The 288358-nt window shown below is 43.9% G+C and overlaps 6 protein-coding genes and 4 long non-coding RNA genes across 31 annotated transcripts; 6 read left to right on the top strand and 4 right to left on the bottom strand.

Annotated features, from left to right (window-relative positions):
• Window positions 1–2536: 2536 nt before the first annotated feature.
• On the bottom strand, window positions 2537–42177 carry LOC310714525. The gene is made up of 3 exons (XR_014529867.1): window positions 42091–42177; window positions 4747–4826; window positions 2537–2739 (listed from the first exon to the last, which is right to left on the bottom strand). It is a non-coding gene; the product is annotated as an uncharacterized lncRNA (long non-coding RNA).
• Window positions 42178–42450: 273 nt separating this feature from the next.
• Window positions 42451–55604, top strand: NKX2-2 (NK2 homeobox 2; the record flags this gene model as incomplete). 4 transcript variants are annotated; one of them, XM_083519681.1, is made up of 3 exons in its annotated part: window positions 42451–42778; window positions 44041–44349; window positions 55328–55604. In XM_083519681.1, the coding sequence occupies 3 exons, from the start codon at window positions 42451–42453 to the stop codon at window positions 55444–55446; spliced, it is 756 nt and encodes a 251-aa protein (XP_083375807.1). In that variant the 3' UTR covers window positions 55447–55604. The 4 variants fall into 4 exon arrangements, with proteins under 4 accessions (XP_083375807.1, XP_083375806.1, XP_083375805.1 ...); XM_083519680.1 differs by lacking the exon at window positions 55328–55604 and adding an exon at window positions 53715–54204; XM_083519679.1 differs by lacking the exon at window positions 55328–55604 and adding an exon at window positions 49473–53705.
• Window positions 55605–94387: 38783 nt separating this feature from the next.
• On the top strand, window positions 94388–96156 carry NKX2-4 (NK2 homeobox 4). The gene is made up of 2 exons (XM_083519597.1): window positions 94388–95001; window positions 95403–96156. Exons 1-2 carry the CDS (start codon window positions 94611–94613, stop codon window positions 96116–96118), a joined length of 1107 nt encoding a protein of 368 aa, XP_083375723.1. The 5' UTR covers window positions 94388–94610; the 3' UTR covers window positions 96119–96156.
• A 17148-nt stretch (window positions 96157–113304) lies between these two features.
• On the bottom strand, window positions 113305–173585 carry XRN2 (5'-3' exoribonuclease 2). Its single transcript, XM_083519141.1, has 30 exons — window positions 173316–173585; window positions 164114–164241; window positions 163924–164035; window positions 155201–155312; window positions 154353–154411; window positions 152254–152343; window positions 151020–151092; window positions 150011–150061; window positions 149096–149253; window positions 148413–148487; window positions 146767–146900; window positions 144967–145024; window positions 144770–144877; window positions 143747–143791; window positions 141910–142044; window positions 141090–141208; window positions 139507–139642; window positions 136409–136516; window positions 136221–136310; window positions 133871–133943; window positions 132898–132981; window positions 131550–131647; window positions 131385–131464; window positions 130500–130556; window positions 129251–129319; window positions 128929–129063; window positions 125527–125663; window positions 121543–121612; window positions 116995–117139; window positions 113305–113876 (listed from the first exon to the last, which is right to left on the bottom strand). The coding sequence occupies exons 1-30, from the start codon at window positions 173388–173390 to the stop codon at window positions 113820–113822; spliced, it is 2871 nt and encodes a 956-aa protein (XP_083375267.1). The 5' UTR covers window positions 173391–173585; the 3' UTR covers window positions 113305–113819.
• LOC310714509 lies at window positions 129326–139238 on the top strand. Its single transcript, XR_014529851.1, has 2 exons — window positions 129326–130474; window positions 138116–139238. It is a non-coding gene; the product is annotated as an uncharacterized lncRNA (long non-coding RNA).
• Window positions 154424–170397, top strand: LOC310714496. Its single transcript, XR_014529840.1, has 3 exons — window positions 154424–155183; window positions 155849–155955; window positions 170330–170397. It is a non-coding gene; the product is annotated as an uncharacterized lncRNA (long non-coding RNA).
• LOC310714282 (uncharacterized protein) lies at window positions 156137–159817 on the top strand. The gene is made up of 2 exons (XM_083519622.1): window positions 156137–156875; window positions 157467–159817. Exon 2 carries the CDS (start codon window positions 157669–157671, stop codon window positions 158854–158856), a length of 1188 nt encoding a protein of 395 aa, XP_083375748.1. The 5' UTR covers window positions 156137–156875; window positions 157467–157668; the 3' UTR covers window positions 158857–159817.
• A 7361-nt stretch (window positions 173586–180946) lies between the features above and the next one.
• Window positions 180947–242936, bottom strand: KIZ (kizuna centrosomal protein). Of its 11 annotated transcripts, XR_014529605.1 has the most exons (16): window positions 242725–242872; window positions 233393–233455; window positions 232424–232586; window positions 231207–231296; window positions 226888–227515; window positions 225503–225746; window positions 221151–221285; window positions 212499–212663; window positions 211099–211249; window positions 210594–210750; window positions 209386–209451; window positions 194022–194121; window positions 185737–185747; window positions 185217–185296; window positions 183786–183829; window positions 181583–181652 (listed from the first exon to the last, which is right to left on the bottom strand). XR_014529605.1 is itself a non-coding variant. In XM_083519304.1 (15 exons), exons 3-15 carry the CDS (start codon window positions 233422–233424, stop codon window positions 181549–181551), a joined length of 2067 nt encoding a protein of 688 aa, XP_083375430.1. In that variant the 5' UTR covers window positions 233425–233455; window positions 239174–239209; window positions 242725–242936; the 3' UTR covers window positions 180947–181548. The 11 variants fall into 11 exon arrangements, 10 of the variants coding, with proteins under 10 accessions (XP_083375430.1, XP_083375423.1, XP_083375429.1 ...); XM_083519304.1 differs by lacking the exons at window positions 185217–185296; window positions 185737–185747 and adding an exon at window positions 239174–239209 and having other exon boundaries at window positions 180947–181652; window positions 225503–225734; window positions 242725–242936; XM_083519297.1 differs by lacking the exons at window positions 185217–185296; window positions 185737–185747 and adding an exon at window positions 239174–239209 and having other exon boundaries at window positions 180947–181652; window positions 210618–210750; window positions 225503–225734; window positions 242725–242905.
• Window positions 242937–243092: 156 nt separating this feature from the next.
• On the top strand, window positions 243093–267347 carry LOC310714348 (uncharacterized protein). Of its 9 annotated transcripts, none has more exons than XR_014529644.1 (5): window positions 243283–243639; window positions 244525–244629; window positions 248556–248598; window positions 260565–261747; window positions 265759–267347. XR_014529644.1 is itself a non-coding variant. In XM_083519774.1 (4 exons), exons 2-4 carry the CDS (start codon window positions 244537–244539, stop codon window positions 266113–266115), a joined length of 498 nt encoding a protein of 165 aa, XP_083375900.1. In that variant the 5' UTR covers window positions 243093–243639; window positions 244525–244536; the 3' UTR covers window positions 266116–267347. The 9 variants fall into 9 exon arrangements, 1 of the variants encoding a protein (XP_083375900.1); XR_014529645.1 differs by having other exon boundaries at window positions 265754–267347; XM_083519774.1 differs by lacking the exon at window positions 260565–261747 and having other exon boundaries at window positions 243093–243639; window positions 265754–267347.
• A 3199-nt stretch (window positions 267348–270546) lies between these two features.
• On the bottom strand, window positions 270547–274488 carry LOC310714511. The gene is made up of 3 exons (XR_014529853.1): window positions 274407–274488; window positions 273882–273960; window positions 270547–271104 (listed from the first exon to the last, which is right to left on the bottom strand). It is a non-coding gene; the product is annotated as an uncharacterized lncRNA (long non-coding RNA).
• Between the last annotated feature and the right edge of the window lie 13870 nt (window positions 274489–288358).

Below are 288358 nucleotides of genomic sequence, written 5' to 3'. Positions count from 1 at the left end.
CCAACTTTGATGCCATAGCTGAGACAGAGTCAGAGACATATGTGGCTGGTGCTCCATTGGGTCACATCATAATGGATACTTTTCACAGCTTATGCAACCTGAGCTCTTCCTTAAAAACAAAAATCAAGTGACCATTTGTGCCTTTTTGTTTCTCTTTCAAACTTGCATCTTTGAGAAGCAGAGCCATCGCCTAATTATAAACATTTATGCCACAGTTTGGTATCTAGCTAGCACCTAATTTGTGCGTGTGTTGACCTGCTCTGAATCACACTGAGCAGGTGCAGACCCCAGGAGACCCCAGAGGGCACCCTCACCCTGCCCCCCACCGCCCCCACCTCATGGGCTGCCAAGGAGGAGGCCGATCCAGCAACCAAGGAGCATGCTGCAACCACTGCTGCCCCTGCAGTAGCAGCAGCAGAAAGCAGTGCATTCCTTGGAAGCTAGACCTGCTGCCCCCCCCCGCGGGTCGTGCCGCCTGAGGTGGTTGCCTCACCTTGCCTCATAGGTGGGCCAGCTCCAGCAGCAAGGTAATTTCAAACTTCTCACTTAAGAGCCCCATGGGTTGGGGAATGTTGAGATATCAGTGCATAATACTTTAATTATTTCCAAGATGGAATAAACCTTCCCTGATGCATTTGGTAGCTCTCTTGCTCATTCTGTTGAAAGGGGTCTTTGCATCCAGAGACCTGCTCTCAGATAACACCACCCTGATAACACCACCCTGGTCCAACAACAAAGGTCTCCTGTGCTGCTGGTTTGTCCCTGAGCTCTACAGAACTCCTCTCTGGTCGCAACCTTCCTTGAGCTGGTTTGACAAGGCTATGAATTATTCATGTGCTGTAAAGTTCCTCCATGCGCCTGCCTGGGTGTTCAGCGTGCCGAATACTTCTGGGAGTTTGCACACAGCTCTCCACCTCTCTGCATCTGCTTAGTGATGAAGTGGCTCTTGGGCTGCGAGAGGTTGAGTGCCAGCGCTCTAAGCAGCAGCAGACTGATTCAGCTAAATAAACACGGAGGCTCAAGAATAAAAATGGAGGTCTTACGTTAACACCTTGCTCGGAATGTAATCTTGCTCTAGAGTCATGTCGGAACATAGAGACTTGGATCCAAAAGCCCCAGAATGGTAATACCTTTATTAGGGGCTGGCTAAAATGTCTCACTTTTGCTTTCCCAGAACTCTTCATCAAGCTAGATATTAAACAAAACAAAACAAAATCAAGTGGGGGGGGGGAGAAAAAGCTGAGTGTGACACTGCTGCTCCCAAAGTTTGGAGTTTGTAGCGATCTTAAAATGGAGCACAGGGGAATTGTGCAAATTTAAATTGCTTCAGGATGCCTCTTGGGAAGTGATTCATACATGAAATGAAATGAAGAATAGTAATTGGCTTAGCCTCCCTGGGTGCAAGACAGGTTGCAGGATGCTGCCAGCTGGCAAAGAAACAATAATGGATGTTCTCTCCATGCTTGAAAATATATAATCTAACACTAACATTAATACAGCTGTAAAATACAGAATATCTATATCTATCTGGCAATCATAAGAAGTGTAATAAAATATAGCTATATTCAAAAACTTTATCATTTGCTGTGAGACTGACTAGGGAGCTAATGGGAGTTGTAGTCAGTGCTTTTCTTCTAGAAAAAAAGGTACTCACCATGAAGTTGTTACACCTTTATGCAGTGCCTTTTCCAGGAAAGAAAGGTGTTGGTTCTGCGTACCTTTGAGTGCCCCAGAAAAAAGCACTGTTTGTAGTTCAAAACATCTGGAGGGCGCTAGGTTGACAAAGGTTGATAACTTACATATACAGTGCTACCTTGGTTCTCAAACCTAATCCGTTTTGGAGGTCCATTCCAAAACCAAAGCGTTCCAAAACCAAGGCACACTTTCCCATAGAAAGTACAGTGGACGCTGCATGATCCATGCAGGAGGCACGTTCGCAACCCGCAGCACCACGTCTGCACAGGCGCAGGTCACAGTTCAGCACTTCTGCACATACACAAACGCCAAAACCTGGAAGTAACCCGTTTGGTACTTCCGGGGTCGGCACGTTGCACAACCCGAAAACACACAACCTGAAGCGTCTGTAACCTGAGGTATGACTGTGATGCAAAATGGATTAATTCATTCCAGGCTTTTAAAAACAAGCCCTAAAACAGCAATTTAACATGAATTTTACTATCTAAAGAGACCATTGATCAATAAAATGAAAACAATAATCAATGTACTGCACTATAAAATAAATAAGACATTATTGTAGATGATAAAAATTAAAATTATTATTTTTTTCTTACCTGCACTGATTGTTTGGATGGGGGACTTTTATCCATTTCCGCAGTCACACAATCAATCAATCAGTAGCTGAACTGGGTTCCACACAGTCACAAAAACAAATTAACTGAAAAAGCCTCAAAAACAAAAACGCAAAATAAATAGCAAAAACAAAAGCACCAAACTTAATTCGTTCCGGAAGTCCATTTGACTTCCGAAATGTTCAAAAACCAAGGTGCAGCTTCTGATTGGTGCAGGCAGCCCAGAAACAATAGATGTTCAGCTTCCAAAAAATGTTCGAAAACTGGAACACTTACTTCCAGTTTTTCGCTGTTTGGGAACCAAGGCATTTGAGAACCAAGGTACCACTGTAATAAAAATGTAAGAGTGTCATCATGTGAAGTCAGAGTACAGCCCCCACTGCAGGATTTGCAGTGCCTCGTCACAATTCTGGATTTGCATGAAGTCAGGCTGGGGTAGGGAAAGAGAAGGCAAGGTTACAATATCCATCAACTGAACTTAAAAAGTAAAGGGACCCCTGACGTTAGGTCCAGTCGCAAACGACTCTGGGGTTGTGGTGCTCATCTTGCTTTACTGGCCGAGGGAGCCGGCATACAGCTTCCGGGTCATGTGGCCAGCATGACTAAGCCGCTTCTGGTGAATCAGAGCAGCGCACGGAAATGCCATTTACCTTCCCGCTGGAGCAGTACCAATTGATCTACTTGCACTTCGTGCTTTCAAACTGCTAGGTTGGCAGGAGCAGGGAGTGAGCAACGGGAGCTCACCCTGTGGTGGGGATTCGAACCTCATCTTAAAGATAGAGCTACATAGATAATCACGGGGTCTGTGTGCAAAAGATCCTGCAGAACAGGAGGGAGGAAGAAGTGTGGAAATGGGGGTCGTTTGAATAAGAGAGTAGGCCTGGGCGATGTCAGGTTGTCAACATCATGATGTATCACCAGCCAAACATTGTGATCTGGCAATACACCGCGATGTTGAAACAAGCTGTTCAGCTGGGAGGCACAAAGCCCCCCCCCCCAGCTGAGCATTAAATTGCTCCTGTCCCCCAGCTGAGTGAGCCCCAATGCCTCTCCAGACTGAACACAAGGTGTCAGGGCTAGCTCGCCTGGGGGGTGGGAGCAGTTTAACGGAGCCCGCCCCCCACCTCTGGCTTGTGCTAGCCAGAGGTGGGGGGCTGCTTTAAACTGCTCTGCTGAGGAGTGCGCAGCTGCCCATGCCTTAGTGGAGCAGTTTAAAGAAGCCAAGGGACAAGCTGAATGTGCCCAGCGATACAGCTTGCTCCTCCCTCTGCAGTATGAGGGGACAGCATGGTGACTTCACCCAGCAATATATCGTGGGTGAAACCGCTGCTGCTCCTAAGTCCATCTGCCACCAGCAGCCCAATGTTGAAAGCGGCACTGGTAGCAGAGGAATTCAGGAGCAGTGGTTTCACTTGCAATATCCCGCTCTGTGAAGCCACCTTCATGCTCTGCCCCTCATACCGGTCCTGGGCCTATAAGAGGGGGGTGGCTTCAAAATTGGATGGAATGTGAAAAGTGTGCTAAGTAGTTTTAATGTGCAGGAGGGGAAAGATGCAGGAAGCTATCATGGGCTTGGTCTGTGTGGGAGGGGGGCTGTAAAAAAAGGAGAGGGAAGATGAGGGTGAAAACAGGGGTGCAGGCAAAGCGGTACTGCAGAATGAAAGAGAGAGGTAGCTTCAGAAATGGGTTTGGGAAAGTGAAAAGGGACCTGAGCTTGCCAAGTAAGTATGTCATCAAAGTGTGATTTCAGGCAGCCTGTGGTCCAATGCCGACGTAAGGTGCTCATCGAACACCAGCTAAGACCAACCATCTGAAGCCGATTAGCAGCATGATGAACAGCAGTCAAAGGCGCTGGTTTGGTGTAAGGTTAGATGCCCTCTGTCCTCGCCCAACTTCTTCAGGCAAATTCCGAGCCCACAGGGCTATTCTGTAGTGAAAACAGCCAAAGGGAGATCCAGCCATGGATTTCCCATGTCCCTTCACTTTCAGCCCTCAGCCACAGGCAAATGTTGGATTTGACCTCAAGGCCACACCCCATTTCACAATAGGTGAATGGGTGTCTAATAGTGGCTCAAGTGACCTGAGTGCATGAAATATACTCGGAGTCGAGAGTGGATTTCATGCTCTTTATTCAGCTCATAGTGGGGAGGAGGAATGGAAGTTCCTCCACAATATCTGCTTTATATACATTATTTACACAATGGGCCCCACGTGATTGGCTAATTCTGGGATTCTCCTGTGGGCCAATCAGGTTGTGGATTAACTTTCACCTGGAGCTGGATTGGGTGGCTCCTGCGGACCAATCGTACTGCTGCATTGTTCTAGGACCAATCAGACTGCTGCATTTTGGATCCTATTGTTCTAGGACCAATCAGACTGCTGCATTTTGGATCCTATTCAGCTCAGTACATAACAGTGCACATTGTAGAACACCCACCCCAGAATTCTCTGTAACTCGTAGAAGTCCTGTGTTCAGGTCTGAATGTCACTGGGCAGGAGGAAAGATTCGTTTCAGCTCTAGTGAGAGAGAAAAAGGGACAGAATAAGAATGGGCCCCAAGGTTTGCTATAAGCAAACCTGATTGCAGCCTGCTTCAGCAGGAGTCCAGAATAGGCACTGAAGTAAAATATTCTACCACTTGATCATTTTTCTATTAGCTTGAGAGAGCTCATTATACAATGTAGAAGAAACTTGTACATTATATTGAAAACCTTGACTTATTCATTGTGTGCTGGCATTTAGCATAATAAAAATGTTAAAATGTTTAGTCACTTGACACTTACCACCTCACTTACATGCTGGTTTTTCTTTATGTAGTTATGAACACATTTAAAGCTTCTCAACTTAAGTTTTTTTTTAAAAAAAGCAACAGCGACACAGAGAAATACCCAGATATTACATGTCAAAAGAGATGCTACAGTTGTGGCAGGCTGTTGTGTAACTGCCCTGCATCTTCACTCTCTTCTTTTACAGTTTTGCAAACATTCACAGTTCTGAATAAAAAATTATCTCTGGTGTACTTCAGAAAATAATGTAGCGCTTATGAATGGCGGAATGAAGTTCAAGGGAAACATCCATGGTGCCAAGACATGAGCAAAATCTTCAAAGGCCTTTCCCAATCTCCCCTTCCCCCTGTGAATACAGAGCAAGTGGCCTGTGTGGTTGTAATTTATTACTAGGGGATAAATTTGATTCCATTCACATTTGAATCTGTATCTGTCAAATCTACGGTTTCTGAAACAATATGAGAACCAAAATGCAACCATCCAGCAGAATTACCAGAATTCAAAAAGTATTTCAAAGTATTTAAGGTGTTCGGTAGAATTAGGCACTAAAATAAGTTCAGCAAGTAATTATTATGCTCAGAAATTAAGCTAAGCCCTAAGTCTGAGTCCATAGTTACCAAGATCCTTTGGTTTCAGTGAGGAATCAGGAGCAAAGTGAAGACGCTGGTGGGGAGGCAAAGAACTGCCTCTCATCCTCTCAGCTACATGGACTTAGATAATTTTGTTCCATTCAGAGATGGAGTCACAACGGTGGAGTGATTAAATTATCCACCAATTGAATGTGAAATGTCCACCTGTCCTAATTACTGTCACATTTGCAGTATCCTTTAACCCAACTGGAGTTCCCTGCATAGTCCATTTGGGGGTCCTTTGATGCTTGTCTGAAGTTTCACAAACTATCTAGTCAGCACATTCTTCCCTAGTACATCTTCTTTGAACTTGCATCCATCTGTGCCATCTTCTTGCCATTGCTCTCAACACAGGACACCATTTGGGTCATGCCTGCACCGTTGTTATGGCTTCCTGAACCTGTAAGGACCTTCTCACTCTCCTTTTTACTGAAAGTACCAGCCAACGAAAATAGCAAGCAAGGCCTTTCTCTCAGTTGATATCCAAGTCATCTTGGATAGCTTAGCTGTTTAGAGCTAATCCCCATCAAGGGCTGCGCTCCCTTGGAGTACTCTCCTGGGCACACCTTGCCTGGCAATGGTGGGCAGGGCCAGAGCCAAACATTGGTGGGGCCATCATGTCTCTCTCTCCCTGCCCCCCTTGAACACCCTCTTTTCTCCTTCCGAGGGCGTCCAGGGGAGGGACAAATCACTCTTGCCCATGATCTGAACTGCAGAAGGCTTTGCGCTCACACTTCTTCCTTGCTCCATTCACTTTCCTCCCGCATCATTCTCCTTCCCTGCCTTAAAGAAAAGAGACTTTTGTTTTTCTTTGTTTTTACGTTTTTAGTGAATTAGAGTGCATACCTACCCTCTTATCCTTGAGGAGCTCTAGTTGCTTCTGTGTTAACTTACACATTTAATATTAATCTGTATGATGTTCTGCATACCTTTTGTACTTCAAGCCTTTGCTGCAAAATTGGGCCAAAAAATAAAAAAGTATTACCAATTTGATTTTCAATAACTATATTTATGTAAGTTATTCTTTTTCTGAATATTAGAAGCGGTTGCATGGATATATTTCTCTCTCTTCCTTTCTCACAGATGTGATTTCCCCCCCTCCATTGTCAACATTATTGTTGATCCTGAAATTATAGTGTAAGGAGAGTTATTTGCTAGGAGATGTTGCAAATAAAAAATGAGTTTCAGAAAATAACTACAACAGAAACATTTAAATAAACATAGAGATTACAGAGAGAAACACAAATATAGTTCCTAGGGGCTCATTTGACTTCATCCTACTGCATGATTTTCAGAGCTATCTATAAGTGGAAGGAAGGAGGGGACACAAGCACTTAACAGAGATACTATTAAGCATTTTTCAGTATGAATCTTTACTTGTTACTTATCCTTCCTTCTCTACCTGTAACTATGTAGAAGAAACCACCTCACTCCAAGCATTTCACTGAAAATTTGCTTTTTGCTCTTGACACTGGGTGTCCTGGCCTCCTCAGATAGTGAGTCTAATGGCGGGGGTTTTACAGTAAAGAGATCTCTCAATATCCCCCATCCAACAGAATGGCAGGTGCTTTGTTAAGCATACAGTGGACTATTATGCAGTGACCAGTCTAGCACTTCCACTCTTCTGATTTAAGTTGTAAATGGTGTTGGGATATTTCAGTTCCACCTTAAAAGGGAGCAGGCTTTCTGAGTCACAGAGTCTGCGTATTTCCTGTTCACAGGATGTTTATGTTTTCTGTTGCTTTCGTTTCTCTCTCTCGGTGCCTGAACGCTGAAGCAGGCGGTCATGTTTTTTTCTCTGTTCTGACTAACGCAGAATAAACTTATAAATAATGCTCTCTTGCGTGCATCTTTCGCTGTGCATTATCTGCTGATAAGAGCGTGCACTAGCCCTGGAATGTGGCAAGCTATTTCTGGAACTTGTGTCGCTAATTGCTGATACTGCGTGTCTACGGGAGATCGATGGACGTCCGGAGGCGACGTGGGGCCATGATGGACTTTGTCTCCCTGGCAGTATCCCAACAACAGGTTACGGGCCCAGATTCACGGCACTTACAGGAGAGTTTACTGCGTCAGTTTGGAGTGTGGCATACTGTGTGTGAGGCCCCTCCAGTTCCTCTGACAGATAGATGGAAGGCCCAACATTCAAAAGCCATAGACGTATTAGTCTTGTCCGTCTCTCTGGAGGAAATTGCCACGCTAGCTGGCAATACGACTGCACATCAGATGTGGAATGCTTTGAAGATAGCCCATCTGCCAGTCATCCCAGCCCAGAGTTTGACTGTATCGGAGGTCCTGGCTGTTTCCCAGAATGAGAGTGTATGCAGGGATGCCGAGGGCACCGGTTGCAAGCTGCAGGGGGGGCTGACTGTGATGTCATCCCAGGCAGCATTCCAGCCTCCAGGGGGAGCCAAGGAGTTGGCAGCTGAGAGCTCTGTTTCTCATGGGAGCCAAGGTCATCCTCACAGATACCGGAAGACCAGAAGTAAACAGAGACAGATGCCTGCAGATGGCCAGAAGCAGAGGGAGGGTGAAAAGCCCACGCCAGTGGAAAACAAGGCCTTGTTTGCTGGCACAGCTTCACCAAAGGCTAAAGGCAAGTCTGATGGCCAGGGGCAGGGGGGCAAGCTGCAAAAGCCCACGTCGGTGGAAGACAAGGTTTTGCTTGCCAGAAAAGCTGCTCCAAAGGCCAAGGCCAGGTTTATTGTTGACTCTGGATGCACCAGCCATTTGGCAAAAGACCGGCATCTCTTTATCTCCTTCAAACCTCAAGACGGTGAGATCCACCTGGCTAATGGAAAGACGTTACGAATTGCAGGAGAAGGGACTGTGAAACTGGCAAGTCTGCACACTACCATCAAAGATGTACTTTATGTTCCAGGTGCTGCAGACAATTTGCTCAGTGTCCCACAGCTGACTGGGCATGGCTTTGAGATTTCCTTCAAGAGGAGCGTCTGTGTCATCAGAAAAGGCAAAGAGGACATTTTGCATGCAAAGTTTATAGATGTTTTGTTCTGTATAACTTATGATGACAAAGCTGTTGCTGTGTCTAATGTTGATTCATGTTGTGTTGCACAAACTAACAAAGTTCTTCATGCAGGATGCATTCATGATGCACACAGAAGATTTTGTCACCTCTCTTGGCAGGCGCTGGCCAAGATGCCAGAGATGGTTGAGGGTTTGAACATCAAACCCTGTTTCACATGAAATGTGTATCTTGTGCAGAGAACAAGATGAAGGTTGCTCCAAAAGGCAAGGAGTCTAGCAAGCAGGCTTCCAAACCCTACCAGCTAGTCCACACAGACCTGGTTGGTCCACTTGCGCCCTCTTTGGGTGGAGCAAGGTACTTCATGGTTCTAATTGATTCTTTTTCCAGGTACATTCATGTGTTTATGCTCGAGCAGAAATCGCAAGCGTTTCCTAAGTTCAAGGCATTCTGTGCTTGGTTGGAGAATGTTCACGGTAAACACATTGGTTGTTTGTTTACTGATCGAGGCGGGGAGTTCACTTCTCAGCAGTTTGAAGCTTTCCTGAGTGAGAAGGGAATCCAGCATGACTTGTCAATGCCTACATTGCCATGGATGAATGGGCTTGCGGAGCGAGCAAATCAAACGTTGCTGCAAGGAATGAAAACCTTGTTGCATGATGCCAATCTCCCTGATAAGTTTTGGGGGGAGGCTCTGTCGAATTTTGTTTACACTTTTAATCGCAGATTGTCATCACCTATTGGTTGTACCCCCTATGAGAAGATGTTTGGTAAGAAACCCAACATCAAGCACATGAGAATCTTTGGTTCTGACATGTGGGTACACACCCCACAAAGCAACAAGCTTGGGAAGCGTGGGGCACATGGTTTGTTCATGGGGTACGAAAAAGGTGCATACAGGGTATGGATGACTAACTCTAAGTCCATTAAGTTCACAAGGAGTGTTGAATACAATCCTAAGTGGGGGGGAAATGTGGGAATTTTCCAGAGTTACCCAGAGGAAGATGAAGGTGATGTGAAAAAAAGCAGATGATGCTGAGGAAGCTGAGGAAGCTGAGGATGATGATGATGATCAGAGTTCAGATTCCAGCTCAGTGGGCAGCGCTGCTGCTGATGTTAGCGACAGTGATGACACAGCAGACTACAAGAGCGCAAAGGCCTCAGTCAGACCATCTGATGCGTCTGACAATGAACAAATGGTGTAATGGCTGCAGAGGAGAGAGAGAGAGAGAGAGAGAGAGAGAGAGAGAGAGAGAGAGAGAGAGAGAGAGATCAGTTGGAGTGTAAAGTGTACATTTAGCTACACAGGCATCCATGCAGAAACCACACATGTTATTTTGAGCTGTTAGCTGGATCTGGAATGAGATCCAAAAACCAACTCCCCCAGGGAACACCTTCAGCAAAAGGAAGAGAACTAACAACAGGGGTCAAGAAATTGAGGCATGGAAGAACCAGGAACTGGTCCTGCTTCAAGGCTCCCCCTGCCAGGACTTCAAAGGCACTTCTCCTGCTGTCTACACAGACTGCTTTGGGATTTGGAAAGATGTCCCTCTGTAGACATCTAGCAGGGATTGTTGTTCTGCTCTCAAAAGGCCATGAAAGGGGGGCCCTGCTATTGGATCTGGGTATATAAGGTTTCTTGCGTGTATCACATCATGCACCACGCAAAAAACAATTGTGCCTTTCTAGCTCCATCAAGATCTGACCCCTCCATGGGGCATGGGGGTGCTACTGCCTTTGGAGATACAGCGAAGGTGCCTCTTATCACACTCTCCGAATGAGCACGCCAGCATTCCTTGCATGGGGTATTCATGGGGAATGCACTGGGTTGTTTTACTGGAAAGCTATGCCTTCTAGGTACTTCTGAACTGTGAAGTGCCTGGCACACTACTGGCACTAAGTCAATGTTAAATGGTAGTTTCTGTAATATATATGTCAAAATAAAAGTTATATGAAACTTTTTTAAAAAGGGGAGCTTCCTGAATTAACTCTTCAGCCCCCAGTCTACCTGACCACTCTGCCATAGAAGGATCATAATACTATTCCAGCTTGTTTGGCTATTGTAAGGGATACTGAGGGTCAAGGTAGAACTGACAATATCTACATCATAAGCAACAATGTCCTTTTTATTTTAGAAAAACATTTGTAGCAGTAGGGGGCAAATATTGTAGAGACCAGAGCACAAAGGAAGGTGAAATTTAACATTTTCTCCCCACCTCTGTCCATGGGCGCAGCTAGGATTTGGGGGGGGGGCAGCCAGTTGAGTACTTTCAATGCTTTCCAATACTGTTTGTGGATCTAGGAGGGACAATTGCCCCCCTGTCCCCCCCCCCAAGCTACTCCCATGCCTCTGTCTTGACAAAAATTTCATCCTTGCCAATGGAATCTTCCTTTCCAAGTCAGCTAGCTAGTGTGGAGGGCTATTTTCATTGGAACTATGCTGGGGGAAGGAAAGAGTTAAACCTCCCCTTTCCAAAGTCCTGTGATCCCAGTAAAAATTGTGGGGAGCATGCCTGCTATTAATGCTTTGAGGGGCAATGGATGACGCTAATTACAAGTTTGGTAGGGTTCTGAGATAATGTATGTGAAGTTTGTGAACAATGCTATATAAATGCAAAGCATTATGATGATCAATGGCAGCTTCAGATTTACAGGGGATTTCATAAACTCATTGCACATTTATAATCTAGTATGCAGGGAAACTGGGAACTGTTTGCATTCTGCTGAGCAGAATCCACCTGGCACCTGTAAGGAATGAAATCTTGTATGCCTACTGTCTGAAGAGAAAGTGCATGTGTGAGGCAAGGGGAGACAGGGAAGCAGAACAGCATTATCTATAGACCCCACTTTTGGAGATAAGGGCCCTTAAATCTATAGCAGGGTGGGGGGTTGTCTTCACATCCCCCTACAGTAAGCTTTTATCTTAACCGGATCAAGTTTTTTGAGTCTTTAAAATGTGGATCCCCTCCTGCTACTCATTACTGGGCTCTACTGTTTGTACAGGTCTCTCACTTTGATGTAAAACTTTGGCTTACAGGTCGTATTCGGCATCTTGATTGGTATTAATGCTCCTTGGAGATTTGCATAGAATAATCTGACCCACTACTGAAAGTTTCTTAGGAAAGAATTTTCTCCTGCTTTTAAACAAAAGGATTCAAGAACAAGACAACCAAAGATTTAATTTATTTGACGGAAAATATTTTTCATTCAGTTACTCATGGGGGAGCGAAAGTTTTAAGTGATCTGTGCTTTAAGAATTTGAGGTCTCTTTTAGTACCATAAGGCCTATGTTTTAAGAATGCTAAGATGTGATCCCTAGTACTTCCCTAAATGAGGCATTGCTAACTCCACTTAGTGTTTATTCTTTTCCCCCAGTCAGGCTAGAAATAAGCCCAATGGTCCAATTGGAAATCCACATTCTACCTACCCTTCCTTCAGTATTAACAGGCAAGACCATGTGAAACCATGCTTTGGCATGGATCCAAAAAACTACTTTAGCAAACCTGGTGGATTTTGCCTGCAAGGTAATTTTTAAAAGAAACTAAACAGCAGGTCATCCTGACATACCACAAACTACTTTGGAAATTCCCATTAGCTTCACAAGTCATTTGTGGTGGTGTGTGTGGTGTGACTCTACCTTCAGGGCCCTGTGATGGCTGCTCCTTCAATCGTTATCTCAAGTCGGGATCATCTGTCCAGGAGATCAGAATCCATTGGAACTAGAGTCTGAGATTGATCTCTTTGATGGAGAGTAGAGAAGGTTGCTAGATCCTGAAAACTGGACCTGCAGTAGCCACAGAAATGCATATATACAACCAGTTCTATTTTTTCTAGAGAAAGAGGTGCCATAACTCACCATGAACGCCTCCCTCATTCTCTTAGAATGGCAATGGTGCCCACCTGAGGGGGCTGGAACTGAATTCCAGCGAGTTCCAGATGAAAAAAGCCCTGTATATAACAATGTTCATGCCACTGAAAGTTGGGAAATGGATTCTAACTAAAAACAGGAAGCTGGCGATTGGAAGCTGGAGGCTTATTCAAAAGACCAGACTCTCTACTCATTCAAACCTAACTGTGAAACTGACACAAAGGCAAACCAGACTTGAGGTTCTTAGTCAGGGTGAAACAAATTTCAACACGTGCTGTTACCCTCTCAGGAAGAAAGCCCAGAAGGCAAGAGGGAACAAAAGATCAAAATTACAAATTTATATAAATGCATGTAAGTTTGATATGAGGGGGCTAGTGGTAACCAAAGATCAAATGTAGAAATTGTTGGTTTTGGTAAAATGATAAAATATTGGTTAAATAAAAAAGAATTTTCCCTTGTTTGGGGCAAGTACTTTTGGTGGGAAAACTCCAGAAGAGATTTGAAATCACAAAATCACAAAACTTGCAGCAAAGTGGGGAAATATAGCCTGATACCTTTAAAATATCTCCTTCTAAGTTGCTTCCAAAGTTCCCCACTTCCCTTAGCATAGAAATGTGGGAACGTTGTGGAAAGTAGGAGAGGCTATATTGATTAAATATTATCCCTCCTCACTCACGCTAATGAGCAAGTAGCAGAGCACATTTCCTTGCACTTTGCTAGAAGCAAGTTGATGGATTTTTTAGAATCATTTAAGTTAAGCAATCCAGTCTGGCTTGTCCAGATTGGATTGTTCCTGGTAAATTTCCCCTTTATTTTCCTCTTTAAAATAATAATAACACGACAGTCTTCTTTAAAAGTAATGGTAAAATTTACTTACATTCAGTTCACAGTATTGTCCTGAAGGCAGGCTTGATCATGTAGTTACAGTTACATTTGTCGAGAAAAGAAGTCTGAGCTAGGCGTCAGACTTTCTACCTTGTGGCTTCCATCCTCTGTAACGATAAGCCATGTGCTGCTGGCTAAGAGCCAGCAGAGAGGAAGTTGGCAAAAGATCCAAAGGACCAGAGTCCAAAAGAGAGGCAAAGAGCAAAAGAGGAAGATGGCTGCGTGACTGGCCCTTTTATAGGGTCTGGTAGGGTCATGCCCACCTACCTAGTCACACACAGGGGGAGGATGCTCCAGAGCAGGTATCACAGGAAGTCCTCCCTGTCTGGAGCAACATTCCCCTATTTGTCCACTCTGTTTTATTTGACTGCTACAGTGTTGATACATCCCACAAGAAAGAGACCACGTTTGGTAAGTTAAGAATGGTTTACTTACAAACTCTTCAAAGGTCAGGTTCATGTGCTTTTCCAAAAAGCAGCAAGAAAAGACAGGCAGTATAACTTAGGTTCCAAAATGGTAAGAGTGTCTAAATTATTTGTATAGAAACACATAGATGGCTGGCTTAGGCCTTGCGGTCTAAGCTTGGAGCATCCAGTTTAGATCTCCTTACCGGTAGGTTTCACATGGTAGAAATGAGAGATAACAGTGTTTGATAACTCTCCCAAAGCAAGGGGAAGTGACCTATCTAGCCTGCCAGGATAGCTTGCTCTATGGTATTAACCCCTTCATGCATTAATTAGACTTAATCATGTTGGTTATATGAGGCTGATTTATCCCATAGAAATTTATGTGGAATATTACAGTGCATGAAATGTGTTTGAATGTTTCAAAGCCTGGAAATTGTAACCATTTGAGGCAGTATAGGTTGGGCATGCCAAGATGTATATTTCCACAGTGAAGATGGCTACAATACTGGTAGTGCAATATAGGTATATTTCTATTTCATTGCCGTGGTGACTACTTCACCACATCAGTTTTGCAGCTCTTTCTACATGTTATCATTTCTGTAGAGTAGCAGGGTCTGGGCTAGATGAACTGAACACTCCTTGCATTGTTAGCCTATAGAACTAATGTACAGCAAAAAAAATATGCTTTGGAGGCTCTTTTTAGCATCTCTGCAGTTGGCCAAGAATTGTGTGCTTCGTTACAAGGTGGAAGCATACACACACACACACACACTACAGCCAAAACAATGATTACATTTTATACTTCCAGATGACTGTTACCTAGAGATGTGGCTCTCTTGACTATCTGCCTCTCTGAAACACAATTTCTTTTGCTTTGTATGGAGCATCGTTACTCTCTGCTATTTCCTCCCGCTCTCCCTGACATTTGTTAACCTTCCAGTAATGAAATTCACTTGCATTAATGGCTTAGATCTCGCTATAGTTGTTGTCCTCACACTTGCTCTGTACCTTTTGTTATCTTTGCTGCAGGCATCCATTAACACTCACACACTGACTCTCTGCAGCACTTCTTAACGGTTGCATACTTGTTACTAAATTTCACAATTTAGAGCATATTGAAACATTTCTGTAGTTTATTTATGCCACACATCATACTAATTTTCCATTTTATTTCTAAGACATGGCTAATTAGTTGCACACGTTTTTTACAGAGACCTACTTAATTATTCCAAAGATGTATTGGTTGACTTCATAGTCAAGGAGATGAAAATTGCCCTCAGCCCTCTGAGCCCCAGTGAGGAGAGAGTCCCAAATTTGCTTCCTATATCACAGGTGTGGGGACCGTTTGGCCTTCAGATGTTGCTGAACTACAACTCCCATCAGCCCCAGCAAGCATGGTCAATGGTCAGAGATTATGGGGGTTGTAGTTCAGCCACATCTAGCGGGCCAAAGGATTCCCACCCCTGCTATATCGCTTTTGCAAAATTCCAATGACCACCACAGTTAGGGTTGTACAAAACCACCACCCAGAGAAAAAATGTTCATCTTACAGCTTCTGTTTCCCCTTACTTTGATAATTCTTCAGATGGATTGCCTGATTGTTGGAGCACTGGTGGGAGGGGTGAGAGAGAGAAGGGGGGGGCGGATAAGCCGGACACCCCCAAACTAGGCCCTCCAGATGTTTTGGGACTACAATTCCCATCATCCCTGACCAATGGTCCTGTTAGCTAGGGATGATGGGAGCTGTAGTCCCAAAACATCTGGAGGGCCAAGTTCGGGGGTGACTGGGATAAGCTAAGCATGCTAAGACCCATGTGTCGTACCTGTTGGATATTCCATTGTCCTTCAGGAAATACTTTAATTTTGAAGTGTTCTTGAAAGGAATTTTAGTTTTAAAAGGAATTACTTACTTTATAGCATTTCTGCCAATCCTTTTTCCATCTTCTACTTTACTGCAAAACTTCAGGCCTCTTTTAATGGATAATAACCAGGTCTTTTCCATTCTTCATTAGCAACAAGCCACTTCGTTTAGATCAGGATGTAAGAGAAGGAAGCTGTCCTTTTACCTTGCTGATGGGTTTAAGCTCCCCCTGAGGGATCACGTTTGCTACCTGGAGATGCTTCTTGATCCTTCTTTGTCACTAAGGTTCCAAATGGTCTCCATGGGATGGAGTGACTTCCACCAGATTAAACTGCACAGGAGCTGCTAGTAAGGAGAGGCGATGTCACAGACCAGCTCTTCCAGCATCACAGCACTGCCCCTTCACTGTCCCAGAATGCAGCAGCAACTCAGCTGCCATCAAACAGGGCCTGTGGAAATACTGCCCACCCTGTCACTGCCAATGGTGCAGCAGTTCTTCTAGACTGATATCACCTCACCACTGTTATTTGTGCCATGGTAAGCTTCCAATACGACTATTGTAATGTGTTGTGCATGAGGCTGCCCTTATAAACTACCTGGAAATAACACTTGATTTAAACAACAACAACAACAACCAGCTACTAATTTGCTAGCTATAGTTTTCTGTGTGGCAGAGTGCAGTCAAAACCAGCAGTTCATGTTTTGCTAGATCGTGGGTGTTATGTCCTTCTTTGGTGCCCAGGGTGTGCATGTGTACATACACGGAGGATTAAAAAAAACCCCTGCTGTGCCAGCCCAAGCCTTGCCACCAGTGCTAGGCAGGTGGGCATGGGGCACAGAGGCTTCGCACAGCCATGCTGCACTGTGCTGCACTGCACCGCTTGCCCACCCCCTCAGGGGAGCATATCTAGGCACATCCCCCCAACTCTGGCTGGGTGGCGACGGGGCTGGGGGGTCAGCAGCAATGCCAGGCTGGGCTCTGGGGCCCAAAGACCCCCGGCAGCAGGTAGGGTGGGGATCCTTGAGATCCTGGTTCATGTCCCCTCAAAATCATGCGCCCAGGGCTATGGTCCTCCCCACACTATACCCCTGTGCTAGGTAGGCACATGATAGGAGCTGAAGCTCACAGAGGTTTCCTGTAAGTTTGCTAAAGAGAACTCTGTGAGACACTCCCACTGTGCCCTGACAGGGAGGAAGTAGCTATATATAGTCTCTTACCTGCATGGGTGGGGATGCGGATGGCACTGTGGGTTAAACCACTGAGCCTAGGGCTTGCCGATCAGAAGGTTGGCGGTTCAAATCCCCGCCACGGGGTGAGCTCCCGTTGCTCGGTCCCTGCTCCTGCCCACCTAGCAGTTCAAAAGCACGCCAAAGTGCAAGTAGATCAATAGGTACCACTCTGGCGGGAAGGTAAACGGCATTTCCGTGCGCTGCTCTGGTTCTCCAGAAGCGGCTTAGTCATGCTGGCCACATGACCTGGAAGCTGTACACCGTCTCCCTCAGCCAATAAAGCGAGATGAGTGCCGCAACCCCAGAGTCGGTCAAGACTGGACCTAATGGTCAGGAGTCCCTTTACCTTTACCTTACCTGCATGGGCACATCCTCCTTTTTGTCTCTTCCTGAGCTACATGCTCAGACTCCATTTTAAGCTTGTCTTAAGTATGCCTTTGTAACTTAATTACCATTTTAAGCCTACCTGAACAAAGCTGCTGCATCTGTTACTCTTCAACAATTATTCTGAACAGAGCCGTAGCTAGGTGATCTTGTGCCCCTGGCAGAACCGACCAGATTGCGCCCCCAGCCACGGACAATTTAGCTCTTCCTTCCGCCTCTCCTCCACCCCCTCCACCCATTCAATTCACCCTCTATTTAAAACCATTTCTTATGAGGCAATAATCGATATTTATATTTATGGACATGTTTTAAAGCTGATTTTGCGCCACCCCTCAAATCGCCTGCGCCACCCCCTAGCTATAGCCCTGAGTCTGAATGATTAAATGTTATTTTTATTTTTTACAAAACTGTTTGTGTCTTTATTGTTTTCAGGGTGATAAAAGTGGATAATGCAAGGAATATCCAGTCTGCCTTAAAGCACCCTGGATTACTTAAACTAAAAGGCTAAAAGTAGCCTATCTAAGCTTCCTTTTAAGCTGCAAAGGGATGGCACTCTGCTAAACTCATAAACCTGAGGAAGGAAGGATAATATCTAATAAATACATCCTCTCCTAACCTCTATTCACATACCAACACGCTGCACGTTGAGACATATTTTACCAGCCTCATCCAAGTGCACTCGCTCTCTAAGCCCATTTCCAGGCACAATTTAAAGTACTTTTGATGACTATTAAAGCCCTTCATGACTTGGGACTGGAGTACCTGAAAAACCAGCTACCTCTGCAGCTCCCACCATGCACAGAGCTCATCACTGGGCGCCACGTGGACTGAGGTACAGTGAACGGCCACCTGAAAGAGGGCTGTCTTGGTGGTGGTGCCCCATCTATAGAATACGCTTCCAGAGAGGCTTGTCTGGTGACACAATGCTATGTGAATCTGTCTGTTTCCCCAGGCCTGTTAAAGAATTTCTCACATTGATTTTATTGGTTTTGTGCCGCTTTTATCTGCTGTTTTAAAATCTTTTCGCTGTTTATCTTATATTTTATCATTGTTACTGTTTTTGGCCATAGTTCTAAGGTGGCTGCCGCCTACTTGCCAAGGTGGACACAGACCATCCAGCAAGTCTGCCGGGTCCTGGGCACTGTTTATGCAGTCCTAGCTAAGGAGGGGGGAAAGGCAAGATTAAAGGGGTGGGTTGTGTTCTTTTTGACAAGTTACAAGTCATGAATGAAGGCCTGAATCCGATTTACTGAACGCCACATCAAAACCCTGACAAAACTCCTTTCTGGATTTGAATGAAATCTTGAAGAAGCCTAGAACACATGTTTTCACTCTGATGGTCCTTACCAGAGCCATGCGAGGTTATTATCAGTGGTTGCTTGTACAATGTGGAGCTCTGGCCTGGAAGAGCAAGGGTCAACAGGTAGGTCTTAGCAGTCAAGAGGAAGTCTGAACATGGAGCAGGTTCAGTCAGGAGGCCAAGCCTGACAGAGCCTGATGTGCTGAGTGATGTTTGTACTTATCCAAGAAGCTTAGCATGTGTTGATCCCTTTCAAAAGACCAAGGCTATGTACACACTGCTATCCAGATCCAGTGCACTCCCACCACTGGATTCAGAAGCAGAGCAGACACAACATTAGCCATCATCCATATCCACCCTGTATCTAACATGCTGCTTCTTAGGAAATGCTGATCCAAACTGAGAAAAAAGAACGACCTAGCTGTGTTTTAGGCAAGTAAGAAGTATACAGCGCATGTGCCTCTTGGGGAGGGTGGAATGTTAAAAACATTTGTCACAGAATCTGACTGAAAAGTGCAAAGTCTTTTCTCCTTTCTCTGGCATTCAGTTGTTAACACTACATCACTACTGTTGTGAGGATATTTTTTTACTGATTAATTCTAATGGTGACCATGCTTAAGTTTCTGGGGGGAGGTGGTTTTGATCACTGTGTGATCACTTGTAGTGATTTAATTGATAATTGTGCGGGTGTATATGTTATTTATTATATTTGTATTGTGTTGCCTGTTTTAGGCAGCAATAATAACCCCACTTACTTTGGAGTAGATCCCATTTAATTTAATAGGCCTTACTTCTAACTTGACATGGTTGGGCTTGCACTGTAAGCTGCTAAATCATCTTGAGATTATAAGAATATAGCCCAACATGGGGTTCGACAAAAAAATGCATAGCCATATCCCCATGATGTCATGCATGTGAAAGATAAGTGTTCTAGGGTGTGTTGTTAAAATATCAGGTAATTCCAGAGCTCAGTGAACTGGCTTGGATCATTTATTTCACTATATCTCCCCTAACCCCTTTTCTTCCCTTTCTCCAATTATCAGGCTATCAGGAATAATCTGAATAAAACCTGCACTCTTCTAGGGCATGTGTATTTCAGCTGATCAGCTGTGATTTGCATAAAAACTTCATGACAAAATCATTCTGCCAGCCACTTCTGTGTAATTAGACCACAAAGTAAACATTACTAACATGATCCAGTCTCACATGGGACTGAGCTAACATAAAAAAGCAAAAGCATGTGTATCATACAGAGCTCTTATTTGTCTTTTGTGTTAGTTCTTTGTGTGTTTTATTTGACTTAAGCACATGCTGCCCCTTTGGGGACCATATGCTGTTTGCACATGAGTGTCTACAACTTAAGCAAAACCATGCCCCACAACCATGGTGAATATCATGGAAAAGGATGTGTGAACATTCATGGGCATGTGTTCACATGTGACTCCCATTGTTTTTCAAGGAATAATCATTATTCAAAAATTGTAGTAGTAGGAGCAGCAGCAGCAGTAGTTGTTGTTGTTATAATATCACAATTGCCATTCAAGCATCTGAGCATTCCAGGCCAGGTTGCTTTAATGAAAAACCATTTTTGCTGTTAAAAAAAAAATCTGAAGAATGTCAAAGGAAGTGTGGGGAAGAGCCAATAAGAGCAGAAGCAAATTGTAAAGAGGAAGCCAAAGAAATCCTAGAAGCATTGGGGGAGGGGCTCAGATTCCACTGTTCCTGCATTTCTCTCAGGGCACCTTTATTTATGTGTGAGGCAGTAACTTTCCTTAATCCTCCTAAAAACTGGACTTCCCTGCTACCTGAACCCTCCAGGTCAAAAAAGCTCTCAAGTCTCACTTAATTTAGTTCATGTTTTCCACAGCAATTGCTTCGAAAGAACTATTCTCAGTGGCTAGATAGACACCAACACCATGGCAGTGGCTATTACTATCATGACAATGAACTATTTTGCACAAGTATTGTTTATCAGCATTAAACTGTAAAGCAACTGGAATTTCTCTGTTCTCGGAAATCTTACCAGAATTCTATCAAAAGTGAAAAGGGTCTTAAATAAACTGCAGCAAGAGCCATGTTTGTAGCTATCATTACATCAGAGTCATAATAAACTACAAAGTGGTAAATATGAAACTAATTACAGCTTGCTGTTGCCAGATTGTTTTGTGTGCTTTTAAAAGGCATCGTAGGCAATGACCATCTGTTAATCACAGGTGTGTATCTACTAGATGAGATATGGTTATGCTTGGCTGCCCAAATATAGAGATAGCCGACGCCAACATGCATGCAGAGGTGAAGGGATTACCTGTTTTGAAGTATTGCACAAAGGTGTTTCAGAAGGATCTTTGTCATTGAAATAAGTGGGAGCAAAAATGAGCTCTAATCAGAACTGGTTTATGACACTTATAAATATTGTGTAACATTCTGGCTTTATCAATATGAGCTGGTATTTTCACATCTGTCATCATGGGAGTCAGAACTGAACCCGACTGAGTCAGTCATGCACATCCTGTGACCTACCAAGCCAAATGCAGTACACTAGTCACATATTACAGTATTTCAGGTGTTTCGCACACCCTTTTTGCACCTACAGGCAAAAAAAAAGGGTGCTCTATTGACTTTTTGGATGGCTGCCATAACATGCTTAGTAGGCTGTGTTTGGCTTGGTGACACACAAATTATCAAGGTCTATATGCCAACCTCTTACTTTCCTTATTGCACCAATGTTCCTGCACACAGCTGATACGTGTAGTCACTATTTCATATAGCTGGTTTACACTTGCATGACACATGCACTGGTCTCTTTTCACTTTGGTTATTCAACAGTTGAGGACTCACAACCAGATGGGTGAACCATCTCCATTAAATAGTATTATGTTCAAGTTGATACTGTGCAATGTGAACTTTCTCTGATGATTAATTTGCAAGTAGCTCACTCACAAAGAGAAATTATCCCTTGATGACTAGGCAGCATGTAGACCATCCTTAAGGAAATAAAAAGATGTTGGAAGACCAGCATTCTTCCTGTCGCTGCTCTTGTTCTGTTTAAAAATGTTCTAGATTACCATTGCAACCACCTTCCTTCTTCATCTCATGCTGTCTATTTCTGAATTATTTGAGGCCTTCATATGCAGCCTCACTAGGTTAGGAGTGATATTTTCAGCAATAGTGTGCACATGGCATTATGAGTTCAAATACTTCTGTTCCACTGTACCAGTGATGCCAGCCGAATTTGGTGACAACCTCTCTATGTGAGACCTTCATGGAGCCTTGTGCAGGACATCTTCTAACCTCAAATTCACCAAGTGCCTTAGGAAAGCTATCATCTATCAACCTCAGCCTTTGTATACAAGCATCTGTGATAAAGAGGCAAGAATACAGGCCTACCTTACAGATGTAAGGATTATTCACATTCTTTAAATACTCAGAAAAGCTACTTAGAGGGATAGATTTAGCCACGCAAATTCAGTACATGTTGATGAAGAGTTTAAAATGCAACATGTTATCTTAAAAAATAAAACGTTATCAATGTAAGGGGAAAATAAATTAGTATCTCATCTATCTAGCTATGTTTTGTGCATATGCTGTTGTAGAAAAATATACTGCGCTGTAGAAAATATATTGTAATACATTATAAGCATACTGCATTATTATTAACTGTTTGCTGAAGCAACCTCAACACTTCTCTCTTTCACTGTGGCATGTATTGGTGTTCCAAGATGGCGTGAGAGTGCAGTCCGTACCTTGGGAACATGCCCTCCCTTTTTCTTCTTTTTCTTGTTCATGGTTCATTTTATAATTTTAGGTAAATGGTTTGTTGGTTTTATCTACATCTATATCTCCTCTTTCTTCCATCATGAAACCCAAAGCAGCAGGGCATACATGTGGTTCCCAGGTGGCCACCCATTGTGGCGCAGACCAGATTTAGTCCTACTTAGCTTCAGCAAAGTGGTGGGCTAATATTCCTTCAAATCATACCCTGGGGCCATGTAATAAACATGAACATTGAAAAAGCACTCACTGGAATGATTCTTTACAATCCTTTAAAATATGTCCATTTCTTTCTTTCTTTTTTCTTTTTTCTGTGGGGGCATCTCAGAGGTCAGTACACCCATGGTGCAATGAATGAGGCTCACCCTGGAAAAATCTCTTTCCTGATCAAGGTGTCTCCCCTACCAAGTATGCATTAAAATCTGGCAATTTCTGAAAGTTCAGGACTTAAAGTTTGAGATGTGAGTTTAATAGTACGGCACATTCAAGGTATGCAATAATACTTTAGAGTGTTTTTTTTTAAAAAAATAAGTCAGAAATTTAGGTCTTGAGCAAGAATCCCCTCTCCATTATTTGTTCTGTTTGGACTGGAACACCTAGCAAAAATGTTTATCAAAAATGAACAAGAAGGTAAATTCAACATGTATTACACAACCATGATGTCTGGGAAATATTTGCTGTTTAATCTGGAGAACTTTCAAAAACTTCTTAAACACAATTTAAGAAGGATGGAACATGTACAGAGGAGGGCAACCAAGATGGTCAAGGGTCTAGAAACCAAGCCTTATGAGGAACGGTTGAAGGAGCTGTGTATGTTTAGCCTGCAAAAGAGTAGACTGAGAGGAGATAGGATAGCCATCTTCAAATATCTCAAGGGCTGTCACATGGAAGAGAAAACAAACTTGTTTTCTCCTACTCTGGGGGGGTAGGACTCGAAGCAATGGCTTCAAGTTACAAGAAAGGAGATTCCAAATAAACATCAGAGAAAAAAATTCTGACAGTAAGAACTGTTCAACAATAGAATGGTCTCCCTTGGGAGGTGGTGGACTCTCCTTCCTTGGAGGTTTTTAAGCAGAGGTTGGATGGCCATCTGTCAGGGATGCTTGAGTTGAGATTCCTGCATAGCAGGGGGTTGGACTAGATTACAGTTGGGGTCCTTTCCAACTCTACAATTCTATTATTCTAATGTGCAGCATCCAGAGTGAATCACTTTTAAGCCTCAGTTAGAGCAAAAAGATTTAACTCTCCCAGTCAAATGAATGCTACTTAAAAGTGCTTCTCTTTGGCTAGATGGCACCCTTGGGAGATAAATTCATATTTTGCACCAGAACATTCTCTGCCATACACACATACTGAAACATGACTATTCATTTTCAAAATATCAAAGCTTAAACTCTCACCCGAACCTGAGCACTAGCAAGGTGGTTGACTGTTCCTGGAGTAGCCAAGGACCTCATTCCCTCTACCCCTACTGTCTGCCCCCCCCCCCCAAGTACCTGAATTCATTCCAACATGCCTCTTGGCTGTGGTGCTGGTGGTGAGATGCAAAGAACAAGGTTTCATGGAGAGAGAGATGTGATTAAGGTCTTTTCGTCCAGATGGGAAGAGGAATTCAAATCCAGGCCTTCCTCTCACCTCCCTGGGATAGCTCACTTGGTAGAGCATGAGACTCAGGGTCCCCCCCCCCCTTGGGCAAAGCCCCACCTTGCCAGGGATTGGACTAGATATCATTTGTAGGATTCTAGGATTCCAATTCTAGGATTCTGAAATAACGTTTTTCCATGAAGAGTGTACACAAGCACACTACCTACCTGTGAAATAAACCCTTCAATAAAACTGTGTAACCTGTTTTTAACCATAAAGACTTAATTTCCGTGAGGAAGTGTGAAGTACAATAGTAACCATGTCAAGATCAACAGCTACTGCTGGCATCAGCGTGGCCTGAGATTTTACAGCAGTAATTAAAGATTTCTCAGTGCCCTGTGAAGAGCCAAGAGGTAACTCACGGTTAGAGAGCTATTGTTGATGTTCAGCACTTCAGGTTAAAAGGTGCCTTTTTATAGCTCTATTTGCACCTGCCGGATTGTCTGCTTTCCCACATTCAGACTCATTTTCTCCCGCGACCCCCCTCCTATATGTTACCTAACCACAGCTATTCAGTGAAGGAAGAATTGTTATTTTTTCACCTTTTCCAATGACTGACAACGAGAAACCGAGAAACCGTTTCCATGTCTGGCGAGCAAGCCTGGAGGCGGTTAGGCATCTCTAGTGCCGTAGCTGCTGCTCAAGGGTTGGGGTGGGGAGGAGAAGATGTAGGAATGTTAAGGAAGGGAGGAGAGGGTATATTGTTTTGATATTATCCCTCCTCACTCACACAAGTGAGTAAGCAGCAGAGCACACTCCCTTTGCAACTTACTGGAAGCAAGTTCATGATTCGTTAGAATCCTTTAATTAAGCTATCCAGTCTGGCTTGTTCCTGGTAAGTTTCCCCTTTATTTCCCTCTTAAAATAATAACAACACAACACAGTTTTCTTTAAAAGTAAGAACAAAGTTTTACTCACATTCAGTTCACAGCAGTAATCTGAAGGCAGGCTTTATCTTGTGGTTACAGTGAAAAGAAGTCTGAGCTACACCTCAGACTTTCTGCCTGTGGGCTCCATCCTGTGGGAAGCTATGCTGAGCCATGGAGAGCGAGAGTCCAAGAGTGAGAGCAGTGCTTTTTTTCTGGAGGAATGCAGGGGTACACATACCCCTAAACATTTGTGAATCTTTGTACTTTTGTCCACTTACTGTATTTTTCCCAGTTTGAACTATAAAATCATCTTGATTCCTTACAAAGTCGGTAGTCATGGGTGTGGCAACTGGGTACGCTTCTTGCATCTGCATGCTTTGGATCAGTTCTGAAATCTTTTGCTTTTGGCTAAGAAGAAATTAACCGCCTTCTCTTTCCACTTGAATTCCAAGTTAGTACTGGATCTTTCCCAGTTCCTTGACTTCTACATCTTTGCTTAAATGCTTCACAACCTGTGTGTAGTCTCTGTCATTTACTATGGCAATGGTCAAATCATCAGCGACGGCAAGAATATAAGAAAATTGTCCATTGTTAGGCTTGGTGTACAAGCATTTGTCTGCGTGCTTTTGCTTGTGCCCAAGTTGTGTTAGCATTTTATGTAGCTTCTGATTCCAGGCTCTAGCAGCCTGTTTTAAGTCCATAAAGTCCTTTTTGCAGCTTGCGCACTAAATGTGCCGCATGTGGTTTAACAAAACCTTTAGGCTGCTTTATGTATATTTCCTCAAAAAATTCTCCATGCAAGAAAGCAGTCTTTATGTCTATTTGGCTGCTATGTTTAGAAGCATTCTTACGCTACTGTATCTGATGGTTGGTGTGAAAACTAGATCGTAGTCCTCCCCAAAACCTTGATTAAAACCTTGAGTCACAAATCTGCCTTCGTAGCGCTGCACTTCCCCTTCTGCCCCTTGTTTATTTTATTTTATTTTTTAAAAAACCTTCCTTCCTATGGCCTTCTTCCCAAGAGGTAGGTCAATAAGGGTCCTTGTCTTGTTTTGATGCAGTGCATCCATCTCCTCCTCTGCAGCCTTGCTCCAGAGACGGGCTTCTGCAGCTGGCATCTCCTCTCTCTCTTCCCACATGGAAGGTTCCCGATGTAACACCGACCCCGCAAAGTAGGACAGCCATAATGGTGGAATGCCTCTGTTGGTTCTGGATGCATGTCTGACCTGTGGTCCTGGAACCACATCAGCTTCCTCCTCCTGCTCCTGCTCCTCCTATGCAGGCATATAAAGCTGCTCCTCTTCATCTCTGGCGCTGCTGCTAGGAGTCTGGTCCTCTGGGTCTTCTTCTTGTGCATTGCCTGTAGAGGGGGCTATGACATTAGAAGGCAGATCTGGACATTGAAAAGTTAGTGAGGGGAAGTATACAAGATCTTTGGTTTCTTCTGATTCCTCAGAAAAGTCCACAGAACTATTTCTTGTGTCAGTTTGGTTGCGTTCATCAAAATAAACTGCATGTCGTGCACTCACTTCTCCTGTTTCCAGGTCCATTATTTTGTAACCTTTTCCTCCAATGGCGTATCCCAGAAGGATACCTGCTTATGCTGTAGAGTCAAGCTTATGTCTATGTGCTCTGGGAACGGGATAGAAACATAGGCTTCCAAATTCATGAATGTGTGACAGGTTGGGAGTTCTCCCATGTCAAAATTCAGAAAGTGTAAGGTTAGCTCCCTTTGTTGGCAGTCTATTCTGGAGATCTACCGCAGTTGCTGGTGTGTCTCCCCACATGCGTTGGGGTAGAGATGCCTCCTTGAACATGCACCTTGTCACCTCCATAATGGATCTGAACTTTCTTTCAGCTATTGAGTTCTGTTGTGGGGTATAAGGAACAGTGGTCATATGCTCAATTCCTTCCTTTTCTAGGAGACATTGCATGTCACGTGAGCAATACTCACCCCCATTATCAGCTATTAACACAGCTCGTGCTCTCTGGAATTTGTTTCTCCCCATGGCAAGGTGCTTCTTGAACACTTCCAGCATTTCACTCTTTTCTCTGAGAAAATATGCTATGCAGTAATTTTGCATCGGAAAAAACCAAATTGGAAACGGAGTTGTTAGATTCTAAAGTTCAAAATCTGTCTAAAATGTATAACCTATTGTTGGAGTGGCATACAAAGGGTGAACAAGTTAAATCTGTGATGATAGACTGGGCAAGAGATGTTGGATATAATATAATGTTTGAAGATTGGGAAAGGTTGTGGAGGAAAGGGGTCAAGTTCACTGCATGTACGGTGTTAAAGGAAAATGTTATGAAATTGATGTACAGTACAGATGGTACTAAACCCCGGTAAAACTAGCAAAGATCTACCATAAGAGTGATAATTTATGTTGGAAATGTAAAGAAAAGGAAGGTACCTTTTATCATATGTGGTGGACCTGTCCCAAGGGGAAAGACTTCTGGGAAAAGATAAATGTTGAAATATACATTTACTAAGAAACCAGAAGCCTTTCTACTTGAAATAATAGGTTTGGAATTACCCAAGAAAGATGTTAGATTGTTTTTGTATGCCACAACTGCAGCTAGAATTTTGTTGGCCAAAAATTGGAAATCACAAGAAGTACCAACAGTGGAGGAATGGCAGATGAAGATGATGGACTTTTGGGAGCTAGCTGACCTGACCGGAAGAGTCCACGACCAGAAGGATGAGGAGTATCAAGAGGAATGGAAGAAATTTAAAGATTATTTAGCTAAATATGTTGAGATAATTTAAATAGAACTACTTGTGAATATCAGATAGGCCTAGGATTCAAATATGTGATGTTGTAGAATAATATGTCTAAAGTTTAAATGAAAAGAAAGAAAGATGTTAATTGAATGAGTAAATTTTATGTGAAAGTAGTTTTGGAAAACTGCTACAATGATTTATATAGAAACTCAGCCGGGGGAATTCGAGGAAGTCACCTAACAATGTTAACAAAAATGGAATTACTACAGTTAAGATAAATGTTTATTTGTTTGTTTTTGGTTTTTTTCCTATTTGTTTGTTATAAATTTGGAAAATTAATTTAAAAATTAATAAAAAGAGAAAATATGCTACGCAGTATTTGGAAAAATCATCGAGAAAAATTAGTATATACTATGTCAAGCACTTTGGTGCTTCTCTGTTCAGTACAAGGAGAAAATGAAGGTTTAACAGCTTTCTCAGTGACACAACTTACACATTTTGGTGGTGCTGAGTTGTTCTGTTACCTGAAGTCCTCTTGCAAGCTCTTTCCTTTGTAGATCCAATATGTCGGGGTGGCCAACTTCTAAGAGACTGTGATCTATTCCCTTTTTTGGGGTGCAGGTCAAAGTTGTTGAGCTTTTTTTAGGGAAGAGGAGAGCCCTGTTTTGTTTTTAGGGGTGCAGACAAATATGTAGAGTATTTTTAGGGGGCCGAAGTTTCTGTGCTAGAGTTCAAGGTCCACCTCATCCTTCTGATTTGAGCATGTCTCTTTAGCAGACTGAAGTTCTGAAAGGTTAATATCATAAATACCATTTTTAGATTGGCTTGAACAAACACCTCATCATCCTTAGTTACCTTGCATTTTAAATTTTCAAATGTTATTTCAAAACCTTTTATGTCCAAAGTAGACACACTGAGCATGTTGCAGTTTAGCTTTGGAACATAAATAACTCTCTCCACCATATTTTATTTCTCTTTGTACTGTACATTTTAAAAACCCCGACCCGGCTCCATGAGCCTTTACAACTTCAAAATCACCACCTTGGGACTTCAAAATCAACTTCAAAATCACCACCTGCAACTTCAAAATCACCACCTTGGGATTTATCAATATTATTAATATATTCAAAGAAATTATTATTATATGAAAAATGGGACGTTGCCCCACTATCAATCAACCACTTGTTTGATTTGTTTTCATGATTATTAGCAGTTAAGCTCTTTTCTTGCAATAGTAAGGTACGTTGACCATTCCCCTTCTTTGCTTTTGTTGCTTAAAAGGAAGGGTTTCTGTGACTTTGGAGCTCTGCAGTTTTTTGCAATGTGGCCTTCCTTGTCACAATGAATGACAATGAATGTAACTTCCTTCACATGATCTCTAGCCACATAGTTTAAGTCATTTACCCTTGCACTCCTAACTGGAGACTCATCTCTTCCTTCACATTCGTCTTTTAAATATGAAATTAATTCTTTAAATGTTAACGTTTCTTTAGCATCCATCAGGGTTGCAAGAGTATCAAACTTGGGTCCTAGGGACCCTGGGAAATAGCAAATTATTTGCTTTTCAACCAAATTATACTGTGTCGATTCAAGTTTCTGAATGACTGCTATAAACTCATTCACATGTTTGAGAGAGTCTGTCTTTGAATCTAATTTTAATTTGAGGATGCTTCACATCAACTTTCTGTGAGACCTTTTGCTGGTACTTCCATACACAATTTCCAAATCTTTAAGGATCTTGGCGGCAGCATCTAATGTATTAACCTGTGCCATTTGCACATCTGTAATTGCACTTAAAATGGTAGCTTTGCCTTGGTCATTCTGATCTTCTCATAGATTAATTGCTGCAATAGAATCTTCATCTTTGCCAGTAGGCTTTTGATTAGTAATTGCATTTAAAAATTTCTTTGCCTGAAAAATTGCTATAAAATTATTTTTCCATGAAACAAAATTTCCTTCTTCTAATTTAGGCATTCTAAATCTTGCATCATCAAAGAAGATTCCACTCACCATCTCAAAATTGAAATTTGAAAAAAATGTTGAAAAAAAATAAAATTTGAAAAAATTGTCAAAATCTAAATCTCAAAAATAAAAATAACTCTTCAATGCCTCAGCTACTGTGAACTCTGAGGGAATGGTGGGGGGCTTAATCCCCTCACACAATGGAACAATAGACCATGTGCTTACCAGGAAGTAGACAAAGAAAAATACTTTTCAGCTCAGGATCTCAATCCAGGGCCATCTACCAAAAATACTCAACTCAGGGCCCCATAAACCTTTATGGGAATGTTAAGGAAGGTAGAAGACGATACATTGTTTTGATATTATCCCTCCTCACTCAGACTAGTGAGTAAACAGCAGAGCACACTCCCTTTGCAACTTATTGGAAGCAAGTTGATGATTCGTTAGAATCCTTTAATTAAGCAATCCAGTCTGGCTTGTTCCTGGTAAGTTTCCCCTTTATTTCCCTCTTAAAATAATAACAACACAACACAGTTTTCTTTAAAAGTAAGAACAAAGTTTTACTCGCATTCAGTTCACAGCAGTAATCTGAAGGCAGGCTTTATCTTGTGGTTACAGTGAAAAGAAGTCTGAGCTACACCTCAGACTTTCTGCCTGTGGGCTCCATCCTGTGGGAAGCTATGTTGAGCCAGGAGAGAAAGAGTCCAAGAGTGAGAGCAGTGCTTTTTTAATGGAGGGACGCAGGGGTACACATACCCCTAAACATTTTGTGAATCTGTACTTTTGTCCATTCACTGTATTTTTCCCAATTTGAACTATAAAATGGTGATTTTCTTGAGTCAAAATGAGAGTACCCCTAAACATTTTGTGAGGGGGGGAAGCACTGAGAGTAAGAGTCCAAGAGAGAGATGGTTGTGTGGCCAGCCCTTTTATCTGGTCATCTTGGGTCACACCCATCTACCTGGTCATGCACAGGGGGAAGAAGCTCCAGAGCAGGTATGACAGGAAGTCCTTCCCCTCGAGCCACATTCCCCTGTGTGTCCACTCTAGGCAACAGGAAAGTGTTGTTCTTGACTGTTCTAGTAATAACACATCCCACAGAAGAGAACAGGGAAGCTGCAGGTAGAGTTATAATTTTAATTATAATATAATTTTATCCAGTTTGGTCCCCATGTATTCAGCTAGTGTGTTCAGGATTGCACCTTGCATTTCTGCCTGGCCGCTGAACTAAAAATTCCAGACTTGGATTAAGATTGTGCAATTTGGCACTAGTCCTTAAGAATGCGACCTTCTCACTACAAGCCTTCACATTTTTATTTGATTTTAAAAATATAAAATTATAACAATACAGCCATACCCATACTGTATACATTTACAGATTCCTCCAAATCTTTGGACTTCCCACCTTCCCCTCCGTGGGTCCTTTTATCAAACTTTTTCTACTGCATCTTTTTCAATAGTCTATATTTTATATGAATCCATTATCTCCATAGTACTTGCTACGTGAGGAGTGCTATTGCAATCCTGCAGGTGTCTTCATCTGCTTACATTTTACATCGTCACATGCTCTGGCAAGAAGTTCTGAACCTCTCTCCCGTCACCTTCGTTGCGCACCCGAGTTCTAGCGTGCGAAGAGAGGATGGGAATGTCGTACCTCTCCGCCACCGCTCGGTTGGCCTACTCCCCCCCCCCCCAGCCATTTTTGCTTTAAAGTTTAAGCAAAAACCCCTCGAATGCCTTTTCTCCTATGGAAGATCCTCCAGCCAAGTCCCGGATCGCGTTGGCTGTCCTTTCCTGCACTTCTTCGAGCTCCATGAGCTGAGGGTTTTGTTTAGATTGAGTTATCAAAACTGCACACAATTTTCGAAGTGTAACCTCGCCGCAGCAGCTGCTGTTTTCTCGTTTGCTAATAACTCTTCGAATTGAATTGACTTTTTATTGGGTTGCCATCTCTAGCAATCTTAGCGTTAACCTCAGGAGCTCTTTCCTAGGTGAGTTATCGGTCCCAGTTCTGATCTTAACAGTGTGCGCGCGCGCCTGGACGCCCTTTTGTATGTACTATTACCAGGCCTGCAACAGTTATCAAATGGAATGAGGGTGGTTTTTATAGTCTTGTTTACCCGTCTTTGATCTTTGGACTAAAAAACCCCGGACATCTTTCACCCTTCCGAGGCGTGCTTGAGGTGGAGTAGGGGCGTCTACATCGCTAAGGAACCAGGGACGTGACTAGTAATTCCGGGTTAATTAATACGGAGCACACAGAGGTGTGTTCCTGTAGGTGGAGTGCTAGTGTTCTTTTGCTCTCTTCGAGGTAGTAAATACGGAATGAAACGCGTCCTGTGAGACCTAATGCCTGAAGGAAAAGAGGAAAGGCGCAACCGTGCGCTGTAGCCAGGATTACCTCTTCAAGGCTTCCGCTATCAGCATCAAGCGAGTGGGAGAACGTGTGGACTCCTGCTGTCGGAGGTTAGACACTGTGGACCCGAGGCCCCCCCGCCTTCTCTCCGCGCAGCTCCTTTTCCACCACTACCACGGCGGGGGGGAGGGAGCTGCAGCTGGAGCCACCGATGGAAAACCAGTCTTAATCTCTTGCAAAGCGCGCTATCAAAGCTTGAATCAGCATATCTAATGTAAACGAGCTTTCACACATAAATAACGTGCCACATCTGGCCCCTGGAGGTTTTATAGCGCCTTAGCTACCCAGCGATTTATGGGGAGGTGAGCTCGTTAAAAATGGAGGCGGCGGGGGTGGAATTTGGGCAGTGAGCAGCGGACAAGCCTGAAAAACCTCCAAGTTTAGGGGGTGGTTGCGCCAGAGAAGCGGGGAGGAGGCAGAGAAAGCCTGAAAGGGTCCCGCGGTAGTTGTGGCTCCTAGACCTTCAGATCCGGCGGGATCTGAGCGAGGGGCTGCGGCGGAGAGGGAGTGCGCCAGCGGGGCTGGACGGGGCTGGCGGCGCGGCGCGCAGGTCCATCTGCTCAGGAGCAGAGCCGTGGCGGAGGCAGCTGAGAGAGCCATCCAGGAACAGTTGTGTTTGCGCTTCGCACCAATTTATTACCGATGAACATATGGCCAATATTTTGTCCCACGTCATAGAGCGGGAAGCAAAGCAAACAAGATCGCGTCGCTGAGGAGAGAGAGAGAGAGAGAGAGAGCGAGAGAGAGAGAGAGAGAGCGCGCAGGGGCCCCCCAGCTAACCCGGCTCGTCAAGAGCTGCTGGCTGATTTGAGACAATGTGAGGGAGCGCAGAGGGAGGAAGGAAGGAGTCCAGGCTTCTGGGGTGTCTATATAAAGCCCACCAGCAGCAGCCTCCGCTTGGACAAACACGCACACACACACACACACACACAGTCACTCGCATCTGCATCTTCCTCGCGCGCGCCAGCCAGCCAGCCCGCGCTCCCAGCAGTTCCTCGCCTCGGCTGGCGGAGCCTTTCCTGACCTCCGCCTCGCCTCTCCCGCGCCCGGTTGGCCAGCCAGGCAGGCGAGCAGCGCAGGGAAACCGCGGGGCAGAGGCGCGCACCCCCCGCCGCCAGGTGAGGCGCTCCGCTATCTGCAAACGAGGGGAGAGGGGAGGGGAGGCCTGGGCGCCGCGGCAGCTGCCCGAGCGCAGCAAGTCCAGTCGGGGCGGGGAGGACTGAGGTCCGGGGGGTGTTTTGTGTGGAGCGGGGAGCGGGCAAGTCGGTTACCTGGCCGAGCAACTTTGGCGCCGGAAAGTGAAGAGACCTGGGCGCGCCTGGGGGCCGCGGAGGCGCTTCGCCTGGGGAGAAAAGTCAAGCGACCCTTCGAAGCGAAGTGGCCGCGGGGGTCGCGTAAAGGCGGCTGTGGTTTGGAGGAAGGAGAGGCAAGGCGGCGGTGGGGGGGGGGGGAGCCAAGGGCCATGCCCTCCCTTCCCGGCAGGTGCTGCTGCCGCCGCCGCCTCCGAAGGAGCTGAGCCAGCGGAGAGCCTGGCTCGAAAGAAGCTCTGGGCTCCCTCGGGCTTCCTCACCTGGCCAAGGGAAGATCAGGTGCGGCCTCAAAGCTGCTGCGAGGGAAGGGAGGGAGGGAGGGAGGGGCAAGAGGCTGCTTGCAGCCCGAAGGGAGATGCTCCGCCTGAGAGAAGAGTGAGTTTCCTCTACCCGCGAAGGGGAGAGCAGGCGCGCGCGGAGGAGAGCTCCCTCCTTTCTCCGCCCCTCCGGCAGAGTCTCGCGGGGAAGCAAGCAAGACCCGCGTTTACCTGCCTGGGGTGCACGCGCCCCTGCGGACCGATGCGCGCGCCCTCCGCGCTGCTTCCTGACAAGTCTGGCCGCCGCTCGGCTCCCCGCCGGTTTTCTCTGAGACCTGGGCGCCTCTTAGTACTCTATGCTGCAACGTTGAGCTCTCTTGGTCGCTTTCGCCTGGCTTCTCTTAGGGAGCTGAGCTCAGGGATCCTTCCTGGCTGGGACAGACCGTCTGCTCCGGTCCCTTTCTCAAACGCAGATTATTTTACTAGGAACGAAAAAGGAACTGTTAGGAAAAAGGAGCGGGGGGAGAGACACTTCTCGAGGGAGTCAGCAGAGTTCGCCATAGTATCAGAAATAGTTGAGAATCAGCCGGATGGGATCGGAGCTGGAAATCCCTCTCCGGCAGTTAGTTGACTTTCTCCCGTTTCATATTACAGTATTTGAAAGGAAACCTCGCCTTTCATTTCATTCATTTCTCCCGTTGAGGGGATGCATTTCGGTGCTGCAATGTGGTAATCCAAGAGTTCCCCATCTTTCAACTTTCGCTCGTGTACTTGGTGTGATCATTATTTTCACATATGCCTACCTATTTGAGCTCACCTTAAGAGAACACCTTAAGAGAGTGTATAAATTGAATATCGCTCGTAAAATCGCTTCAAATATGAGTGAATTTTGAGTGACTGGCTTCCCCTGTCCCCCTACTCACCCGCATTCGAACTACATGTAGAGGCCATACAAAGTTAATTCTGATAGCCAAGTGCTTTCAGTTCTGTGTTGCCTAAAGAACGAGAAATCTCTTCTATTCAAATTGTTCTTATCAAAAGCAAAGGGATGGATCTGTGCAGAGACAGCTCTGAAGGCAAGCTGACAATGTTTAATCTCATTGAGGCACGCTTAATCATTAGAGAGACGCGAACGAATAAAGCTGAAGGATTGGCTGGAGGGAAGGAAGCTTTTAGTTTACAAATAAAACCCTCATAATAGTCTGGAACCGAAAGGATGCCCGGAGGCTAGACTTAGCTTTTGCAGAAAATAATATTTACAGCGGAAAGACGAGTCCGATTTCTACAGCCCCCGTGGAATTATATGGTAACGCCAAGACTCTCCTTTGGTTGCTTATGTAGTTGGTGGAACAACTTAATTTATTATATTATATTAGATTATTTGGGTATTTCTGTGAAAACCTCATTAAAGCCGCTTTATCAAAGTCCTAACACGTGCCCTCTGGCTTTCTCTCAGCCCGTAAATAACCGATTAGCCTGCAGGAAAGAAAAATCCATGACGTCTATTACAATTTATGACCTTGGGAGATTTTCCGAAAGAATTGGGGAAAGCTTGTTATCAAAGCGAGGGCTGCAGGGGGCGAAAAATTCATAATAACCATCATAATAAAAAGCTCATTTAGATGTAGAGATCCTGAACACAATTTCTTTTTTCTTTTTTTTCCTCTACTATGCGGATGACAAGGAACAGATTGCTTTTTCAGAGCGTTCGGGGGATAACCCATCCTGACAGTGTAGCGATTAGTGGCTCTTTTCCTCCCTTCCTAGAACTGTGGAAATATTTGTGTTGTTCTTCTAGTAAGGTGAAGGCAATTCCACCCCATTGACAGCTCAGAACTTTCTCAACCGGAGTTAAGCGAGCTTAATTGGTGGCTTATTCCAAAACCAGAAATTCCTCACTCCAGGAGTCTCCTCTGTACTACCAAAACAATTCTATCCAAGCTTTCTACTTTCAGAATATTTCTTTTAGAGTATACTACTTTTGCTATTGTTATCTTTTCTGACGTCAGTAGCTTTTGCACATTGCTTTTCGGCAAATAAAACCAGAAAAAATGCTTTTTCGTCAAGAGATAAATCTGGCCCTTTTAAAATGTTCGGACACGCGCACACCAGCAAAAGGACAGGGGGGTCTGCAGTCAAATGCAATTGTAAGTTGTCTACTTAGGGGTGGTTCTTGTGCCTTGCATTTGTCAAATGACGCTTTATTATCAGCTTCAAAAGATGGCACTCATTAATTACCAATCTCTCCCCCAGCCCTGTCCCTACAATACACTTTTAAAACAAAGGCTTACGCGACTTCATTGTTTTCAGGGTGTGTTGCGGAAGTGAATCACTTGAAAACAATAATCATAAGTAGGTTGACTTACATATTACCTGTTATGTATATTTTCCTATTGATTTTAAGTATACCCTATCCTGACACTATACCCTATCCTGAGATAAAACACGCCATTCCCACAACCCAGGCTTTGTGTCTGCCTCCAACTAATCTTCACAAGAAGCGTTAAAGGTGTGGTGTGTTTTTGTCTGCACAGAGCGAATAAAAACATTTTGCTTGCACCTTTGCTCTAATCAAACAATAAACTAATCCACTTGAAGGCTGTTATCTGAGATGGGATTTTGTGATGGGTGAAAGATCAATCATATATACAGTACAGTGCGCTCTCTTTCTCTCTGTCTTTCGGGCGCGCGCGCACCCACAAAGAGGTAACTCCTTTTCCTCCTCCAGTCAAAGAAAAACGCACACAAATCAAGGCCAACAATCCTATGCCTCAAGATGAGTAGAAAGACCTTGAACTTTTTAATGGCTGAGAATGCTTCTGTCCACTAGCAGAAGAAGGGGAGACCAAGATAATGCCTTTCGCTCTTTAGCATCAAGGCCAAGAGGAGCCAGAGGAGCCAACTCCTAGTGGCTGAGGTCCCTTCTGCCCCCCCTAAAATATTTGAGGGGACCGTGGCCCACAAAGTTGGTGCACATTGCCATTGAAATGGTGTACGTTTGCCGCGTCATGGGCTCGATTATGTGGGGTGGGGCTTACCTCCCCCCCCCCCCATATTTTATTCACGTTGGCAGCCCCGGGGGCGCATCTGGCTGCCTGCAGCATCTTTTCCCCACATCCTGCAGGGTGTGAGGCTTATTAGACTGCATAGTGACCCCTGGCTGGAATTTAACTGTAATCGTTGCAGAGACATATATACCAAACAGCATCACGTCGCTGTTGCTATAAATCTTGACTAGGAATTGATCCTAAAGTGCAGTGTTCATTGAGGACTAAACTTCAGGACCAACCACTTTAACAAATCGAATGGTATGTCATAAGTTTAGTGTCTTCAGATTCCTGGTTTTAAGAGCAAATACCTGCATTGCAAACCTCCGAATTCAGCGTAGTTCTCCCGCTGCTGAAGAACCTTGTGTTCTCCTGGCGGTGGGGCGGCTTCCTTCAGCAAGCCCTCCTTGAGCTGTAAGCTCTCGATGTTAGAAGTGCACAAGCAATTTACATGAGTGTGGTGGCTAAGAGGGCCTCTTTCCCTGCTCTTATGCCCTGCAAACTGTTGGCTCCCGTGTGTTGTTGCTGTTGTTTAAATCCCCTTTTCGGACGCTGAATACTTCCTCTAAGCTCGAAGGGTGGTGAAGACCTCTGCAGAAATCAGTGAGCAGGCGGCTGCCTGGTGTTTGAGCTACCTGTAAAAGTAAACAGGTAAACACTTCCTCGCTCCTAGAGGGCACTTGTGCTGAAGTACAAGCACTTACGCTGTGTACACGCACCTCTCCTTTTCAGCCTCTTATTCAATTGTTCAAATAACCCCCTCCATCCTTTAATTCCAGGGCTTAGGGTTCCGTAGTCTCTGGATGGAGGAGCCTTCCAGGATTCTCAAACTGATGGGCGGGCAGAATCGCCACTCGATTCGCCCTGGGTCTCCAGAAGCCACAACCGCGGGTCTGCCCCACCGCCATTGCCAGATTTATTTGTATTGCTGTCGTTGAGGGAGGTTCAATAAGTGAGCGCTCATCTGAGGCACGCTATTCCGTAGGAGTTTTCTCGACTAGCGAACAACGAGACAATTCTACAACCAGATTTCAGCCCTCCGTCATATCTGCAGAGGCCTTTCAAGAAGGTCCCAAGAGCCCCGGTTCATTGCATGCAGTTCTTCCTAGGAATGTCGATTAATGTCATCCTCACCCTGAACCACCCTGGCCAGTCCATTAGACCTCGCATACGAGGAACCGTGAAGGGAAACAGAACAAAACACGCGAATGTAGCCTGGAGAAGAATCTCTATATTCTGACGTTCCAGGTCGGTTTCTCTGGCAGGTGTTTAAGAGCACCGCTTCTCAGCACAGACAGACACACAGACACACACACACACAGACAGACAGACAGGCTAAATGCCCTTCTGCATAACGCAAGCCAATAGCTTGGTTGGGACGCCAATCTGTGGGACAAACCAGGCCAGGAGAAGAAGGAAGGCCTGGGCAACTGGCTGGTGGAAACGACCAAGCAGGGGGTCTGATGAGGACCATTTACGGCCCACTAAAAGGAGGTCAGAGAAAAAGTCGAGGCCCCCTTTTGAAAGGAAAGAATAATCTCTAGGAATATGAAGTCCTATTTCAGAAGGTCTAGCGGCCTTTCACCGTAGTGGCTAAAAATCTGTCGCACCCTCAGGACAAATCCAACCAGACCTGGGACGCCCTGGTCGTGGACGCCTTTCCTCGGCTTCGCCCCTAGCCTGCCTCCGTCTCTCCCAGTGGCTTTTCCCACCGGCGACAGACTGGGCAGAGATCTTTCTCTGCGACGCTGGCTGCATCTCACCCCTTTAGGCCGGAATGTAGCGTGTCCTCTCTATCCCTACCAGACAGTAGACAGAAGTGGAAAGATAGGAGCGGAAACCCCCCAGCCAAGTCCCCCAGGCCTGTGGCCCCCGCCCCCACCTCACGTTCCCTCTCCACTCGAAGGTTTCCGTGGGGCCGAGGGGAGAAAGAGAGAAGTTTTTGGGTGAAAATATTTAACAAAAGGGGGGGGGAGATTTTCCTTCCTACTAAGCGATTCCTTTGTTCTTGTGGGAACTCCGCATGTAAGGCAAACTTGTAAGTAAGTTCTATAGATTGATTTCGGAACGGGGAGGGCGAAGTGGTGCTGATGGGAATAGAAATTATGACTTATTGCAGGTCTTTTGTGTACAAAGGAGAATAGCTGGTCACAGTCCAGCTGTGTCGCTCAGTGTGTGTGTGTGTGTGTGTGTGTGTGTGTGTGTGTGTGTGCTTCTCAATGGCCTATTGTCATCGCCGTTCGAAGGGCGGCTGATTAATGTTCTGCGGGAGCCCTGATTTTCCCTTAGGAAAATATTTGCTTATCAGGTGGCCGGAGGGAGCGAATCTGCCCCGAGCCCATCACATGGGAAGCGTGTGCTCCAGAGTGTAACTCTGCCGGGAGGTCTTTATTGATACAATTCAACAAGTGAGACTTTTATCCGGGTTTTAAAGAAAACGCGCTGCTTTTTTGTTCGCTGTCCAAGCACGGCAAGGGTCCAGGTGGGCACTTCCAGCCTCACCTAAAAGCAAGCACAAACAAGGGCGACACAGGGCGGAACAACCATTTCCCAACCGCAGGAAGGGCCCACAGGAGGAGGAGGAGGAGGAGAGCAGCAGTAGTTCCTCTGTCTCCACCTCCTCACCTCTCTCCACCCCATCGCAAGCTTTGTCTTAAAGAGAAGGGAACAGGAACTGGAGGGGAAGTTGTATTTTGCTTGTCCTCGGTGGGGTTTGTTGCTGTTAACTGTGCTGCTAACATTTTTGAAAAATCTTGTTCTTTAACTGCGGGTCTTGCCGCCTTGGCCTGGATCCAAAGAGACGGGTTACTCCCCACCCCCTTACGCCCGCCCAAACCTCAAAAAATTACATAACAACCCGGAAGAACAATGAAGGTTCCCCTCATCTCACCCAAGTAAAATATATAATTCATGTATTTACTGCTGCTTAATCCTTCCCTTCATAATCACTGGATTGCCTTGCTGCCTTAAATTACTTGAGTGCATTATCTCAAGTTAGCTCATGTTTTTTAAGATGCGAGCGGGTCACTTTATAGACACGTTTACTATTAACTTGAATAATTCCTGCATGCATGTCAAATGCCGGCTTTTCATCGCTTTCCCCCCTTCTCAGTATATGCAACAAAAAACTATGCGTATCATTTTACAATTTAGTGCTTCCTTGAATCGACCTTCGCACACAGAGAGATACACGCACGCACATATACAAAATGTGTATTTTTTATTTTTTAGTCGAGTGAAAAAAGGAGAGGAGCTCGGTCGCATCCACATGAAGGGGCTTTCCTTAATATTGTGGCAAGATTCCGAAATGAATGAAGAGATAGTCCATTGAAAGACGTTGAATGCCATGACAACTAGGAACAACCTCAGATTTATTCCAAACAGTTAGAACACATTGAAAGAGGGCGTCAATCATGTATTATTTCGCCAGTGAAATAAATGCAAAACCTGGTCTAGGACAAAGGCTTCCAACAGAAGCCGGACATTTGTCTACATTTCGCCCATTGTCCGCAGCTTAGCAATCGGTTTGTATTTGTGTTTGCCCCGGTCCGACCACCCAGGATGCGCTCAGGGACGAGATTTTTTATAAAAAAAAAAAAACACCCGAAACCGAACCATTGTCATCCACATCACATACTAGATGGGAGGCATGGGGGGGGGGGTGGGACAGGGAGATATAAACTGATAAACCACCATTAATTGCTTCGGAAGGTCTTCGGGGATCGCCCACCTCACGCTCCAGCACAAACACACCCAGCCCACCTCCTCCCAGTTTCCAAGTCCCAGTTCCAAGCGGTTGAGAAACTCTGACAACTATAGCATCTTGGTCGTCTCCGCAAGTGTCAGGGGGCTTTGGGGAGAAGCGGTTTTTACTGGGTGGGGGGCAGTCCTGTTTGATTCCCCTTTTGAAAACCATCCTTCCCCCAAGCCGGCTTTGAAGACCCCAGGAGGATCCCATCCACCGAGTTCTGCTCTGCCCGAAATGTGGCCGTCCGCATCGCCGCCGCCGCCCCCGCAACCCCACCCAGATTCCCTCGGAGATAAACAATGCTGCTGTATTCCGCCTCCAGCCGTAGAGCGAGGGACAGAGAGTTCACTCTTTAAAAGGAGGGGAGAGGGGGGGGGAGAGTCCCAAGGAAAGGCTACGAGCCGTGAACCTCTGGGGACCAAACCAAGTGGGGGGGGGGGAGAACGGAGGGGGAGGGGAGAGTCAGCAGCGGGGGGGGGGGAGTTTGGTTCAAGTGAAGACAGAAAATGCTGGGAATTTTCCCATCCACAAGGTTTATTGTCCTTTCAGTGTCCCTAAGATAGGCTATTTAATACTGTCTGAATAAGCAGTAGCATCGTATTCTGGGCACATACATGAGAGAATTTAGGTGCTATTTTAAAAGACGTAAAATTCATTGGTTTCCCTTTTTTAAAGAATGCCTTTGAAATGCGTGCTCCAGCGGGGGGGGGGGTCTCAAAAATTTAAAACAGAATTGGTTTTGTTTCTGTTTCTTTGTTTTATAAAAAAGGCTAACTCTGGCTTTTACAGCGGTGTGCCTTGTGAAACGCACAAGTAATCTCTCCAGAAAACGGAAGAGTGAAATAAATTAGTCATGTGCAAATAAAAAAAGAAAACACCAAAAAATCGTTCGACTCTATCTAGGAGCTGAATTACCCTCTTTATTGCCAGTTTAGCTGATTTCGGAGCAAACTGGAATCAATTACTTGCTGTTTAATTTCTAGCACTCATCCTTAAGCCTCAACCAAAATATTGACCTAGGAGGTTTACATAAGTTGGGCTCTTGCCATCCCAACAACATCTTGTTTAGGTAACCACTAATTTGAATAGATTCCCCATTTCTGTCTTTTCTTTGCACTTTCTTCTTCTAAAAGTGGCGGATTTAGCTCAAGCCACTGTAAAACATTCAATTTTCTAGCTTGCTTGGAAAGAAAGAAGGAAGACAGAGAGAGAGAGAGAGAGAGAGAGAGAGAGAGAGAGAGGCAGCTTTATGTCAGCAACGAGAATGGGAAATGAATGCAAAATCGGGTTAGAGATGGTAGTGATGGTTGTTGCGGGGGTGGGTTAAAAAAAACAAAACCAGAGGCAATTTGTTAAAATGTACTTTCAAGTATGTGGAATATCTGGCTACTTGCAGCTCCTTTGTATGTAAATACTGTGGAGAAAAGGCCCTCCCCATCTTTGTAATTAATTGACACGTTATACCACTCATCATGTGCTACAGCACCAATGGTGGAGGCTCGCATCCCCCCTCCCCAAAAAACCCCGCAATTTCACATCTGCAAACACTGTCTTCATCCACTTGACTCCTAAGACCCGCCCACACGTGGCCAACCTTTTGCGTTTTTAATGCATTTCTCTCCCCCCCCCCCCTTTCTCTCTCTCTCTCTCTCTCTCCCTCTCCCTCCTCTCGGCAGGTTCATGTGCGGAGACCAACCTTATATGGACTGCCCGTCTCAGCAATGGCTTGTTTTTTTCGAGGAGGCACCGTCAGCGCGCTGTGCTTAAAGCAGACCCTCAAGTAAACGCACGTTGGCATTTTTCCTGGAGTTACAAAGTCTTGCGGAAGCCCCGCCAGTTGCCCCCCTTGTGCTCCGCGGCTCTTAGCAGCCAAGCCCGAAAAGCGCAGATATTAGATGCTGAAAGACCGCCGCTGATTTTTGCCCTCCTCCTCCCACCACCGCCACCCCTCCTCCGCCTCCTCCGCCGCTGCCACCGCGTCCCCTCTTTTATTCCAACCCAACACCCCCCACTTCCTTCTTCTCTCCCCCCCACCTTCCCCCCCCCCAACCGGTGTATGTTTGGCGAAGCAAGAGGACTGACAATCTGGTCCTTCAAAGTTTCCTGCCTCAGATTTGCCCGGAATATGTCTCTGACCAACACAAAGACCGGCTTTTCTGTAAAGGACATCTTGGACTTGCCTGACACCAATGACGAAGACGGATCCATCGCGGAAGGGGGCGACGAGGAGGCGGAGGGGCCGGAGCCCCCCAAAAAGCCCGGGGTTTTGGGGACAACCGCCTTGGACTCTGTTCAGACGCTACCTCTGAAGAACCCATTTTACGACAATACCGACAATCCCTACACGCGTTGGCTCGCCACCACCGAGAGCATCCAGTATTCCTGTAAGTAGCCCAACTTACACTGGGGACCCCTCTCTTTGTGAGTCTCTCGCCCTCGCCAGGAGCCCGGATGAGGCCGTGCGGCTTCTCCTCCGCTCCTCTCCCCTCGCCAAAGTCCTCCTTTTGCTGTTGTGTGTCGGGCGTGTTTTAACTTCTTCTTGGAAGTGACGGGAACAAATGGGAGATCTGGGTTCTTTAATTACCTGAACCGAGTCAAAATAATGGCTTTCAGTCCTTGTTTGAGAAAGAATAAAACTCCAGTCTGAAAAGATTTTAAAATGTGCCTTCCAAAATTCTCCCAGCCGTGTTTCTTCACACACACACACACACACACACACTCCCGCTTCCCCTGAATCCTTCTTTCTACTTCTCTAACCAACAGAGTATGCTTTGTGGGGAAATTTTGGATGGCTTTGCTTTAGACGTTTGTAAACCGTCCCATTGGCTGTGCTGGATCAAAGAATGGCTTGTTGAATTATCCTTTAAAAATCAATCCACGTAGCCCAGAAAGAAGAAGTCCGTTTTGTTTGTTTGTTAAAGGAAGAGACCAAAGTCCAAACGTTGTAAAAAGCGGGGGCGGGGGGCTCCAGCGGGATATTCTCCTGCGCAAGACTGCATTAAAATGATTGGGAGCTACGCAAGACCGCTGTGGATTGCGCCAAGATTTTTATGGTGACCATGGTCTGTCTATATCTACAAATCCTTATCTCTTACTATTTCTGTACTGTGTTTCCTAACAGATTTATTAACATGGCATATATAGTCACCTTGTTTTGCCTCTATGCTTTCTAGTTGTGTTTGTAATTTTCCGAGAGGGAAAGAAGATTAAAACGCACAGTCGCCTATACCTCACATGGGGAAGGAGAATGTGTGGCTGTGACAAACACGCATCAGATAGAGATGTTTCCAACAACACACACTTAATCCAAAGGGCTGTTAGGCACTCAGCTGTCACATATATGCAGAACTAAACTGGGGGTTCTCCGTTGCAATTTGTTGTACGTTTAGTCTTGGCGAACCTCCCTTTGGAGACCCAGAGGCTCATTTCTTATTGAGGATGAGGGTGGGCGTCCCAAAACGCAAAGGACCCCCGTCACTTTCCTTTCTCCGGGTTGGGAAGTTGAGAATGAGCAGCGCCCGGCGGGTCACCAAGAGGGTGAGGGGGGGGGGGTCCTGCGACCCTGCTCGATCCTGCTCGCCTGTCTGCCTAGCCGGCCGGCCGGCCGGCTTTCTTCTGATCTGCTTCTTTTGTGGCTTCCCCTCAGTGCACGGCTTGGCATCCAGCAACTCCCAACAGGACTCGGCGTCCAAATCTCCGGAGCCTTCGGCGGACGAGTCTCCGGACAACGACAAGGAAACTTCGAGCAACGGCGACTCCGGCAAGAAACGGAAACGGCGGGTGCTTTTCTCCAAGGCGCAGACTTACGAGCTGGAGAGGCGCTTCAGGCAGCAGCGGTACCTGTCGGCGCCCGAGCGGGAGCACCTGGCCAGCCTGATCCGCCTCACCCCGACGCAGGTGAAGATCTGGTTCCAGAACCACCGCTACAAGATGAAGCGGGCCCGGGCCGAGAAAGGTATGGAAGTGACTCCTCTCCCCTCCCCGCGCCGGGTAGCCGTGCCCGTCTTAGTCAGGGACGGCAAGCCGTGCCACACGCTCAAGGCACAGGACTTGGCTGCCGCCACCTTCCAGGCGGGGATCCCCTTCTCAGCCTACAGCGCCCAGTCTCTCCAGCACATGCAATACAATGCCCAGTACAGCTCGGCCAGCAACCCCCAGTACCCCTCCGCGCACCACTTGGTACAAGCCCAGCAATGGACTTGGTGAACTCTCTAGAGCCACAGAGACTCCAAGGAGAAGGATTCCAAATCAGTCCGGCTGGGGGAGGAGGGTGCGCGCGCGCGCGCGTGTGGACGGGTCAAGACTGAGATTCCGAGGCTGGGGTGGGGAGGGGGTTTCCTTATTTGGGGGCGGGGGTCAGTTTTCATTATTTTGGTCGTTTTGTGCGCCATGTTTACAAGGGGGGGGGGATACGCCGTTGCTAGTGGTCCTGTCTACCTACAACTACAGATTTTAAAAAAATAATAAAAAACGATTAAAAACTGAACGCTTTTGTGGTTTTTGTAAAGTATGTTTGTGTGCCGTAGAAGCTGTTGTCAGCTGTATATTAACCAAGGAGCGAGTAATTTAAAAATAGAACGTTATTTCTCATTTATGCAGAGATATTTATGGTCATGTATAAAATTCTGGCCACTATTAGCACTTCTACTTTTATTTTATTTAACGGTAAACCTATTTAGTGATTGTTGACATAAATTCAGGCCGGCCTTTATTTTTGGTTTGTTTCTGATTGGATAGGAAATTCCCTCCCCGTGGCGGGGGGGGGGGGAGCGCGCGCGCGTGTGTATATATGTATGTATACACACATACGGAATGAAAAAGTATCCATATAAATATACATGTACAAATCCGAACAGAAAACTAGGAGATTTTGAGACTTTTATAAGAATTTTAATCAGAATGCTGTGTTTTGTTTTGTTTTAAATTCACATTAAACGGAACGCTTTTGTTGTGGTTAAACATTAAGTTAGCCTCTCTCGTTTTTCTTTTTCTTTTGTTAGTAACGCTGGAACAAACTCTGAGGAAGGGGCTCCTGCTGGAAGACACAGCAGAGAGGGAAGCGGGTGGGTCTCGGGTTTGGATCCTGGAAGGGGCTGTGGGAGGAGGCCTAAGCGCCTTGCCAGCGAAGTTTGCCCAGGGCTTGTGCGCCGTAGCCGGAGGAGGACTCGGAGTCTCAGAACTCTTGAGGACGAGGACAGAGACAGGAACGGGGCCTCCCGCCCTCCCTCCCCACCCCGGCCCAAACTTTCTTCAATCTGAAGCTGAATATAATCTCGTCCTCTTTGCCTTCTGCCTGCTCAAGTTTATCTACTTGAGATACTAATAAGGAGATAAAGTGACGGGTGGAAATGAAAAATCAGCCTCCCCTCTGCCCCTCCCCCCCCATCCTCCCGCAGCCTCATTTAAATGTAAGAGTGCTCCTTCAAGATGAGAAGCTTTTGATTCTAATAGCAATTCAATGGCGTTTACTTTCTCAGCTGCGTTGAGGTTGGTTACTTCGAAACTGGAAGTCCCGCCGCGAGGTTCCCTTCCGCGACTTCTCGCCATGTCTTTGCGACTTTGGCGAGGAAGGCCAATGTTCACACGTCCACGCAGACGAAACCGCGGGCTACTTCAGCGTCTTGGTTTTTTGGGGGGGGGGGCATCTGAACCTCAGTAAGGTGTGGTTTTTCTGCTCCCCTCCTGGGCAGGGAAAGACATTTTAGACATTTAGACAGTGGGAATTGTTTGGAGCCGCTTAATGAGGTGAAGCGTGCCTGGTGGAGACGTTTTAAGACCCCAAAGACCTTCCTCTTAAGAGGAGACCGTGAGCACGTCCATTTCGTATCCGGAAGGAAGAAAGAGAGATGGGGACTTAATTCGGATCGGGTGGTGCTTGATACAAGCTGAAAGCGTTAGCTGACAGGTTATCCGGGCCGCTTGTCTGCTTTGCCCGAAGAATGCGATTTGAAATCAGGCCCGTCGAAAGCACTTTCACATGTCAATGCTGCGCCATGTCGGAGACTGTAGCTCTTTCCCGAAGCTCAGCAAACAAGTGGATCCAGAGAAGGGGCACCCTGGGCACGGAGAGCGGTCCCCGTGGAGCCTCCGCCAGAGCTGGCCACGTTTCAACTCCGCATCCAAAGCAAACACAATTATCTGGCGCCGAGATCTCTTTCTGCTGCAGCCTTCGCTCGCCTCTCGGAGAGGCTGGGGATTGAGCGAGCCAGCCAGCCTTCGACTGCTGCACTCGAGGGCCCGCCGCCAACTCTGAGGCCAAAGCAGATAATCTGCCTCCTTTTCTGGGGTGGCTTCTCTGCTAGTCTCTCGCAAAAGAGCAGTCCGGCCGTGGACCAGCTGCAGCCTTCTCTGTGGGGCAGCCCATTTGGGATTGGGGCCGTCGAAACTGCCTCCGGTGGGCTGGCAGCTTGTCCCTCGAAGCTGAGTTTGCTTTTCGGGGTGGGGGGGGGGAGGAAGGAGCCTTTTCCCCTGCTGGGGAGGGTCTTTATAGGAGCTCACCTGCTCCTTCTGTCCGACTTGCTTGCACCCAGTTGCAGGCCTGCTGCAAGCCCCGATTTCAGACTGGACTCCTAGAAACCCAATATTTAGAACTGATCTATCGTGGTTCACATTCAAGCGCACCGTCCCAGTGAAATGCTCTCTTTCCCCCTCTTTTCAAAAGCAAACCTTCCATCCAGAGCAGGGGCGGTGTGTTTGTGCGCGCGCGCGCGCGCGTGTGGAGTGCGGGGAGCCGCTGTCTCTCCGGTCTCTACGAAGTCTATCAAGCTGGCGAAGTCTTGTGTGGCCCTAGCCCCCAGTGGCCTTCCATTTCACACGCCGGTGGTGGCGCGGGAGTTTGGGGTAGTCTATCTTTGCACAATATACAGTACCCATCACAAAACGGCACAATAAGGGAGGCTGGGAGTTGAGGATGTTAGAGGCGTGCATATTAAGTTGGGGCGGGGGAAAGAAAAGAAAGCCACGGAAGGGACAGAGAGGGGGGAGAAAACGCTTTCCCTTCCCCCTCTCTTCTTCTTCCCCTTGTTCTTCTCGGGGTGTGGGGGTGTGCGTGTGTTTAAATGCAATTCATCAATTGGCGTATCTGGAATGAGCAGAGCATCCCCGAGTCAGGGGGAACTACCTCGGGTTTTGTTCCGCCTGTCAGTTGGTGCCATTGTGAGCCACGTTGCACATGCCGTATTCCATATGGACAGCTGGGCCGGGAGGGGGCAGAAAGGGACCTTCACAAAACCCAAATTGTATCCGCCTTTCAAAACCGGTATTGTTGTCTGTGAAAGGAAGACGAATTAAAAATCCGTGCTATATCTATTCGAAGAAGAAGAAGAGTCCTTTCCCTCCCTCTTCTTGAAAGCAAACATGGCCTCTTTTTTTCTCTAGAGTCTACTGAAAATATGCCTCTAGTTTCACAGACAATTAGGTTCTCTGTGTTTTAACACAGAGGTTAAAACAAAAACTCAGCCATAAAATTACTTTTTTAAAAAAGGTTGGTTTTATGCCTCCCTATCCCCCCCACACACACCCTGTCCATCCTAATTGTAGTTCCTCTGGCTGCCTGTCTAACTGTTTAGCTGGCTGTTTAGCTCGCTGAGCTGGGCCGAGAAAACAAGGAATCTCATTCACGAGGAGATGTGATGTTATGCAGAGACTCCTCAGATCACAACTGGATACGGTTGCTGCTGGCTGCTGCTGGCTGATGATATATGTGTGTGGTTCTCTGCCCTCCTCCAGAGAGATCGAAAACCAGCCCCATGCTGTCTAGAATGGCCACAGGAAGTTCTCTGGAGGACGACTGATGGACATCATCCAGGCAAATTTAAGCGCTTGTAAGTCCCACTGATTTCACGGGGAAAGTTAAGCATTTGCTTATATCTGCCCTTTGGAAATCGATAAGATTTAAAGGTGCTTAATTTTGTGCTTGAGTCGTGCCTTTTTAATCACAGCTCTTAGGGTAATATAGCAGGCCATTGCGAAAAATCGGTACACCTGGGGTTGTACCTCTTACTACGTTATTCCAACATCTGTCTTTCTGTCTATCTAGGGAAGCCAGGGCCTTTCTGGTTTAGTACCCTCCTCCTTAGTATACCGGGGTGTGGTTCTCAAAAATCACTGATGAGACGCTTTTATTCCAAACCTCCAGTTCTTCCTTAGCCAGTCAGTTTCTTCCGAGTCACCAACGGCCAGGACGCAGCATGCATAGTTACACCGTTTGACGGTGGCAATCCAACCATCTCTATTGGGAAGTAAATCCCATGGAGACCAACAGGCCTTGTTTCCTGGTAAATCTGACTAGGCTCGGAGTGCGAATACTGCTTAAACTGGGGTGATTAAGCGCTTGCTTAACTTTCCCACTGAAAGCCACGGTACCGAACAACAAGTAATGCCATATTGACGATAACGATTGACTCGCATTCCAAAGGACGCCAGTTTGCGAAACCAAAACAAGCCTCTTTCCAGCCTCCTCGGTTCCCCAAAGGGGCTGTGTGTTTTCGTGGCTCGATCGGGCCCCACCAGCCCAGCCTCCTCGAAGGAAAGCACATTTTTCGGTATTTCAATAGAAACGCCGGAGCGAAATCTTTGTGTTCATTGGTTAAGCGGTCGCTGTTGCTCAATAGGTTTTTGAAGACAATGGCAGGAGGCAATTTGAAAGAACTACAGCGGAGGAAGGGAGAGAAAGAAGACAATGAAAAAATGTTCTGTGCATTTGAAAACTGATGGATTGTTCCTGGAGCTGCAGGTCTCTGCGCGCGCGTGTTCCTGAGCCCTGGAGCGCCTGTCCTACCTAAGCCTCCTCCTCTCTGAGCCGTTTTCTTCTACTCTCCCCCCCCCCCGCCTCATCGCTTTCTCTCCCGCATCCCGTCACTGGAGTAGCTATTTAGGGAGAATCAGCTAACCTGATAATGAGCTGAAAAACCCCTTTAAGCTCAGGAAATAACCTACTTTCATTACCTATTGACTGTAAGGCTTAGTTTAGACCTGGCGTGGGATTTTTTTAAAGGGTCTTTTCAAGAGGCCTGGTCAATGAGAAGCTAATCCAATATTTACAAAGTATAAAGACAATTCTCAATTGTATTTATGAAGGACCGATCACCGTGCGATTACTTGGAGGAGGTGGAGAGGAGAAGGCAGAAAGGAGGGGAGGAAAGCAAACTCTCGGTCGGTGGCAGCAGGTTGGAGGCCTCACCCGACACCCCCCGCTCCAGCCTCCACCCGCCACCCCGAACTTCCTGCGCGGGGCCCAGCTCAAGAAGCGCGCGCGCGGAGCGATGTAGCAGCAGATACTCGTGAAGTGTTGGTGTGTATTAGATATTGTATTGAGCAATATTTCAGGAAATATGTACTTGTGGCGTCCTGAGAGCGACACTCTTGCTCTGTCGATAAATCAACTCGCTTTATCCCAGCATCTGCAAATAAACTCTCTCTCATCTCCCCCATCAAAAGAAAACAATTTAGTTTTATTGCTTTATTTCTCTCCCTTCCTCCGTCCCTCCCTCCCTCTCTTCCTCTTGGAGGCCTTCTTCGATTATAAACGCTGTTATTAATAAAGCTAGCTAGGCGAGCTTTAATCGCTTGCAATCGGGCGAGGAGGAGGCGGGGGAGCAGCGGGGGAGGAACAAGCGCCAGGCCCCGGACGAGCCTCTCTCTTTTACTGACACGCTTTCGCCACAAGGGGTCACTAGAGCCCTTCATTTCTGCACCGTGGACTCTCCACCCCCGCTGGAAATCCAGAGCGGGCATAGATGTACCTTTTAGGATTTAAAATGTTGATCACAGGGGATGGATAGAAAGAGTTTGTTATTTTATTTATTTCAGCACTGCCGAAGTTGGTGTCCGAAGTTTCTAAGCGCCCGGGACGTGCTATGTCTGAATCCAACTATTTTATTTGGGTTAACAGTGGTGCAGCGACTCAAAAGTATAATCTTCATTTTCTGATCTGTTATCTGCTCCGGGGCGTAGCCAGGATTTATTTTGGGGGCGGCAGGCTTTAGGGGGAGGCAGAACCAAGTTATCTGCAATGCAACTGGTTAGTTAAGTATGGTTTTATTTATTTGCTTAATCTAGGCCTGCCTCCTCCTGGCTACGCCCATCTATCTGCTCCTGTCAAATAAGAGGGCGGCTGCTTTTTTGTTTCACTCCGTGCAATTCCGGAATAAAATAAAATAAAATAAAAACGCTGCAATGGGGTTGTCAACTTCCTTCGCCACAAAGCAAACGAAATACGTTCTTCACTTTAGTTCACAAGCAAGCATAATAGTCCGCCCATGGCTTGAGGGAGCTCACTGTCCATTATCTGACCCTCTGGCGAAGCAGGGCCAGAACGTGGCTTGGCTGGAAAGCGAAACATCGTCACTCGGTGATGAAATTCTATCTGTTCACATAGAATGACCAGACCACTTGCCTGCTTTGGGGAGGAGGCAGCTGGAATTCACATTGAGTGCCAAGGGTCAGTTTTAATTTTGGTTGTGTGCAGTGCAGTCAGGCAGCTTCAGTCTCTAAACGTAATTGTCTTATGGAGGTGGGTGCTCTTGAGATGATAATGTGTCTTACTTCACTTCAAAATGTGACAAGCGACAAGTGGTGTGATAAGCGACAGCATGAGCGGGGGTTTTCAGATGCTGTTCTTACTTGTGTAGAACCGCACTCAAAATGCAGGCAAACTTTGGGGAGAAAATAATGCTCCAGCATTGTTTGGAAGATCCATTTACCAAAAGCATGAATCTATGAAAGTGTGGAGCAATTGGTTGTGTGAATTGTCTCCAGCAGACTTCATAGCACACAAACCAGGCATTTTTTGCTTGTGGTGGTGAACTCACATCCAGGCTGCACATAGAGTCAATGCCTGAAAGATTTCTGCCTGTGAGCTTCAGTGTGCAGAAACTGTCGCAGGTTTCTAAGGGGACTTTGCAGAGTTGTACATATAAAATGAATCTCAAGGTTGAGAGGACAGCAGAATCTTGGTGGTGACAGTGGCCCTGGATGAAGATGTAGATACTTGTTTGAATCAGATGCACCCAGTGGGGGGGGGGGTCATCTGAGCACTGTCAGGCAACATCCAGATGTACCTCTGTAGCACAGATAGTCATCATCCATGCATTTTATGTGTAAGAGCCATTCTACCCACTAAACGGAATGATGCAGTAGACTGAGGAGGTGGGAGATTCCGGAATGTACCACTTCAGGCCTCAGGAGGGGGGATCATGTTTTACCATGCTCATCTGTGTTGAAACAAAACCTCTCTTAGTACAGCCGTTTCCTTAAGGTGCCAACTTCCTGCATGCAAAGAGTTTTTTAATGTGAGGATTGGGGGTTTTTAAATAAAAAAATGGCATGCACACACCCCAACTGTAGTCTGAAATAATGCAATCCAGAATTCTACCACCTCGATCAATCTCATTCTTTGTGAGAACAACTGTGAGCTCTTTTTAATCAGAAGACTACAAAGAGGCTGTGTGTCAGTTTCTGGGTGATGCTTGAGTCCTGCCCCATGAACAAGAACAGATTTAGTTATTCCATGATGTTATTACTCAGGGTTAATAGATGGAACAGTGATTAATATATTCCCAAGTGGTCAGGGGAGAGTGGGAGTAACTGCCTTTCCATCTCTCATTAAGACCACCTACCTTTAAATTAACGTCCTTTCTCATTTATAAAGCAAAGAAGTCCCCAGAACAAAAATTATTAATTTGAGTAGAGAGAGATTATCATAGAAAGCTGGTCTCTTTTTTCTTTTTTCTTTGTGTTGCCCCTGTAGCAGCAATCCTGTTCAAGATTCCAGCCAACAAGATAAACCCTTTTCTTGAATACTCCATTCCATCCTCCTCCTCCACCATTCTAACTGCCAGCATTTCATGCCCACTGAGCATGCACAATGAATTTTCCCTGAGTATGCTGGTGCTGTGGATCTCCTTGGGGATTTTGCCCATTTTGATTGCATAAGGATCCACACTCAAATAATGATGTTAGCCTGCCTCTCCACCTTGCAAAACTGTAGTAAGGGTTACTGAGATACACATGCGAGGCCTAGAATGTTCTATGTGCTACCAATGCTTAGCATGGGTCTAAGAATAAAGGAATAGGTTGTCTCCTCACTTGTATAACAGAATACACTAACTTCTCTCTTTTTAAAAATGTCATTCCCCTCTTGTTCTGAATCAAGAAGTATGATGCATGAGCCTGTGGCTTTGTTTTTATCTGTTAAAATGATCTGAAAGGGGGAAAGGGAGCAAAACTGTAACCAACCACAGAGAGGCGCTATTGGATAAGAAGAGGGCATCAAAAATAGTGCAGCATCTGATCCGAGACAGATTTTTGTGACATTTGGTATCCTATGTGAAATGAAGTTGTATTACCCAGGGGTATACCAGGGGTTTTGAATGACCTCCTGGGGGCAAAGATTGCTTGAGTTGCCTCAGAGCCCTTCACCAAAGTGGGAAAAGGCACTGGCTGCTTAAATGTTGGATTTATCGTCTATGCATCTGAGAGCAAGATTTGTCAATGCCTTTTGCTTATGCTCAACCTCCCCAGAGAGGAGCCAAATGTGAGATGATACAATTTCTTTGGATAAAAACTGAGATATGCATGCAAAAGTGATTCAACGGTTCATCCGTCAACATTCCTACGAAGAGAACCAATTTCCTCAACATGGGGAATGGGACAGGTAATATTTTGAATCCAGAAGGCCCTAGGTCTCAGTTTCTGGTACCTCTGGTTAAAAGGATTTCAAATGCCAGGGTTTGGAATGTCTCAGACCTTGAGCCCCATTTCAACAGATGGGCCCGTGATCTAACTGAACTTCAAATGCTCAACAGTCTATTGTCATCAAAAAGCACAAGGCTCTTGTGTTAAAGTTAGCCCATCAATGTTTGTGAGGCTCCTTCGGATGTGCCTGGTCATCCTTTACTCTGGTGGACCCTGGAATTGGATCAAAGCATCCCTGTGGTGAAAGTCAGAGAAGTTCCTGCATGTGCCTGGGATTTGGAGGGGTCACATGCCCAGACGGGGGCAAGAGGAAACTTGCTTGCTATATGTGATGGTATTCTGTGTCTGGCATTAGATGACTGATAGTATTCAATGGTATTTAACATTTTACAGTTGTTGGCATTGTTCAGTTTTTGAAAATTCATACCCAGCACCTGCCAATACCAAAACAATCCCAGGCTGCCAATAGGTAAGATCTTGAATTCTGAATAGAGAATTTCACATCCATATTTTTAATTTGAATTTAAATCTGATGTGTTTCTTTCAAAATTTAAATGGGAAAACAACAATTGTAATTATTCATTCAGCTTCAGGTATAAGCAAATCATTGTCTCTCTGTACCAGTTTTCAGATGGAGCACGGTCCAAGTATTGGAAGAGATGCATTCTCTGGCTTCCTCCTCCAGCAGTGACAGAGATTGGCTGCCAATAAAAGTCTTTCCCAATCTGATTTATCTACCCTGCAATATCACAGAACACACACTTGATTTTTTAAACTTGTGGTCTTTGTCCTTTATTGTCTAAATACTTGACAATTCTGTATGTTTCTTTTGTTTAAAGAAAAAAGCCAAAACAAATTATTGTAAAAAAATCTAATGCCCTTTTCTTGTAGAGCAATGCCTTAGCAGTGAGTAATGCATTCCTGTGATTTGCTCCTTCCCTCTGCAGAAATTGTGTCCTACTGAAGGTTAAGGATACTCACCTGAAAACTCATCTGTCATACAGAGAGGTCTTTATTTGAAATGTTGCATAATGTGACTGTATCACATATTCCTAGTAAATGAATTGTTACATGGCAATCATCAAATCAGGTCCTTAGAATAAAGAATCTCACTGAGAAGACAAAAAATATTGACAACCAGTAGCTCACTGTGAAATAGTGTTTGTGCTGTATCTGAATGGCAGGAACACCCGGCTGGGTAAAGAGATGCCGAGTAAGCGTAGGACACCTCTCATGGCCAGGGAAAGCTTTCTGGCTGGATTTCCCCATATAAACAGCAGGTGGAGTTGGCATCTGTCTGGGTTCTTTCCAACTCTATAATTCTATGATTCTGCAATTCTATGATTTCGTCTACAAGCCTTCTTGATTCCTCTAAATATGAGGCTTCCTTATGCTGTTTCAGATCTTCTAGCTCAGCTTTCAAACATCTCTACAAAAGGTATTTCCCAGCCTCACTGCCTGAGAGTCTTTTCACTGAAAATAGCTAGAATTTAATATTGGACTGTTCTGTGCACAAATCTCCACATCTGAACTGTGGACACTCCTCCCAGATGGCAGGAACAGAGAAGTCATCCACCCAAGTTCACATACCATGATCCTGCAGATGTAATCTATTTAGGGAATGAATTATCCGCAGAATCGTGGCCTTGGTCTTTCTAAGGAAATCCAGCAAAAGGAGCATCTTTGGGAAACAGGGTACCGCTCCCTAGCTAACCTTATTTCTGCACACACACCCCTTCCCTAACCAGTCCAATACATTTTCTCTCAGGAGGCAAAGGCCTGCATGACGGCAGAATCTCCATACGCACAGTAGGACAAAGGGTTCTGTATCTTCCAGACCTCAGTGACCTGTTTACTTTATTCTATAGCACCATGGCTGTGTGAGTTTTGGCAGGCACAGCTTATAGATGAGCGCAGACAGAGAAAGTGCTACACACCAGGTTGCAGAACAGGAGTCCAGGCTTCCTTTCCATCAAGTCACCTTCACCTCCCCTACAGGTGGCAGGTGTTGGATGGTTTTAGATGAGTAGGAGAGTATATTTTATTTATTAATTATCCTTCATCTTCTTACTTGTGTAAGAATGCAAATACCTATTTCAGCAGAATTAAAAATCCCATCCCTGCACAGCTTATCTTTAGAAGCTTTTAGAGACAAGGTTGTTTAACCTAGAAGAATTATGATATCCAATGATGCTTTGGCAGACTTGGATCATCTCCCTTTTATGTTTCCCTCTCAGACTGTTTAAAGAAACAAGAAACAAGATTTACTCACAATAAAATACTTGCCAGGATTCAGAGAGATACAGTGATGAAAATCAGGCTGGCAATAATCCTTAAAAGTTACAGAAGTCTATAGTTCAATTCAAAATGATGTGTGCTTCTTTGAGGAGACCACAGACAACTTTATCCCATCATAGGTAAGAAGAATGTGCAGTGACAGGAAGATGAAGTTTTCTATTGTTCTCCTTCCTACCACAAAGGTTTAGAGGTTGTGACATCATATAGTCCCATTTATGGCTCTCTAGAAATCATGCATCTGTGGTTTTGGCTGCAGATTCTCCCACAGGAGAGCCTTCTTTCAATTACTGGGATAGTAAATGAAGGTGTCTAGCCAATGCCTGGGTCTGTTGTGAGTAGAGGCTCTACAGCGGCTGAGATTGATACCAGGACAACCTACCATGAACTAACTAACTAACTAACTAACTAACTCTCACTCACTCTCACTCTCTATCTCTCTCTCTCTCTCTCACGCACACACACAAACGCACACATGTTTGTGCGTGCACACACACACACACTGTGTGACACCCCAGCAACCTATTGTGTTTCAGTTCCCTTCAGCCTCCTCTTCCTATCTGCAGTTTAGGAAGAATAATAGTGATCTGCTTTGCATGGTTGCTAGTAAGGTTTACTAAGGTAACGTGTGTGAACTGCTTTGAGTATTCTAAAGTGTCAAATAAATGTTATGAGTTGGTTCCACAACCACCAGTTTGATGCTGCTCAATAGCAACAGGGTCCCAATTCATACTGGGGTGCACTGGCTATTTCTGCAGGAAAAATCAAGGGCAAACCTCTGGGTTAACATCACATGAAGTTTGGTCTTTGTTCAGTCTTTCTTCTTCATTTTTGTTTCTTTATACCTCTACTCCTCCCCACCCCGTTCAGCTCAGCTGCCATCAGGATTCTGAAAGCTTTGACAATTTAGGGATTCAAATTCTTCAAATTTACAAACTTCTATAGTTCAGTGTACGTAGCAACTACTTCCTTATACTTCATTTCCAAACCAAGTATCACTAAACCAACTGAAGAGATCAAGCAATGATCAGGACTGGGACCACAGTGCAGAGAGAGAAGGGCTTTCCCTCCAGGACATGATCCTGACTCAGCTTTGACACTACTACCAGTTACACTACCCCACTCCACCTCCCATAGCAAATTTTCCTGCCTGGTTAATTGGCACTCAGTAAGAAGTAGGACTTTGCATTATTATTTTTGCTGGGGTTTATATACTGGTTAATCCAACACCTTAATAGCAAAACAAAATGAGTGAAATGAGTTCCTGAATAGAATGGGTCTTAATTGTCACAGACATTTGCATATTCCTGAATCTGTACTTCTTAAGTTAGTACTTCAAGCCAACAACAACAACAACAACAACAACTTTTTATTTATACCCCGCCCATCTGGCTGGGCTTCCCCAGCCACTCTGGGTGGCTTCCAACAAAATATTAAAATACAATAGTCGGTCAAACATTAAAAGCTTCCCTAAAGAGGGATGCCTTCAGATGTCTTCTAAAAGTCTGGTAGTTGTTTTTCTCTTTGACATCTGCTGGGAGCGCGTTCCACAGGGCAGGTGCCACCACCGAGAAGGCCCTCTGCCTGGTTCCCTGTAACTTGGCTTCTCGCAGAGAGGGAACTGCAGAAGGCCTTTGGCGCTGGATTTCAGTGTCCGGGCTCTTCCTTGATGAAGTGGTTTAAGGGATACAATCTATTTCAGAGAAACAGACCAGACAAGAAAGAAGGAGGAGTGGCGTTATATGTCAGGGATGTGTATACCTGTGAAGAGATCCAAGATTTAGAACCTCAAAGCCAAAGTGAGAGCATTTGGGTCAAAATTAAGGGAGAGAAGAATAACAGAGACCTCATTGTGGGAGTTTACTATAGATCCCCAAGCCAAACGGAGGACATAGATGATGCCTTCCTGGAACAGATGGCCAAGCATGCAAAAGGAAGGGAGATAGTAGTAATGGGGGACTTCAATTACCCGGATATTTGTTGGATGTCAAACTCAGCCAAGAGCATAAGGTCAAACAGATTCCTCACTGGCCTTGCAGACAACTTCATTGTCCAGAAAGTGGGAGAAGCAACAAGAGGAACAGCCATTTTAGATCTGGTCCTAACCAGTGTTGATGACCTGGTTAGTGGGGTAGAAGTGGAAGGATCGTTAGGCGCGAGTGATCATGCTCTTCTGAAGTTTACTATACAGCGGAAAGGAGCAGCCAAGCATACTAGGACTCAATTTCTTGACTTTAAGAAAGCCGACTTCATAAAACTTAGGGAAGTGCTGGGTGAGATCCCATGGACAGTAATACTAAAAGGAAAGGGAGTTCATGATGGCTGGGAGTTTGTTAAGAGGGAGATAGTAAAAGCACAACTTCAGGCAATACCAATGAGACGGAAACATGGAAGGTGCCTAAAGAAGCCAGGGTGGCTATCTAAAGAACTTTTAACTGAGTTAAGATTAAAAAAGGATGTGTACAAAAAATGGAAAAGGGGGGAAACCACCAAAGAGGAATTCAAACAAATAGCCAGCACATGTAGACACAAAGTCAGAAAAGCTAAAGCACAGAATGAACTCAGGCTTGCTAGAGAGGTTAAAAGCAACAAAAAAGGCTTTTATGGGTATGTTAAAAGCAACAAAAAAGGCTTTTATGGGTAAGCAAAAGGAAGAACAAAGAAACAGTGGGGTCACTCAGAGGAGAAGATGGTGAAATGCAAACAGGGGACACAGAAAGGGCTGAACTCCTCAATGCCTTCTTTGCCTCAGTCTTCTCCGATAAAGAAAACAATGCCCGACCTGAAGAATTTGGAGCAAATGATTCAGCAGAGGAAACACAGCCCAGAATAACTAAGGAGATAGTACAAGAATACTTGGCTAGTTTAGATGTATTCAAGTCTCCAGGGCCAGATGAACTGCATCCAAGAGTATTAAAAGAACTGGCAGATGTGATCTCAGAACCACTGGCCGTCATCTTTGAGAATTCCTGGAGAACAGGCGAAGTCCCGGCAGACTGGAGGAGGGCAAATGTTGTCCCTATTTTCAAAAAGGGGAAAAGAGAGGACCCAAATAATTATCGCCCAGTCAGTCTGACATCAATACCAGGGAAGATTCTGAAGCAGATCATTAAGCAAACAGTCTGTGAGCACCTAGAAAGGAATGCTATGATCACCAATAGTCAGCATGAATTTCTGAAAAATAAGTCATGTCAGACTAACCTGATCTCGTTTTTTGACAGAATTACAAGCCTGGTAGATGAAGGGAACGCAGTGGATGTAGCCTACCTTGATTTCAGCAAGGTGCCCCATGATATTCTTGTAAAGAAGCTGGTAAAATGCGGTCTTGACTATGCTACCACTCAGTGGATTTGTAACTGGCTGACTGACCGAACCCAAAGGGTGCTCATCAATGGTTCCTCTTCATCCTGGAGAAGAGTGACTAGTGGGATGCCACAGGGTTCTGTCTTGGGCCCGGTCTTATTCAACATCTTTATCAACGACTTGGATGATGGACTCAAGGGCATCCTGATCAAATTTGCAGATGACACCAAACTGGGAAGGGTGGCTAACACCCCAGAGGACAGGATCACACTTCAAAACGACCTTGACAGATTAGAGAACTGGGCAAAAGCAAACAAGATGAATTTTAACAGGGAGTAATGTAAAGTATTGCACTTGGGCAAAAAAAATGAGAGGCACAAATACAAGATGGGTGACACCTGGCTTGAGAGCAGGACATGTGAAAAGGATCTAGGAGTCTTGGTTGACCACCAACTTGACATGAGCCAACAGTGTGACGCGGCAGCTAAAAAAGCCAATGCAATTCTGGGCTGCATCAATAGGAGTATAGCATCTAGATCAAGGGAAGTAATAGGGCCACTGTATTCTGCTCTGGTCAGACCTCACCTGGAGTACTGTGTCCAGTTCTGGGCACCACAATTCAAGAAGGACACTGACAAACTGGTACGTGTCCAGAGGAGGGCAACCGAAATGGTCAAAGGCCTGGAAACGATGCCTTATGAGGAACGGCTAAGGGAGCTGGGCATGTTTAGCCTGGAGAAGAGGAGGTTAAGGGGTGATATGATAGCCATGTTCAAATATATAAAAGGATGTCACATAGAGGAGGGAGAAAGGTTGTTTTCTGCTGCTCCAGAGAAGCGGACACGGAGCAATGGATCCAAACTACAAGAAAGAAGATTCCACCTAAACATTAGGAAGAACTTCCTGATAGTAAGAGCTGTTTGACAGTGGAATTTGCTGCCAAGGAGTGTGGTGGAGTCTCCTACTTTGGAGGTCTTTAAGCAGAGGCTTGACAACCATATGTCAGGAGTGCTCTGATGGTGTTTCCTGCTTGGCAGGGGGTTGGACTCGATGGCCCTTGGGGTCTATTCCAACTCTATGATTCTCTGATTCTAATTCTGACAGCACTTTTCAAAGTTGTTCAGCAAGTTAACATTCCTTTTCAGATGCCCTCAATGCATTTATCAGCTTTTTCAATTTCCCTGTATCAGGAGCTGCCTGAAGTACCCTTGGTGGGCCTCAGGCTCACAAGACTCAAGCGGAAAACCACACAACCAAAGTTCTGGAGAGCTGGACACTGCTCTGCAGGAAAAGGAAGACATGACTTCAAGGCCTCAAATAGACAATGGCAATTCACAACTAATTCTGCAAGCAGATTGAAAGTGCAGTGTGGAAGAAGAGTGAAATATCAATGATAAGGATTTGACACTCATTGGTTATAAATTATTGTTGATTAATAATTAAAATATTTTATATTTTATAATTAATAAATGTGCAAGAATTAATCATGGCACTTAATAATATTAGGCATAATGTTAAATTTCATTGTTACTAGTTGCTAGCAATAATAGTAATACAGTATTATTAACTTTTATTATTATTTTGCCCTATATTATCTTTATTTCTTAAGGTGAAAGGAGGAATACAGGGAGATGTTTTCTAAAGAGCAGTGAAAGGAATCATTTCTCTCTTATCTTAAGCACCAATCCACAACACTAAGACAGGAGATTAAGACCCACTGCTTGCTCCTTCAGAGCAAAAGGAGTCAGTGGAAAGTTGTTGATATTGGCATCTATCTGTCTTGAGTGACAATGAAAGAGTGCACCTTCAGGGGTAAAGTTAAATCATAACAGAGATACAGTGCCGTTAGTGGCTGTAGAGACCAGCACAGGAGAGACATATTTTATTGCAGCTGGGGCAGATGAAGGCATCCGTTTTCGCTGTTACAGAAACATCATGGCATTTCTTCTCTCTGCACTTCTCCCAGTGGTCATTTCTCCCCTGGTCACTGCTGTGGATACACAACCAGGCTCTGCAGTCGTCTGCAAGGGATTCCCATATGGCACGGCTGAAGTTGCCAGCCTTCATGTCACATTTGCAGACATCTTTGTAACACAGAGTTGGCCTGCCAACAGGCCTAGTGCCTGAAGCCAGCTCTCTGTAGAGCACATCCTGGAGAGTCCTGCCATGTTTCATTCTGTGGACATGACTGAGCTAGGGTTGCTGAGGCAGAAGTGCAAACACGCTGTTTGCTTGGGAGAGCATTTCTTTGTTTGAGGCTGTCCTGCCATGTGATGCCCACATGTGGGCACAGCTCATAGGGAAGGCATCCCACAACTCACATCCACAAAGCAGTGTGCTCAACACACAAGCCTGGTAGACCTTCATCTTCGTATTGGTTGTTCAGCTCACATTCTCCCATACCCTTTTGGAGAGCTGAGCCATTGCTGCAGCTAAGACATCATTCCCAGCACTGGGGGGGGGGGGGGCTCAAGTGTGTGCGCGCAAATACATGTAGGTTTGACTGCATGTATGTGAAGCTGGATGTCTGGTGGTTGTGTGCTGTATATCTGGCGAGTGTGTGGTTAACGTGCATGTGTCATGGGTATATTTCTGTGTGTAGTGTTTATGTCTAGTTTATGCATCTGTGAATACACTGGCACATGGCTCTCAGAGGAGTGGCTGACTGTTAGCTATGCCTGCTTTAGACCAAGTTCCCCAATAGCATTCCAAAACCTGTATAAAACTCTAAGCAACTTGAGACCCAGGCATTTGAAGGACCACCTTCACCAATGCTTCCCAGCAGAGCCCTACAGTTAGCAGGGGATGTTCTGCTTATGATCCTTTCAGCCAGCATTGATGGCAGGGCAGGGAGGTGAGTCAGATTTATGGCACTCCTTCCTGAATATTATTCTGCTGTCCTCCACACTAACTTTATTCAGTCCAAAGTTAAAGATATTTCTTTGGCCAGGATTTCAGGACTTGAGTTGATGTTGATTCTGGAGCATATATTTATTTGCAGACTGAGGTGGGAATAACAAGGCAAAATACAAGTAGCTTGATAGGAATAGGGCCACATTTTATTAACTGAGCAGGGCAGTGACATTCCAGGAAAAACTCTGTGAATTATCCCTGCCCTGCCCCTTAAGTTCCATCCATTCAAGTGAGTAGAGAGTCTTCAACATCCTGCTGCAAGACTCAGGAAGCGTCGGCCATCCTCAAAGGCAGTGGTGTCCAAACTTTTTTCAGAGAGGGCCAGATTTGATGAAGTGAAGGGCCATGGGGGCCAGCCAAAGGGCCAACCAAAGTTGTTGACCTTTTCTTAGGATTCAAGTTGTTGAGCTTCTTCTTTTAGGATTGAAGCTGTTGAGTTTTTTTAGGATTTTACCCCAGGAAATAAACTGCCACAGGGCCCGGATTAAACTGACCAGTGCGCTGGATTAGGCCCCCCAAACGGACTTGGATATGCCTGCTCAAAGGTGTTTAAGGGTACTGAACTTATTCCTTGCCTCTTAACCTTAACCTTCCATGTGAGCAATCTAGAGGGCTGGCCCACCCATGAGACAAGATGAGGCAACGGTCTCAGGTGGCAGGATCAACAGGGGCAGAAGAACTGTCCTCCAAGAAATGCACTGCCTGTTGCTGCTGCAGTGGCAGCGGTGCTGTGATGTGCTCTTTGGAGGCTGAATGTGCTGCCTGGGCAGCAGCCCCTCTGCCATAGCCTCTTTGTGAACAGGAGGTGTTGCTGGTCTCCTCCTCCCTCGAGGAAGGAAATGGCCAATGCAGCCCTCCGAGGTCTCCTGGGCTCAGCTCCCATCTGATATGATTCAGAGCAAGCCCCTTTCCCCCTAATGATGGCCTCTGATTCCCACTTCAGCTTTCAGATGAGGCTGATTTGATTCCAAATATAAATATTCACTTGCCCCTTCTTCCCTGATGCGGACAACATTTTGTGGTTCATCTCAGCTGCCACTGGCAGAGGAAGAGGAGTGCAGGGGGAGCGCACAGCCCTGGCAGAGCGATCCTGGTGGGGTGCCATCGTGGCTGCCCCCCCTGCACTGGGGACCACGCCCCTGCGACGCACTCCAGCCATGCCCCCTCCTGCTCTCCACACACACACCCCAGTGCCGGAGCATGCATGAAGCTCTGCCACTGTCAGCTGCATATTCTCACAACTAAAAGATTTTTGAGGAAGTATTTGTGCTGCCTGCTTAAAACATTAAAGGTAAAGGGACCCCTGACCATTATGTCCAGTCGTGGCCGACTCTGGGGTTGCAGCGCTCATCTCACTTTACTGGCTGAGGGAGCCGGCGTACAGCTTCTGGGTCATGTGGCCAGCATGACTAAGCCGCTTCTGGAGAACCAGAGCAGCGCACGGAAATGCCGTTTACCTTCCCGCCGGAACGGTACCTATTTATCTACTTGCACTTTGACGTGCTTCCGAACTGCTGGGTTGGCAGGAGCAGGGACCGAGCAACGGGAGCTCACCCTGTCGTGGGGATTCGAACCACCGACCTTCTGATCGGCAAGTCCTAGGTTCTGTGGTTTAACCCACAGCGTCACCCGCATCCCTGCTTAAAACATTACTTTTAACTAAAAATCAAGATGGAACGGCATTCAGCACATTCTCCTATAGGGTTTCTTTTAGAGCAGGGGTGGCGAACTCAGGCCTTCCAACTCTTATCAGCCTCAACCTGCCCTGCCAATGGTCAAGGAGTAGTGCTCTAGCCTGCCTGGAGTGCCGCAAATCCCCACCATAACTGTTATAAAGTGTTCAAAATGGTTCGCATTCATTATTTTGCAATCCTTCACAGTATCTTTGTAAGATAGTAAGTGTTGTTGTTTAGTCGTTCAGTCGTGTCCGCCTCTTCGTGACCCCCTGGACCAGAGCACGCCAGGCACTCCTGTCTTCCACTGCCTCCCGCAGTTTGGTCAAACTCATGCTGGTAGCTTCGAGAACACTGTCCAACTATCTTGTCCTCTGTCTTCCCCTTCTCCTTGTGCCCTCAATCAAAGCATCAATTCTTCGGCGATCAGCCTTCTTTATGGTCCAGCTCTCACTTCCATACATCATTACTGGGAAAACCATGGCTTTAACTATATGGACCTTTGTTGGCAAGGTGATGTCTCTGCTTTTTAAGATGCTGTCTAGGTTTGCTGTCTAGATAGTAAGTATTAGCCCCATATTGCAGACTGGGAGCATCTGAGTCTGAAAAATAGTGCTTGCAGGGATTTTTTTCAGCTGGAACTCAGTTCCGGCACCTCTCATGTGAGCACCATTGCCATTCTAAGAAAATGAGGGAGGCGTTCATGGTGAGTTCTGGCACCTCCTTCTATAGAAAAATAGCACTGGCGGCTTGCCTGTGGAAGGCTGGCCCTATTGTTGGACAGAGTTAGGCTTAAAAGGAGAGCAGGTTGGTAGAAGTCTGGGTATGCCAGCGCCCAGGGCCATATGAAGGGTGGGGAGGGAGGGAAATGGATGGAGTACACATGCGCATTCAACTGCCAAATGGCGCCTGCGTCACCCAGAAGACTGCAGGCGCAGAGATAAGAAGAGTTGTTCCATTGTCTGGAGAGGTCACTTCGTGGTTCGCATGGAGGACAGTGACGGAAGCACTCAGCTGTATTGAACCAGCACTGGGGGTTTACATTTTGCACCCCTGGCAACCGGCCCTGTATGCCCCCCCCCCGTATGTTATTGCTGTCTTTTGCCTATTAGGGAGGGGGGGGTTCTGCTTCAGGTGCCAAAAGAACTTTACTAACCTTGGACTTTGGAGATAGGCACCATTTGCTGCTCTACCTCAGGCAGCAAAATATTTTTGGCTCTGTGCCTGTGGTCCTAGTGAGTTCGTGAAATGTAAATGGAAGACTTCCTGGCCTGTAGCACATTGCAAGGCTGCACCAGCTCTCCTTATTCAAAGTGACTTTAAGAAAGGGCAAATGAACTCTACTTGAACTCTACACTGTTGCCCCAGTAAGGTCTAAAGCACTTCTGCAGCAACCTAAAATCAACACAGAGCTTGCTTTTTATAGTCTGGTATAAACCTGAATGGGAAATACACAGAGTCAGACTCAACAGCTTGGAGAAATCTTAACAGATGAAATTGATGCCTGTGACCATGTACATGAATACAAGACAAACAACAATGATCTCTCAAAATGCTTAACAACTTCTCTGCCCCGCAGTTCTGCAGTTACAGAAAATCAGCACCAAAATAGTTGTGTCATGTTAACCACAGAATGTGATCATTTCATATTCCATTTTTAAAAGGCCTCTGGTTACTGATGGCCTTAATATTTTGAAGTGGCATATCGCCTTTGACCTGGCCATTATACTTCTTTACTACTTTATTACTACTTTATTACTACTTTATTGCAGGACTTTTATTTCCTGCACGAATAAACCAGTGTTTGAATTCCTGAGGAAATTCATCAAGATTTTCAAAGTGAAATATGGGCTTTGAGTCTCTTCCGTGGGAGATTTTGCAGTCAAAACTATGGATCTGTTTCATAGATGGGACAGCGATAGTGAAAAGTAATCACACAAGGTAGACCAAAAGGTTGGATTCAAAGTCCATACAGCTTAGTTCCTAAGCACATGTAGGTAATTTTAACTAGACTTCACGACTTCCTAGGATATTTCCCCACCACCCAAAATGGCACACACCTGCTTCAGCTGAGAGGCCATTTGGAGAAGAGGCAGGGTAAGGAAGAGGATGCTTCACCCGCCCCTTTGCTGTCAACAGAATCAGTGCTTGGTGACTGTGCTGCCCCAAATCCTCCCGGTTGAGCTTCATGAGGTTCCAAGCACATGTTTGTGAGGATAAGCACGCACTTTGTACCCAGTGCAGAGGAAGCAGTTAGACCTGAATTTATTTTTCTCCCATGAATTCTTCTCTGCAAATGTTGGAATTCAAATACTAAATATTGACAGATATTCCCTGGATATTGAAAGACTAGATGAATATTTGATATCTTTATTTTACATCCAGCAGCATTTCATTTCATTATTTTATCTTTCTCTTAGAATCTTGGTCTTAATATTTAAAAGGTGATACTTGAGGGAATTTGATAGTTGTCATGCAACAGCATTTAATATTTGACAGCATGTGCTACTCAGCATGCAATAGTACTTAGTATCAATAGTATTTGTGACGCCTCGTGGGGTTTCATTTTTTATATCTCAATATTAAAACAAGAAAAAGATGTTAATAATTCTAAAGCACTGAAATTCCATATTTGAAGGGGAAATCACTTTCAAAATTCTACTTTGCAAATTCAAAATTATGCATTCAGAATTCAAATGATGAAGTACAGCATTATGGTGATTTTTAAAATACAGTGGTACCTCTGGTTACGAACTTAATTCGTTCCGGAGGTCCATTCTTAACCTGAAACCGTTCAAAACCTGAGGTACCACTTCAGCTAATGGGGCCTCCCGCTGCCGCCCCACTGCCACCACATGATTTCTGTTCTCATTTAAGTACCTTTTTCATTTCATTATATATCATTTCCCAGAAGGCCTTAATCTTTGGGCATGTCCACCAAAGGTGGTAGAAAGTACCTTCAGTTTCTTTGCATTTCCAACACTTATTATCAGGCAAATGGTAAATCTTTGCTAGCTTGACTGGGGTCATGTACCACCTATAAATCATTTTCATAATATTTTCCTTTAAGGCATTACATGCCGTAAATTTAATACCGGTGTTCCACAACCATTCCCAGTCAGCAAACATAATGTTATGACCAATGTCCTGTGCCCACTTAATCATAGCTGATTTAACTATTTCATCTTGTGTATTCCATTTCAGCAGCAGATTATACATTCTTGACAAGTTCTTAGCATTGGGTTCTAACAGTTCAGTTTCTAATTTTGATTTCTCCACCTGGAAGCCAATTTTCCTATCTTGTTTGTACACTTCCATTATTTGATAATAATGGAGCCAATCTCGTACTTTAGGTTTCAATTTCTCATGACTCTGTAACTTCAATTTATCTCCATCTTGTTCCAAGATTTCCCAATACTTTGGCCATTCGGCCTCCATATTGAGCTTTTTCAGTGCCTTAGCTTCCAAGGGTGACAACCATCTAGGGGTTTTGTTTTCCAACAGGTCTTTGTATCTTATCCAAACATTATATAATGCTTTTCTGACAATATGGTTTTTAAAGGCCCTATGCACCTTAATTTTATCATACCATAAATATGCATGCCAACCAAATGTATTATTGAAACCTTCTAAATCCAAGATATCTGTATTCTCGAGGAGCATCCACTCTTTCAGCCAGCAAAACGCTGCTGCTTCATAGTACAATTTTAAGTCCGGCAGGGCAAATCCCCCTCTTTCTTTTACATCTGTCAGTATTTTATATTTTATTCTGGGCTTTTTGCCCTGCCAGACAAATTTCGAAATGTCCTTCTGCCACCTCTTGAAACAGTCCATCTTGTCAAGAATCTGCAAAGTTTGAAACAAAAATAACATTCTAGGCACATGATTTCTGTTCTCATCCTGAAGCAAAGTTCTTAACCCGAGGTACTACTTCCGGGTTAGTGGAGTCTGTAACCCGAAGTGTTTGTAACCTGAGGTAGAACTGTATTTGGAAACATTTGTTTCTGTGCTAATTATAATTAAGTCAAAACCCACAGGCTGAAGGCAGGGAAAGTTCTGTATTTCTGGAAAGAGTCATATTGTAAATATCTTTTAAAAGTAGGTAAGTTGGAGACTGTGACTAAACCTGATTTCTGATGATACATTTGCTGACTGTTAGTATGATAATATTTTCATTTCATTGTGCTGAAAAGATAATTACTTTTTCAGGGTTTAAGAACTGAATGTGTTGATCCAAAGTTAATCTCTGTGTTTTACCATTTGAGTATTATATTAGAAATATAAATGTCAATGGGCTGATGTATCATAAGATGAAAAATATGTTATCTAAATTAAAGGAAATACTAAGAATCAGAAAATTTACTCCAGCTGTTGCATACTCTTTCTTCATCATCAAATCAGCCACTGCCACTATAGCAGAACAGAAGACATAAGAAATTTGCTAATAGGGACAGGCACCTAGAACGTCTCCCCCTCTGCCTATTGCTTGTTTCTTATAATGACCTGAAGTGAATGTTTTGTTTGTTGCACTGAAAATGTTTATGATTACATACATGATGTTGCAGTAATGGGGTTGACACACCAGTAATAGAGTTGACATTTTTCTGAAAGAAAGAAAAAAATGTAAGAGGGTTTTTCCTTAATATATCCCCATCATCCCCATCATGTTGCTGACACAATAAACACTCATATAACAGTAAATGCTTCAGGAATGTGGTAGGAATAAAGAAATCAGTTGTATACTTGAACTTTATTCAGAAGTCAAGGCAACAACTTCTTCACTATTAAATCACAGTAAATCTAATCCATGTTCCCTGGTCACACCTGCTTAAAAAGGAGAACTGCTGGGATAAGCCAGGGGTCTCCTCCTGTCTAGATGCTCCTAGACCTTATCATGAGGTGAAGCAGTCACCTTAAGTAGTGGGTTTTAGGAGGACATATTCATTTTAAAACAAATTAATAACTGGAACAAATGTGGTTCATTCACATATTTCATTTCTAGCAAAGGAATGAATGCTACAGTCATGAATGGATATGTTAATTGAACTGGATATATTAATTTATTTCATTCAGAATTTGTTAGTTTTCATTTTTTTCCTTCCAGGCAGTCAGAGTAGGTCAGATAAAGGCTGCTGGGTAGATCCTGATTCCATGGGTCTCGACTATGAGGTGAAGCATGGTGCATATGTATCTCAACTAGGGTTCTCTGTATAACAGGAGTGTCATTATTGCAGGTGGAGAGTCTGAGGAACTGAGAAAAATAATAGTGTTTAGAGACAAAGTTCTAAGCCTAACAGACAAAATAAAAACTGACAAATCGCCAGGTTTGGATGGCACCCACCTAAGAGTTCCCAAAGAACTCAAATGTGAAATTCCTGATCTTCTAATAAAAATATGTAACATCCCTAAAATCAGGTTCTACACCTGAGGATTAGAAAGTGGCCAATGAAACAACAATTTTTAAAAAGGGAATAATGTCTGTCCCAGGAAAACTGGTGGAAAGTATGGTTAAAGATAAAATAACCAAGCATATTGAACAATTTCTTTCTTATAAACATTGAATTGCTATCATATCACCTCTCAGTCTTGTTGGGATGTGATTCAGTTATGGTCCACTGTCCCTCAGACCATGTGGTAGGCCAGACTATATTTTTTTTGGGGGGGGGAGGGGAATGAACGGATTCCTATGCCCCACAAATAACCCAGAGATGCATTTTAAAGAAAAGCACACATTCTACTCATGTAAAAACACACTGATTCCCGGACCGTCTGCGGGCCGGATTGAGAAGGCAATTGGGCCGCATCCGGCCCCCGGGCCTTAGGTTGCCTATCCCTGATATTGAAGAATAAGCCTTGCTGAAGCAGAGCCAGCATGGCTTCTGCAAGGACAAGTCCTGTCTCATGAATCTAACAGAGCTGAGTGTGTTAACAAGCATATAGATAGAAGTGAGTTTGTTGGCATAGTGTACGTGGACATTCCAAAAGCTTTTAACAAAGTATCTCACCAAAGACTCCTGAGGAAGTTTAGTGGTCAAGGAATAAAGGAATGTCACCCTGTGGATCATGAACTGGTTATGTAACAGGAAGCAGAGAGTGAACAGGTCTCTGAATAGAAGACAGAAAGTAGAGTCCTGGAAGAATTGGTATTGGGACCTGTGCTTTTTAACTTGTTCATAGATTATCATTGAATAATGGAATTCTACAGCTGGAAGGGATCCCCAGGGTTATCTAGTCCAACCCTCTGCAGTGAGGGAATCACAGCTAAATAATTCCATCCTGACACCCAACCTCTATTTAAAAATCTCCAATGAAGGATAATCAACCGCCACCTTCCAATGTAGTCCATTCCACTTGTCAATCAGCTCTTTAAACTATTTAAATGATTTAAATGATTTCAGTTATAAAGAAATAAAGTGCCACACAGAGGGGAAGGGGGGAGTGGGGGGGGACACAAAGATGTTTATAAGAAAGAAAAAATATATATACAAAAATGCAATGTAATATACTCCCATACATTCTTACATACATTCATATGTTATTATCCTAATACATATATAGATATTAATAGCCTAGTACATTCTGTATAAACTCATTCCAAATGTTGTCATATTTATCCAAACAAAGTCTACGTCTGTAAGCAGTATTATCTAGAGCAGCAGAAAACAAGCTTGTGACAGTCCTTCAGTTACTTGAAGATTGCTATCATATCACCTCAGTCTTGTTGGGATGTGATTAGCTGCTAAGAGGGGATATATTTAGGGTTGCCATACATCTGGAATTTCCCGGACTTATCTGGAATACTGCTGACTCTAGCACAGTGGCGTAGCGTGGGGGGTGCAGGGGGGGCCGGCCGCACCGGGCGCAACATCTGGGGGTTAGGGTTAGGGGGCGCAAATCTACGGGTTAGGGGGCACAAATTACTTGCCTTGCCCCGGGTGCTGACAACCCACGCTACGCCACTGCTCTAGCAGTATCTGGGTGGAAATCGGCAAAAAATGTCAGGGAAAATATGAACATACGGCAGCCCATATCGGCAGTCCCATTTTTATCGATTTCCCCTAAAAATTGCCTTTTTGAGATTTTGCCCCCCAAAAGGAGCTCAACAACTTTGCCCCCTTAAAATAGCAAAGTGCTATCCCTTCGCAGCTTAAAGGGAAGCTAAGATAGCCTAGTTTTAGCCTTTTAGTATTAGTAATCCAGGATGCTTTAAGGCATTTAAGGCATGTATATTCTTGGTATTTCCTCCTTTTCTCCACCTTAAAATAATAATCACATATAAATAGTCTTGTAAAAGGTAAAAAATAACATTTACTCACTCAGAATATGTCTTGAAGAATAATGGGTACAGTAGCTTGATGCAGGCAGGCTTATTTTTATTTTTTTAATAATAATTTTTATTAAGTTTTCCATTTAACAATCCAATCATATCACATTAATTATTCCAAATTATACCAATACATATCATAAAGTCCAAATATTTTGCCAAATTATAAATTTTTGTTGGGGGTTCCCATGCTTCGAGTTCAGTAGGGTCCAATCATCTCATATATCTGCTGCTTTTAGTGTTCACCAGTCCCATCTTTCAATCTTCTTGTTGTTATCCTTTTTCTTCTTAATAGCCTCTGAGTTGTTTCCACAGGCGAGTTAAAGTAAGCAATATTATGTGAACTATGTATTATTATTAAACAATATTATGTGAACTTTGTAAGGCTCTCCCTTTTTTAAAAAGGCTGGTAAGTCTTTTGTTTGCAATAAATCCTCACAGGCTGCTATTTATGCCAAATCCATCCAAAAGTCCTCCTCGGGTGGCAGACGCCATCTTTCTCAGTTCCGAAGAGCAAAGGAGAGGTTGGCTTCAGGCAGGTACAGTTTTTGATTGCTTGGGGAAAACCCTGGAGCAGAGGGGACTTAGATGGCTGTAGGGAGGCAGATACTTTCAGTCTTGATAAGTGATCCATGGGACAAGACATACTGGGAGTGAGCTGCTGTGCTCATTAGGCCTGACACTTCGTCAAGTCTGTGCGGATTGTGTTCTTGCTAATAAAAATTAACTCCAACTTGCATGGTGTGATTTACTGCTGGCTTGCTTCTGACACTGCCCCACTTCTGATGCCATGTCAGGTTTGTGGCAGATAAAGATGCAACTTTGCCGAAAAAAGGTTTGCAAGCAACACCATATAGCTGATTTTCAGAGGTTTGGAAAGCACTGTTCCTTTGTGGTTTCCTTTCAAACTGTGTGGGCAAAGGATGATGGGTCACCTGGGGTCATTGTGACATCAGGTGACTGATGGTTGGCTGGTGCTACCAAGCTGTCAAACTTAGCTGTTTGGAGAGCTAAGGATCCAGTCCATTGGCTGGATGTAGCGCCACACTCCTGTTCTATGGAGATTTACTAAGGCATTTCAGCAACATCTGAGTTGCATATGCTTGATACATTAGAGAGGACTTTCTCTGAGGCCATGCTCAGACTTATGACTTCCTGTCAAGGGAAGTTGTTTCTTTGCTGATTATGTCCTTCCAGCATTGTATGATGACATTTTCTTTTCAGCAGACACTTGGCCTATCAAACCTTTAATTTTGTAGGATGTAACATAAGCAGTCAAGTACAACATTTCCTGTTTACCTAGAGTGGACATGCAGGGGAATGTTGGTCCAGTCAGTTGAACTTCCTTTTACACCTGGCATCCTTCCTTTGCATGTGACCAGGTGGTGGGCATGGCCCTTCCAGACCCCACAAAAGGTCCAGTCATGCAGCCACCTTCCTCTCTTTTGATGCCTTTTCTTCTCTTGGACTGCACTGCTGGCTCTCAGCCAGCAGCATGTGGGATGAACTTAAACCCTCTTCTAAGCTAAAGCCTGCCTTCAGGGATCCAACTGTGAACTGAATGTGAGTAAACCTCTTATTGTTACTTATGAACAAGACTGTTGTGTCTTTATTTTTTTAGGAGGGAATCAAAGGGGTCTTACCAGGAATAATAGAACTTAAGAGATTCTAATGAATCTGCAACTAGTATTCTGCTGTGTAAAGAGAAGGATGTACTCTGCTGTATGAATAAACTCACTAGCATGAGTTAGGAAGGATAATATTCAGTCAATATATCCTCTCCTGCTACCCACAACATTCCCACAAATTTTAACCTTTAGAGTGAGCAAATTATTGGCTATATTCACAAATGATTCTGAATTGCTAAAACAAAAAGAGATTGCAATGAGCTCCAAAGGGACCTCTCCAAACTGAGTGAATGAGCAGTAAAATGGAAAATGCAATTCAGTGTAAACAAGTACAAAGTGATGCATGTACAGGCAAGGGGAAAAAACTAAGTTAACATATATGTCAGACTCATGGGGTCAAACTGGCAGCGGCTGACTAGGAATGACAGTGTTGTAGTGGATAGTTTGATGAAGATGTCAGCCCAGTGTGTAGCAGCTGTGAAAAAGGTAAATTCCATGTTAGGGATCATTAAGAAAGGAATTTAAAACAAAACTGCTGATATCTTAATGCCATTATACAAATCTATGGTGTAACTTCATTTGGAATACTGAGTACAGTTCTGGTCACATCACCTCAAAAATGACATGAAAGGCTTCAGAAAAGGGAACCAAACTGATCAAAGGGTTGAGGCAGCTCCACTGTGTGGAAAAGGTCCAGCATTTGTGGCTTCAGAGAAAGGGTGAGTATGGGAATATGGCAGAAAATAATAAAATTATGCAGAGCATGGAAAAAGTAGGTGGAGAAAGGGTCTGCAAAGCAAGCCTTATGATGAATGGTTGAGGGAGCTGGGGTGTTTAGCCTGGGAAAGAGGAGACGGAGAGGAGATAGGAGAGCCACCTTCAAATACCTTAAGGGCTGTCACATGGAGGAGGGAGAAAGCTTGTTTCTTCCTGCTCTGGAGGGTAGGACTTAAACCAATGGCTTCAAGTTACAAGAAAGGAGATTCCAACTAAACATCAGGAAGAACTTTCAGACAGTAAGAGCTGTTCGACAGTGGAACAGACTCCCACAAGAGGTGGTGGACTCTCCTGCCTTGGAGGTTTCTAAGCAGAGGTTGGATGGCCACCTGTCATGGGTGCTTTAGCTGAGATTCCTGCATTGTTGGGGTGACCCTCAGAGGTGACTGACCCTTCTAACTCTCAGAGGTGACTGGTCCCTTCTAACTCTACAATTTTATTATTTCTATGATTCTAACACTAGAGCCCAATGAAGCTGAATACTGGAAGCAGGGGTACCAACTTGAATAAAATATAGGGGGGGGGGAGCACTGCCCTGCCAATTGATCACACGATGCGGCACATACACATCATTTGAATGGCAATGCCCATTAACTTTGGGGGTGCCTGGCCTCTCAAATATTTTATTGAGGGGGCAAAGACCCCCTTGGCCTCTAGGAGTTGGTTCCTATGATTGGAAGATTCAGGACAGACAAAATAAAGTACTTTTTCATGCAGCACATATTTAAAACCATGGAATTCACCCTCCCAACAGGCAGTGGTGGCCACTAAGCTGGACTTTGAAAAAGAGGGTAAGACAGATTCGTGGAAGACAAGGCTTTTAGTGGCTACTAGTCGCAATGGTCGTGCTTTGCCTCCATGATCAGAGGTAACATGCTTCTGAATATCTCTTGCTGGAAAACTCAGGAAGGGAGAGAGTGCCACTGTTGCCCTCAGGGCCTGTTGGCAGGCTTCCCACAGGCATCTGGTTGGCAGCTATGAGATGGGACACTTGCCTGATTGAGAAAGGCTCTTCTTATGCTCTTATTTCATCCATTATGAAGACCCAGAGCAGGATTGTCAGGCAGCGTATTGCCTGGCTGGTGCTCAGCTGCATTCTGCTGTGGCCTCAGGAGTGGGGTGGGAAGCAGTCCCGGTGTTTTATAAAAGAATTACAACAGATATGTGTCCTTTTGGTGGGTGTGTTTCTGAAATGATCCTACAGTGGTACCTCGGGTTACATACACTTCAGGTTACAGACTCCACTAACCCAGAAATATTGCCTCGGGTTAAGAACTTTGCTTCAGGATGAGAACAGAAATCGTGTTCTGGTGGTGCGGCAGCAGCAGGAGGCCCCATTAGCTAAAGTGATGCTTCAGGTTAAGAACAGTTTCAGGTTAAGTACGGACCTCCGGAATGAATTAAGTACTTAACCTGAGGTACCACTGTACTGAAGACAGGAGTGCCTGGCGTGCTGTGGTCCATGGAGTCACGAAGAGTCGGACACAACTAAACAACAACAACAACCACTGTATCAATGTATTTTTTATGCTTTTTCTTTATGAACTGCTTTCCCACTTTAAATGATTCCTAAAGCAGCCAGTATAAATTAGAAGTACTTGGGGCTACAGCTGGGTGGCAGGTGGCAGCCCTCCTGAGAAAGGCTGTCGTCATGTTTCTTTCCAATCCATGGCATCTGAACATACGAGGAACTAAAGTGAGAATCCTGGATGAACAGGGAACATAATGTATGGAAAACCCTATTCTACCACAAATGTAATGATAAGTGTATATGAGTGGCTTCATTCAGTTCATAAATCTTTGTGGCTGAAAGAATAGCCATGGAGTCACACTCTCAGCTGCAGCTCATATCTCTGATTATGCTCTCCAGATTATCACAGACGCAAAAAGAACAAAATGTGTTATCACAGTATTCATTAGCATGCTTTTGTGTGTAAACTTTCAGTGGAAAGTTATTTATGAGGACTCCTGCCTCTGTATTTTGGGCAAAAAAAGAAAAGAAACCCTGAAATAATTAGGTCACAAGCACTGTTTTTTGATGTACTGTGAAACTGAATGGTTAAATATAATTGCTCTCCAACTGTAGGACATTTGTTTGTAGCTTGGCTTTTTACAGTTCCAACAATAAACAGAGTACTGTACATTTATCTTGTGAACATAATCCAAGCTATGGGCTACATATGAGAAACATCATGCTACAGAGGTTTATGAATTAATCCATTACAGAGGGTGAATTCATCCATCAATGCAAAATACAATATATGAAGATGGCCTAATAAGGTATTTTCTTTTGCATTCAAGTTTGTTTGTTTGTTTGTTTGTTTTTATTTCAACAATTTCAACAATTTGTATACTGCTTTATCACAGTTGTCTGTAAGCAGTGTATAGGAGACCCAAAAGGCTAAAAATGTGTTAAAACTAACAAACCAAAATTCAATCAAAAAGCCTCAGAGAAAATGCCAGTTCAAAGGAGCTCAAGACATCGGACAGGCAAGACCTTTTTGAAATGGCAAGATGGCGATTTCTCAAGATTCTGTTTTTCTATCCTTTGCATAGAGAGAGCTAATTAACTTTCTTTCAGGTTCCCAAATTTAAAGCAAAATATGAACTGTAGAAATGTCATAATTAATTAGAAGTTTAACACTAGAATGAGCACCACACAATTGTTATATGAGTTGAAACAATGCAGAGAACAAACATGGCAGTTGTGCAAGCAGATGTTGTGCAACTGTCCTGGGTACATTTTTAGGACAAGGGTGTTGTCTTTCAAACATCTGTATGCAGCTGTACATTGCTGAATACTGCAACTGTCACACCTCCTCCTTCCCCTTGTTTATGAAAACGCAGAGATCCGGTTTTGAATTCACAAATACAGTTCATACAAAAAAGCTGATCTTTTTTGTCCACAGAACATTTTTTCCTTGAAATTAGCTATGCTATTTGTCAAAATATCAGAAACTTGGCAGAATTCTTAAACTAACCTTTTTCGTTAGTTGCATTAACAAGCCAGTCTGTTGCTCCCCAGCTAGATAATAGTGAAAGAAAGCAGCTAATGATTAGTGAAACCGGTTTGTCATCTTGTCTATATGAGAATGAAATAAATATTAATCCTGCACTGCAGGTGGTTGGACTAGATGACCCTTGGGGTCCCTTCCAACTTTACTTTTCTATTATTCAGATGGGAGGGGTATAAATAATAAAATTAATATGATTATGATTATAGTTGGCCCCTAGCTGGCTATGCCCCACTGCTGCCAACCACCAACCACCATGCCTCTTCACCAAGGACTGGACTTCCCATGGCAAGTCAAGGGAAGATAAAGGACCCTGGATGGTTAATTCCAGTGAAAGGCGACTATGGGATTGCAACGTTCATCTTGCTTTCAGGCTGAGGGAGCAGACAGCTTTCCAGGCCATGTGGCCATCATGATTTAACCGCTTCTGGTGCAGCAGAACACTGTGACGGAAACCAGAGTGCACGAAAACGCCATTTCGAACTGCTAGGTTGGCAGGAGGTGGGACAGAGCGACGGGAGCTCACTCTGTTGCAGGAGTTCGAACCACCAACCTTCTGATCAGCAAGCGCAAGAGGCTCAGTGGTTTAGACCACAGCGCCACCCGCATCCCTTTTTACTTTCCATGGTATCCTAGCCTCACCCATAGCAGCCAAGCCATCCCACAGTTTAAGCAAAATGCAGACCACAGCTGCCAAAATGAGGGCAGGGCAGCAAAAAGAGCCAGGCAGGTGTCTGGGGGCATGTCCAGAAGAACTTTGTATCACGAGGCATTAAGAATGATGCTTACCAATTCCCCTTTTTATGGCCATATAAGAAGACATGGAACTAGAATGCTTTGCAGGAATAATTTTGAAAGCTTGTACACATGAGTTCTGAAAGAGTTGAAGCTGTTTCTGTCCAGCCAGAACTATTGTAGAAATGCAGAATCAGTAGAATGGAAAGTGTATGCCCTGTGCGTGGCAGGTGTTACCCCTTAGAGAGGCGTGGCCGTGAGAGGTGAGATCATGAGGCAGCTGCAGTTTCCTGACTCATCCCTTTGATCCTGACGGGAGGCTCTTAGCCAGGGGTCAGCAACGTTTTTCAGCAGGGGGCCGGACCACCGTCCCTCAGACCATGTGGTGGGCCGGACTATATTGGGGGGGGGGAATGAACGAATTCCTATGCCCCACAAATAACCCAGAGATGCATTTTAAATAAAAGGACACATTCTACTCATGTAAAAACACGCTGATTCCCAGACCGTCCGTGGGCTGGATTGAGAAGGCGATTGGGCCGGATCTGGCCCCTGGGCCTTAGTTTGCCTACCCCTGCTCTTAGGACTCAGGTGGGCATGAGCAATGCACCAGTTCGCTTACTCAGCAGGATGCAGGCTATTAATGTGAGAGCTGGAAGCACTGAGCCGGAGACCCAGAGGAGAGATCCAGATTGGTACTATGTGACAAAAGTTCCAGCTATCTGTGGGCCCAGACCCTGAGGGATAGCTCAGTCAGTAGAGCAAGAGGCTCTTAATCTCAAGGTCACGGGTTTGAGCCCCACCAAGGGCAAAAGATGATTCCAGCGTTGCAGGGGGTGGACTAGATGATCCTCATGGTCCCTTGCAACTCTGCAATTCTATGATCCAGCGGTTGTCATTCCTAGGAAGGAATTATTAGCAACTGGAGGGGCATAAGAATTATTATATTGGTAGTAGCTTTATGCTTTATTCTTGTTGTGCATTAATATGATCTAGCCTGGTAGCTTTATACTTGCTGTGCAACCAATAAAGCCCATAATCTTTGTCCATAAGAGTGTTAATTGCCTCCAAATCCAAAAGAGGCACTGTCTTTGGCAGAGCAGGTGAGAGGAGGAGGAGGCAGGATTTCTGCACAAGTGCTGCTAAAGAAAGACCTACATTGGCTCCCAGTACGTTTCCGAGCACAATTCAAAATGTTGGTGCTGACCTTTAAAGCCCTAAACGGCCTCGGCCCAGAATACCTGAAGGAGCGTCTCCACCCCCATCTTTCCAGATACTCAGGTCAACAATAATTGATAACCAGTGAGTGTCAAATCCTTATCATTGATATTTCACTCTTCTTCCACACAGCACTTTCAATCTGCTTGCAGAATTAGATGTGAATTGCCATTTTCTATTTGAGGCCTTGAAGTCATGTCTTCCTTTTCCTGCAGAGCAGTGTCCAGCTCTCCAGAACTTTGGTTCCGCTTGAGTCAGGTGAGCCTGAGGCCAACCAAGGGTACTTCAGGCAGCTCCTGATACAGGGAAATTGAAAACGCTGATAAATGCATTGAGGACATCTGAAAAGGAATGTTAACTTGCTGAACAACTTTGAAAAGTGCTGTCAGAATTAAACCACTTCATCAAAGAAGAGCCTGGACACTGAAATCCAGCGCCAAAGGCCTTCTGCAGTTCCCTCTCTGCGAAAAGCCAAGTTACAGGGAACCAGGCAGAGGGCCTTCTCGGTGGTGGCACCCGCCCTGTGGAACACCCTCCCACCAGATGTCAAAGAGAACAACAACTACTAGACTTTTAGAAGACATCTGAAGGCAGCCCTGTTCAGGGAAGCTTTTAATGTTTGATGCATTACTGTATTTTAATATTTTGTTGGAAGCCACCCAGAGTGGTTGGGGAAGCCCAGCCAGATGGACAGAGTAGAAATAATAAATTATTATTATTATTATTATTATTATTATTATTATTATTATTATTAACATCCTTCCTCTTCTTGGAAGATGGAGGAGGGAGAGAGTGAGAACAAAAGAGCAGGAAGTCAGGAGTTCCCCAGTTCAGCATATCAGACCAGCTTTATAGCAGGAGCAGCCTGAACAAGCAGCCAAGAGCAGCTTCCACCTCACAGCTCCATCTAGAGCAGGGAGCAGAAGAACCCGTGGGAGGGGTTCCTCGTGAGCAGTAAGAAAGGGTTTAGAAGAGTCTCCCAGATCTCCCACTGAACTTTCCCAAGAACAGCAGAGTGACAAAGCATCTCATCTCTCAACCACTTTCTTCTGTCCAGTCTCCTGCTGCTTCATTCAGCAGAGGCTCTGCACAGGGACTGGCAATGGTCAGCACTATCCCTGCAGTCTTGAACCCTAAACTGTTGAGCCCCATGGTAGCTCCAGGGTGTTGCCTCCACTTGGCCCCATCTTCTCTCTTGTGGAGACTGCCATGGCACAGAACATGATGCCACAGGACATTTTTTGTTTAAAAAACCACACCCAAATCCTATGCTGAATAAGAGATGGAAACATAAGAGTGAAATATTTAACAGATGGGTGCAGCACTTTCTCAGCCTGAAAAATTATTTTATCATATGCCATAAAAGGAAAGAAAGAAACAGAACAGAGAGGAGGAGGAAGCATCTCTGGTAATAAGAAAAATGAGATTTATGAGAGAATTTAAATTATTTGAGGAAGTAACTGCAAGAACACAAAAGAAAGTGAAATAATTTTTGAGTGAACCATAGAGGATTAGATTGTGAATCTAGGAGAAGATGAGAAAGAGAACAAGAAGGAAAAGTATGCAGAACAGTTAAAGGTTAAGAGGGGGGAATATTTTAAATCCAAACAAAAGTTCAAAGCTGTGAAAGGATAAAACAGGCTGTGAGAAATGTATAAAGCATCATTATAGCAACAGAGCATAATCTGCAAAGGGTTTATATTGGTAAACTGAAGGCAAGAAAAGTGGAGTTCATCTCAGAACAGAAAGAATGTCCTGTGAAACAGAGAAGAATGTCAGAGGGCATGGAAGGACTGAACTGGATATTTAGAAGTGATGCTTAGAAACTATTTAGAGTTAGTTAAAGCATAAGTGGGGTCTGCCACAAAATGTTGTGTCGGGGAACCTTCCCCTCATTCCTCTGTAATTCTGTCACCAACATCTCCTCCGACACCTGCAGCACCTTTGGAGAACAGCTGGAAGTAACCACAAAGAACAGATCCACACCCAACACACATGTAATTTTTATTTCTTTATATTTATTCAAAACACATGATGTCCCCCAAAGTATCCTGGGAATAGTAGCTTACCTCTCACAGAGCTACAATTCCCAGCACCCTTCACAAACTACAGTTCCCAGGATTCTTTGGGGAAGTCATGCGCTTTGATTGTATGGTGTGGATCTGCCCCTTGTCTCTTGCTCTGTCAAGGGATTTAAAGATATAAGCACAGTATTCGGGACTGCAAGGTGACAGCACTCTTTCAAAAACGCCATAGAACACTGTCTCTAAAGAAAACAGTAGGATTAGTATGCATGTAATTAGCAACAGTGATTCAGAACATAAAGGTAGTCCTGCTGGACGAGGGCAAATATTTATCTTTCACCATCCTGCATCCCGTTGTGGCCAGCCAGATATGTCCAGAAATCCACAATCAGGATATGGGAGCAAATGTTGTTTACAGTGGTACTTCAGGTTACATACGCTTCAGGTTACAGACTCCGCTAACCCAGAAATAGTACTTCGGGTTAAGAACGTTGCTTCAGGATGAGAACAGAAATCGTGCTCCAGCGGCGCAGCAGCAGCAGGAGGCCCCATTAGCTAAAGTGGTGCTTCAGGTTAAGAACAGTTTCAGGTTAAGAACGGACCTCCAGAACGAATTAAGTACTTAACCCGAGGTACCACTGTATTGCCATCATCTTCTGTTCAAAGGCACAACATCTCTGAACCTGGAGGTTCCATTTTGGCTTTTGCGTTTAGTAGCTATTGATGGTTGAGTGTACTATCTGATCCTCATTTAAAGCCATATAGATTGGTCATTATTATCATCACAAACTGGAGCAGTGAATGTGTGCTATGCAACAAAGCACTTGATCAGGCCACTCAACAGGGGGGTGGGGGTGCTAGCACCTTTCTCCAGAAATAGTCATGTACAGTAATCCTATTTTTAGGGTAGGGTATAAGTGTGCTGTCCTCTTGAAATCAATAGCCATATAGTCCTACTTGTGTGCCTGTTGCAGATCTAAAGCTGTGGAAGTGAAAAGGTAAGCCTGTCTCACATTCTGCCCCTCCCCAAGCTGCTTCTTTGTTTGTAGGTTTATATCGGCCTTGATCAGCTCTGACCTGTGCTGTCTTCCACCTAGTGATCACAATGAGAAAGAAATTCCTCTCCCATTAGTCCTTAGTTGGCTGGGTTCCTTTGTGGGTTGTTGTGGTGTTTTGTGTTGCTGTTTGGGGTCAAAGGCCATTATTTATTTCAATGCGGAGATAATTCTGTAGAAAATACATCCATGGTGATGACCACATCAGTGCCATTTTTAGACTTACAGCTAAGGACCCAGTGAATTTTATTTGTTGTGCTCGGGTGCATCTGTAGAGCAGAGAAGAAAGAATCCAATTACTTTGTGACAATAGGTATCAAACTCCTTCTGAAAGAGTGAAGCCTTGAACATGTGAAACAAGTACCATGAAAGCCAAGTTATTTAACTTTTATTTTTTTATATAAAAGCATTGGCTTTTTCATGGAGGCTTTTATTAAGGCCAACCTGTGGAGTCTGGACACTTTTGCTGTGTTCACAGCTATGGCTGTTGAAATAGCAGCCACCCTGTGTTTTGTTTTCTAATGTGTAATTACTGCACTAGGCCGAATAAAGGCATGTTTCAAGAAAACGACCTTCATCGTTGCTGCCAGGCTTTGTGTTGTATGTGTTGAGTTATACGCTGCTCCATTCATCAACAACAATAATTCTGCTGCCTTGGGCTTGTTAGAGCGATATTTGTTAAGCTCAATAGCGTTGCCCAAAGAGCGTAGCATTTTTCTTTCAGCTTGTTATCATATTCTAGGTAGGGTAGTTTTCTGTGCATTAGGCCAAAGAAGAGCAGGTGCCTTAAACGTGGCAAAGACTTTGGGCACGATCCAGTGTGAAGTTCTCTGGTGCAAGCCATACTGAAATGAGTGGAATCTGTGCAAGTGGATTTGTGCAGGACTTCTGACATTGTCCCATTGTCATTCTTCTCAGCCACAGAGACTTGTGGAATGAGTGGAGACAGGGAACAAGCCCAGGAGGGGAAGCTACTGGTATTGGTAACCTCAAGACTTGATTACTGTAATACGCTTTGTGTGGGGCTGCCCTTGAATATGACCCAGAAGCTGGAATAAGCTAATGGCAACTTGCTACTCCTCAATGCAGCCGAGGGAAGTGGTAGAACAGGAGGCAGCAGTGATCAAACAGGAGGGTGTAGGCTTGTTGCCCAGAATTATTATTATTATTATTATTATTATTATTATTATTATTATTATTAACATGTTCAAAATCACCTTTTTTCCTGAAGGTACTCAAGCCAGCTTATATATAAAAATGAGAACTGCTAAAAACATAGAAAAGGCGCATCATTAAAAAGCAATAAAATATTTTTAAAAGTAAAATTATATGCATATGTAAAATCTATTAAAACCATAGCAATAATTGTAATAAATACTGTGCAGCACCAGCCGTTTTATCAAAAGCTGCCTGTTCCCAAAAGCCTGTTGGAGCAAGATGGTCTTCACCTGCCAGGAGAAAGACAAAAAGGATGGAGCCAGTCTAACTTCTCTAGGGAGAGAGTTCCAAAGTCTGGCAGCAGCCAATGAGAAGGGCTCACCTTTGGCCCCACCTTTGCAGATGGGAGCGAACCTATCAGCTTCAGTGGAGCACAGTCCTGAAAATCCAAGTTTTTGGAAAAAAACACAAAGGTTTTATTGAAAGATTTTCATGAATAACAAAGCTACATATAGTGTCTCTGTTTTCAGTTCATAGAGTCTTTTTTAGAGATCAGTTACATCTGGTGTGAGACATTGCTGCCATAGGCATTGTGAGTTTTGGGAGGAGAGAAAGAGGCAGCGGAGAGAAGGGGGTAGTGCCCTTTCCTTCTTTTGCAGTGTGTACATGTGGAGTTTTGTGTCAGCACCACGTGAAGAGGTTCATAATCTATTCATGTATTGGTTTTCATTGGCAGTACCAATGGTGAGCAGACATGCCAAGTTGAGTGAGTCTCGTGAGTGAACACCTTGTCTTTAGAGCTTGGCAGGCAGGAAAGCCCATTGGCTTCCACCCAGTCCTGACCTTCTGTGACTCCTCAGCCCTGTATCTGCTGCTGAGTCTGTATCATTATGTGCTTAAATAACAATCTTTTTCTTACTTCCTGGCTAAGAGCCTTTGTCTGCTTGGGTTAGGCAAGAGCCAGGACAGGCAGGGGCACATTCTCAGGTCAACAGCAACTGAAACTGATTCCATGCCACAGGACCAGATTTTATTTAAATATTTGTAGGCAGCACTTTTCATAAAATTACAGTGATTACAAAATTACAGTGACATAAATAAAAGCGTAATTTAAAAACTGATTATGGAAAAGAAATTAATCATTCAAAGGTCTGTCTAAATAATCAGTTTTCGGGAAACACCTACAAGTAGGCAAGGATAATTCCCACAGAGCCTCTACTGGAGCCAGTGTGGCGTAGTGGTTAAGAGTGGTAGTCTCGTAATCTGGTGAACCAGGTTCGCTTCCCCGCTCCTCCACATGCAGCTGCTGGGTGACCTTGGGCCAGTCACACTTCTCTGAAGTCTCTCAGCCCCACTCACCTCACAGAGTGTGTGTTGTGGGGGAGGAAGGGAAAGGAGAATGTTAGCCGCTTTGAGACTCCTGAAGGGGAGTGATAAAGCGGGATATCAAATCCAAACTCCTCCCCCCCCCTTCTTCTTCTTCTTCTTCTGGCAGGAAACTCCGCAAGGCAGGGCCTGCTACACTGAAGTCTCATATCCTAAATCTCAGAGGCATGGAGAACCACCAGAAGTATTGTGGGATGTAATCCACTGGGAGCAGTCAAATACAACATTCCTTGTTTTCCTAGAGTGGACATGCAAGGGAATGTTTGGATCAGCCAGTCAGAACTTCCTGTTCCTCCTGGCCTGGAGCATCCTTCCTTTCATGTGACTAGTGGGTGGGTGTGACCTTTCCAGACCTGGTAAAAGGACAAGGCATGCTGCCACTCTCTCTCTTTTCCATCTTCATTTTGTCCTGTGGACTTCGTGGAATGAAGCAGTCCCCCAGGTCATCTCCCTTATGGGATAAACCTATTAGTATAAGTTTGTAACTTTAAGCCTTAAGCCTGCCTTCAGGGATAACACTGTGCCCTGCCTGATCATGAGTAAACTTTCTTTTTATTGCTTATGAATAAGACTGTGGTGTCTTTATTCTTTTAGGAGGGATTCAAGGGGTCTTACCAGGAAAATATTAAAACACATCTAAATCTAGACAAGCCAGATTGAATTGCGTATTGTCTTAAGAAACTCACACGAGTTTGCAACTAGTTTTCTGCTGTGTAAATGCACTCTGCTAAGTAAAGGAACTTGCTAGTGTTAGTTAGGAAGGATATTAATAAACAATATATCCTCTCTTGCCACCCTGAACATTCCCACAAGTATGCCATCAGATGATCTCAGTGATCAAGGTAGAGCATAAGGGATCAGACAGTCATAGAATCATAGAACGGTAGAGTTGGAAGGGACCATGGGGGGTCATCTAGTCCAACCCCCTGCAAGGCAGGAATCTTTTGTCTATTGTGGACCTCAAGGTTTTGTGAATTAGCACAAGAACACAATTTGGCAAGCAGTACATCTCTTCAGGAACGTCTTGCGAAGTGGTTGGCGTCAGGGCAGAAAGGAGCAATCCTCTCTAATCCAACCCAATCAGCTCCGCCACCCCCCATTTCTTCTTCCTCCTGCCAATCCAACCCCAATAATGCTGTGCTTCATGGCTCATGGCCCTGCCCTAGAGTTTCAGATGCCCTTATCTGAATTGTCTGTATTAGTTGGCTTTGATTTTAAATTTCACTTGTTTGCATAATCTCTATTATTTTTATTGTTTGGAAACCCACTCTGGGGTCTTTAGTGAAAAGCAGTCTCAAAATCCTGTAAATAACTAAATAAAAATCAGGAGCAAAGAGAAGGGTTATAGTTTTGTGACAAAGCATCTCCTTTCCGCACTGAAGGTTCAGTCCCTGGCATATCTACATATGGTTGGGAGAGATTCTTTCTGAAAGCCTGGAGAGCCACAACCAGTCATTGTAGACATCACTGAGTAACACAGATCAATATTCTGATTGGTTAGAAGGCAGCTGGGATGGAAAGTGTGGAGAGGGGCAGCTCTCTTTACCTGTGTCCTCAGCTTGGAGGCCTTCATCCATGATGCTTCCTTGTTTAGACAGGCGTGGACAGGAGCAGTACTTTTACATTTAATTTAAGGATTGTGAAGGAGCAGGAACATACAAGAAGGGGGATTTGTTCAAGTTCCTCTGAAAAGTGAGCAAATTAGGGAACGGCCAGGAGGTTGCAGCATAATTGGTTACCGCTGCACCAAACCATTCACTTTTTAATAACGACAAAAATCAATAGAACGACTATGCAAGTGCTTAGCTCATTTGAAAACTTGATTTTGTAAATTTCCCCGTATGAAGTATTTGCACAATGTATTACATTTGTTAAAGAAGATGACAGGTGTCTTAGAGGGACATCATATTGTTACACTCCACCCCAATCTCCACAGCAGTGTGAGATTCCAGGGGTGGAGGCACTTAGCAGGCTCTGTTTTTCCTTTGGAAATGGGACTGTGATTGGGGTTGCCATGTTTCAAACAGTGAATGTTGTTGTTTAGTCATTTAGTTGTGTCCAACTCTTCGTGACCCCATGGACCAGAGCACGCCAGGCACTCCTGTCTTCCACTGCCTCCCGCAGTTTGGTCAAACTCATGCTGGTAGCTTCTATGACGCTGTCCAACCATCTTGTCCTCTGTCGTCCCCTTCTCCTTGTCGTCTCCCAACATCAGGGTCTTTTCCAGGGAGTCTTCTCTTCTCATGAGGCGGCCAAAGTATTGGAGCCTCAGCTTCAGGATCTGCCCTTCCAGGGAGCACTCAGGACTGATTTCCTTAAGAATGGATAGGTTTGATCTTCTTGCAGTCCATGGGACTCTCAAGAGTCTTCTCCAGCACCAGAATTCAAAAGCATCAATTCTTCAGCCTTTATGGTCCAGCTCTCACTTCCATACATCACCATGGCTTTAACTATACGGACCTTTGTTGGCAAGGTGATGTCTCTGCTTTTTAAGATGCTGTCTAGGTTTGTCATGGTTTCTACATATATAGGACCTGAGCCTAGGATGGAGGGGTTCCCAAGATTACACTCCAGCCCCCATTCTGCTCTGCCCCCCTTTCTCTAGCTTGTAAACTGCTTGCAGAACACAACTAATTTTCCTCTTGCTTACCCACTGTGATTCTGAAACTCCCCCCTCCCAACACTGACATTGTATTTTGCTAACTACCCATGAGTCTTTGCTTCACTGATGGCTTTCTTGATGGATCATAACCCTGTCCTTGTTTGCTTAACATCTCTGTCATTCTCAGACTGGCTTGGCAATTTTGACACTGCTAAATTCAGCCAAGCATTGATTAAATTCTAGCACTTACTAAATCTAAGCACAAACTCTGGTACCCAAAAACCTATAACAATATAGTGCGGGGAAATGACCTAGAAACTGCTATGGAGCAGAATGGCTGACAAAGCCACTGTAGAAAGAAATGCCTTGAAAGTTGTACATCGGTGGTACCTGCCTCATTAGATTCTATGTAAAGTTCACAACAAAGGTTGCAGTCCTAACTGCACTTACCTGGGAGTAAACATAATTGAATTTAATAGGGCTTACTTCTAAGTAGACATTGTTGTCATTTGTGTTGGGCTAAAGATTCCTGCATTGCAGGAGGATGGATTAGATGACCCTCATAGTCCCTTCCAACTCTACACTTCTATGGTTCCATATCCCACCTTTCTTCCAAAGAGCGCAAGGTGGTGTGCATACTTCTCCTCCTCCCCATTTTATCCTCACAACAACCCTGTGAGGTCGGTCAGGCTAAGGCCCAAGGTCACCCAGGGAGCTTCATAGCTGAGTGGGGATTTGAACCACTAGCCCATCCATGCTGGCTGCAATTAGGATTGCACAATTAGTCCAAGATACAGGCAGCTGTATGAGGTGTCTGTGACATTTGGTAAAGATGAAATTGTGGCAAAATTGTCCCATATAAACCCTAGTTTCTCTTACTATCGTTTTGTATGGGGAATACAAAAGATCTGATGCATAAGGAATCACTGACATTTTTATTTGTGGCCACTAGACCTCCAGTTGCTAGAACTGGAAAATATTTGTTTTTGAGAACTGATTCCACCAAGTGTGGGGAAATTAACTAAATAAGTGTAGATGCACAGAGGATAAATGGCAGAATATAATTTGTATGTTATCTGGTTTTGCTTTATTACATAAGTTAATAAAAGACTATGGCTGTCATGATCTGAATATACATGGACAATTGTGGAAAGGTTTCCTAAAAACAAACAAACAAAAACACTTTTACAACACTTGCAATTACGCACTCCTGTGTTATTTATATCATTGTGACAAAAATGGATGATGTTAACTGCCTCGACTTGTAACATGCAGCTTATTCTGTTTACCTGGGGGGGGGGGGATATTATCCACAAACCGTCTTTTACCTTTTCTGCAAAAGTGCAACATAGAAAATGAATATGTTTCCTTTTTTAAAACAAAATTTATATATCACTTGATGGTAGTAAAGCCGCTAAGTGGTTTACAAGAAGTATTAAAATTATCAACAAAAAGGGTTAAAAACAATTTAAAACATAAAATAACAGTAAGAAAGATTAAAGCATGTCAACTAACAAGAAGGATCTGAATGATTTGGAACATGTATTTCTGCTACTGGCGGCCTCTGGCCAGATGACCCTTAACTCAAGCCACCCTTGACGGCTGATAAATTGGGTCATCTTTTGATTCCTGTCTTGTTTTGAGAGTGTGTGTTCTCAAGAACCAATTATTTATTTTGTTTATGCACTGCAAATCTTGAACCCTCAAAGTCTGCTGTGCATAAATTGGATAAACAATTGGCTGCTTCCTTTCTTTTCCAATAGGGCAAGGTGGGGAACACAAGGCCTGCGATCACATCCCCCCAGGGGTCTCCCCAGGCCAGGTACCCTCTCGCCAGCCCTGCTCTGCATTCCCTCTTCTTTTGCTAGGCTGAAATGTCAATTAGATGACCCTCAAGGTTCCCTTCCAACTCTACAGTTCCATGGTTCTATGATAATGTGCTCATCCATCCTGTTGCTTAATGTAGATAGTACATTTCTTGTACATCCATTGATTCTCCAACTCGATATGACATTCTCCTCTAAATCATTTCCTTCCCACATTTTATCCTTTGTCAATTCAGATTTCCCCATACCTTCTCCTTTTCAGAGTATCCCTTCAATGAGATGAGAAAGGCTTCCTAGGCTATAAGAATTCTTTCTTTCTTTCTCTCTCTCTCTCTCTTTCTTTCCTTCTTTCCTTCCTTCCTTCCTTCCTTCCTTCTGATTTAGCTACCTATATGTCTTCTTTTTCTTTGAAGAACCTATACACACACTTTTCTTTCTGCATTAGCAGTATTCACAAGGTACCGTACTCTTGTTCCAGAGGACATAAAGTGGTTTGACTACTAGTGAAATTCTCCCTCTCCTGAATATTTTTACACGTGGGTGTGTCTGCCACTATTTTTGCATGCATCTGCATGCTCTTTATGCAATGGGGCTTTCAGTGTCATAGTGGAAGGTGCAGTCGGTTACTCTCTCTTTGTATGATAAAGTTTGTGAGATGTAACATAAGCAGTCAAATAAGCTTCCTGTTTGCCCAGAGTGAACACGCAGGGGGGTGTTACTCCAGCCAGGACGACTTCCTGTCACACCTGGTCTGGAGCTTCCTCCCCCTGTGTGTGACCAGGTAGGTGGGTGTGACCCTGGGAGACCCCATAAAAGGGGCTGGTCACACAGCCACCTCCGTCTTCTTCCTCCTGATGCCATGCTCTCTTGATACTGATATTTTGCTCTCAGCCACCAAGACATGGGCTCATTCCCATATGGGATGAACTCAAACCCTCTCCTGTAACTCTAAGCTAAAACCCGCCTTCAGGGATCCAACTATGAACTGAATGTGAGTAAACTTCTTATTACTTTTAAAAGAAGCTTCTTGTGTCTTTATTATTATTGGGAGGGATAAAAGGGGACTTAACAGGAACAGAACCCAATCTGAACAAAGCCAGACTGGATTGCTTAAGTAAAGAGATTCAAACGAATCTACCAACTAGCTTCCTGCTATATACTGGGGAATGTCGTTCTGCTGCTGACTCACAAGTGTGAGTGAGGAAAGATACTATTAAATCAATATATCCTCCCCTAGTATCTACAATATTCCCACAAAGTTCACCTACACTTTCCAGTAAGGAGGGGAAGAAACCCCCTGGGGAACTTGCCTTCCTATGAAAGCAATTGAATGGTGAAAGGATGGAGGAATGTGGCCATGGAGGAGGAGGAGGAGGAGGAGGAGGATGTAGGGTTTCCTGTCATCATTTTCACTTGGAGTCCCCGATGGGCTATTTATGTTAGGATTATTCGTGCAGAATTCCCATTTGCATCGCCACCCAAACAGGATGCAACCTTCCGCTGGCTTCTACAGACTTCTGAGTGAAACAGCAGGCCAGCCTATAAAAGAAGAAAAATAGAAGAAGGAGCCTACAAATGTGAATTTCATGCATCCGGAGGCCTGAGCTTAGAGCCCTGGTCAGAGCCGCTCCGCGAGTCCTACCCCACGTCCCTGCCCCCAACCTCAGCAGCTCCCCCTGCCTGACGCCCTTGATTTCTCTGTGGATTTTCCGCCGCCGCCGCGACGGGCCACGAAATCGGAAACCTCTCCGAACCTTCATCTCTTCTGCTTCCTTCACATCTCCGCGCCCGCCCGCCCGCCCGCCCAGACACCCACCCGCATCCGCTTCAGGTGGGGAGGATGGAGCCTCGGAACCCAAACACGTCTAGGCTAATAGTAGGTGCCTTTTCCCCTTTCAGAAACGTTTGCAACAGGAAGAATGGTGACTCAGGGACACCAGACGGGGCTCCCCAGAGCCAAGAGGGCAATTCCCGGGCGTAGATCAATGGCTGGATCAGGTGCCCTCGCGCCCCATCCATCCCCGACTCAGGTCCCCACTTGTGGGCTTCCCGTAGGCAATGCTTGGTCTCTTCGGAAAGAAGTGGCCTGATCCTGCAGGACTCTTCTTCTCAGGCTCTTACTTTCTCCTAGACGTGGGGAGTTTTTGATCTTGAACCTGCGGGTGGGTGGAGGTAGTTCTTATATCGAGGTATCGCACTCCTTGTAGGAATGGACTTGGCAGTCGCAGTTTCGTGCGCCTCTTCCAAACGGTGCCCTGGCGAACGAGGAGGGACGTTTCACCGAGGTTTCCTCCTTCCCTCACACTCCAGTAACGTGGAAAGGCCAGCGATCTACAAACTCTTTTATGGGTTACTTGTGCTGAGAGTTACAGCAGCGAGGTGTAAAGAGGTGACCCCAGTTTTCTTAAAACCCAGTAACCTATTGAGAGAAAGGCGGTTTACCGGCGTCCCATTCGAAAAAGCCAATCCTAAACATTCCCAGCCAACAGTTCCAAATGTACCAGCAAGACAGCTGCGTTGCTTCAGTCGGAATCGCAAAAAAACCCAAAAGTCCACACTTTTAACATCCATTAGTTTACATGCGAAAAACGCTTCACGTCGGGTTTATGGTGCTTGGCCAGGTTTTGATTAGGAAAGGCGACTGTTTGCAACAGCCGAAAATATTATAGGCCTTGAAATCATCTTCAAATTTTGAGCTCTATAAAGTAGCAGTAGAATGGATAGAAAACTGGCAAGATTAATCAGAAAGTTATATTGAGCGTTTGCTCAGGATAACTCTCTGGTGGGTTGCAATAAGCGTCCCAAAGCAGCGTGAACTTGTTTAAAGGGTTTTAGTGGATCTGAACAGTTTTAGAAACGCGACTGATAATTTTTATAACTATAGTGCGCTCTTGCTGGGACGGAAGTTCCATGGAACCTTTTGAGGTCTTCACGTATATAAGACTGAGACTAACTCCTGCGAGGAGCAAGTCGTGAAAGATCCCCGTCTTTGCTGCCGATGTCTTTATAAAGGCGCCCAGAACAAGCTTCTCCCCTGAACAGCAGATCACGTAGAGTAGAAACCTTTAATCTGAGTAGGGATTTCCTTGCGGGGTTCCCCCGATGTTTTAAGGCACTCAAAATGCTTCCAAGGTGGATCTCGTTTTCATTGCTGAAAGTAATTCATTGTTCCTCCATTCATTACCACATATACACCGCCCCACATATGTATAAAACAGAAGCCCCCCCCCTAAACTTCTCGACCGAAATACAGGTTTTGTTAAAAGCACCACAAGTTCAAAAAAAAAAAAGCAAAACCACCACCACAACCCTTACATAAAATAAGTTCACGCTGTAAAGGTCCGATACAGTCAACACCCATCACTTTAAGAGCGCGGCCCTGTGCGCGCCTGCTCGGAAGTTCCGTGGGACTTACACCCATGTACGTAGGTCTAGGACTTGCAGCCTAAATTAAGTATTGATTTCAGTGGGAGAGGTTTAAGCAAGAGCTGAAGTCTCCCACTGAAACCGATGGGCCTCCAAAGTGCTGAACCTTGACTAGATTCCTGTGCCCCTTTGTCCCACAGGGGCCTCTGAAAGAGAAGGCCTTGCTTTCAAGCAGCAGACAGGGACCCTTGCCTGAGCTGGCAGTGCCACTTCAGACTGCAGAAGATGACACGTGTGATGGCATGCTTCCCCCAAAAAGGATCCTTACTCCCAGGAAACAAGCGCGTCATCAAGGCAGTCAAGAGAGCATGGTTTTCTATTGGTGTGGAGCCTGCCATCTGAAGTGACATCAGCCAGACATAGGTTGACATCTCCTGGTGCCCTTCTCCGAAGTAAGCTCAACAGCAAGCCTCTTCCAAGAGCGGACAAAGAAGATTGGAAGAGGAGGAGACTTGGCATCGGAGCCAAGAAAGCCATAGGCTAGTGACCTACTTGCCTGCTCCGGCTGCTGTTTGCTGCCCACTCGCCACTGCCCACTTTGCAGCAGCATTTGTCCAAAGTACCTCGATATGGCAGGTATTGTTAGCGTTGTGGCAGGCACAACTCCTTTGGGGATGCCCGCTCAGCACCACCCTTTGGTGTTATTGGGCCAAGACGCATGGAGAGTCACATAATAACGTATGCTATTGTTAGCTATTGTGTTACACATGTAAGTACTTCTGGGCGAGTGCAGAGTGTCAGTTCTACACGCTGATGCCCACAGTGCCCACAACCTTATAGACTTCCAACTGCCAGCGGGCAGTCCACAGGGAGCAGAATTCCCCCTTCCCCTCTCCTTTCCCGAATGAAGCGCTCTCCGCATCGCCCCTGACAAGAGTCGGTAGGCGTTTCATTTTCCTTCTTCAGCGAGCAACTTTGTAGCTCTAGAGCTTCTGCAGTAGAGCCAGGACTAGACCTGATCGTCGCTCACTTTTTCTTACCGCCGCTAGACCTCGTCTCCACACACCTTTTCTCCCAGGCCAAAGGCGATCGCTTTCAGGGCTGCTCCTAGAAAACGGGAGCACTGGCGGCTCTTCATCCTCACAGGGGTCGCTCCATCTTGATCAGCGAGAAGCGGCACCGTCTAGTCTCACCTTCCCAGCCAGCGTTCAGTCCTGCTCAGAGAGGACAGGAAAGGCGCGGGACGTGGAACTCTTCGAGGGCCACAGCGGTCTAGCTGCGCCGCCAGCTCGCCTTCTCCAGCAAAAGAGTGAAGCCACACAGAGAGGGAGGAGGCGATCGGTCTCTAGCGGGTTGTAAATGGAGGGCGCTTGTTTTTTACCTCTGCGTTTCTTCTAAAGATAAGAGCCGTCACCAAAACACTTGAAGGAGACCCAGCGCTAGAATCAGACTCAGCCCTAGTTGGGAATCCGACGGTAGGGGACCCGACGGGTTCAGGTCTGGCACACGTTTAATATCCTGTCAACCCAGATTCTCCTCTCCGTGGTTACACACACCCACCCACACCTGCTTTAGTAAATCCAGCTGCCAGGCGGATCTTGCTTCTAGCTTCCAGAGGAGAACGTGGTCTCTGCCCGAGAAGTCACGCTAAGGAGAAGCTGCTGTTCTTCATCATCCGGCTCCGACGTGACTTGGAACAAAAGCACTCTCTCCCGAGGTATGCGTTTAGAATCGGATTCTTAGACGGACAGAGAACTGGGAAAGCTCCCATCCTCATCCTTAAGCACAAGGCCGAAGCAAATCCGCTTTCGTTTCCACGGGACACGCTTCCCAAACGGTGCCACTCTCTGTAGTCCGTGCTCCGACGGCACGCTCATTTTCACTCGATATCTTAGGTTGGACCGGAAAAGTCAAGCAATGTTGTAGCAGGGAGCCGAAATCTATCCTTTCCTGGGTACCGGGGGCGGAGGGGAGTGCTGTTTTCTTTCTTTAGCCCAGTGAAGTAATCGCTTGTGGCATGCAGTCCCCACACTGCAGTATCCGCAGATTTCGCAGGCGCAATTTGTCCTGTACATCCTTGGACATCCCTTTTCCTTGGACAAGACTTTCGATTTCTCGCTTTCTTTTCCCACTGCCCAATATTGAAGGAAGAGAACTGGAGGACTTCAAAGCTTGCTTCCAGTTAGGTGTTTCAAACAAGCCTCAATTCAAATCATATCCTACTTAGCAATTATAACGCGCTTTTTCCATGCTCAAAGCGCTCCTCTTCTGTTATCTCAGTCATCTTTACAACAACCCTGTAAGGCAAGAGAAACGTTCTCATCCACGCGCGCGCGCTCAAGGTGTTGCTTTCAAGGGGGGGGGGTTACTCTTTCGCCAACCTTGCTGCCACAGTTTTGCTGGAGGGTGTAAAAGGGACCCAGTCCAAGAGCGGCGGGCGCTCTCAAACGCCAGGCGGGTGTGCGCTGACTCCGAGGGTCGTGCCGAACGGGCCTGGAGCGCACTCCTCGAGCAGTCGGTACATCAGCCTGAAGAGGCGTCCAGGGCAGAGGCGTGCCTGCCTACCCATCCATTTGGTGTCCAAGGGACGCCCCGGGCCTCGCAGGACTCGGCCTCCCCCAGCTTTTGGAGCAAGAAGTCGAGACGGCGTCGAGGGTTCTCCGCCTGGCTCTCTCAGGGGCTCCCAGTGAGCGGGGTCGGGGTCCCTAATAGTTGCTGAGGGAACCCTCCGAGTTGGGGTCCCTCTCCCTCTGAGGGCCTCGGGGAGGCGGGGTCCCCTGTGCCTAGCAGGGGCTCCCTTTGAGGAGCGTGGGGTGGGGGCTCCTCGTACGCGGGGAGTGGTTTCCTACCTTGGAGCAGCTTGGGTGCCTCTCTAATTGGCGGGGGACCCCCCTCTCCACTGGAGGGGGCTCCAGCCGCAGAGGCAGCGAGTGGCTGCTGGGGGGGGGCAGCCTTCCTTGTGGCTCCGCCCCCGCCGGTGTCTGTCGTAAAGCGGGTGCCGCCGGACTAAAAGAAACCCCAGCTAGGAGGCGAGAGCTGCGGGAGGGCTGGCGCGCCGCCGCCGCCTCCTCCTGCTGCCGCCCCCTCCTCTCCTTGGCCGGGCTCCCGCGGCGGCGGGCGGCGGCGGCGGCGCTCAGCCCCCTTTTCGTCCGGACTGGGCAGCCGCGTCGGCCGGGCGAGCGAGCGAGCGCGCAGGGAGCCCAGGAGATTCGCCCGGCGAGCCATGTCGCTCAGCCCCAAGCACACGACGCCCTTCTCCGTCTCCGACATCCTCAGCCCCATGGACGAGACCTACAAGAAGTTCGGCGCCATGGACGGCAGCCTGGGCGCCCCCCTGGGCGTGGGCGCCGCCGCCTACCGGCAGCCCCAGAACGCAGCCCTGCCTCCGCCACCGCAGCAGCACCCCATGGGCGCCCACAACGCCGCCGCCGCCGCCGCCTACCACTCCATGGCGCACGCCGGCGTCTCGCAGTTCGCCCACGGCCCCGTGGCCGGCTATTGCAACGGCGGGCTGGGCAACGTGGGCGACCTGGCACCTTATCCAGACAGCGTGCGCGGAAGCGCAGCCGCCTCGGGCTGGTACGGAGCCAACGCGGATCCCCGCTACCCCACGAGTAAGCGGGGAGGGGCTAGAAGGGAATAGGGCTGGTGGGGCTGGTGGGGCTTTGTACTCAGACTGCATTTTCTTGGGGGAGGGCTGGAATGCGTCCCATCTTTGGTGGCCCGTCTCTTCCAGCGCCGCACCCCAAATCTGGAGGCCCTTACCCCTAAATTTGGGAAACTAATTGGAATTCCGCAGTGGGGAGGGGGAAAATACTTTGGACGTGCTCAGGGACACTCTTGACATCTCAGGGCGCATAAGAGTCCCAGCTCTTTGGGACTCAGTCGCCTTAAGCGCTTAATAAGCTGACCTCTCCATACTTGGTGAGGGTGACGCTTTCGGCCCGAGGTCCCGTTCCCCGAGATTGCCCTCTGCTCTAACTGCCTCCTAACTCTCCCGTGTGTGTGTGCTCAGTTTCCAGGCTAATGGGCCCGTCGGGGGGCATGAACATGGCCGGCATGGGGGCTCTGTCGGGCATCGCAGAGGCTGCCAAGTCCCTGGCGCCCGGGCTGCACGCTGCGCCGCGGAGAAAGCGCCGGGTGCTCTTCTCGCAGGCGCAGGTGTACGAGCTGGAGCGGCGCTTCAAGCAGCAGAAGTACCTGTCGGCGCCCGAGCGGGAGCACCTGGCCAGCCTGATCCACCTCACGCCCACGCAGGTCAAGATCTGGTTCCAGAACCACCGCTACAAGATGAAGAGGCAAGCCAAGGACAAGGCCGCGCAGCAGCTCCAGCACCAGCCGCAGACGCAGACGCCTCCCGAGGGGCCCGGCCTGTGCCAGCAGCAGCCGCAGCAGCAGCAGCAAGCCCAGGCGGCGTCTCCCAGGCGCGTGGCCGTGCCGGTTCTGGTCAAGGACGGCAAGCCCTGCCCGCACAGCGCCGCCGCCGCCGGTCAGTCTGCCGGACAAGCTCCCAGCGCCAGCGGGGCCGGGGGCAGCGCTGCCCAGCACCCCCAGCAGCAGCAGCAGCAGCAAGTGACCTCCCTGGGCCAGGCGCCGGACCTAGAAGAGATGTCCCCCAGCCCGCCTTCGCTGCACAGCCAAGTGGGCGCCCTGGCGCAGATGGACGCGGCGGCCGTCGAGTATAACGGCGGCCTGGTCAACGCCAGCTTGCTCTATGGCCGGACATGGTAACAACCCCACAAACACCTACCCACCCCCGCGCACACACCCCAAAATAAACCGAACCGCCCTGTTGCTCTTCCTCCCCCGACCCCCGCAAGAGATGCCCGCTCCCGGGACGCAGCGACCTTCTCCTGCGCTGGCGGGCTCCGACGGCAACCAACTGGACTCGGTTGGCTTAGGGAGACAGGGGCAAGCTCTCTCTGCCGTCTAAGTTCTCCTCGGCTCCAGATCATCCTCAGGCCACTAGCCCAGGTATCTGCCTACTTGCTGAAGACTACAGGGGGATTAAGGAACGATTTGTTAACGCGGAGCTGGGGATTATCCGCTGGGAGCAGGTTGTTCTCTGGCGTAATTTTGTCACCCGCTCCAGTGGTGGGCGGGAAAGCGGGGCAAAGAAGCCCCCCACCCCCCAGCAAAGCTTGATCTGAATATGTTCATCAAGACAACTCCTGGGCGGTTCCAGAAGTGGGCTGGATCGGGGTTTTGTACATATCCGATCAAGGCAACCGAGCAGGATCAACAATGAAGTGCAACTTATCTCTGGAAAAAAGGGAAGAGATCCTGTTACTAACACTAATAATAATTTTATATGGGAGTCCCTTAAGTGCAATCTCGTTATTATTGATTGAGAGCTGATTGAATTGGAACTCGAGGTCGACTATCAGCATGATCCGCCATTTTTACAAAAGGGAAGGCGCAACTGTCGCCTGGACGGTGGCGGGGGAAGGGAGAGAGAGGGAAAGAGAGGAACCCGGACATTCGGGATACCCCGCCATAGGGGTAATTTCCAATACCACTTTTTGGACGCGGACGCGCAAGAAAAGTTTTTAATTATTGTTATTTACTATGTGTTCGAATGTATTACTGGCAAAACCTCATACAAACCCAGGCATTGTAGAAAGAGCAGGCAAAACAAACGGCGGCCTCGTTTTACTGAAAGGTGCATGAGCAGATGAGCGAGATGGGCACCGCTCCCTGCCTAGTTCCCATAACAGGTCCAATTCCGTGAGAAGTTCTCCTGCGCAAACCCCACTGAAATCAATGCGAGCTGAGGAGGAGCACGAATAAACTTCCTCGAGGAGCAACGTGCGCCTCACTGAATGGGAATCTCCACGCTGGTAAAATAGGGTTAGGACTGTATTAGGAGCTGAGCTCTTAAGAGGACCAAAAGAAGCAGTAAACATGGACGGGGCGGATAGAAACGGCAGAATTCCTCTGTCCATTAGACTGGGAGCAAAGGGTCGAAATAAACCCACAGGCAGGAGAAGGTGGCCCTGAAACAGGAAACAAATTATGTTTGCCTTTGAAGGCTGAAATCCTCAGAAAAGTTTAAATTGCAGTGGGCTTTAAACAGTCTCGACCCAGTGTAAGATTGCGTCCAAAGTCATTTGTAGTCTCTGGCGTGGGCAGGAAAATCGCTTTTACATAATTTTGTAAGTCTGTTCTTTGGGCGGGGGGGGGGTGTTATTCTGTTGTTTTAATTGGCTGGCTGCTTTTTGCTGTTGTTTGCTGTTCTTAAAGATTGGGATTATTATTCCTTCCAACACGCCGGGTCTGAAATAGATCTGCCGTTCTCAAAACTAGCACGAGGTTTGTTCGTAACCATTTTTCCTCAAATGGTCATCAGAAGCAAAGAGATAATGTCCCACGAAGTCCTACTTGGCGGAGGCCGTGTGTGTGTGACTTTTAAATAAGTGGGGACAGTTTGAAAACCTCAGATTGAAAATAACACGAATAAAGTGAAGGCTGGATCGAAATCTGATCACAACCATGTCAGTGAGCCGATTCTGCCTACTTTACGCAAAGCAAGGGGATATCAGAAATTCATAAAACAGGATGCCCGAGAAGAGAGACGCTTGTGGTGCCGCGGTTGTTATAAGCCTATTGGAGGGAAGTTCCCGGTTTGCTGCTGCTTTTTAAAAAATTGATAACATAGGAGTTAATTTATATAATTTATGCCATTAGTTAGTTTTAAAGCGGGCACAAGCTCACCTGCCAAAACCCCACTGGCAGGACCAGGAGCCACGCGAAACCAGGGAGTTCCCGGTTCACATTCATGGAGATGGCGCAGGAGAACTTCCAGGAGGCTTTAAGGTCCCGCTTTACCGAGCTGAATGGGGCTTTGCTACCACCGAGCTCTAAGTGCTTCTGGCCGGTGCTGAATTGAAGTTTCTTACGCGTAAAGAGTTCTGTTTAGGATCTCAGAGCACAAGCCAAGTACTCTTGCCCAGTGCACAGAATTCCCCTCCCGCCCTGGAATGGCGCGATCCTATGCACGTCTACTCAGAAAGAAGAAAGACATTTCCTTGGGAGAAAGTCCGGTAGGACTTACTTCCCAGTAGACACGCGAAAGACTACGCTTTCAGTGCATTTTAGGTAATTATTTTGTAAACACGTTATTGGGCATGATGGATTTCCGTGTCTCCACAGTTAAGATAAATTTGGGCATTTTCCATTGCTCTATTTTCTCCGTATTCCTCAAAGTGACATTTACTGCTAAGTTTAGGTGGGAAGTCAGTTCCATTAAAACAAATGGATAGTTCTTTTTGAAGTTAACACTGGATCTTTGGAAATACAGTATGTGTCATTTAAAATAAACTCGGAACCAAGAGGACGCGATCTAACCAAAGCTAGGCTCTTGTTTAAGTCTTTTAAACGAGAAAGCTCAAGTTTAAATCTCTGTCTCTCGTTTCACACTTGGGCTGGATCCTGTCCATTCGGAGCAAGTTAGACTGCGATGGAAGGCCCATTTGAATTTAGAGGGATATAGGCTGCACTCGCCACTTATCTAAGCCACATTTAGTTCAATGGCACTTTCTTTTATGTAAGCGCATGTTCTGCCGCACGTGGCATTTAAGGCGATTGCAGTCAATGGGACTTAAAAGTTAGTGGCTCTGAATTTACTTTAGCTGTATCAGGTTAGATTTAGAGGGACTAAGACACCGTGTTGTGTTTAGAAGTCGGGTTAAAAGAAAAGAAAAGCAAAACCACGTTGTGAACGAACGTCTTAAGGCTGCAATCCTAAATACTAGGAAATCAGTCCCATTGAACTCAGTGGGTCTTACTTGGGAACGCCAGTTAGAAAATGCATGGGGAAGAAAGAGAGAGGCTCAGACTGCAGAGGGACGAAATAGGCTTAGCATATTCTGTGGTGTTTGGTTGATGCGGGATTTTCGTCTTCTTCGCTGCTCCGGACCGAGGCCCGGAATGCTACCTATAACAAATGGCACACCTCTTTCCGATTAAATCCGTTTGAGATTCAACTATAATAATTATGAGATGGCACAAATACCTGGGAGTAAGTCTGAACTTACTGGGACTTGCTTCCCAGGAAAAATGCACAGGATCGGACTGTAAGTACTTAAATCCAAGTATTTGGACTTAATGGTAAAAGGACCGGGTTGCATGAAATGTTACAATCCTGCTGCACCCTCACTTCCCTCCCACCTCTTATTGTATTTACTATCCTAAATAAACGTTTGGACAAAACATACTTTAGCCATTTGCAGACACCAGTTTTATTTTCCCTGTTATCTTGATTAGGATCACTTTATTTGGACCAATAAATATTCATTTTTAAGTTACTGTTCTTTGGGACTTAAAAGACAGTGACATCTTAAAGTAAGAGAGGATAAGGCGGGGGATGGGAAATATCAGCGACAAAGAACTTTTTGGAAAAGGAAAGCGTGCGAGATGGAGACAGAAAAATAATTCCATAATTATTAGGGAACTGGTGAGTTATTCGCCTGTTTTTAAGATGTACGCTTACTTACCTGTAAAACTAAATGCATTGCCTCGAAAGTCCATTGGACGTGGCAATACTCTCGAGTAAATGTGCATACTGTGACCCGACAATCCTATATGCACGTCTACTCAAAGGTAACATCCATTGAGTTTAGTGCGGCTTACTCCAAGCAAGTGAATATAGGATCGCAGCCTAAACCTGATTAAAATTACTAGCACGTACTCTCCCACCCACCAGAAATGTTCCTAGGATAGAAGCGGAAATGGGTGAAGTCATAAGTTTATGAGCAGCACTGGGGCTGTAAACTACCTGGAAATAGTTCCCGCTGAAGCAAAAGGGAGTTTATTCTAAGTGAACATCTGTCGGATTGGGCTGCACAAAACTCTAAAGCGAATATAGAAACCGAGACCGCGGGGAAATGATGTGTTTGGGGCCACGCGAGAGTTTTGTCTTCCGTGGTTTGATCTGGCACAGTTCATTTAGACACGCGAGCTAGGAATGTGCACGTCTGAACCGGACCACACGCGGTGATCAGGAAAAAGCTGTTGCTTGGGCAGGCCATTCCTGCGGGAGGAAAGCGCGTGTGGACCGGGACATTGCCAGGCGCAAATATCTGTATACCAAGGTGGAGAGCCTCAGGTGGTCTAACTTGTTCTGGGCTCTGAACTAGCGGGGCTGAGCCCAAAGAATGAGAGCGACGGAGCACGTGAAGAAGCGACATTGGCTTGGGCCACCCCGGAATGGTAAAGGATTCTCTTGGTATTTACAGCAATTCAGTTTAGAGACGAAGGGACTTTCCCCAAACTACAAAGGCCTTTCCCGGGCGCCCAGGAGCTCCCCCAGCTCGCCTAAACTTGAGGGTGAGGACGCAGATAGACGCGCTCCAGCTCCCCCGGAACTTCCTTCTCCGGACTTGAAAGGAGCAGGCGCTCGGCCAGTGCTCTCCTGGTCACTCCAGCGGAGCTGGCGCTGCAAAACTGCCCGGTGATTTGTGCCAAATTATTCGTAGGGTTATTATTCATTTCTTAACTCTTGTGTGGGATTAAAATCCAATCAGACCATTTTTGCAAGCCCTGTTCCACACCATAATAAAGTGGAGGAAAGGAGATGGCATTGGCAGTTCTTTTTAATGTGAATAAAGAGCCAGAGATAAATGGAAGGAAGGGGCCTGAATATCGGGTGTTTGCTCTCAACTTTTATCTCTAGAAAAAATGTTTAATTTAATAATCTAAATAAATGAGCTTCTTAATTTGTCCTTGCACAAAGGCAGCAACAGTTTTCTTAGTCCCTGCACAAAGGCTGTGCAAGTTTTCCAGTGTGCGCAAGTCTGGGAAAGTTTCGTTTTAAACCTAGAAATTCTGTGTGTGAATGCACACATATATTATTAAAAAATGTGTATCTCACCCACAGTGAGTCAAGGAGAGCTCTTGGATTCTCTGAAGCTGTAATGGGAAGCCTGAGAGATGTCTTTTGAATGCCTGACACCTTGGCAAGGAAGGCACCAAGCAAGGAAACATCACTATTTAACTGCATGTCTAAAGCATACTAAGTTTAGCTTGGCAAGATTTGCTCAGGAATTGTGATGACTAAGCAACACTACTAAACTGAAAAGGGCATGTTGCACTCTCCACCATAATGCATCAGAACATATCTACTTGTTCCCTGTGCAGCTCCTAACAGCAGAATAAAACTATTTTTTAAAATAACAAATATTATAACCATTGCAAGTCTTTACTACTCTGCCCATCCATAGCTAAAGTATATATGCTAGCTACTGAAAGCAGTCTTTGCATGTGCCTGCATAAATATATTGTAAAAGGTTCCTGGTGCTAATTTGCCCTCCAACTTAAAACCCCTTTATGACTGAAAAGCCAAACTGGTTCTTTTTGGGGAGCAGCGAGGGTTTCTCCGTCTTCCTCGGCCCAGAGCAACCTTCCTTTCCATTCAGCTGCGGCATTTTTCGGGCTGCTTGAAAGAAAGGGCTTCTCCTGCAATTAGTGCTGCTGAGATCCTTAAGGCGAAGACAAACCAGGCAGACTTGGGTGAAGCTCATTATCTGAAGAGGTGGATAAGTGTCTTTGGTGCGGCCCGGCCAGGAAGGGGTCTTAAGTGGGAACAAAGGGCCTCCCGAAGTTTCTCTGGTGCAGCGGAGGGCAAAGTCAGCTGGAGGGGCACTCTCCCTCTCCAGCCCCTGGAGTTGGGGGCCCTCGAGAGGCTCCCTCCTGCAGGCCTTTAATTGGCGGCCAAGACTGTCCAGGAGAGAGACCTGCATTTAACTCTGCAAAGAGGCACCTGCGTGGGGGAGAAGGGGCTGGGCGAACCGGCTCCTCCTGCTGCGACTCTGAAGGCAAGTAGGGATTATTTCATGGTCTCTTAGGGGAATTTCAACCTAGGGGTGTATGAGAACCACCATCCAGAACCATCCCTGCAAAAAACCCTCTCCCCTCTGTACCAGGCTCTGTACAGAGGCAGAAATGACAGGGCCTTTCCCCACAATAACTGACACAAATTGATAACAAAGATTCTTATGGCACCCTAAAGACAGACAGGTTTGTTATAGCGCAAGTTCTTTTGCTGTGACAGGCTGACAGGCCTACCTTGCTGGGAGCGCAAAACAATCTATCAGATTGATAATATTTTTGAATTGGTATAGTCATTGGCTAGGGGCAAAGAAGCCACAGAGAATAAATCAATCCTTTCCTGGATCATTCCCCTCTGTCCTGTTATTCAGAGCTCTAGAAATTTGGGGCTCTATTCAACTACAAAGAACAGGTGTATCTTTGCTAGGGTCCTTCCGAAGGGAAAGGTGCTGGGAAAGAGTCGCAGGAAAGTGTCTATAAAGGCAACCGCTTTTCTGAATGGCTGGCAAGGACACTTTCCAAGCAGGGAAAATTGTAACTGCTTCACATGATTTGTAGAGCATAAACTTAAAATGTGAAGCGTGAACACAACCAACAAGCATTTGCAAACAGTTCCTCACACAGAAACACTCCTTAGAAAGCTACAATAAATAATAATAATAATAATAATAATAATAATAATAATAATAATAATAATAATAATAATTTTATTATTTATACCCCGCCCATCTGGCTGGGTTTCCTCAGTCACTCTGGGCGGCTCCCAACATAGAATCAAACATTAAAAACTTTCCTAAACAGGGATGCCTTCAGCTGTCTTCTAAAAGTCAGATAGTTGTTTATTTCCTTGACACCTGATGGGAGGGCATTCCACAGGGCAGGCGCCACCACCGAGAAGGCCTTCTGCCTGGTTCTCTGCAACCTCACTTCTTGCAGTGAAGGAACCGCCAGAAGGCCCTCGGCGCTGGACCTGTGTCCGGGCAGAACGATGGAGGTGGAGGTATACTTCAGGTATACAGGACCGAGGCCATTTAGGGCTTTAAAGGTCAGCACCAACACTTTGAATTGTGCTCGGAAACGGACTGGGAGCCAATGAAGGTCTTTCATGACCGGTGTTATATGGTCTCGGCGGCCGCCCCCAGTCACCAGTCTGGCTGCCACATTCTGGATTAGTTGCAGTTTCTGGGTCATCTTCAAAGGTAGCCCCATGTAGAGCGCATTGCAGTAGTCCAAGCGGGAGATAACTAGAGCATGCACCACTCTGGCGAGACAGTCCGCAGGCAGGTTGGGTCTCAGCCTGCGTACCAGATGGAGCTGATAAGCAGCTGCCCTGGACACAGAATTGACCTGCGCCTCCATGGACAGCTGTGAGTCCAAAAATGACTCCCAGGCTGCGCACCTGGTCCTTCAGGGGCGCAGTTGCTCCATTCAGGACCAAAGAGTCCTCCACACCTGCCTGTCCCGTCCCCCAAAAACAGGACTTCTGTATTGTCAGGATTAGCTGCAGCTTTCTTTTTTCTTTTTTCAAATTTTTTTTATTCAAAGTTATAACAAAACATATTTTCCAAAAACATATCCTTATTCCCTCCCCATTTTTCCTCCCCCCTCCACCCACACAACCCATCCCCCCACCCCACCCCCCGACTTCCCTCAGTTCCAGACTTTGGTTTCTCCAATAATGCTGTTTTCTGCATGTTACAGAGTTGTATAGATCCTGTTTAGCTAGTTATTATCAGTAAAAAAATAAAATAAAATAATTGTGGATGTTTATTCAAAACCTGCCAAGGAGTCCGGTTCGCTTTGTTGCGTCTTCAAATACTTTGTGAAAGCTTCCCATTCATCCTTAAAGTCACAGTTATCTTTGTCCCGTAGCTTATGAGTCAATTTTGCCAGTTCTGCATAATCCATCAATTTTTCTTTCCATAATTCTTTAGTTGGGATTTCTTCAGTCTTCCATCCTTGTGCTATCAGAACTCTTCAGTTCATTGTATATCATTTCCCAATTTTTTTTAATTACTTTACAATCCCACCACATATGATAAAATGTTCCCTCCTTTTCCTTACACTTCCAACATATGTTTGAACTAGTTTTGTACATTTTCCCTAACTGCACTGGTGTTGTGTACCATCTGTACATCATCTTCATGTAATTCTCCTTCAACAGGGAACAATCTGTAAATTTTAAGTCAGTTTTCCATAATTTAACCCAATCCTCCATCATGATGTTGTGACCTACATCTTGTGCCCATTTAATCATAACTGATTTTACCTCTTCATCTTTCGTCTCCCATTCTAATATGCGGCCTTCAGTAGTTTCACTTTCCCTTCATTCACTTCCGTTTGAAACCTAGATCTAGTATGACTAAATCCTTTCTTACAGTCTTCTTTATATGTTTCATGTAGTTGTCGATAATGCAACCAACTCTGAAAGTGGTCTTTGATCTCATCATAATCTCTTAATTTCCATTTTCCATCATGTTCCTTTAATAAATCAGCATATGTGAGCCATTTTCCTTTCTTTCCAAGTGGTTTGAGCATATAAGTCTTTATATCTCTCCCATACTCTCATTAATGATTTCCTGATTATATGGTTGTAAAAGCTTCTATGAATCTTCCCTTTCCCGTACCATAAATATGCATGCCAACCAAATCTGTTGTCATGACCTTCTAGTTCTAGTGCCTCTTGCTTGTCCAATCTCATCCAGTCCCTGATCCATACCAAACAAGCAGATTCGTAGTACAATTTAAGGTCTGGGAGGGCAAACCCGCCTCTATCTTTTACATCTGTAAGTATTTTATGTTTTATCCTTGGCCTTTTGCCCCCCCAGATAAATATTAAAATCTCTTTCTGCCATTTTTTAAAGCATTCATCTTTCAGGATAACTGGTATTGATTGAAAAAGAAATAGCATTTTTGGCAACACATTCATTTTAATCGCTGATATTTTTCCTAACAATGAGAGATTCATTCTGCTCCATATTTCTAAATTTCTTTTTACCTCAAGCCAAATTTTTTCATAGTTATTTTTAAATAGCTTTATATTTCTTGATGTTAACCAAATCCCTAAATATTTAACCTTTTTATGGACTTCAATCTCAATATTTTGTTCTAATTCGGTTCTTTCTTTTTCCTTCATGTTTTTAACTAATAATTTAGTTTTATTCCTAATCCTGCCACTTCCCCAAAATTCTGAATTTTTTCTATTACTTTAGGGAGTGAAGTTTTAGGTTCTTCCACTGTTATCACTAGGTCATCTGCATACGCTTTTAACTTGAATTCACTTTTCCCAGCTTTTACACCTGTAATCTCTTTATTTGCTCTTATGTTTTTGGCAAGTACTTCCAAGATCAGAATAAACAATAATGGTGATAATGGGCATCCTTGTCTTGTTCCTTTTTGGATCTTACAGTCATCCGTTATCACCTGATTTATGATTAGTTTGGCTTTTTGTTCTGAATAGATTGCTGCTATTGCTTTTAAAAACTTGGGACCACTTCTGATTTGTTCTAACAGCTTTATCATGAACTTCCAAGAAACAATATCGAAGGCTTTTTCAGCATCTATAAACATCATTGCCACTTTCTTTTCATTTTTAGCCTCCAAATATTCTATTATATTCAAAATATTGCTTATATTCTCCTTCATTTGTCTTCCTGGTAGGAACCCGGCTTGATCTTGATGTATATATTAATATTTTTTTTAATCTGTTAGCTAGGATATTTGCAAACAATTTGTAATCATTATTTAACAAGGAAATAGGCCTATAGTCTTTAATTTGCAGCAAATCTGTGTCTTGTTTTGGAATTACTGTTATATAGGCCTGTTTCCATGTTTCTGGGATTTCGCCTGTGTTCAGTATTTCATTCATGACATCTTTCAATGGGTTTGCTAATTGTTCATTTAATATATTATAATATTTTGCCATAAAACCATCCGGGCCTGGAGACTTGCCATTTTTAGAGCTTTTTATTGCATCAAGTATTTCTTGCATTGTTATCTGGGAGTTAAGTATGTTCCTTTGTTCTTCTTTTAAATATGGCATATTGCTATTTCTGATGTACTCTTCTATCTTAAATGTTTTTTCTTTCCCTTGTCTATACAACTCAGAAAAATATTTAACAAACCCTTCTCGTATTTCCTTCAGCTTGTCTGTCATTTTGCCATTGATGTTAATTTTATTTATGGAGTTCCTTTGTTCAGTTTTATTCAACTGCCAGGCTAACAACTTCCCCGGTTTATTTGCATGCTCAAAATATTTTTGTTTTACTCTTTTTATTTTCCGGCTGATTTCCTCGTTTATAATCATTGAGTACTGGGTTTGTAATGTTTTGATTGCCTGTTTTACTGCCTCTTTGTTTGCTTTGTTTGGCAGCTGTTTCTCCTTTTTCATAATTTCCTCTAATATTTCTTTTTTCTTTTTCTCTCAATTTCCTTTTAAATGAATTTTGTTGTATAAATAGTCCTCTCATTACAGCCTTGCTTGCATCCCATACCATCTGTAACTTTGTTAGCCCTTGACTATTTATTTCAAAATAATCCATCAAGGTCTTTTTTGCTTTTTCAACAAATTTGTGATCATCTAATAACTCATCATTTAATCTCCATCTAAAAGAGATTTGGCTTTCTTTTTGTAGTTCCATAGTCAGGGAATCATGGTCTGAAAAGGTTCTGGGATTGATTTCAATTCTTTTGACTCTTGTTTCTAATTCTTTGGACATCCATATAGAGTCTATTCTTGAACTGCTGTCATGTACATGACTGTAAAAAGTATACTCTCTATCAAACATGTGTCTCACTCGCCAGATATCTATCAGCTTAAGATTTTGAGTCATGTCAAAAAAAGTTTTTGGCAGTTTACCTTTTTTGGTCTCTTTTTTCCTGGCTGATCTGTCTTTGTCTAAAGTTGGAACTCCATTTAAGTCTCCCATTAAAATAATCTTTTGATCTGCAAATTCAAGTAGTTCTGTTTCTAGTTTCCTGAAAAAAGTTGCTTTTTTATCATTGGGGCGTAAATACCAATCAATATCACTTTCTCTCCCTGGATTTTAATTTGTATTATTAAAATTCTGCCTTTTTCGTCCTTCTGAATCAATTTGGGTTCATGTGCAGGATTAATATAAAAAACAACTCCTCTCTTTTTTGTTTTATCTGATGAGATGAAGTCCATACCAATTTTTTTGTAAATTAAGACCCTTTTGTGCTTTTTTGCAATATGTGTCTTTTGGAGACAGATTATATCCAATTTCTGTTTTGCTATTACATGTTCAATCCGATGTCGTCTGGCTCCAGAGTTCAAACCGTTAACATTCCAGCTCAGTAATTTAAGATTGGCCATTTCCAGAGTCAGTTACAATATCTGTTATCCCTGAAGCCGCCTCTTCCAGTGCAAGTTGTTCTAAGGCTTTCTTTTGCTCAGATCGGGGGTCTCCCCTGTCTCGTTTGGGGTCTAAGTCTCTCCTATTTTTATCCAGGAATTCTCTCGCCTGTCTGGCCCCGACATTTCTTATCTGTTGGTTCCCTGTGTTATATGAGTTGTTCAAGGTCACACATACCAGCTCTAAGTCTGTTCAGCCGTACAGCTATCCCCCCCTCCCGGCTTTCTTCCAGTTTCTCTTTCCCTTTTGTCAACTATTTCTCTCCCTGTCACCCTTTCACATTCAAAAACCTATAACATAAAATATATAGATATACAATACAATATTTAACAATAAGGGGGAGCCAATTAGTTAATATTCCAAGAACAAGGGAGGTAAACTTAATAATAATAATAATAATAATAATAAGAAGAAGAAGAAGAAGAAGAAGAAGAAGAAGATTAGGTCAGTCTAATTTCCAATTTCCGATATTTTCTTAGAATCATAGAATCATAGAGTTGGAAGAGACCACAAGGGCCATCGAGTCCAACCCCCTGCCAAGCAGGAAACACCATCAGAGCACTCCTGACATATGGTTGTCAAGCCTCTGCTTAAAGACCTCCAAAGTAGGAGACTCCACCACACTCCTTGGCAGCAAATTCCACTGTCGAACAGCTCTTACTGTCTTCCTAATGTTTAGGTGGAATCTTTTTTCTTGTAGTTTGGATCCATTGCTCCGTGTCCACTTCTCTGGAGCAGCAGAAAACAACCTTTCTCCCTCCTCCATATGACATCCTTTTATATATTTGAACATGGCTATCATATCACCCCTTAACCTCCTCTTCTCCAGGCTAAACATGCCCAGCTCCCTTAGCCGTTCCTCATAAGGCATCGTTTCCAGACCTTTGACCATTTCGGTTGCCCTCCTCTAGACACGTTCCAGTTTGTCAGTGTCCTTCTTGAACTGTGGTGACCAGAACTGGACACAGTACTCCAGGTGAGGTCTGACCAGAGCAGAATACAGTGGCCCTATTACTTCCCTTGATCTAGATGCTATACTCCTATTGATGCAGCCCAGAATTGCATTGGCTTTTTTAGCGGCCGCATCACACTGTTGGCTCATGTCAAGTTTGTGGTCAACCAAGACTCCTAGATCCTTTTCACATGTACTGCTCTCAAGCCAGGTGTCACCCATCTTGTATTTGTGCCTCTCATTTTTTTTGCCCAAGTGCAATACTTTACATTTCTCCCTGTTAAAATTCATCTTGTTTGTTTTGGCCCAGTTCTCTGTCAAGGACGTTTTGAATTGTGATCCTGTCCTCTGGGGTGTTAGCCACCCCTCCCAGTTTGGTGTCATCTGCAAATTTGATCAGGATGCCCTTGAGTCCATCATCCAAGTCATTGATAAAGATGTTGAATAAGACCGGGCCCAAGACAGAACCCTGCGGCACCCCACTAGTCACTCTTCTCTAGGATGAAGAGGAACCATTGAGGAGCACCCTTTGGGTTCGGTCAATGTGACAATCCAGTCAGATTTAGCTGTAGCAATTCTCCATAGCAATAAACAAAATCAAGTCCCATTCACAAAAAGAATCCCTTGCAGAGCCTGTCCACAAAGATCGGAGACTGACTCCCTCTTTTAGCTCCGTCTCACCAAATTGAAGTTTTATGGGCTAATTGAGCCTTTAAATTGTTTTATTGGCTTTTACCTCTAATTAGGAAGGTCTGCTGCTTCTGGTGTCGGAATGTAGCTTTGGCAGGGGCCGCGATGGTGCCTTGAAGCGTCCTCAAGCCTCTCCCGTGTGCTGAATAGCCACCGGGGGGGCTCGGGGGGGAGAAATTTCGCTCTGCAGGAACCCTTGGGTCCCCACACTCCTGTGGGGGTTTTTTGGGGGTGCGCTGAGCTCTGGCGCTGCCCTCAAAGCCTTCCTGCCAGCTCCGTGTTGCAGGCAACACTTAGCACACCGACATTCCTTTCCGCAGCAGTCCCGGAAGCCACGATTAGCTGCAGCTTTCAGTCAAATGTACACTTGTATCAAGCTCAGGTTTACTGCTGCAGGATATGTGTGTCCGTATGTAAGCCTACACCTGTGAGATGGCTAATTTACACACACACAAAAGGTTAAAAAACCCCACACAGGTGGCGCTGTGGTCTAAACCACTGAGCTTCTTCGGCTTGCTGATCGGAAGGTCAGCAGTTTGAATCCCTGTGACGGAGTGAGCTCCCATTGCTCTGTCCTAGCTCCTGCCAACCTAGCAGTTCGAAAGCATGCCAGTGCAAGTAAATAAACAGGTACCACTGCAGCAGGAAGGTAAATGATGTTTCCGTGCACTCTGGTTTCCATCATGGTGTCCCATTGCGCCAGAAGCGATTTATTCCTGCTGGCCAGAAAGCTGTCTGTGGGCAAATGCCAGCTCCTTCAGCCTGAAAGCGAAATGAGCGCCGAACCCCATAGTCGCCTTTGACTGGACATAACTGTCCAGGGGTCCTTTACCTTTACCTACCTACACACACAAGCTTTCACTTTACTGTGGCACTCAGTGAACAATGAAGAAGCCCCATGAATGCTCTGGTCTACCCCTCCATTCATGAGCAAACAATACCGCAACTCTCTCCCTGGCATGTCTAGCTGTCTCGGAGACCTGCCTGTTTCACAACTTGGTCCCTCGCTTCCCACACCAGCTTTAATTTTTGTCCACTGCACTTTTTGGTCCTATCCTGCAAAAGGGAACAGGGCTCCTCCATGATCCATGACAAACAAAAATGCTGAAATTCTCTTCCACACAAAAATAAAGTAGGCGTGTTCTCTTTTCTAGCGGGGCCACCCTTACTTCAAAAGAGGCCCAGGGCTTGTTTCAAGCATTCCATCCCACATTCTGATCTACTGGAGGAGGAGGAGGAGGAGGAGGAGGAGGAATGATACTGATATGATAGAGCAGACTATACTACTTCAGACTACAGATTGCTGGTACTCCCCTAAACAAATTCCATGCAAGTAAAAATACAAGGAGGAAGGGCGCAAGCAATGGGAGTCCAGTCTGCGTCGTCACCTCATTCTGTGGCATGTCTATTTATACCAAGTCTAACTTGAATTAGCTCAGAGTAAACATATTGGATCCAGGTACGAGCATAAGCTAAAGATTAGCTAAAGTTTAGGCATAAAAAAGATGGGGTTATACCCAGTGTTAGTCATACTCAAAGTAAACTCACTGAAATCAACTGACCTCAATCCATTGTTTTCAGTGTTTCTACTCAAGAGTACGACTAACATTAGATAATAAAACCATAGTTGAAAATGAAGTCAATTTCTTAACATTCCTGCTGAGGAACCAGAACCAATTCTCAAATCAATAGTGAAAAATACGCCTAATTTTAAAAGTAATAATTAATGGGGTGAGTGCCATGTCCATTACATTAGAGTGCAATCCTAAACTGAATTCTGAGTTGAAATGCCTAAATTCAATGTTTACTCCCAAGTAAGCATATGCAAGATTGTAGCTTCAGTTTTTCAACAATAGATTATTAGTAGGTGAATATCTGAACACAATGTTGAAATGCATGGTGGCTTTCACAGGTGGAAGCATTAGCATTAAAACCTCTTAGTAAGAGAGGAAATTGGCTGACGTACAGAGAATTATTAATAGAGGTGGGAAAAGGCTTAAAGCTGAAAGAATATGAGCAACTAAAGTTTTTTTTTCCAAAGTTGCTTACATCATAGACAATTAAATGAACAGTTTAAGGGAGACAATAAGAAAGGTTTCAGCTACACAGTGTCAAACTTTCAAAAAGAGATAATTGAGAGTGATACAAAATTACTCAAAAAATGTATAATCTCCTGTTATATGGGGAAACGCTGGATGAAATGGTAAAGTCAGCAGAAATAAAGTGGGCTCATGATTTAGGTCACAATATACAACTTGAAAATTGGGAAAAGATGTGGAAGGTGAATTAAAAATTTACAGATTGTATTTTGTTGAAAGAGAATTATATGAAAATGATGTATAGATGGTATATTACGCCAGAGAAAGTGGTAATCATGTATAAAAAGGATCTAAAATCTATTGGAAATGTAAAAAAAAAGATGGTACATTTTAACATATGTGGTGGGAATGCAAAAGGGTTAGAAATTATTGGGAAATGGTATATAATAAATTGAAAAAAATGTTTAAAAAGACTTTTGTTAAGAAACCAGAAGCATTCCTTCTAGGAATTTTAGATCAAGATTTAAAAAAAGAAAATTGGAAATTATTTATGTATGCAACAACAGCGGCAAGAATTGAATTAGCACAAGCTTGGAAGACAGAAGAAATACCAACGAAAGAACAATGGCAAGGGAAACTTATGGAATATGCAGAACTGGCAAAATTAACAGATAAACTACATGAAAAGGATAACAAAGACTTTAAAAGAGAATGGGAACCAATTACAACAGGGGTAGGCAACCTAAGGCCCGGGGGCTGGATGCGGCCCAATCCCCTTCTCAATCCGGCCTGTGGACGGTCCGGGAAGCAGCGTGTTTTTACATGAGTAGAATGTGCCCTTTTATTTAAAATGCATCTCTGGGTTATTTGTGGGGGATAGGAATTCGTTCATCCCCCCCCCCCCAAAATATAGACTGGCCCCCCACAAGGTCTGAGAGACAGTGGACCGGCCCCCTGCTGAAAAAGTTTGCTGACCCCTGATTTACAACATATATGAAGAGGCAGCATAAAGAACTGGACTCATTGGCAGGGTTTGAATAAACAAACACAATTGTATATAACAAAAAGTAAGACTATATGTATTGGGAAAATTTTGGGAAACAGCACACAGAGTGAGTAATATGGAAATAAAACAAAATGGGAATGTGAGGGAAGTCCAGAGGAGGAGGGGGCAAATATGGAAAATTGTTAGAGAAATATTGTTAAGAGGATGTATTCATGGAAAAACCAATAAAAATATTTTTTAAAAAAGAAAGAAATCCATTGCATTTTAGAGTAACATCTAGTGCACATTAAAGCTCTTATTTGTAGCATTAGTCCTCCAATACCTCATTCACACATGCAATTCATCCGTTGATGTAGCAGCCATCAAGCGATGAACATACATGTGAACTAGTCCTGTCTTATCCTAGCTTTGGACATTTTATTATTATAAACTGGCACCTGTTCTGAATGCCTTGCCCAAAAGGAGGCATATAAGCACAGAAAACAAATGAACAAGTTCCTAGAAAAAGAGAATCCCTGCATATAGGAAGACGACAATTCTATTAATGTTTCTAAATTAAATGTTTTAGGACCCAGTTCAACTCCCCTTCCTGCCACGGCTGATGTGGGAGTTTCCTGCTGCAAACCTCCTGAGAGCAGAGAGCTGGGATTACGCAAAGGTAGTATACACCTAGTGATGTGGTAAGGGGTGAACTATAAATTTCCCGTTAGTGTATTTGTAAAAGAAGTGTGGAAAGCATTGCTAATTTATCTAATTTAATGGTTGGGTAAGTGCTTCAGGAGGAAGAGGCATTTATTTTAGACCATTTATTTTTAATATCTCAAAGTCAAGCTTTAAGAAGTTACTGAAGGAAAGAAGAGTGTTTTCTCTCTCTTTCTCTCTCTCTCTCCCACACACAGTTTGCTTTAGGAGGCAGGCAGCATAAGTGGGTCCTGTGGATGAAGTAGCAAAGGAATAACTCAGCCAAACTTGAGAACTTCTAATTCTTGTCTAATAATATGAAACAAACTGCATAACAAAGATACATCGATGTTGTAAAAGATGAAACTTTTACTTCAAAACTTCACCAACTTTTTTTTAAAGGGACAAATACATCAACAATGAAGCACTTTAGAAGGAATGCTGACCAAAAGTCTTTAAAACATTGTGCTTGTAGGTAGCCTCTAAGCTAACTTCCACAATTAAAACACAATTTCTGTGTGTTTTCAATGCTATTCTTCATAGGACAAACCTTTTCCTAGCTGTGAACCAAAGGGATATTCTTATGTGAATACAAAAGGCATCAACAATGTAGTAATGCAATAAAACCACACAGTAAAGACAGAACAGGACTCCTGCTTCAGTAGACTTTTCACACAAGCAAAATAAGCGCTAATTTCACTTGTATTCTGCAGTACAGTTGTAAAGTAACATATGTATCATATCAAATCTTATCAGTAAAAATGTACGCAGTTTAAAAAGAAATTTATCACCTAGAAATTACTCAGATGATAAAGATGGTATTTAAAAAAGGATTATTTTAAATGGTGGAAATGCCAAAAGCCTAATTCCAGTTGTATCTTCCAGAAGATGGTGGCAATGGGTAAGGCCTTCCATAACCCTGCAAAGGAGAAAGATAGTATTACTCTACTTTTTCCAGTCATAAGGTAGTACAAAACAGAAAGAAGAGATTACAAGAAAAATAAAATGACATGCAAATGGAGGCACAATCCAGCCCAAAGTTAAGCAATTTTATGCCTCATCAAATCCAGAGAGAATTAAGGATGTGCTTATCTTTCTCTCTAAATCAGTAGGTCTTAACTTTGGCTTGGATCATAACCCTCAATTGCCACCAATCCTTGAACTCCATTATAGCTATTTTTATTACCATTACTATTAAAGTTGTCATTTTTTTCTTTGAGTAAAACTGGACTTTAAAAGTATAAGGGGAACCTAAAACGGAAACTTGGTAAATTAACATTACAAAATGTATTACAAAACATATTTACATGGAAGTTTAAGTTTAACATTAACCCTATTAAATTAACTGCTTGAGACTTGAACTGACCAGTTACTCTTGACCAGTAACATGAAAGTATTGTTCACATTCTTTTATTTGCACTACATTATGCAGCCTGCAAAAGGGTTATTCAGCTATGTGAACAACAGAATACTAAGAGTTAATTCAAAAGTTGGCAATTGTAAAAGAGGACTCTTTTGCAAATATGTACAATATTTCAATAAAATACATTTTGACATAGGGTACAAAGTAGTAAATAACCTTATAGTTTCTCTGAAAGGGAACTTAGGGTAACTATTTCATGCTATGCTTAATAAACAGTACTTGCATCTATGCAAAGGGTTAGCAAAGAGGCCTGTGGCCAAAATCCGATCTCCAGACTTCTATCTGATGCCCCAACACCTGCTATTCCATAGGCAGCCTGGTGTGTCTGTGGCAATCCTGTGACAGGTGAACAAAGCATTTGATGGGCTGATGCCACGTGGCCTGCCCACAGATCTATTGGGAAGTGTTAGAGACAAAAAGGAATCTAAGGCTGTCCTTGAGTATGGCAGGTATATTTTGGGGAAAATTTTACAAATGAAACCCAAACCTGAATCCAATTCTGGGCTCCTATTTAGGCTATCTTTTGAAAGACAAAAGATCAAAGTAATAATCAGCAACCAATCCTAGCATTTGCAACTTGCAAAGTGCCTTACAGAAAACTCTGCATTCTTCACTCCATCCCCATAGCTTGCAGCAGCTGCTAATGCCAACCACAAACACATTTTCAGCTGTTCTGGTAACTAGAAGTGGCTAGCATGATGCACTTTTTATTTGCAACTGTGAGACATGTCCAGATGTGGAGAACTTCAGTTTTTCATTTTCAATAGCCTTCCCCGATGAATGGCTTTTGAACAAGACCAGGATGTACACCCAAGTGATGGTTGTGTGAGTGTTTGGACAGCTCCACCCCCCTCGCAACTGTGGTAAGAAGCACCCACCAAATGCTCAGGACAGCTTATCAACAGTTTGATGCAATTTCAATAGAGCTTTCAGTATCAGGTGTTTAAGGTAAGAATTGCGAAAACACTTATACTCTCATGCAATCATCCCAGTAAAGGCACAAGTGCAGACCTGAGATATCAATGGATTACTGTGTTTTGGTGCCAGCAGTGAACTTGAGGGGGTGGGCTGGGGAGAGAATCAAGATCTGGAATGCAAGATCTGTCTTTCAGATTGTGTGCAGTCTTATAAGAGGGATATCAGATCAGATTATCCAAAATAAGAATTTATTTTTGAAAAAGGGACTATGCAGACCTACCACAGGGGAAAATTACACAGGAAACAAGTTTTTAAAGCAGAATGATAGCTGATCCTAGCATTAGAGAGTAGTGAAACCTCTTCAGAATGCTACCTGTTTCTACCTATTCAGTTACTCTTGAAAGAGAATTTAAGGCTAAAATTTGATTCTTATATTATTTCAAAAGCTAAGGTCTGTCCCAGAAGGTGGCTCAATAATTTCCACATTGTTTAGTTTAATGTTTTTAGTTATCGTTTGCCTATGTACACAGTTTTCAACTGGTTAGCATGTTGTATGCCTACTTATATTGACTGGATTCTTTATTGCATGTTAAAAAAGAAAAATTAGTAGCAATATTTAATTCAGGCCTTGAGATAAAAATATCATTTTTATTTTAGGCAAAATATGTATGGCTAATAAAAGAAGTCAGAGATTCTTCAAAGGAATGAGGAACCTGTGGCCTTCTTGTTGGACTTTAACTTCCACCAGACCCAGCCAACATGGCCAATAGTCAAGGAAGATGGGAGATAGTCCAGCAACGGCTGGAGAGCAGGTCCTCCACCCAGTCCCAGACAAAAGCAGGACCCTTCACAGGCAAGCTCATCACAGACAGAGCACATGCACATCCACGACAAACTGCCCTACATGACCAAAGGAAGCAAGCTAAGTCCCACAAAGGCAAAGAGGGTCTGGAAAACAAGACAGAGCTCCTATCTAGCTGGCAGGGGCAGGAACCGCTCCAGTTCCTCCTCCCCATGGAGTGGCCATGGGGTGGAAAGAGGATGGAGGCAGCAAAAGGACCCTCTCATCAAACATATTCTTCTGGTAACGACAATCCTTTGACATTTTGTGGTGGCAGGTATTTTCAGCACAGGATGTGTGAAAATTGTTACAGGTCTAGATATCAGCCACAGTCCAGATAAAATTATTCATCCTTATATCCCATTAAAATTAACAGGACAACATTAATTATAATGAGTCTTAACCACAGTTAGATCCACAGAAAAACTCACTGGGTGTTCAAGTACCTTACTGTGAAACTGTACTCTTTGCTAAATGATTAATTTACAGGAAGCCACTGTTTTAGGCATGTCTGATATGTGTGCAACCATACATGTGCACATCACGCAGAACCTGCAAGTGACCCAAAAAGTCACAAAAAGGGGGCGGGGGCAGAACGGGTGTGTGTGTGTGTGTTGTAGGCTTTTTCAATGATGTTTCAAATATACACAATTTCACTTAAACACATAGTGCCTTGGAGCACTCCTTGGGAGTTTCTTGTATTTAATATATCCCATACATTCAATGACTATACATGTGATTTTTTCTTTAGCCAAAGAACATCCTGTTATCTTTCAGGATTGAGATTACATTATACCCCACTTTCTTCTAGCTTGCTAGAGGATCACAAAGAACAACCACACAGCACTTTGTTACCTGTCTTCCCCTTTCCCTCCGATCATCGGGCCTTTGTGGGTAATGCATTGGTCCACCTGGGCGTTGGTACTGATTTTGTTGGTACGGTTGTCCTTGCGAATGAGGCATGCGGTTCCATGCAAGAAGCAGAGTGGCCCCGGAATTTCTGAAGAAAAAACATGTATATCATATGTACAAGTTTTCTTACCATCTGTCTAAAAGCTACAGTAAGTGGCGTTAGATATGGCACACCTCAGCTTATTTACAGAAATATTAAGCACCTCTTAAGAACCAAGCTTACTGTTATATTACAACAAGTTTGCTTCTTTCCTGGTAGTGGAACATTAAACAAAAACTAAACTAAAAGCAAAACTTTCTGTTTGTCTTTTCACTCCCGTATGCTCACTGGGAACAAACATAAGGATTTAAAAATCTTTGTCAAATTCAGATTCAGGTTTTAAAGATGTCCTGAAAGAATATGGTCCATTTGGTATTGCTGCCTCCCCAACCTGCCTCTGCGCAGGGATTTGAAGTATAAAGAAAAAAATCACGTCAGCAAAATGTAACATTATCTCAAGAGTAAACAAGCGCCAGAGTGAGGCTTTATTTTGTGGACATCCAGGCTAATCTGGGAGTCCATTCTTTCTAGTTAATTGCAGGTTGCAAATGAATTCTTACTGCAGAGTAGTCTGAATCCAGGGTAAGGGCTTTAAGCGTTATCTCCCCCCATCCATTATTCAACTCAATATGTCAGAAGGTCTGATCAGGAAACCTTTTCAAGTTCTATTGATGCCGTTTTCAATTGACCACAGTGACCTAGCAACGTAAGCACTAATTGGCATGGACCAACCAACATTTGGCATACTGTTTATATGGGAACACAAATGCAATGTCTTATTATCACCAAGAATGCCACCCCAGATTACCAACAAGTACTGTTTTAACTGTACCAGTATATAGCAAGAGGTCATATACACATGAATATATACAGGAACATGTAGTTTGTTTTAGTTATAGTTAAGACCTAAGCTCTGTCACCCACAGGATTTCCTCTGTCTTAACCAAAAATTTAAAATACATTTGAGCAAAATGATGTATCATTAGCAGGACCAAATAATATAAAGTAGCTAAAAGGTATCATCTGGCTAGTTACATGATCAGTATCTTGGGGAAAGTACTGGAAAAACCAATTCATGTACTTTGAGCAACAGTCATCAAGTGCCTAGTGTTGTTGTATAAGTCAGAGTTAACATTTCTCAAGAGTTCCTAGTGGAACTCTACCAAAGCTAGTAGGCTAGGATACAAAGATGCACTTTTCTTGTTCTGCAAATCCAACAGAATTTTAGACTTGCTTCGCTTAAGCACCAGCAAAACATCTATTGAAACTGCTGCTTTCATGGCTGCTACCTCCTACCAGGATAGGAAGTCTATGTGAATGGAAGGCTATTCAGTAACTCCAGCCTCCCACCAATACATAGAGGTTAATTCCTAGGGGCTGTGGGAGCCTTGGCCCTCACAATAAAATATTTGAGGTGGCCAGGTCCCCGCAAAGTTGATAGGCATTCCCATTCAAATAGTGTGTGTGCACTGTGTCATGTGATCAATTTTGTGGGGTGGGGCTTTCCTGGGCCCCCACAATATTTTATTCAAGTTGACACCCCTGCACCAATAAAGGTAAAGGTAAAGGGAGCCCTGACCATTAGGTCCAGTCATGACCGACTCTGGGGTTGCGGCACTCGATCTCGCTTTATTGGCTGAGGGAGCTGGCGTACAGCTTCCGGGTCATGTGGCCAGCATGACTAAGCCGCTTCTTGCGAACCAGAGCAGTGCACGGAAATGCTGTTTACCTTCCCGCCAGAGCGGTGCCTATTTATCTACTTGCACTTTGACGTGCTTTCAAACTGCTAGGTGGGCATGAGCAGGGACCGAGCAACAGGAGCTCACCCCGTCGAGGGGATTCGAACCGGTGACCTTCTGATTGGCAAGTCCTAGGCTCTGTGGTTTAACCCACAGCGCCACCTGCATCCCTCCTGTACCAATACCCATCAGTAAAATAAATAGGGCCCTTCTTCCCCTTGGGTTGCCACTTAGCAGAGGATAGCAGAGCACTACTTTTGACAACCAGCACTCTTCGTAAGTCACTAATGTGGTGAGAAGTCAGGGATTCCTGGTTGTCCACTATGAAATGGCTTATACTCTGAGGTGAACCTGGCTATATGTGTGGTTTTTCTGGTCCATGAAAGATAAAAAAAAGTCTTTCTGCAACATTCTATAAGAATGGAACAACTGCCCTACTGGATTAAAAAAAGATCCACCTAGCCCCAAATTCTGCTTCCAGCAGCAGCCAAGTAGATATTTTCAAGCACTTGAAAACAAAGCAAAATGGCGCTTGACCCCAATACCTAATTCTCACAGATGCAAGATTAAGCCATGAAAAGCTTCAACTTTCAAAATTAACCTAGCAAGTAAATCAGAAGTTGAAAAGCTGAAATCCTATCTTACAGACAGGGATCCGTTCATGCAAATTACTTTGCCTGAAACAAAGTACCACCAATGTCTATTCATACCCCAACCTTTATTCCATCGTGGAACTCAAGGCAGAATATATGAGATTCTCAGGCAGCCCCCCCCCCCCAGTTATTGACCAGACTCAAACCTATTTAACTTCAGCAAGGTTGCTACAACATGTACCTTCTGAACATGCTCTGGGTCACCTGATACCAACACAGAATTGTGTGAAATTGATAATACAAAGAAAAATCAAGCTTTTGCATTCTTAGTCTCAGACAGCATCTCAGCGGTGGGGGGTAGAAATGTGTTTCATCATACAACCTCACAGGTAGTCAGGTCCTATAATGAAATGAAATATCTGAAATGGGCCCAGCTGTTGTGACATTTGAGAATTATTTCCTCCTTCTAACAAGTGAAACAGTGGATGTATCTTCTAGCCCATCTTGATTAAACTTTGATAGGTCTGCCACAGTGAGATAAAATTGTTTCAGGGAGCTGATCAAGTTCATGATATAGCAAGCAGGTGGTCCTTTGAGAATACCACATTTACATAAATGGTTCTTAAAGGCGGGATGGAGGCTTCTCCAAAATGAATGATATCGTCCTCCTTGACCTGCCATTGTGGTGAGCCCATCTTAACTGAAAAGCAGACCAGAATACTGACATAGGTTGCAGACATTAACTGCCCACCGAGATTAGCTGGGCAAGTGCCAGGGGGTGGGAGAGAAGGCAGCACTCTAGCCTTTTTGTAAAATATTTCAGGAATCTTAAATGTGTAATCTCCTTTTAAAAAATCTGACCTGCCTTCCCATTTAACTTGGAACAAGAACGACTACAGCTAAGCAAACTGCTTGCTTTTGGTCTCAGTTAAATGCAGGGGGGCTCAGAAAGGTTTATTTACTCTTGACAGGGGGGAGGGGTGTCATAATGAAAGCATAGCATATTATGCTGTACTTATGATTTAACTGATTTAATTTAATAGCAGTACAAAAATCGATGAAAGCAAATTAATGAGTATTCTTGATTATGACTATAAAGAGACAAGTCACAATGTTCTTGAACTCTTTTTTTTTAAATGGCCTACAAATATAAGGAAAGTAAAGCACTTCAAGATAAATAATTAATCAGAATTCCCCTCCAATCAGAATTCCCATATACTCTTGGAACTGTGATAGCAAAATTAGAAGGCGATTTACTCAATTTTTTGTTATTAGGTGTTCTCTTATAGCAAGGAACAATACATACAAAGAAAACATATGCTCAGTTTAGTAACTATTTTATTTGTATTATCTTATTTTGCTCTACAGATATAACAGAATTATTCACAGATACACTTTCCAAACCCCAGGATATCTGGTTTTAAGGGCATACAATCAGCTTCTCAATGAAGGGACACACATATAAAACATCCCTTATTATCAAACCATGTCACATTCTCTCTGTTCCATGGTACTTATTGGACTGCAGATTCCTTAATCCTCCTCAGAGTCCCTCCTGCATTTAATTCAGTTCAGTCTTAAGTAGTTAAAGAAACTGTTTTCAGTGGCAACTAATAACTACTGACCTACAGTGACACTGGCCTACAATAGACTTGTCAGGCCTGAAAAAGCTGCACCAAAGAAGCTGATTAGGACTTCAAGAGGTTTGTAGCAAGAATCAATGGCTGGTCTGTACTAATGCTGTGGTTCCTGCACAGTGATGATAAAAGTGGACCACCATTAGTTATGCCTCATTAAGCTCCACAACTCTCCTAAAAAGAAATTTGTTTAGCCTGTCCAAAACCTAATGCAATTTTAAGCTGTCTGTGTTGAAATTCATAGTGCTTCAAAGAGAGAGAGGCCAAAGAGCCAAGAATGCTACAGCAGAAGCATCAACAGCAAAGTTAATTTTGAAGTTTCTGATTATTAAAGGAAAGGTCTTACAGAAACCATCCAAAGATGGGTTTAGAGAGATATTTAGAGAGATCTTATAACAAAAATAACAGTTATAGAAATTCTAGGAGTTGGTTTCCATTGAGACACTAACATATGTAATTAAAAGGAAATTTTTAACAAATACCTGTCAAATCTTTGTGGTGGGTGCTGAAAGAGAGGTGTAGGACCTTGCCATGAATCTTGGGGACCAATATCTGTGAAATTAAAGCAAAATAAAATATAAACACAGATGTAACATATCACAGTGAACCACAAATAGGTGTATTTTAAGACTTATTACAAAAACAAGTAGTTTTAAATCCTTACACAGATAAGAATTCTAGAACTTTTAGTTTTAAGAATTACAAAGAACACAGCAACAAAAAGTTAGTATTTAGCAAAAAATTTGGTAAAGGGAGAAAGCAAGCTGCCCCTCATATAATGTGTAAGAATGGCTTAATTTCCAAAATTCTATTGAAACACACTTTGGCATGGAAGCTGTGAGGGGAGAATTAACCTCTTTATTGCTGTCACTGATCAGTTAAAAGGCATATTGCCAATTAAATTTAACTCCAGTAATATTATTAAAATCTCAGGTGGCCTTCTGTGACATGGAGAAATGTGAGATAACTTTCAACTGCAAAACAAAAACAGCCACTCATTCTTAGAAAGACCACTTTAATATATTATCTTTTTAAACCCTTCCCTCCCAAAGCCCAACAACTGCAGCCCCATCAATTAAAATTTGCCCCCATGAAAATAAACCAAATCATTCATTGATTGGCAATCTCATTCTTTTTACTCAAAAGACAGCAAGAAAGGCCAACTTCCAGGCATGTTTGTTACCCATCACCAAGCTTTCCACATGAGGTGGCTATAAATCTGAGAAACTAAGTACTTTTAGTATAATCTGTATTAGAAAGCTACACACTAGGTGAACTGTGGCTAAGGACACCAGGAACTGCAACCATCTGATGCTACTAAAAGACCACCCACTTACGTCTTTTCTTAGCTCAAAAGTACAACATACTACAAAGATGTACCAGCGACAACATCATTTAACAAGCCATGCAGTTAAATGGCTTCTGTTCTTTTAAATAAATGGACCAGTAAACAGAATGAAAGAAATATCTAATCAATAGATCCCTGGTGAGTTCAAAACACTTACATCATTTATCAATCAAAAGCTTCAGTTTCAGTGACATCTTTGATTATCCTCAATGATGTTTAAGTGCCACCTAATTATAACAGCTGGATTCAGAAGTTGTCCAATGGATTTACTATGACAGGACAGTAATGTCCCTGATAATGGGTTAATATTCAAGAACACCAGGGGCTAGCAATAATTCACTGGAATGCCACACTGCCTTTGTGAATCCGAGCATTAAAAAAGGCATGGCTGGAAGGAAACCTGAGGCTCTCTCCAGGCACATTCAGACTGGATGGCCTGAACAAAAACCTTTTATCATAGCAGTTGAATGAACCGTGTACAGTGCAGGCATGTCTGACTGACACCAATGTAACTTTGCTGGTGGAAATCCAGCCTAATTTTCAACACTGGCAATTCCTGCTTTGGCTGCTGTTGGAGCAGAGTAATTCATAGAGGCCAATGAACAAAGCTTTTTGCACTATGTTCCTAACTGGTCAGGCTAAATTAGGGACATCCCTATACCAACCTCAACATATAAATACATTTGTGGCCAGGATTTGAAGCCCTTAAGGTTTGAGGTTCCTTATGCACTAACAATGTAAGACAACACCATCATAAATTAATGAAACTAAGACAGTACGAATCTTGGATTTACTTTAGGAAGCAACTGCTATTGTAATGGTAGTTTAATCTTAAAAAAACTCAAATATTCATGTGAGATGATGCCCCTCTTCATTCCATTATCCCCCACCACCTCTGCCTCACTCACAAAAAGAGGGTAAAACTCAGGATTTCAAAAAGAATAACATAGAAGTGAAGTGCTAAATGAGAGTAAATAATAATCTGGATGCATTCTGATATCTGCTTTCATAATTGTTAAGAGCAGTTAGCTCAAAAAGTACTGGTTTGGACACTTCTCTAACAGCACTGACACTGTTATCCAAATATCTGTATAAACTGCAGAATTCCACACAAAGAGACAACACTGAAAATAGTTCTTCTTACTCAAGGTACACAGCACACACCTAAATACCGTAACAGAAAGAGTTGCAATGCCAAGTTTCTACCTTTCATCATGGCAATGTAAGAAAATAGGTAAGTGAGGAAACATAAAAACAAGAGGTTGACATTTCAAAAAGGTACAGAAAATGAGAGAAATGACAGTTAATATTTCATTGGTCTTGAAAATGCAAGCAATTCCTAGAACCGATGCAACGATTTAAGTTGCCCTCTCCAGTAGCAACTGAAGTGATAACTTATGTAATCAGCATGGCAATCAAAGCCAAGACTTCATGTTTACTGATTGAAAAATGCTCCCCCCCTTTTTTCTTTTTGATTAGTGGAAAGTCAGCTAATTGACAAGTTTACTGACTGAAATGAAAATAATAAAATCAGACACTCTGACAGCAAAATCCAAGCCTGTATTCGCATAGTACTTGCAGACTCCACTTGACTCCTGCAAGCTATCAGCATACAATTATTCATCAGCTGAAAATTGGCACATCAATGTGAAATCAGGGAACACCACTAAATCCCCCCCCCCCCAGCTAGCTCTGAGGGAGCTGAGATTGGATTGACTGCATTACCCTGCTATACTCTAATTTTCATTCACTTACAAAAAGATGTCCTGGAAAATAAAAAGCTTAGCATGCTAAGTTCACAAGTTAATGTTCTTAGAATATGATGAGATTTAAGGAAACAAAAGTGAAGTGGATTTGAATAATTTTATCACACAGATGGAGTAAGATCTTGACAAACCAATATATTGACAAATATCTTCACCCTTATTTCTCAGACCAACACTCCTACCAAACGCAATGATACATGAACACATGATACTTATACAAGTGCTAACCAACCACATTGCTAGAAATCCAGGAGTCCTGGCAGACCTACTAGTATGTAAAACTATGGTTGAGTGGTCAGGAGCAGGCCACAAAATGGAATGATTTCTCCTCATCTCCCTTTAGCAGGGCCTTTCTGTTGCTGACCATGGTTGTGGAAGACCAGAAGCTCAAATTCAGAAATCATCTTCAAAACTGGGCATAAATACAAGACCATAAACACTGGACAAAATCTCCCCTTTCTTTTTCCTCTACTACCAGTCAGCTGGTTTTAGTCGTTTTTGTATTTATTACTGAGGTTTGATATCATTGTAATATCATTCAAAAACATTTTTCCTGCAATGCAGAAGTGAATTTATATTTATTAAATTTCCTACATAAATTAAGGCACCTGTCTTGTTATTTTTAAAAACTACCTAAATAGAGCAACCAAACTCAAACTCCTAGACATTTTTTGTATTTTTCCCAAGTTTTCATGAGTAACAAAAGGCATTTACAGTGGTACCTCTGGTTACAAACTTAATTCGTTCTAGAGGTCCGTTCTTAACCTGAAACTGTTCTTAACCTGAGGTACCACTTTAGCTAATGGGGCTTCCTGCTGCTGTGCGATTTCTGTTCTCATCCTGGGACAAAGTTCTTAACCCGAGGTACTACTTCCAGGTTAGCGGAGTCTGTAACCAGAGGTGTTTGTAACCCAAGGTACCACTGTATAATGCTTTAGACACCCCATAACAGCACTCTAAAGTAGGCTTGTATGACTCCCATCCTTGCTTTACAGAGGGGAGGGCCTGAGAAAGGGAGAGAGAGTCGTTCCCAAGGCTACAAGTGGGTTTGTTCTTCTTATAAAATCTGTACTGAGGAATTCCTGGATCATCCTCTTAGCCACTCACTGCACCAGTTCTCAACTTGTACTGTGAGGACATGTTCAAACAATGATAAAAAGATGTACGATTGTGAAGGCCCAGCAACAGTGATGTAGGGCTGTGAAGTTTCAGTAACAGGAAGGTTAACTTAAACATAAGTACTAGATGGCAATAGCAAACCAAATATCACATGCTTCCAACTGGCCAAATGATTAAATAGAACCTTGAGTTCCATTTTTAAAAATTAAAATAGAAAGGGGGGAGAAACTTACTTGAAAGCAATTTTGGAATCTGTTGTGGTCTTCCCAGCAGTGGTCTGTAAGTATTTCCCTGATTGTAAGCTCCAGGGGGAGCAATATTGCTGTAAACTCCACTTCCAGAATGTCCTCTGTTTCTTGACATTGCATGACTGTAATACGGAAGGGAAGAGAAATGAAGGTATCCATGGAAAAAGGCATCACACACATGGCAGCAGTGTTACATTTCACACCTGAACAATGGTAAATTCCTTCACCTCTAGGCAAGGCGAGACATTAATAGGTCGGCAAATCTTCTAGGAATGATGGGATACACAGCCGACGTCAGGCACACCTACCACTGTACAAAGCAAGAGTTGTGTGCCCAGGGCATCTGTACATACACTGACTGATTTCTTCAATTCTTTCTTCTCCAGAAACAGTCAGAAAGAGCATTTAAGTTAGGTGAAGATAAAAAAGGTAAAGGACCCCTGGATAGTTAAGTTCAGTCAAAGATGGCTATGGGGTGTGGCACTCATCTCACTTTCAGACCAAGGGAGCCGGCCTTTGTCCACAGATAGCTTTCTAGGTCATGTGGCCAGCAGGATTAAACCGCTTCTGGTGCAACGGGACACTGTGATGGAAGCCAGAGCACATGGAAACAGCATTTATCTTCCTGCTGCAGCGGTACCAATTTTCTACTTGCACTGGTGTGCTTTCGAACTGCTAGGTTGGCAGAAGCTGGGATAGAGCAACGGGAGCTCACCACCGTCAAGCAGAACGCACATAACATCTGAAACAGTTCTCACTCTCTCTTCCATTGGCTCAACTTATGGAAAAACAAAAGTGGTGTCTCTTAGGTGATTTATTCAATTATGATCACAACTGGACAACTGAACCAGATTCCTCAGAAAGCTGGGGTTTTTCTCCCCTTGAACTTCTCCTAACAGTGCAGATCAGGGATTGCTTTGGGATGCTCAGACATCAGCCACTGTGGTTCTAAAGTTTAGTAGGCATTAAAAAGCCCCCTAGTCACTTGACATGGAAGGACACAATTTGTTACAAGATAATACAAATATGAACAGTCTTTCAGAAGTTCACAGAACTTCCCCATCTGGAAACAAGACATTTAATTGCTGTTGTTAGCAATTCCCTTAATCTAATTAAAATAAGAAGAATGTTGCATTTAACCTTAATCTACTCAACACTTAATATATGCCTGGTTCAGTTTATTATTGTTGTTGTTTATGAAATTTGTATGTTTCCCTTCATCTGTAGATCTCAGAGGGGTTCACAATACAAAAATACAAGGTAAAAAATTCAAAATACATAATAAAAACAAAAAGAACACAACAAACCAATAACCCCCCTTCTCTCCACCACAAACATGTTCAAAAGGGTATCAGATGTTAATCAGCCAAAGGCCTGACTGAAAAGGAATGTTTTCACCTGGTGCCTAAAGGTGTATAATGAAGGCGTCAGGCAAACTTCCCTGGGGAGAGCATTCCACAAAACAGGGAGCCACTGCAGAGAAGGCCTGTTGCCACCCTCCAGACTTCTCATGGAGGAGGCACACAAAGAAAGGCCTCAGATGATGATTTCAGAATCTGGGTCACTTCATATGGAGAAAGGTGGTCCTTGAGGTACTGTGGTCCTGAGCCGTGTAAGGCTTTATAGGACAAAACTAGCACTTTGAATTGGGCCTGGAAACTAATTGATAGCCAGTGCAGACAGGCCAAGGGTCAGCGTAATATATGTACAAACCATCTTGCCCTGGTGAGCAGCTTGGTTTACAAAAACTGTCTTCAGAGGCAGCCCTTTGCAGTAATCTAACCTAGAGGTTACCAGAGTACAGACAACAGTAGCTGGCCTATCCCTGTCCAGATAGGGGCGAAACAGCCAAAGCTGATGGAAGGCATACTTCACCAGATGCCACCTGAGCCTCAAGCAACAGCCAGGGATCCAGAGGAGTGTAACCCCATCAAGAGCAGGCCACCTCCCAGCCATCTGGTCTGAGGAACTGCCCACTCACAGGACCTCAGTCGTATCTGCATTGAGCTTCAGTTTGTTGGCTCTCAGCCAGTTCATAACTGATGCAAGACAGCAGTCCAGCACATCCACTGCCCCACTTGCAGATGTAAAGGAGAAGTAGAGCTGTGTGTCATCAGCATAAGGCTGAAAGCGTATTCCAAACCTGCGGATAACCCCATTCAGCAATTTCAAGTAATGTTAAATAGCATAGGGGGTAGAGATGTTAAATTCTCAAGAATAATCGTTTGGAGAATATTATCGATTAATGAGAATATTAGAGAATTTTCATTTAAAATAGGAGAATATTCATTTTAATGCATTGAAAATGATATAATTAGTTAATATACATGTTTATTCATAAGTAAACTTGTTCAGATGGCAACCAAAAACCATACAGATACTTTTATTCAATGGGGCAATGCAGTGAATTCACATTCTTTGATTTGGTAAAGGGGAACTGACAACCAGAGGACTGCAGAAAACTAGTTACTGGCACTAAATAAAAATATAGAAACGTCAACTGTTTAAATCAAGGTCACCTCACATGCTGTTTCGTATAATTGTATAGGCCTAGGTACTTTAAGTGTATAAAGCATTAAAGCTACTTTCTGTAAAAAAATCACAATGTATGGCCAAGGGTATAGAACTGCTAAGAATAAGGTCACACCAAAATAGGGGAAAAGGCTATTACATATAGTTTGAAACACATATGAATTCAAATGTTCATCAAATTAAATGAATAGCATTTTAAAAACAAAAAACCCAAAAATGTTTTCTGTAGCTCACATTTCAGAACTGCCAATGGTGAAAAACACAATGCCCAGTAATGTAACTGGATCAAAAACAATCATTATTCATTACTTACACTGGCAATATCACAGCTTGACTTATTATTCACTAGATTTTTTTTAATGTGGGTTGTAAAACTGGTTTTTACATTAGAATTTACAGTTTGTGGAGAATATTTTCCGGAGAATTTTCTAGCAGAGAATATTCTCACCTCACATCACTAATAGGGGATAAAATTGAGCCCTGTGGAACCCCACACTGAAGGCTCCACGGGGCCAAAGAATCACCCTCTGGAAACTACCATCCAAGTAGGATCGGAACCACCGCAAAGTGGTGCCACCCACCCTTAGCTCAGACAGCCACTCCAGAAGAATACCATGGTTGATGGTATTGAAAGCTGTTGAGAGGTTGAGGAGAATTAACAGGGACACATTTTCCCTTACTCTCTTCTGACAGATGTCATCATGCAGAACAACCAAATCAGTTTCTGTGCAAAACCAGGGACAGTTTATTGAGTGGTTTCAGTTCCAGTTCCATGTCTTCCTCACTTAAAATTGAGTGCATGAATCTACATGAACAAAGAACATTAGATGAACAATAGTTAAATCAGTTGCCTACCCCAAAGTTCTGAATGATGACTGGTCCAAGTGAACCTGCCTCCTGTCGCGGTTAAAGCCAAGCTGTGGCCTCCAAGGTCTGCCATCATTGTTAGTTTTCTCCCAGTCACCTGGCTTCAGAACTGGTGGAGGCTTTCTAAATAATAAGACAAGGAAGTTTAATCAAATAGGCACTAGAGACACAGAGTTGGAAGACCTGAAAGCCATCAAGTTCAATTCTCTGAAACAAGACATAGGACCACCCACAAAATCAATCTCACCCATTCTACAGCGCTGCAAGTGGTTCAGAAGAACTGGTAAGGGTAAATAGAAGGGTTACTTACTTTGCTCCAGATAACACCTCTGCCTTAAAAATAAAGTCTTCTTGGAATTGTGGGTCTTTAAAGTTGATACTAAGAATGAAAATATTTGAAACAATTATGAAGAATTAACACATTGCCTGTTATGTGACATCAAAGTTGGTAACTTATTTGCTCTCTTCAGAATACAGCAAGGATCAGTAGAGAGCAACTCAGGCCCAAAGATGAAATAAGAGCTCACCAGGCCTCTTGATTTGATCTGTTTTGAAATGGCCACAGCCACTTGTCACTCACCTAATATCACAGGGTGTCACGGGCAGGACAGGAAAAGCCACTCACAGGGCGCTCTGAATTGTTCCTTTGCAACCCAGAGTTGCATTCAGTCATTTACACCTGGCACTGAATACAAGATCCACTGCTTTAAGGCAGGATGGGTTCCTCTTGAGAGCTCGGATTCTGCCCATCCGCTATATGACTTGCATTCAGTGCCAATTGTAAACTGGGGCTGTACAGGAGCAATTATGTGTACACTCTAAGCCAGGCTCCCCCAACCTGGTTCCCACCCTTCCTGGTGCTTTGGATTAAAATTCTCATCATCCTTGACCACTAGTCATACTGACTGGGGCTGATGAGAGTTGGAGTCCAACAACATCTGGTTGAGGAAGGCTTAAATTTGGTGCCAAAGTGCAACCAGCACATCTTGGGGGCAGGATCAATTCCACCTGACATCATAATGGCCTGTCAAATGTGGTCTGTGAAATGCTGGTCACTATTTGATAAGGCCAATCATGTGGTCCCCCAACACTTGTGTAGGCAAAATTCTCTCTTTTTCAGCCCTAGTCAGATGCATTTATTCATGCACTATGTGGATGACTCAGAAAAAGGAGTTAATTAAGACAGAGGCCAGCACTATTGCTAAGATAACAGCTGGGAGGAGTCAGTAGATCCCTCTGCAGTTAGGAAAGGAAAACCAGCAGTTATATTCATAATCTGAATACAGTTTAGAATAAAAAATATTTGATCCATCATTCTACTGAAGGGCTCGTATTTTCCAAGATTTAGCAGCTTAGTTGCCTTCAAGCCCACATAAGCAAGAGCCTGAGAAATGAGGAAATGTCTAACTTCATTAATTTGGTTCCCTCTCCCTTTCATATATCCCATTAGTCTCAAGAGGAGAAGCCAACCAGGAACTGGTGAACAACTCAACTATTGGGGACTTCACATCATGACCTAGAGGAAGTCATTTGGGTAACTTCATCCATACACATTTTACCTTATTGCAGAATTCTGTGTCAGGTCACGCAGCATGGGCACAGGAGAGTGCAATGTCCTAATGGATATGGAAAAATGGAACAACTATTCATTTAGAAGAAAAACTCTCTTGGCTGTAGAGAAAAATGGAAAATGTATCTGATGTAAGCAGGCAATGGTCACTTAATACCAAATGACATTTAACTGACTGAAGGGATCAAATTCTTGACAAGAGAGCTGAACAAGTATTTTGCATGCTAAATATTTCTAAGACAAAAACCTCAAATAACAGGGCTTGAAATGGAAGACTAAAAGAAGCTGAGGCAATATGCTTTAATCCAAGCTAAATGGTAAAGCAGTGGGAAGGGCAGCATATTAACATTTCAAAATGACCACATGTAATATGTCATCAAACTGGACAGAAAGTTGAATAATCAATACTGCACTAATAGAATACAATATAGCAAAATTTAATCAAAATTGATTGTCCATTTTCAAAACCAAAAACATTTTTAATTTTGCCATGCTTACATCAGCTCATGTTAACCATCCCTTTGGTGTCCATAACACTTCTCAGTGTTTTCAGACTCACCTTTAACCCCATCCTTCCAACATGGGACCTACTTTCTGTTAGCCTTTTATTCTCTTATTCTTCACTCTAGCCAATTTCCTCTAGCAGATCTCCCTCCTTCTTTTTAAAACTTTAGCAAACCATCTTCAATTGGGGCATGACCCATCTATGTGTGTCTATTCAATAACTGAAAACTAGTGGCATGCATTAAGCAGCTTTTGATCTTAATTGTGAAGGAGGCAAATAAACTACAAACTAATTTTATTTTGTCTGGAGAACATTGAACAAGGAGGGATTCTTAATCAGCAAATAAACCCTGCTGTAAGTTATACTTACTCATCAGGAAGAACTGGATTTTCATTCCTGGCTAATTTTCCTTGAATACCATGACACAGTTCAGGGGGAAGGCCTACTGCCTATTGGGGAATAATAAAATCATGATCAGATGAGCCAGACAAGAATGAATTAAATGTAATATCCATTGGAACAAATTTGACGCACCTCTTTTTCACCAGACTTGTACTGTTCGAGAATGAAGTCATGAAGTTGATGCTGTTTCCCAACAAAGAGAACGTCACCACCAAGACTATTTCTTCTGACTGAAAAAAGAAGGGGGTGATAATTCTTCATTAAGAGCAACCTAATTGTAATACTTACAAAACAGGCTCATGTTGCTTACTACCGGCACCATAAACTAAAAAAGTCCTCTCTAGATTTATCATTGATTTCACATTGTACAGGGATGTTTGCTTTGATGAGCATCCAAGTTTACTCTGAGTAATGGGGGAGAGGAGAGCATCCATTTGTCTTATACTAGTGCTTAATGTAACTGAACAGCCTTCCATTGCTTTATCAGGGTACTAGTGTGGGACCACAATGAAGTTTCTGTCCATTTGCTACACACTTAACCATTTGCTTACAAGGTGTCATGCACCATGGGGATCAAGCCAGGAACTCTAGGAGTCTGGCACCAGATGTCTTTCTGAAAGTAATTTATATACTGCCCTCTCATAAAACAGGGGGCGCAGCAATGCAAAAACCTGTAAATGTACAAACCAATGTAAAGCTGTAGAAAACATTAATTAAAATGATGGGATACTCAATAAAAATTTAAACAACTGCATAGGCTTTTGGGCAAATAAGAATAAATGAATGAGAAAAAAAACCTTTAACCAAAAAGGCTCTCAGAGTAACTTAGGAAAAATCAGTTCTGAGGATGCCCCCCCCTTCGGGTTCTTCTTCTACACCATCATTTTATTATTTGCACCCTGCCCATCTGACTTGGTTGCCCCAGCCATTCTGTGCAGCATCCAACAGATATAAAAACATTAAAAAGCTTCCCTAATCAGGGCTGCCTTTAGATGACTTCTAAAAAGGCATGACACACAAGGAAGGAAGAATGAGAGGAAGGAAAAGCAAGCTCAAGCACAATTCTTGAAGTTATAATCAATGTGAATGTGGTTCTGGTTGTCTTGCCCTTGATGAAGAGCAGTCCATATCATAACAGAGGCAGAAAGCCATAGTTCAACCCTTCTTAGCCTTTGGGTGGAGCATTTTGACATATTTGGTCAAAATAGGAGTCAGAAAACTGCAAAAAGGGAGATTCAGCTTAAACTGTGAAACATCAGGACTATTGCAGAGGCTGCGTGTTCATTCTATACAGGTTACTAAGGCTGAGCACAGAGAATGGTAACAGTTCTTGGCACCTGAGATCAAAATAAAAGCAAACTGATTTATGGTGTGGAAAGGCAGATGTGGGTTTTACAGTAGGAAAAAGTAGCATTGCACAAAAGTACCACTGCCAAAAGCCTTGGTACTCGGAAATATTATTTAATCCTGCAACTCTTACTTTCTTCAGGGGTGAGGTCAGGATACACCTCTGCTAGAGCAGCTCTCAGACGGCGTTCGTCAACAAAAGGCAACAGTGCAACTCCTACAGAAAACAACTCATTAGAGTTCATATTTTCTTTTTAATAGTACAAAACGTAAGGTTACAAAATAGTACAAAAGGGTAGAAGAAACTTTGGCAAGATCAAATTGTCCCCAAATCATAAAAAGATCCTTAATGGACCAGACCCTAGTCTTACCTAGTTCAACATCCTGTTCTTACAGTGGCTCACCAAATCAAGCCAAGCTAAGCATATGGTTTAGCTCTTTCACTGAAATTAGTGAGACTTAATGGTACAGGCAACCTCCTGTTTACGCGGGGGGTTACGTTCCAAGGCATACATGAAATCATGTATATATTCCTTATGGGCACAGTCACATTTCAACTCTCTTTAGTCAACAGAAATAAATGCTGCAAAAGTATAAAGCACAACTTAGTCAATAAACACTCTTTAAAATGAAGACTAGAAGATTTAAAATTAACTTTGGTTAGACTGTACCAATGAACTGTGTCAAAGTATACTTGAAAATACGTAACTTTTCTTCAGTTCATTATGGTATTAGCTTTTAGTTTTTTGCTAATTCAGAAGTTCTACGTTCCAAGTTATAAAGGTTCTCAGAATCCTAATAAAATTACTGAAGAATGCAAGACCCCAAAATTTATTTTCAAGCATTTCTATCTGGCTTTCTGTTATAAAAGTAACTCAAAGCAGCTAAATAATTAAAATACTCCAAAACAAAATATGCTACATGAATAATGAATCATATTTTAGTTATTTTCAAGCCAAAATAATGTTATCTGATAACAGACACATAAATCATTTTGGCAAGTGGTTGCAAACATGACTTACAGAATAAATTATTTCTTGTTTTGTTCAAACGACTCCAAAGACATATTGATGAACAAGTATTAATTTCGTGATCTTAAATATTACCTTGCCAAGCATATTTCTTTCCATTCAAATCAATAGCAAAGTCTTCGGGGTAAAAATCAATTATACTTGATTCCTGTTTTTTAAAAAACAAGATCATTACAGTGATTCAGAGATTTGTACAGTAACAGATGAAGAATTAGATTAATCTTGCACAAGCTTAGAGATCCTATTTAGTTATTGTTGCATTTACATCCCCCCTTTTCTCCAAGGAGTGCAAGGTGGTCCACACAGTCCTTCCTCCTTTAATCCCAACAACCCCGTGAGGTAAATTAGGGTGAGAGGCAGGGAGGGATCCAAAGTCCCCCAGTGAACTTCATGGCCAAATGGGGGATTTGAACCCTGATCTCCCAGGTCCAAGTCTGACACTCTAACCACTACACCACACTGACTTGTCATCTTTTTTGGTGAAGTGGTCTGTAAAGTTTTCTGAATTAAAAATAATAATACATATAAGCTATTTCTTTTCTTCTTTTCAAACTCAGTACAGTGGTACCTTGGTTTACGAACTTAATCTGTTCTGGAAGTCTGTTCTTAAACCAAAGCGTTCTTAAACCAAGGCGTGCTTTCCCATAGAAAGTAATGGGAATGGATTAATCCATTTCAGACAATGAAAAGCAACCCCTAAAACAGCAATTTCACATGAATTTTACTATCTAACAAGGCCATTGATCCATAAAATGAAAACAATAATCAATGTACTATACTATACTATAAAATAAATAAAACAGTATTGTAGATGATAAAAATGACAATTAAATTTTTTTCTTCCCTGTACTAATGATAGTCATTGTTTGGATGGGGGGGCGCTTTTATCCATTTCCACAGCCACACAATCAATCAATCAGTCAATCAATCAATCAGCAGTTGAACTGGGATCCACACAGATCCCCCCCCCCCATGCTGCTGCGGGAAATGCTCCCTAGAGTGCGCGCCTCCCGCAGCGGCATGGGGTGGGGGTGGGGGGGAGTTGCGCACCTGCCAGCCAACTGGCTCTTGTCTTGGGAAACCTTTCCATGCACCTCCATCTCCCAAGCAGCTTGGCAGCAAAAAAAATTTCCCCTGCCCGGCCGGGCTGTGAGAGGAAGGCGCTCTGCTCATGCAATGGCGGCGGCTGTTCCCTGGGCACTATGCGGAGGTGTGCTCGCAGCTGCCTTGGCTGACTGCCCCGGTAAGTCGGAGGGGGAGGAGGGAGCAAGTCCAGCCGGCCACCGTTCTGTGCACCTGGGAGTAAGCGCTGTGCAACTTCCCTCCGCCCGGCCAGCTGGACTCGCCTCCTCCTTGCCCTCTGACTTACCGGGGCGGACGGCTAAGGCAGCTGCAAGCACGCCTCCGCATGGTTCCTGGGGAGCAGCCATCGCCATTGTGTAAGCAGAGCACCTTCCTCCCACAGCCTGGCCAGGTGGAGGGAACTTTTTCTTGCTGCCGAGCCGCTTGGGAGATGGAGGTGCATGGAAAGGCCGCACGGTTTCCCGAGACAAGAGCCAGCTGGCTGGCGGGCGCGCAGCTTCGCTCCCTTGCTGCTATGGGAAACGTCGTGATGACCCCCTTCTCTGCTGCCAGACAATGGAAGTGTGACACTCAAAACGGAAGTGCACCTCCACAGTATGTTCATATATCCCCCCCCCCAAAAAAACAAAAAAAACCCAACACCACACAACCCAGAACACTCATTTCCGGGTTTGAAGTGGTTGCAACCCAAAACATTCATTGGCTAGGCTGTTCATAACCTGAGGTACCACTGTACGAAGAACAGGTCAAAATGAACAGTACTTTGTTGACAATTTTCAAGCTCTGGTGCAATAACCACTTCTAAAGTTTGAAATTTCAAACTGCAAGTTCTGGACATTTTCTAAATGTTAACACATCAGACAGTAGCCTTAATCTCTCTTGCCAGTTGTAGTTCTCATTGCTTATCTTGGGTACATGCTCCACAATGTGGCTTGACCAGAATTGGGACCAGAATTGAGGTTATCCTATCTCAGTGTTTCTCAAACTTAGGTCTCCCAGCGGTTGTTGGACTACAACTCCCATCATCCCTGGCTGGCAGGACCAGTGGTTAGGGATGATGGGAGTTGCAGTACAACAGCTGGAGGCCCCAGTCTGAGAAACACTGTCCTAGCTCTAACTGTTCCTCAGTTCACTACAGCTAGCAAAGAACAAACTGGGCTCCAACTGGAAGAGGTGTACCCTGATCTCAAGTCAGTATGGTTTTGCAAGTTTCTGTCTCCAGTAAACAAAGTAAAACAGGCACATTATTCAGACAGATACTGAAGCTATTAATAGAATATCAAAACAAACATTTCAATTTTGAATAGATGAAAAGGTGAATAAACAAAAGCAAAATTCTTACCGGATCAGTCATAAGATTCCGCCAAGTTGGTGGGAGAAAGTTACCACTAGCTGCAGGAAAGACTCCCATAAGTTGTTCAAGAGGTCTGAACTGCCAAAAACAAAAGTCAACAGCAATAACTACTTTGATCACCCCCATAACAATATTAGTGACTTCCAAATAATTATAAAGATGAACAGTAATCTTACCGGTTTGGTTCCTTTTTCAAAGTCTGAGGGCATGTCTGCAATTCCTTCAAAATCTGAAGCAAATGGCGCATAATGGAATGGATAATACCATTTCCAGGAGGCACACCCCTAGTTTGCAAAATGTAAGAAGAAACCAAGTCACAGCTAGAAGACCCAGTGACTCTTCTGTAGGGAGACAGGCAAGGCTGAAAGCCACCTGGTAACTAATTCACATCAATTTCTAAAGCAACATACGTATTTGCCAAAATATTGATTGATTTATTTTTGGTAAACCAACTTAAGATATGGGACCAATATACCAATTCAACAAATGAAACAGTGACCACAAATCTCTTTTCCAGTGGCAATGTCATTTTACATTACTACTAACTCAGTTGCCACTGCTTTACATATTGATAACTTCTTGCAATATACTGCAAAGATGGCATACCAAACTTACTCACTGAAAAAGAAATCAAGTGATTGTAACATCTATAATACAATTCACCAACGGTCAGCAGCATGGGGCAGAACATTTTCCATAACAAAAACATTTCAGTTTCTATAAAAGCATTGCTTCTCAAATTTTGCTTTTAATAATGGATACCATATTAATTAAACTCAACAGATTCAAAATTCTAATTATCATTTTTCAGGAGTGTGTCAAGGAAGCATATGCCTATACAATTATATCTATATGCCTGCAGCACAACTGTATCTTTTGTGAGGGTTATGTTCCAGAAATGGCAAAACTACATATACCCAAAACACCCTTGCGCCAACACCCACCCTTGCTATCCAGGCTCTGGGAAGCTCTCACAGGGCCGTCTGAGTTCCTGCAAGAGCCTCCCTGAGCCTGTAAGCAAGACAGAGAGCTTAAAAGCTATTTCTGCACCAGGAAAACCCACTGCAAAAGGAGCTTTTAAGCTCTTTGCTTTGTGTGCAATTAATTTGTGGGACTTCAACTAGCTTGCTTTCAACCGTGCATATGATGCCATCATTTTGTATATGTATACAGAGTGCTTTGCTGCCCAGTTGAGAAAACCAGATCCAGCATGTGGCCTGTCACACGCCTTGGGTCAATGACATAGAATTGCAGAGTCTGAAGGGACCTTGAGGGTCATGTAGTCCAACCGCCTGAAATGCACGAATCTCCACTAAATTATACATGACAGATGGTCACTCAACCTCTGCTTAAAAACCTCCAAAGGAGAGTCTATCATCTCTCATGTGAGTCTGTTCCACTGTGGAACAGCTCTTACTATACAGAAGCCAAAGTCTCCTCTATGCCCATTCTAGCTTGTCAATATCCTTCTTAACCTGTGGTGCCCAGAACTGGGCACAGTATTCCGGGTTTGGTCTGACCAGGGTTTAAATGAGCAGGACTCTTGACTTCCTTTGATTGGGACACCAGACTTCTGTTGATGAAGCCTAGATTAGCATTAGCTTTATTTGCTGCTGCAGTCCAGGTTGTGGTTTTGAATAAGATCCTCCAGCTACAGTAAGGAGACTAGCAAAGATAGAAGAGGTAGAAGTCATCTAAAGAGCAAGAACAGCTGGCTTATAGGTTCTAGATAAAGCCAGGCTGAGTGCATTTCTGCAGAATCCTTCAGTCAGTAAACAGTTCAGACTTTTCAAGCTCACAGAATCCTGACTCACTGACTGTTGCAATTATAGCTGACAATAGTTTGCTTCCCAACAATCCTAATGCACTTTCACTTTTTGCAGCTAGTTTGCCAGAAGACTGTTTTGTTGTCGGAGCCATTGTTGAGCAGAAGGCAAAAGCCAGACAGAAAACTAACAGAGGCAAAAAGGCTTTATTTATTTATTGTGGAATCAAAAGCGCTACAGAGAGATAGCTGTAATAAGCTGAAGAAGAAAAAGAAGGAGGAGGAGGAGGAGGAGGAGGAGGGTAGGAACATTTTTTAAGAAGAGGAGATGCATACCAAAAACAGAGGCCTGAGCTAAGAATAATGGGGAGAGGAACACAACTTCTATGCTGGAAAGGGTAGAAATGAACTGAGGAGCCACCAGCAGGAGAAAGGAGAAAGGGGAAAAAAATCTAGGCCACATCCTTGCTTTCTGGGTGGCAGGAAAAGGCACAACCCACAGTGGGTGTCTCCCACACCAAACAAGAGGCAAGGTTGTGCAGGGAAGCAGGAGCACATAAACATCAGAAGAGGTTCAGCTCATTTATACTGCGTTTAACCATGGTTTAAAGTGATGTCCCCATGAAATCATAGAACATGTTCCTTTTATATTAAGGAAGTTTGAAGTTACAAAAAACAATGGCATGAGATGTGATTTGAGAAATCATACAGACAAAAGTAACACTAAGTGCTAATTCAAAGCAAACACCAATAACTTCCAAAACACATGCCTGGATCTAAACCAAATCTACTACCTCAACATAACCCTATGGCAAAGAGAGAAGGCCAGGGTGTGAGGGCATCTTATTTAAATGTGGTTAATGTCTACTGGCTTTAACTAATCCAGAAGTTTCTGAATCTGCACAACAGACCTGTTTTATTTATCTTTATAATAACTATCCTTCATTATCTATTGTTAAACATTTCTTCAGACTCCAATTGAATGAAACATTTCTGACCATTACACACACACACACAATAGCAGTGCATTATAATTGTCCCAAATCTTAATTTAAACTTTTCAAAACGCTTCTGTAGAAAGATAACATAATAATTGCACTCCCGACTGATCATTCGTGGTATCAGGGTTTTGCCAAAATAAAGTTGCTGTAAAACATCATTACAACACTACAACATGATTTGCTTTATTAGGCTTTAAAGAACTCAATATAGTTAACAGAATTAAACCATTATAATACTTTTTTTAAAAAAGATGGCTACTAAAATCAATTTCATGAAGACAGCTTCAAGCAAGTAATGAAAATGTCACAGGGTCTCCTGTGTGTCTAAATATCCAGATTTACAATGAAAACCTGCTCTGGTCTTTGCATACTCCTATGTCAATTATACCAGCAATGATGCTAGATGTACCTCTGATTATGCCATTGCTGAGTCTTATTACATTATTTGGGAGACAAGCAAATGAAGTTTTTTGAAATTATATAAATTTTAATGAAAGATAGTAAGTACCTGGTAATAGTACCGGAGAACCCAGCAAAGCCCTTCTACATAAGACTGTACAACTTTACGACGGAAATTTTTATCGGAGACATCAACATCAAATTTGTTCTTGTAGTAGCGCTGTTTCCAGCCAGCTTCCCATAACCTATACAACAATTCAAGCTTTGTTATTATTTTTTGTATAAGATGACTTGAAATAACATACAATTCAATTTTTAAAATTGTTTTAATACAAGATTAAGTAATATAACAGCATCACATGCCTTTGTTGACCCCAGAAAACTCTTAAGACGTAAGTAACATAGCTACCTTTCTCAGTCTTTCCTTCATTCCCTTCCTGTTCGCCAAACATACGAGTGCACATAGACTGGGATTCAAAGAGAGGCCTTTCGGGCCCCTCTTCCTTCTGCAGCCCCCTTCACTTCATCTAAGAAGCTTTTATAGAGGTTCACAGAGGTCCTTCTGGCACACGGTAGAAGAAACAGATTCAGCTGGAAGGGAAACCACTCCTTCCCCAGCGTGTGTCTCTGTGCACACATAGAGACATGTGCCAAGAAGCTTCTTTGGACCTCAGTCACCAGGCCTTGCTCGACCATGTCATTTGTGTGGCAGGTGGAGAGCTTGGACAACTCATCATCTCTCAGCCTAAGCTACCACACAGTTTGTTGTGAGCATGAAGTACAACTGTGTGCTATTTGAAGGAAATAGGAGCTCCAAGTATTGCTTGTGGAACTCACATCCTTTCTCTTGGGAGCAGTTAACCTAACAGTGAAGCATGTATATTAAAATACATTTTCTGAATCCAACCCCCTCACCCTGTGAACAAGCACAAAAGAGTACATCAGCCCTCCAAAAAACTACAGGCTCCCCATTAAAAGCTATTATGGAGAATCCCCCAGCTTTTGGAAAGCATTTTAGAGGGGAGTTGCTGTAAGAGGTGCCCATATTCAAGCAGCAGTGACTCTGTGCTACTTTGGATCCATGCCACAATTTCTGACATATTTAAGAGTACACGGAAGAATATATGAACTCATGAGGCTGTCTTATACAGACTCAAATCACTGGTCAACTTAGCCAAATATTGTCTACCCTGACAGGCAGAGGCTTCCAGCTGGAGGCTTCTTAAACTGGAGCTGCTGGGTTTTTAGCCTGGAATTTTGAGAGTAAAAAGTATACCATTTAGCAATAATCTAATTCCCCAAAGGAGCTGAAGTAAAGCCTTAAGTAAAGAGATTTGGTTGTAGAACTTTAAGAGTTAAACAGTTTCATTTATGCTGTAAAATAATGACATTCTGCTCACAGTTGCTGAGCTGAATATTGAACCTCTAGCCAATCTGGTGCTGAGTCTCAAAGGGAGTAGTAGCTTTTAGGACGAAAACCTTCATGCATACTAATGGAGACACTTAAAATTTAACAGCTATAGCCTACACATCTCACTGGAATTTCCTGAGTATCCCAACCCTCCACATTAATTATTGGTGGATAAAAAGATCATGGAAAAGCATTAGAAGGTGCTATAGATAAAGGGTAAACAGTATTAATGAGGCGACATCCCTTTTGACAATTCACTAACAAAGTACCAAATGTATCACCTGATATTATCTTCAGGCTCAGGTTCACTGTCACTGTCCTCTGCTTTCCGCTTAATTCCTCCTGCTGGGGATGGTGAACCATCAGAGGTGAAACTCGTATTAGGAGACGCTGAAGGAGTCTGGGGATGCAGTTGTCAGGCAGATAGTTGGGAAAAGGTTTCATTACACTTATAAAATTAATGGCTTTGTCATAAAGAAATAAAAAGAGAACCATCTATTTTATCGAGGTGCAGAAGCTGGGATCCAAAAGAATCATGTACAAGCTAGTTCCAGGCACCCAAGTGGCTTTCAGCAAGTAGCAGTCCATTCCATGTAAAAAGCCACGGGGGGGGGGGGTGCGGTTCAGAGTGCCGAAAACAATAAATATTAACAGTAGAAAACTACAATAAACAGAAACCAGAAGTATTGTGTTCTCTTTGGAATTCTCAGGCACCTCACTTTCATACAATCATAAAATTTCAGAGTTGGAAGGGACCACAAGGTTCATCTATTCCAACCCCCTGCAATCTCTTGAAATTTGTTTGTGCTAACAGGCCTGTTCAGATGCTTACAATGTTCTGAGTAGTCAGCTATTTTAATAATTGTTCTGATGTTTTGTAAATATTTCAAATAAATAAATAAATAAATAATAAGGGTGTGACATGTATAGTGAAGTTCAAGAAGACAGTTGCTTACCTACAGCTATTTAAAAGAACTTGAAGTTGTACTTAAAAGAGATTCACTTGCAGAAATAAAACTGAGCCACTAGTAAGCCACAGGTCTATAAACTCACTTAGTCATTACTTCTATGCTTGTGACAAAGTTCAGATCAATCACTTACAGTGCTCTGTCTGTCTTGCATTCTCATTTCAAAGGCTGCATGTCTTGGATTATTGATCGGTTGATGACTTCCTCTATTTCCCCTCCCCAAAGGTTGTGGGGTGAACTGGCCACCAGGCATAGAATGCTGTTCCCTCTAGATGAGCAGACATACATTAGCAGAAATGTTTATCATCATTTTCCAGGCAAGAATGAAATATTTCTTGAATGCTGAGCCTCAGCAGAGGCTGCAATTATGTACACAAAAGCCTCGGGTTCCACTGACAAAATAAGTAAGTAGCAGTATACATTTTATCCAATGCTTCCACTTGGATTTAGATTGTTTTAGTTGACTGGTTAAAGTGCTTCAGTTTTGTCACTATGTTATCTCCATTACTAAAACAGTTGTAAAGAACAGAACAAGTGTTACAACTATGAAATAAGCTTAGAACCAAAATCTAAACATGTGTTAGCCATCTGTCACAGGCTGCATTTCCAAATCTAACCAGGAGAGTAACAGTACAATCCTAAGCATAAAAGGGGCTGTCGCCCCTGCTCACTTCACCCCAACACCCCGTCCCCCCCCCCATAGGTTGCCAACCTCCCTCAGTCCTCCTTGCCACTGAGGGAAGCCTGAGGCTTCTTTCTCTGGAGCGGCAGCAGGAGCGAGGTGGGAGGATGGGGGAGGATGCAAGGGTGGAAACACTTTCTCTCATTCATTCTCTGCCTCCCTTCCAGCAGTGGCAAAAGTAGGGGAGTGGGAAATGAAGGGGCAAAAGATTTGGACTTTCCCTTTCACCAGTCCAGCGGCAAAGGAGAAAGGCAGTCATGCCGTAGTTCATCATGCCACCTGCCAGAAGCCAACCAAACTTCAGCATGGCAACATTCTTATATTTTTATGTATATAAGAAGACATTTAAGCCACGAACATCAGTGTTCCTAGACAATTCTGACAAGTTTCACATCAAATATGAGACCTGGCCTTAGAATAAGCTGCTATTAATCCAAGTGGCATATGTGAGGAAGGTGGTGGCATTAAAGTAGAGATATGAGAGTGATGGGAAGACAAATCTACCATAAAGACTACACTTAGAGGAGTTCAACTGACCCCCCCGGCCTTGGGAGCAGTGGAATACATGGTGTTTCAATTGTTGTATAAAAGTTACCAGAAAAAGTTTTGGGGGGAGGGTGAAGAAGTGTAAAAATGGCACAAGAAAAAACATGATCTTTTTTATATGAAGTCTTTATTATTGCAATCCTATGGAAAGCCTCATTTAATTCAATGGAATTTACTTCTGAAAAACAGGCATAAGATTGTTCTGTATGCCTTGAATTTAGTCTAGCATCTAAGGAACCTATAGCTAAGGGGTTTATGTACCCAAGCAGCATTCCATGCTGCTCAGCAAGACAGTTTCCTAACTGAAAGTAGGTCCAGACACTGTGTGGGATTTCATACTAAGGGGGGGGGGAGTCAAAGATCTTATGGGGGCAGATGCGTTCTTGGGCATGCACATAGATGTTATTTGGAGTCTGGATCATTTGCTACAGCTGAGATATAAATAATTGTTCAGCTAGTTCCATGAGCCTAATGAAGCACTAAGCATGTTTCTCAAAGGCCCCCATGTTACGCGCCCAAGAGAAACTTCAATAGTAGTCTGTGATTTGGGATAGAATGGGTATTACAAAAAGCTGCAACATTATTTATTTATTTTGAGCCTACATTTTAACTCAAAATGGTCAAGAAGTTGGCTTACATAAATAAATAACCATATTAGGGCTGTTTTTACCCTAACTGATATATTTGTCTTAAATCAGGATGTTGCAAGGAAAAACAACAGGGCTAGAAGCTCTATATTTACTTTCATCCTTTTTCTTTTATCCTTCTGCCTTCTTCTGAAATTTTCCTAAAATGAAGAATGAAGATATTAGAACTTTGCGCCATACAAATTACATGGAAAAAAACAAAAACATCAGAAATATTTATTAGGGTCATTTCTTTGGGGGGGGGAATGCTCAAACAATTATTCATACTTGCCATATGCAGAACTCCCTACTTCCTGCTACAAAAAATGCTGTTGTTCTAAACAAAACTGGAATCCAACTAAAATACTCATAAAAATGTTTAGGAGTATCCATTTGTTTATTTAAATCTCCAGGTGCTTTCCTACCACATAACACACATAGACACTCCACACTCAACATATCACCGTCAATCACAAAGCAACGTGTAAGCTTTCATGTTTACTAGGTCTTTTACAGACTGGACGCTGAGCAAAAATCAAAAGGTGTGGAGGGAATGGGAAAATGTTGCTCAGCATAATGGAAGCTGAAGTTGAGGTCTGCTGTAAGACAGCTACCATTGCTTCTTTGTCCAAGAATGTCTTATGCAACACCCTGCCCAGCAACAATCTTTTTCTGTTTTTGCATTCCCCCCTCACATTCAAGTGAAAAAAGTATTCTGTTCAACTCAAAGGTTTGCATACTTATTTATTATTTTTGTCGGTCCTAATGAAGTTATTGTTTGTTTTGCTTCCTTACACTCCCTCTCTCTCTCTCTCTTTCTCTCTCTCTCTCTCTCTCTCTCTCATGGGCCAACACGGCTCCTGTTTCTTTTCCTTTCCTCACAGAACTGACTTAAAAACATTAAACCAGCCATTCAAAAAATCAAATACAGCCGATACAGCACACATTCATTGACAGCTTACAGAGGCAAGCTATCCTCTAATTTCTCTGGTTAAAACATGATTTTTTAATTTATTGCATACTAGAGTAACATGAAGATAATAATAAACCACACTCACTGTTTTCAATAATGTAATTAAATTAAACTATTCTCTATAAAACACAGATACACAATAAATATGTCACAGGAACTCTTTTACCTCATCATCTTTTCGCTTCTTAAAAATATTATCTTCAACTTCTCCAACAGATAACATGATCATTTGCACTCTTTGCAAGTTGACATAGCCATTTTCTGTAAGGTATCCCTGTAAATTGTAAAACAGAACTGTAACTATCTTTCCTTCTCCCAAAGTTCCACGAGATTAAATTGGGGTGGGCGGGTGAGATGGCTTACCCCAGTTTTGTGCACAACATTTTTATAAATGTTCACTAGACGATCAATTGCTCCTTCCCTGTGAAACAAATATAAACGAATTCATTTAGCCATTTTACAGGATGTTGTATACACACAGTCTGAACCAGCATTTAGTTACTAATCTGTGAACCAGTGCTGATCTCACAGAGTCCCTGCTGTCATTCCTTCCCATAATGAATATCACTGGCAACAAGGAAAACCCATGGATGCTTTCCTTCAGTGACAAGCAGCACAAGTTCACTAGAAAACAGGTTTTAATTGGGCAGCGACCTAACTCATTAGAGTTGTTATAATTATCTTATGGGAAACTAGAAAGGGCAGGGGTCTGGAAAAAACCTCTAAACTCAACTTTAGGAGAAAGCACTTCTGAATCACCTGTACTAAAAAGGCAAAACACCAACAAGCACCTGTACACATGACAGGGTAAGCTTGCTACTAAACTGGGAGTGAATGAGCCCAAGCCCAGTCCATGGCACAGAGGAATCAGACGTTCAAGAAGCCTCAATGTAATGTGCAGGATAAATATAAACAATACAAAGTACCATATTTTTCTGTCTATAAGATGCCCCCATGTATAAGACGTCCCTATTTTTGGGGACTCAGATTTAAGAAAATGGGGGGGATGTTCCAGAGTATAAGACGCCCCCTAATTTTCAACATTATTATTTTAGGAAAAAACCCTAGTCTTATACACAGAAAAATATGGTAATTATTTATATGACATCATGCATTTTAAAAGCCTCAAATCACACACACTTGATAACCAATTGTAGTTAATAAGTTTGGAACAGCTAAAGCCCTATTACAGAACCACAGAACTGTGGAGGTGGAAGTGACCCTCGTGGTCATCTAGTCCAACCCCCTGCAATGCAGGGATCTCAGCTTTCCCTTGTCTAAAACCATTCTTGCTCTGCTCCTATTGGCAGGAACCTCCAATCTCCAGACGCTTCCGGACTACAACTCCCATCACCCTTGGCCAGCTGAGGATGGTGGGAGTTGTAGTCCAACAACATCTGGGAACCCAAGGTTGGGAAGAGTTGCGTAAGGTTCCTAGAACAAGGCAACATTGTTACATAACACATCTTGAAGACTCGGAATTGCTACATAACCACCAAGTTTTATTGTTACAAATCTTGGTATAACAGAGAATGGTCAATAGAATTGGCTGAGAAAATAAAATGCCAGGTGAGAGCGGAAGAGGGCAAACACAATCCATATTCCTTTTATAATGTATGGCAAATGTTTACTGAATACATAAATTGTTCAGGCTGGCAGGAATCTACCCAGCACTTATGGGAAAACGTGGTGTGAACTCTAGAGGAATCAAATGAAACTTTAACACATGGCATGATAAAAGTTTGTAATTTTTGTTGTTTACTATTGTAACAATTGTTTTCTCAAAAATTTTCTTCTCTACCATGAAAATAAATAAAAACAGTTTTGTTTTGTTTTGTTTTTAAGGAAAACAGAGACAGCACACATACTTAGTTTGTGGTAAGGGTTGCCTTAAATCTAAAAGCTAAATGTTGTACACCAAAGAGGGCTTTAGGCTTTTGCTTTTCAAATATCAGCCCCACTCTATGCCACATAGCAAACCATTTTTGAAACTGAAGGAACTTTCAAAACAAGGTTATGGTATGCTATTGGTTCTGAAAAATAGGGGGAAATTGCACAGGAAGAGCCCAAAGTCTTTTGGACACCTAAACACGTTCTTATAACATTCATTGTACAACCTTTCACCACATCAAGTAACTTTGCATATAATGCTGCTTTCCATACCTGATCTCTAACGAAGGTAAATGAGGAAGAAAGTCATTTCCCACAAAGAAACACATGAAAACCCAGTCGTCGATACTTCTTTCAACATCAAAAGTGAAAGGCAAACTGGCCATCGTTAGCTCTCTTTCCAAATACTAGAATTATTTGAGAGAGAGAGAGAGAAATGGAAAACATTTCTACAGATGCTACTAGAAATAAAATGTTAGTGTGCAGTTATTTATACATAAAGTTCTATACCACTAAATCGAGGGAATTCTCAAAGTGGGGCACAAAAACCTGCCTGACAGGCCATCAAGTCCACAATAAAGGTACTGCTATGCTAAATGTCCCACTTCCATTCCAAATGGATGTCTAAAGTGACTTAAGCATATTTTATTTATTAAATTTTTGTACCACCCTCAATCCAAGGATCACAGGGCAGTTTACAGTATAAAAATACAAAATACAAACTCTAATAACAGACAAAACAATAACACCCACCATCTCAAAGAATATGCAGAATGTAAGGAGAAAGGTGACCCTTCAGCTAGGCTGGTTTGAAATTGCTAAGGGCACCTTAAATGTGGCCCAGTAGCACATTGGAAGCCAGTGCAAGTTCTTCAAAAGTGATGTCAATTGCTGTAAATAACCAGCATTCTGCTGCAGCTTCACAAAAAATGCCTTGCAGTAATACAGCTTGAGGTTACCAGTGCCTAGACCACCATGGCTAAGCTATGGAAAATGCTTATCTCTTTCCATCCATTACAGATTCAGGTAAGTAGCCATTTCCATCAAGCAAGCGCAATCTGTCTCTCTCACAGAATTAAGGTGAGAATCTAGCAAAGACACTCTTTCCCCACAAACTGGAATTCCTGCATAACTCTTCCTTGAAATTAAATAATGTCCCCCCCCCCCAACAATTTCATCCTCCAAAACTCCCAGTCCTGATTTTTTCCAAATTCACCTCCAGCAGCTTGGCAAAATTAAAATTTTCTCCTTCCCTCTAACTTGTTTGTCATGGCTAAAAAGGCTAGGAACATGATCTTTCCATGCCGTAAAAAAGTCTACTCCAGATTTTTGTTTTTTCCTTTGCTGCAGCTTACATCACAACCAGTTCATTTTTTTTGTTCCTTTATCAGCCTCTGAAGAAGCCCTTGTGGGGAGCCCTTGTGAAACTTCTGCAGTTCCCCCCCTCCCTTCTGAGATGGAAAGTGGGGTGCGCGAGAGAGAGATGCCAGCTGGGAAGAAGAGAGCGAAGGCTGGGAACGGAGAAAGACCTTGCAGACAAGACTCTCTGGAGAAGCGAGACACAAAACCCTTGTATGGGAGCTGAACAAAGCTGACTAATAGAAGTCATGTTTCAAAATGCCAACCTAGTCAGAGGAATGAGAGAAGAGTAGGCAGGGCAGGATTAAATGTAAGACAATTCAGCAGCAGCATGTCCTGAAACCGCCTCTTGCTGCTTAACAGGGAAAATGCTGGTAGCTAACAAAAAACAAAGGGCAAGACTCATGGCTTCTCCTGGCCAATTGCCAGAATTAATTTTTTGGTTGCCATGGCAACTTGTGCCCATTGGCTTGGAAGTTAGTCCCACTGTATTTAACAGGTCCAGAGACCCACTGCATAGGATTACAGCCTTAGTTCAAACACATCCAAATATTACTTACTTCTCTCAAAACACATAAGCGAATAAAGATAAATTCTTGTTCCGAACCAGGAGGACAATCTGCAAATTGATCGTGCTACAAAAGAGAAAAATGGTATACCATTTGTATGTAAGCTTTACTTTAGAGTGCCTTCTCCCACAGCACAGGCTTAAGCATGTTTATTCAGAACTAAGTCCTGCTAAATTCACTAAGTTCTTTGCTCTAGAAAGGTGTGTTTCAGAATGCCACTTCAATAATAAATTAAGATTACAGAAAATTCCTGTGCATGCTTTATTCTCAGGTAAGAGTATCTGGGACTGTTTCTGAAATCAAGGGGATGAAGTCTAAACTTGCAGAGCTGACTCTAATCTGTCATCCCATTCCCATTTTGCTGCACTTTGGCATTTCTGCTGAATTGATTTGCCCCTCCCCACATGTCCCATAATTTGTTAGACCACATTTATTTCAAGGAAATGAATCCTGCTTTGTGCTCCTTCCTTTACAAATAGTTGAGAATGGGTTTCAGTATGTCCTTGTTGCCAACCTGCAATGTTAGTCTGAGAGACAGAGATTACTCAAAGCCACACAATGACTTCATGGCTAAGGAAGGATCTCAACAGGAATCTCCTTCATTCAAACCTATCACTTCATTCTCTTGCACAACGCGCTGGCTCTTGAGAAAGTGAGCAAACTGTTCAACCTACCTCCCCTTGTTTTTCTTTTGGCAGACCCTGACAGTCCTTAATTTCATGTCCAAACTGGTTGCAAAGAGCACATGGCTTTGGTTTATTAGGCTTAAATTCTTCTCTAATTATAGTAAAGTTTGGTTCATGTGTAGCCAATCCCAACATAATTAGGTCAGCTATAAAAGAAATAAAGCAAAAATCAAATACTAAGTAAATAACTACAATAATGGCCAATGCAGATGATCCTCCGAACAAAACAAAGTATGTCAATTAGCAGTATAACATTATTATTTTTCATAACAGAATATGTATACTGCTTGACTGTAAATTCAGGCCCCAGACCCATTGGCAAACCATGCGCTACAAAGATGCTTGCAAACATGCTATGAAGGCTGGCAATATCAACCACACCATGTGAGAATCCGCAACAGATGACCGCAGTACCTGAAAACAGAGTCAGGTCATGCATCTACACCAGTGCCCAGAGGAGAAATGATTGCTGGGAGGAGCGCAGACAGAAGAAATGTCTTGGTGCATCTGCAGCAGCACAACTGGATGGTTTCTTCTGCCCCAGATGCAATAAAACATGTCTCTCCTGTATTGGTCTCTGGAGCCACAGCAGACGCTGTAACCTTCCAACTGTTTGACTTCACACCCAAAGGTGTACTCCTCCACTGTCTTCCAAAACAGACAGATGCCAACCAACTAATTGTAAATAAAAGCTCTAAGCAATTACAAATATGTTAATTATGTAGACATAAGTTTTTTAACAACCTTAGTAACCTCCAAAATATAACTGTAGACCCCAAGATGGCATTACCACATTTTACAAATGTGGTTTACTCAGTATACACAGTACTGACCCATACAAATCATTCTCTACTTAACTGCTAGAATAATTACTAATGGAAGAAAACTAAGAAATGGACTTACCATCAGCACCACACAAACAGTGATGAGTGTTTGGATCATGATTCGGTTGAGCTAAAGCAAAAAAGAAAGAAATGTTAGATACATTTTATTATTCTTAGGCAGAAGGAAATAATTACTGAAGACTCATTGCTGACCTCTAAGGCTGAATAAAATTACATATGCTGCCCTTGCCTCTTTTGGTAGGAAAGGGTGGTGTATAAAATAAATAAATAAATAAATTGCAAAAGCACAATAGACAGTCAAGAGGTCAGAAAGGCAATACAGAAGTAGAAAGTTGATAAAACTGGCAGGCCTAGTGGCGTTTTCACCAGAATACTATTTATTTATAGTTGCACCTTGGATCTCAAACGCCTTGGTCCCAAACAATCGAAACCGAGAAGTGACTGTTCTGGTTTTCTAATGATTTTTGGAAGCCAAACGTTCGGTACGGCTTCAGATTGGCTGCAGGATGCTCCTGCAGCCAATCAGAAGCCACACCTTGGTTTTCGAATGGTTCCAGGAGTCAAAGGGACTCCCGGAATGCATTCTCTTCAAGAACCAAGGTACGACTGTACCGCCCTTCATCAAAAGATCTCAGGGCGCTTTACAAGATAATATGAATACCTGCAGCTGCCGGGATATTTAATGATTGTTTGCCATTTAATCAGACTCCAAATTCATGAAGATTAAGCCCAAAGCCCAACTGGAGCAGGCCCTGGTGTTGTCTGTGCCAGTCTTCCTCACTCTCTCCTTCCTTCCCATTTTAAAGGTCAACATTTCATTCCAAGTTGCTCTATGTTTTTAATTCTAATACTGTACTGTATCTAATGTTCTAAAACCACTATAGTATTTATGATTCATCAAAAAAAAACACCTCTCTTTACTGTTCTAAACACCTTTTTCACATCTGTTTTGCTTATGCACTTTTGCATAAAAATATTCAGAAAAAGTAGATCTATTCACATTGAACAGCCCATTTTTACTAATATCAGTAGATACAACTTTTACTGTAGAAACTGCAAAAAAATACCTCTTTGCCTTCGTATGTAATCCATGATTTTGTGTTCACCTTCACCTGGAGCACTAGCATCAGATAAAATAACCTACAAACATCACCACAAAGAGGAAACATAAAAAGTAGAGCGAAACACTCAATACTTTGCAACACCATTAAAATTACTACTAATTTGTGCTATTTGGCACAGTGTTCCTGAAGACCTAGGACATTTAAAAAAAATAAATCAAAACTGGAAGCACATTGCACTCATGCACAAAGTTACACATCACTCCTCAAAACAACATTCACACACCCTCCTTACAACTATGAGATGGTCTGGATAATAATGCCTCCTGCTCCCCCATTTTTCCCAGGCAGAAAGCCTTTCCAGGTGATCCTACCATGCCTATCAGCTATACAGCAGGCTATATGAGGGGCGGAGGCGCCAGCACATGGAACCTTCCCTCTTCAAGGCAATAGAGGGCCTCTTCACATAGCACACAGTTCCACTATCATCATAATCATCAAACCTTTTATTGGCATCAAACATCCGAAAGTTCAACTATGGAGTTCGCTCCACAAGATGTAGTGAAGGTCACTAACTTGGATGGCTTTAAGAGGCTATTAGCCTTTTCCTCCATGAATTTGTCTACTAGCCATGAGGACTATACTCGACCTCCATGGTTGGAGACTCTATGCCCTGAATAGCAGTAGCTGGGACTTGCATGTGTGGAGAGTGCTGCTGTGCTCAGGCCCTGCTTGCAGGATTCCCACAGGAGTCTTCTAGTCACTGAGAGAACTAGACAGAGCTTTGGCCTGGTCCAGCCGGGCTCTTATGTTATTAGTAGTGAATTTTTCAAGGCACACCAGACCCTCTTACGGCACACAGGTATATTCGGGCACATGCCCCCCACCCCCTGCATCTTGCCTTGCCACACCACACATGAAAAGCTACTTTTAAAGCCAGGTGTGTTTCAAAGTTGATATGGTACAGGTGGGGTCAAAATGCCACTGGGCTCACACACTCCAAAAGTGACTGGATCTTAGCCTATAACTGCTAAATGAGGAAGTGATCTAATGATAGGTTTTCAAAATTTCCACATCTGAGATAAAACAGCTAAACACCTCGGGAATGCCTAAACTATACCTGGATGTTAAACTGTTGGTTTATCTTCTTCAATTAAAACAACTATCTTCTGGAACTCATTTGCATCAGTCAAGAATAGTACAAGTTCCATTTATTGAACAATATGGGTATGAAACTTACTGCCAAGTTTTTCCATCCTGGATCATTGTTTAAACGATCAGCAATATAATAGCGAAGGCATTTAGCAAGATTGTCCATAAACTCAGTCCCCTAAAGAACAGGGAAATAATACAAAACAGGAAAATAATACAACATTTAGATTGTGATGGGCAGATTGCAGATGTGAGCCATCTTACTTTTTTTAAAATAAAAAAGCAGAGCACAAAAGTCCAACAATTGAAGGGGCAAGCAAATGAAGCAAAATGAAAGCTTGGGGGCAGAGCCAGTTGCCCCCAATGACTACACTCCTTGACCCATAGAGAGAGAGTGCTATGCCTAAACAAGTATAAATCCACAGCTCAAGCCCTAAAATGCATCAGGAGAGGCATTCTAACGCCTAGTCATAGTCTTCCAATTAGTACAGTGGTACCTTGGTTCCCGAACAGCCTGGCTCCCGAACAAATTGGCTCCCAAACGCCACAAACCCAGAAGTGAGTGTTCCAGTTTGTGAACATTTTTCAGAAGCCAGACGTCCGACGCAGCTTCCAATAGAGTGCAGAAAGCTCCTACAGCCAACTGGAAGTCACACCTTGGTTTTCAAATGGTTCTGGGAGTTGAACGGACTCCCGGAACGGATTAAGTTCGATAACCAAGGTACCACTGTACTACAATTTTACAGGCAAAGAATTTCAAGACTAAGTGATTAACCTCAAGAACAGCCACAAAATTTACAATACAGTATTTTATTTTTTAAAAAATATTATTATTACACAACTACAATCTGCATCTGCATTTATATATGTGGGGAACCTCCTGGTCACCAGTTCAAACCCCTTGGCAAGACAAAACTGTCCCCAGCAGCCCTCTGAATGTAGAGGAAGGGAGAGAAAAAATATGTCAGAAATAGAAAAGGGAAAACCCCCACTTTTATAATTATACTGGCTCTGGTCCTGCCCACTGCAGACAGCCCTTGAGAGATGAACCACTGTGGTGCGGAGAACACTCTCCTCAACAGGAAATTCCCCATGCCTCATTTATATTTTACATTTTTTCCACTAGGAAGCAAAGAGGTTCAGAAACATACAACTTGGCTAATGATTAGGTTAACATTTTATGTTTGAAGTTTACTAGGAAACCAAACTTGAAACCCTTACACCAAATCCATCACATAATGAGCTCTTCATCACTCAGGTCTCGCTTAGTGAAAAAAGGTTTATTTTTCTTAAGCCTATGAGGATTTCTGTGCTGAACACACCTTCACACAAGGTTTCTGCATGAAACTAAACACTGGATTAGGGCTGGAAGAGATAACTCTGTTGTAGCCCAAGGTTTTTTGTATGGGAAGTTTCTGGCTAGAAATCCAAATAAGCCTAAAGTCATGTTCCAGCATTTAACGGAACATAAGAACTGTAATGAAAAGTTCTGCACAACTAGCACAAAGGCTTGAAGAAGATTCTTAAGCATGTTTGATAGAATGCACTTAGAAAAAGCTATCTGGTAAAAGAAGGTTCCCACTTACAGGAGGGTTTAAGTTTGTTCAGTTGAACACATTTAAAAACCAAACCATTCAAATACCAAACCATTTCAAGGCAAATCTTGCATGCATGCCCATGCCCCCATCTCTACAGCTTGCTTGTTAGGCAAATGCCAAAACATGGTGCAGGCTCTCTCTCTGACCTGCGGTATCAACAACAGATTACCCTATAGAACTGCCGAAACTCCCTGTATGTCACAGCTCCCCAAACCTGTGCTGACATTGGCAGGGCAATTCTTAATACGCCAACAAATTTAGATTTTTCCACATGGAAAAAAACCATGAATTTGAAAAAGCACCCCATCTTTGCTGCTGCCTTTCAGTTTCTCCTCACCATTCTTACAATGAAGCATTGTTTGGCAGCAGGAGATGCCAAAGAGAAGAATATTCTTCCTCTATGAATGCCATCAAACAGTATTGTTGCCTATAGAAAAGCTGTTGGATCCTAGTCTATCCTTACACAGCTATTCTGAAGATAGGAGGAGGGAAGAAACCTACAGCCAGTCAGAAATTAGCCAAGAATCAAGCAACAATACCATGATCAGTACTGTGACAACTCCCAAATTAGAATGATAAGAATACTTACTGGAGTAATGCAATTGCTATCAAATCTTTCTTTTATTTCTTCTGGAGGAAGATAGCCACCTTTAAAAGCAACATAATTTAGCTAGTTTGAGACAGATAACTGCAGGAGGGAGGGGACGACATACTCGCTCCGTTATTTTGAACATGTAATATCTCATTTCACTCAGTTATGGGAATCACAACTAGTTGTGATCAAAACCACAATTTTATACATATGTATAACCTCAGGCACAAGTCCCATGGCTCTTAGTGGAGATTTCAGATCAGTTTGCACAGGGATGCATTTGTATTGTTATAAGTATAAATTATGAGTGATCAATAACAAAATCATGCAAATTTGCTTGACTTTTTATTTTGCGTACTTTATTAAGCTCCTTCTAGTTACAAGGTGATGCAGACCATTGTAGCTCTATTCTCTACTAATGGTAATTTTAATTCAGCAACTCTTCAATTTTTACAATGCATTGCTAATACAATTTCAAGCACATCTGTACAACTATTGTAAACCTTCCACTGATTCTCAGATGAAGGGTGGTATAGAAATTTAATAAATGGTAAAAATAAGGGTTAGAAATGTGGTTTTAAATATGCTTAGATTTTTAGGAACCTGAATTCTGTGCTCAATTCCATATTGCACAACTTTCCTACACTCCCAAGAAATCACAGAACACAAACAACTGCTAATGCAAAATTTAATACAAAACTAAGTGCATGTCAGTCTTTTCTCTAGGCCGGCCATGTGATATCTGTGATACGGCGCCTGTCGCAAGAGTAATACTTCAGAATATGCAACTCTTCTTCAAGTTACCTGTTACAGAACTAAACTGAATAGGTAACAAATCTATATACCTTTCTCTAAAATTTCTTGTCTGATTCTCTGCTTCTCTTCTGCAGTCTCCACTCCTTCCTTTGATGCTCTAAATCTTCTAGATCTTTGCTGGTTCATTTTTGCACGGGGAGCCTAGAAGAATAGAATTACCATGACTAATCATTTCACCCTTTATACTTAATTTCTATACTTTATTAAATTTGAGAACCTTAGAATGATTCACGTAACGAGAGCTTACTTACTTTACGTATGCAATTGAGGAAGCCTTATCTGCTGGCAGCAATATTTTTTCCATTTATGTTTTAAAATAGATATTCAAGAGCTTAAGCCAACGTTCAAAAGAGAAACTGCAATTGCATTTATTATTTTATTTAAACATGGGGCGATTTCCATTACCCATGAGAAACTTTACAACAATTAAATATGCTTCCAGTTCAGTAATACAGCTGTGCCTCATATTTTGCCACATATACTGCAGCAGCTGCAACATTTCTTTGTCCTCACATTGGCTTCATTTTAGTGCAAGGTGAAAACCTTTTTGTTTACCTGCGGAATGTAATCAACCTTCTTGCTGACAATTGCTACTTTATATATGTTGTTATGATGTAGTTAACACTGTTTTTTTTACTGTTGTGCTATATACAGTTGCCTGTTCTTTCTTACTGCAGTGGAGTCTGGTAGCAGTGGTGGAGGGAGACAGCAACAGCAAAGGAAGCTTTGGGATAGGCAGGGACATTTTTGCCTTCTCCCCTTTGTCTACCAGCTGGAAAGACTGGTATGTGACAGAAACTAATTAATCATGTTTTAAAAAACTAACCTGAAACACATTACTAAGTCCAGGACAGATGACTGGATCTGACTTTGGAAAATTAGTGCTTCATCATTCTCGAACTGATCTCAGAACAAGGAGGCTTCCTGACCAGTAACAGTAAATGGAAGTTAGCTAAAATAGGACTTCCAGGTTGGTGCCTCTGGTAATGGCGGAATTCCTCTGATCGGGAGGAATTTGCCCCGTGGGAACCTGGGTCTGGCCGCCACGGCAAAGGCGGAGACCCGCAAAAAATCACAGGCGGGAGAAGCCTGTGAGCGTGGGATTCGGCGGGTACCCTTTGCGCCTCCCCTACTCCCGGGGAAACCCGGTTTCGGGGGTCCGGAGCGATGTGGGGTGAGCGGCGTGGTGCTTCGAATCGTCTGCTTCTTCCACGGAGCAAAGCCGCATAGCTGTTGCCAGAGAGCACTGACTTTTTCCTGTGGACAATTTGACTTCAAAGTAATTACCCGTGAGTAGAGCTGAAGCGGGAGAATTGGATTTTTAAACTTTTAATTTGGTATTGAAACAGGGAGGTTCAATACAGGAAGTCCGCCTTCCCCTTTTGTAAATAGACTGAAGCAATGAGGCTGCAAGCTGAAGTCTTGGAAAGCCTTTTGTAAAAGACTAAATTTCCATCGGCAAAGAACATTAAACCCTCCCTTGGAGGCAGGAGAAGGGGGGGGGAGTTGTGGACTGAGTATGCCTGCAAGAGAGAGTCAAGAGAGCTAAAATACCGCCGCTCTGACCCTGGAAACGGGCTGCTAGCAGGACTGATGTCTTTTGGAATGTTCATTGACAGCGTTTAGAACGTTCATTGACAGCTAGCTAAATAAGAGGAATACATTGTTTCTACTGTCTCCGGCTGCTTTTAAAAAGGAGTAAAAGTAACTGAAAACTGACCAGGTTAATGCGCTAGATTGATGGGATAAAAAGGACTGACAAAACCCGGGACCAGGAGGAAGGGACGCTGGATGAAGATTGGATTGTTTTTATTTCTCTTTTTATTACCAGGATTGTTTTATAAAATTGATGAATGTTAGAAAAATGTTTAAGCGAAATTACTTGGCTCTAGCAAAAATGTTTAAAGAATTAGGTAAGAATATTATGGTTTGGAGAAGTCGGTAAAAATAAGATTTAAGTTTTAATTTTTTAAGGTTTTTTATAAGATAAGATGAAAATAGATTAAGGTAATGTAATGACAGAATACTATGAAATATGGAAAGGATTTGCTGCATAATTATTAACCAGGATACAAAAAAAGGGAGGAGGAGGAGGTCAAAGAAAGAAGGTAAAGAGAGTTGAGGATTTGAGAATGATGGATTTATTTTTGTCTGTTTGCGGTGTATTTTTGTTTTTTGAATTTGTATTGTTTGATGTGGTTTGTTTTTTCTTTGTTTTTTCTTTTCTCTTTTTCTGCTTTGTTTTTTCTTTGTAATTTCAAAAATTTTCAATAAATATCATTTTTTTAAAAAAAGTAACTGAAAACTGAAACTAACTTTGGATTGTTTGAACTGTGTTTAAAAGAGGACATTACTGACTAATATAAATAGAAACTGTTTCCCCCTAGTGGAAGCCTTTGAAACTGGTTGCTTTACAAGAGCTGGGCTAGGGGAATTTCCAGCTGCAAGATAAAAAAACTGTGAGACTCTGGGACTGACCTTGAATTTTTTAAGTGTTATGGTAAATGGAAAGGAAAAAACAGACCAGTCAACTGCTGAAAAAACATTAAGGTCTGGGAGGACTTGGCAGCAACCCAGGAGAGGCTCAACATCAGGCCTCCCTGCCTCTTCTGCTGCTGCTTTTGCACCAGTACACTCAAAACCAAGAGGAATGTCGACAGAAGAGGCCTTAGTGGTTGCATTAGATAAGATAAATGATTCACTGGAACAGCTTAATAAGAAAACAGATGCGATAAATGCGAAAGTGGATGCTGCAACTATTAAAATCGACTTAAATACAGAAAGTATAAATAATCTGGGACAAAAGGTGAATACCAATACAAAAACCATCCAGAAATTGATACAGGAATCTACTTTGATACGGCAGACTGCGAAGAAAGCCAGGGAGAAAGCAGTTGCTGCTGAATGTAACGTAACACAACTGGAGAGAGAGAGAGTCCCAGCCCTACAGAGGCAACTTGATGAACATAAGTTGACGCTTGCTATGATTGAACTTAAAGAAAAACAGACGAATTTGAGGATCAGAGCCCTACCTGAATTGGAGAAGGAAAGCTTGACAGACTTTCTCACACAGGAATTTGCTGACTTTTGGGACTTGGACTTGGGTCAAGAAGAGTTTAGAATTGTGAGGGCCTTCAGACTTGGAAGAGGAGGGAAAAAAGAGAAGAATAGAATAAGAGACTGCTTGATCACCCTTCGAACTAAAGAAGAGAGAGATAGAATCTTGGGTTGGCACTACCAGAAGAACCTAGTAGTACAACAGTCAAGAGTGGAAATTTTTAAAGACGTCCCGAAATATCTTTTGGATCTTAGGCCTAACTACGGAGATATTGTTGCCCTGCTGAGAAGGAATAAAATCATCTTTAGGTGGGAGTTTCCCCAAGGTCTATCTTTCAGTTTCAAAGGAAGGAAAATAAAAATAAGATCAGTAGAAGATAAAGTAAAGTTTTTGTATAAATACGAAGAAGATCTGCAGAAGGGACTTGGAAAAGAGCCAAGAGCATCGGATAGAAGATCATCAGATAGAGGACTAGAGCAAAGAGCATCGGATAGAAGATCACCAAACAGGGGAAGATTGGATATATCAGCATTACCCTCTGGATTGGATCTCCCAGTGAACATGTCACCACCACCACCAACAGAAGAAGAGAAAGCATTGGGTGCAGTTGGAGGAATATCAGCGTAACTACATGATGGCGTTGCAGGTTTCGAGCTGGAATGTGAATGGATTAAATTCTCCAGAAAAAAGGCGGAGAGTCTTTCATTTATTGAAAAAAGAACATTTGGACTTGATTTGTTTACAAGAAACACATGTGATAAGGCTACACAGGAAGATATTGAGGAATAAAAGACTGGGCCAAGAATTTATCTCATCAGATAAAGTTAAAAAAAGAGGAGTGGTCCTTTATGCAAAGGAGAGCCTATCACCGAAATTCATATTCAAAGATGACCAAGGAAGATTTGTTGCAATTGAAATTCAATCACAAGGAGAGAAATTCCTGATTGTAGGTGTTTATGCACCAAATGAACCAAATGAAGGAAAATCGGAGTTCTTTAAAAAGTTACACAAGTCTCTGATGGATTATATGGACTATAATATGATCTTGATGGGAGACATGAATGGAGTGGTGTCTACAAATATGGACAAGGCACAGAAACAGGTAGTCACCAAAGATGGTAGACTACCAAAAACCTTTTTTGACATGACTGAAAGTATGGACTTAGTTGACATTTGGAGAATGAAGAACCCTCTGGGAAGAGAGGGAACTTTCTTCTCTGAGGCTAAAATGACATGGACAAGAATTGACCAAATCTGGGTAACCAGGCGATTTGTTCCGAAGATCAGCAAAGTGGAGATTTGCCCCAAAACTTGTTCTGACCATAATGCTGTGAAGATGGAAATGAAATTGATGCCAATTGGTTCCTTTAGATGGAGGATGAACGATACTTGTTCAGGAATGAAGAGGTGACCAAGAAGGCCCAAAAAACTCTAAGAGACTATTTCGAGATAACATGAATACTACAGTGGAAAAAAGGGTAATTTGGGACGCAAGCAAAGCGGTTATGAGAGGATTCCTAATACAACAGAATGCAATTAAGAAGAGAACTCAGAATGAAAAAAAGGATAAAATCCTGGGGAAAATAAAGGAAGGAGAGAAGAAACTGAGAGCAAACCCAAAGTCACAGGACTACACAAAATCTCTCAGGAAAAACAGCTAATGTTGAATTACAAAATAACGGATCGGGAGGTGGAAGGGGCCATCCAGAACATGCAATTAGGTAAATCTCCAGGACCAGATGGTTTGACTTCAAGATATTACAGATCTTTGAAAGAATGGTTGATACAACCATTGAGGGAAGTCTGCAATGAAATACAGTGGTGCCCCGCAAGACGAATGCCCCGCTAGACGAAAGGGTTTTCCGTTTTTGAGCTGCTTTGCAAGACGAATTTCCCTATTGGCTTGCTTCGCAAGACGAAAACATCTTGCGAGTGTTCCGATTTTTTTTCGCTCCCCCCCTTTTTCTAAGCCGCTAAGCCGCTAATAGCCTTTTAGCCGCTAATCCACTAAACCGCTAATAGCGCTAATCCGCTAAGCCGCTAATAGGGTTGCTTCGCAAGATGAAAAAACCGCTAGACGAAGAGACTCGCGGAACAGATTATTTTCGTCTTGCAAGGCACCACTGTATTGGAAGGGAGAAAGGCACCAGAGTTGTGGAAGGAAGCTTACATTACACTTATACCGAAAACAGAGACTGAAAAGACACAGCTCAAGAACTAACGCCCTATATCGCTGCTTAATGTGGATTACAAAATTTTTGCAGATATTTTGGCTAAAAGATTTAAAAAGGTGTTAGTAGAAGAAATTCATAAAGACCAAGTGGGTCTGACAACATGAGGAATATAATTAATATTCTAGAAAAAACTACAAGTGAATATCAATACTAAGGCAGTCTTGATATTTGTGGATGCAGAGAAAGCCTTTGACATTTCTTGGAGTTTTATGAAGAAGAATCTACAGGGGATGGGGGTAGGTCAAGGTTTTGAAAATGGTATAGGTGCAATTTATTCAGAACAAAAGGCAAAATTGTGAACAAAAAAACTCTTCTTAAACAGAAGAGTTTAAGATTGAGTAAGGGACACGACAAGGTTGCCCAATTTCTCCATTGCTCTTTATATCGGTCCTTGAGGTTTTGTTAAATATGATTAGAAAGGACCAAGAGGTTAAAGGTATACAAGTGGGAGCTAAACAGTACAAATTGAAAGCATTTGCTGATGACTTAGTATTGACTTTACAGGAGCCAGAATCTAGTACTAAAAGGGTATTGGAACTGATTCAAGAATTCGGACAGGTAGCAGGTTTTAAGTTGAATAAGATGAAAACTAAGGTTTTAGAGAAAAACTTAACTGTGAATGAGAGAGAGAGAAGTTTCAGGAGGAGACAGGACTAACATTGGTTAAGAAAGTGAAATATTTAGGGGTTAACATGACTGCCAAAAATGTGAATTTATTTAAGGATAATTATGAAAAATGTTGAAGTGAAAAAGGATTTAGAAATATGGACAAATTTGAAGTTATCATTGTTAGGCTGTGATAAAAATGAATGTGTTGCCAAGGATGTTGTCTTTGTTTCAAACATTGCAAATTTTGGATAAGATGGATTGTTTCAAGAAGAGGCAGAAAGATATTTCCAGATTTGTTTGGCAGGGCAAGAAGCCTCGAATAAAATTTAAGATATTAACTGATGCCAAAGAAAGAGGTGGATTTGCCCTGCCAGACCTTAAACTTAATTATGAATCAGCTGCTTTTTGCTGGCTGAGAGAATGGCTGCTTCTTGAAAACACTGAAGTGTTGGATCTAGAAGGCTTCAATAATGCATTTGGTTGGCATGCATATTTGTGGTACGATAAGGTAAAAGCACATAAAGCGTTTAAAAATCATATTGTTAGAAAAACATTGTTTAATGTTTGGATAAGATATAAGGATTTGTTAGAAAAGAAAACACCAAGATGGTTGTCACCAATGGAAGCAAAGGCTCAGAAAAAACTCAATATGGAGGCCAAATGGCCGAAATATTGGGAAATTCTGGAACAAGATGGAGACAGAATAAAATTGCAGAGTTTTGAAAAATTGAAAAACAAAGTGCGAGATTGGCTCCATTATTACCAAATAATGGAGGCATACAATTTGGACAAAAAAGTTGGTTTCCAGGTGGAAAAATCAAAATTGGAAACAGAATTCTTAGATCCAAAAATCAAGAATTTGTCAAGAATGTATAACTTGCTGTTGAAATGGAACACTCAGGATGAAACGGTGAAATCAGCTATGATTAAATGGGCACAAGATGTTGGACATAACATAATGATGGCTGACTGGGAACAGTTATGGACCACAGGTATGAAATTCACGGCATGTAATGCCCAAAGAGAAAATTTAATGAAAATGATTTATAGGTGGTACATGACACCAGTCAAGCTTGAAAAAAATTACTATTTGCCCGACAATAAATGTTGGAAATGTAATGAGACTGAAGGTACATTCTTTCACCTTTGGTGGACATGCCCAAGGATTAAGACATTCTGGGAGATGATTTATAACGAAATGAAAAAGGTATTCAAATATACCTTCCTGAAGAAACCAGAGGCCTTTCTCCTGGGCATAGTCGGCCAATTGGTGTTAAAGAAGGATAGAACTTTTTTTATGTATGCAACAACAGCAGCAAGAATACTCATTGCGAAGTACTGGAAGACACAAGATTTACCCACCCGGGAAGAATGGCAGATGAAGTTGATGGACTATATGGAACTGGCGGAAACGACTGGCAGAATCCGAGACCAGGGAGAAGAGTTGGTGGAAGAAGACTGGAAAAAGTTTAAAGACTATTTACAGAAATACTGTAAAATTAATGAATGTTAGAAGAATGTTGGAATGAAGTTATATGGCTTTAGTAGAAATGTTATAAGGAATTAAGTATAAATAGATTAATAGAATATTAAAGGAAAAAATAAGGTTAGAATGTGTTAAGATAATTATAGGATAGAAAACAGAGGAAGATGGAAAGGAATTGCTGAAACAATTAACAGAAATGGAATACAAAAAGGGAGGTGTGAGGAGGTCGTTGAAATAAGTGAATGAAAGATAAGATACTGAAATTGTTTGATGTGTTTTAAACTGTTTTTGTTTTGTTTTGTTAGTTTAATGTGTTAGTGTTATGTAGTGTTTCTGTATTGTATTGTATTGTTCTTTTTTTTGTAGTGTTTAAATTGTTGGAAAAGTAATAAATATTATTTTCCAAAAAAAAAAAAGGAAGTTAGCTAAAACATCCTGTGTGCAAGAACAGTTTCACAAGCTATTGTCTACAGCTAAACTGATTAAACTGGTTGTTAAAATAATCTGGAATAGCCCCTGAGTAAATATACTTTTCATTCATTAATCCTTATCAGTTAAGGGATCCTCCACTGAGATATCACTAGTAACTTGTGAACATGAAAATAGGTGTTTGGGGTTGTTTCAGTTTTGCAATCTAAAACAGAAGGCTTATAATTTTACAAATTAATGTATTCTAGTTCAGATGTGTATATGCAATGCAAACTGATAGTGGGTATAACACATTATCATTTTAAGCAGAAGAATCCCAACCCCTGATCTACCACCATTTCTGGAGCACGTCTGAACACAGCTGTCAACTTTTCCCTTTTTTAAAGGGAAATTCCCTTATTCTGAATAGGATTCCTCGCAAGAAACGGGAAAAGTTGACAGCTATGCGTCTGAATGGAGCAGAAGTATCACCCTGTCAGTGGTGGAGTTCTGCTGACAAAGAGTGATGCAAACAGGGATGGAAGTTGCTGCCAGTTGCATTCCCACCAGAAGTAGCCAAGGGAAACCTCAAAATGGAGGCAGGGAGGGGTAAGCAGCGCACGGAAACACTGTTTACCTTCCCACCGCAGCAGCTTCCTTAATGAACCTTAAATGAAGCCACCATTCACAATCTATCTTAGGTGGCATAAGTAATGTTCACACTCACAAAGTGTTAAAAATAAAATCGTCTCATACATAAATGCAGTTACTTTAATTTTGACTCTGTTCACCAACTGGCAAAACAGATGCAGGAATGGAATTTAGTCATTGTGTCCAACAGCACTGTAAATAAAGTGGAAATTAAACTACAGCAGAAAATAGCACTTCAAACGATTCAGACACAATTTTTATCAGCCCTGACCCAAATACATCAATGGCAACCACTTAAGTACTTACCACTCCATCTATTGCCATGTAGAGAAGCCGCCTCGGTCTCACAATATTAAAAAGCCTGTCAATATACTCAAATATGGCCACCATCATTTCATCTTCATTTTTGGGTGCTGGTCTGCAATGTAAGACATTGTGTCAATATCCAAACAATGTTTAATACAAGCTACCTATTCAAAGTACAAATGTGACTCACTTGTCCTCAGGATGTGTACAAGGGTGGATGATGCCATTCATATCCAAATACAGATTATCAAATTCCACTTCATTGGGGTTTGGTTTGCTGGAGTCAATGGGAATTTTGATACCATTACATTCTTTAGGCTGCAAACAATGAATAACAAAAGATTTTTAGATGTATGCATCACATTCAAATCTGAAAGAAAAACACAATCAAGGAAACATGGTGGAAGTGGAAGTGGAAAGGAAATTCGAAAGGCAGACTATGATTTATGAAAGGTAGCTAAGCTATTTCACCACATGCCTATGGGAATCTTTTCTCTCTTTCTCCGGCACAAGTACTTTTAGCCAGCGTTAGAAACTCAGATACATATGCTAGGTGCAAAATGGCTCCTTAAAACAAGGTTACAGTCACAAAGATGGAATGTCTAATATCCAATTTTTTGCAAGATGGCTCTAAAGTCTTATTTTTCAAATGATGAAGTCACTGTGGTCGATTATCAGTTAAACATCTGGCTGGTTCAGATGACAACCTTGAGCTAGGTTAAGAACTTTGAAGTCCAGTTAGATTGGCAAAAATGTATAAAAACTGTAGTGATGTCTGTTGGAGATGCAAAAACGGGGCAGGAACCTTTCTACACATGTGGTGGGAGTGCAAAGAGATAGTGGGATTCTGCGAAAATATTTATAACAAATTGAAAAAGATGTTTAGATTCTCATTTGGGGGAAAACCAGAATCCTTTCTCCTAGGTATCATGTCAGAGGAAATAAAAAGAATGGTCAGACCAATATTTATGTATGCGACTACGGCGGCAAGGTTATTAATTGCCAAAAATTGGAAAAGCAGCAGCATCCCAACTAAAACAGACTGGCTATCTAAAATGATGGAATACTTCCATATTGCCGAATTAACAGGTAGGATATGAGGAGATATGCTACAAAAAGTGAATAAGGAGTGGGCTATCTTTAAGGAATACATCAAAATCTATATGGAAAAAGTAGAATTTTTTACAAGATACTGAGTGAATCCAGAAAATGATTAGAGTGAAAGGAGAGTAAAGTTAAGATAGAAGAAGAGATCAAAGAAACAATGAAATGTGTTTAAGCTAGTTGGAAAAATAAAGTAGCGTAACAAGAATGGCTGGAAGTCGTCACTTGGTGGGTGTCCGTGTGGGGTAGGAGTGTAGGTATGTTGATATGTATAGTATAAGTAGCTATTATACAGAGTATTGTAGGTATGTTTTATGCTATGAAAATAAGGTAGTGTATCGCATATATGTATTGTGTAAATGTAAGCGTTTTATATGTTATAATAAAAAAATAAAAAAAGGTTAAGAACTTTGAGAACTTAAAGAAGAAAAGTCATTTGATTCAGGGACAGTTCACATATATATTGGCCTATTCCTACCTCTTTTTCTTAATGGTGACACGGACCATTCATAACATAAGTATATTCTTCCTAACTGTGAGCAGCGCAGTGGGGTGGGGTAAGTGAAGACAAGCTACAACAATTAACTATAATGTCATTCAGTGCACCTGCTCAGGCTGCACAGAAAAAGCATTTTGGTTCTTGAAATTCATTCTGATAGTGCAGATAAAATATAAGCGAGAGAATTCTACAGAATGTGGTCTTAGTGTGTGAAAACAGTCAAGATCCAAGGATCCCGATGATGTCAGACACCATCCTGGTGCCCAGGCACCTAAATCAAATTTCACTATCTATGCAACTAAGCACCTGAACTGTTCTTGTCAAGAACGCCAATTTGCCAGAGGCCAATTTAAATGTAGGCAATATTTTAAAAGGCTGAAGGTGTAAAAAGTCTTCAGGGGATTGTGCTGTGGGAGTCGAGTTAAGAGGACATAACTGAGTGTAAGCAAAGCCCTCATATGTCATAATGCGGAATCCCAGGCCAACTGAGTATTAGGAGAGACTCCCTCTACCATTTCTATGAAACTGAGCACATATGCTATGATCAGATCGTAAAGGAACACTATTCACCCACACAGGCATAGTTTAGAGAGCCATTCAAACATCACATTCTGCTTAGAATCATAGAATCATAGAGTTGGGAGAGACCACAAGGGCCATTGAGTCCAACCCCCTGCCAAGCAGGAAACACCATCAGAGCACTCCTGACATATGGTTGTCAAGCCTCTGCTTAAAGACCTCCAAAGTAGGAGACTCCACCACACTCCTTGGCAGCAAATTCCACTGTCGAACAGCTCTTACTGTCAGGAAGTTCTTCCTAATGTTTAGGTGGAATCTTCTTTCTTGTAGTTTGAATCCATTGCTCCGTGTCCGCTTCTCTGGAGCAGCAGAAAACAACCTTTCTACCTCCTCTATGTGACATCCTTTTATATATTTGAACATGGCTATCATATCACCCCTTAACCTCCTCTTCTCCAGGCTAAACATGCCCAGCTCCCTTAGCCGTTCCTCATAAGGCATCGTTTCCAGGCCTTTGACCATTTTGGTTGCCCTCCGCTGGACACGTTCCAGTTTGTCAGTGTCCTTCTTGAATTGTGGTGCCCAGAATGTGTAGGTGGGTACTCCAGGTGAGGTCTGACCAGAGCAGAATACAGTGGCACTATTACTTCCCTTGATCTAGATGCTATACTCCTATTGATGCAGCCCAGAATTGCATTGGCTTTTTTAGCTGCCGCGTCACACTGTTGGCTCATGTCAAGTTTGTGGTCAACCAAGACTCCTAGATCCTTTTCACATGTACTGCTCTAAAGCCAGGTGACACCCATCTTGTATTTGTGCCTCTCATTTTTTTTGCCCAAGTGCAATACTTTACATTTCTCCCTGTTAAAATTCATCTTGTTTGTTTTTGCCCAGTTCTCTAATCTGTCAAGGTCGTTTTGAAGTGTGATCCTGTCCTCTGGGGTGTTAGCCACCCCTCCCAGTTTGGTGTCACCTACAAATTTGATCAGGATGCCCTTGAGTCCATCATCCAAGTCGTTGATAAAGATGTTGAATAAGACCGGGCCCAAGACAGAACCCTGTGGCACCCCACTAGTCACTCTTCTCCAGGATGAAGAGGAACCATTGATGAGCACCCTTTGGGTTCGGTCAGTCAGCCAGTTACAAATCCACTGAGTGGTAGCATAGTCAAGACCGCATTTTACCAGCTTCTTTACAAGAATATCATGGGGCACCTTGTCAAATGCCTTGCTGAAATCAAGGTAGGCTACATCCACTGCGTTCCCTTCATCTACCAGGCTTGTAATTCTGTCAAAAAACGAGATCAGGTTAGTCTGACATGACTTATTTTTCAGAAATCCATGCTGACTATTGGTGATCACAGCATTCCTTTCTAGGTGCTCACAGACTGTTTGCTTAATGATCTGCTCCAGAATCTTCCCTGGTATTGATGTCAGACTGACTGGGCGGTAATTATTTGGGTTCTCTCTTCTCCCCTTTTTGAAATTAGGGACAACATTTGCCCTCCTCCAGTCTGCCGGGACTTCGCCTGTTCTCCAGGAATTCTCAAAGATGACTGCCAGTGGTTCTGAGATCACATCTGCCAGTTCTTTTAATACTCTTGGATGCAGTTCATCTGGCCCTGGAGACCTCAATACATCTAAACTAGCCAAGTATTCTTGTACTATCTCCTTAGTTATTCTGGGCTGTGTTTCCTCTGCTGAATCATTTGCTCCAAATTCTTCAGGTCGGGCATTGTTTTCTTTATCGGAGAAGACTGAGGCAAAGAAGGCATTGAGGAGTTCAGCCCTTTCTGTGTCCCCTGTTTGCATTTCCCCATCTTCTCCTCTGAGTGACCCCACTGTTTCTTTGTTCTTCCTTTTGCTACGAACATACCCATAAAAGCCTTTTTTGTTGCTTTTAACCTCTCTAGCAAGCCTGAGTTCATTCTGTGCTTTAGCTTTTCTGACTTTGTGTCTACACGTGCTGGCTATTTGTTTGAATTCCTCTTTGGTGGTTTCCCCCCTTTTCCATTTTTTGTACACATCCTTTTTTAATCTTAACTCAGTTAAAAGTTCTTTAGATAGCCACCCTGGCTTCTTTAGGCACCTTCCATGTTTCCGTCTCATTGATATTGCCTGACGTTGTGCTTTTACTATCTCCCTCTTAACAAACTCCCAGCCATCATGAACTCCCTTTCCTTTTAGTATTACTGTCCATGGGATCTCACCCAGCACTTCCCTAAGTTTTATGAAGTCGGCTTTCTTAAAGTCAAGAAATTGAGTCCTAGTATGCTTGGCTGCTCCTTTCCGCTGTATAGTAAACTTCAGAAGAGCATGATCACTCGTGCCTAATGATCCTTCCACTTCTACCCCACTAACCAGGTCATCAACATTGGTTAGGACCAGATCTAAAATGGCTGTTCCTCTTGTTGCTTCTCCCACTTTCTGGACAATGAAGTTGTCTGCAAGGCCAGTGAGGAATCTGTTTGACCTTATGCTCTTGGCTGAGTTTGACATCCAACAAATATCCGGGTAACTGAAGTCCCCCATTACTACTATCTCCCTTCCTTTTGCATGCTTGGCCATCTGTTCTAGGAAGGCATCATCTATGTCCTCCGTTTGGCTTGGGGATCTATAGTAAACTCCCACAATGAGGTCACTGTTATTCTTCTCTCCCTTAATTTTGACCCAAATGCTCTCACTTTGGCTTTGAGGTTCTAAATCTTGGATCTCTTCACAGGTATACACATCCCTGACATATAACGCCACTCCTCCTCCTTTCTTGTCTGGTCTGTTTCTCTGAAATAGATTGTATCCCCCCATTATTACATTCCAATCGTGGGACTTATCCCACCAGGTTTCAGTGATGCCTATTATGTCATATTTAGTTTGCTGTACCAAGAGCTCAAGCTCATCTTGTTTATTTCCCATGCTTTGCGCATTAGTGTACAGACATTGAAGTCCATTAATCATTCCCCCGTGTCTCTTATTTAAGGATTTTTTCCTCCCACCACTAGGTCTGCATGCTGTTTGCTTGCCCCTGCAATTTAAAACTCTCAAGCTTGTTTTCTCCTGCTCCGGTGGATAGGACTCTAATGAATGGCTTCAAGTTACAAGGAAGTAGATTCTGACTAAACCTCAGGAATAACTTTCAAACAGTAAGAGCTGTTCGACAGTGGAAAAGACTCCCAAGAGTGGTGGTGGACTCTCCTTCCTTGGAGCTTCTTAAGCAGAGTTTGGATGGCTTTCTGCCATGTATGCTTTAGTTGAGATTCCTGCATTGCAGAGGGTGGACTTGATGACCCTCAGGGATCCCTTCCAACTCTACAATTCTATTATTTCACTACATATGTTGATGAAGATGGTCTTGGATTTGGTTTTGAGAATCCCAGAACAGCAGCATTGGGGGATCTCAATATTTATGCCAAGCTCACTTCAACTGGGGTGCTGCAAGACTTCATGGCCACCATGACAACTATAAGGCTGTCCCAAAATGTCATTGTCCCATGCATGTGGTAGGACACTCCCAATTTAAGGTCTCTCTTCTGAGCAAAAGGATGGTGGTGTGATAGTGAGAGTGTGTTGTAAATAATGACTAGCAGTAACCTGGAATTCAGACAGGAGTATTTCTCAACTCCACTTGAAGATGCTAGAGCAGGGGTTGGCAACCTAAGGCCCATGGGCCACAAGCGGCCCACGGGGGTCGTTTAACTGGCACATGAGCTGCCCCCAAACTGAGCTGCCCACTTGGCAAGTCCCCGCACGCTGCGCTAAACCAGCGCAGCGCGGTGCGGGGACTCGCTTCTGTGACGCCAGAAATCGCACCTGCGCATGTGCAGACTCTGGAAATTGCATCTGCGCATGTGCAGATGCTGGAAATCGCAGGCATGTGCGCGCAATCCGGCCCATGGAAGGACCTCCGCTAGAGTGAACTGGCCCAGGTGAGGTAAACCTTGCCAACCCCTGTGCTAGAGGCTGAATCTGGGATCTTTCATATGCAAAGCAGACACTCTATCACTGGAACGCCCCCCCCCCACCAAAAAGTCAACTATTCACTTGAAACCGTGGGATCAGATTCTTAAGGTGAAAACCCAGATCTACAGATGTATTATGCCTGCAGCCATCCAAGGCCCTGCAGCTCTTCTGGAGACACCTGGCAGAGAAGACCGAGGGTGTATCTTAGTCACTTAGCAATGCTAGAGAGCCAAGCTCTGGGTAAGGTAATGCCTCTTTAAGTTCTTCTTCTAACTCTCAGCTATGCAATGGCTATTTAGGTGTTCAGACCTTTGTTCTTCTTTCCTAGGGATTCACACTGGAAGCTGTTCCCATTCTTCTGCATATGACTCAGCCTTAGCAACCTGGATATCTGCTACTTATTGCTTAGTGACTTTAATATTTATTACTTATTGCTTAAGACTCCCACCATAAATCAGTTTCCTCCAGACTTTGTTCAGAATCCCAAATGCTCACATTTTCCCCAAAGGAGCTTACGTGCATCTTAAATTACTGGTATTACATCTGCAATAAGCAACAAACAGAACGTGCAGGAACTAAATACTTGATCAAGAACAGAACAACCTTAAAAGTTAGCTAGCAAATAAAATTATACCAGATATTAAACTCTGGCCATTTTCTTGAACATTTGCACGTCCTTGTAGAAGAACTCTGTCAAATCATGCAACTGGAAACTTTTCACAAGCAAGAGGAATTGTTCTTAAAAATAAAACACTTTGCAGGGGGCAGAGGCAATAATATATAGTACGAAGAAAAACAACAATATAGTTTATGTTTGCAGAATGTCCCCCAATTTTATAAAGCAGATAAGCAACTACCTGTCATTTTGTAAGTCTTTCATCTCTCAAGGATTGCAATCCCATATGCATTTATTGGAAGTAATGCAACAGAAAACACTAAGACCTATTCCAATGTATGTACAGTGGTACCTCAGGTTACATACGCTTCAGGTTATAGACTCCACTAACCCAGAAATATTACCTTGGGTTAAGAACTTTGCTTCAGGATGAGAACAGAAATCGTGGAGTCACACAGGATAGCACTTTGACTGATGTGCTGCCCACAGCGCTACCCAGGTGACTTATGATGCAGCGTGTGGGGCAGTTTCATTCAGCATCAGCAATTTTACCTGTGGGTCAGGCAGGGCGGCACTTTGAGTCTTGCACCACCTGCAGCACCATTTTTACTTGTGCTGTGCCACAGGCAGGGGCAGTTTCACTCAGTGGCAGCAATTATACTTGTAAGTTGCGCAGGGCGGCATTTTTACTCTCACACTACCCAGGTGATTCAGATTGCGGCACATGGGAGGCAGGTGTTTTACTCTTGAGTCCTAGGCACCATACATTGCCTCCATAGATCTAAAACTGGTCACAACTGGACCATGCCAAGTTGCAAAACGCACCTAGCACATGGAGAGTTTCAGACACTGCCTAGGACCACAAAGTTATTCACCACATGTAGGACACACATCATTATAGCTGATAGATACTAATCATGTTCTGGCATAAATCCAGCATGGCAAAGACACTCAAACTGCTTTCAGCAAAGAACTCAACAGAACAGCGGGGGGGGGGGGGGATCAGCAAGGAAACGTTAGAAACTCTAAGCAAAAGATTAAAGTTACTAAGACCAACATAGCTCCAGTCTCAAGTTCTCCAGAGAGCAAAGTACAAGATGTGTTGATTACTCTATTTATATCCCACCTTTCTCCCAATGCATGATGCAAATTGGCATATAGCAAAAATTAAAACAGACACAACTAAAGCCATGAAATATAAACATTTTAAAAAGTAAAATAAGTAATCTTATTAAAAACAGTGCTGAAAACACTTAAAACCATTGTACACACACAAATGCAACACACAAACAAGTAGGGTTCAGAATTTCCTGGTTGCCAGGCACATTTCGCAACTGGGGATGGTTTGCTTGCAACCAATTTGAGATGTCTTGTTGCAGGTAATGCAACTGACATCTCCACCATCTAGGTGCGTGCCACAGTGCGAGTCAGCTGGCTGGCGCTGCTGCACAACTTGAGAATAAAATTGCCACCGTATGTGCCAGCTGGCTGGCAAGTACAACATCCACCCTCAGAAGACCCTGCCACAATAGCCTGTTAGTGGCCAAAGACGGGGGGGGGGGGGGAGCACTTGCCTGCCAGCAAAAGGAAGATTCTCTCTTGGATCCTCCTCAATCGTGTCTGTGGAGGAGGTGGGACCAAGAGACAGACTTCCCCAAAAGATGTCAAAGTCTTAGCAGGCTCATATAGGAAGATATCATTCTTCAGATAGCCTGAACCCAAACCACATAGGGCTTTGTGGGTCATAACCAGCACTTTTGAGTTGTGCCCAGAAATAGCTAGAAAGCCAGTAAGCTGGTGTATCAAGGAACTTCCATTCTCCCTGTAACCTTGCCTGGCTGTGAGCCATGAAGGCCACTCCCTGCAAGGCCCTTTCCAGCTGGCTTAGGGGGCAGAGCCCAGACTCACCCAGAGACCGGAGGGACATCGCTATGCCTGACAACAAATCCTAATTATTGGATTCTTTTACCCCATCTTTTTGTGCCTGTCAAACAGCCATGTCATGCTTATTATAATATTTTATTCTCTTGTTAATTATGCTGTTTTAAATGTGCATTTTATAATTGACTTCACTTAGCAACTTTTTTTAATGTTTAAGATTGTTTGCTTGTTTTTTGTTAACTTACTTTGTGTTAAATATGTATTCTGTAGTTGGCCACCTTTGTAGTGTTTTATTTTGAAATCTCTGAAATGGTATTTTGGTTTCCTATTGATTATGTTGCTTTGAGTGTGTACTTTATATTTTATTTTCTTCAGAAATGTTTGACTCTGGATTGTTTTATTGATGTTTAATATGCTGTGAACCGCTTTGAGATTTTTCTTAAAAACATAAAGCTGTATAGAAATTTATAAATTAAATTAATTAACTAGATCCAGTGAGCAATCTGGCCATGTGAACAGACAGCTCCAGAGATGGATGCAGCTGATGCGCTAGTTTTGAATGTGCTAATGCACTTCTGGCCACTGCTAAAACCTGGGACCCTGGGCTCAGGGCCTGCCGAAGGGGCTGCTCTCGGGCTACGTTCGGAGCATCTGCGCCGCGGACCAGGAGAAGCCCGCCCGGGGGGGGGGTTGCGGGGAGGCCTGGCCCGATGCTCCGCGGCCCCTGGCGCCCGGCCCTCCCCGCCGCCCTCAGCCGGGGCCTCGGGTCCGACGACAAGGCCGCACAGCCAGGGCCCCTCCCCGCCCGCCCCCTCACCTTCTCCTCGACGCAGGACACGATGATGGCCGGGTACTTGCGGCTCAGCCAGCGGAAAAAGGCCGGAACCCCCATCGGACGCCTCTCGCGCAGCGCGCAGCCCGGCAGCACCGCGAGGCAGCGAGAGGCAGGAAACCGGCGCAGGCTGCGGAGCGCTTCCGGGTCACCGGGTCAGGGCTGCCGTGAGGGGGGGAAAATGCCTTTGAAATTTCTGCCCACGTGACCGGCGACCTCGCTTTACGCCTCCATCTTGGAACCTGGCGGGAACATGCGCAGAAGGAGACAGCGAAGGTTCGGAGAGCGCGGCCGTGGGAGCATGCGCGCTTCGAAGGGCTCGGGCGTCTGAAGGCTTTGCCTGGGCGAGGGAGAGTGGAAGGCGGGGAGCTGGAATTCCTATTCATTCCTATTTATTTGTATAATAATATCAGGATAGTTGTGGTCTTAACAGACTTATGTAAAAAATCAGTTTATAATTTTAACATTATATAATTTATCAAAGTTTTTTTCAGCTTCTAAAAGGTATATGGTGGTTGCATTATAGAAATTCGGATTTCCGTTGGAATTGATAAAATGGATTAAGGTATTACAGTATATGATTCACCCTTGCTTTTGAATATTTGCTTGGAACCCTTTAGCTTGTGCTATTGGACAACACAGGGATATCTACGGAGCAATCTATAATTCAGCTGAATATCTATTGGTTTTATTTGCAGGTGATATTCTTCTGTTTATTTCTAAGTGTCATATTACTGTTCCCTGTGGCTAGCTCACTTGGTTAGAGTGTGGTGCTGATAACACCAAGGTTTGACCCCCCCCCCACCTTCATGGCAGGGGGTTGGACTAGATGACCCTCAGAATCCCTTCCAACTCTACAGTTCTGTTGTTCTATTATTCCTGTGTTGATGCAAATGATAGATGCCTTTGGTAAAATATCAAGTTACTCCATTTGTTGCTGTTGTTTAGTTGTGTCCGACTCTTCATGACCCCCTGGACCAGAGCACGCCAAGCACTCCTGTCTTCCACTGCCTCCCGCAGTTTGGTCAGACTCATGTTTGTGGCTTCGAGAACACTGTCCCACCATCTCATCCTCTGTCATCCCCTTCTCCTTGTGCCCTCCATCTTGCCCAACATCAGGGTCTTTTCCAGGGAGTCTTCTCATGAAGTGGCCAAAGTCTTGGAGCCTCAGCTTCACGATCTGCCCTTCCAGTGAGCACTCAGGGCTGATTTCCTTCAGAATGGATAGGTTTGATCTTCTTGCAATCCATGGGACTCTCAAGAGTCTTCTCCAGCACCATAATCCTAAAGCATCAATTCTTCGGTGATCAGCTTTCACTTCCATACATCACTACTGGGAAAACCATAACTTTAACTTTACGGACCTTTGTCGGCAAGGTGTTGTCTCTGCTTTTTAAGATGCTGTCTAGGTTTGTCATTGCTTTTCTCCCAAGAAGCATCGTTTAATTTCGTGACTGCTGTCACCATCTGCAGTGATCATGGAACCCATGAAAGTAAATTCTCTCACTGCCTCCATTTCTTCCCCTTCTATTTGCCAGGAGGTGATGGGACCAGTGGCCATGATCTTAGCTTTTTTGATGTTGAGCTTCAGACCATATTTTGTGCTCCATTAGCTGGTACAAATAGGAAATTGAAGCCAATAGGTGAAAATTTGCTTACCCACATATTTAAAGGTAAAGGGACCCCTGACCATTAGGTCCAGTCATGGCCGCCTCTGGGGTTGCAGCGCTCATCTTGCTTTATTGGCCGAGGGAGCCGGCGTACAGCTTCCAGGTCATGTGACCAGCATGACTAAGCCACTTCTGGCAAACGAGAGCCGCGCACGGAAACGCCGTTTACCTTCCCGCCACAGCGGTACCTTTTTATCTACTTGCACTTTGACGTGCTTTCAAACTGCTAGGTTGGCAGGAGCAGGGACCGAGCAACAGGAGCTCACCCCGTCGAACCTCCGACCTTCTGATCGGCAAGTCCTAGGCTCTGTGGTTTAACCCACAGCGCCACCTGCGTCCCTCACCCATACATTTAAGGAATATCAATTCCACATTTGTTCCAAATCTGTTAAATATTTAGGTATCTCAATACCAAGAGCTATAACTCAGTTAATAGCATATCTATTTAGTTCATGATGTTTTTTAAATTAAAAACAACGCTCAAATAGATTCAGATATATTATGTGAAATGGCTGTCAGTGCCTCATATTTGTTCGTGATCAGTTTTTATACCAAGAACTAAATTATTGCTTCCTTCATACTTCCAAATTTGACATATTTGGCATTTGATACTAAAATGTGAGGTGTTATCTAGTCAGGAACAAGGGAAAATAACATTACACATAGTGGATTGCCTGTATTTAAGATCTGATCCTTCTGCACAAGAAAACCAAGGCTGCAATCCAGTACATACCAACTTGGGCGTAAGCCCCATTGACACAAGGAGACTTCTGAGTATATATGTAGGCCTTTGCATGGTAAGTTAACTATACAATGAATTTTTTAATGATTGCTTGGGTGTCAGCTACTTATTGTATATTTTCAGCATTTGCAGAAAATACATTGAGGTTGGAGGAAAGAAAAGCCAAAGCAGAAATCCAGCAGGTCTTCAGAACTATGGTTCTTCCAAGGACTAGAAGCAGGAAGGAAATGTGCACTATAAAGGAGGCCAAAACAGCCCCTCTTCAGCACCCCAGTCCAAAGAATTCACTCATCATTCACAGTTCTGAACTCATTCATTTGCTAAAAATATTGAACTTTGGGAGCAGCCAGGCTGACTTCAAGGAAATCATTTAGTGGGGTGCCTGCACATTTTACTTGATAAATTTCCACCTGCGCCTTTATAAATCTGTTGATACCTGGGGGGGGGGGGCACTACAGCTGGAGAAGCCATCTGCCATTATCTCTGCTTCCCTCCCTTGCACTTCTGTTCCTTCCCATGGAACAGTTTTATAATCTTTTTAACCATCCACTTCTTGCCACCCTTGGCCCATTTCCCAAGGGGAAAAGGACTACCTCTAGCAGAGCAGATGCAACTCGGGGGGAAGCTGGAAGGAGTGTGGAGGGAAACATCAGCAGAAAGTAGCATGAGCTGTCATCACAGCCTACTGATATTCTGCATGCCTGATTGAGGGGCCCAGGGCCATGGGGCTACCCAGAGGATGCCAATGGGGTGCTGGGGCTGTACAGAGGGCGCTGCATCACAGCCCAAATAACTCCATGGCAACACAGTCATGTGCCTTTGTGCCATGCAAATCTTCCCATGCAGAGGTCACCTTCATCCCATCCTTGGTCCCAGGGGCCTCTGCCCAGCTTGACATTAATGGCAGCTGCCACACCAACTTGGCTCAGGACAGCACCACATTAGCAGTGCAGCAGAACCACAATGGTGCCAAGGACAGGTGTTGAGTGGCATGCTGCAAGGCTCTGTAGAAGAGAATCTGCACTGGGTGTGCTCTTGGCCCCACGCCCAGGCTGCCTGCTGCTGCTGCCAACTCAGTGAGCACCAGCCTGGGCCAGTGTTCAACCTTCAGCATGTTGGACAGTTCCCTGCCTTGACAAGGTGCCATGGGAGCTGTCCAGCATTTGAGAGTCAAGGCTGCTCGATGCTGTTGATGTCTGTAGCGATCTTCATTCCTCCCCCCTCCCCACCAAAGCCTTTTATTCTTGCTTTACAGCCCAGACCTACTATGAGGGAAATGTGCTGGCTATTTGAGAGGATTCACTGTTCAGCTTGGCTGGCTGGCAGTGAGAAGCAGCATTCCTTACTACCCCATACCAGCCTTGCACTTAAGGTATCGCTTGTTTGCCCAAACCTGTAGGTGAAAGGCATAGGACAAGGGACTGGGCATATTGCTTCTAAAGCAGGGGGGGCAGAAGTGTGATGGGTTGGACTCTGTACGAAGCTTTATACAGTGGTACCTCGGTTTTTGAACAGCTTGGTTCTCGAACTACTTGGAACCCAAACACTTCAAACCCAGAAATGAGTGTTCCGGTTTCAGAACTTTTTTCAGAAGCCGAACGTGCTCCGATTTGCGTGCACACTTCTGTTCTGAGTGAGCGGATTGGCTCCAGCAATGACTGCCGCCACTTCCTTCCCTTCCCTCTGCTGGGAAGTGCCTATTTCCTCGGTATGAAGTGGAGTTGGGCAGCTCCTCGGAATAATAATAATAATAATAATTTATTACGGCCATAGGCCCATACAGATAAAAACAAGACATAAATAACAGCTTGTGCACGTGGGAAAAAAACAGCCGCTAAAACACTACTATAACAATAAAATACTATAAGATGGAATGGCATACTACGCCTTAATTAGCTTGTGGTGCTCCTTGGCAATGCTTTTGGGTAAGGACAGCGACCAGGAACCTAGCCACTTTCAGGGTCGTATGGGTATCCTTATCCTGCAAGATTTGGGCAAGGTGGAATTTTGGTGGGGTACCCTCTAGTTTCTGAATGATTGATCCCAACAAATTTGCCCGTGGCACCTTGAATAAGGGGCAAGTGAACATAATGTGCTGAAGCGACTCTGGCGTCTCCTTATCACATTCGCACATGGCGGAGGCTTGGCCCTTTGAGAATCTATGTCTCAGGACATTGGAGGGAAAAACGTTAAATCTCGCTTTGGTGAAGGCCAGCCTATGGGCAACATTCGAAAGGGAGGAGAGGTATGATGGAACGCGGTAAGTTAAAGTGATACCAATGTTCTGGGGCGAACAAACACCTCCCCCCAGCGTATAATTTCGCTGTAAATCGATGTCATCCAGTCTTTGGCGGATCAGTCTTTGAGCAGTGATTTGATCTAGTTTTAGGGAATCTAAGGGAGAGATTCCATAGCTCAGGAGTTTGGCATGAATTCTACTAGTCCAAAGGCTGGAGAATTCATCTCGCCATAAGCATTGGACAAGGTAATGGTCTGGTAATCTATGCCACAATGATAACCAATAATTGAAGACTTGCTTCCACAGGCAAGTTTCTAAGGATGCGATCTTCAATTCTAGTCGCATGGCTGCGTTGCTTACGCACAGGGGGAGCATTAGGAGCTGACGTAGGAATTGGTTTTGCAGAGTCTCAAGAGGAGCAAGGTCTGTCATCACGGCCCAGAGCGGGGCAGCATAAGCAAGCACGGGTACCACTTTTGCCTTGAACACCTTTAGGGCCGAGGGAACATGCAAAGCTCCATCCGAAAAGAAAAATCGGAGGAGCGCATATGACAGAATTTTGGCCTTGTTAAGGAGGTGTTGAATTTGTGCTTTCCACCCCAAATTGTGTTGAAAAATAACTCCTAGGTATTGAAATTTTAGGACTTGCTCTATTTTTGCTCCACCAAGCTTCCATTCGTATAATCTCCGACTTCTGGCGAAAATCAGGATCTTAGATTTAGCATGGTTGATGGTTAATTGGTTGAGTTGACAATACGTGGCAAAGATCTTCAGAGCTCTGGTTAGTCCAACACGTGTATAAGATAGAATTACCGCGTCGTCTGCATATAAAAGGAGTGGACAGCGGTAATCTGCTAGTCTAGGCGCATGTGTACTTGGAGATGAGTTGACTAGGGGTGCTCGCATGTCGCTGATGAATAGATTGAATAGGCAGGGAGCCAATATACATCCTTGGCGCACTCCCTTGTTTATTGGTATCGAATTGGTGAGGTCGCCCGCAGGAGTAAGTCTCACTCTGGCAAGGGTACCTTCATGGAGCTGACTTATAAGCCATAAGAGTCTTCTATCAATGCCCTGTTTCGCAAGTTTCTCCCAAAGAATATTTCTAGGAACGCTGTCAAAGGCTGCCTTAAGATCTAAGAAGGCAGCACACAGGTAGCCCCGGGGAGGGGAGGAGTACTTCCGTGCGCTCCTCGGAATGTAAGTGACTGGAGTAGGGAGACTTGGAAGTTGGCGACTCTCCCCCAGCGCGCAGAGAGACAGTGTTTGCGGGGGAGGAGTGTGTGTGTGGTGGGGGAACTATGCTGGACAGGTTGACATTCCTGCCACCTCGCCTTCCCCCCTCCCGTCCTAAGCCCGACCCCAAGCGAGGTCCAGGTGAGGCAGTGTGGGCACCACATTCCCGAGCAGGGGCTTGGGGTGCTCACACTGCGTGCAGGCTCCAGCCCTCCCGGCTCAGCGTCCAGCAGCTAGGAGCGCAGCCAGGAGCAGCCGCCACTGCCTTCTCTTCATGCTCCAGTGCTGCTGCTGTGTCTGGGTGCCACCATGCCAGGGAGGCGCAGGCAGTGCCCAAAGTCATGCTGCGCAAAGTGGGGAACGTGGGCAGATGCCGGAAAACATGCAAGGGGGGAGAGAGAGAGGGCTGAGGACAACTTTTGCCTCCCTTTCCTTCCTCCCCACTTAAACTCCCCTTCCCAAATCCAGTTGGCCACCTCCTTCCCCACACGCACCCCATGCTCTCGTCCCCTCCACTTAAACTCCTCCCTCCGCCTTGTCCCTCCAATGGCAATGGGTAGATCACTGCCAGTTTTGATACTGGGTAGTAGATTGCAAGGTCCGTATGGTTCAAGCTATGGTTTTCCCAGTAGTGATGTATGGAAGTGAGTGCTGGACCATAAAGAAGGCTGATCGCCAAAGAATGGATGCTTTTGAATTATGGTGCTGGAGGAGACTCTTGAGAGTCCCATGGACTGCAAGAAGATCAAACCTCTCCATTCTGAAGGAAATCAGCCCTGAGTGCTCACTGGAAGGACAGATCGTGAAGCTGAGGCTCCAAGACTTTGGCCACCTCATGAGAAGAAAAGACTCCCTGGAAAAGACCCTGGTGTTGGGAAAGATGGAGGGCACAAGGAGAAGGGGACGCAGAGGACCAGATGGTTGGACAGTGTTCTCGAAGCTCCCAGCATGAGTTTGACCAAAGTGCGGGAGGCAGTGGAGGACAGAAGTGCTTGGTGTGCTCTGGTCCAGGGGGTCACGAAGAGTCGGAAACGACTAAACAACAACAAAAAGTAGATTGCAGCCTGATTTATGGCTTTCATTTTATGGTCTCATTAGATAGTAAAATTCAGATTAAACTGCTGTTTTAGGGGTTGTTTTTAATTGTCTGGAATGGATTAATACATTTTGCATTACTTTCCATGGGAAAGCACACCTTGGTTTTGGAACGCTTTGGTTTTGGAACAGACTTCCGGAACGGATTAAGTTTGAGAACCAAGGTAGCACTGTAATTGTTTAATGTCCACAAGAAGTCCTTCGGACCCATCCTGACTGCCATGGCTGCAGCTTGTGAGCAGGCCACAGCCTCTCCTGGTCCATATAAGTGGAGTAAGCCACGGAGTAAGCCGTAAGTGACGGAAGAATACTACTGACTAGTTGCTAAGAATCCTGGGGTGATTATTTGCATTCATTGCAGCAGCAGGGTGGGGGGAGCTGTTGAGGAGCAGCATCAGGAGTGGTTTGTTGATCACCTTACCCAAGAAGTATTAGTGACTGGGCAACATTTGTTGTACATTTCTGGATCCCATTATGTATTCTTAAGGAGGAGGTGTGACATCATCATGTTCAGGGCAGTTGCAAGCAGCCCAATATTCCATTGAACAATACTTAACTATAGTCTTTATAGATTTCAGTATATGAAACAAAAATCACACAGGTCAATACTTTAAATACAAAACAGTAATAAGAGTTTCTTTAAGTACATTGTCAAGAGTGCATTTTATTAGAACAAGACAAAGTAAATACAAAGGAAAACATTATGTGGCTGAGTCACACATCTGAAACTTTGATTTCTGAAATAATATGGTTTATTCCTACATCCCAATGGAAAAAGACAAAATTGCAGGGGGGCATTAGGACAGAAATGAATAGAAATCTGGATCAGTACTGCAGCAGGGCATGGTTTCGCTCTGGATCACATACACCTTCCCATGACTGCTAATCACTTAAACATCACACAATTAGTAATTTTGTGAATAACAACAGATCTGTTTCCCCCCTAAATTTGGCCCAACTGCACATTATAGGTAAGTGCATCTAACTGTAGTCTGTTAGACTTTTTTCGAAGAAAACAGCCCCCTGCTTTTAGTGGAGCAATCAGCAACAAAGAGGGAAGGAAAGCAGTACCCTACCCTCAGTTTTCCTGTTTCAAGTTGATTTGTGTGCCCCCTGCCCAAGTTTTGTGAATTTCAAACAAGGAAAAGCATTACATTCACCTTGGTTCTAAATCACCCCCTAGGAAAAGCTTCCTTTGAGCTTTTTAGCACATGTATGTGGGGGAAATGTTGGTCCTCAATCATAGAAGTCATCAAATTCATCTTTTTGTGAGGAATGCAATTGAGGACGCAGTGCTTCTTCAATCTCAGAGTTACTGTCATCAGAATCACCCCAGAAGGCTGCATTAGGAAAACAAAATGTAGCATATAACAAATAAAAATGGCAATATACGGTTTTCAACAGGCAACTGTCATGACACAGAGGAATGATGAGAAGAACCACCACCTGGGGAACCCCCAAGGGAAGAAGGTGGTGGTGGGACAACGTTAAGTGGTCAGAGTGAGAAGAGTAGGAAGAGGTGGTGTTGGAAGCTGAGGAGGTAACAGGGTTTAGTGAGCTGGGAGAGTCTGTGGCAGAGAGAAGTCCAGAATCAGAGGCTGAAGCAGGAGAGTGAGATGAGGGGGGCCAAGACACAGAGATGAGTCAGACGGGTGTCTCCCCCTCCTGCTGCAACAAGCTCCCTGCTGGTCTCCCAGAAGCAGGAGAAGCATGAAAAGTGCAGAGGAGAGGTTGGCTTCACACAGGCACAGTCTCAGATTTCTTGGGGGAAACCCTGGTAATAATAACTGGTTTCATGAAACAGATTTCTGGAGCAGAAACTGTGGGATGGGGAGCTGCTTATAATCAATTGAAGAATAAATTATTTCATTTTCATTAACATTTTCCCGTTGGGATCTGCTGGTATGGATGGCTTACACTCACAGAACTCTACCCTAACTCTAAATTCTTACTCCTATATGGTCTATTAAGGACTTTAAGTTATCTGTTAGCTTCTCAACATAGCTGTTGTTGGGTGACCCACAAAAATGCCATGCATACTTCTTGCCTTTCCAGCATGTTATGACTATTGGGGCAAAAAATATCCTACTATTCAGGTGTATCATGTGTGTATATATCCTATAGAACAAGAATGATCTTGGGCTGATGGGAAAGGGATATTGCTGTCATGGTGAAAATTTCTTCTGATGCCTGGTCAAATATCAGAGTAAAGTAGCCTTTCCTCAACCTGCTGCCCTCCAGATGTTTTCAACTACAGTTGTCATCAGCTTCAGCAAAAGTGGCCCGTGATCAAGGCTAACAGGAGTTTTAGTCTTATAGAATTACAGTGGTGCCTCGCAAGACGAAATTAATTCGTTCCGCAAGTCTCTTCTTCTTGCGAGTTTTTCGTCTTGCGATGCACGGTTTCCCATAGGAATGCATTGAAAATCAATTAATGCGTTCCTAGGGAAACCGCCTTCAGACCAGGTCCGGGGACAGTCTGTCCCCGGAACTCTTCTGAAGGCTGGGGGGGGGGGGACAAGGGCTTTTCTTCCCACCCCCAGCATTTTAAAAAACCCCGGGACGGCGGAGGACTTCTCCGCTGTCCGGGCGATCTTAAAATGCTGGCGGGCGGCATTTTAAAATCGCCCCGGGACAGCGGAGGACTTCTCCGCTGTCCGGGGCGATTTAAAAGCCCCTGGGAAGGCAGGCAGGGGGGACAAAGACTTTTGCCCCCCGCCAGCCTTCAGAAGAGGTCCTGGACCTCTTCTGAAGGCGGGCGGGGGGCGAAAGTCTTTGCTCCCCCCCCCGCCTGCCTTCAAAAGCCCTCCAGGACAGGCAGGCAGGGGGGAGCAAAGACTTTCGCCCCCCGCCCGCCTTCAGAAGGTGTTCCCGCCCCGCCGCCCGGCTTTGGAGCACTGTTCCGAAGCCGGGCGGCGGCGGGAGGTGTTCCCGCCCCACCGCCCGGCTTCAGAGGAGCCTTCCGAAGCCCGGCGGCGGCGGGAGGAGGTGTCCCCGCCCCGCCGCCAGGCTTCGGAGGAGGAGCTTCCCCGCTGTCCCTGAGATTTCCCTATGGGCTGTCGTCTTGCGAAGCAAGCCCATAGGGAAATTCGTTTTGCGAAGCGCCTCCAAAACGGAAAACCCTTTCGTCTAGCGGGTTTTCCGTCTTGCGAGGCGTTCGCCTTGCGGGGTACCACTGTAATTGCTACAAGTGATGATTGCCACTGACTGCATTCAAAAGTGGGGGATTTATATGCAGCTATTATCTATGATTTCTGTATACCAACCGCTCTGGGCAAACAAATGTTGGAGGACTGTTGCCTTCAGGTCCTGCTTATAAACTTCTTAGATCACTGGCTGACCACTGTTCGAAACAAGTTGCTGGGTGGACTAGATGAACCATTTGTTAAACCATCTTGAATCTTCCCATGTTCTTACAAACCAAGGTGGAAGGCAACCCCAATTGTTTATGTTATTACAAACTCTATACTTACCTTTGGATTTTATTGTTGATACCATTCCCCTTTGGTTTTCATCCCTATAAAATATATTTTAAATGGGTTAGGAAATACATTGACATCAGTGCTTCTGTGACTATACCCAAACATACTTTGACACAGTTGTGAAACTGAACACGCACAGGGCAAGAACACATGGATCCTTTTAAGAGGAGTGGCCACCTTGAAAGCATCTTCATCATGTTCTGTACATATTTACCTTTTTCTATACAAGAATTAGCTCTGAAAAACTATTTCTGCAAGTTTTCAGCACGATTCACTTTCAATGAAGGACAGAAGCCATGAAGGATGTTTATTGGCTGCAGCTTGTAACATTAGCAACACATCTTCCTTCTTCAAACCCAGAGTAGTTTTGCAATTGTTTGTGATTTAATAATCTATAGATCTCTAAACATATATTTGCCATAAATATATATAAAACAATAAAATACAAACACACCATGTGACACAAGCTGATAAATGCTAAGGCAAATTGAGAAGTCAGCTTCAAAGCCCAGAAACAGGACTCACTAGTGGCAATATTAAAATGTTATGCATCTTCACTCTAATATCCATAGGAAGCCCAAACCTGTAAATAAGTTTTAAAACATATATTACACAGAAACTGCCTTCATTTTGTAGGAAACAGATTTTCTCTGAAGGCTAGCTCCACTGTAAGTATAAAAGGGCTTCAAAATTTATTCACAGTTGCCAATTTATTATACTGAATGTCCTTGGCTAAAGATACCTGAGCTTTTAAAAAGTCAACAATCTGGATTCTAAAAGGTATTAGAATAAAATTTAATTTATCCACTATATTCTTATTCTCCAGCTTGAATATGTATTGCTAGGACTCAACAGTTGGGTTCCCATAGTCTCACCCCGTTCCTATGTAAATGATGTAGGCTTTCAGCTGCTTTTGATCTACCTTGATGCAAATACAGTCACCATTCTGTTCTGCTAAATGAATGCTCTCATATCTTGAGCATCACAGACCCTTTTGAATCTGCCAAACAAGCTGGAATCATTTTGATCTTTTGTGTGTTGCATGCATATTGTGCTGCTGTTGCTGTGAAATAATCTCATAAGGGGCAATGATGTTAGAGAATTAACTATTCTATTAAGAGTCTTGTGATAAAGGACCCAAAAAATGGACCTCCAGTCTATTTACTGTGGGAGATCTAATAGAGGAAAGATGGCGTTTTCTGACAAAAGCTCCTTAAACTGGGAATACAAACATTATACATTTTCACTGCAGTCTAGTCACCAAACCTGCATCAAAAAATTATTAATCTGTAAATATCAAGTTTCAAATTCAAATTGCTTTGAATTGGAGGACAAACAAATTTGATCTTTCTCAGTAGCACTTCTTCACAGCATGTTCTAAGAAATTTTGTTTTAAAAGCTGAACTGGAGAATTCTTCTGACCTTCATGCATGACCCTCTCAAGCTGCTTCACCTGATCTGTGGTGATTCACCCTTCCTACTGCAGCCCCCAGTGCAACACATGTCAGGGAACCGACATCGGAGCCAGAGGCGGAGGGAAGGCTCCCAAGTGATGCTGGAGAGGGACCCAGCAGGGAGAGAGGCAGCTCATCAGCTGGGGAAGGAAATCAGCGCAACACCAGGGATAAAGGGGGGCAGATGGGGGAATCGGCGAGAAGGCTCCAGGACTCCTCGCCGGACACCAGCGGGGAGAGCACAGGTCCTCCGCTACCCACACCCTCACTGCGCAGAAGACTTCCGCGCAGGGAGAGTAGGAGGAGACTTGGCGTCAAACAGCTTTTATGCTGGAAAAGGTTTAAGAAACGCCCACTGACGGATTCTGCTAGCGACTGAGGCAGCCACGAAGTGAAGGCCTGTCCAGGCAGAAAAGGTTTAAGAAGGCAACATAGCCAGGAGTGGCGGCAACTTACGCACGAGCAACCCCTATATTCATGACAACACACTAGGCCTTCTCTGTGGTAAAGCTTTAATTAATAATGGAAGAGACAGACTGCAGTGAAGGGAGAGGTGAGAATTAACAAAATTAAATTTAAAATTGGGAATTCTGTAAAGCCATATACGCTCATCTGACAAAGCCTCCCCCCCCCCAACGGGTGTCAGCACAATGTAAAACCCCTGAATCTATGACTGGCAATCCATGCACAGACTCCTGGACCTATATGCTCACTGCCAAATGGATGGATAACATTGTCAACTCCACCATCACCAGTTGGGGGAATCTAATTCCAGCTATTCTCTTCCCTGCTGCTTTCCTTCCACAAGGGATCAGTGCTGTGTTGACGTTTCCAGGACTACTCATCCTTCTGGTAGAGAGAGATCTTCCATGCATAGCTGTGTGTACTGAGCATGGGGCTGAGGATGTCTGCAGAGGGAGGGGCATATAGGTTTTTCAAAAATGTACAAGCACATTAAAAGTACAGTGGTACCTCGGGTTAAGTACTTAATTCGTTCCGGAGGTCTGTACATAGCCTGAAACTGTTCTTAACCTGAAGCACCACTTTAGCTAATGGGGCCTCCCGCTGCCGCCGCGCCGCCAGAGCACAATTTCTGTTCTCAACCTGAAGCAAAGCTCTTAACCTGAAGCACTATTTCTGGGTTAACGGAGTCTGTAACCTGAAGCGTATGTAACCCAAGGTACCATTGTACCGTATTTTTCGCTCTATAGGACACACTTTCCCCCCCGTCCTATGGAGCGAATGCAGGCTCCTTGGCTTCAGCGATAGCAACGCGAAGCCTCCAAAGCACAGAAGCCCTCTGGGACCTCCCTCCGCGCTCTGGAGGCTTCGCGTTGCTTTCGCTGAAGACTGGAGAGCGAGAGGAGGTTGATGCGCACCGACCCTTCTCACTCTCCAGGCTTCAGGGATAGCTGCCTGAAGCCTCCGGAGCGCAGTGGGAGGTCCCGCTGTGCTCCGGAGGCTTCGGCTTCCTTTTGCTGAAGCCGGGAGAGCAAGACTCTCCTGGCTTCAGCAGAGAGGGAGAGCTGTGCAGCGCCCCTTCAGCCAAGCGGGAGGAGAAATGGAAGGGGCTCCGTTTCTCCTGCCGCTGAGCAGAGAGGGGGAGAATTTTTTTCTTGCTTTCCCCCTCTAAAAGAAGGTGCATCCTATGGTCGGGTGCGTCCTATAGAGCGAAAAATACGGTAGTTGACGGAGAAAACAGGTGAGAAGCCTGCTAACAGCTAATGCTTACATTTAGAAACTAGCAAATACAATCAAGAACATCACAATCTGACACTGTGCTTGTTTCATAATTAAAGATAAATAATTTCTCCACAGAAAGAAGATGGAAAAGGGCAAATTAAAATTGAGAGAATAATATTGCAGAACAATATCTTCTAGGTGAGTTTACTCCAGATTTAATACAAAACCTATTTGTGAAGCACAATTCAAAGATTTTCTTTTTCACACATCTATCTTCAACTTTGATGAACCTAAGTCCAATTCCTCAGGGCTAAGTTGTTGCATAAGTCTTCTCCCTGCCCCCACTCCCCAAAAAGCACTTCCAGGAAATTGAAATCTTGAAGGGAAAAGTGATGGGGGGAAGCGGCTGCTTCACAAATAACCAGCAGGGAAAGAGTTAGGCAACTATTCTTATAGGTTCTCTGATCATAATTCTAATCTCCTATGTGTTCTCTTTTTGTGGTGGGGTGGAGAGAACCAGTGAGGAAAAGAAGCATGCAACTGCACATAATGTGTACTTTATGTACCACCCTCCTCAATCTGCCTTTCATGCTGCGAATTGTATCCCAGCTTTTTCAAAGCAGTGTCTGAAGTAGTGCACCCATTTTGTGTAGCTTACACATAATTTCCTGCTCCCATGATCATTTCTATTGTGAGGTTGATAGCCCCCCCCTCATTTAAGTAGGGCAACATTTCTGCATTTTTGTCACCCTTTACTGACACTCTGCCTCCCCATCAACAAAACTCCTTTTTCTTTCCAGCTTCGGTCAGATGCTGGAAGTAAGCCGCACTGGTCAGTAGTGCCTGAGGGCAAGGAACTTCAGGAAGATAAGGGAAGGAAGCATTCAGTACCCCTCAGCTGCACATCCCTTTTGCCATCATATTTTATTTGGTCCTCAGTATTCCAAGCAAGCCCTCCACATACAGTGTTAGGAACATACTATCACAGACAGAACTGTCTAATGAAAGCAGTAAGATAAGTGACGCTGTTTTGGACTCGAGCCAAGCTTGATGTATGGGCACGCCCAACAAAATTTAAAATTTGGCTGTACAATTTGGAACTAATGTGATATGATAATGTGATGTGATTGGCCTGTTAATAAAAAAAATTTTTTTTTTTAAAAAGGAACATACTATCACAGATACTGCAACAAAACTCAAGTGGAAGAGGTGCAGTCTTGAAATATGTGGGGGTATGTGTGTGGAATCAGGAAGGCATACAGCATGGATGACTTCAACTGCCTTCAAAGCAGCATTTTCTTCCCTGTTTTTGTTCTATGTTTTCTTCTATTGATCATGATCGGGAGGAGGAAATAAACTACAGCTGCATATAGGACTTCCCAATTTATATTCTCTCTTTTTGTACAATAGCTTGTACAGAAGAATCAGTGGAGGACTGAGGCACAGAGGCCAAGAGAGGTGTGGGAGAAAGGGACTCGATTAGGGATAGGAATCTGGGCTTCTCCAGATGTTGCTGGAATACAACTCCCATAAACCCTGTCCACTGACCATGCCAGCTGAGGCTGATGAGAACTGTAGTCCAACAGTTTCCCTGTCTCCCTGTCCTTGGGCAAGACAGATGAAGGAACTTCAAGAGATATGGTGAAAGAGATGAAACAGGAAGATACCCAAAGTAATTATTTGCATTAGTTAGCCAACAAAACAACAAACTTGGGGGGTAGGGGTGGAACCTCAGACATAACGCCTATTGACTTCCGGGGGAGGATCATGGCAGATTAAGCATCTTTTGTCGGCAAGCTGCTGACGGAGATGATTACGTGCTGATTGAGGATAGCCAGACATAAGTCTTGGCTATCAAATTCACTGTAGAGAAAAGAGTTAGCAGGGAAATAACTTCTGATGCTCTGAAAAAGCAGTTTTCTGTGTCAAGAGACCAAGAAACTGTCAGCTCCTGGAAACAAAGTTAAGCAACTTGTGAGCTGAGGATCTCACCCAAAACCCACGAGATGGGCATGGGATCTGCAAAAGGTTTCCTTTCTTAATTATTTCTGAGACAGTTATAATTTATGACTGAGAAAGATTTATCTGTCTGCCAGTGGAAATTTACATTTGGAGCATGAGCTACTTTCTGACTTCAATAAGAAGGGAAGTCGATCGTAAAAGGGCTGAAAGCAGAAAAAAGGCCTGCTTTAATGGTTTGAGTCAAGAAAGTTTTAAAAACAGAAGAGTTCTGTATGCTATGATTTTTTTATTGATGAAAGTGTTGCTTAGAAATCGAAAGTAACTCTGCCACTTGATACTTCCTCCATGGGAAAGGAATGTGTTTATTTTAGTAAGAGATAAGACTGTGAAAATCTTAAGGTGGAGACAGGTGATGTAATGAGACTGAATTATTAATAAGATCAAAAACAATCAGTACGGCAAATATACCTCTGGACATTCTGCTGACTGTTAGCATCCTTTAGCAAATGTTTGATGAGCAAATAAAATTGATTAGAACTAAGAATGATTAAATGGAAAATGGAATGGGGAATGCAAGTAAACCAGAGACGAATGAAATGGAAAGCAAAATCACACAGACACAGAGACTTTGGAGAAGAATATGAATAAAAGATTGGCAGATCAGAAGGGTGAAATGGTAGAGTTGGAGGGAAGAGATGGTGAAATGGAAAAGTCCTTCACAGGGGTGTTTGGAGGAATGAAACAGCCAAATGGTGGAGTTGTGATTCTGGAGGAGCGGAATGAGCCCTGGATTGAGAGATGGAGATGTGGAGAGACATCTTGATTTGGCATTGATAGAGCTGAGAGTGAAAGGGCTCTGTGTATAACTTGGAGTGAACTCAGAGGAAAAAACTACAAAATTTCTGGTGCTTTTCTTAGAAAAAGAATGGAAGAAGCATAAATGGAAGAGATAATTTTTTAGATAAGGATGGAAAACCACAGTAAACACAACTAGAAATGGGAATGGAAGATACAGAACTGGGTGCAAATTAATGGATACATAACAAGAAAAACCTATGGAATATCATTTTAATATATGAGCACAGTGAGACTCTTACATGGGCAAAATAAGAAAGATTTATTATTGTTTAGTATGGAGGAATGGTTGTTGAAGTTATTGTAGGCAAAGCTGATATGTTTGATTAGAGAAAAACCATTGCTGACATTTGTTATACTACTAATAATTAGAGAACCACTTTTTTACTTTTTGTGTGAAAAGGAAAATAAACAAATCTGAGACATCTGGGCCTGGAGACTGGGAAATTATTGCTTAACAGAAAGCAGAACAGTTGGATGTTATCCCAGAGTGAATGTTTTGAATAATTTATTTTATGTAGCTAACAGACAGAAAATCAGAAGTCCTTTTATTTAACTTTCTCCTTTCCCCCCTCTTCTTTTCTTTTTTTCTTTAGTCTCCTCCCTTGGGGACCAAGGATTATACTCACATGAAGGTGATGGATAGGTGGTGGAAGGACCCTGAGTGAGAGGCAAGGAAGAGAAGATCTCCCAGGTGAGAGCTGGGAGGGTCCACCACTTTCTGTGAGTGACAAGGGTTAAGAGCTGCCTTTGGGAGTAGGTTCTGTGTTTTCTTCTCTCTTTCTTTCTCTGTTTTTGTTTTTTATTTAGATGAGTTTATTTTATCTTATTGTATTATGAAAAAGCTTTAATAAAATCGTATTTAAAAAAAGAACGAAATGCCTAATGGGCATCATATATAAAATTAAACACAATATTTCAATAGGCACATTCCTAAGTTTGGGTGATATATCTGTGCACAAAATACTCCTTCCCCTATCCAAACAATTACAATAGGGAAGAATGAAATAAAGTGCCACAATGATTATACTGAACAATTTACATCTGGTTTAGAAAGAGACTAAGAATTAAAGCTGTTGAAATTTAGCAAAGAAAGAGTGACCCCCAATGGCCATTATGATTGTCTGCAAAGAATGAGCCAAGGCGCTTATTAGAGGCACATTCATTGCATAGATGTCTTAAACATTACAATTTGAAGTCATTAACACAAACAACCATCACTGATAACCAGTGATTTAGTCAAGTGAAAAACGTTTTTAAAATTAGCTTCTGTTTAAGGAGTAAATTTGAAAACCAACTTAATGGCTTACTTCTGGAATCCAACTTAAAGTCAACAGTGCACATTATTTTACAAGTGGAATATATCAGCATTTGGGTCCCTAATTTAGCTCTTTAACTATCAAATGTTGCAAAGCGAAGAAGCCAAAGGAAAAAGGCATTGCATCTAGCCTAAAGCTGCAACAATAGAATGCTACTGACCTCCGCTGGCTGACTATATTGCTACAGAACTACAAAATGCCACACACATTGCGCTGCAGCCATTGGCTTAGAGATTAAAACACTAAGAAAACCCATTCTGCAAAATAATTATTTTGATTCCTTTGAGAATATATAATCTATCAATTAACAAATTCACATCTCAGTTTAAACGTATTTGTATCAAGCTGCAGAAATCTTGTGAGAAAGCGATTTTAAGCTAGGATCCAAGGGGTAATATTTGCTGGAGAAGAGGAAGCTGCGGCATGCACCTCCAGACAAAAGGGAACAAGTGGCCTTCAATCGGAGAGCAGCTTCCTATTAAGACTCACTCCTTCGTACATTATGCCTTTCATCCCCACTCAACCACAAAATGATTTTGCTGTAGGACACACAATGGTGGAAAAAGATTTACATTGAAAGAATCTTTAATAATAAACTGTTGCAGGCCTGCCTACTTCCCCCATGATTTATAATACAATAAACATTGGATTCTATTAAGTCTCATGCACCGAAGTTGCACTGAAAAAAGAAAAGCGAATATGAAAGCACTCAATTCTTCCCATCTCCAGTGCCATAATAGTGAGATGAGCATGGATAAATGTGCTAAGAGTATCTCTTTGCATCTTTTATAGCTTGTGTGTATTAATCTGTAAAGCTTATTAAGAAAGTCATTGCTATGCAAAGCAGCACCCAATCTCTTTCTCTTGCTTTTCAACAGAGTGCAGTGTTTAGCCAATAGGGCTTGCCCGCTGCCCCTCATTCTGCATTCATAACATGCAACATTTGCACAATGTATCTCTCAAAGACTACTGAATAGAAAGCCTTAATACTCATGTAAACAACTGCAAACCAATTACTTAATGAATCAGGCCCACGCATAATGAGGTGCCAGACAAAGAGCTATAAATGCATTTTTGCGCCCAAGCCTCTGCTTTAAAGTAAAATCCCTCAGCTGTAGTTTGGGCTTAACTAGCACATCATAATTATTGTCTGTAGGACATCAGAGGAAACCTTTTTTATTATTATTTAGGTCCATCAGGGTATTTTTCGAGGCCACTCATCAGCTCAGTGACTAAACACTGCGAGGGGGGGGGGAAGTACCACAGTGGTACTAGACGGTTATGTTTATTTTCAAGTACTGAGTTTCGAGACCACTTGTAAAAGCAATAAAGCGCAAGAAGTGAGTACAATAAGTGGAATCCTTAGACATCAGCCTCTAAGAAATTTCATTGTGTCCCAACTGCAAATAAGCACCTGAGCAATTTCCCATTCTTCCACACTTTATTCCTACATTGTGTTTGTAAACATATTTCTAAGATGGATGTCAAGTGTGAAGCTATAAGTGTTACTAACTGATTTGGTTTTGAAAAGTATTTTATTACCAAGTTATTGAGGAGGCTAAAACGCACACTATTCATTAAAAGAAACCCTAATAATTCATACTGTACTAGAAATGGTATTTTCTCCTAAGATCAAAGATATTAAATCATATGATGTCATAAATGCGTCCCAAAAATCTTTCTGCCGTGCATACAAATTTACAGAAATAATACTGATACTCCAGAGTCTGCGCTGTATGAGCAGCATTTCAGAAATGCTAGAAACTGCTGACATATATCATAATGCAAAACATCCCTTCTTGAAAACGTTTGTGTTGTTTACACATTTGCTTGTTCTTTCTACACAAGAAATAATAATTGAAAACTATTTTAATTTTTTGGGCAACAGATATTACTTTTGCAGAATATCATTACTTCAAATAACAATTACCTTAGGAAAAGAAAATGTTAACAAATATACCTCAACAAATATATTTTAAAGGTACTACTTTCCAACCCCAACTCCTGAAAATCAGACATAAAATACATTTTCTGTTACATTTTGTAATGTATTATAATGCTATTTATACATTATACTGGCCAACTACTTTTGTTCCAAGGCCAGTTCTTCTCAAATTCTAAGAACCTTAAAAGATAAAACAAAATATATCTTCAAGGATATTTTAAAGCAGTGAAAAGCATTCTCACCCTATGTCTGCAAACATACACATATATATCAGGTATTATAAACGGGTGTTTCCAAGAAGGGAGAAACAAAGAAAACCAAGCAATGGATGTGCTTTAACAAATAATCACGTAACAATCTAAAGCCAATGTAAAATTCCACAATTGTTTACCATACTTCATTTGCTATTATCGCTTGAATGCTAGTCATTTGAGTCATGCTAACAGAAAAAAGTAACAAAACATTACTTAAAGAACTGAAAAAAGATAAATTGCATTTCTTTAGAAAAAAACCCAAGGACATTAATTAAATGTTCTCAATTTGGAAATACAAAAGAAGAAAGTAACAAATAATCTAGTATCAAATTCTTCTTTTACAAAGATACAAAAATATGTTTTGAGCTGAAGCTCATTTACATCTCAGCAACACCCAGAAGATGACACACCACTTTATTTCTTCAAGACTTTATGTTTTACGTCTGCCCTTTTCCTGACAACTTCCATTGTTTGGTCTCTAAGTAGTCCTACTGAGAGCAGCTGTACACGCTAATTTGTGGTTCACTGAGATGTCAATTGAGTCTTAAAATGAGAAAACAACAGCTGCAAAACAATACCTGGCTTTAATGCAAATATTTTGTAAGGTATACAAAATTTTAAGTTGTTGTAGTGAAACACAAATCTGAACCATAGGCCATCCATCAAAATATTCTTGCCAGTGCTTCATTAACTTTCTAGAGGCATTTATCACTAGGTTGAAACTATTCAGGAAGGAAAGCCTTTAATGACTTTACCTTGACAAAGGGCTTCTTCTTTCCGGAGATGAAGCACTGGGTTCTGAACTGGTTCCATTGCTTTTCTGTTCATTTAAACTACTGCTGTCAATTTTCAAAGCTATAAGGGGGATAAATAGCAAAAAACTTTAATTAGTTTCCAGCAGAAGCTAGTGGAAACAGATACTATATAGGCAACAGAGGGAAATGTATTTTGCGTTATATATTTTGCAAAATAAGTAATAATTAATTTTCCATGAACAACAAAAACATCTCTTTCATCAACTCATATCTCGAAACACCTTATAGGACATTTTTGGCTTCAGTTCCATCAAATTATTGCTACAAAACTACTGTATCACAATTTCAAACATCTGACAAGTTATACTGCCCTTGCACTCTATGCTTCCTGTCCTTCTGTTCAGTGCAGTTTGCTCTATCCATACTGTTTGTAGTTCACAATTGTCTCCACCTCCTGGTCTTAATATGAACTTTCTTTCTTTTTTTTACAATTCTGTGAATTTCTCAAGCTCACAATCACTCTCTTTAAAATAACTTTCAGGTGACAAGGCTAGGCACAAATATGCTACTAATCTGGGCTGTTAGTGTGGCATGTAAAAATGCACAGTCATTTGCTGAACTGCAACTCCCATCGCTGAGCACCGAGTCCAACAACATCTGGAGGGTCAAAGGCTTCTCATTCCTGTCTGGATCAGCACACAGTCAATAAGTGTTTGGGCCATCCTGAACCTGTTTCTGGATATAATTTTCTTGGGGGGGGGAATTATAAATAATATCATTTATACAGAATTTTTCATACAGCAGACAGATAATTAGGGGCCTCATGATGTTGTTGTTCCAACTATTGTAATATTAAACACTATCAAGCATCCAATGAGAAGACACCTGAAGATCACAAACCTAGGCAAATATCCCAGGAAGCAAGTTCCGCTCTACTCACTATGGAACAAACATTCTGAGAATCAGTTTATAGGAAACAAAATTTACCAAAATAATCAAAACACACAGACACACAAATCAAAATACAAATTAATGGAACAATGGGTTGGATCCAGAGTTGCAGTGAGTGGGAGTCCATGAACTCCATGGGTGGAAGCGGGGAAGCAGGTTTTCCAGATTCATCTATTGGCAAAACCTATTTGGTGTTTCGCAACTTTCTGACTAGTTGCAGAACCTTAGCCAGACCTAGCAGAGTAAACGCAGAATCCACGGAAGCAATTGGCGACTTGGCTGCAGACAGGATAGAGGAAGCAGGAATCAGGAACTTGTAGTTAGGTGTTTATTATATACAGTGGACTATTTACAGGAACAGAACACGAATCTTTAGCTGGCTCTCTCTGACACGACTCACAACTCACAACTCCTACACTGACACACAGAACTCTGAACCTCTGAACTCTGAAATACTGAACTAACACACCCCAGTTAGTAGGCCATTAATTATCACTCCCTTGAGAGAGCTTGACCAATAAGGGAGCTGTCTCCATGTCTCTGTTACCACCAGGCAGACTTACTCCTTCACATGACCTTCTGGCTGTCTGCCAAACCTTAATTGACTCTGTGTGAGTAGCTGCATGTACACAGTTTCCCAACATCATCTTCTCCCTCACCCTGCAGTCTTTACAAACCTCCTCTGGGGGGTTGGGAGACCCTTCAGAACAGAGTGGGGAGTGGTGTTGCAGTGTTAAATTTGAAAAGTGGGAGTCTCCAATGGATCAAACTCATTTCCATTCATAGAAGGACTCTTCCATTCATGAACTGGCAAGTCTAGATTCAACCCAATGGACAGAATAAATTTAAAATACTTTTTTCCACCCTTTTATTGTTTTGTTCTAATGCAAACATTTATACTCACATGGAAGTCTAGCTTTGCTTGTTCCATACAGCACAGCACAGCATAGCACAGCACAGCACGCACGCACACGCACACACGCACACACACACACACACACCCATACATAAAATCATGCATGGAATGGATTAATTTGTCATTGTCTGCTTGAGACCTTGAGATCCATTTCCAGGTTGATAAATACTGAGCTAGATGAAGCAGCTGGACTGATTCAGTATAGGGCAGCTTCACAGGTTTACCTAAATTCCTTCCCCACCTTTTTCCAAGGGCTCAAACAGTTAAGAAGAGTTTAAGGCTGCAATCCTAAATACAATTGTTAAGGTGCCAACTGTGTGGAACTTACTTCTGATTCAACAAGCATAGGATTGAGCTTCATAAAAAACAACCCTACAATACCAGAAGTACAGCCAAATAACAGTATATATAATGGATGATACCCTACATTAGTGAGCAAACCCACTGAGAACTTAACTGAGGGCCACTGCCATCCATTGTAGAAAGGTGGGGCCTGCCTTCATGGGCGTAGCCAGGATTTATTTGGGGGGAGCAGGCCCAAGTTATCTGTGACGCAACTGGTCAGTTAGTATTTCTATTTATTTACTCGATTTAGAGGGGCAGCTGCCCCCACTGCACCCCCCTGGCCATGGGCGTAGCCAGGATTTTTGTTGGGGGGAGGACTTTTGTTGGGGGGCAGAATCAACGTGTTTGGTCAGTTAGTTAAGTATTTCTATAGTTTTACTTGATGGGAGGCAGCTGCCTCCCCTGCTCCCCTTGGCTACGCTCATGCCTGCCTTGAACAAACTCTCATCCTCTTCCGAAGGCTGGTCTCAAGGAGGCTCAAAACAGCTCAGCTCCAGTGAGCACAGCAACTTGTCCAGAGGCTAAAGGTCCCCACCTTCCCACCACTTTCTAAGGTTCCTCCTCCCCTGGTTCCTTCCCAAGCAACCAGAGGCGCCTTCATCTTGCCTGTCTTTCCTCTGCCCTCTTCATACCCCTTTGGGTTCTGGGAGACTGGGGGGCGGGCGGGGGCTGGCTGCAGCAGGACAGGAAGGCTTCTTCAGCAGCTTGCCTCATTTCTGCCTCTTGAACCCCCCCCTCCTCTCCAGCCTCTGCTTCTGCCTGTGATTCTTGACTGCTCATGGCCAGAAATTCTTCCTGCTCACTAAGCCCTGTGACCTCTTCAGCTTCCAACACCTCCTCCCTCCAGTCTGCTCCCTCTGCTCCCTCACTATCATCCCACCACCACTCCCCTGGCTCTGAGCCTTCTTTCCCTGGCAGATGCCTCCCCTCACTCCCCTGCATCAAGCCAGTCCATGACGGCTGGGCTTGCTTATACAGAATTTGAAGTATAAGCTCTGGCGCAAGTGTCCTCAGTTTGGCCTGGTTTACATGCCATGTTAAACCACAGTTTAAAATGCACAAGCGCTTTTGCGTGCCCCTGCTCCTGACTGTGCCACATGGAGGAAGGTATAAGGCAGCAACAAGCCAGACCAGGGGTCAGCAAACTTTTCCAGGGGCCGGTCTACTGTCCCTCAGACCTTGTGGGGGGCCAGACTATATTTTGAAGGGGGAGGGGAAGAACAAATTCCTATCCCCCACAAATAACCCAGAGATGCATTTTAAATAAAAGCACACATTCTACTCATGTAAAAACACGCTGATTCCTGGACCATCCGCAGGCCGGATTTAGAATGCGATTGGGCCAGATCCGGCTCCCAGGCCTTAGTTTGCCTACCCATGAGCCAGACCTTGTCACTACATGGGAAACCACAAGCCGTAACCAATGTTCCTTATGGCTTCCTGCTCCTGGTTTGGTTGGAAAGAAACAAATCGGGTCCTGTATGACCCTGGGTTCACACATAACAATAAATCAGATTCAGGCTTGTTCCTAGCTTTATTCTCCTGTGCTCCACAACCAGAGACAGAGAAGGAGCAGGACACTCATGCTTCAAATGTGGTTTAATATTACTTGTGAACCAGCTCAATAACTGAACAAGAGCTCTAGAGAGTGGAATTTGGTCCTGCCAATAAAAGACTGCAACCGTTAGCCACCACAACATCTCTAAACATAGTCTCAGAAGCCCATGCCTCTCCTGTTGCTCTAACATGATAAGCAGGGAGGCAGCCCCCAAAATGTTTCTTCTTTCATATTGAAATGTGTTCTTCATGCCTTCAGATGCCTCTTATCCTTGGCATGGATCAGTTATTGAGCTGCCAATATATATAATGGCATGGTGAGGACTGGGGTGCTCAATGTGGAACTCAGGCAATGACTGGTTTTAGTTGTTTAATGCTACAGTTACATTAGTACTGGAATTTGCAGTTGAACAAGATTACTATTCAGGAGTGGTGCATCTCATTCCGCTGCTTGAGAGTAAACAGGAAGTGCAACCTTGCCCTCCCACTGCCACCGTTCCCACCACCACCTACTTGTTCTTGCAACCACCGCCTGCCTTGACACATCTCTGCTGGCAAAGAGACGCCACCAGCGGTGCCTATTTCAGGCAAGTTCATGCCAATTTTGGGTGAAATCTTGCTCAAATTTGTGTGAGATCTTGTCCGCTCCAAAAGATCTCACACAATTTCAGGTGAGATCTTGCCCCAAATGGATGTGATCTTGCTGAAAATTGGCGCCGCTGGCAGAAGTGGCAAGGCACCCAATGCGTGTGCCATCTGCAGGGGCTTCTGTCACCTGAGGCAGCAGCCTCACCCTGCCTAATGACTGGGCCAGCTCTGCTAATGTCATAGCAATGAGAAGATTCAGCTTATAATATCATGGTCATATGGATGGAAGAGATTTCATAAGCTAGAGATCTGATGAGGGTGGAAGGAAGAGCTCCATGTATCACTCTGAAGGTGGTGTCTAGCAGGAGGCTGATGGAGGCCTGTAGGGCTGGGCAGATGCAACCTCCACTCAATTCACTTCCTCAGCAAAGGAGGTTTGGGTTGTTCTGCCATTATAATGTCTTACTGCTCATTTTAGTATGCTGCTCTAGGAACCTTTTGGCTAAAAAGGGGGTTAAAGTGTTTCAAATCAATACAAGAACATAAGTCCAAATGCCATAAAGTGTTTGAGTAGAAACATTAGGACTAAAATTTAGTCAAAGCTAAAGCCCCATTGATTTCAGTGGTGACAGCTAACTACATGCTTAGCTCCACTGGAATTGGGGGATCTAAAAATGCTGAACTTAGGCTAAATTCTGCCCCAGTTCAACAATATATTCTGAAGATAAGAAGAATAATTACCTCATTCATCCAAGGGCAATTAATATCTCTAGAACATATAGTACAGCATCCAAGATAACCCTATGGTACTAAGGGCTACATCTGAACATAGATTTTATTCCACTGAACCTAACATCTGAACCACTGTTACCTATCTTAACAGACTCAAATGTGTGTTTGCTTTGCATATGGTCACAGTTTAACTATCCCAGTGTCTGTAATGTTTTCACTATTTTAAATTCATTTTATGCCAGTTTTCTAAAGGAAAGGCAACAAACGAACTGCAAAAATGTTAATGCAACAGGTGTGCCCCTGAGTCAGCCAGGCCTATGACTCACTTTCAGCTCAACAAACCACACTTAAAAAAGATCAGTTCAGCTTATCTTTACAATCATATAAATCTCCATCCCAGTTACTGCCTTGAGCAAACATTTCCCCAAACCCACTATCATCACTGATTTGACATATCTCATACAAGAAAGCATTTTACATCGTCTTAAGCATTAATCATTTGGTTATGTGTTGCTTCACTAATGAATAGGAAAGTAAAGTTATATGTTACTTTTCTGGGCGAAACCATGTGATTATTCTTTGTACCACGCAAAGACAGCCAACCTCCAATCATTACTTATATAGGCATTTGATGTTAAGCAATGCAAGCCTAGGTTCTACTGCTACAAATTAGTATTTCAATCATTTGAATGCTCATGATCAAGAAGTGTCCTTTAAAACAGAGTTAATCAGCCTGAGCTCCCATAGAGCTCTAAAGCCTAAACTTTGGCATAAATAGTTTGAGAGCAAATGGAGTAGTGAACCTTAAAATAGGCAGACTATAAAAGTGGAGAAACCATGCGTTCTGCACAAAGTTCCTCAAAGCCATCCATGCAGGATGATTTTAATGGTACTGATTAAAGAGTCTTTCGGTAGTTCTCTTTTTTAAAGGACATTTCTCTATCCAGAACAGTTGTTTAGGAACAGTTGGCTGCATTGGTTTTCTTTCCTTTTTTAAAAAAATATTTTTTATTAAAGATTTCTTAGTTTTCTACAGATCAGTTTCATTTGTTGCGAGACATTAGTGTTGCATACAGTATAAGGCTGGAAAGAAAAAAGGGGGAGGGGGGATGGGGAGTGGGGTGGCAATGCTTCTCTTCTTCCACTGTAGGTGTGGGGTTTTGTGTCAGCGTCACTTGTGTGGGTTCTCTTTCTGTTCGCTTGTTATATTTCCTTGGTGGGGAGAGAGGTTGGCGGTGGCCTAGCGTTTGGTTGGTTGGTTGTCCTTAGTGAGATTTGTTTGGTGGGGGCATAGCTGTCAACGCTTCCCATTTTTTAAAGGGAAATTCCCTTATTCTGAATAGGATTTTCCCTTTAAAAATGGGGAAAATTGACAGCTATGGTGAGGAGGTGGATTCTTGGATCAGGCTGCATTGGTTTTCTGATCCAGTGTTTCTAGATATTGCACTTTGTGGCATGTATGACTGATGAGCTTACTAATGTTTTATTATTCTGTCTCTTTTATAAGGCAGAAACCAATATTTGTATATTATTTGATTGGTCATGATATGTATTTTAGTAGACGTTTAAATACCACCATCTTACAGCCCGATGTTCATCCAGCTGTACTTGGTAGTTTAGAATGTAAGCTAGTAAACACACTAATGCACAAGGAACAAGCTCCAATCCTAGACGCATACTTTCCTGGGAGTAAGCCCAAGTTAATTAGGTGGGGCTTACTTCTGAGCAGACACAGGATTTGTGCCACATGAACACATGTATGTCCTTTTCTTTTTTTAAACTCAAGATTATGACTTACCATGTCAGTATTGATGTAAGAATTCTTTGAAGAAAAGAAAGGGGGAAATAGTGAAGCAGTAGATGGAAGGGATGGGCAAAGGTCAAGGGAAAGAGGGCAAATACCCCAAGTAGCCATATGGAATTTCACTGGAATAATTACCGTATTTTTCGCCCTATAGGACGCACTTTTCCCCCTCCCAAAATGAAGGGGAAATGTGTGTGCGTCCTATGGGGCGAATGCAGGCTTTCGCTGAAGCGTGGAGAGCGAGAGGGGTCGGTGCGCACCAACCCCTCTCGCTCTCCAGGCTTCAGGAAGCTATCAGCAAGCCTGGGGAGCCCGCGGGAGTTCCTGCAGGCCTCCCTAGGCTGCGGATAGCAGCCTGCTGCATGGAGCGCGGGTTGCAACGAAGCAGAGCACCCCGCGCTTCGGGCAGATATCCGCAGCCTGCTTGCCCGGACCGCGGGGCGCGCCGAAGCAGAGCGCCCGTGCTTTGGGCAGATATACGCAGCCTAGGGAGCCCTGTGGGAGTTCCCGCAGGGCTCCCTAGGCTGCGGATAGCAGCCTGCTGCACAGAGCCCAGGGCGCGCTGAAGCAGAGCGCCCCGCGCTTCGGGTAGACATCCGCGGCTGGGGGGGGGGGGGAATAAAAAAAAATTCCTTTATTCCCCCCCCCCCAAAAAAAACTAGGTGCGTCCTATGGGCCGGTGCGTCCTATAGGGCAAAAAATACGGTAAGATCTTTAAATATTGTCATAAATGTTTTGCAATGAATGGCTTGGGTCCAGGCTATTTAAAAGACTGCCTTCTCTCAATAAGACTATCACTAGAAAGCTGGGTCAGGAAGCCTTAACATCATTACTACTCCCCAACATTTCCCCTTGGCTGCTACCAGGGCCTCCTTGGAGGAGAGATTAGGGAGGCAGCTATGAATATTCTAGCCTGGTCTGTGAAGTTGCCATATAGAGTCACAGCGTTGACTGGCAGGAGCTCTCCAAGGTTTCAGACAGGAGAGTTTCTCAGATATATTTGGAGCTTTCGGATGCAAAGCATGTGCTGAGCCACTAAGCTATAGGGACCTTTCTCTATTTAAATTTAGGCTGCTGTGGTGTCTTGGTGCAAGGAGACCAGGAATAGCTGTGTGGGTTGGGCTAGGTTAATGCTGTTTTTGCATTTCATATGATTTTACTGTGATACTGAATTTATGCTACAATTTGTTTATTGAAGACTTTTTTGTTTCTGTAATGTTGTGGGACAAACTGGTTTTTCAGATAAGATGCTGCATTTCAGCTTTATTGTGAGTCACTCTGGGCATGGGCAACTGTGGGAAAGTTAGTTGCATGTTCATTTAAATATTTATATACTACTTCCCAGCAAATGTTTCCATAGCAGTGTACAACAGGAATATCAAAAAAAATGTACATGCAGGTGATTCTTAACTTACACTAGGGTTATGTTCTGGGAATAGTGCCAAAGCCAAGACTGCATATAGTCAATACACATTGGGTTCAATGGCAGGTAGGACTGCCAAAGTCTTTTTCCTCTGACACACACACCCTTTCTATTTTTTAATGTTTTAGGCAAGTGCATAAAACTGAATGTGCAAGCTAAATGCACATACGTTGCGAGTTGCCAGTCCATAACTATCTAAAAAATAGATCTTAAAAACATCAAATTATGCAGATTCCGTATAATATGTAATATAAAATGGCTGAGTTAATCTTGAAGGAAAGTACTCTTTAAAAGATGTATTCAACAGCCACCAAATAACAAAAATGCTAGGCACTTGTCTAAGTTCAATCTAGGCCTGATTCCACAAAGCTGCATCCACAACACTAAAAGCTGCCAGGCATAAAAATAAAACCCAACTCCAACACCAGCCTGCTCACTACGTAAGATCTGTTGCAAAGGCTCTTCTTTAACTCTCAACAATGTCCCAGGCAAGATTAGATGCTGTGTATAAGAGAACTTTATATCTAGTTAAAGAACTTCCTACCTCAGGAAATACATTTGGGTCCTTCTTTTTCTGTCTTCCATCAAGACCAAGATTTTTATTATTCAGGAAGGCCATCCTGATTGTTTTAGCAGTAGTAGTGTTTGTATTTAGAATGCTTGTGCTCTTATTTCTGTACTGCTTTAGGATTCTGGTTTTTATATTTTTGTAAGCTGCCTCATGAGAAGAGAAGACTCACTGGAAAAGACCCTGATGCTGGGAAAGATTGAGGGCACTAGGACAAGGGGATGACAGAGGACGAGATGGTTGGACAGTGTTCTCGAAGCTACCAGCATGAGTTTGACCAAACTGCGGGAGGCAGTGGAAGACAGGAGTGCCTGGCGTGATCTGGGCCATGGGGTCATGAAGAGTTGGACACAACTAAACAACAACAACAACAAAGCCACCTCAAGCACTGTGCACAGAGTGGGAGGATGGGATATTAATAATCTAATTTAAAAGAATACAAAAATTAACATTTCTTAATATAGATGTAACACCAAGCAAGCTGAGTTAGAACCAAAACAACACACATATTTAAATAAGCATAATGAAGAACATGGGACGGGAGGGGAAAATCAGGCCCAGGGACCAAATGTGGCTCTTCAGGCCTCTCTGTCTAACCCAGGGGTCTGCAACCTTAAAGACAAAAAGAGCCACTTGGACCCGTTTCCGAAGGGAAAAAAACTGGGAGTCACAAAACCATTACTACATTTAAAACAAATATAACACTGCATATATTGTTTCTTACCTTAATGTCCGATCTGACAGCGGGTGGGAAGGTGACGTCGGGACGGTGCGTGACTAACGCACGCACCACCCTCATGCGACGTCACAGCCAGTACGGCGCCCGCCACAGTGGGGAGTGTCGGGGCACACAATGCGCCTCCTCCCCTCGCTAGTATCTGCCCCGGAGCCGCAGCAAAGGTGTAAAAGAGCCACATGCGGCTCCGGAGCCGCGGGTTGCAGACCCCTGGTCTAACCTATGGGACCTCCCCCAAGCCACACCCACTCCTCTCCCTCCTTCTCCAGAGCACATCCTTCCCTGGGACTTACTCACACACCCCCTCAGTGTTTTTGCCTGGCTGGAATATATCCCTGAATTCTGATGATGACTCTGGCTTGAGAGGGTGGAGGATAGAGAGGGGTGTGCAAGTATGTTTAGAATTTAGCCTACTGGACAAAGGGTAAAACTTACATTCAGTGCTCTGCCCAATAGCTCCTTCCACCACTGGCATGTGCCCCCACCCCACGGGATTGCCCATAAAAAAATATAACCCTTGGGCTGAAAAAATGTTCCCCCAGGAATCAAAACCAAAACCAAAAACTATGCAAAAGATTATGAAAGCTATATATAGAATTAAAAAGATGAGGAATGGTTAATTCTGTACTAGTCACTGACATCAAAATTCTTCACTTTCCAAAGTGTAGGACTCTTCTAGCTACAGACCAGCCAAAGAATGTGCTAGGCTCTGCTATCGTCTTCTGAAGGTTGATTTGTGAACACCATCTCTACAAGAATCTGTAAGCTAAACATGAACCAAACCAAAGCAGGGACATATTAGCTAGCAGTGAATCTCATTTTCTTACCCACGGTTCCCCTACTCCAGAGCTTTCCAAACTTTTCATGTTAGTGGCACATTGTTTAGACATGCATCGTTTCACGACACAGTAATTCAGTTTTACTAGTAAACCAAAAGTTAAACTAACCCCTTTCCAGCCTCAGGAGGAGTGTGGGGAGCGTTTGTGCGAGACACAGTTTGGAAAGCTCTGCCCTACACCGTTTCCATCAAAATCTAGTTACACACATTTCATTCCAAAACAGTAAAGCAGAGTTATTGGACACTAGGTGGTGCTGCAGTTGAAGTGGATGCAAGCTTCTTGGCTTCCTAAAACAATCTAAAGGCAATCCCTACTCATCACCCCCTTAAAGGCTACACTCAGCTACCAGAAGCCCAGCATCCTATTCTTGTTAACATCTAAAATGCTCAAATACCATAAGGTCTCCCTTAACACTATAGTCCCCCCCCCCCCCCCCGGATAATTACAAGCAACCTAAGTTTCTGGCAAATTCTTGTGCTAGAAGACAAACTGAGTCAAACCTAAAGCTCTAGCCACATGGCAATAAGCTATGTCACATGCATATTTGGACACATACAGACAAATAATGCCTTGTGTTAACCCTCTCCAGCCTCTGAAGTTTTAAATCACTAGCACAGATCAGAATTGGAGCTTTACCAATAATAAGCATGCATGGAAAAGAATTAAACCACTTCTTAACCACACTGATTTCAAGTACTATGTTGCCTGGGCGGAGATGAAGAGAAGGGTATCATTAAGGGGCAACTGGTCTGCATTAAGTGATTGCTCCCTTAAATGGCAGGAGAAATATCAAGCCATCAGATCTTTCAAATACTTTACATTGCAAAAGACAACTTAAGCCACCTTGCTGAATAATAATCAAATGGTAAAGAGAGATGAAAAATTCTACTTTCCCTATGTGGAAAATAATTTGAAAACATGCACTTAATGATATCAGTGCACATTCAAGAGGGGCAGACCCTCACTTCCCTAAAAAGCCTCCTTGAAGGTCAGGAGCCTTCCAAAGTAGTAGCACCCTATGACACAAGAGAGGGGGACACTGGAAAGAAAAGTCAGTCTTGGTCTTGGTCTTTGTTTCAGTCTCTCTCTCTCTCTCTCTCTCTCTCTCTCACACACACACACACACACACACATGTACCTACATGCATATGCAGAGATATACACACAGAAGCACTTTCCACACACGAACCTCCCTGAATCCTAGTCTATGTTGGGAACATGGTATGAAAACAAAGCTATTAATATCCCAAATTTCTATTTCAACATGCAAGTTTTTTCTATTGTTGCACGTAAGTTTAGATTCCTTAATTTAAAATCTTATCATCATTATGAAATCAAGATTATGAAAAATGAGAACTCTATTATGTGGTTAACTGAAAATTGCCCTTTCATCCTTTTTCAATATTGCTGTACGATCTAATCTCAAAAAAGAGGAATGACAATATATCAAACTTAAGCACACCATTCTCTTCTCAGTTCCTGTTATCTCAGATCTCCTAAATTCCAAGTATTCCTTCAAATAGCTGTTTCCACAAGACACTTAAATCAGTTTTTGCATGCCCAGCACCTGTAATTCAGAAGAAATGTAGTCTACACCACAATATAGAAGTGGCTTGCCAGGTGACTGTCTTCCTGGCAGGTGGGTCACTGATGCTTACCAAGAGGGCAAAGATGAGAGGAAGCAATGCAGACATATTAACAGGAGCACTGGGTTGGCTCTGCTGGCACATCTACATTAGACTGACCTCCCCACCCCTCCCTCTCTTGGTAGTAAAAGTGACCCATCTGCTAGGAAGCTAAGGCAACAGCTCTGCCATTAGACAGAGAAACACAATTGCAGAATTCTCCAGTCCATGATGAACTGACAAGGCAGCACTGAATACGGATGCAGCTGGCAGGAGAGAAGATAACAAGGTGACATGGCTGATGATGCCTTCCTTTCTGTGTTGCTTGTCCTGGATTTCCTGCCTCATCTACCACTTCTCCCCCTTCACCCCCAGACCAGAAAAGTGAAAATGATAGCAGGCCCAGGGGGAAGCCCAGTTGGCACAAGAGTACACATTTGTCTGCCAGGAGGCTTTCTTGTCAACTGTCTCCTAAAGAGGGTCTCTCAGGAGAAGGAAAATATTCAGCCGAGAACACCAAGCCAGCAGATGGAAAGGAAGGGTCTGGCAGTGAGAATAGAAGCCAGATTCTTCTGGGCTCTTGTTGGGACAACAGCTCCCTACTGAACTCCAAGTCCTGCTCCAGCTGCTTCTAGCTCAGCTGCTGCTCCAGCCCTGGGTGCTGGTCACAGATAGGCATAACCGTGGCTGAATCAGACCCATGGTCTACAGGTGTTTTCTTGCACTGAAGTAGTTTATGCAAACAAAACGCATAACATTTGAAGTACTCCCAACAATATGAGCCTACACCAATGGTCGCTGTCTGCATTTATCATTTTTGGTTGTCCCTCTTTGCTCTGAAGCTAGTCTCTACAGGCTCTCTGTCGGCACAGACCATTTTTAAAACAAGGGAAAAACACACAGAGAGAGTCAGCACTGGATATATTTGGAGTTAATGAAAAAGGGAGGTGAAAGCAGCTGCCATCTCATGATGTCACTTCCCTGCTTAATGTAATAGTGTGCTAAGCATTTCCCTCTTTTAATTTTAGGCAATAATTAATTGAGGGTGGGGAAAATATATCATTATTCAACAATTTTAAAATTCCACTGTTATCCTATCTATTGCTGGTTTGGAGTTAGGGCTAGTTTCTCCTCCCTAGAATACTGACTGATATGCAGAAAGCAGCCCATCTGAATTACTGAGGGCAAAAGAAGTAAGGGCAACACTTCTTAAATAAAAATACTTTCAACCCAACTGCAGAGAAGTTTCAACAACAGTGAACAGATATACCTGGAAGTGAGATCTACAGGTATAGGGTGGTATACTACTACTAGTAGTAGTAGTAATAGGGAAGTTACAGAAGCATTAATTTCTCCCATGAAAAAACCCAGCAGCAAGGAAGCATAAGGCAGAGCTGGGGTTTCTGTGCCTCCAGAGGGTCCCAGCCCATGTGTGTACACACAGTGTGTGTGCCAAGCTGGATCTTTGACCCGGGCGAAATAAAACCTACACTAGTGACCAAAATTGTGCAAACCTTTTGGGGGGGAAGTGTATTTCCAAGGTTTGATGGCACATAACACCACCTTTTTTTTTAGTAATACCTTAAAATTATATATTAATGGAAAGATAATTTAATGAAGAATGTAATGCAATAACTTTTATGAAGGATTATTTATTACAACAGCAGTCATTAAGAAGAAACGTGAAACACATAGAAAAAATCAGATATACAAACATTCTCGTGCCAGTTAATACTAGTTGGGTAACCTTTATCTTTAATTACAGCCTTAAAACTCCTTCCCATGGAGTAAACCAAGGTTTTTTTTAGTTCTGCAGCTGTAATAATGTGAAACCAAGATTGAATTATTGTCTCCTTTAATTGGGCTTTACTGCTGGGTTGCTTCTGACTAACAAGTTTCTTTAGTCAGCACCATAGATTTTTGATTGGGTTAAGGTCTGGGCTATGTATTTTTAGGCATTTATATTCCCATTGGGATGCGGGTGGCGCTGTGGTTTAAACCACTGTGCCGCTTGGACTTGCCGATCGGAAGGTCGCAGTTTGAGGCCCTGCGACGGGGTGAGCTCCTGTTGCTCGGTCCCAGCTCTTGCCAACCTAGCAGTTCAAAAGCACGCAGTGAAAGTAGATAAATAGGTACTGCTCTGGTGGGAAGGTAAACGGCGTTTCCGTGCGCTACTCTGGTTTCGCCAGAAGCGGCTTAGTCATGCTGGATCACATGACCCAGAAAAACTGTCTGCGGAAGTGGACAAATGCCGGCTCCCTCAGCCTGTAAAGCGAAATGAGCACCGCAACCCCAGAGTCATTCGCAACTGGACTTAACTGTCAGGGGTCCATTTATCTTTTATTCCCATCAATGACACAAATTCTGTCCACACCTTTTGCTGTCATACAACCCCAGATCATAACACCAACTGGGTGTTTCACGGCAGGTGTAATACAAGTAGGATGTAAATCTTCTCCGATTCTTCTCACGTATTTCATGCCATATATATATCAGTGTAAGCACTTCCACATTAAAAATCCAAAACAGCTATTTAAAGTAGCATGCTTCTTTTATGTTGTATGCGCACGCACGTGCCCCCCCCCCCCCAGTATCTATATTTTCAATTAAGGTGTTTATTCTTTGTATAAGAGAGGAAGTTTTACATTTATTTACAAGAAATGGATATCTGTCAAGGATGCTAATGTGCACACTATCCACAAACCAAAACTGCCATGATATCTTGGATATTCTTTATAAACAAACATAATTAGCTGCCAGAAAAAGAGGTCTTAAGAGGTCCTGATGAGACCTTATTGCAAAATATTTTTAAATTATCAGTATGCCTTTGTAACTGAGGCACAAACCCAGCTTTTTGTCTGGCACAATTTTTCCTCCCTTCTCTTATTCTAATGATACACATTCAATTACTACAGAAAAGAAAAGAGTCAAATCAGAAACATCTGTAGTTTGCCATCTAATTACTGATTCTTCCCCATGGAGACTGACCTTTGTAACACCGATACCAAGACCTGAAAGGCTAAAATAACAGGATATTCACAAGGTTTAAAACGTATAACATGATTACAAGGAATTAAAATAGGCACTGTTATTTTCCATCTTGGTTTATGTTAACATAAGCGTGGACTTTATGATCTTGCGTTTAATCTCTGTGCTCAGTATGTAGTAGCTGAATTTACTCACTATTAGGGGAATTCACAAGCTGCTGAAATGCAATGTTTTGATTATATAATAAAGTCAAACCCCGCATTTGAGGCTATTATGCAGCCATGACTTTTACCTGTAATAGGAATCTTTTCCACCAGGCTTTCTTCCTTGCTCTCATCTTCACACCAGCTTGTGACTTCTGTACGTGAACACACACAATAATGAAGCACATTTCAAAGTCACAGTGATCAGACCAGTTTGTTTTCTTTTTAAGCCCTATTCCCTTTCTTTTAAGCCCCACTTTTGTTATGTCTTGTTTATTGATCTAAAATGTCTATTACAGTTCTTTACAAAAGGACCCTACTGTGAACTTTAGCCAAATATGCTGTTACTGTATCTCTGTGCAACTGCCAAAGAAAACAGTAAACTGGCAAAATACCTTGAATAGTTTAGGTCATGAGACTTTTTTTCTCTTTAACTGTGATTACTTCACCATTTTGGCTATTAACCCATTTTCAATATTTGATATACATAAAAAAACTTTACCCAGAAAATTAGTTTAAATCATAGCCCCTCTCTTTTATCAATAAAAATCTAGGAAGGCCACCTAAACAGCATTGCTTATGTTTGCCGTGTAAAGGCATCTGGGTCCTAATTGCTCATCTTTTCTGGGCTTTGATGCAAGGACACACTGAGTCACCATCTCCCGCTCCTAAATCAAATTACTTCCTTTAGCAAAACAAATTCATCTAACATTCATTTAATATTTTTTTAAAAGCCAATACATGTTTTTCTCAGTATGAAGCTTCTTCTAAAAGGGGGGGGGGGGGAATCTGCCTATGCCTCCTTTGCACTAATAAGCAGGTTCCTAATACTGTATATATGTTCTTCAATGTTTTGTAGAGAAATGCATTTTACAATCTATAGGTGTTTCCTTTTCATAACATGTTTTAATGAGTTTATACATGCTTCCATTTCTAATTTACACCAGAAACAGAACACATGATTTTCCGAAACACAGAAATTACTACTGTAGATAAGCCACAAACAAAAACACCTTACTCAAAGATAAGTTCAAATATACTTCTCTATTCACTTCATATAGCCAGGACTCAATTGCACACATGGAGCTTCAGAGGAACTGGGGCTGCCTTGTTTTAGCTTCATATACCTAACCCTGCATTTATGAGCAGGGTAGCATACGAGGACTCTTATACGTCCACAGTGGGGAGTGGGGAAAATATATCCTGCAGTTTTCACTACTGCATATCCTGAGGTATTATATTATGTTATAATGTGTTATATTATGTTAGACTAAGAATGAGCCTTAACAAAAATTACCCTTTTCCCTTTCAACATTATTACCAAGCCGTTGTTCATATCTTCCTTGCTTTATTGTGTTATTGTTTGTTTGCAAATCACAAGATGTTTTATCGCTACAAGCAAGTGAGCTGTCTTCATATTCTACTGAAAAGCTTTCTTTCAATAATGATGTAGCCTACAGAAACAGAAATAAAACTGTATGATTATAACAATAACAATAAGTACATTACTATTCCTTTTTGTAACCTGTTAGATAGGAAAATGTTTAAAAACTGCTGTTGTCACAATATTTAGCAGCATTATAACAGTAAATAGAACAAGAAATAACATGTTTAAAAGAAAAAGAACAGCTTAATCTCATTCAGGTTTTGCCTTAATATATACTCTAGTTAATGTGTCTCATACACAGTTTATTGTATTGTTGCTTCGTAGGCATTCTGGAAAACCAAACTTCTACTGTCACCAATCTGTTTCTTCAAGGTATATTTTGGAAAGAACAAAAGAAAATGAAACAAGAACTGACCAGGCCACGTTGCTCGTGGCTCTCCAAAGTCAATATGGTACTAAGCATGTCTTTCACTTCTTGTTCGAATAAAACATTGTACTTCTTCAACAATAAAATATGTTCACTTAAACGTTTCCATGTCTTAGCAAAATAAGATGTCAATTCAGACCTAGGGAAAGATAAAAGCAAATATGGTAGACAAAAGAGAACATACCATTAAAGATGTAAGACTATCAATCTTCACTGTTAGCCAAATAATGAAATACAAATTTGTTTATTTAATAAAAACACCATTAACTTATTTACTGAAATTCATATTTGCTCAAATAGACACTAAGAGAAGAATTGAAATTGCATGTATTTTAACTCATCCCAAGCAAAACTTAAAATTAAGGTCTGTATAATTAGTATCTAAATATTAGTGGTCAGTATAGCATAGGTAGCAGCAGAGATTGTAGAGTTGGACCAAGGAGACCATAGTCCATATTCAAATGTCCATGTAGCTCACAACCTAAGCTATCTCACCCGTAAGCTCAAATGTGGGTGAGATGGCTTAGGTTGTGTGAAGTGTGGGGGCAGGACCAGCGATTCAGCCAGCCCCCCGCCCTGCAACTGGTGTGAGGGATCATGCCTGACTATGGCTTACACATCATTGTTTAAGACTCAAGATTATGAATTGCTTGAGTAACTGTTTCTAGATCCCTATCTCAGAGTTACAGCCCTGTCATCTACAAGCATTGGTGAAAAGCAGACCTCTTCAACTTGAATAAAAATTAAAAGATAAAAAGCAAGAATAACATGGAACTGCAAACAAGACTAAAACAAGCAAGCAGCACAAGAGGAGTCCTGCTTTCCCATCCCTCTGCAGCACTCCTCTGAGGATCCAGAGCTATTTGCCCCTCTGGGCCTGGCACATAGCATCAGTTTGCTTCATGAACCCTAAGCGATTATAGACAAGGCATAAGCTTTACATATAAAACACAAAACAATTGTTTAGTATGTCCTTCAAAGCTGCAACCCTACACACACTTACCTGGATGTAAGTTCCACTGAACACAAGAGGAGACACGCTTCGGATTATGCTGCAAAACAGGGGTAGCTAACCTGTGGCCCTTCGTGTCTTGTCACCTGATCTACAGCAGGGCTAACTTGTGGCCTCTTAGATGCTGTTGAACTCCAACTCTCACCAGCCCGTCACCATGGCTGATAGGCAGGGATGATGGGAGCTGAAGTCTAGGAATATCTGGAGAGCCACAGGTTAGCCATCTCAGCTGTAAAATCTTTAAACACTACATTTTGAATGGTTAAATCATACACATGATATTTCAGGTATATGAAGTTCCTCCCTATAAATTCTCTAATTTCAATAGCATGACCAAAAATAATGTGAATTGTGTAAGTCTTAACAATGATCATACCTATCATGCTTTTCATCCAGCGTCCCACTTTTGTATTTAAGCGTTTTCTCTGGTAGAAGGCATCTATCAATTGTAAATTTCAATAATCTCTCAAGATGATGAAGGACAAGTGCTTCACATACCTCAAGGCCTTCTGGTTTTAAGCTGCCAATTTCATTACAGACGCTATAAAACAATAACAGGTGCTTAATGAAGTATTTGCTTAAACCCATTAATTATAAGCACCATTCTTATCCATGTAATCTATAATAGTTCCCACAACAAATGGCTTCAATATAGACTGTAAACAGCAAAGTTAGAAGATGTCGAATATCATCTAGAACAACCTCCTCAGTTGTGAGAGCCAGTGTGGTGTAGTGGTTAAGAGCAGTAGACTCGTAATCTGGGGAACCGGGTTCGCGTCTCCGCTCCTCCACATGCAGCTGCTGGGTGACCTTGGGCCAGTCACACTTCTCTGAAGTCTCTCAGCCCCACTCACCTCAGAGTGTTTGTTGTGGGGGAGGAAGGGAAAGGAGATTGTGAGCCGCTTTGAGACTCCTTCGGGTAGTGATAAAGCAGGATATCAAATCCAAACTCTTCTTCTTCTTCGGTGATACAGTCATACCTTGGGTTACAGATGCTTTGGGTTGCGCACTGCACCAAACCCAAAAGTACCGGAATGGGTTACTTCCGGATTTCAGTGCTTGCGCATGTGCAGAAGCGCCAGATCACAATCCGCACGTACACAGACACATGGGTCACGGGTTGCAAACACTGCAGGTTGCTAACGTGCCTCCCGCACGGATCACGATCGCAACCTGAACATCCACTGTACTTTTATTACCCTAAAAGTTATTTCCCTGAAAGTTAGTGTTCTCCCCTGCTGATGCCAAAACAATAACCACAACTAAAGTCATGATTCTCAGTTCCTTTCCCTCCCTGCGAGAAGTGAGGTTACAGGGAACCAGGCAGAGGGCCTTCTCGGCAGTGGCGTCCGCCCCGTGGAATACCCTCCCATCAGATGTCAAGGAAATAAACAACTATCTGACTTTTAGAAGACATCTGAAGGCAGCCCTGTTTAGGGAAGTTTTTAATGTTTGACCTTTTATTGTGTTTTTAATATCCTGTTGGAAGCCGCCCAGAGTGGCTGGGGAGGCCTAACCAGATGGGTGGGGTATAAGGAATGAAAATGATGATAATGATGGGTGATTCAGTAGAGTAACTCCCCCAGTGAAGTCTCCTTTGAGGAAGTATATGGTGGGATATTTGGAAAGGATGATTCTTTCTTTTATTTCAGGGCTTGAACCCACAGAGGGTTTTGAACTGGAGTTCAAGGGAAATTAGGAGACTAGTCAGTTATTTCCAACAGTGTACTCCTTTCAAGAGGAAAACACACATACAGTTATTTCACTTATTTTGGCATGGAATGGAGAAACACAGCCTGCAGGGGCCTGAACTGGAGTCTGCCCAATGGGACAGTGTCCAGGTATAACCATCATATCACTAACCTGAACCAGAGTCATGAATGTTTAGTTTTACTGTGCATTTCAACTAATTTTGAACATTCATGAGGAATCCATGTCTCTGAAGCAACCAAATTATCTGTGCCACACATGGATTCTCTCAAGCAGACTGCTCATGTATGGTGATCACTAACACTTCTTTGTAGTGATTTGTAAGCCACTCTAGGAACCTTTTTTAGCTGAAGAGTGGGATAAACAAACAAACTCACTGTAACTAAAGGAAAGCAGAAGTCAAGCACAAACTACACCTACCTTAAAAGTATATGTAACAGGATGTAATGGGCCCTGAAGTATAGGGGAAACTTTCTAAAGGGCAGGAGAGGTGGGAAAATCAGAATACAGAAATGGCAGGGTGAAGGGAGAACATACACACTTCCTGTTCTGAATCATCACGACCCCTTTGATAGCTTATTTGCAGGCAAGATTTAAAATGTGATGAAACGTGAATTAGAAACCCCAGGCAGTGGGAGAGCTCCTTGGGAAGATTTGCAACATGGAAATGGAAGGTTGAAAAAGATCTAAAACCTCCTCCTATTCCTAATTCCCACAGGAAATGGTGTTTTCATATTTTAATTGGGGTGCTGTTATATGCATTTAGATTAACTTTTAGTTTGGGATTCAGACACAGTACTTGAGTTTAGTGCAGGGCAATTCAGTGTGACAGCGAATGCAATTCACAGCCAGCAAGAGAAGTTGCTGCCGAGCTCGATCCAGAAATCTCTATAGAGGTCAGAGAGTATCACACAACCTGCTATGAACTGTTAGTGAAAAGAGGCTTCCTTACTGATATAGCTGGTCCCCTTTTAGTTCTCTCTTTAGGCTAGAAGACACATGAATCAGGGACTACATTTAGCCTTCCTGAAGTATTTTATTGAGCCAAGAGTGTTTGCAAAAGGTAATTTCAGCTTCTAGTAATATCAGAGAGTAATTTTCCCCTGGGTGTCTGGGTTGTTCCTCCCACTTACTCCAGAAGGCAGAACCTATACAAATCAGACAACTGTTATCCCTGTTTGGGACACAGCATCCATCTCCCTGTTTCTGTCCAGCCTCATCAACAGACTCAGGCAATGCTGTTCTATAGTTGATTCCCCCCCCCCCCTGTTATTTGTCTCAATTTGTTCACTTCTCCCTCATCTTATGTCCTTTCTCCTTATAGCTCTGCCCTTTGACTGTTCTCTAATCAACACATAAGCAAAGCCTGAGACTTATGGGAAGAGTCTAGTTATGAGAGTATGTCTTTGGACCCTCACACAGGGGGTACCCAGTTCTCTTTCAGGACTGTTCTGAGGACCATTCAGAGAGGCATTGCTAGGGCTTAGAACTATTAGCGCCACAAACGGGGGGGGGGGGGGAGAGAGTATACTCAGAGTGGCAGGACTGTTCCCCTCCTGAGGGCATATTGCAGACGGTGAGTGAGCTAAACTCAAAGTCATCCAAGCCAAGTGAGACTGTTTCAATGAAATCCTACATGCTGCCTAAGAAAAACCTGAAGAAAGCCCTCACGAATGCTTCTGTGGCAGTAGTAGTGTCTGGGACAGTAGTATCCAGTAGTGGAAATGAGGTTTTAAAACACCGTAAAAGTGATACATTTTGCTTAAGTCCTATGAGGCATTTGCTCCAGCTGTCAGGACTGCAGCTTTTATTTTAATATTTGTCAGGCCTTCTCTCCTTTAGATGAAGAAACTACACAGAGAGGTCCCCAAACCAATCTTAAGATCAAACAGGATATTAAGAAGCTAACTGAGACTGATGCCTTTATAGTGGATGTTGGTTTAAGACTCTTTGCAGTTTACTCCCAGGTTCCTGGCTGGATTAATCCAAGATTAATCTGCCGTCCACTCCATTTAAAAGGGGGCAGGCTATTTGGCAAGGCTCTTGAGGAGGATAAAAATAAGGTGATCCAAAGAAGAAAAAAGCAGATTGGGAATAGTTCCTCTCATCTCTTTAGGCAGTGGTTTTAGGGCCAAGAAGGCAGAGAATCAGAGCAGACCCAGATCCCAGCCCAGCGAACAGTGGTCCCAACATCAGTGTGAAGCTGTATTACAGCCTGAACCTGTGGGAGAGACACTCTCTCACACACAGGGCGCAACAGGTATATGTCCTGGCTTCTGGAGTGATCAGGAGGAAGGACTCAGGTAGGTCCAGTGTTCCTTTTTGCTACTGACTAAGCCAGGGGTTATCAACCTGGTCCCTACTGCCCACTAGTGGGCGTTTCAAGATTCTAGGTGGGCGGTAGGGAGTTCTACGGCACAGTCCTCCTTCCATTGAGCCCTGGTGGGCAATAAGGAAATTTAACCATCAAGAAAGATGCATTAGTGCGCGGTAAGTATAAAAAGGTTGACTACCCCTGGACTAAGTCATGCATGTGGGAAAAACACAGTCCACTTTGCTGGCTAGCAGGCACATGAAGAATAAGGGTTAGAGCTGGGTGTGTCCCCTCTGCCAAAACAGTCCTGTAAATTCTTTCTTCAGATTCAGATGCATTAATGCTTGTTTTGTTTTGCTCCCACCCCTCAGGGAGCAAACTCCAAAAGAACTCTGCATGGACAGTGACACTGCCAGGAGCCAAAGAATCAGGGGAAGAAGAGAGGAAGAGAACATTTAGTTGTATTGCTCATCTTAAATAGTAAAGGTCACTCAATATGCCTCAGGCACCCCCACAACTGAGGGGCAGGGTGGGGGTGCCACACACAGTCCCCGTCCCCACCCTGCTTCAGCTTAAAAACAACAACAAAGACTCTTACCCACCCCCAAACAACAAACAAAAAGAAAACCAAACAAGGGACACTCTGAAACAGCTGTGTATAAAGTTCCAAGCACTTCATTCTCTTTTATATGTACCCCAACATACATGGCTGCTGCCAACTTTGTGATGGCCTCCCTTCTCCCTACAAGAGCTATGTGGCCGCTCCCCAAAAGAGCATGCTTAGCGCACAAAGCAAATATCATTGTTAAGAGTTTCCACCTTTGCATTCTTCTTCTCTGCAGACTTGAGCTGGCTGAGAGCCACCCAAGGAAACCTTTCCCACTTATTAAATTCAACCACAGTTACCAAAACAAGCAAACTACACAGACAACAGATCAGAGTCTCATGGACTGAACTGGAAACTAAATCAGTGACCTTATCCTGCTCAACCCAAATGCATTTGTAGTTCTGGGAGGGGACCTCAACACCAGATTGGGCCCCAATGACCACATTCTCTATGCACAGCACAAATGTCTCCTCTCAGCCGTGAAGCCGATGGATTCCTCCTCACCCGCTGCTCAAAAGATCAGAAATCAAACTTTGCAGGCCTCTGCTTGGCTCAAACAGCATTTAGGCTAAACATCTACATTTTAAATGGTGCCCTTGAAAGCGACTACCCAGCTGAATTCACCTACCTATCTGGCTCCGGACTATATAACTGTTTCTAGGGACCTCCTTCCTTATGTTAAGACGCTAGAAGTTATGCCCAAATTTGGCAGGGATCACTTCCCAATTCTCCTTCAGCTAAAAGCCTTCACTCAAGAGATACCTGTACATACTGAGGACTGCTACCAGCCTTTCCTAATGCCAGCAGGAAGAACTTACCATTGACCCAAGTGGACTCCTCATCTAAGCCAAATGATAACTGAACTACTGGCCTCAGATCGCCTGCAGTGCCCTGATATCTGCTGTCTCTCCTGATGCACCCTTATGCAAGAGCTCCACAAGCTCCTAATCTGGAATAATAGCACACGCTTGAGACAACAACAGCACCACTCCAAGCCATGCTTTGACAAGGACTGTGTTAATGCCAAAACAGTTCTTGCTGCCACTTACAAGGCTTGTGTATCCAAGAGCAAACCAACAGCTGCATTGGACCTCCTCCAGCAGAAGAGATACTATAAGCATCTGCTGGCACAAAAGAAAAGGGATGCTATGAAGAACACCTGGACACGACTTATCCAGGCAGCCAAATCCAATGATTCAGCCACATTTTGGCATATTACATCTAGCCCACAAAGCAATGGCCCAACCATGCTGGACTTTCACATCCCCCCAGGGACCTGGGAGGCTCACTTTCAGGAACTCTACTCGGACACCTCTGCTAAAAGTGGAGACTCTAGTCAAACTATAGAGAATCTGCCTATGTGGGCACCAGTGATGGTAACGATAGATTAACAAGCTGGTAGCTCAGCTAAGACTGGGGAAGGCCCCAGGGGAAGACCTAACTCCTCCAGAGGCCATTAAAAACAATATGGACTTCTGGGCCTCTATTCTGGCCTCACTCTTCACCTGCATTGACACCCATGGCCAAGCCCCCAAGGACTGGGGGCTTGTAATCATTGCCCCCATATATAAAAAAGGAAAAAGGGATGATACTGCAAACTACAGACCGATTAGAAGAAGAAGAGTTTGGATTTGATATCCCGCTTTATCACTACCCTAAGGAGTCTCAAAGCGGCTAACATTCTCCTTTCCCTTCCTCCCCCACAACAAACCCTCTGTGAGGTGAGTGGGGCTGAGAGACTTCAAAGAAGTGTGACTGGCCCAAGGTCACCCAGCAGCTGCATGTGGAGGAGCAGAGACGCGAACCCGGTTCCCCAGATTATGAGTCTACCGCTCTTAACCACTACGCCACACTGGTGTAGCAAACTTTACACAAGATACCTAACAATGGAAATTCCACAACTGGATGGAACAAGAAAATATACTTTGAGGGGAGCAAGCTGCCTTTAGGGAAGGCCGATCTACTATTGACCAATGCCTAGTACTCCATCATCTCATTGAGAAGTACTCCTCCCACAACACAACCTCCCTTTATGCTGCTTTTATAGATTTCAAAGCAGCATTTGATTCCATACCCAGAGCTAAACTGTGGAAAAAACTGGAGGCCACCTCAATAAATAGACGTCTACTCCATCTAATTTATATGCTACATGAAGGGACCTCACTTAATGTAAAATGTAACCCCTGAAGCCATCTCACCAATGCCACTGGAACCAAGAAAGGTGTCAAGCAAGGCTGCATATGGCCCCCACTCTTATTTAATTTCTACATCAACTCAATGGTGAGCCACCTCCATAGCACAAACTTTCACTTCCCAAAACTTGCTGGAAGGCACATCCCTGTTCTGCTCTATGCAGACAATGCAGCAATATTTTCAAGAACACCTATTGGCCTCAAAAGAGCACTGAGAACACTAACACAGTATTGCAAGGAGGACCAGCTAGAACTCAACTATCAGAAAACTAAAATAATGGCATTTGCCAAAAGGCCTATGAGCCGCTCTTGGAGCATAGATGGCTATAAGATTGAGCAGGTCTCCTGTTTCAAACATCTGGGGGTAGTTTTTCATTCTGCTGGCAGTAGGAAAGCTCATGGAGACTATGTTGCTGTTATTGCTCAGAGGAGCGCATCTTCAATCCTTAATTTTTTTTAAAACAAGAGGTGGCCACTATATACCTGTAGCACTCAAATTATTTGAAGCCAAGCCAATAGCACAACTTCTCTATGGTGCCCGGCTGGGCCCCTTCTCCAATTTTGTACCACTAGAAGAGAGTTTGGATTTGATATCCCGCTTTATCACTACCCTAAGGAGTCTCAAGGGACGCGGGTGGCGCTGTGGGTAAAACCTCAGTGCCTAGGGCTTGCCGATCGCATGGTCGGCGGTTTGAATCCCCGCGGCGGGGTGAGCTCCCGTCTTTCGGTCCCAGCTCCTGCCCACCTAGCAGTTCAAAAGCACCCTTAAGTGCAAGTAGATAAATAGGTACCGCTTTATAGCGGGAAGGTAAACGGCGTTTCCGTGTGCTGCGCTGGTGCCGGCTCGCCAGAGCAGCTTCGTCACGCTGGCCACGTGACCCTGAAGTGTCTGCGGACAGCGCTGGCCCCCGGTCTCTTAAGTGAGATGGGCGCACAACCCTAGAGTCGGACATGACTGGCCCGTACGGGCAGGGGTACCTTTAAGGAGTCTCAAAGCGGCTCACAATCTCCTTTCTCTTCCTCCCCCACAACAAACACTCTGAGGTTCAGTGGGGCTGAGAGACTTCAGAGAAGTGTGACAAGCCCAAGTTCACCCAGCAGCTGCATGTGGAGGAGCGGGGACGCGAACCCAGTTCACCAGATTACGAGTCCACTGCTCTTAACCACTACACCACACTGGCTCTCACTACACTAGAACCTGTACAATCCAAATTTCTAAGATCAGTCCTTCAAGTCCCAAAATGTGTCTTTAATGTCACTCTGAAACTAGACAAGCTTCACAAAAGTGGAGGCTAGAGTGTGGGTGACTATACTCAACTATTGGCTCAGATTATCTCTATTTCCCCTTGGCCTTGCCCCACCAACTATGAGTGATGATTTTCAATCCACATGGAAACAGGCAGCGGCAACTAAAATCTCATCCCTGGGCTTCTCTCCAGGTCTTCTACTCAGCATGGGATATGATCAGGCCAAACCACTCATTAAGCAATGTGTAGCAGACACACAGCCAATTGGATCTAGCCAGTACCCCAACTTTTATTGCCAATGAATCCATCAGATACTCTGCCTCCCCCATGGCATATCTAACTAAAGTCCCTAAGCATCGGAGGGCCTTTACCCTGGCACGATGTCACGCCAGGAAGATTGCTTGCTCCGAGAGACAATGCCCCTGTAATTCTGGACAAACAGAAACAATAGAGCATGTGCTTCTCCAGTGCCTGTATTACAGAGACATTCGTATTAGCCTCATCTACCCACTCATCTCCCCATAAGTACCCAGGGTGCACAGGGCAATTCTATACCTCCCTGCTGCTTTCAGGTATCAACCCTGCTACAACATACAAGTTTCCAGGTTCTGCATAGCAGTGCTCAAAATTTGTCGAATGATGACCTGTGCCACAAACTAGATTTAATGAACACTCATATTGGAGTGCTTTGTAAATTGATAGCCATAGTCTTTTGTATACTAACCTTGTATGCTCTTCCACAGCCAATTAATGCTCCTAACCCTTCTTTTAGCTTCTTATAGTTTTAATATATATACCTTCTGTTTTAATAATTTCAGCTTTCCAAAACGTTTTACAGATTTTTAAATGATTGTACCCCGCCCTACTTATGCTGGTCTATGACCGTAATAAAGATTTGATTTGATACATAGACAAACACTATTACTTTCTCTCAATTAAAAGAAAATAATATTTGAACCTTATAAGGGTCTCCAGCTCTACTGTATTCACAGCTTTCCTCTGGTATAACATCAGGTGTTCCTGATCTGCTGTGGCCACAAACTGTTCTATGAATGTCAAGACATGAGCAAATCCTTCAAATGTCAAAGATTTTCTGCAGAAATAAACAAATGCTATTACAACCTATTAAAATATTCACATATAAAACCAAAATGGGCACACAACTGTAAATGGGGAGGGAGTCATATTTGCTTATTCATGTGTATGACGTATTTGCATATAAAGAAGAAGGTGGGATCTTCCACTTAAAATCAGGTGAATCTTCCTCCTCCTCCTTTGGTATAATAAAACAGAACAGTCTCCATTTCCCACTTTATAGATGAATGGGGTGTACACAAATCTGTCATATCCAATTTTTCACATAAATAAAAAGATTTTGAAAACTTCATGAAACAATACGAACACTTTAAAAAATAATAATTACAATATGCACTGTGTGCTCATGGTAATGAATGTGTTGTATAAAATGACAATGGGATAACTTATTCTATCTTCCATATATTCATATTTTTGAATGGAGCTAGCACTTTTGATAAAGAGCAGGAAAGTTGGAATGGATCACTTCATTTCGAGCACACACCCCCAATCTTCTACAGAACCTTTAGATTCATGTGTGCATGAGGACTGGCCCAGCTCTTGTTTCTAAACTATAGGGCATTATCATGTTGTGAGCTTCCAGCCCATGAAGCAGAGCACAGGCAGAGACGCAGTGTCAAGATGTCATCATACACACTGGGTATCCCCACCTAAGAACATAAGGCAGCCATACTGGATCAGACCAAAAGTTGATCTAAGGCAGGATCCTGTTTTCCTAGTAGGCAACAAAATGCCTGTGGGGCGCCCACAAACAGGACCTAGATATTAAAGCAGTCTTCCTGAACCTTGAGATGATTTGGACTACAATTCTGACAGCAAACACTGTCCTGATTTTATTATTAGAAATTGTGACCCTTTTAGAATATTAGAAGTGTAGAGTTGGAAGGGACCCCAAGGGTCATCTAGCCCAACCCCCTGCAATGTAGGAATCTCAATTAAAGCATGCATGGCAGATGGCCATCCAACCTCTGCTTCAAAACCTCCAAGGAAGGAGACGATCTCCCAAGGTCAAACAGCTCGAATAGTTTTTCCTGAGGTTTAAGTCAGAATCTCCTTTCTTGTATCTTGAAGCCATTGATTCGAGTCCTAACCTCCAGAGCTATAATACATTAGTGTATTGCTTTGTCTTCTTTAAAAATAGAAAACTTACCTCATGTTCAGATCAGGCACTGAATACGTCTCAAATGTAAGTTTTAACAATGAGGCAGTGAGCTGCAAATGATAGCTCAAACAACTTAGCATTTAGCCCTTTCTAATTTAACAGTACCCAAGCATGATTGTATTTTTATAAACCTTACACCTATATAAATGGACAAAGCTAGTGGTTCCCTACAGGTATAAAATATTACTGGAGAGATTGGAGTAAGTGATACCTCTATAATGATGCAAATTGAAGTTTAAGCTTTTTAACAATGGGGAATTGCTAATCCTTTTACAGAGGTGTAAATAGCTATTCAGGTTTTTATTTCAGACTGCCTGTTTTGTTTCCACATTCAACAGCAGAACTCCACAAAGCAAAACACACAGCTAGCCTATAAACTGTTCAACAACAGCAGCAGCAACATTCATTAGCCTTATCAAGGTTTTTGAAAAATCTATAACTTTAATATATATTGCAAAATACACACACGAAATTGTAAAATATTCTCCCAAATTGCTAAACTCTACTGCAATGCAATTCCACAACAGTGACTAAGAACAGTGGAAAATGAAGATGGTGTGGGAGTGACGTTTTCAAGTTTAGACTTAACACACATTGAGGCAGTGAGAACACACAGGCAGTTCAACAGGGCTTTTCATTGCACTGAAGTCTTACAAAATCTCTATTTCAGCTAGCTCGCTCCCTATTGTGCTCCTCCCTCTGGGTGGTCTTTCCAGGGTGCCACTTGAAGGGAATACATTAATAAAAAGGAGGGGAAGGAAGGGACACATAAATAAAGAAAAGCAAAATGGATGACATGATGCAGCAGGCTATGGATCAGGGGTCAGCAAACAAGGGGTCTTTCTCTTTTACAGGTTGCTTCCTGGAAACAGTCTGATTAAGCTGACAGCTTGAATTATGTGTTACATTTTGTAATGCACAATCCATCTGTGCTAAGTCCTCTTGAATGCAGCTGAAGCAGCACAAGCAAAAGGTCTCTGCCTTGTTCCTTCTTAAACATGAGCTTGAAATACTCATTATCTTCCTAAGTGCTAAATCCGAGAGGCTGAAGTTTTTAAGGCTCTAAATGAAGCACAGGTTAGTTATGGGAACTGGCAAAGGGCTGGACAAGACTTTCATTTAAGAGTTTGACAATACTGACATGTAGCAAATTTCACAACTCCCTGAACTATCAAATTTCTTTCTGATTTCTTATGGTGGATATGTGGAGACCTTAAGTATCAATAATAGAAACAGATTGATAACTACCAGAAGGCACTATTTAGACATCTTGTAGGAAGCTCAGAGCACAAAACTTCAATTTGTGATTGGGGGAGGTTGGAAATCTGGATGTACTGTTATGTACTAAAACAAATGGTGAAACATAAAAGAAATGTGCTGTGAATAAAGCTTAAAATCATTTTATTTATTTTTGGGGGAAGGGGAGCTAGTCTAGGTCTAAAATACAAAGTGAATCCATTATCTGTAGCAACATACCACTTCAACTGAACACAGAATCTTCACTTACAATAAAGGCTGATTATGTCGTTTTCTTCACAAAGAGGTTATTTTCAAATAAGGTACAAAATTATGCTATGTGTAAAGATGACTAATTACATTTACCATATATTTCCATGTATTGGACGCCCCCATGTATAGGACGCCCCCTATTTTTGGGGACCCCAAATTAAGAAAATGGGAGGAAAATGCTCTGACTTGTTGAAATTTTAGGAGGGGAGGATTGCCCAGAGGCTAACAACCCCACGCGTCTAACAGGCCGCCTATCAGCTGTTCCTTTGCCGGCAATCGCTGAGCTTTTGGGCGGGTGCAGATATGAGCTGGGGGGGGGGGAAGAGTGGTGAAGCTTTTTTCCCCAATTACTTTTACCACTTCTCACCTTTCCCGTGGAGCCTGCGTACAGTATTCTGCTTGCCTCCTCCCACTCTGCCCGCCCTACAGCTGGGAGGGAGGCTGTAGGAAGTCCGTTTTTGCCATGTGGTGTCTTCGTGCGGCTCCATTTGTGTGTGGACGGAGCAACGTTACCAGGGGCGCCGACTTATAAAAAATATTGGGGGAGCCCGCGAAAGCTTATGAATAATAAATAAGCTCATGAATATGCAGATAAAGTGGCGCCGCCTCCTCGTGAGCGAATAGGGGAGAGCGTGCTGCGCCTATTAATCAGCTCCGAAGGAAATTGGGTGGAGCTTTTGCTCGGGAGGGAGGGCAGGAGGCATGCAGCCCGACCCTGTGCATTTTGGGCTGGGGGAGGGGCGGCGGTGGCGCTCTGCTGGAGGGGCGCCCGAGATTATTGGGGGGGCGGAGCCCCCCCAAACGAATTTTTGAGGGGGCTCGGGCCCCCTCAGGCCCCATGGAGTCGGCGCCTATGAACGTTACACAGGAGGAGCGCAAGGCGCGATGTTTTATTGATGTTAAAGGTGCAGACGGAGAATATTACTTCAATCGCCATGCTCCTCCTGTGCAACGTTGCGCTGCCCGCGCACAAATAGAACTGCACAAAGACTATGATGCATCACAAATACCAGTGGAAATTCCTCAGTTTCAGCGCTTAGTCAGAAAATGAGCATTTCTGGTTACTTAAGAAGAAACAAGACAGAGTTCAGACAGTTATATTGTGGTAACACTTGCAGGGGGACTAGGCAGGATGGAAAAGGCATGTAGAGTGACCAGAACTAAGCAAGAAAGCTTGCAGCTACTTGGAGACCCAAACCAAAAGGAGAGAATCTGTCTGTTGCCCAGAAAAGGGTAACATAATAGTTTCAGCCACATCTCTGCAACCTTGAATGACTTGCCACAAGGGGCAGTGAAACAACAGATCACTTTCTCTCAATAGTACCATGTTTGCTGGAAGCGTAAAACTGTGACATCAAGCACAGTTTTATTGCTGGAAGTGAACAAGGTTTAGGGGGAGGTTAAACAGCTTGAGGATCAGTGAGAAAGAAGGCAAAGTGGCAAAAAATGATGCCGTGCACACCTGCGCTAAAATATCATTAGAAAAAAAGTTCCAAATGGTGTTTCGACTGAAAGGAATGAAGAAATCAATGGCCTGGTTTTACCTTATTGTGAGACTAGCAGATGAGCCTCCACTTGAGCTATAATGACATAATGCTTGTGAGCATGGATGCTCTTCCTCATTATATGGTGTGCTGCAGCCTAAATCCTGTAGTTTTAATGGTTTCCCTTCTTCATCCTCTTCACTGAAAGAAACAGTAAGGTCACTACTTCCACCTGAACTTTCACCTTCTTTCTCCTGTGCATTTTTGTCCAGCATCAGACTATCCTCAGGAACTGTAACAGAAACTTAACATTAAAAATAATTACAAATAAAAATAAATTGCAATGAAAATATTAATTCAAATTTGATAATAGTTGGATATATCTTTCAGTTAAAAATGCATCCCCAAACATAGGTCATAACTGGCTACTTTAAAAATGTTAAATCCTGTGTTTTCAAAAAAGAAAAGGTTGAAAGCAATATATAGTAAAATACATAAATATACTGTAATGTCAAAGCCATTCAAAATCTTCATCACCAAGTACAAAAGTAAATGATAAAAACAAACCATCTCACAGTCTAAAGAAGAAAGTTTTAGAAATATATACAATTTTTAAAAACTGTACTGAAAAACTCAATCAATGGAAAAGTAGAGACCAAAGGAGATTGTCTTCTGTTTGTCTGCTGGAGTCAATTCCACCAGCATATTTCACCAATGATTAGTTTTCCTATAGAACAATTGAATAAGACCACAAGGCCTCTTGTATACTTCTTATGTTAGCCGCTTTGAGTTTTTCTTTCAAAAAAGATAGGCTATAAATATGAACAAATAACGAGGAATACGTATTCAGAATTGAAGCTAGATATCTCTACCACAGAAACTAATGAAGAAGAAACTACAATCAAGAACCTACAGAGAGAGAGAGAAATCAGTTATAGCACTGAAAAGTTCAATGAAAATCCAATTTAAAAATCATGGAATAAGCAGACAGACAAAAACAAGTCTGACTCCATTCCTGAACAGCAAGATCAACAGTAGTGGAACTGGGTGTTTAGAGAGGCCAGGTAACTGTGTACTCCTGCTGAATGCCCCTTGAAAGGACTGTAAAGTTAAATTCTTTTCCACTACAGTACCGTGTTCCTCAGAAAGTAATGAAGACAACAGGACAAATATTTCCATTCAAGAACATGAAAGAGATCTAGAAAGCTGCACCCAAAAAGTAAATAAAGGACATAGGTCTCTTGCATGGACTCTCACTATAGTAGCTCAGGCAGTAAACAAAACGTAATGCAAGCAATAGATAGCCCTCAATGTGTCCCTGCCATTGTTAGTATATAAAAAATGCAGTTCCTTTGCATCTGCAGATAATGCAGTGATGGATACCATTGTAAAAATCCAACTAGGCAGGAGGAGAGCTATTTCCATTACACACATCATCACTATACCTGGGAATTTTGCTCTCGAGTGCTCATTTCCAGAAACAAGCTGCTCAGGGCGACACACCAATAAGATCGGCCGTTTAGATCCTTGTTCATTTCGTACTGAGTACTCATGTGTCAGTATTTCTTCCAACGATTTGCAGGAACTGTCACTTTTTAAATCGGTGGTTCTGTTCTCTGGACTTAATCTTCCATGTAACAGGGAGTTAAGTTCAGGAGACATTTTGCTTTCCACAAAATTACTACTGCAATTATTTGTCTTGCTTTCTACTGTTAAACAGCAAGTTCTTTCATTCTCATATGATACACTGGATGTGACTGGCGTTTCCTTGCCCATCAGCAGATATGTCTTTCCATCTATTTTGTCAGACTTATTTGAGCGCTGTAGATCACTATTAGTTCGTACTACACAGCTGTCTGTCACATAACTGCTCTGTGATGGTTGTCTATGTGAATGTGGGTCAGAAATTGAAAAGCTCTTTGTGAGCTCAGAAGATTTCGGTGGCACACTGAAATCTTCAACGCTTGAGACAGCTGACATTTGGCGTCCCATAAAGATTGTTGCTGTATGATACAGTCCCCTTGACATGGCTGTCCTGCTGTTCATTCCTGTCTGTCTTACTTCTGGCACCATCTGAAAAACACAGTTTGAAACCAGAGTAATTTTTGTTGTTGCGGATGGGGATTTTAAAATGAACAAGGTGTTATCCATTTAAAATATATGCGCACACCTGCAAGGCTCTCTTATAGGCACAATCAAACCAGATGGTCTCTTATGTAAACCCCGCTGAAATGAGTTGGAGAGCACAAGAATTGTGAATTGTATCCCAGTGAATTGTATCCCACTCTTTTCTAAATGCAAGTACTGTGTACAGTTCTACACATTGCCAAGTACTTTGAATCTTGGATCTTCTGCATGCAAAGTGGCTGCTCTACCATTTGGCTGACAGTTTTGACCATATTCTCAACTGTGTTACAAATAGTTAATTGGTCACACTAAAGTAAGAAGGAACAGTGGGAGAAGGTGACAGAATATCAGAAAACTTGCATTTGTATATGCAGGTTTCTCTCTCTCTCCCCCCAAACATGTAAGCTGGCAATCACCTGCTCACCAGGAACAAGCATTAACTATTTCCAAGTGAGAACCAGATAGACAAAGTCAAGTATGTAAGTGTGGTGGTTATGGGCAGAGAAAACTAGAACCAACTGCAGGCATAGGGCTCTCTGAATCTTTTTGAACCAAAGTTGTTGTGTCTTTCAGCACATTCAGTAGATTCTGAAGTAGAGGCTTTGAGGTCAGGACAAAGGACTTATGGGCACAACTAGTTAATTCAACTGAAATAAACAGAATCTATACAGTTCTATTCATTTCAATAGGACCTATGCAGAACTTCCAGTGAATTATACCCACCATCTACCACTATACAGAAGATAACTACAGTACTGGCAGATATCTAGATGTTCCCTAGTTCTGAGTCACAAAGGCAATCAAGTAATACATGGCCTTCTGCAACATTCTGAAACCAAGGTTCTGCTTTCAGGTTTACTACTGGGAGGATGGCCCTGCACAATTTAATTTATATGAAAATGCACAAGATGGCATAATCCACCAACCCATGGCCCAATGGCTACTAAGAAGTCCATCAAGGCCCTTCCGGTAAGCAGTCCATCAAAAGGATAAGCAAAGATAGTATGATTCCCAGCCCACTGGCTAGAGGACTGTCAGCTGTAGAGAGTTGACATCACCCTCACAGCACATGCTCCATGTGAACTGTCAGTTGTTCTCTGGGTTGCTCTGGCTATTTTGAGATTGTGTGTGGAATTAATAGGGGAAATGCTGATGATTTTACTTCCCCACATCTTTTAAAAAGTTGTATTATTTGTAAGAATTTTCCAGTTAACTTGCAACCTCTGGCACCCCTAGAAAAATTGCTCCTGGGAATCAGGGATTCTCCAGAATAGGGAAATGCAGCTTGGAAGTGGAATCACCAACTCTCTATCTGCAGTCCAATGCATGTGTGAAGGCTCCTTCCACTTGCACATGGGCCACTTCTATATAGACACATCACTGCTGTTCCTTGTCATTTTTGTGCTGCTGGAATTTTTTTAATGGATTTGATACTCTTAACTCTGAGTATATATTGGGCCCTCTTAGGGGTTATGTTTGTTTTCTGTTTTCATTAATATTTAGTGGCTGCCTTTAGTTCCTTTGGAGAAATAGGTGGGACAGAATTTTTAAAAATAAAATAAATGAACACCTTATGACTGCAGTACTATAGTGCCCCATATTATAAACTGTTGTTATAGTTGCCTGTTTATTTTTTAATTTACTTCCAGAAGGTAAGTAAAGAAATGAAGAGGTACCCATTGCAATAAATTATGACATGGGATACTAAAGTACCATGGTATTATAAGGGTTCTAGTAGTTCTGATATACAGATATTTATGTAAGTAGGGCTGCAATGAAATATAGATTTATTTAAGATCAAAAACTTCAAGGACGAATATTTTAAAAACAACACAGGAAAATTAGTATTTCAGAACTCTATCACTATCGCTTCCTAAATATCTGAACATTGTAGAAGGCATACTTATATAGGTCAAGGCTGGTGAGGCTCATTGCTCCATGTATATTTTAAGAAGGGCCTAAATTCAAGGTTTTTCCACCTTTTTAATCTACTGTGAAGGAAAAACATCTATAAACTCAGATTAACGTCTGCTAACGCAATGAAGAAAGAAAAATGAAAACCTTCCTGATACTATTAAACACACACACACACAAAAACACAAAATAGTGTTGCCTCTGTTTCTTTCCTGATAAGAGTCTTAAATACCAAACAGTTAAATGCATAATAACATTTACTGGCAGCAAGACAGCCTGCTTAGCTGATACATAAAGCAGGTAAAAGGAGAAAAAGTTAATTTCTTGGCTGAATGATTCCATCGGTAGCTATAGGGCAAACTAGAAAGTCTTTTAGCAAAGTAGCAGTTGATTCTTCTATCAATCTGCAGCACACATACTCTTCCAAGGAATGCATTAAATATGAAAATCATATCCTGTTATCATCTGTTTCCAGCTTTCAGCCCAGTAAGCTTTCCTTAATGAATGCTGTAGCCTAAGGGACAAGCATGCTGTTGGCTTTTCTGAATAATGGAGTGATGCTACCCATTTTGGCTTATTACAATATCGACTAGCTGAGGGGGTTTCACACATAGTCACAAGTGACTACTCTTGCCAGCATGCTCCAAGTTATTACAAGATGTTTTTAGACATTTCATCTAAAAGAGCTTTCCTGCTTTTAGGGAAGAAAAACAGCTCTGGTCTTGAACTGTATCATTTATATGGAGATAGGAGGAGGGATTAGAAGGCTGCACTACTGCAGATATATAGCAGAATATATTTGAGTATTTCTCGTCAGGCTTTGTCTGTGACTGTTGTTGTTGTTTTTCTTCTTTTTTGGCATCTTTTGGAAGGGAAAAGTCAAAATGTACAAAATTATAAATGGTAATTTTGGGGGGCTTAAATTTAAATATTTGGCATACATGGTGTGTGTGTGTGATAGTATTTTTAAATTTCACAATGAACATTTGTTTCTTTTCCAGCACTATGGCACGATTTAAACTGCATGGCGGAAGTAATTACACAAGAGGTTTGCAAAATATATTTTTTACCTGAATAAAATAAAAGCCTCTAACAGCTCCCCAATTAATAGACTACAGATCTGTTCCAGCCAGAGCTACTTCCCAGTCCCATTGATTTCAGAGGGAGAGACTTAAACATGCCTTTTTAACTCCACTATTGAAATGAATTTAGATCACAACCCAGCTACACTGATGGCTCGTGGGGCCAGTATTTGGTTGGTGCATAGCTGCCTCTCTGCCAGCGTCTGTGGAAAGGAGTGCCACCAGCTGGGTGGCTCTGCCGCAACAGAGGCCTCAGCATCACCCAGTTGGTAGCCAGCAAAATAGCTTTCAAACAGGATAGGGCAGTGTTCCCCAACCTTGGGTCTCCATCTGTTTTCGGACTACAATTCCCATCATCCTTGACCACTGGTCTTGCTAGCGAGGGATGGGGAACACTGGGGTAGGGTACTGGTGGCTTTGGACTTGCTGGAGTCAAAGCACAGAAAACGCATTCGGGGGAAAAATTCTTTTCAATGGCTCCCCTTGCCTTCTGCTCTGGTCACACAAGGAGGCAGTGCTTGGGATGCAGTGATGGGTCCATTGCTCTGCTCCGTCCCACTTGTCCCCAGTCCCAGTTTGGATTGCTTTGTCCAAAGTGTTTAGCTCTGGTTAGATATACCTTTTAGAATATTTTTACTTACCTGGTGTTTCATAACATCACTCTTATTGCTTTTTGAAATATTTTTTCTCTCAGGAATCTGCTCTCTCTTTAATCCTCCTTCATACTCTGCCTAATATATAAAAAAGGCATCATAAATTAAGATTCAGGCTGTGATCCAGCCAAACCTAAGTATGCTCTACTGATTTCATTGAGGAAAGGTAAAACATATAGTTTTCCACTGCAATCAGATTGTAATAAATATACAGTAGGCAGTGAAACAAATATTAAACATATATATTAAGCATTCTGAACAGAATTCTCAAAACATTACTTATTTACCCTAGCAGTTTACCTGGTTAAAGTTTTAATGTAGTTGAAACATTTTATCTATTTACTGTTGTATTTGTCTGATTATAAACTGCACCAATATGAAATCTGAACTAGATGAAAGGCATGTTTTAAAATGTAAAACCTTTACGTATGACACTTCATTCAATTCGAAATACAAATGAACTGACAATGCATTTGAACACGTTGCAATATTACTGTATTATCTTGTAATTCATTTTGTAACATTTGTTGTTATACTATCTTTGTAGTCTACCATGGATACACAACTCATATGTCACAAGAGTTCTGTGTTCCAGGTGGTATATATGGAAAAAGCTAGTATTGCACAGATTGTATGGCAAAAAGAAAATAATGGTAACTCTGATAGCAAAATAAATCCCAACAAAAAGTGAGTGCTGATGGAAGAGAAACCAAAATGGAATGGTAATGTGGTTAACTCCAAAACAAGCTCTGTCAAACAAGCTTCTCATAAAGACCACAACAGGGTCAGCATCCACTGCAGCTATTCCAGAATGCTTCAATAGCCAGTAAAAATAAAAATCACATACTACTCAAGAAAAAGCAACATCATAAGAAATTGTAATAAAATGCTGGGAGGTGTTTCCTCTATTCTTTTGGATCCAGTTACATGGGTCAGGGAACCAAAACACCATATATTTAGCAAATAGGAACATGAGCACAGAGCCTCAATAGTATATAAAGAGTATTCAAGGTTCTCTGCACCCTCAACCCTCCCTCATTTCCACTTTGGTTCACCGCTTTACTTATACAGCAGGTCTGCATTTTTCACACAGCAAGCAATTTATTCTAAAAAAGGTTTTAGGGCTGATTTATATCAAAGTGTGGGTACACCCAATCTGTTTTCATCAAAATCATTTATAGTTATTAAAGTACAGTATATAATACCTTCAGCCTCTGAAGGCACTCTGATCTTGAAGCAAACTTCTGAATTTGAGCTTCAATGCAATCAAATTCCTTCAACAAGTCTTGGTTTCGGAGCAAAGACTTTTTCTGACGCTCACATATTTCTTCTAGGTATTTTTTTAACTTCCTGTATTTCATTTTAGTTCTACACAAGGAGTGGGAAACAAAAAGAAAAACAGTTCCATGTTGTGTATATGAGCTGATTCTTGGAAGAGAAATAGTTACCTAGGATTCTGACAGGAATCCTGCCAAAAGCCATCATTCATAGAAAAATCCACGAGGGAAGAATTCCAATACGATATTTACATTTTGCTCCTTTTCATTTTAAACACTCATATCAATTTCCTCAACAAAATGTTCAAAGCTACAATTATGAAATTAAAGTTCCTATTTTAAAAGTAAGGGAATGATCCACTTCAAGTGGAGTGCCCAGAGGATTTATAAAGGGCTCAGTACAACCCTTTCCCTTCCATTCCCCTTTCCCTTCCATGTACTCATGTGCATGGGAAGTGCAAGCTGCCTTTACAGAGACTGAGAGATCCATGTATGCCTTCCATAGCCCCATGTAGTCCTCCATCTCTGTGCCATTCAAATTCTGCTGCTCCAGGAAACAAGTACAGCGGTACCTCGGGTTAAGAACATTCTGGAAGTCCGTTCTTAAACCAAGGCGTGCTTTCCCATAGAAAGTAATGGAAAACGGATTAATCCGTTCCAATGAAAAGCAACCCCTAAAACAGCAAGAAGACATGAAATTTACTATCTAACAAGGCCATTGATTCGTAAAATGAAAGCAATAGACCAGGCTGCAATCTACTACCCAGTATAAAAACCCTTACTGCAGCTCCCTTAGCAGAGGCATGATATCGTGTCAATGCTATGTAGTCACAGTTCCATTAAAATAAATTATCAATAAAAAATAAAACAATGCAACATCTGCTTAAGCAGACTTACGTGCGGGTATCACATGTGGTGTATTCAAGCATTTTTCTTTCCAACTCCAACCTCTTTGTTTCACTAAAAGTACAGAGTGATGAAGTTATTGTACAAATGGTACACTACAAATAAATTAAAAACATGTTGAGGGTGTCTCCCCATCTGCTGTCATGGTTAATAGCAGTAAATATAAACTTATCAAATAAAACCCACCTCAACACTTATCTTAGGACAAACACTTTTAAACAAGTATTTCACTGTTCTTAGATGTGAAGATTGGCACTAGTAGATTCCTGACAACCTTATAGAACGCAGCTTTCTATAAGCCTGAAAAATCTACCTCCCTTGAAGGTTTCTGTGAAGCAATTGGTTCAATTGCTTCTTTAATCTTTTATATGGATGTATTTTCTTCGATATATTCAACAATGGTGCTGTCAGCTTATTTAAAGGTGACCCTTCCCCAAACATCTCAAAGAAATCATACAGTAATCTATTAGAGCAATTCTGCCCATAAATTATATCCGATATGTAGGAACAGCATCACTCAAAAAAAAACCTGCATTGGCAAACTATAACGTTATGTTAGTGGAAAAATACTAAACCCATCTAGTAATACCCTTGCCCCAATTAGAAGCCACTGGCAAGATAACTTTTATATCATCAAGACAGCCAGCAAAAGAGGAGAACTGGGGAGAGTTTGGCGCATCATTAGGGATAAACAGGCCATTGCTAGAATCCTAGTTCAATCAGTGATCCTGCTGTCCCCTCCCAACACAGGTGCAATGTTACACCTGCAAAAGAGATGACATAAGTTTAAGTATTCTCATTAGAGTAAATGCAGAGTCCTGAATTACCTTCCACCCTTCCTCTTTGCCACCATAGCTACAAAAGGTAGGATTTCAACGAACCCTGCAGCCAATCACAGCACACCACAAGGTTATAAAACCACCCATGGAACTTAAATGCAATACAAAGGCACACAACATAGAGCTACAAATCTCTGCTCCCATATCTAGTGTGCTATGAGCACATAGTGAGGGCTCTGATAATGGGAACTTCAGTGATGTGGCTTTTTGCACGCTCAACAGCTAGGGAGAACAAAAAGAAAGGACGGGAAGATTAATTTAAAAAAACCTACCACCCAGTTTCATATCTCCCATTCTTAGGTATCTGGGATCATGCAGTCATGTTGCCATGGCAGCTGGGATGCAAACCCATCTTCTCTCATGAGAAGCCAAGAAACTCTCATGAGATTGTACTGGTTGCAGCATTATATATGGCAAGTGTGGGCAGGATGCTAAGGAGGCAGCTTAGGTCCCAATGCTGGGAGATAAGACTGAGCAGGAGGAAGAAATGACATGTTAACATTCTCTTCTCCATTTCTGAGGCCAAGGGAAGAAAACTCCCAGAGGATAGTAATAATAATAATAATAATAATAATAATAATTATTATTATTATTTATTTATACCCCGCCCATCTGGCTGGGTTTCCCCAGCCACTCTGGGTGGCTTCCAACTGATTAAAAACAGTACAGCATCAAACATTAAAAACTTCCCTAAAGATAGTCACTATTTAACTCATTTATCTATATTTAAAAGGGTATGTTAAACATGACAATTCCATAACTTTACAACCATTCCTCAGGAATGATTATATAATGCACATGAACATATTTAGAGAGACAGTATTTATAAATTCTAAAATAAATCCAAACCAAATGTCAACTTCTTCCTCATTGACTGTGCAGGTCAAACAAAAACCAAAGCTAAAATGCTTATAAAATCTCAGACTGCAAGTGAAAGCACAAACGAAACTAAAATGGTGATCAGTTTTGATTTTACTTGCAGCAAACACAAGGACTCTGGAAGAGCCTACTCTGGGTCAATGTTGGGATTATACACACATGAAGACAATGGCTGCCTGAAGTACCTTGCATGAAAGGCACAGAAAGGAAGAGCTCCCAAAGTGGGAGACTCGGAGAAGAAAAGAAAGCTCCTGGGTGAGAGCTGGCAAGGTCTATCTCCTCCTGTGTGAGACAAGGGTTAAGGTCTACCTTGGAGAGGGGACTTTTCATTTTTTCCCCTCTTTCTTTCTTTTCATTTAGTTTGTTTCTTGTATTGTATTATGAAAACGCTTAAGTATTTTTTGTATGAGTAAATATTACAGACGGTATGTAGAAATATTTAATGGCATGTCAAAAGTTTCCTGGGTATTTTTTAAAAAACAGCAAAATAAACATGCTAAATCAGATCAATCTCCAGGCTTCAGAAAACGTTCCAATGGAAACTGAAAGTTTTTCATCACAAATTAGCCTAATTTGTAAAGGAACTTTTTCCAGAAAACTCACATCTGTACATTCTGGGCCAACTGTAGCTTCTGAAGATACTTCAAAAGGTAGCTCCATATATACAACTCTTTCTTCACTAAGATTAGGCTGGCACCACCTGTAATGGGTTTTAGGCACCAGCGGGTGGCACTGTGGGTTAAACCACAGAGCCTAGGACTTGCCAATCAGAAGGTCCGCGGTTCGAATCCCCGCGACGGGGTGAGCTCCCGTTGCTCAGTTCCTGCTCCTGCCAACCTAGCAGTTCAAAAGCATGTCAAAGTGCAAATAGATAAATAGGGAAGGTAAACGGTGTTTCCGTGCGCTGCTCTGGTTCGCCAGAAGCGGCTTAGTCCTGCTGGCCACAGGACCCGGAAGCTGTATGCCAGCTCCCTCGGCCCATAAAGCGAGATGAGCGCTGCAACCCCAGAGTTGTCCGCAAGGAGTCCCTTTACCTTTAAGCCTTCTCTTGAAGCTGGCCCATATATTACTCCTCTGGATTTATGCAAACATAAATGTAGTATGTTTTCTGTATTTATTTGTTTTATTTTGTATTAGTTTCACATTTTCTATACCAGATATATTTATACGGTTGTGCAGCATAAAAAGATGAATGAATAAAGAAATAACGCATATTACTGTAATCCAATCTTGTAACTAAAGCCACGTGTTACCATAGCCAGGTCTGATTTCCTCAGGAATTAGCCCAGCGGTGTTCCAATCTAAACTGGACAAAGCGACCCCATCATTCAGATGTAAAGCTCCTAAACTACAAAGCTGATTTTTCAAGGGGAATAAAATTCCATCCAAAACTGGATCTCAATTCCAGAGTTCCCCTCCCACCTGAGGAGGAACATATCTCTCACATGTGGATTCAGCTTCCCAGCCTACTATCATCTCCAGACACTGGTTCAGAACCCCAAAAGTTTCCTAAGTATAAGAGCAGCTTGTCATATTGATCACAGCATACTTCAAACCTTGACTGACCTCTCCACGTTTATGTTTATGTTTATGTTAAGTAACACGGGGAGAGACTCAATCCAAGCGACACCATACACCAACAGCTTACTCTCCTATTCCAGTAGCTTATTCTCTTTTTATTCCACCCCAACTAATCAACTCAGCATTAAGAAGCATAAATTGGAAGCAGTGAGAAGATGAAGATAACTGGCCTCTTAGCAGATACTGGTAATCAACAAATGAAGAGGGTTGTGGGGTGGCTGGGCTGAAAGGGGCAGGGCAAGATGCCTTATGAGGAACGGCTAAGGGAGCTGGGCATGTTTAGCCTGGAGAAGAGGAGGTTAAGGGGTGATATGATAGCCATGTTCAAATATATAAAAGGATGTCACATCGAGGAGGGAGAAAGGTTGTTTTCTGCTGCTCCAGAGAAGCGGACACGGAGCAATGGATCCAAACTACAGTGGTGCCTCGCAAGACGAAAAGAATCTGTTCTGTGATTCTCTTCGTCTAGCGGTTTTTTCGTCTTGCGAAGCAAGCCCATTGAAGGATTAGCGGATTAGCGCTATTAGCGGCTTTTAGCGGCTTATCTGCTGATCGGATCAGCTGATAAGCGGCTTAGCGGCTTAGAAAAGGGGGGGGAGGGGAAAAAACCAGCAGGAACTCGCAAGACATTGTCGTCTTGCGAAGCAAGCCCATAGGAAATTCGTTTTGCGAAGCACCTCCAAAACGGAAAACTCTTTCGTCTAGCGAGTTTTCTGTCTTGCGAGGCATTCGTCTTGCGGGGCACCACTGTACAAGAAAGAAGATTCCACCTAAACATTAGGAAGAACTTCCTGACAGTAAGAGCTGTTTGACAGTGGAATTTGCTGCCAAGGAGTGTGGTGGAGTCTCCTTCTTTGGAGGTCTTTAAGCAGAGGCTTGATGGTGTTTCCTGCTTGGCAGGGGGTTGGACTCGATGGCCCTTGTGGTCTCTTCCAACTCTATGATTCTATGATTCTATGATTCTAAGATGAAACATACCCTGTGGCACGAATGGATTGAACAGTTATATCAGCTTATTTATCAGATTGGTCAAGGTGCCAGTCAGACTGACTAGAAGCCAGTCTGCAGTATTTCAGATACATGGCCATGAGTGTATGGCCACACCATACATCCATACCATACCATACCAAACCAATCACCTTTAAAGCACATAGTTCCCTTCCGCAGAATCATGGGAACTGTAAGTTGTTAAGAATGCTGGGAATTGTAGCTCAGGATTTGGGGGGGCAGGGGGCGGAGCTATGTGCTTTAAATGTATGGTGTCAATATGACCTAAGTCGTATTGCCACTGAGCACAAACAGGAAAAAGAGACACTGTCCCTAACAGCAACTAATAAACAAAAAAAGTAAGTAAAGGCTATATTATAAGTTACCCATATAACTATATTTAAAACATTAATAACATATTTCAAAATCACCGAAACAATAAAAGCAAGTTGTACAAAGACTCTCTGTTCAAGAGCTAAAATTTCAAAGCCAATAGTTTTCTAAGCCTACTGCTGTTAAAGCCCTCAACATTGGAATCACTATAGACTAAAATCCAAATTGCCAAAGCATTCTGACCTTATGGAATTCTCCAGTAGCCTGGATGCAAATTATAGCAATCTGACTCCTCCAGCATTCTCAAAGGGTTCAGGTTTGCAGTCATTCACAATGGCACTTAGATAAGAAGCTTTATAAAGGATATATGTAAAACTTTATATGGCAGATCTTTTTATCCTTGAACTCTCTAGATACACACGGATCTGGCAGCCCCTATTCAGGTAATCTTAATTTGTGTCTGTAGCAGGACGGAGGGTCCACATGTTGAACAGGAAGGTCTGCGACTGAGCGGGGCGGGGTGGGGTAAGCAAGTTGGGCTGAACACAATTGCAATGCTCCCCACAATCAGGAACCCTGCAATTGCCTCTCTGCCCTTGCACAAATTTAAGAATACATGAACAGGACTACAATTTATGTGATTAAGTGTACATTCTTGAAATCTCCATCTTTCACATTTATACCACCTTTGTATGCTTTCTTGTTAACTGTAAGATGATCTATTAGTAAATATTACTGTCAATTGGTAATAAGTTTAAGAAATTATTCATTTTAAAACTTTACCTTTCAAAAGGAGAGTCTATGGACAACTTTTTTGCTATTTAGAAGTATCATTTGATTTAAATAAATGTATATATGTATGCATGGATATTGTATCATAATGCTGTAGTCCAGATGTATTTTTCACATCTGCTGCTGGGCATGTATAAGCTCTCAATGACATTCCACAAACATTAGCCCTGACTGGCACAGCAGGACTGTAGGATCAGTCTGTCAATCACAAAGTGAAGAATACAGAGACCCATAATTTTTAACCTGATTGTTGATCTCTCCTACTTCAAGAGTGGAATTTCCATCTCCCAGTAATAGGCAAGAAATTACATTATTACATTGCTCAATGAAAGCATTTTAATTTTCCTTATGAGTAACCTACCTGCTTTATCTCCCCATTCATGGTGCCTGTTTGACCCTGTTAAGAATAAATTCAGTCACAGTTGATATGCATTTGCTATATTCCCATTTGCTGCAATGACAGAATGAAGTGAATCTCTTCTGACTCCCCCCCCTTATTTTCTAATTAATTTTTAAACATACTGTACTCTTATATGAAATAAGTTTCATATGCAGTAATGTATACGCTCAAGTGCTCATCCTCCATGCACTTAACTGCTAGTCACCTTGAGGCAGACCTAGCTAAGTTTGGACACGTGCCCATAGAATCTGTGTGAATGGGTCAATCTGAGCTTAGCGCCAAAGACAGGGAAGGATATAGAATCATAGAATCATAGAGTTGGAAGAGACCACAAGGGCCATCGAGTCCAACCCCCTGCCAAGCAGGAAACACCATCAGAGCACTCCTGACATATGGTTGTCAAGCCTCTGCTTATAGACCTCCAAAGAGTGGTTCAAGTCTCACTAATGTCTTCCTGGGAAAGGAAGGGGCAAGGAAGTAGGAACAATGCAACCACTTCAGTAAGACTTGAACGTGCCCAGGATGGATGGTATGAAATATATACCAGTAGTTGGATGGTATAAGATTACCCAGGTACACTGAGGAGTTTATTCTGGTGAGTATGGTATCTCCTGGATGTTGCTGATGGAAATTTGGAGTATGTTTAACAGGAGATTTACAGCACAGAAGAAATCTTTTGCCTACTCAGAAGAAAGCTCCAGGTAAACTGGCAACCAAGTCTAGATGCAAGTTTAAAACCGTCCCTTTAACAGAATTTTCTTGCAGTTTTTACTGTTAGACAATGGCAGTGACTTCAATACAAGAGCATTATTTAAGAATAGGATATTAAGAACCTCAATATTCTATAACTGTATCTATCCACTTAGATATTAATATTCAACCTTCTTTGACATGAATCTGACGACCTAGGTCAACAAACAGGAATCATCAAAATGGTTAAGAAAAAATTGTATTACTATATTTTTAAACACATGTGCCAATATCATGCCAGTTCAATAATTACACTTCAGCCAGCTGCACTATTGTAGTGAGGGGGTCAGACCGCCTCAGCGGCATGGGGGGGCACTGGATGAACCGGACTCGAAGCTCCCTCACACAGCACCAACCAGCTGACCTTCAGTCTTTTCATCTGAGGAGAGTTGCTACTCCCCCTCCGCCAGAGCGACTGAAGCCACTCAGGCAGTGGCGCAGCAGTGCACTCCTTTCCTGCCCAGCCTGCCTGGCTCTGCCATCTGCATCACAGCTGCTGCTCACTTTGCTGCAAGAGGTAATGGTCCTTGGCTTGGAAAAGCTCCATTCTGGGGCAAGTAGGAAAGCATGCTGAGGGAGGGAGATGGTGCAGGTGAGTGAGGGGAGGGCTGTGAGGGGCAGGGGCTGCGCCTTGCTTCAGCCTGCCGCCAGGTTTACTGGGCACAGCAAAAGGATCTGCCTCACTTTTCATGCCATGACCGCAAACGTTGAGCGAGCCCTTCAGGTGGCGGCTAAATTCCAAGAAGAGTGATGGAAGCACATGCACACCCAGCGCAACACATCCGCCGCCTCAGGCAGTGCCTGCCTCCTTCGGCTGTTGCCACCCCTGTCAGGGCTCCACAAAAGCTGGGCAGGTTCCGGCAAACAAGAGGGAGAGGGAGAGCACCACTAGGTATGTGACTCCTGCCACCAGGCCCTTCTTTGAAGTTGTTTTATCCTGGAGATAAGCTGAAACCTGAGAGGCTGCGGCAACAGAGACAGCCATCCAGGCTCCTCCAGAAAAATAAACAAAAGGAAGGTGGCAGGGATATACATGCAGAGAGAGAGGGGGAGACACCAGCAATATGCAATAGAATGCTATCCATTATATTTTATCTGCACAATTAGAATGAATTTCAGGAACCAAAAGGTTTTATAGAAAAATACACCTTTTGAGCTGTCTGGCCCAAAATGGCAGCTAGGTATTCCATTTTTGCAACTATAACCCTGGTTTAAGAAGCCATTTGGTGCCTAGCTCATATATCTGAGTTTCTAACACTGGTAGGAAACTTTTTCACATGGTGGTGCATTCAAAAATATGACTCTCACACCTGGAGTGCTTCAGTCCAGAATTCTATCACTTTATTCCATCTCATTCAGCATAATGTATAGAACAGCTCCAAGACCTAGCCACCATAACACAGGTAAGCACACGCACACGCACCCCAGAATGAGATGGCAGAATCAGTAAGTGTAAGACTTAACCTGGTGAGCTTCTACTTTTGAGCACTCCAGAAAACACACAAAAATTGCTACACGTTAAAAAAAACACAACTCCCCTGCACACCAGACTGTAAGACAGCCATATATATATGTGCAAGTTTTCTGCTTCCAGGGAGGATTGTTTGGGCATCAGGATCAGGACATTAAAATGCATATGCAGACACCCAGGGACACTATTATTAGGCCAACTAGGCTGCTGCCTACAGAAGAGACCTCAGAGGGCCACAGTTTCATACAATTTGCTGTTGCTATATCTTATACATTCCTGATAATATTTTACTTTTATTTTATATTTTGAACGCAGTTTCTTGAAGCTCAGGCTTAAAAAAACTTACAATGTTGTGGGCTTGGCAACTATGCCAATTGCACATGCCCAAGCACTAGCACTTGACCTGAAGGAAAACTTGTAAAGAGAAAATGAGATGTTGATGTGCCAGGAAATGAAACTTCTGAGAGACTTAAACTTTAACACTGCAATCTGCAAGCTTATTCAAAATGATTTGTGGATGCAAGCATTTTCTTTTGTATTTGAGAAAGGCGATAAAATACAGTTGCATTACTTAGTTTTGCCATTTAAAAGAGCTGTTTAAAGTTTTGCGGCTTTTTGTTTTTCCTGCAAAGCATCTGTTTTTGAAAACTGAAGCTAGCAATTTTATTTTGGGGGGGAAGTGTGCATGCAAGTAGCTAGCTTTGCCTATGGCACAAAACAGCCTGGCCCCAGCGCTTTTGTAGCCTCTGTACACTCTGTCCTCCTACAAGCCCCTTTGCCTTGTGGCAGCTGCCACGGGACATTGCGCAGGAAAACACATTTGAACAGTTGATATTTAAATAAAGTATTGGCATAGCCAGAGGGGCAGCTGCCTGCCCCCCATCAATAAATAAAAATACTTAACTAAATGTAGAAATTGTAGAACTATTTAGACATACTGTATTTTTCTGAGCACTTGGGCTGAAAAGAAAGTAATTTAAAAGAACGGTCGCTGAGACATTTCATTGCCACACAGAGGGGGGCGACAGGTGGGCGTCCGGCTCCCGCTAAAATAAAGCCCGGCTGCGCCCAGGAAGTAAAGTCTTTAAATAAAAAGGTCACGCGCGAGTCTAGCGGGAGTCAAACTCCGCCCCTTCGGCCCCAACATCCCCGACAGGAGCCGCCGCGCCGCCTCCGCGGAGCCCGGGACCCTCGCGCAGCCCGCCCTCAGCCGCCCCGGCGCCCGGCAACGGGCAAGGCGGCTCCGCCCGAGGGAGCTCCGGACTGGACTCACGGGGGGGGGAGACCTCACCTGTCCCGGAGACTCTCCCGAAGGCGGCGGAGCTGCCCTCCGCAAGCGGCCGCGGGAGGGCCGGGCGCCCCACGGAGGCTGCCAGCCATGGGGCGAGCGCGGCAAAGGGGCCTGTCAGGCGCGCTTGTTTGGGGGCGTCTCCTGCGAGACGAGGCCGCGCTCCCGAGGTGCACCGCGGCTAGCCCCGCCTCCTCCCGCAGCCAGCCAGTCGCCGGCCGGGCCGGGAGGGAGGCCCCGCCCCTTCTCTCCCTTCGGATTGCGGGCGGGGGGGGGAGGGGCGTCCCGGCTGGTCCTGACTCGCAAGGAAGCCCGGCAGGGCCGCGCGGGCGCTGGGCAGGTGAGCGGGGCGGGGGGGGGGGGCGAGCCGAACTAACTGCCAGGTCAGTTCAGTACAGTGGTACCTCGGGTTACAGGCGCTTCAGGCTACAGACTCCGCTAACCCAGAAATAGTACCTCGGGTTAAGAACTTTGCTTCAGGATGAGAACAGAAATCACGTGGCGGTGGCGGAGCAGCAGCGGGAGGCCCCATTAGCTAAAGTGGTGCTTCAGGTTAAGAACAGCTTCAGGTTAAGAACAGACCTCCGGAACGAATGAAGTACTTAACCCGAGGTACCACTGTATTTGTATTTGCTTGACGGGGGCTACTGCCCCCCCTGCTCCGCCCCTGGTTGAGGCCTGCTTCTGTGTGCAGTTACTCAGAAGTAAGCCCTGCCGAGTCCAGTTAGACTACCTCCGCAGTAAGTGCAGAGCAGAGCTCCTGCGTAAGTTTCCTACCGGATAAAATCAACTGGATTTCTTCTTGTTCTTTTTCAAGTGCTTCAGTTGGATTGCTTAACCTTGGATTTGCAGGCGCGCTGCCGGATCACGTGCCTTGTTTCCCGCGAGTAAGTCGCATCGAAAGGGGTTTGGTCCCAGGTAGGTGTGTCTCAAGGGACCGTCCTTCCTGTTTGGTGTGAACAGTTTGTGCCATGAAATCTTTGCTTGGTATATTTCAGAGCTGTTGTTTAGTGGAGGTCGCAGGATTTGCCCACAGTGCCTCCAAAATAAAATCGTGTTAGGAGAGGAACCAAATGGAGGTCAAACTCGGTGTCCAAACACCTTGGACTAAAAGCCCCTCGGGGTCCCTTCCAACTCTGCAGTTCTAATTCTGTGAAGTGGCTGGAACTAATTTATTATCACTGCAAACCTGCATTGCATAGCAGGATTCTACTGTCAGCACACTTCTGTGGTTTGTTCTTTTTTATTACTGTTTTAAGGGTTTTGTCCAATGTTAGTTCCACTCAGAGTAGGCCTGCTGGAATTAATAGACATGACTAAATTTAGTTCATTAATTTTGGTGGGTCTATTCTGAGAAAACAATTGGATACCTTACAATGAAGTAGTACAATAAAATGACTTATTGAACAATGTCCTCAATCCATCTCTCTCTCAAAACTATAGACCCTTCTTGTGTGAAATCACTTTCCACTTCACCAAATCCTGTTGCACAATACAAGGCAACAGCTACTGCAGAGAGCTATCTACATAAAGGCTGTGCAAATGTGCATGAAATTATATACTAAGGAGCAGTAATCAAAAACCCACAATCTATAAGAGTACTTAGTCATATTGACAATCCTTTGGATACATCCTTGGTCAGCTGTTGAGTGAAGATAACCTAGGCAGATAGGAGCAGTAGCCAACTACTGCCTGTTTGCACTACTATACCTTGATAATGTTGTTCTCTGAATTGTGGTATAATTGAGATCTAAAAATAAATTGGGATCTGTATGATTAATATTTGTGTTTGTTTTCTTTTAGTTTGGGATAAGAATGGCGATATGGAGGGAAACAGAAGTAGAACAAAATATGTTTAAGAGAACTTTATTTTGGGATAAGGGAAGTAACAGCACCATGAGAATGTTAGTAAGTATAATGCATTTAATATTCTTAGTGGATCCTTTTATTTACTTAATCCGCACTCAGAATCAATACTTAGATTATGTACCCTGTGGACACAAAGATGGGTTTACCATAAAACCACAGGGCAGGAAGAAAGCTGGGAAACCAGCAAGATAATGGAGTGAATTCCCCACATTTTCCACATGTCTACTTTAGCCTAATAGATTCAGCATCAAGTTTAGTTCAGCAGGAAAGGAGAAAAAAATCTAGCATTCTCTGCTTCTGCATGGGAAAATCATAACTGTCTACTGGAGGTCCTTCTGCTTTTCCTTTGGAAAGGGGCACCTGTTGCAATGCCTCTGTCTTGAGAGACAGGAATGAAGTTCAATTACTGGAGAAACACAGTGACTGCAAGGACTGGTAACTCATAACTTCTGCCTGCTGCATTGTTTTTTCTGCATGAGCAGCAGCAAGGTGACCTCTCCAGGGTGGAAGCCTGGTTAGTGTGTATGGAGGTCCTGGGCTATCCAGGTGACAAGAACCCCCTCTGTGCCTTGCTGGTGTCGTCCAAAGGAAAGCAGAGCAATACATTTGGCACCAGCTTAGCTACAGGACTTGCCAGAAGGAGGCGTACAAGGCACCATCCAGCTGTTTTAGCAACTCCACTCTGGATTTGTGTATGGTTTATTCCGTAGCCTTAGCCAATGGTGTCCCACAAGGCAGTGGGTGCAGATTTTTGCTCAGGGTTTACTCCTTTCTTATAAATGAGCATAGCCGCAAGGCAGTGGGGAATTAGGATCAGAGTTTTCCTTCTCTTAGATGGGCTCCCTTCCCAGATTGATGAGCCCCATCTACCCCTCATTTCCCTCTACAGCACATGCAGAAACTGCCGTTTTGCCCCATTGGACCCACTGTTGGTCTCGTCCACTCAATCTGCTGAAGCTTGTCCTCGCATGCAGGGGAAGTCCCTAATTCATTGAGGTTTTGAGACCCAACAGCTGGCCAGTCGAAGCTGTTTCCCGGGGTATGGTTGCTGTCACATGCTGACAGCCTAGGAGCCACAGGTGAGAGCTGAGTGTAGGGTGGGAACCGAATATGGACAAACTAAGCCAGAAGGAGCACGACATGTCCCACACCAGAGGTACTACCCAACCCCAAACCCCGTTTGTATTCAGACAGAAAAGACCTGCTTCTGCCTTGATTTCCACAGTAAAAAAATCCATTGCTCCTATGCAGGAGTTTCTTCTTGGAGCCTACCAAACTACAGAATACAGACTTAGCTATTCCTTGAGCATTTCTTTACAAATAACAACTTACATATGTTCTGTCTACAGAATTCCCCACAACAAGCTCCCTGTTGTTTTTTATACTTGTCTGTTTTTTCACATTGCTTGCCTTTTTTGTCCTGGCATATAATTTATTGCAGCTTCTAATTGCTTTACAAGGGAAATATAAGGTTCAGGTCTAAGCAAGGAGTACAGAGTAGATAACCACGCAGTTTGATATCATTATCTTTATTCCAAAGTCCAGACTGGACTTTTAAGTATCAATGCTGATATTCAGTAACTATGATGTGCTGTTTATCCATGCTGCTGAAGCAAATTGTGGAAGTGAACTTAAATCTAGTTTCTCAAGGAGAAGTATTAACCTGCTTATCAATACCCAGTACTACTTTCAAGTACAATATTGGTGTGGAAAACCTGCTTTGCCTTGAAATATCAATTTGATATATTCTTGTGAGAGAGAGGAATGTGATGTTCATTTCACTTATTGGTTTTGGTATTTTCATGACACCGTTATGCCAAAGCACTCACAGTAGTTTACATTTTATAAGAACAGTTTATAATCTTAAGAGACATAATTTTAAAAGGAATCAAGATGAAACAGGAAGATCAGCAAATCCAACTGGCAGCTCTTTCTTACCTAACACGAACACAGTACTGTTACATAAGGACCAGGTGGAAGCTTGCTGTGGGGATTATTCTAGGAGGGGAGGAGCTAAATGACAGTTTGTCCGAGCCAAGAACATGAAGGGGGTCTCAGTGTCTCACTTCTCTTTCAAGGCTCAGCCAGCTTCCCCAGCGGAACTTGCTGATGGATTAACAGACTCCGTTTCTCAAGTCTGTTTGTCTTCTGCTCTCCTGCTGCCTTGGAAATAGATCTCTTGAGGCAACCACCTCTCCTTGCCTGGCTTTGGGGTTGCATCCATGCAAAATGAACTTTTAAAAGTAGGAGCAGTAAAACAACAGACTATATGCAAGTGGCAGGGAAGGGGGGGGGGAATCTGAAAATGATGTTCTCTGTTGTATCAAGACTCCATTGCTTCTGGTAAATTGCACCGATTCTGTTACTCTGCAGTTTTGCAGATCATGGATTTGCATAAATTCAACTGTGATCTATATATTTTAAAATGAAATTGTGTTTCTTTATTTGATTTAACTGTGCAGTCTTATGCACCATTTGGCATACATATAAATGCATTTTATTTACCACCCCCCTTTAAATTGGTAGCACTTGTCCTGATGTAAAAGACATAAAGCAAATTTACATAATGCCCATATAAGACCTTTTTTAATGAAAAGTCTTAAATTAAGAGTGCTATAAATATATTAGTAATCAAAGAGCAAATAATACCAGTGAACATATCTCTGCAGAGCAGTTGTTGAGATCCATTTCTTACTGTCAGTGTCAGTGCATGGCACACAGTCCTAATTAACATGTTGAATTTAATGTTTAAATTTTAATAAATTTATATGCAATGAAACACTTTCATTCAGGCCTACAGTTCCTTGAAATGAATAATTGCTTTTCTCTGATGTACAAATATATTGTTTTGTTGGGGAAAAAATAGACATTTTGCATACTGCAGTATCAGTCAAATGAGCTCTGACAGTTCTCAGTTCAGAAGAAGCTTGTGCTAAAAGTGTTAAAACTTGAATAACAAGACTGTATTGGTTTTAATCTTCAGATGTTTTGTAAGAATCTTAGGGCCTGGGCCAAAGGAATCTCTCAATGAAGAGGTCATCATCCATTTTAGAATAAGTTTGCACATGCTGCTTAGGAACCAAAGATGGTTCATGTTCAGGAACACTTACTGAAGTGTGTAGAACCTAGATATAATCAAGCTACAAACAGCTGTTCAAATACCAATGTTTTCAGAGTCATTTCTTCACTGCACATGGAGGCCTGGATCCTTCGTGTTGCTAGAATAATTCTATCCATTGTATTTGTACCTTGCTCTTCCTCCAAGGAGATTAGGAACATGAAGTCATCACATTTTATCTTCAGAACCACCTTGTTTTGAGGGACAGTAATTTGCCTAAGATCTCCAGATTGGCTAGGGATTTGAATCCAGATCGCACAGGCCACATTTCAACATGCTAGCCAATACACCACATTGACTGTTCTTGTGTTTGTAGGCAGATGAGAACTTACTTATATGTTGCTACCACAGTTGCACTGCATTGCTTGCAAGGCAACATTTTAAGAAAATTTGGTGGTTCCTGCCCACTAAAAAGATTTGAGGAATTAGAGAAAGCTAATATTGCCTGAGATGAGAGCTGTGATTGACTTTGTCCCACATAAATTTGGAGAATTTGTCCAGGAGAAACAACTCAGAATTTTTGTGGGAAGGAAGGTGGTTATATAAGATTAGTGAAATTTCTCAGGGCATTCCTAGTTGGTGTGTGTGTGAATTCAATTGACTGCCTTGGTCTTTTTTGTGCCTTGGAGAATACCAGACATAACTGTTTGGGGAAGAATCTAAAGCCAAAGGAAACATTTCTATCACCTGAAAGCGGCCTGCATTTTGAGGGTTATATGGAGAACTCAAAAGCTTGTTCCCTATCTTTGACATTTTGATTGCTCCTAATAGGTATATTTGCCCAACTCTGGATTTTGAAGCTTTTTCTTATGGACCAACATATCTTTCTTTGTTTTTTTTCTTTCAGTATCTTCAAATCCAACACTTCTTAATAGTGGCAAGCAAGATGAGTAAGAACTTATTAAATTCAGTTTTCATAGTTTAAAGAAAAAGGCAGTTTCTAGATCAGATACTACTTGGGAGAGATTGCACTAGAATTAAGTCCTATATCAAGTCCTATACAGTGGTACCTCAGGTATAGTACTTAATTTGTTCCGGAGGTCCGTACTTAACCTGAAACTGTTCTTAACCTGAAGCACCACTTTAGCTAATGGACCTCCTGCTGCTGCCGCGCCACCGGAGCCCGATTTCTGTTCTTATCCTGAAGCAAAGTTCTTAACCTGAAGCACTATTTCTGGGTTAGCGGAGTCTGTAACCTTAAGCGTATGTAACCTGAGGTACCACTGTACAGTGCAATTCTTTGCATGCCTACGCAGAAATACATACCACTTTGTTTCCTCAGACTCAGTCCCAGGAAAGTGTGTATACAGTTGCAATCTTACCGCTCTTCCCCAGAAGTAATCCCCACTGAGCTGGTGGAACTTACTTCTGGGTAAACTTGCAGAGGATTGTCCTGTAAACAATCTAAGACAATGGAGGGGGAGTTCGACACTTCATGTCTCACCATCTCAAAGCAGTATTTTCTTTGCATCACAATGGCACCTAATACCTTGGAAGTTAAACAGTATTTATGGAATGATTGAACACAGCTGTTAGTACTGTAATGAGATTTCATGCATCTGTGGAGAGAATATAAAAGCTAAGAAGTCTGGGGGAAATATCCTTGAAATCATCAGAGCAATACTAGGATTTTTATTCCACAGGTTCTTCTGGCCTGTTATTACATGAAGGATTGTGTAGTCGGGGAGGGGAGTGAGAATCAAGATGTAGTCTTAAATCTCTAGCAGCAGTCAAGCTACTATATACAAAATATTGAAATGCAAGCATAATACAATTAGAAATTGTTAAAACTACTATTAATTGGTGAAATTATGTAAAGGACAGGAGATTCCTGGAAAAGTAAAATAGTGAGTGTCTCCTTGTTGTAGATAATATGAAGCGGAGATGTATGAGAGCAGAATATATAAAGAATTTGTGACTTCATATGAATTATGTTGTCACATATTCTGTACTTTAAATATTGGCCTCGGTCCAGTATACCTGAAGGAGCGTCTCCACCCCCATCATTCTGCCCGGACACTGAGGTCCAGCGCCAAGGGCCTTCTGGCGGTTCCCTCATTGCGAGAAGCAAAGCTACAGGGAACCAGGCAGAGGGCCTTCTTGGTGGTGGCGCCCGCCCTGTGGAATGCCCTCCCACCAGATGTCAAAGAGAACAACAACTACCTGACATTCAGAAGACATCTTAAGGCAGCCCTGTTCAGGGAAGTTTTTAACGTGTGATATTTTACTGTATTTTTGGTTTTTATGGAAGCCGCCCAGAGTGGCTGGGGAGGCCCAGCCAGATGGGCGGGGTATAAATAATAAATTATTATTATTATTATTATTATTATTATTATTATTATTATTATTAGTTAATTTTTAATATATTTATGATATTGCTATACAGACAGGCAGATAGATACTAGATATAGGAAGGGCACTTCTAGATCAGACCAAAAGCTCTGTTCTCACACTGGCTATCCAAATGCCTGTGGAAGTCCACAAGCAAGGCACAGATGCAGTAGCGCACTCCCACTCATGGTCTCAGCAACAGGCATTCTGAGGCATATTATGAGAAGGAATCCCCTGTTCGAAGCAAATGGAATGGGAGCAAGCAGTTAAAACCTCTTGTGCACGATCCCTTCCTCAGTTCAGTTCTTCCTCCTGTGGCTGCTTTTAGCTCCTAGAAAACCTTGATTTTGGATCTCCTGTTTAATCTCTAGTTTGACTCAGTATTCAGTTCCAGTGGGCTGAATTGGTGCATAACAAGTTATAGGAATGTAAAAAGCCGCTTCAGGTGACAAATTGTGCACATCACAAAGTGGAGGCAAACAGTCAGTGCTTTCACACTCTGATTAGTCATTTCCTAGTTTGTTGCTGAGAAACCATAATTTACTGTTCATCCAAATCCGCAAACTTATGTTTGCCCTCCAAACCAGAATTTCAGACCAGCTTAAGCAATAGTTTAGAGGGAGAATGTAAACCATAGTTTGCTTTCCCCCCCAAATGTCACAGCAAACTATGGTTTTCCACAAACTACAGCATAACTAATCAAAGCACATGAGCACAAGGCTTGTTCTCATAACACCAAACCATGGTTTAGCATTACATAAACTGACCTATTTGAATTATGTCCTATATCTACATATAGCTACAAAAAACTTAATATATTTTAATCTACTTCTGAGTAAGAAAGTTACATGGCATTTTGTTTGATTCCACCATCACCCTGCTCCCAAAATTAATTTCTCTGCTGACAGAAATGAGCTATCATAGGAAAGGTTGATTTACAAAAGGGAAAAAAAAGAAACCCCACCCTCAAACTCCCCTCCCCCCCAAAAAAAAATCAGATTTGACTTTTCTGATTAATTGATCCTTTATATAGTAGGATAATACATTTTCTATGGAATGCTCTAGTACAATAAGACTAAGAGGGCTATGAATAATAGTCAATATGATAACAGCATCAATAAATTACCGCACATAGGACAGGATTATCCTGTAAAATGTGAAGTGTTTCAAGTTAAATTTGTTTATGATATCTGTAATTATCTGCCACTTGGATACCCTTCTCAGCAGGTTGAACAAGTACACAAAGCTTAACAGAGTTTGAAATAAAAGAAGTGTTTGGTCTACCCTTGGGTTGTTCCATTGTTGATGTAAAAGAGAGCAGCTGGTAGCCAACCAGGAAGTGGAGTGACGTGTGTAGAGTAACTGATAGCTTCCTGCTACCAGCCAGTTGAATTGCCACCTTGTTTTTCCCCACCCCACCCCATTCCACTTGCTGGCTGGAACCCAAAAGCCTATTCAGTTCCCCAAGTGTAGCTTTCAGGTTGACACTACTGCGTCATGGGCTTCTACCTTGTTTAAAGCTGCTGCAGACATTCCCCACAAGAGGTAGGCAACCAGAGGGTGGTGGGTAAATGATTGAAACATCTGCTGTCCATTGTTTTGAGCTTTGCCAAAAACAAAGAAGACCTCAGTCCCGAATGCCCCACTTCCAGAGTGCAGAAAATTTGCAGTGGTTACTAGAAGATGCAGAATTAAAGGTCTGCAGAGACACTTCCTCCTCTGTGCATTACATCATGAACTATATCTTTGATCAGTCTTGATCAGTTGCAGTGCTTTCTACTCACCTTGCCTTCTGATCAGAGGCAAAGTGGTAACAATCTGTTGGTGAATCAATTTATGTTTGCAACTTGATAACCCAACAAACAGCTAACATGAGGTGCAATCTAATAAAAAGGTAAGGAATTTTAGGTTAAACTGATCTTGTGGGAAGAGCTAAGCATCAATGAAGGCACAATATTAGGCTAACTAATGTTACCAGTTAAGCAGCTGTTCCTATTGAAATCAATCTAAAACTGATTTAATTTTGGCTGGATTATGTTCCAGGTGTGCCATTTTTAAAAGTATGTGAATTATGCTGCTCAGCACTCCCACTCCAATGTTTTAGACTTATGCCAGCACTGAAACATAAACTTCCTGATCTACCTTATGCATGAAAATTATAACTGCTTTTTTAGAAAGTTACTTAAGTTCAACATTAAATTATAAGCGTCTACTGAAAGCAGACATTGCATAGTACGGGGGCGGGGAACAGCTTAATAATGTATTTTTCCTTTATATGGGTGTAATTCCATTGATGGCCTTGTGTTCATGGAGTGATCCAGTGGGTGCTTCCACTAATGGAAAAAGAGGGAAGAAGTATTTGCCAGCTTCATCCCCTCCCAGAAATGGGCTCCAGAGAATTGAGGGACCTTCCAGAACAAGGTTGAAGGCAGTGGGGGAGGGCTACAATGGGGAGGGTAAATTCACAAATATTGGTTCCATCCTATAGTAGGTGTTCATAATTTGCATTTCCTTGTCTAGGGAAAAGGAAGGTGTGGATTCAGTAAAAGCTGTATCATACTTTCTTGGTCTTTCCTAGTTTGACCTTGTGTGCTCTTCCTGCAGTCAGGAGCCCCTTGGCTGATTTTCCAGAGGATGATCCAAAACAGAGTTAGAAAAGTAATCCCTTGGAGGGCTGCTAAAAGTGAGAAAAGTCTCTCTTATCAAGGTATTTAATAGAACTTCCCAGCTGCAAAAGCCTTTGGAAGTGGGATTCAGCGGCTCTCATTTAAGCTCTGATCAAGTTTATTTTGGATTATTGTAACATGTTATGGTTGCCTTTTAAAATGGTCTAAACGCTTCTACCAGTGCAGAATGCTGAGACCCAGCTGTTATCAGGAGCTCCAATAGGGAGATCATGTTGCCCCATTTTGACTGTTAACTTCTAGGCCCAATTAAAGTTCCAGTATTGACCCTACACAGCTTCCTTGAAGAAGAGGCCTGCTCCATTAACTACCATATTTTTCCCTCTATAACACGCAGATTTTTTTCTCCTAAAAAGTAAGGGGAAATGTCTGTGCGTGTTATTGAGCGAATGTGTGGTCCCTGGAGCTGACAGGTGCGAGTGAAGGCAAAAATCAGGCAAATATCAATCGTCCGGAGAAGGGAAGCCTTGAAAAGAGGAAGCTGCTGCTTTCCTGCATTCTGCCTCAGGGTCTTAGTGCCCACCCGCTTCTGTTTGTTACTGTGTTTGCTCAAACGGAACAAAGAGCAGAGAAAACCCCTCCCCTCCAGGTAAGCAGAGCGTCCTTCCTTCTAATTCCTCTCCGTGCTCCGGTGCTGCAACATGCAGGTGTGGGGGAGAGAGAGACAGCTGGCTGGCTTGGGTGGGTGGGTGCGTGGGGGGAACTTTTGCCTTCCTTTCCTCCCTCCGGTAAAACCCCTCTCCTGCATTCTTAGCCAGCTGCTTCTCCGCACACCCCTCTCGGTGCGCCTTGTCCCTTCTATGTTTTTCCTTCCCTCCCCACTTAAAACGTGGTTACAAAGCACGGATCCACATTGTCAGAGCTGCTTGAAGATCCTAGCTCACAGAGGATCACGCTAGCCAGCGGTCATTAAGTAAAAGTCTTTATTGAATTACAGTTTCCATTCTCACGCTGCTGCGCGCAACTCTACGCCTAGTAGCTAGGTCGGCGAAGCTCTGTCTGAGTCTCCGCCCTGTGTGCACCAACTTAATATCCTAGCCTTGCTCCACCTTTTCCTCCTGACTGTCCTCCTCTGGGTCCCTCTACCCCCCGGGGCTTCTTCCTTCCGGGATTCTTCTGACGCTGACCCAGACCCTCCTGCCTCCTTGCGCCGGGCTTTAGGACCTGGCTCTCTTTCGGGGCTGCTTACTGCGCCGCCTTCCTCTGCATTTGAACTTGGCGCGCGCGCCCAACCTTCCACTTTCCTCTCAACCGTTTCTTCGCTCCCCGATGGAGGTGTGGCCATCCCCGACTCATGTCCTCCCTCCTGTGGAGGTGTGGCCACTCCTGACTCATGTCCTCCCTCCTGTGGTGAGCTGCCAGCGCTTCCCCCCTGGCTCCCTTCCTCTTCCCTGCTTCCTGGCGGTGACGCTGGTCCCGATTTCCAGCTGCTCCCCCCTGAGTCCTCTCTGGCTCTGTCTTCCTGGGGTGCCCCCCTAGACTCCCCCCTTGCCCTCGCCACTGGTGCTCCTTTCTGTGAATCCTCTGATTCACTGGAAAGACTAGGAGATCTCGGGTCGTCGTCGTCACTCATCTTTTCTTCTGCCTCCTCCCCTTCGCTCTCTGTTTCCTCCCTTGCCCGTGCTTCTGCTCCTAAACCCCTGACATCCATCCCCCCCTCGAAGCCCCCCATTCCCCCCTCCCCTCCTTCCGGTGCTGGAGCTGGGGGCTGCTGTTGCAAAGGGACGAACGTCGGGTATCGGTCGCTTCCCGTGGCAGGCCTCCATCTGAAGTCTCCCGGGTCTTCCTCCCCGCTCTCGTCGACGACAGTCACCTCCGCTTCCATCTCTGTGCCGCCGTGCTCGAAACCAGGGTCGTCCCCGAAAACGTCCATGTCCGTCTCTCCCTCACTTCCTCCTGTCGGTGTTGCTCGTCCTGGGCCTTCCAGCCACCGTCTGCGCCACTGCTCCTCTGGCCTATCGTCCCACCAATACGAGGGTTCTGATGCAGATCCCGAGGGTGACCCCTCCGGGGAACGGACGTCTTGTGTCGGGTCCTCGTCCGAGTCGAAACCCCGGAAAGTGCTGGCCGAAAGTGTGGGCGTGAAAAGCCAGTCGTCAAAATATTCTGCTGGCATAGGTCTATGGGGAAAGAGGGCATGAAACTCGTCTTTGAGGAGAGGTTCGTCCAAGGCGTAGCCCGGCACCCAGCTGTTCGCACTGGCCGGGGTGCCCTCCCTGGCGAGAAAGTATTCTACCCCCTCTTCCCCCCATCTGGAGTCCAAAATCTCAGTGACTTCGTTGATGCGCTCCTTCTGTGCCACTCCCGCGTGCCCTGTTCTGTCTCTGACCGGACTCGGCGCTGTTCCGGGTTCCTGGAACCTGTGCGGTGCCTTGTAGGGAGTGAGCACCGATCTGTGGAATACCGGATGCATTCTGGAACCCTCCGGAAGTGCCAGTCTGAAAGCTACCGGGTTGACCTGCTCTTCGACTTGGTAGGGCCCCAGTTGCTTATGCCCTAGTTTCTTCTTGGCCAACGACCTGGCCGGCACTGCGTGGGCTGCTAACCAAACCCAGTCTCCCACGTGGAGCTCTTCTCCAACCCTTCTGTGCTTGTCCGCTTGTACCTTGTATGCGTGCTTGGCCAGCTCCAGGTGGCGCCTCAGCTGATCGTGGACCTCCTGCAGCTGCGACGCGAACGCATCTGCTGTCTGCGGCTCCCCCTCCCCCATTCTTTCCAGTCCCGGGAAGGTTCTGGGGTGCCTTCCGTTGTTGGCGAAGAACGGCGTGACCCCCGTGGACACGTGCTTCGTGTTGTTGTAGGCGAACTCGGCAAGCGGTAGGTAATCCACCCACGTCGCAGGCTGTTGATTTGCATAACATCTCAGGTACTGCTGCATGATGGCATTGACCCGCTCCGCTTGCCCGTTGGTCTGCGGGTGTCTCGCCGACGCCAGGTTGATCTTGACGTTCAGGAAGCCCATCAGCTTCTGCCAGAAATTCGAGATGAACTGCCGCCCCCGGTCGGACAGAATAGACCGTGGCAGACCATGAACCTTGAACACGTGGTCTATGAACAGTTTGGCGGTTTGCTCCGCCGTGGCCACCTTCGCACACGGAATGAAATGCGCCATCTTGGAAAACAGGTCCACCACCACCAGCACTGCCGTCTTGCCCCTTGAGCTGGGCAGATCCGTGACAAAGTCCAGAGCCACCCTTTCCCAAGGTTCGACCGGAGTTTGCAGCGGTTCCAACAGTCCGGCCGGCGGTTTGTGCACTGGTTTGGCCCTCTGGCAGGTGTCGCACCTCGCCACGTAGTCTGCGACCTCCCCTCTCATTCCAGGCCACCAGAAATCCCTGGCTACTAATTCCACCGTCTTCTCCTTGCCAAAGTGCCCGGCCGTGGGCGCGTCGTGCAGCTGCTGCAGCACCTTGGCTCGAAGTTCGTCTCCCGGCACGTAGATGGCCCCTTTTCGGATGAGCAATCCATCTCGTAGCCGAAAACCGTCGGCCGCTGCCTTGCCCCTTTGCACCTCTGCCATCTTTGCTTGTGCGAAGGAGTCCTCCTGCAACGCACGTCGCACCGCCTCTAGGTCCACGGTCGCCGCGGCGCACGCCCACACTGCTGGTGCGAAGATGTGCATGGCGGCCGCTGGCGTTGCGTCCTCCAGATACTGTGGCTTACGGGAGAGAGCGTCTGCCATGATGTTGGTGTCCCCCGGGACATACTCAATTCGGAAGTCGAAGTTTGCAAAGAACTCAGCCCAACGTATCTGCCTCTGGTTCAGGAACTGTGCCGTGCGCCAGTGCTCTAGATTCTTGTGGTCCGTGCAAACCTGCACCGTGTGCTTGGCGCCGATCAGAAAGTGCCTCCACGCCTTGAACGCTGCGTGAATGGCCAGCAACTCCCTGTCCCAGATGGTGTAGTTCTGTTCGGACTTGCTGAGCTTCCTGGAGTAAAACGCTCCCGGTCGCCACACCCCCTGCGGGTCTTTCTGCAACAGGACCGCCCCCACGGCTCTGTCCGAGGCGTCTGTCTCCACCCTCATCGGCTTGCTGGGGTTGACATGAAGCAGCTGCTCTTCCGACGCGAAGAGACGCTTGAGTGCCTGAAAGGACTGCTCCGCCTGCGCTGTCCAAACGAACTTCTTCTTCTTGGAGCTGAGCGTGTCAGTGATGGCCGCTGTCTGCATCGCGAAGCCCTTGATAAACTTGCGATAGAAGTTCGCAAAGCCGACAAACCGTTGGACCTCCTTCCGGTTGCGCGGACTCTTCCAATCCAACACCGCTCGAACCTTGGCGCTGTCCATGGCGAGCCCCTTGTCAGACAGCTTGTAGCCCAGAAAATCCACCTCCGGCACGTCAAATTGGCACTTCTCCAGCTTGGCGTAGAGCCTATGTTGCTTTAGCCTGCTCAGCACTTCCTTGACGTGTCCGTCATGCTCCTGCTGCGACTCCGAAAAGATCAGGATGTCATCTAAGAAACAGACGCACGTCTTGTAGAGAAGTCCCGCCAACACGTGATGCATAAACGCTTGAAAAACGTGGGAGCCATTTTGCAATCCAAAAGGCATAACTCTATATTCGTAGGTCCCCAGTGGCGTGAACATGGCTGTCTTCCACTCATCTCCTTCCCGCATGCGAATGAGGTTGTACGCCCCCCGCAGGTCCAACTTGGTGAACACTCTGCCCTTCCGTACCTTTGCGAGGAGGTCGTCAATACGGGGCATGGGGAAGTCCGATGGCCTAGTCAGACTGTTCAAAATCCTGTAATCCACTACCAGTCTTTTCTGGGGCGTGTCCCGCTTCTTAACAAAGAATACGGGACTGCCCCCCACTGCCCTGGACTCCCGGATGAAGCCGCGTTGCAAATTATGGTCAATGAACTCTTTGAGTTCCTGCAGTTCGTCCTCTGACATGGAATACAGTTTCCCTTTAGGCAGCGCCGCCCCCGGCAGCAGGTCAATTTTGCAGTCATATGGTCTGTGAGGGGGTAGCCTGTCTGCCTCCTTCTCGCAGAAAACTTCCAAAAATTCAGCGTACTTGTGTGGAATCGCTTGCAGCGTGCCTAGCAGCAGCTGTGACTCCTCTTCCTCTCCTTCCTGCCTGGGCACGATGCAGTGTTCAGCACAAAAGGAAGAGCCGAAGGTCAGCTGCCTCTGGTACCAAGCCATCGCTGGGCTGTGCTTGTCCAGCCAACTCATGCCCAATACAATGGGCGTGTCAGATAGTCGAGTGACGTTGAAGCTGATGATTTCTCTGTGATTCCCAAGTCGCATCACCATTGGTGGCGTCTGCTTCACCACTTGCCCCCCGAGCAGCTCCCTGCCATCCACCGTGACAACCTGCAGGGGCAGTGTGGCCGGCAGCAACTGCACAGCGTGCCTGTCGACAAAGTCCTGCCCTATAAAGTCCGCATTGCTGCCTGAGTCAATGGTGATTGGCACGTCCATGGTGATTCCATTGGGCAGTTGGAGAGACGCTGTGAGCCTCACTACTGGTTTGGGCGGGAGGGGGTTCACGGGCTGTAAAATCGCTGGGGACTGCGTCACTAACACGTCTGGCTGGGCCCCAGTGCCTCTTCCTCCAGCCAGACAGCCTCGTTTCCCTGCTGTGGTCCTCCTTGCTGTGTTGCTGCAGTCACCATTGCTGAGGCTGCAGTGAGCTTGTGGGGCCTCTGGGGACACTCTTTCGCCATATGCCCTGGCTCCTCACAGACGTAACACTTCCTGTTCCCTCTAGGAGGCTTCGCTTTCACTGCTGCTGGTGCTAGGGCTCTGGTTGCTGACTGAGCCCTTGCACCTCCCACCTCCATAGGTTCGGCTCCTCCTCCTGGCGGAGGCGTGGATTGCGCCCGCGCTGCTTCCCTGGGAAAGAAGGAGGGGCCCCCGGCTGGTTCGCGCCCTCCACGCCCTTCGTCCCTGTTCCACGGACGTCCTTCCAGCCTCACCCCCACTGCCAGTGCCCTCTGAACGACCTCCTGGGTGGTTCGGGGTCTCTCCCCCCTGGCGATCTCATCTTTAATCGAGTTATGCAGCCCCTCCCAAAAGAGGTCTCTTACAGGAGCCGAATCTCTGTCCCATTCCAGGGCACTGACCAAGGCGAAAAAGCGGGCATGGTACTGCCTGACGCTGGCCCTCCCTTGTCTCAGCCCATGCACCTCCTTCCGTGCAAGATCCACGTCAATACTTGATAAAAAACACCCATCCATTGCTTTAATAAAGGCATCTGCATTCTGTAGCGCCGGATCCTTATCTCTCCATAAATTGCGTAGCCATGCTCTCGCATCCCCATGCAGATGGGACATGATGAACCCCACTCTCTCTTGTTCATCTCTAAAGTCTTTATGCAGCAGTTGCAGTGCGCACAGTACGTCGGCTCTAAAGTTGGGATACTGTTGCAGGTTCCCATCGAAGTGAGAGACCAGCCCGCCTGTCCGTCTCGCCAACCCAATGCCCTCCTGCCGGGGTGTCTGCTTTGTCAGCACGTCTAACCTGACCTGGAGATCCCTGCAGGCTGCGGCTGCTTCCTCCTCCCTCTTCCTGGATGCTAGAGCCTCGGCGTTCAGTTGTGCCACCGCGTTTCTGAGTTCCTCTATCTGCTGCTCAGCCGTCATGTCGTCTGCCGTTCGTGAGCTTGCTAGTAGGCACCTGTGTCCCTCCCCTCCTCGAGGCTGTAGATGCCCACAAGTCAGACAGAGCTTACTGTCAGAGCTGCTTGAAGATCCTAGCTCACAGAGGATCACGCTAGCCAGCGGTCATTAAGTAAAAGTCTTTATTGAATTACAGTTTCCATTCTCACGCTGCTGCGCGCAACTCTACGTCTAGTAGCTAGATCGGCGAAGCTCCGTCTGAGTCTCCGCCCCGTGTGCACCAACTTAATATCCTAGCCTTGCTCCACCTTTTCCGCCTGACTGTCCTCCTCTGGGTCCCTCTACCCCCCGGGGCTTCTTCCTTCCGGGATTCTTCTGACGCTGACCCAGACCCTCCTGCCTCCTTGCGCCGGGCTTTAGGACCTGGCTCTCTTTCGGGGCTGCTTACTGCGCCGCCTTCCTCTGCATTTGAACTTGGCGCGCGCGCCCAACCTTCCACTTTCCTCTCAACCGTTTCTTCGCTCCCCGATGGAGGTGTGGCCATCCCCGACTCATGTCCTCCCTCCTGTGGAGGTGTGGCCACTCCTGACTCATGTCCTCCCTCCTGTGGTGAGCTGCCAGCGCTTCCCCCCTGGCTCCCTTCCTCTTCCCTGCTTCCTGGCGGTGACGCTGGTCCCGATTTCCAGCTGCTCCCCCCTGAGTCCTCTCTGGCTCTGTCTTCCTGGGGTGCCCCCCTAGACTCCCCCCTTGCCCTCGCCACTGGTGCTCCTTTCTGTGAATCCTCTGATTCACTGGAAAGACTAGGAGATCTCGGGTCGTCGTCGTCACTCATCTTTTCTTCTGCCTCCTCCCCTTCGCTCTCTGTTTCCTCCCTTGCCCGTGCTTCTGCTCCTAAACCCCTGACACACATGGATCCTCAGGATCTTTGCATTGGGTCACCCCAAATTCACCATCAGATCACATAGCATGTCCATGGCTACAGCCTGCACCAAAAAAATCACGCACCCACTGTTGCCTGGGGCTGCAATGGTGCAAAAACGTGGTTACAAAGCACAGATCCACATGGATTCTTATGATCTTTGCACTGGGCTACCCCAAACTCACCGTCAAATGACATGTCTGTGGCCACAGCATGAAGCACAAAAATGATACATCCACTGTTTCATTCAGAATTTTTTTTCTTGTTTTCCTCCTCTAAAAACTATGTGCGTGTTATGGTCAGGTGCGTGTTATTGAGCGAAAAATACAGTATTTCTCCTTCCTTCTTCCAGGCAATCTAAATGGCACTATTCTGTATGAGTTCCTTCCTCATGTGAATCAAGGCTTGCATGTCACAACATTTACAGTTAACTCATACACCATCCTTGGAAACTGCCAGTCACAATGACTGACTAGCAATGCTTTTCCCCACCAGACATGCATGAAAAGCACCAACAGTGCCAAAATAAACCTGCAACATCAGGAACACTGGCAGACAATGTTAACCAACCTATTAACTCTATTTCACACAGAATGGACAAGCAGGCTGCCTGGAAAAACAAATGTGCACATGAATAGGAAGAATTTAGTTGAGGAGGAAAGCCCCAAGTTACCCAAGTCAACAGAAGGAAATTTCATGCAGTGGAGGAGATGACTGAGAACCAGATTTGATAGAGGGGTATTTTAGATTGTATCAAGAGAGCCAAACCTGGTGAGGCTGAAGTCTTAAAGTTATGGGAGGAGCAAAATAAATTAGCAGTGTCTATTATCTAGGAAAATCCCACAGATGCCCAAATGATTCACACAAAGGAGAGAAAAACAGATGCTCAGATGCTTCAGAACTTGGAAAAGGCATTTGGATTTACAAGCAAGCACTCACATCATGAGGGATTCATTTAGGGCATGAATCCAAGAAGGACTGTAAGAATCATGAAACACAGTTCCTAACCATTATTGAAAAGATATAAATTTCCTAATACAAAATGGATGAGGAATGCAAAATTAGTTATTTCCTGGGGTCACTAGGACGCACATTTGTTATGTTTATAGTTCACATGGCTATAACATTCCAAACTTACCATTTGGTGATGCAGTTGGACACCTAAGAGGAAAATGTGAAGAGGAGCAAACACTCTTGAATCAGGAATGGAAGTGACACAATTTATGTGTCCCAATCCCAGAAGAGAGTCAAGGCCATATCCAGAAAAGTTGTTTGCTACAGTTTCTACAAAGAGGGATACCTAGCCAAATTTTATAAAGCGCAAAAGTCAAATAAATTCCCTGAAAACAAGCAACCAAGACAAAATAAGGGGAACAACAGATGAATCTAACTGCAAATTTTAATGATGAGAAATGAAACAAATGGTTGATTGATTCTGGGTGTCCTTCACATATGAGTTATGATAAAAATTTCTTTGGAGGCATTAACAATCAGTAGATGGTAATATCCAAATTGCAGAGCACAAAACCATAAAGGTATGTGGCACAGGTTCATGAACCTTAAATTGCAAGCTAAGCAATGAACTGAGAGAATACTGTGCAGCAGGTCCTGTATGTCCCACAATTGAAATATGTCATGCTTAGTGTGTCTGCTTTGGACTGAAAAGGTTTTGATAGGCTGTTTAAATATGGGAAGTGCCAAGTGACCAGAGATGGGGGCACACTTAACTAATGGTGTATATGAGACCAATCTTTCAGGACCCCAGTCTGCAAATGTGGCACACTAATGCCAGAAGGATGAAGCAGATCCAGAAATTTGGCACAGAACCTCTCCTTTCCATCAATGCTGAGGCAGCCAGCTGTCTCCAGAGCAGGCCTAAGGAAGGCAGGGCCCCCTACATGGCTGGACGGGAAGTGAAGGCTCACCTCTCCTGGCTACTCTTGCTGCCGCCCTGCAGCTCCTGTGTGTGCAGCTGACTCGGCCCAGTCCAACCTTCTGAGCTGGGGGGGGGGGAGAGGTTCACCTGACAGAGGGAGGGCGAATAGGAGGAAGAGAAGGTGGAGGCAGCAGGAGCAGTCCTGTTGCTGTCTTGTGTGGCAATAGGGTCGTAGGGTTGTTTGGGTCTGCAGGGTGACATGAAGGAAATTAAATCCAAAGTGCAGAAGCTGTGGGAGCTGCTGAAGAAGCTGAAAAAGCAGAACGAGCAGCTCCACATTTGCATTGCTGGCGGGGCTTCGGGCGGCAGCCCCAAGCAGCTCTTTGGCAGCATCCAGAGCAGTGGGGGGGTTGGTCACCTGCATGCATCCAGATATGGCTCTTGCCATGGCTGTTGACAGCCCGCTGTTCCCTTTGACCTTCCCCTGCCACCGCCAGGAGCAGCCCTCTGCTCCTGGAACTCGAGAGTCACTGCCTCAGCCCCAACAAAGCTGGGCCCAGGTGGCCTCCGCCTAGCAAGAAAAAAGGAGGAGGAAGTGGCCTGGCACTGGCAGATGTTTTGGCAACAGGGAGAGCCGGGGAGAATGCCAGCCTCATGGAGGAAGTGGAGCCGCTGAAACCCAACAAGCTGGAGTGACTGGCCAGCTGTGGCAAATCAACTGTCTCATGCAGCACCAAAATACATTTTTCTTTCAGTGCTGCGTGAGCCAGGAAATCCATAGGGCACTGCGGCACCAAAGGACGTGCATCTTCTGGTGCCATGCTACCCTGTTGACCAGGTGATTTGTGCAGCAGCAAAACAGGCATATCTTTTTGTGCCCTGCTGCCCCAAAGTCCAGCTGAATGGTGCAGCATTGCAGCCACGCCAGCCAGCCAGATGGAGATGTTAGGCACCAAACTTGGCACTGGAACCATACAACACTGGTCCTAAAGGCTCCCAGTATGTTTCCGAGCACAATTCAAAGTGTTGGTGCTGACCTTTAAAGTCCTAAACAACCCTGGCCCAGTACACCTGAAGGGGATATATAGTCTCCACCCCCATCATTCAGTTCGGACACTGAGGTCCACCTACAAAGGCCTTTTGGTTGTTCCCTCCCTGCGAGAGGTACAGGGAACCAGGCAGAGGGCCTTCTCAGCAGTGGCGCCCTCCCTGTGGAATGCCCTCCCATCAGATGTCAAGGAGATAAAGAACTGTACAACTTTTAGAAGATATCTGAAGGCAACTCTGTTTTTAATGTTTAACGTTTTATTATGTTTCAAAATTCAATAAATTATTATTAACATTATTAATAATATTAAGCTGGAAGACACCCGGAGTGGCTGGGGAAACCCAGCCAGATGGCTGGGTATCATCATCATCATCATCATCATCCTTTTCCCTGCTTTTCAAAAGGCCAGTTGCTTGTCACAAAATGCTACTGGCGCCTGGTTAATTTCAAACACTGAACAGAACTCAGATGCAGAGAGAAGGTTTAGGTCTCTTTGGAAATGACAAGATGCATGCTGACTGATGCAGACATTCCCAAGTACATGTGGGGAGATGCAGTAGCCACTGCTGTGTATCTCCAAAACTGTCTGCCAACCAAGGGAGCTACACAAACGGACCTGAAGCTTTATTATGAGGCAGCCTACCTATTCTGGATAAGGCATTGATGTCTACTCCAAAATATGAGCTTGGTTGATTTGGAAGGGCATGACAATTGTTTTGGTTGGTTGGCATGCCTACCTTAACTACGACAAGACTAAGGCACACAAGGGATTTTTTAATCATATTATTAGAAAATAATCATATTATTATATACGGTTTGGATAAAATATAAAGACCTGATTGAACCTAAAACCCCATGGTGGATCCCCCCCTTGGAGGCTAATGCAGTAAAGTAAAGTAAACATGCAGGTAGGCTGGCTCACATATAAGTCATTATTAATGGAGGAAGGCACCCAACTAAAGTTAAAGCAGTATGATGATATGAAAGAACATTTTTCAGGATGGCTACAGTACTTCCAACTAAACGAGACCTTTAAACTTGATAAAAAGAAGGGCTTTGCCAATGAACCCTCTAAATTGGAAACAATTGTTAAATAATAAAACTAAGATACTTCCTAAAATGTACCAACTCTTCCTTGACTGGGAAGTCAAGGAGGAGGAGGTCAAATAAGTGATGATTAGGTGGGCCCAGGACGTTGGTCATACTATTCTGATGAGTGATTGGGAAAATTTGTAGAAAACGAATATGAAATTTACAGCCTGTTATAATATTAAGGAAAATCTCATGAAAATGCAGTTCAGGTGGTATTTGACGCTGTCAAAGCTATCTAAGCTGTATAAAAATATCCTGAGCACATGCTGGTGGTGTGGAGATACAGAAGGAAATATGTACCACATGTGGTGGCTCTGTATAAAAATTAAAGAATTCTGGAATATCATAAATGATGAACTGAAAAGAATGATGCAAGTATCTTTTCCAAAAAAGCCGGAGGCCTTCCTTCTAGGTATCTTAGATAAAGAAATACCAAAAGGGCTTAAGGAAATTTTTCTATATGGCACTGCGGCTGCAAGGACCCTGGTTGCAATGAATGGGAAGGGGGAAAGGGTTCCTTCCAAATCAGAGTGTTTAAACAAACTTCTAGAATACGTTGAGATGGCACAGATGACAAGAGAGGCAATTCAAATCAATGCTTTATTCAGAAATGGGACATGTTTAAAAAATATTTACAGAACTATAATCAGGGTGTGGCAACTATGACAGCATTTGAATGATCTCTGTAAACAATACAGTGTTTGAATTAAAATTAGAGAAAAGGATTAGTGAAAAAGATGTAAGGTGTATGATAAATTTGATTGAATTATGAAATCTACAAATGTTTTGCAGAAAAAGTAAACGCATTGGGTGTTGACAGGAAGTCATGTATAAAGCTATAAAATACAGAATAACAGAATAGAAGATGATTGCTATTTTGGCCTATTTAAAAGTTTTTACTGTTTTTTCTTGTGGTTTTTTCTGTTCTTTTTTTCTCAAGTTGTAATTCACACTTTCTGTTATGTTTATTTTTGAGCTTAATCAATAAAGCACATTTATTCCCCCAAAAAAATCAAACACTGAACAGAACTCAGATGCAGAGAGAAGGTTTAGGTCTCTTTGGAAATAACAAGATGCATGCTGAATGATGGAGGCCTTCCCAAGTACATGTGGGGAGATGCGGTAGCCACTGCTGTGTATCTGCAAAACTGACTGCCAATCAAGGGAGTTACACACACCTTTTGAACTTTGGCATGGAAGAATACCTAACTTGTCACACATAAGTATATTTGGCAGTATTGCTAATGCTTTTGTACACAAAGAGAGCAGGCACAAACCAGACTCCAGGGCAGAACAAGGAATTATGGTAAGATATGCTTCTGGGGGCAAAAATGATAAAAGTTATGGACTTAAAAACAGGAAAGGTCAGCGTAAGATGTGGTTCATTTTGATGAGCACAGTAAAACTGATAAAAGAGGAACTGTGATAGATTATTCTCAGCAGTCAGTGAAAGAAACACAAAACCCTTTGTACTTTTCACAATACGTAGCAGTCCAGATCTAGCTTTTACTTTTATACCTTCTAGCACAGATGATGAACAGAAAGAAGCAGCAGAAGACCAGGCTCCAAATAGCACCACCAGAGGGGATGAGATGGAGAGTGATGTCAAGATACTACCACTGGAGGGTGAATATGAGGATGTTGATGCAGTTCCAGAACCAGAGGTCTGACAGACTCAACAGAAGTGTTCCACCTCTGCGACTATCCGGCATTGCAGGGTTGGTACAGCCCCTAGAACCTTCCGCCTGGGAAGAGATAGAGCAGATGCCAGTCGCTGAAGCTCCTCTGTGGAAAGATGCTATGCAGGAGGAGTTTGATGCATTGCACCAGAACAAGACCTGGACCAAGGACCAAGCTGCCTCCTGGGAAGAAGGCAATTGGAAGTAAGTGGGTACTCCAGATAAAGCAGGGTGCAGAAGGCAAAGTTCAGTGCTGCAAAGCAAGGCTTGTGGGGAAAGACTTCCTTCCAAAGTTTGGAGAGGACTGATGAAACTTTTGCTCCAGTATTCAGATACACTACTTTAGAACACCTTTAGAGATTTATATGAAGCAGCCGAATGGTTTTGTCAAACCAAATAAATCTAATTTAGCTGCTATTGGATGAGAAGTTTCATCGCATGTTCATACAGCTCACACAGTTCATACACAAGGTCACACAGACAAGTGTTTGTACACAAAACACAAAAATGGACGATGTCCTTATGTTCTAGCATTTGTGGATGACCTGATCATTGCAACTAAGAGTGACTGAGATTAAGTAGTAAAGGATGTGGCAAAGGATGTGTCAATCAGAGAATCGGGAAGAGTCTACTACCTAGGAGTCTAAATTGAAAGAGGAGAATCAGAGGATGGATCCAATCTTCCAAGCCAAAAACAAGTTGTTGAATTGCTTGGCAGCCTGAAGCTGTAACCATACCTATGGCCTCTGATTTTCTAAAGAGCCAATATGAATCTAAACTCTTAACTGACAGCAATCAGTACAGGTCAGTGATAGGAAAACTTTTGTACAGTGGTACCTCGGTTTCCAAATATCTTAGTTCCTGAACAACTCAGAACCCGAATGCTGCAAACCCGAAGAAGGTGTTCCAGTTTTTGAACTTTGCCCAGGTAGCCGAATGTGCTCCTGAGCTTCCATTTTTACACAGCAAATTTGAGTCCCCCACATAGTAATTAAGGCTTTCCCCCTCTCGTTTTGCCCTTAAGCAGCATAATTAAGTACGCCCCATCATAAATAAGACTTTTCCCATCCCGTTTTTACCCTTAAGCTGCAAATTTAAGTCCCCCCCCCCCCGCATCGTAAATAAGGCTTTCCCCCTCTCATTTTACCCTTGCACCACAATTTTTTAAAAAACCCATCGTAATGAAGGCTTTCCCCCTCTCGTTTTACCCTTAAGCAGCAAATTTAAGTCTCCCCTGCCCCATCATAATTAAAGCCTTCTGTTTCTGATTGTAGTGTTCTGAGGTGATATTTGGTCTTTTGTTTTTGCTATTTTTTATGTTTTTGTGTGCCTTTTTTATTTTTGTGTTTGAATGATGGATTGATTGTGTGACTGTAGAAATGGATAAAAGCCCCCTATCCAAACAATTACTATCGGTGCAGGTAAGAAAAAAAATTATTTTAATTTGGAGTTTGCCCCTGGGGGTGAAGTCAAACCACTGTGTTGGCAGCACCAACGTGACCTCACCAGAGTATAAGCCTGAGCAGTGCGTGTGGAGGTCCTGGGTGACCAGACAAGACCTCCCCCTTTTTGGCCTTGCTGATATGGTCCAAAGAAAAGCAGAGCAATAAGTTTGGCACCAGCTACAGGAGTTGCTATGGGACGCGGGTGGCGCTGTGGGTTAAACCACAGAGCCTAGGACTTGCCGATCAGAAGGTCGGCGGTTCAAATCCCCATGACGGGGTGAGCTCCCGTTGTTCGGTCCCTGCTCCTGCCAACCTAGCAGTTTGAAAGCACGTCAGAGTGCAAGTAGATAAATAGGTACCGCTCTGGTGGGAAGGTAAACAGTGTTTCCGTGCGCTGCTCTGGTTCGCCAGAAGCGGCTTAGTCATGCTGGCCACATGACCCGGAAGTTGTACGCCGGCTCCCTCGGCTGATAAAGCGAGATGAGTGCCGCAACCCCAGAGTTGGCCATGACTGGACCTAATGGTCAGGGGTCCCTTTACCTTTACCTTACAGGAGTTGCTGGAAGGAGGTTCCACTCCAGATTTGTATAGGGTTTTACTCCTTAGCCTTTTCTTTTCCAGAAGATATCCTGCAGGGCAGTGGAGGATTAGGATCAGACTTTTCTTCTAGATGGGCTACCTTTCCCTCTACAGCATGGGCAGAAACCACCTTCTTAGCTGTTGGACCCACTACATGAAACTATAGGTCAATGGAACCTGACTGGCTCAGCATACAAGAAATGGCAGGTTTGATACTGACTACTGGTTCCTAGGGGAAAGGGTTGGGAAGGAGCCACACACATCCTTACCAGTCATAGAACATGGAATGGCTGGCAAATGGACTACAGTGGTACCTCGGGTTACATACACTTCAGGTTACATACACTTCAGGTTACAAACTCCACTAACCCAAAATAGTACCTCGGGTTAAGAACTTTGCTTCAGGATGAGAACAGAAATCGTGCTCCGGCGGTGCAGCAGCGGCAGGAGACCCCATTAGCTAAAGTGGTGCTTCAGGTTAAGAACAGTTTCAGGTTAAGAATGGACCTCCGGAACGAATTAAGTACTTAACCCGAGGTACCACTGTAATGACCTCACTCCAGCAATTTCCTACTTTATTTAGGTAAAGTCTTCCTCCATCCAAAAACCTGTGTTTTCTTTCACCTTAAAAATCAGCAACACCTAACCAATGTTTTTGACTCCAGCAACACCTCACTGGTGAATCTGCTGTCACGCCTTGAGCATCATTGTATCATTGCACAGCAACATTATTGCTTGGTTGATCATTCACTCCATCCTTTAAAATAGAAATAAAAATCCTGCTCGTTTCCTTTCTCACATATTTAATTCAATTTTTTCACCTTTTGAGAGTTTCAGTTCAGATTTATCATGCCAGCAGTTACCATGAGGGGAGTCAAAAGGACTGTGAGCTCTCGGGGCCTAACCAGTCACCTTTTCCAGTGTTCATGGCTTGCAATAGGCAAAAAGAAATTCAGACCTTCCATCCTAAGGCTGGTGGATTGGTAGCGTCATGGTAGAAGGCCCATTGCCTGCTGCTCACTTTGTGCGTCCAATGTGTTGGTCACATCTGAGTTGAGATAGAAGATGGACAGCCTGTCTGCTAACTTGACAGGAACAGAGACAATATGGAAACAGAGCTTTTATTGAATATCATTGGTTGTAGAGTGAATTGTGGCAGCATCACGTAAGTATAGGGTTAACAATCCTGCATCTTTTGAAAGCTACTTGATTGACAGAGGAGATACAGCTTCTGCTGTCACTGCATCCCCATGCTGAGAACACCGGCACCTGTTTCTTTTCTGCCTGCACTTTTGAACAGCACTTGAGCTCTATTAAGGGGAAAGGTGGCAACCCTATAGAAACGACTAGCTTCCCATTGGTTGCTGCTTGTCAGTATCTTTTGTGACCTTCAAAGCAACAAGTGGGGAACATCCTGGAAGTACTGGATGGCTGTCCGTGGAGAGATAAGGGATAATAGAGCGCAACAGTCCGCAGCTACTACAAGTGGTACCTATGACTGGGTGTGCATTAGAGGTGTAAGTGAATCACTGAGAAAGAGTAGGGCCACCTTCATAAGCAGAGTGCATTACAGAAAAAAGAAAAAAGGATTGAAATCTTCAGCCTAAATTCAGCAGATGTTTTGATTCTCCCTAAAATATCACTGGGACAATTGAATGCTTATTTTTGGCTGTTCATTTTCACCTACCTACCCGTAACTTTAATTGGCATGTGTTAGTCTGCAAGATAAATGATACTTTCCAAGAACAAACCTGGAGACTCGCTTACAGGTTGGTAAGAGCCCAACTGAATATTGTTGAATAAACATCATTAATGCCTCCCTCTTTTGAATTGAAAGTAAGCTTTCCAAAATTCTAATCTAACACTAGTGCAGTAGGAATAGGAAGAAGATATATAAGAAATTATTAATATTTTTTCATTTTTATAGAGGTGCATTTCAAGTTTTAAGCAATAGGCTGGTCTCATAGCAATCCTAATGGGTGGGACTCAGAAGAGGGTACAGAATTGCCTAAGGAGGCCTAATGAGTGCATGGCTGAAATGGGATTGGTTCTTGACTGTTTTTAGATATGTTGCTCACTACATTTAATGACTGCACAATTTTGTTTGGATGTTTCACTGTGTCCAGACTTGCCATGGATGTCTTGCAGTCATTACAATCCCAAGGAAAGGGTTGCTGTTGCCTGCATAGCCTATTCTCCAACAACCCTCCTCTGGTGAACCTTGTTCACATCAAATTCCAAACAGGCATTATAGGAAGTGTTGTACACTGTTTCTGCAATTTTAATAGAGGAAAGATTAATTAAATATTAATTCAGTTTTTAAAAGGAAATGAACAAACTAAGTATCAACTTCAAGCTTTGCACCACCACTTTCTCCAAACGCAGACGTATCTGCAATATGGGATAACATCCCATTTACATGTCAAAGTTGTTCAAGGACCTCTGGAATAATGTGTGTGAACTGTTTTGGACTTACACAAGAGCTCTAAATAAATGTCTAGTATTGTTATTGTTACTAGGGCTATAATTGAAACATTTATACAAATCCATACACTGAATAGAGTTTGTGGTGGTGTTCCCCTGCCCCCACAAAAATATCAACAAATTCAAATTTACTAGTTGTAAAGGATGTCACTCTTAAGTTCTTAAGAAGTCAACAATAATTTTAGTATGGGAAACTGAAGAAGAACGGGAAAGAGCCCACCCTGTTTTGTGTATTAAAATTTAACAACGGTATGATTAACTCGCTGATAATTTTAACTCCAATCATAATTCAGTTGCAAGCAGATGGAGATCTTGGATCTGTCCTTTTTGGAAAGCGAGAAACTCCCGTGTCTTCCAGAGGGGCACATCTGGACTGGGTGGGGGCACTCTGCGTGGATTATGCTTTAGGGTACCTGGACCTTCTGGCTGGTGAGACCCCCTTAGCCAGTCTTGCCTGCCAGTGCAAAGAGTGGGGGAACCTGGGGCTGTAGCCTTCGAGGGGTTGTGCATGGGCATGAAAGGGAGGAAGGCAGGCAGCGCTGCGACCGAGCCTGAGGCTCTCCTGGGCATCTCCGAGTTTTCCACCCAAGGGTTGCACTGGACATCCAGCCCCTGAAATGCACCGTCTGAATATCCCTGGAAAAGCAGCGCCAGGACCCCTAGAAGAGTTCCGAAGTACGTGTCTGCGTCTGTGAAGAGGAGAGAAGAGGTTCAAGATTACGATTGGTTGTGGGGAAGGATATTTATTGTTGCTGTTTTTGTTACACGGCTGGGCCTTTTGCGGTGTAATATGTGGAGAGAAGACAGGTCCCTGCTCCCAGCAGCTTACAATCTAACTTTCGGCAGACTTGAGAGGGCGGAGAGGCAAAGATAACAGCGGGGGGTTATGCGCAAACGCGAGCTCTCTTCTCTTTGGACTAGGGAGGTAAGCCAAAGACTCCACAAGAGAGGTAGGTACGCGGCCTCTCCCTCTTTTTGCATGCTGTCACCGGCGGAGATTGTCCCCGGAGAGGGGACATGGACTTTTGCCCCCCCCCCCTCCGTCCCGGTCTCCGCTCCCGCCGGGGTCGCCCTAGAGGGCCGCTATCCTGTTCCCAAAGAGATCGCCAGTGTGGTCTCCAATATCAGGTCAATCTCTGGCTGACTTTCTGCGGAGATCTTTCCTATACAGACCTCGTATCTGTATGTTAACGAGTGCATGCGTACTCCAGCGAATCGTTGTTAATTCCTTTTCCTTTCTCCTTTTCTTAAATATGTCAGTAAATATACATTTTCTTTAAAAGCGGAAGAAAGCTGCTCCGGGAGCAGAAACGTGGAAAGTTAAATTTGCAGCCTTTGCCTTCCGCAGGTAAAGCCGATTCCCATCTCTTCCCGCTTTGGTGCCCATGCTTTTCAGGCACTATTGGACACGGAAAAAGGCTCACGATTTAATCCTTCCTGTCAAAATTATGTTTACTGGGGAGGGCGGGGAGTGAAAGCGAGCCTTGAGTCCGTTGATAGTGCTGGGTTTCTGTTAAACGGGTGACTAAATTGCTTAGAGTGCCAGATCTCTCCGTCTCCCCATCTCCATCACACCTTAAAATCTACTTTGCTAGGCTGAGGTTACTCGTTCAGGTGTTAGTGGATTCAGGTAGGTCTCCTTTGCTTTTTGGAGCTTCTCTGTATTGGTTTGTTTGCTTCTCTCTGGACTGCTGCTTCTTTTTTTTAAGCATAGTAATACCATGACGGCGACTTAAGCCCTGTTAAAAGCGCCGCGCACATTGGCAGGACAATAAGAAGGAATAAGGAAATCAGCCAATCCAGTGAAACAAAGCACCTCGGGAGTAAACCGATACGTACCAATCCTAAACCACTTCGTGGAATTTAAGCCCATTTTATTTAGTGTGACGATATGCTCCCATGTAAACAAGCGTGTGCTTCAGCTCCAAGCCTTATTTCAATTGCAGCAATATTTCCATTTTCTACGTGCTGCTTTTAATGCAGGCGGTCAGCGCTGTGCATCGGTCTGAGAGCGAGCAGTTCGCCTCCATTTGGAAGAGCTGCGTTTAAGAAATTAATATCCTGCGGGCAAAGGCATTACCCACCTTTTCATTACGCACATACTCCACAGTTTGCACTTTCCCTTTTATAGGTATCGAAAATCCCAGTGAAAATCAATTAAAAACTAATTTCAAGTTCCTTCGTTTGCGATCAGGTATTAAAAAATAAAAAGCTAGAACAATAAGCAACAAGCAATTCTTTGTCGAATGATGCTCAGGAGGACAAAATAATTTATTCCAGCGGGCTTTGTGCTTATGCACTGTAAGTAAATTCCGTTAAAGTTAGAGGAGGGGGTTGCTTCCAAGTATTGGGGAGAAGGTATGAAACCTGAGACAAGAGAACAATTAGTGTTGCACTTGTACCAGAAAGCTGCCATTCCTGAACCTAAAGAGATATAAAAACGGGGGGGGGGGGGCATCCCAGCGCCCTTAAAGGAAAGGCGAATCGGTGGTGGGATCGTGCCACTAGATGCAGTCCTTTACTTTTCAGTTGTTAGCATCCTGGTGTGGAATTCTAATAGGAAAATAGACAGAAGTGATGCAAAAATACATGCACGTAAATCTAAGGCCATCACCCGGCGAGAATGTCTCCTGCACAACCCTCAATGGAACTAATGACCTGTAAAACCCAAAAGCAGCTCCCATTTGTTTGAACGGAGCTGGCACAGGAAGACTTCCCCTGCTTAGACAGTTCACCAACTTATTACACTGATCACTGGGATTTTGAAAAGCATAATTTATTCAGAGAATTTATGTACCCACCCACATCACGCCCTTAAGGATATTAAGAATATATTGTATATCAGGGGTTTTGTTTTGGTTAAAAAAACACAAACCAAACACCCTGATATTACTTGGAAGAGAGCAATTATGTTACACTGAATGTCAGAAATGCAGGGTCCCTTGACCACATGGGAACGCCGACAATTTTGGTGGTCCCTTTTTGTACACTTCGAAAAGGAGGACACAGACACAGATTAATGCTCTCCTTCACCTAACGTAACTGTCAGCAGTCACCGGTGTTACGTTTAAAAACCGAGATTTGGATGTAAGGATTTTCGGACATTTACAAACAAAGAGGAAGAGCATCAACACTGCAATATAAATAGTGTAAAATACACACGCGATCCACAAGCATATATACTCATAAAGAGAAACATTGTGCATATTTTCCCAAACATGCGTGCACATTCAGATCACTCAAAATATTCCGAATTATGCCGGAATTACTACAATGAAGTGGTTTCCATGGGGGGAAAGAAACGGGCAATTCTGCCCAAGGAAGAGGAAAGTCCTCAAAAGTGCAGAGTTTTTAAAAGCAAAACAAAACCCAATTATTCTGTAATTCGCCCTGTTAAGTATACTGACAGGATGTATGAGCAGCTTTAGGGAAAAATTGCGAAGTCAGCGTAGTAATAAAAACTAACGGGTTGCTGAAATAGTGGACAGCTCCTCGCCAATCGCCTTGGTCCGCTGCTCTCCATAGTCCAGATTTTAAAGTGCCGCCTGCAGGAGAAAATAATTAGAACAGTCTGATCTATACTGTATTCTAATCAAACCGAAAAAGATGCGTCTACAGACCACGATGCAACCGGATTGTCACTGAAGTTGTAAATAAATATAACCCCCCCCCAAAAAAAAGGAAGGCAAAAGTGAAAGAAATAACCACTGTGAAAGTATGTGCCAAGTATCTCTACTTGCGAAAGCCCTGGCCCGAGTAATGCTACTTTAATAGTTTACTTGTAATACATTTAGAATTATTGAATTATTTAACTGCACTTTATAAATTCATCTGAGTGTTGTGCGTGCCTCTTAGGAGGAGGGGGGGCTGCATTATCAGGAGAGTAAAACGAAATAAATGAGATGTCGGCTATAGGAGCATTTATTTTCTAGTGCAAGATAATAAAAAGGGTGGAGTAGTGTGTGAAGCAAATAATATAAAAGTAATCTACCTTAAACTTTCTCCAACCCGGAAGCACAAATTATGTACTGGTTTAAGAAAGGCCGCTAAACAATATCAGGATGAGAGCGGTTTGCAGCGTCCCAAAGGCGTCTGCCCGCCAGACCTGGTCGCCTCGCTAGCGCTCGCCGCTTTCTCTTCTTCTCGACCGGGCGCAGCTGCGGGAGCGGGAGCGGCGGGCTGCGGACGCCTTTCGGGAGCGAAGCGGCCTCCGAGGCGGTCGGGGCAAGGGGGCTTTCCCAGCTCGCTTGGAGTGGAGGAGCCGCGAGCGAAGGAGCCTTGGAGGCGCCCGGCGGGGGAGAGAAGCGGGGCCAGGCCCGCGCCAAGCTCGGCTCTCGGGGCGCCTCCTTCGCCTTCGCGATCAGACGCGCGCGCGCCCGCGCCGGAGTGCCGCCGCCCAGGCCCAGATTGGGGATAATGGCAAGAGCGCCAGGAGACAATGACCCCTTTCGGAGCCTTCCCTTCTCCTCCTCGCAGACACTGTCATTTCAGAAATAGGATCATTTGATTTCATCTTGCACTAAATAACACCCAGCCGCCTCCAATTGCCGCCCTCGCGCGCTGCTCGCCTCGGAAAGGCAGGCGGGCGGGCGGGCGGGCGGCGAGGGGGCGCCGGGCTCCGGGCCGCGCGGAGGGAGCTGCTGGCGCTCCCGGGGGCCGCAGAAGGGGCGCGGGGCCGGGCTGCTGCCGCGCGTCTCCCCTCCCGGCCCCTCGGCCCTTTCCCCGACCCGGCCTCTCGCCTCTCGCCTCCCGCCCCCCGCGCGCTCCCCGCCTCGGCCGGGCAGCTTCCTCCGCGGCGCCTCTCGCTCGCCGCCCGCTTTGTCCTGGTCTCCGCCCCGGATTCCCAGGCCAGGAGCGAGAGGCGAGGGGCGCGCGGGCGGCGACGGGGCGGCCGGGAAGACGCGGGGCGCCGAGCGAGCTGGCCGGCCTGGGCGCGCGGACTGGCCCTCCAGGGTCCAAGGCAGGCGGGCCTGGGGGCTGGCCTGAGACCCCCAGGAAACGGGCCTGGGCTGAGCAGCCCCAAATCCAGGCCCTTTCGACGTTGCTTCCCGAGGGGCAGCGAGGACATCGCTGAGGTTGGGAGGCCCCTTCCTGAGGCACCGGGGAAGGAAATGGGGGGGGGGGACCGGGAAGCCCCGCACCATCGATCCCATGACGGGGCGCCCCCACACCATTGGAATGCCGATGCCCATCAGCATTGGGGGACCCCCCAAATATTTTACTGGGGGGCCGAAGGGACCTCGGCCCCGTTGGAGTTGGCTCCTCTGGGCGACGCTGTTTCAGCAGAACAGCCGCCTTGTGGCACCTCGAAGGCGATCCCGCGAAATGCTTTGCTCAAGTTTCCAGGGGCCACAAGACCCTTTGCTGTTTTCGTCCTGAACATAAGAAAAACCCATGGAATGAAATCTATTTCTTAATTGGCAGGTTTGAGATTACAGCCTTCGGAGTACTTAGATTTGATCACGCACGTTTCTTACATCCACTGGGCTGGACCCAGCCAAAAATAAGGATTTTTAAATCAGTTAGACTTATTTCTTAGAAAAGCTACAGTTCCATGCGCACTTGAATCCAACTGAGTCCAAGAGGACTTGCTTTTGTGTAAGCATGCGCAGGATTGTGCTGCACTTATGTTCAGGATCGCAGTTGTTTAACCCCCCGCCCCAGTTAATTAACAACTGTCTAACCAAAGGCGAAAATCTGTAAGTACTTTATTTCTGCTACGTCTTCCCCAAGCTTGCGTTTGGAAGCAGTCGCAACTCAGCTTGGATGGGAATAAATCTAAACTATCCAGAGGGAAACTGGATTGACTTTCTCTTCCTCCCTGGCTTTCTTCCTTTCAACTCTTTTCGTCACCTGCAGCAGGCCTGTTCCTACCAAGCGTCTTCTTCTTTGGCAGTCACTCGTAGCCTAGTAAGAGTGTCTTCCACAAAGAAATCTTAACAGTGTGTCCGTAAGAGACTGTGGAGGCCAGTTCTGGATCCACACGTCCTTCCACAGTGGGAACATAGGTTTCTGGGCGAGAGTTGATGGTGGTGAGCGTGCCTTCCTCTTAGCACGTTTCTTCCTTTCAGCCTGAGTTCGAGCAGCACCGTCGTCACTGGCTATTAAAGGGAGAGGTTAAGAATATGCGGGCTAGGACCAAGGCTGAAGAGTTCACAAAGCACAAATTAACCGCCCCTTGATCACCCAATTGTCGAATTAGTAAAAGAAGTGCATTTCTAAAACATAGCTTTTAATGAAAAGTTTTCCAGCTACAACAAAAGCATAAAGGAAGTACGATGAATGGACAGCCTGAGAAAGGAAGGTTGATGGCTTACAGCAGTGGTTCTCAACCAGTGTGCCTTGGCACCCTGGGGTGCCTTGAATGATGGTCAGGGGTGCCGTGGGCAACACTGGCCTCTGTCCCTCTTTCCTTCCCTCCCTCGAAAAAGGGTGAGAGGCTGCCAGCTCTGCAGGCAAGGGGGGACATAACTGGGCTCCTGAGCCCCACAGGGGAGCTAAAGAAAGAAGGTACTTGGGTCAAGGGAGCCGTGGACTCAGAAAGGTTGGAAACCTCTGGCTTACAGGATGTGACTGTGGAGACGAGGCATTTGAGAAATCACGAAAAAGTGGCGCCACCAGCCCTACCTGTTAACTCCCGCTCTCCTCCTTTGTTTTGAACCATCTCGCTGGTCCATCCTAGACTAGTTGTCTTCTTGCACTTCAACCCGCCACCACTAAAATAATCAGCTCTCTTGCAGAAAGCCACATGATTTTCCTACTTTCCCTTCATCAGTGCCCAAGCCGGAGAACCCCATAGCTATTGCGATGAATGGTGATATCTGATTTGCAGTGCGAGCCCATTCACGCGTGGAGCTGACTCCACAATAAGTGTGTTGAGGACTACAGCTTTGCTTTCCCCGTAGTTTATAAACAGCCGTAATTTGATGAACAGCGGTATTTACTTATCTTTATTTATGGTAGTTATACGCTGCCCAAGGCGGCTTACAATAAAAGTTAAAAACAAGTAAAACGTGTAATTAACTATTTTAGGGTATTCTGTTTTACACCTTTGGTGTGAAGCTGGTCCTCTGGAGTGCATGGTCTCCCATAAGACACGAAGCTTTTCCGCCTAAGGAACCGTGTGAACTGCGGAAATGTCCGGAGTCAATACGTGCCTGAGGGAACGAGTTGTGTACAAGGTGGGCGTCTCCACTCTCATCCTCCGCGCTTGCGGTGGGTTCCAGTACAAATACGGAAACGCGTAGAAAATGCTGTGGGTCCGATCCAACGCCGAATTGTCGGGATACAGCCTCAGCGTAATTTGAGACGCAGCAAAACAAAAGTCGTGCACAATTCCCCATATTTCGCGCTCAATACGAAATGCCATTTCCTGCTCCTGTGCAGGTCCCACTCACTGCAGTGGGTCACGCGCAGGAGAACTTCAGCCAGGATCCGGCCCGCTAAAAATTCTATCCCGCGGATGGGGAGTTAACTCGGTTTCTCAGTTCTTGAAGCAACTATTTTTCATCAGCTTTGTGTTTTCGAATAATTTACCGAAGACTACATTTTACATTGCTTATAAATTATTGTCATTAAATATTATTATGATATTACTGTTTTTATCATTATATGTACCCAAACACCATTTTGAAGACTGGACATTTTAATAGGGTGGTGTTGTTTTCAGATATTAAACCTAGTGATAAATTTTACTTTAAAGAAACAAAAACAATACAATGGCAAGCAAAACAACCACGTAGAACTCATATATCTTCTTTATCCTAGTACAACCCCCTTAGGTGGTTTAGGCTCCAAGACAATGACTCCGTGGCTGCGTGAGGTTTCGAACCTAGGCGACTCGGGGCCAAGGCACGCGCGAAGTCCGCACCCGCCGCACACCGCGTTCCTCTCTGCCTTAAGGACGCAAGCGCCTCGCTGAGTGAGAAGCAAGAGCCGCCGGAGCCAGTGGGTCAGAGCAGGGGGGCCAAGAATATTGCGGGGGGGGGCAGGTAAGCCCCGCCCCACACCATCGATCACATGACGCGGTGCACGCACGACATTTGAATGGCAATGCCCAGCAAAATGTTTTCTTTGGGCCCCGAAGCCCCCTCGGCCCTTAGGAGTTGGCTCCTATGGGTCTGAAAGACCTTCTGCCCTGCGCCACACCGGCTCTCGGGGCTTCGCGCAGAGCCCACGGAGGAATGGCCGAGGCCGCCTCCCACCCGAGCTCATCTGTCTGCAGTGGACAAAGAAACGTAACGTCAGCACGTGCCTGCCCAGGAGACCAGCTCTTCCCAAATGGATCTGTTTCAGATCAAGAAAGTGTGTGATCAGAACTCCTAACCCTAACTCCGCTTCTGAAAATAAATAAAAAAACATATTTTAAAAAACAAAACCCAGCACATGGAAAGTGAGCAAAGGCAAGCTGAACCCTTTATACTGTTTGTGCATTGTTTGCTCGGAACGGTCCCATTGAACTTAACAGGCCTTACTCCTAAGTAAATTATACGAAGGACGGTAGCCTAAGGCTAAATCACGAGCGTAGGTTTCCGGTCTCCTATAACTTCTCCGGCTCCCGGCTATAGATCTTACCGTCCAAGGCGTTATCTTCTTGTAATTCCTATAATATAGCTACCTATGTAGCAAAGGTACATTAGGGTTATTCCCTCCATGTTGCAGATGGAGGACGGAGGCTGAGAGAAGAAGGCCCTTCCGAAGGTGAGTTTATTGACGAGCGGAGATGCTAACCGGAGTTTTCAGGACTTTTAAGGTTTGTTTCTCTCGCCGCTAAGTGACACCAATCTCTTCAGGATGGGGTAAACATAGATTTTTATGGTCTGGGTCGGCAGGAAGCAGATACCCCCGCTGAAGGGCAGTTCTTATTTCTCTGGAGACAGTTCTGCAAGCCGCATCGTGTTCCTTGCTTTTCATTTGAAAAGCCAGGTTGAGAGCCAGAATTCTTCACAGACAGAAGCGCGAGATCATTCCGTTCTTTGACCAAAGACCGCGCTTCTTTAAGCCTCCTGGAAGAACAAAGGCGATCCTTGCAGCACTGAAACAATCTAAAGGAAAAGGAAATACCGAATTACCATTGAGGTTTGTGGACGACTTGAGATGTTGATTTTGTTTTTCGAGATAGCTGTTCATGGCAGGTGATGAGCCATTTATTCCATTCACAGCTTTCCCCCGGATAAGGACCTCTAAGATCCTTTGCAACGCGCTCAGGCTTTGCGATGACTACAATAGGCGTCTTTACAGAGGCCAGGCGTCGCCTCTTTACTACCACCCACGACCAGGTTACACCTGTGTCTCTAAGAAAAGCAGAGCGAGCTTCTGCAAAACTATAATGTAAAGAAACGTTTTTTGCTTCGATCTTCCTGAAAGCGAAATCAACAGATCCGATACCTGTTAACATGGGATAAAGAGCCGGCTCCCACGTGGCCTGATTATCTTATTTTCTCTGCACACGGGATGACTTCCAGTTGAATATGTAAATTGGTTCCAGTTGAAAAGCACTGAGTTTGAGCTGACGGGGAGAGCTCTGCACTTTATGGCTGTATTATTAGGTCTGTGATAACTTATTCACATATGCAAGTTGTCACTTGCTTTTGAAGCAATCTGGTACCGTGTTGCTTTTCATAGGTCTACTTCTAACTATGCCTATTTTGGATTTCAGCCACGCAGTCCGATGTTATGTATGTTTATCAGGAAATATCCCACTCTGCTCAGTGGGAGTATATTTCAGGAAAGGCCTGAAAAGGATTGCACTTCCATTATTCTAGGAGTTTTTAAAGGTCACGTTTCCGAATTCTAATGGAGAACGGAATATTTGAAGATTTCCCAATGCTCCGCCCAATGGGATCCTCTCCGCGCGTTGAAAAGTAACACATCAGGGAGAAAGCTAGACTGGGCGCCTTTGCACAGGGTCCTATGTCTCTCAACTCCAAAAGCAAAACACAGGAGAGACCCAGCATGAGAGACACTGCAGAAGCAGCTCGCTGCTCTGGCTGAATCGGGAAACACTTGCTATTGCCAAAGTTTGGATGGTTTTGCCCATTTCCATTGGCTTTGCCAAGCAGTAGTTTAAAATGCACATCCAAGTCATTGTCTTTGGCTCTGCTGCAGCCCTTATCGTTGAAAGCACGCCTACATGATGAGCAGGCTAGGACCTGGAACTAGTTTCCACTGAAATCCATAGGATATGCTTTGATGTTGCGGACATTCTTCACCCAGATGACATATCTGGTTGGATTTCAAGATTTCGGATACAGGTGCTTGTGAAACGCATCCGTTATAATCCAGAATAGTTTGATTAAATAAATAAATCAAATAGTTTGATTTGATTAAGATGCAGCCAATAAGAAGTCACATTTCATATATGTTACCTAGAAAGATATACGAAATAAATCAAATTATCTTCATGTGAAGGGGTGTAATACAGAAAAGGAGCAGACTTGTTCCCTGTTTGCTCCTGAAACGGATGGAAGCGGCAGGGAAGAAGTGCTCAGCCAAAACACAGTGAGGAACCTTCTAACGGCAACAGCTGCTGGCCCCTGGAACAGACAGCCTCTGGAGGTGGCTGGCTTCTCCATCGCTGGAGACTTGAAAGCAGACGCTATAGCGCCACCTGTGAACGAAGCTGCAGCTGCATGCTTCCCTCCTTGTAGATCTTGTGGGATCTCCAGTGTAGAGCCAACGTCCCTTCTATAATGATGTGATTCTCTGCACAGAGAGAAAGCGATATTCTCCGCATATAAGAGAAACCCAGCATATTTAGTACCGTAACATGCCTACTGCTCTCTTTTGCATCGCTCAAACTTTTGGTTTCGCTCTCTCTCTTTCTCTCCCTCTCTCCCTCTCTGGACTCCAGGTACCCACTTCTGTTTCCAAAGAAACAGAACCTTCCGCCTCCCTTTTGGGATAGATGACTTGGCTCCACTGTTATGCTCTTTTTTCTCAGGACTGCAGCACCTGACGTGCTCTTGGCACATACTATGCAGCGGTTTAGGAGGGAGGCATCGGAAGACCGGTCCCCATCTAATTCCAGGAAAAGTGGCGTGTGATTCTTACAGCTAATAAAAAGAGAGAGGTTGGCGGCAACGTCGAATTAACTTTTATCCCACCCTATCGACCTGAAGTGTGTGGATTCAAAGCCGCCATTGCCTCATTGGCTACGCTAAAGGACACGGTAAAGCCAAAACTGCAGTCCAGTCCATGTTTACTCAAGTATACATATATAGCAGCCTTACAACGCAATCTTATGCATATTTGCTCGTTAGAAGATCACACCGTATCCAACGGGGCCGCTTCCAGGTGAGAGGAATGAAATCCTCTGTTGAATTGACACTGTTGTCCTTTCTATGTCTGCTGCCTTCTGCACCCGCGCGATTTAAGCAAGTGCTTAAATCTCTCCCGTTGAAATGAAGTGCATTAAATGATGTTTAACTCTGCCAGGATCGTGTCCAACACTCTGACCCACTGTATACGCTTACTTGGGAGTAATTGCCTTTGAAATGAACGCAGGTATTTAGAACTGCTCCCGCGCACTCGCTTATTTGGGAGCAAGTCCCACTGAAACCCAGAATTCAGGTCCGCGTTTAGGACGCGCAGGCTCCGGCTTCCCAGCAGAAGAAGGTGCCATTTCTTCCGTGTGACTTCTGGTTCCTTCAGACGGAGCGATAAAAAACCCAAAAGAGAACTTGCCATTCGACTCTACAGCGCTTATATTGTGAGAACGCTCAGGACGGACCAGGTGCGGACAAAAAAGGCCGGCCAGCAGCAGAAAGGCCTGCCCCGAGGAGCACCCAGTGACAGGGCTCTCGCCGCCTCGCTTTCCTCGGCCGCAGCGTTTTGATCCGCGCCTCCCCGGCTTCGCGACTGCGGGCCTCTTTCAGCGTGATCCTTTTCCAACAGACGCTAATCAAGTAATTTCCCCATCCCAGCCCCATCAAATTGCTCTTTAGCTGTTGAACTGTGGAGTTTTGCTCCGCTTTTCTCATGCTAATCACCTCCATTCAGCAGCTCTCTTTGAGGCTATTTGTAGTGGAATAAATCTCCTTGTTTGCCTGCCGCATGATTAATTGATATTGTGCTAGAGCGGGGGCCGGAGGAGGGGGGGGGGGCTGGAAAGGCAGCGCAGCGCAGGAGCCCCAGCCCGGGCGCGGCAGAGGCCGCCTTTGCGCCGCCGAGGTCCCGCAAAGGTCGTCCCGGGGGGAGGAGGGACGAGACGGATCGCGCTTATTTGCTCCTATTTATTTACCTCTTAATAGAAAAAGCGACGAAAGCGGGGGGAAGCCTTTTGCTGAAGAAATGCTGCTGCGGAGCGCGCCGGGTGGGGCAGCGCCCTTCCCCTAAACTGCGCCCTCCCCGCTCTATTTCTCTCCCCTTCCCCTTTGCTTATTAGAAAAATAGCCCTTTCCCAAAGACAATTTGATTCAATCCCGCCTGTCATGACATCACAACATGTAAGAGGTCTGCTTTGTTTTTCTTCTTTTGAAAAAGGGCCAAGCAAATATTCGCGGGCCGGTGGGGGCCGGCGGGACGGAAACCTTTCCGGCGCACTCCATTGCCGCCTCCTGCCATCGCCCTTTGTGGAATAAGCGCCCTTTGTGGAATAAGGGACGCGAAAGGGAGAGACGCCCAAAGGCCCGGAATACGCAGCCGTCGTTGGCCAACAACTCGAATGCAAAAAAACTGGTTTGCTTCAGCAGGAAGTTCTCCTCCGCAAGGAGCTGGAGCTGTGCAAGAGGCGTCCTCCTTAGCTCAGCTGTGTGGCTTCAGAAGGAGGTCGACAACGAACTCTTTTGGGGTTTGGGATTTTTCCCCTCCAGTAAAAGCAAATACACGCGTCTTGGTCATTCAGACATACACAAAAAACCCGGTGGTTACCCAAAAGCTTGTATTTTCTGTTTAAGGATGCGAGATACCAGCCCGGTTTCCTTTATCCCAGCACTAAGACTGCCCCCCTCCTTTATTAAAAAAATAGTCCTCGCAGATGCGTCGCTATTTCCGAAGATTCTCGCCTTCGCTCTCCTCCCTTCTCCCCAGATCCCCGCCGCCGCCTTTAGACTACTGAGTAAACCTTGCTTCCCACACCACGTAATTGCAACGCGGCGCTTCAATTAAACAATCCCAGTCTTTGCTTCTGGCTTCATTGCAAATATTTCCCTTCAAAAAAAAAGGGAGGAGGAGAAGACGACGCGAGAAGAAACTGTTTTCCCTTCTTTCTTCTTCCTCTGTGTAGGGTAATTGATAGGCTCTAGGAGAGGTCAGGATTAGCATAAGAATTAAGAGCAGAAAATTAATTTAATATTCCATGCACATCTTCAATTATTCCTCCAGACCTTTGTCTCCGCGGCTGGCAGCGAGAAGGTTCAGCTGCTCTTCAGCCAAACAACATCTGTGCAGTTAATAATTTGATAAATAGCTCATACAAATAGTTTCTGAATTATCTGCCAAGCCGGGACTATTCAGGGTTGAAACGTTTGGCAGGGCCTCCCGCGCCCAGGCTCGCCTCGCCGCCGCTGGGCAGCCTCCCATCCCGGGGCGCCCTAGTTGCCCGGGCGGCGCCCTGCTCCCGCCCGCCCGCTCCGCTGCAGAACCAGCGCCTTTCAATAAAGGCCCGCTGGGGGGCGGGGGGGGGCACGACCAGCAATTAACAACAAGGGCCGGGCTGTGAGGCTGCTTGGGAGAGCGGATTCAAGATGCTTCCAGCCAACTTGAAAAAATATTGTGGGAGCCCAGGTAAGCCCTGCCCCGCATAATCGATCACATGACTCAGTGCACACACAACATTTGAATGTCCATCAACTTTGGGGAGCCTAACTCCTTCAAATATTTTAGGGGGGTGAAGGCCCCTTGGCCCCTAGGCGTTGGCCCCTATGCTTCCAGGGGAAGGTGGGGTGCATGGGGACAGCACGTAAATAAATAAAATAATAAAAATACTTAACTAACTAAATAAAAATACTTAACTAACTTAACTAACTGACCAATTGTGTCACAGATAACTCGGTTCTGCTCCCCCCAAAATAAATCCTGGCTGCACCCATGGTGGGGTGGGGTAGGCAGGTCAACCTGGGCAGGAGAAGGAGATGGGGGTCTAAAATGCTCCTCAGACAATGTAGGGGAAGCATCCTCTGGACAAGCAGGGAACTGAATGCAAAGATACTGATCTGCAGCAGGCCCTGTCGCTGGAAGGGGTCCTTGCACTAGCTCATGTGTTCATCAGCTGCTGAACATCTGGTGATGGCTTGAATGTGTGAAGGAGAGGCCCTCACAAGTACTTAATGTCCTTGCCCACTGCAATGGAGGGCTGCCACTGTACTGGGGGACCTGCAGCGTGGGTCCTATCAACCCCAAAAGCCATGGACAATGATGATGGGAACTGGAGGAGCCCAACATTCAGTCCTTGGCATCCTGGACTGCCTATCAGTCTCCTCAGGGTTGCCTCTGGTGGAATTCAGCAGGGAGGATGGGGACAAAACTAGAATGAGATGGCACTCAGGTTCCCCAGTCCTGCTGTAGGTATACAAGAGCAGGAAGGCTCTAGCCCAGGCATCCCCAACCTTTGGCCCTCCAGATGTTTTGGACTATAATTCCCATCATCCCTGACCACTGGTCCTGTTAGCTAGGGATCATGGGAGTTGTAGGCCAAAACATCTGGAGGGCTGCAGGTTGGGGATGCCTGCTCTAGCCTGAAACAGGTTAAATAGGCTTTATCAGCAAGTACAAGTCTATTCTGTTATGCTTTGCATGATAGGGCCTATTGGACCGACTTCTTGGACTCACTTTTTAACAACCTTTCCCCGTTTCTGTTGCCATGTATCTATTTCAATGAATTTGTTCCATCAGTGCAAGGACTGTGGGCTGTGCCATTGGAACTTCCTCTCCTTGTATACAACCCACACCCTAAATCTGTTCTGGGGTTTTCCTAAACCCTTCACAGGGAAGGAGGGGTATCCTTATGCTCATGGAGGGAGTGCATTGGATCCCACGCCATATCTATTTCAGCTAATATTAGATATTATCTTCCAGCAGTGGGTAGTGGTTCAAGCATTTGATAAAGTGGACTTCAGTACCACATAATCTTATACAGCACCTTTTGTTTTTAAGGTGCCACAATGATTCTTGCTACTGCTTTGATTTTTTTTACAATCAAGCAGTATATAAATTTTATGAAATATACAAATAAGCAAAGGCCTAACATGACTATTACTCTGGAAATTGCATGCGTGGAGGAGCCACAGGCAGAATTTGGCTATCACTTCCAAAACCAGACATCGAAAAGGACAGAATTAGCATTCAGTTGTGAGCCATTAAGAGATGAGTAATCAAGTGAATAAAAATGAACTCATGTGTGAACTGGTCCCACTTAGATGAAGCAGCCCCTGTCCCCAATAAGCTGCCTCATGTAGAGCTTTAATATTTTTCAAGGTTGATAATACAGGGAAGCAGCAGCTCTCAGTTCAGTTTCTCCACTTTCCTCCCATGCCTTGTTCATCAAAAACTGTAATGAAGTTTAGAAGAGGAACTCATGACTGTTTCACACACATAGGCGCCGACTCCATGGGGCCTGAGGGGGCCCGAGCCCCCTCAAAAATTCGTTTGGGGGGGCTCAGCCCCCCCAATAATCTTGGGCGGCGGTGGGCGCGTCTTTTATAGGGCGCCCGGCGCGCACCAGCTCAATAACGGGCACCGGCGCGGCGGGGGGCGCCGGGCCGGGGGAGGGGGGCGGCCGGCCTGTCTCCTTGGCAACCCCATTGAGCAGCGCCGGCTCCCCCGGGAGGGCCATCCCCCCGCGCCGCCGATCCCCAACACCGCCGACGCTGTGGCTGCCCGAGCCCGAGCCCGAGCCAGAGCCAAAGCCAGAGCCCAAGCCCGTCAGTCAGTCAGTCAGGAAGGAAGGAGAAATGGGGAGGGAGACGAGGGAGGAAAATTGCGCGCAGGGTGAAGAAAGGAGAAGGGCGAACGAGACGAGCTTCCAACCCAAAAAAGGGCTGGAAGACTGGGAGGATGAAGGATCGGGAAAGAAAGCGACGCCTTCCCCGCCCGCGACGTCGCCCGCTTGTCATTGGCAGCGCAGCGGGCGCCCAGAGGGGCTGGGCACAGGCGCAGGGCCGCTCCACAGCCGCGGAGGACAGCTGCGCGGCTAGCAAGGTGCGCCGCGTAGAGCGCGGCCCTTGTGTGGCCCGGTGGCCAGGCAAGCTCGGGCGGGGACCCCCATGCAAATCTAAGACGGGAGAAGAGGGCAGAGCAAAGGGGGTCTCTTCCCCAACCTCCGGCTCTGAGACTTCCCTGCGCCCCAGAAAAGCGAAAGGATTTTCTCTTCTTTTTTTTTTATAAATATTTTATTAAGTTTTCAAATACAAAGTTAGAAACATACACTGAAGAAAAAAGTAAAAGAACAAGAAAAAGAAAAAAAGAAAAAGAAGAAAAGAAAACCAACCATTCAACACATTTTTTATATAACTAACTGGACTTCCTCGCATCTCCCTTACCCTGCATTCTTTATAATAAAGATATCAGCAAATTATTACCTTGTTTCGTACCTTATTTTGTACTTTTCAAATACTATACCTCTAAATTTAACATACTTTTCATCAGTTACTTATATCTTAAATTAAACATAGTATTACCTTAGATTTTGACCTTTTCTTACTTAAAATATAATTTCCTGTTTCCCAAATCTAATTGCTGAAGCTATAGTTTCCGAATCGTGTAAATTTTTAACATTCATACAACTTATATTGTTTTTGTAAATAGTCCTTAAATTTTTTCCAGTCCTCTTCCGTTGTTTCTTCTCCCAAATCTCGTATTCTGCCAGTCATTTCAGCCAGTTCCATGTAGTCCATCAATTGCGTCTGCCACTCTTCCAGTGTGGGCAAATCTTGTGTCTTCCAATATTTTGCGATAAGTATTCTTGCTGCTGTAGTTGCATACATAAAGAAAGTTCTATCCTTCTTTAACACTTTCTGGCCAACAATGCCCAAGAGGAAGGCCTCTGGTTTCTTGGGAAAGGTATACTTAAATACCTTTTTTAACTCATTATAGATCATTTCCCAGAAGGCCTTCACTTTTGGACAAGTCCACCAGAGGTGAAAGAATGTCCCTTCAGCCTCCTTACATTTCCAACATTTATTATCAGACAGGTGATATATTTTTGCAAGCTTGACTGGGGTCATGTACCACCTATAAATCATTTTCATAATATTTTCCTTCAAGGCATTACATGCCGTGAATTTCATTCCGGTGGTCCATAACCTTTCCCAGTCCTCAAACATGATGTTATACCCAATATCCTGAGCCCATTTTATCATGGCTGATTTGACTGTCTCATCCTGAGTGATTTTCTCTTCAACCTGCCCTCCATCCTCTTGCAGAAAACTCTTTGCCTGCCCTGCCCGTATCTCGTTTCCACACACGCACCCTTCGGACTTCGTGGCAATTGGGCGCGCGGGTGCGTTTCCTAAGAGAGTGAGGACCCCCGCCTCCTCCCCACCTGCTCCCTCGCCAGCCAGCCAGCCGCGTGCCCTAGCCGGAGAGCCCCGGCCGTCCCCGTCGCGCAATCGGCTGGATCTCCCTTCAGCAGGCCGTGCTCACAACTCGGCCCAGGGACCCCCAGCAGCGGATCTCCGGCCCAGCTGAAGAATCCAGCAACAAGCCCCCTCCTCCCCAATCACTCCGCCGAAATACGCTCCAAAACCCCCCAGATAGGCCGCCGGCCGCCAAGTCTAGTGGCGCCCTGAGCGAGGGTCTCTCCCCAACACCGCCACCTCGAACTGCGTTCTCCCGGCTACCCGAGCGAACCAGCGGCAGGACCCCGGTATGGGCCCCCCCAATATTTTTTATAAGTCGGCGCCCCTGTTCACACATTCATGCTCATTGCTTGATGACTGCAGCAACATGGTGAAGATCTGTGTGTGTGAATGTGTTATCACAGGTCTAACAACACAGATGGGACTT

Source organism: Podarcis liolepis, assembly GCF_965112155.1.
Source record: "Podarcis liolepis genome assembly, chromosome: 8".
In the NCBI taxonomy this organism is placed as follows: Eukaryota; Metazoa; Chordata; class Lepidosauria; order Squamata; family Lacertidae; genus Podarcis; species Podarcis liolepis.
Note: the sequence above shows the minus strand (reverse complement) of the source record. Positions and strands in the feature narration are given on the sequence as shown.

Bases quoted from the DNA above. Each gene is read 5' to 3' on its own strand.
- NKX2-4 (XM_083519597.1), top strand. From the start codon at position 94,611: ATGTCGCTCAGCCCCAAGCACACGACGCCCTTCTCCGTCTCCGACATC. The intron at 95,002-95,402 runs GTAAGCGGGGAG...GTGTGTGCTCAG, and splicing joins GGATCCCCGCTACCCCACGA to TTTCCAGGCTAATGGGCCCG.
- LOC310714282 (XM_083519622.1), top strand. From the start codon at position 157,669: ATGGTAAATGGAAAGGAAAAAACAGACCAGTCAACTGCTGAAAAAACA.
- XRN2 (XM_083519141.1), bottom strand. From the start codon at position 173,390: ATGGGGGTTCCGGCCTTTTTCCGCTGGCTGAGCCGCAAGTACCCGGCC. The intron at 150,062-151,019 runs GTATTTTTTTGC...TTTTTGCTTTAG, and splicing joins TTACATACGAAGGCAAAGAG to CTCAACCGAATCATGATCCA. The intron at 148,488-149,095 runs GTAGGTTGAACA...TCTCTTTTGTAG, and splicing joins CAAAAGAAAAACAAGGGGAG to CACGATCAATTTGCAGATTG.
- KIZ (XM_083519295.1), bottom strand. From the start codon at position 242,813: ATGGCTGGCAGCCTCCGTGGGGCGCCCGGCCCTCCCGCGGCCGCTTGC. The intron at 212,664-221,150 runs GTTCAAATATTA...ATTGTTTTATAG, and splicing joins GAGCTGGAGACCCTTATAAG to CGTCTGTAATGAAATTGGCA. The intron at 181,653-183,785 runs GTAAGTATAGAG...TTCCTAATGCAG, and splicing joins ATCAACAATAAAATCCAAAG to CCTTCTGGGGTGATTCTGAT.
- LOC310714348 (XM_083519774.1), top strand. From the start codon at position 244,537: ATGGCGATATGGAGGGAAACAGAAGTAGAACAAAATATGTTTAAGAGA. The intron at 244,630-248,555 runs GTAAGTATAATG...TTTTTCTTTCAG, and splicing joins ACAGCACCATGAGAATGTTA to TATCTTCAAATCCAACACTT. The intron at 248,599-265,753 runs GTAAGAACTTAT...TATACCTTCTAG, and splicing joins AATAGTGGCAAGCAAGATGA to CACAGATGATGAACAGAAAG.